The sequence below is a fragment of the Argiope bruennichi genome, chromosome 4, assembly GCF_947563725.1.
Source record: "Argiope bruennichi chromosome 4, qqArgBrue1.1, whole genome shotgun sequence".
Classification (NCBI taxonomy): Eukaryota; Metazoa; Arthropoda; class Arachnida; order Araneae; family Araneidae; genus Argiope; species Argiope bruennichi.
In genome coordinates, this window is record NC_079154.1 from 48,520,860 (window position 1) to 48,809,217 (window position 288,358).

At 29.1% G+C, this 288,358-nt stretch overlaps 10 protein-coding genes, 1 long non-coding RNA gene and 32 other non-coding genes across 45 annotated transcripts in view; 10 read left to right on the forward strand and 33 right to left on the reverse strand.

Annotated features, from left to right (window-relative positions):
- The first annotated feature begins 754 nt into the window (after positions 1–754).
- Positions 755–17,957, forward strand: LOC129966248 (uncharacterized). Its single transcript, XM_056080662.1, has 4 exons — positions 755–830; positions 10,118–10,409; positions 13,875–14,098; positions 17,638–17,957. The coding sequence occupies exons 2-4, from the start codon at positions 10,171–10,173 to the stop codon at positions 17,955–17,957; spliced, it is 783 nt and encodes a 260-aa protein (XP_055936637.1). The 5' UTR covers positions 755–830; positions 10,118–10,170.
- Positions 17,958–26,760: 8,803 nt separating this feature from the next.
- On the forward strand, positions 26,761–27,171 carry LOC129966250 (cuticle protein 16.8-like). The gene has a single exon (XM_056080663.1). The coding sequence runs from the start codon at positions 26,761–26,763 to the stop codon at positions 27,169–27,171; it is 411 nt and encodes a 136-aa protein (XP_055936638.1).
- A 47,160-nt stretch (positions 27,172–74,331) lies between these two features.
- On the forward strand, positions 74,332–74,403 carry Trnaa-cgc (transfer RNA alanine (anticodon CGC)). The gene has a single exon. It is a non-coding gene; the product is annotated as a tRNA-Ala (tRNA).
- Positions 74,404–74,528: 125 nt separating this feature from the next.
- On the forward strand, positions 74,529–74,600 carry Trnaa-ugc (transfer RNA alanine (anticodon UGC)). Its single transcript has one exon. It is a non-coding gene; the product is annotated as a tRNA-Ala (tRNA).
- Positions 74,601–96,212: 21,612 nt separating this feature from the next.
- LOC129966666 (uncharacterized) lies at positions 96,213–111,875 on the forward strand. The gene is made up of 3 exons (XR_008784286.1): positions 96,213–96,307; positions 105,431–105,620; positions 109,266–111,875. It is a non-coding gene; the product is annotated as an uncharacterized LOC129966666 (long non-coding RNA).
- Positions 111,876–120,375: 8,500 nt separating this feature from the next.
- Trnaa-cgc (transfer RNA alanine (anticodon CGC)) lies at positions 120,376–120,447 on the reverse strand. The gene has a single exon. It is a non-coding gene; the product is annotated as a tRNA-Ala (tRNA).
- A 6,519-nt stretch (positions 120,448–126,966) lies between these two features.
- LOC129966811 (uncharacterized) lies at positions 126,967–137,984 on the forward strand. The gene is made up of 3 exons (XM_056081385.1): positions 126,967–127,099; positions 134,398–134,605; positions 136,633–137,984. The coding sequence occupies exons 2-3, from the start codon at positions 134,403–134,405 to the stop codon at positions 136,925–136,927; spliced, it is 498 nt and encodes a 165-aa protein (XP_055937360.1). The 5' UTR covers positions 126,967–127,099; positions 134,398–134,402; the 3' UTR covers positions 136,928–137,984.
- Trnaa-cgc (transfer RNA alanine (anticodon CGC)) lies at positions 129,475–129,546 on the reverse strand. Its single transcript has one exon. It is a non-coding gene; the product is annotated as a tRNA-Ala (tRNA).
- On the reverse strand, positions 129,685–129,756 carry Trnaa-cgc (transfer RNA alanine (anticodon CGC)). Its single transcript has one exon. It is a non-coding gene; the product is annotated as a tRNA-Ala (tRNA).
- Positions 137,985–138,815: 831 nt separating the features above from the next.
- Trnaa-cgc (transfer RNA alanine (anticodon CGC)) lies at positions 138,816–138,887 on the reverse strand. Its single transcript has one exon. It is a non-coding gene; the product is annotated as a tRNA-Ala (tRNA).
- A 131-nt stretch (positions 138,888–139,018) lies between these two features.
- Positions 139,019–139,090, reverse strand: Trnaa-cgc (transfer RNA alanine (anticodon CGC)). Its single transcript has one exon. It is a non-coding gene; the product is annotated as a tRNA-Ala (tRNA).
- A 334-nt stretch (positions 139,091–139,424) lies between these two features.
- Positions 139,425–139,496, reverse strand: Trnaa-cgc (transfer RNA alanine (anticodon CGC)). The gene has a single exon. It is a non-coding gene; the product is annotated as a tRNA-Ala (tRNA).
- Positions 139,497–139,624: 128 nt separating this feature from the next.
- Trnaa-cgc (transfer RNA alanine (anticodon CGC)) lies at positions 139,625–139,696 on the reverse strand. Its single transcript has one exon. It is a non-coding gene; the product is annotated as a tRNA-Ala (tRNA).
- A 128-nt stretch (positions 139,697–139,824) lies between these two features.
- On the reverse strand, positions 139,825–139,896 carry Trnaa-cgc (transfer RNA alanine (anticodon CGC)). Its single transcript has one exon. It is a non-coding gene; the product is annotated as a tRNA-Ala (tRNA).
- A 131-nt stretch (positions 139,897–140,027) lies between these two features.
- Trnaa-cgc (transfer RNA alanine (anticodon CGC)) lies at positions 140,028–140,099 on the reverse strand. Its single transcript has one exon. It is a non-coding gene; the product is annotated as a tRNA-Ala (tRNA).
- A 131-nt stretch (positions 140,100–140,230) lies between these two features.
- On the reverse strand, positions 140,231–140,302 carry Trnaa-cgc (transfer RNA alanine (anticodon CGC)). Its single transcript has one exon. It is a non-coding gene; the product is annotated as a tRNA-Ala (tRNA).
- Positions 140,303–140,977: 675 nt separating this feature from the next.
- On the reverse strand, positions 140,978–141,049 carry Trnaa-cgc (transfer RNA alanine (anticodon CGC)). Its single transcript has one exon. It is a non-coding gene; the product is annotated as a tRNA-Ala (tRNA).
- Positions 141,050–141,180: 131 nt separating this feature from the next.
- Trnaa-cgc (transfer RNA alanine (anticodon CGC)) lies at positions 141,181–141,252 on the reverse strand. Its single transcript has one exon. It is a non-coding gene; the product is annotated as a tRNA-Ala (tRNA).
- Positions 141,253–141,927: 675 nt separating this feature from the next.
- Positions 141,928–141,999, reverse strand: Trnaa-cgc (transfer RNA alanine (anticodon CGC)). The gene has a single exon. It is a non-coding gene; the product is annotated as a tRNA-Ala (tRNA).
- Positions 142,000–142,130: 131 nt separating this feature from the next.
- Positions 142,131–142,202, reverse strand: Trnaa-cgc (transfer RNA alanine (anticodon CGC)). The gene has a single exon. It is a non-coding gene; the product is annotated as a tRNA-Ala (tRNA).
- A 678-nt stretch (positions 142,203–142,880) lies between these two features.
- Positions 142,881–142,952, reverse strand: Trnaa-cgc (transfer RNA alanine (anticodon CGC)). The gene has a single exon. It is a non-coding gene; the product is annotated as a tRNA-Ala (tRNA).
- A 131-nt stretch (positions 142,953–143,083) lies between these two features.
- On the reverse strand, positions 143,084–143,155 carry Trnaa-cgc (transfer RNA alanine (anticodon CGC)). Its single transcript has one exon. It is a non-coding gene; the product is annotated as a tRNA-Ala (tRNA).
- A 131-nt stretch (positions 143,156–143,286) lies between these two features.
- On the reverse strand, positions 143,287–143,358 carry Trnaa-cgc (transfer RNA alanine (anticodon CGC)). Its single transcript has one exon. It is a non-coding gene; the product is annotated as a tRNA-Ala (tRNA).
- A 675-nt stretch (positions 143,359–144,033) lies between these two features.
- Positions 144,034–144,105, reverse strand: Trnaa-cgc (transfer RNA alanine (anticodon CGC)). The gene has a single exon. It is a non-coding gene; the product is annotated as a tRNA-Ala (tRNA).
- Positions 144,106–144,236: 131 nt separating this feature from the next.
- Trnaa-cgc (transfer RNA alanine (anticodon CGC)) lies at positions 144,237–144,308 on the reverse strand. The gene has a single exon. It is a non-coding gene; the product is annotated as a tRNA-Ala (tRNA).
- Positions 144,309–144,439: 131 nt separating this feature from the next.
- On the reverse strand, positions 144,440–144,511 carry Trnaa-cgc (transfer RNA alanine (anticodon CGC)). The gene has a single exon. It is a non-coding gene; the product is annotated as a tRNA-Ala (tRNA).
- Positions 144,512–144,642: 131 nt separating this feature from the next.
- Positions 144,643–144,714, reverse strand: Trnaa-cgc (transfer RNA alanine (anticodon CGC)). Its single transcript has one exon. It is a non-coding gene; the product is annotated as a tRNA-Ala (tRNA).
- Positions 144,715–144,845: 131 nt separating this feature from the next.
- Positions 144,846–144,917, reverse strand: Trnaa-cgc (transfer RNA alanine (anticodon CGC)). The gene has a single exon. It is a non-coding gene; the product is annotated as a tRNA-Ala (tRNA).
- A 675-nt stretch (positions 144,918–145,592) lies between these two features.
- Trnaa-cgc (transfer RNA alanine (anticodon CGC)) lies at positions 145,593–145,664 on the reverse strand. The gene has a single exon. It is a non-coding gene; the product is annotated as a tRNA-Ala (tRNA).
- A 131-nt stretch (positions 145,665–145,795) lies between these two features.
- Positions 145,796–145,867, reverse strand: Trnaa-cgc (transfer RNA alanine (anticodon CGC)). The gene has a single exon. It is a non-coding gene; the product is annotated as a tRNA-Ala (tRNA).
- A 2,848-nt stretch (positions 145,868–148,715) lies between these two features.
- Trnaa-ugc (transfer RNA alanine (anticodon UGC)) lies at positions 148,716–148,787 on the reverse strand. The gene has a single exon. It is a non-coding gene; the product is annotated as a tRNA-Ala (tRNA).
- Positions 148,788–155,671: 6,884 nt separating this feature from the next.
- Trnaa-cgc (transfer RNA alanine (anticodon CGC)) lies at positions 155,672–155,743 on the forward strand. The gene has a single exon. It is a non-coding gene; the product is annotated as a tRNA-Ala (tRNA).
- Positions 155,744–162,758: 7,015 nt separating this feature from the next.
- Positions 162,759–168,419, forward strand: LOC129966023 (uncharacterized). The gene is made up of 3 exons (XM_056080364.1): positions 162,759–162,868; positions 166,767–166,990; positions 168,101–168,419. The coding sequence occupies exons 2-3, from the start codon at positions 166,773–166,775 to the stop codon at positions 168,213–168,215; spliced, it is 333 nt and encodes a 110-aa protein (XP_055936339.1). The 5' UTR covers positions 162,759–162,868; positions 166,767–166,772; the 3' UTR covers positions 168,216–168,419.
- A 1,313-nt stretch (positions 168,420–169,732) lies between these two features.
- On the reverse strand, positions 169,733–169,804 carry Trnaa-cgc (transfer RNA alanine (anticodon CGC)). Its single transcript has one exon. It is a non-coding gene; the product is annotated as a tRNA-Ala (tRNA).
- Positions 169,805–169,932: 128 nt separating this feature from the next.
- Trnaa-cgc (transfer RNA alanine (anticodon CGC)) lies at positions 169,933–170,004 on the reverse strand. Its single transcript has one exon. It is a non-coding gene; the product is annotated as a tRNA-Ala (tRNA).
- Positions 170,005–170,132: 128 nt separating this feature from the next.
- On the reverse strand, positions 170,133–170,204 carry Trnaa-cgc (transfer RNA alanine (anticodon CGC)). The gene has a single exon. It is a non-coding gene; the product is annotated as a tRNA-Ala (tRNA).
- A 128-nt stretch (positions 170,205–170,332) lies between these two features.
- Positions 170,333–170,404, reverse strand: Trnaa-cgc (transfer RNA alanine (anticodon CGC)). The gene has a single exon. It is a non-coding gene; the product is annotated as a tRNA-Ala (tRNA).
- Positions 170,405–175,842: 5,438 nt separating this feature from the next.
- On the reverse strand, positions 175,843–177,042 carry LOC129966251 (uncharacterized). The gene has a single exon (XM_056080664.1). It carries the CDS (start codon positions 177,040–177,042, stop codon positions 175,843–175,845), a length of 1,200 nt encoding a protein of 399 aa, XP_055936639.1.
- A 10,018-nt stretch (positions 177,043–187,060) lies between these two features.
- LOC129966252 (uncharacterized) lies at positions 187,061–187,717 on the reverse strand. Its single transcript, XM_056080666.1, has one exon. It carries the CDS (start codon positions 187,715–187,717, stop codon positions 187,061–187,063), a length of 657 nt encoding a protein of 218 aa, XP_055936641.1.
- Positions 187,718–198,617: 10,900 nt separating this feature from the next.
- Positions 198,618–199,271, reverse strand: LOC129966253 (uncharacterized). The gene has a single exon (XM_056080667.1). The coding sequence runs from the start codon at positions 199,269–199,271 to the stop codon at positions 198,618–198,620; it is 654 nt and encodes a 217-aa protein (XP_055936642.1).
- A 15,951-nt stretch (positions 199,272–215,222) lies between these two features.
- LOC129967081 (uncharacterized) lies at positions 215,223–226,968 on the forward strand. Its single transcript, XM_056081747.1, has 3 exons — positions 215,223–215,314; positions 220,708–220,926; positions 226,686–226,968. Exons 2-3 carry the CDS (start codon positions 220,721–220,723, stop codon positions 226,816–226,818), a joined length of 339 nt encoding a protein of 112 aa, XP_055937722.1. The 5' UTR covers positions 215,223–215,314; positions 220,708–220,720; the 3' UTR covers positions 226,819–226,968.
- A 27,246-nt stretch (positions 226,969–254,214) lies between these two features.
- LOC129965488 (serrate RNA effector molecule homolog) lies at positions 254,215–277,555 on the forward strand. 3 transcript variants are annotated; one of them, XM_056079411.1, is made up of 18 exons: positions 254,215–254,334; positions 255,534–255,664; positions 257,068–257,184; positions 257,296–257,409; positions 258,295–258,468; positions 263,686–263,855; positions 265,183–265,282; positions 265,475–265,520; positions 266,578–266,683; positions 268,627–268,863; positions 270,083–270,216; positions 270,922–271,062; positions 271,968–272,162; positions 273,397–273,561; positions 274,025–274,441; positions 275,783–275,972; positions 276,441–276,510; positions 277,078–277,555. In XM_056079411.1, exons 2-18 carry the CDS (start codon positions 255,543–255,545, stop codon positions 277,139–277,141), a joined length of 2,562 nt encoding a protein of 853 aa, XP_055935386.1. In that variant the 5' UTR covers positions 254,215–254,334; positions 255,534–255,542; the 3' UTR covers positions 277,142–277,555. The 3 variants fall into 3 exon arrangements, with proteins under 3 accessions (XP_055935386.1, XP_055935385.1, XP_055935387.1); XM_056079410.1 differs by having other exon boundaries at positions 277,384–277,555; XM_056079412.1 differs by lacking the exon at positions 257,296–257,409 and having other exon boundaries at positions 277,384–277,555.
- A 10,789-nt stretch (positions 277,556–288,344) lies between these two features.
- LOC129967003 (major facilitator superfamily domain-containing protein 1-like) overlaps positions 288,345–288,358 on the reverse strand; it is a 2,227-nt gene continuing 2,213 nt past the window's right edge. Inside the window, exon 1 of the mRNA XM_056081634.1 lies at positions 288,345–288,358. This exon is cut by the window's right edge and continues 2,213 nt beyond it. The gene's annotated coding sequence lies outside the window, so the exon portion shown is untranslated.

A 288,358-nucleotide genomic window follows, 5' to 3' on the forward strand; every position in this document is an offset into this window, starting at 1 on the left:
TTTTCGTTTGTTTTTCTTTCACATTAAAATGAGGTTCTAAATATAATGTTTTTTTTATGCTCATTTACATTGATATGTGAAGCAACTGCGCACACTAATATGACTTTTTTTGCCGAAAATGATACAATAGTTCAAAATGATCAACAATTTCAATGTTAAGGCTACAAGTCAAATATTAATTATTTAATTAGTTGTCATTTAATATCATAACAATCATGTAAATTGATAAACATTGTTTCATAGTCCCCAAAATGATTTTTTTGTCTTTAAAAAATTTTTAGGATCATCAATAAATTTCAGGAATTCATTCAATTTTTTCTAATCGACTTTCTTAACAATTACAGTACAACAAGAAAATCTATAAACATCAACACAATTTAAAAAGCAAACAAACATAATATTCACCTTTCCTTCTGAAGGATAAAGATCATGAAATTCACATGTCACATTTTTTATAAGAATTTGTTAACGATTCCAGAAATAGGCGTCATTTCAAATTTTAAGTAAGATTTCTTACGTGCAAATATCCATCCGACAAAACACTTCACAATCATAAACAATCAACAGTCGCATCGAAAGTCAGCGAAGCGCAAAATGAACGAGGCGCGAATCAATAAATATCATTTTCGTCTTTCCTTTCCTCCAATCTTTTCCTTCAACTTTCAATTTTTGTATTAAAAGGAAGGAAATGGAGGAAATCGGAAGATTCAGAAAGAGCACGGAAGATCATCCGAGGATTTCGGAAGGAACAGCCAGTCCGGCGGATGTGGTCATCGCAGAACGATGGAAGTGGTATCGTTTTGATGAACCTGAGGAATCATCCGTCTAAGGTAAGTAATTTCTGACTGATTTGAACTAAATCTTTATTATCAAATAATAAATTAGAAAACTAGAAATTGGGGATGTCTAATATTTGTAGAAAATAGTAGAAATGAAGGAGCTGAGAATTAAAATTAGAATAATATTTATGAGAAATAGCGAATTTTTATTAATAGTAAAGAAAAATGTGTTTTTGTAAGTGTGTCGGAGCTTCACAAGATTGATAATTCGACCGAAATTCACACAGATATATTTTAAAGAGCGAAACTTAAATGAATTAAATATTAGTCGAGATTTGATATTAACTTTTGAAAACAATTATTGAACAAAATTGGTTTTTCACACAATTATAAATTTCGAAAAATATTTAAGTTTCAATTATATGAATTCATTTGTCATATAATTTTTTCCTAAATTATGAAAATTTTTTAAATTGTTTTTTTTTGAATAAATTTCGACAATATATTTTACTGTTGCAATGAAATTCAAAACATTTTTATAGTTCAATAAAATCTTTACTAATAATAGAGGTGAGTATGATATGCGTGCATTAGAGTTCAGAGGTCATATGCTTTGATTGCTTTAGAGCTACCATACTGGAAATATTTAGGAAGACTGTGAAGGATAGGAATATGAATCTTGGGACATTTTTTTAGAAATTTAAATTAATTAAAAACCAAATTAGATTTTGGCGTCTTCTCTTAGTAATTTCAGAAAATTTTATAGAGCAAAAATAATTGTTATGTTGTTTTAAAATTCGGAAAATTACCAATTTATGATACCTTTAAATTATGATTTTTTTGCCTAGATTTTATTAACCTTTAAATATGATTTATATACAAATATATTTTATTGTAGAATTTCTATTGTTATAAAGAAGTACAAACCGTTTCCATTGTTTACTAATCTTTCAACCTATCTTTTATTTCTATTTTTGATGAGCACAATATGAACTTTTCATCTTGCCTTTTTTATGGAATAGATTTAACTTAAAAGTGGTAATGAATAGGTTTCAGTTAATTTCTAATTTTTTTAATACTATGGCGAAGACAGTTAATGTTTAACTTCAGAAGAAGCAATGATTATTTTTTTTTAAGTTTGTATATTTTTAAATACTTTTATAACAGCTCTTTTAAATTGATTTATTGGTTTTTTAGTATAAAATATGGTGTTTTTCATTGTTTCATTCATTCATATTCACTCAACCAGGAAATTTTTCTCACAATGAATAATATAAATACACCAAATAAATAAAAATAAAAATATATTGAAACTGAGCATAACTTCATATGGTTTCTAAAAAGATATGCAATTTTTAAAACTCTTTCGCAACTACAAAATTTATTTAAAAATTTTTAATTTTGGGATCTTACTTTACTTAATGTTGACATTTTACATTATCAATAATCTCAGCAAATTAGTTGGTCACCGAAAGCGGCTAGTATTTAATTGCGCGATTTTCTTCAGGTGTTGAAAGCTAAGAAAAAAAGATTTTTCTAACTGTCTAGACAGCTCAGAAGAGAATTAGAAATTGAAATTAATTATTGTCAAAGTCAACATGCAATTTGAAATTGATTACTTGAACACAAATACCTAATGAAGTTCATGATATTATAGTGCTATTAGGTTTTTAGCTATAACCTGCTCGCTTATGCTCGCCAACCTCCTCGCTTATGCTCGCTAACCTCCTCGCTTATGCTCGCTAACCTCTTGCTTATGCTCGCAATAAACGAAACAAGAGTAAAGCTGTTAAAATAAGACATACTTTACTTTAATGAAGTAATAATATTTAATACTTAATACTTTATTGAAGAAATCTTGAGGATCATACTTTGCTCAACAGATTTAATTGAAATTCATCACAACCAATATTCCTAGCTAACAGTTGATCATTAAAAATGATTAGCATGAAGTAAAATTTTTCAATAAAAATACATTTGGAATTACATATTATTATTATAACAGTCAATATCTACTTCAGATCATCCACAGCAAAATCTGTTTTCTTAACTTGCGCTTACATCCTGTAAATATTATACAATAAAACTATGTTAAATGTCTCGTAAATCATTTCAATCTTATTTATGAAAATAACTAGCTGGAGCAAAAAACCAGCAAAAATTGGCATACACATATTTTCATCTCAAATAGATAATTAACATTAAGATTGGCTAATCGGCTGATCGCCAAAGGCGGCTAGTAATTAATAAAGATGAAATTGTGTACGCACAGTGTTCTACAGGACAAACTGTTAAAGATATTCTTTAGAGGGTAGGAATTGCGTCTCGGAGTTATTTTTAAAAAAATTAATGAATTAAAAAGTGAGGACTACTTTTCCTGATGACATCGAATTTTAATGACTCCCGAATATATTATAATACTTAAAAATTTTTTATACAAACTTAAAAATCAAAACATATCTTTTTAACCATATGAGTATAAAAGTGTTGCTTATCTTTCTTGAATTTTGGTTTTTTAAATATAAATTTTTTGAAATTTTTCTTTAAATTACCATATTGCATGGAAATTCAAACCGTTTAAATTATTTCATCAAGTATATAATTACTTAAATTTTTCTACTGTACTCTACTTAAGGAAAAATAGTTCTGTTTAATATCTCTGTAGCTTATATGACGAATAAAAAAGTGAGAATTTTAAGTTAGTAAGTTAGTTATACGAATTAGACAATTAAGTTTTTACTATCTATGCTGCCATAGAATGGGCTCTATTAAGATGGTTAATAAATACAATGAGCAGAACAGGCGTAAGTTTATTAAAACTGGTTTTAATTTTCGCGATATTTTGATGCTCAAAAATATTTTTATGATGGAATCATAAATATTAACTTATGTATTAGAATTGTGTTGAATTTAAACATTAATTTAATTAATTACATGAATTTCTCGGTTAACCGGCTAATTCCAACTATGCGTAGTTACAATACAGGAATTTTAAATTAGAACAGAATTTGTAACAAGTATATATGATACAGACATAAAGATAAATTTGCATTTCGTTCCGTTTTAGAACTATATGCTTATTATTAGGCCCCATATAAAAATATATAAAGGAGATTTGAAACTCTAGTCCAAAACACTACAGCGTGATGATATTTTAGATTGATTTTCTGTCTTTTTTTAATTTTTAAAATTCATCAAAATTTATTATAAAATTCATTCATAAAGGAAAGTTTACGCTCACACAAAATATATATTTAATATTGTCGCATGGTTAAAATACAACAATCATGAGAATGAGAAAATTTTTTATAAAATATATTTATAAAAATTAATGCAGCAATTGCACAGGTGGTATCATTGAAAATCTAATATTTTGTTTTAATTTTAAAGCGGCGTGGAACTGATTTATAATAAGCTCTAATTCTAGGATTTTACAGTCTGACTTGAGGAGCGATTTGAAGATTTTGGCATCATGTAATATCATAGTTTACAGATAAATCTAACTATAAATATTGTCATCGGAACCTAATCTAGAATTTTCAAAATTTATATTATTTGACAAAGATATCTTTCCTTCAATAAGAAATAATGCTAATGAGATAATTAAAATCTTATAAGATTTTCATTTAAAAATTTGCTTTCATTTTTAGTAAATAATTGATTCGAAAAAGCAAATCAATAAATTAATTATTGTCGTTTGTTTTATAGTTTATGATATTTTAAGAAACTGTGTACTATTTTTTCATACCGTGAATATAAATAAATTAAAATTCAATATTCCTCAAATTTTCGTTTCCATTATAGAAGAAATGTTTTACTAGAAATATTTTCGAATTAAATTGCAATCACTCAATTCATTTGCATTCGAGATAAAACCAGAATATATCTCCTTCCAATAATACGATAGATTTATTTTCAAATTAAATTGCATTCACTCAATTTCATTTGCATTCGAATTAAAGCCAGAATATATCTCCTTCCAATAATACGATAGATTTGACTATTCATTTACTTCTTCAATAAATATACAAATTGTAAACTTTTACGAAGTTTTGATTCAAATATTTTTTGTTTAATCAATTCTTAATTTGAGAGAAAACTAAAAAGTTAATTTATTTTACGCTTTATAATTTTAAAATAATGTTTTTATCTCTACCAGAAATATGAGGTGATAAAATCCACTTTCTACCAAATCAGATTTCAATTACAAAAGAAATTCCTACTTCCTCTACTTCTGTTCGAGGAAGTAACGGTGATTAAGTTTCAGTTTCACTCTGAATTAAAAGTTGGAGATAAAGTGTATCTTCTTCCAGTTAGCAGGCACTTAAGATAGAAGGATTTACGCATGAAAATAGTTTTGTATATGATGTATACAAAGACCTTCCCCCCAAAAATACGGCTGGACGTCCTTTCCACCTACAAACTTCAAAACCTAATTATTTCACTAGCCGTTTTTATTAATTTTAACTTAAAATCCATATGAGCAGCTTTTAAGAAACAAATACTATGACAAAATACAATAAGAAATATTTTATTGCGATTCACAATTGAAAATGGCGGTTTTGTACTTAGTTACAAAAATATTTGAATTATAAAAAAAAATTAAAATTGTAAAAAAAATATAAAAAATACAATACTTTTTTTAAAATTCTAAATAATTAAATATAAAATTTATCGATTGAAAAATTTGGACCTCGGTAATCTGCAAGTAAATCTAGAAATTTGAAAAAAATAATAATAATACCACTCTAAAATTTAAATGATGCTTAACTTTAGAATATGTTCGATAACATAACTCTCGCAAACAGAATAAAAGCTTGAAATTAAATTGTAGTAAGAATACCATGAAAAAAAACAGGGCCTCTAGGCAAGTGCCTATTTTTCCTATCTGATAAAATATTATTATGTAAGCCTGCATATTTATACTTTAAAACTGTATTCAAACATTATAGGTCATATATTAATTCCCGTTTTAAAGCAACTTTTAGATTGTTTTGAGAGTGTCATTTGAAATCGCTGTCGAATGACGAGGACGACAACGCAGCTGGCACCTTACTCCCACAATTACGAACCGCATAATTGGAGAGCATCTGCTCCCAACTTTGTTAGAAAGCATAAGACCTGTATACATAGCGGTTTTCAATGAAACGGGAAAATAATGTCTACTTAAATGAAATAATCAAGCTTCATCTGAAACTGTTCGAGATTCCTAAGTCAAATCTTCGATGTTAATGATTTTACTTTAATAAATCTTAATTTTCTGACACATCTTATTATGGCATTAAAAATATGATGCATGACATTAAAAATAGTTTATTTACAAACGCGTTGAGATTTCGGCGAGTGTTAATATCAAATATATTTTTTCTGTTTGACATATGACCAGTACTTAAAATTTTGAACAAAATTTTCAAACATTACGATATGAGCAAAGTGTTAATGAAATTTTGTAATAACTCTTTCATTTGTAAAAATAGGATTTCACCCCGAGCAACTATGCGTGTATATCAGCTAGTTAATAAATATTAATAAAAGTGTTCATCTGACACTTTCATTTAAGTATTTTTTATTCATAGAAAGGTTGCAATTCTCCTGATTAATCCATCATAAAATCCAATGAAAGAATACATTCGCATCCATACATAATTTAATTTTTTTTATGGTTTAGAAATCATAACCAAAATTTCAAAAGCAATCAAACCATTAGATGTGAAAATAGACTCAATCATTCATGAATTAGGAATCAATAATCGATCATGAGAAATTATTCCTCCATCCTTTCTGTAATGCTGATGCATCGCTTACATTTAGAAACATTAATTAAATAATCTAAATAAGAAAAAATAATCTCATGTAGATAAAATTTATTAATTTTGCCTCATATCTTAAATAGAGCCGAAAAGCTTTTAGGAAATGATCACACTGATGTTTATTTTTCGCACGTTTATGAAAATAGGAATTTAAACCATCCTAATGACAGTGTGAAATCAATGCTTTCTCAACCAGATGATAAATTTTTCAATTTCTGGTAAAATCATCCATTTTCTTGCCATTTCCTCCTTTTTTTCCCTCTTTCATCTTCAAGAGATTATATGACATGGCATTATTTGTCACACCAATCCATTAAGAATGAATAAAATGCTTAGGAAAGAGATACATTACTTTAATAACTATAAATGTAATAAAGTTCTCAACGGGCATTCATTACATTTCTTCATTCGATTGTTTAACAACAGAAATAAATCACTTAGTAAAATGAAATCTAAATACTTAAAGCAAGACATTTCTTTGTAAACTGTAACATTAAAAGTAATTAATCACTTTTGTGGATTGTGCCATTAAATCAATTTGGTAGGAAAAGACTTTTAATCCTACACCGCTATTTTATAATTTAAAAAATTGAAATTTTGGACGTTTTTAATTTTTTTATAAAATATTTAAATTTTAATATTTTTTAATTATTTTAATTGAATTTTATTATTGGCAATGAGAAAGAAATTAAAAATTTGAATTTTTGTAAAATTTTAATTATAATTTTTCTAATTAAACCTGAAAAAATATATTAAATATAATATAATTATTAATTTAATATATCCATTTAATATATATAAGGAAACTGCGCATTTTTAAAAGCAAACATAATCATTATTAATATTATATACAATAATAATTATTATTAATATGTTATTATAAATTTATAACATAACAATTTTTATGTTTTTCTTCTCTTATGTAATGCTTATCAGTACACAAGCCCAAAATTTTCTCCTTCTATAAAGTCTTTTAATAATTTTGAAGATAGAAATATTTCCTTACCAAGAATTTATTTAATACGTTAAACATAATGAAAAAGAAACTTCGTATCTGAGAATTGATAAAAATAATCATCTATCATTATTTTGTTGAATTCAACCATTGTAGACTGAATGAACTAATAATTTCCAAACAATAACGTAGAGAAAGATATATAAAAACACAAAAGTAGTAATTTTAAACTAATCAGCAACAAAGATTATTTAAAGTATTAGAGTGTAAATATAATAATCTCTACAGTTATAAATTTAAAATAAAGTCAGATCTATTGTAATATTAAAAATGTAATTAAAAAAAAAATGGATTCAACAGAACCAGCATACATTTTCTTGTGCTGCCATCTATGTTACGATTTCTAAACATTCACTTTTGAAAATAATTTTATTCTTCTCGTGCTGCCATCTGTTGTAATATTTATATCTATAATTTTTAACCATAGTTTTGACATTTTAGAACTTATGATATTCACTAGTCGCCTTTGGGAACCGTCTATTCGCCAGGATCAATGCTTTCTGAAATTTTCAATTAAATATTTATATGCATTGATTATTTAATAGCCTTTTCAGTAAAATCTAATAGCCTCTTCAAAGTATTTTTGTTTCAAAATTTCATCGCATTATATATATCGCTAATTTTCTGTCAGCTTCCATAAGATTTAAATTTGAATTTGAAAGGGAAGATATAAAATTTAATAAATACAAAAACTTTTTTGCTGATTATAAACATATTTTTTTAAAAATATGATTACAGAAAATCGAATCCTTCACCACTTTTATCTTATTATTAACTTAGCATTGTTATCTGAATTTTATGATGAATCAGAGAAAATTTTACTGAATAATTCTTCAAAATATTGCATAAGTTATTAAAAACGTATTCTGTGATACGTATAAGATAAAAATACTGAAGGATTTGATTTTCTGTAGCCAGATTAAAAATAAAAGATGTTTGGATTCAGGCAAAAAAAAGTTTTCGTATTAATTGAAATTTTATCGCCTCCATGTAAAATTTAAATCTTACTGCAGCTGAGAGCAAATTAGTGAAATTTTTTGTACACCGGATGTAATATCTTAAGGTTTGATAATAATAATAATATAAGACTATCAAAAGACCGGCTAATAATATTAAAATTATCGACTTTTAATAATATGAGACTATCTAAAACTGAATCTTCAAAATATTTTGCTGAAGAAGCTGTTAAGAGACCATAGGTGGATAAATATTTATACTGAAAATTTTAGAAAACGTCACTCCTGCCAAGCTGGTCACCAAAGGCGGCTAGCATTTAATAAACCTACACTTTTAAGCAATAACTTTATCATCTCACAAATTTTTGTCAGTGAAATACCTGCACGTAAGAAAATAATTATCAATAAAAGCCAGAGAAAGATTTATAAATTGTTTTATGAAATTCTAAGAATTCCAAACAATAAATTATTTTTTCCATTTTTTTTTTGGGGGGGGGAGGGAAGTACCGTATTTCAGTTGCCTGTTAACTGCATTTTTTATACCCATACAACTATCATCAAGCTGTATCATCCAATAATTTTTTTCCAGTATTTTTCTTAATATCTTGTATGCATAACGAAAAAATTTCTTATTTCACAAGCTTATTTTTTTTTATTTTACACTTTCTGATAATAATCAATCGGAAAATAATAGCATTAAGTTTTTATTTTAACATCTTATGAAATTATTATTACTATTTGTTTTACATGAGAATAAAATAAAAATATGCTTTCATTTTTGATTTTTTTTTGCTGAATAAAACCAAATTCTTACTCTATGATAAACCTATAATTTAAAAGTTAATGGTCTTGAATTTTTTATTTCTTTGTTAACATAATTTTTACTGTCATTTATCGTGGTAAATTCTTATCTTTAAAATTAATTTAGGGCTATAAAACTTCACATATTTATTTATTAAATAACATTGATAATTTCATTCATTTTAATAAGCACTGTTTATAAATTTAGAAAAGTACCTAAATACAAATAAAAGTAGTAATTGTATTAAAAATAAACACATCTTAATCAGTAAAATTTGTAAACAAATATAGCAACAACAGACTAAATTTTAATACACTTAAAAATAATAATAAAATTAAATAAATAATCAATTATCATTAAGAAAATAAATATTAGTAAACAGAAGAACATTGCAATATTTCAAGATAATACATTTTTTATTGATAGCAATATTGATGAAAATATAATTAAACAAGAAATCAAAAATAATCTGCTTTAATAGCTTTTTTTTATTAGAGTGTATTTTTACAAGAAATGCATAGGTTCTAGTAAACAATATATATATAATTGCTTATGAATTATTCGCTTTTTTTTTATTCTGTTTTTTTTGTATAAAAAATACCAATTTATTAATAAAGCATATGTGTATTAAATGTACCAACTAAAAATAATATTTTGTTTAATAAAAGTAATAGTATATTATTCAAAATAAATAATTATTTATGTTAAATTTATTTCCATTTATATTTCACTAACAATTTTTTAATCACTTTTAGCTTATTTTTCTATGCCATCTTGATTAGTGCATCGATTTCTCTAATTGTCCAAAATGAGCAAAGGCAGGAAATACAATTCCAGACACATCTTGACGCTTTTGGCTTTCATACTTTTGTGCCGATGTGCAGTTGGAGGCCTCATGCACATGATGATGATGAAGAAAATGATGGATAAGCATCACCATCACGAAGATCATGGAGGAAAAAGTATTGGCATAACCTTCAAACCAATCGCTATACCCATTCCTTTGCCAATAGCCTATGTAGAAAAAGAAAGCATGAAGGCACAGAAGTTAGTGCCATATGAGTAATGTATCTTGAATTTAATATAAAAAATATTGTTAAATTTATTTCATTATAACACACAATTACTATTCATATCATGAAGATAAAAAAAAGTTAGTGCCAAATGAATCATGAGCTCGAATTTTTTAAAACTTTACATTTAACCCTTAACCGGGGAGGTGAAATTTTAGGACTTAACAGGGGAGGTGCGGTCTACGAGACCGCATTTCATTTACATTCAAATTAAATTTTTTAATGAATGTATTAGTATGAAGAACTGCCAATATATTTTGCAGATATTTTTCTTGATATATAGATATGTTTTGGAATTTTTTCAAAATATATTGTCATTGAAAAAAGTAAATACGTTGGAACATACATTTTCTTCTCAAATTACATGTTTCAATAAATAATATTCTTGAAAAACCATATTACTTTTTGATATTTAAATCATATTTATTTTTACAGTATATGAAGGTGTATAGAATACAATATAATGTAAAACTCAACAATTATATAAAAAATAAAGAAATTGACAATGGATAAATTTGGCCCTTTTTTTATCGGCTTGTGTGACTTCCATAGCACGGTTTTCTAGGGCATTTTAAACGTACAGGTTAGGAACTAGTATAAAAATCAACCTATAAATTCTGTATAAATATATCTTGGAATATTAATATATTTTATAAATTTTTCAAAATACATTATCAATAGAAAAATTAATTATGTTTGAACATACATATCAGAATCAGTTGAATGCGAACTTTCATCGAAAAACTCTTCTGTACAATTATCCTTATCACTTAAATCACTTTCTGCTTCATTTAAAAGTGTCTGGAGCACTGCTTCATAACAGGATCAGTAAATTGGATGATATTTCGGAGTTAAAGTTTTAGCGCCATCTGCTAAGCCTTGTTTATCACTGGGACACTAACAGGGAGGTGCGGTTTTAGAGACCGCGCTCGAAGAAAAAACTGAATTATTTTAAAAAGTATCAGCTGAAATCGGTTGAAAAAGTGCACGTGTATTGAAGGTCACAAAACAGGAAGCTGCAGGGAGAATCCATTCAACTGAGCTAAAAATAGAATAGGGGTGACCAAAAAATCATCGCTAGCGGTCTCACAGACCGCACGTCCCCAGTTAAGGGTTAAAAAAGTTTTATAACGAAAAATAATTGTAATGAAATAATTGAAACAAAAGCAATTAATACAATCCCTGCATAAATTATTGTGTTTAAAAGCATGATATAATAGGATCGATTTTCGTTGCGAAAGTATTTAATTTTCTTTTAAATTTTCATTGCAGCAATTTATTTTTCAATTTGTTGTACATTTTGTATGTTTTATCTTATCAATCAAATCTGTGTCCTCAAATCAGCATTTCATGATTTGTCTTAGATTGCATATCTTATTTCAAGAATCTATGCGATATAATTCTTATCATTCACCATTTTATTAATAAAAAGAATTTCAACCCTATAATTCTTCAAAAACATTTTATCGCATCAAAAGCAGTGTTCAAAACATTTTATTATCCAAAGCACTTATTTCAAACAATTTATCTTAAATAATCTTGATGAATAATTAGATCACGATTGTTAATCTTTTAAATGAATTAAAAACAAGACTGCGAGTGATTTTCTAAACGATATATTTATTTATTTAATTGAACGATATTTCTTTGTGGCCATTTATGTTGTTTTAAGAAACTTTTGAGTATCTGTTTCAATAACACCTATAGGTTCAGAAATGAATTTCGCCACATTGCTAAGGACAGGAAATCAATTGGCTAATGATACTTTTTAAATTTATCCTGTTTGGATCCAAAAGGGCCTATAATCTTTATATTAGATACAAGTAACTTGACTTACAGTTTTGGTTATGAAAGAACTGCTGCTCAATTTAAGTACGAACTTCCTCATAATCATGGGGAATTTTAATGAATGATCAAGCAATCCAGTTGCATCAGGTATAACGAAAGAATGGATTAAAAATAACATTCATCAGCACAAACATGCTTTCAGAACACATTTATAGTTACTACAATTTAACCTTACAAAATGGATATTCTCATCACTATGCCTATAATAACAGCACCATCATATAAAACATAACAACACGTAGTAAAGATAAGCATATATATTCTGATAACACTCAGTAGATATGCGCTGTGTGCTGCGATTCTCGTATAGACAAAATCATATGATTTTAATAAAATTGCTGTGAATTTAGATTTTAAATGAAATGACTATCTGAAAGCAATGACTCAAAACTTTGAGAAAAGAAAACTTCAAATATTATAGTAAAAAATGCGTGAGACGATTTAATAGATACAAGTTATTTCATAATTTGCTTGCAAATATTCCTAATAACATTGATTATGAATGAAGGATTTGTTGGTAAAAGGAGGTAATTCCAATTTTTCATATTTTCGAAAAAATATAAAATATAAGAAAATTTGAATCCATAAAATATGTGAAAATATTCTTGTTGATGAATTTCTTAATTGTCCACACATTTTAGAAAAATATTTTTACTCAATATATATATATATATATATATATATATATATATATATATATATATATGAAGTGCAATACATATTTTGATTTCACAAGCAGAAAAATTAAACAGTTAAATCGTCACAATCCCACTCAGTAACAGCTAATTCACCTGTTGCGTTGTCTTTTCTTGTTTCATCGTAATATCACGTTTCAGTAGGTTACATGTACTTCCAAGCTAGTTAATTCATACTTATATATTTAGGAGTCCTAAATGGGAGGAGTGGAAAAAATATTAATAAAGCTTGCTTAGCATTACGTGATAACCCGTATTGGCTATTACAATTAGACACTAAGGCACACGTAATAATCAGAATGATCAGACTACAGCGACAGCGTTGGCGATAACTAAGGTTGTCTTAAGGGCATCACCGGTCGTGGTACAGCCTCTCCTGTGGGAAACAAGTCCCGTCATCGGTAGGTAACAAACCTCACAGCATTTATGTCCCCACCAGGGTAACGAGAATCAACCACCATACCAGAAGCTTCTCATCCTCAGATCTGAAATGCTCCCAAGTGGGTTAACATTAAGGGGTAACAAACAAAGTAACGAGGTAATCAGTCATAAATTAACAAAAATTAGTAATTTCAGCTATATCTTTCTTGCACCAAGCGAAAGAGTTTATTTTTATTACAAAGTAGTTCACGTAATTCAAACCATCTCAGAATGGAATTACCTGTTTTTTTGACAAAACAAAAAAGCCTCAATAGGCATAATTTGTATGCACTTTCAAGCAATTTTAAGCCCATGCTCGGACAGAATTCATTTGTTGTTCATGTAACTTTTAGGTAACAAAAACTATGATGTTGTAACACAAATAATTATCATAACTTTTTTATTGTTAATTTTAATTACGAAATTTTTCATGAAAAATAATTCAGGCAAAAGTAATTATAATTTACTTTTGATAGGCCTTGGCCTGAGGAATCTAAATCTAAGGGAATGATGTGGAAAATGATGAAAATGAAAATGAAGATGAAGATGATGATGATGAAAAAGATGAAAAAAATGATGAAAGGCTCCAAGGCTAAAGGCTGTTGCCCAATGATGATGCCACAAATGAAAGCCGCATGGCCAATGATGATGCCGACGATGTGTCCTCAGATGATGATGAATGGATGTGGCATGATGAATGGTCAGTACAACTTTGAAAACACAATAGTTAATGTAAAATTTTTCAGTGTGATGATTGTATTATCTTTTTTTTTGTATGATCTTCTGCATTCTTTTTGTATGATAATTGTATGATTTTTTTCGTATAATATACTTTGAGCACTTAACAGTGCTCCAACTTTCATAAGGAAATGTGTATATTTTTTGCAATTACAGCGATACTGATTGTAGAGTATAAGAAAGTTAAATATTCAAATCATTATTTATAATAGACAAAGTTAGACAATAACAGTGCTGAGCGTGCGGATTTTCTGAGATTTCTAGGGAAGCAACATTTAAATACATTATTAGGCCAGAATGGAATGGAGGTTTCATAGAGGTATAGTTTTTCCTGTATTTAAATGACACTATTGAAGTTTCATTACTTCGATAAGGATTCAGTTACACCTAAAAAGATTTCGCTATAGGTAATATTATAGTCAAATTAAAAAATAATTATTATAAGCTATAAGTATCCAGAATGAAAAATAGATTTGAGCACCAAATTTTTAAAAATTTTCACTCAAAAGCTCGAATTTAATGAAATTATAAGGATTATGGTTTGAAGATTTAATGAAAAATGTTAAATAAGTCCCTATTCTTCGAAAGATCAAATAAACATTTATAATAGATAGAATATTATTGAAAGTAATAAGTATAATTTTATGAAATATTGTGCTCTCTCTAATAGATGCTAAGAATGTTATATCTTTTGAATCATTATGATGACCCTTAAGTTAATAAATCAGTAAATAATTATTCTGGTATTCTATAAGTTGTATTAGAATTTTATGATATTTATCAAATTAGTTTATAGTATTTGTTTTCATCCGTTTTATTACAACTAGCATTTAAAAAAAATCCAGGATTCGAGCAGTATCTTTAATATTGATAAATCATGAATCAAAATTTATTTAAGTGTGATTAAAAGAATAGACCAATTCTTTGAAAATAAAGATCAAAACACAGTGAAATTACAACTCGGATTTATTACAAACATTTATATTGTCTATATAAAATACATAAACTGCCATTAAGCTTATCAGTTTGCACCTGCAACTGAATTGGTTTTGGCTGGCCGGATGAGGGCCATTTGTAATAAAGATATATTGTAATAAAATTACATACACTAAAACAAAGCACAGGAAAAGTAGTTAACAACTGTATCAATACTTGGTTGCACACTACTTGTTTCGACGTTTCTTTGGTCTATAGAAAGCGTTGTGTGAAATAAAACTTTTGTTTTAAATATAATTTGTTATTCTCAATACATTGATTGCTGGTATTTTAAAAAACTTATATTCAAACATAGCACTTTCATTTAAAGCATATAGAGAGAAAGCTGAATTATTTATTTGTGCATTACAACGTGATCACAAAGTCTGTAAAAATTTATAGTTAAAAAACTATTATAATTTGTCACATGGTTGTTTCGATATATTGTAAAAACAGCTTTTAATATAACCACTTATACCACTCAGTTTCAATGTGAGTGACCCTGGTAGCTCGGAAAAATGTCGAGATGGTATCCCAATTTTCGCCAAATTCTGTCTAACATTTCATCTGTTATACTAGACACAGCATCAATGATCTTAACTTTAAATATATGAATACCTTTGGCTGTCGTTGCAAATATTCTGTCTTTTATAGAGCCCCCTCCCCTCACTCCCCAATTAAATATTATTGGTTGAGAGGGGAAATCATTAATACCATTTTCGCCATGATTTCATTGAAGTCATTTTGAAAGCAATCAAATATAAAATTACTATTTCCGCTTTAGTTGCGAGATTTGATAGACTAAAAAAAATGAAAGAATTTGGATATTCCATCATAAAAATTTTATTGTATTACATTCAATAGTTCTTTGGTAATACTTTTATTTTAATCAGGAGAAAACTTTATACTCACATTGTACAGTGATCATCGTAGTTGTCAACATACTGTTAAATTAAGAAAATACTGACTATTAAAATTTTTTTAAAGGAAATTCAAACGCGAATTGCGCTTAATGTTTCATTTTTGATTCGTCTATCTTTATTTTATTTTTAAAAATTTACACTTAATTATCATTCACAATAGGAATCACTTTAACATCGTCACAACACACGTTAACGATAAAGCTATTAATATAAAATATAATTCAAAGAAATTTAAAAAATATATTAAAATTAGAAAAAAGAATAAAATAAATATCACCATGAAAAATATTTTCGCTTAAAAATAAACTTTTAAATTGTTTTTCAATAATATTATACCAGTGTTAATTAGGAAAAAGTTAAAATTTCGGGTAGTTATTAATTAAAAATGTAATATAATTTTGAAAAATCCTTTCTTTGTGAGCACTTGTAACCTAATGAGTAATTAAAATGTAATAAAAATTTTGAAATTTTTTTCTTAGAGCACTTGTAGCCTAATGAATAATTAATCACATGGCAAATCTTATGGATTTAAATTCAACGATATGCTCTGTATAGTCTTTTGAATGATTTTTCCCCAACGCATGTCACATGACGCAATTAGCTGATTAAATGCCAACCTATAAATAATATTATATTAAAAAATAGCTAGAACAATAACTCGTCAGACACTCTCATAGAACATATCCGAAATATCATTTAGAACACTCAGAGGCTATGGTAAACTGATTGTACCCCACACTAAAGATAGAATCAACAGATAAATATAGTATGGATTAATATACTTAATATCAATATACTATGGATTAATATACTTATATAATATGGATTAATATACTTATACTTACTATGGATAATATTAATCCATACATGGATTAATATACAATTTTGTATTTTATGTTCACCCATTTATTCAACACTTTGGGGAATCAACTCAACCTTTTGGCGTTAAAGCTAACCCGCTTCATAATTGAAGATCAGAAGCTCCCGGTATAGTGGTTCTCAACATCCTGCTAGGTACATAAAAAGTTGGGAGTCGGTTGCCTTCCATCGATGGCGCGACATGCTTCCCAAGGGGCTGTCATGGCCCTTAGGACTCAACCACAGCTTCCGCCAGTGTTGCTGTTGAGGCGGTCAATTCATTCAGATTTTTCCGTGTGTCTTCCTGTGAATCGATTATAAATTTTTGACGTTAAATCATTAATTGGTTTCCTGAGAGAAGAACGCTTCAACAATGAGAAGGCCAAAAGGCGCAATGAATGAAATAATTAATGTTTTAAAGCTTTAATTAGTCCTCTGAGAGGAGAATAATCCATGAAGAGGCCAAAAGGCGCAATGAAAAGATTGATGTGCTGTAGCAAAATTTACAATATTGCAGGGATTGTAATTATTTTAGAAGGAAATGAAAAGCAAATTCCAAAATGCTTGAAATTAAATTAAGAGGGTCATTTCAAAGGTTAATGATTTTAAAACGTACAAAAATATAAAATATACTACAAACAAAATAATACATTTTACAGTAGTGTTACAATTGACATTTTTATGCATTTTCATTATAATCTGTTATAACTATCTTTTTTTTTTTTTTTTTTTTTTTTACGTACAGCTTGTATGATGAAGGCCGGTTGGCCAATGAAAGGAAAAGCTGCCGATTGTCCCGAACCTGAAGAAGAGGAGGAAATAGAAGAGGACTGGCCTGATTACTACGAAGAAGAAATGATGGAAGACCAGTACGCTTGGGACACGAAGGCAGTGCCAGTGTATAAGCTTCCAGATGACAAGAAAAAATCAAAAATGCAGAAAAAAGGGGACGATTTAGACGAAAAGAAAACGAAGGACGTGATTGTATGGGTAAAAGTGAAAGATTCTGAAATCGTTGGACCTCGCAATAAATTCGATTATGATTTCGATTACATTTCGTTATAATATATATATGCTAATCAGTCGTAACTGTTTATGATCCCCAGCTCCAACTGTTATCACTGTTTCAACTGTTTGTTATCACAAACATTTAAAGGAGACGATATATAATTCTATGAGATTAGAAATGCAACTCACTGGAAGCAAATTATTTTCTTCTTCTATTGCTGAAGCAGAATATTCCCAATGATTTTGACATTATAAACAGAAATATATGAAATATGGCATCTCTTAATACTAAACCTATCAATATTTCTCCAATACATTGAAAAATTATCATTTGACTTCTTTTGGCGGGTTCCGTGTTAAAAAACTATATGAAATGAAGATTGTTAAGAACTCTGTGATATCACAAACTGTAACTGAATAGGTAGTAAAATGATGCCAAAAGTGTGAGAACGTATAACACATATTCGGAAAAAAAAACTTTTAATTTCAAGGAAGCTTCACACAAGGCCTACTTAAAAGTTCAAAGTGTGTCAACTCTACTAGCTCAATAACCAATATATCGTGATAGTTTTGTAAAACCTAAAAAATATATGCATTTTTCTCTTGATATAAAGACGTTTTGAATGTCCCTAATTGAAAATATAATATTTGCACTCAAAATACAGTACGATTTGCATTGATATTCAATTTTAAAACACCTGTAAACAAATACTTTCCAAATGATGACGTCATAAAATATTCTAACAGTTGCATTATCGATATCACTCATTTTGCTGCCTTGTATAATCAGTGAAATTTGACTGACTGCAAACATGATCTAGTACCTGATTCCGAGAATGTAAGTGAATAAATGAGTCAGTGAGACTTGACTGACTGCAAACATGATTCAGTCCTTTATTCTGAAAATATAAATGAATGAATGAGTCAGTGAGACTTGACTGACTGCAAATATGATTCAGCCCTTGATTCTGAAAATATAAATGAATGAATGAGTCAGTGAGACTTGACTGACTGCAAACATGATTCAGCCCTTGATTCTGAAAATATAAATGAATGAATAAGTAAGTGAGATTTGACTAACTGCAAACATGATTCATTTCCTGATTCCAAGAATGTAAGTGAATGAACATGAACTGTGGTGTTCTAAAAATAACTACATATCATTTCGGGTGATTGATCCTGATCAGTTGTAAATAAGAATAAAAACAATAAATAAATCGAATGATTAATTTATTTGTGCGATATCTGTTATAAAGAAAAATGTGATTTTTAAAAATATATTTGATAGCAAATTATTGTTTTCTATATCTGAATAGGCTGTTGTTTGTAAGTTTGGTACTTTTTGTCAAGACAAATTTATTACTATGAATGTTTCCTTCAAGAAGATATACACACCATTTGAAAAGAAAATAATATTTCTTCAAATCCTGTTTACTTACTTCAAATTTTTGCTAGTGTACAATGGTTTATAAAACTATATAAGTCGTATTTGAATTTTTTTTTCAGATCTAAAGTGGGAAGCAGGCACTTTAGTAATTGATAAATTTTCAAACATTCAGTGACTTATTTTATCACGAAAAACTATATATAGACAGAACCCCTTTATTTTATGCATCATTCGAAATTAATATTCCATGGATATATTTTTGCCATTGCTTACACAAAGATATAAATGTGGATCATAAATCTTTGATACTGCTTTCAGTGGTCCCTTCTTTGTACTTCTTCGTTGTTCCTTACGCAAGTTTTCCACCCAAAGAATAAATCAGATGTCTCGAGATCAGAGGAATAAACTGGTTATGAAAGTACCAGAATGGGAAGTTTTGGAGGGTCCTTTGATATTTATAATATTAAAAAGGAGCTTGCGATCTGCCATTTATCATGATAAAACACTTAAGACGTAGCACTCTCCTTGAGAAAAAAAAACTTTGAATGTCTATAATCGTCTGATTAGTAGACGAGTTAATACTTGTTTAAACTGGATGAAACAATCTTTTTATTACATTACATCTTTGCTTGAACAGCAGCAAGTAACGTAACTCTTTATAATTTGCGAAATATTGAAAATTTTTCATTGTCTAAAAGCACGAAAAAGAAACGAATTAAGAGTTAAAAAGATTCTAATAAGATAATAAATTATGGTCTATTAGTAGCAATCTATACTACCAACCACCTTTAAGCTTCAAATTGAAAGACCTACAAAATACAAGGTTGTGTAGGCCGGTTGGCAAGTTATCAGTTTCGGCACGGTAAAGTACTATATTCATTTCCTACAAAAATCAGCCCTTTAGGTTAACTTTATGGACGTTGAAATTACGATCAAATGACCTCCCATTGGTGAGGCTTTGAATTTTGGGAAGGACCACTAACTGAGATATTATTCTCATCACCTGACTATTGGTTGAATTTATGCGTTTTGTCCAAGTTAGCACTTGCGTTTATTTAGATATTAACATAACTAAACTATTCTATGCTACAAACTGGTCATCCAAGCCTGAAATGTGTGGATTTTTTAATTGTTTATGAACAGCCACCCAAATTTACAATATATAATTTCTGATTTTAACTATAACAATTATTTTGAGCATCAAATACAGATTCAAGTTTCAATTAAAGATGAATTATTTTATCTTTGTAACGGCTTCCTTACGCAACTACCAAAGAAAAACATTTTATTCAAATTTGAACATGAAAAAAAAATTAGTAATATCTAGGTCATATAAATATGTTACGATGATAAAGGATAACAATTCATTATGGAATCCATTTAATATTTCTTGAAAAAAAAGACTAGTATATGAAATAAGCGAAAAACAATAAAAGCATGTTGGGTGCTTTAAATATATTTCTGCAATTAGTATATGAAAAAGAGCCTTTAAATTCTCAATAAAGTCTTCAAATAAAATGAAAATTTTAAAATTTATGATAAAATATTACATCCGGGCTCGAAAGGGGAAGCTGAATGTCTGAAGTTTGAATGTTTTTAAATAAAACAGTAAAAACGTTCACGTGAATAAAGGCAGTAAAAAATTATTCCTTGTTATTGTTCACCATTTCTTCCTATATCATTTTTCATATTTCTTCATATCACTTCTCCACATCATAACTCTAAGAATTTAGATTATTTAGACCTAAGCATTATTCCGCTAATCAAATATCTTGGTAATTTCTTAATTGATCGAAAGATTATTTTGAAAAATAATTATTTGTTAGTATATAACGTATCAACTTAATGTCTACAAAAACTATGTAGGTTACATTTAATATATATCTATATTGTATTAAAAGCACCACTTGGATATTTCAGTCAAATACAAATGTATCCTTGTCGTTTTTAATTGTGAAGATTTTGTTTGTGGATTTTGTCCCTCCTCCTAATTTTTCAAAGTTATTTCGAATACGCGAAGTTCGAATAATTGTTCTACTGTAGAAAATATACGTAGATAAATTATTGCAATCGGAAGGACGATCGACCTCGAGATTTTAATGATTGTTTGACCTCAGTTCGAAGCACTCATTTTTGGAATTAGGTATTCTTTTATAAAGTGAAATGAATTTCAAAACTTAACAAGTTGGACAATGATATTATGTGTGTGGTTTTAGCACCAAAACAGTTGATTTATATCAAATTTTGAAAGAAATCTATTTAGGGTCAGAGTACCTGTTTGCATATCTTTACTTGTGCATATGAATGAAATTACCCAAAAATGCAATAATTCATATAAATGTAATTTAATAAATGCATAGCTAACTTTCTACAACATATTCTAAAGCTAATGTACTCGTTCTTGAGTTCTTTGAGCTCGAAAAAGAAAGACAGAAAGAGAGAAATATAAAAAGATTGACTATTAAAGTCTCCGGCGAAAATTTTGACATAATCAGTTTCCCATAAAGCATATTGAAGGTATACAGCTTAAGAAACTCCAAGTATAAAATACTTTTTCTTCTTTTCGGTATTTGCAGTCTTTAACCATATAGAATAAGGTAGCATGAAGTTAGAAACCAAAACCGCTGATCTAATTTCATATCTTAAATTCAATGAACCTGCAATAATTTTAAAATGCTATGCAAGATACCATCTTCAGTTTCCTCGTACAACTCTTCTTTTTTTCTTTCACTCATTCAGTATCACGAAAGACCACCTCACGAACACAATGTTTATCGTGCGGAAAATGATCTCGTGACAAAAAGGCATAAAAAAAACGACAGTTGTCTAAGTTTTTTTAAGGATAAACAAAACTTCCAAAAATAAAATCTCATATACATAAAGATAGATCGCCCCACTTCTCGTTGTGTTCAGTATGGCAGAACAGAAATTTCAGAATATCTAAGCGAATTCAAAGATTTGTAAAAAAAATAATAATAACATAGATTAAATATAACTAGCGGAATAATTCTCCTCTCGAATTTCACCTATTCTACTACATTAAGTCGCATTTTATGCCGAGTTTTTATCGCATATTGCAAAGAACTATAAACAGATTTTTAACTTCTTCTCATTGGCAAATTGAATCCAAAATCTAACACAGAGCAACGATTGACTAATGAGAAAATAACGAATTTCATTCATCTTGCATGTTATTCTGTTGAATTATCAAATACGCATACGTGCGAGTAGATTAGTAAGAAGATAGACTTGGTCCAAACTCTTTTACATGTCTAAGATTCCAATATAATTCAAATATCAGAAATGATCAGGAAGGGATCAGAAAATATTGATTGCTAAGAGACAATAGGGAACGCCCACACACACTTAATTTCTATAATGAAGAGATATAATTTTCAAAAACGCTTGGATTGAAATCAAAGGATATAAATATAATTTCTACAATATTAAATTGTTATTATTTTATATATTGGTATCTTTCACATAAAAATACTATATATTTTTTTACAATACATTTATTTGCGTTGTTATTTTATTCTATCAAACTTCCGCTATCATTTCATATATTTTTGCTTTCTTTCAAAGGATGTTTACTTCCTAAACCCAACAACAGTTGATCTAATATGATAACTGTAACTTTTGTCATGCTATAAGTTCTTAAAAGTTTGCTTATTTATGCGGAAGAATAAGAAAAATTTAAGCGAATGTTTCTTAATAACTATATAATAAATATTTTATTTATGTAAGGCATACTATTTTCATTCCGATAAATATCGGATGTGTTATTTAGAAAGAAAATTCAAAACCTAAGCGCCAACAAGTCGAAGTTAATCTAATCTGCTCTTAAAGTCAATATCTGTTATATACAGTAAAGCCCTCTTAAGCCCTTTAAATTCAAAACGGCGTGTTCTATAGCCAGATAAGTAACGAGCACTGCAGCCATAGCAAGGTGGCTGTGCTGAATAATGCGACAAATTACGTTTCCGTAACGGAAAATTAAGAAAGTTACATAAAAATAAAGATTATCAGCCAAAAATTCCAGCAAAAATATTGTATGTCATACCATAAAAAAAAACATAGAAAAAAAGTTCCATGGAATATCTATAAAAGTGGCTCAAATGTCCACGATTAAACCTTTAAAAAGAAATTTTCCGTTATTTAAAAAAAGGGTTCATTCTCAAGCTGAAAAATGTATTCTCAGATTAACATCCTCCCGAGTATGCTGCTCATTTAAAAAAAATTATTTTTGTTTACTTTCTTCGTTGCTTAAATCTCATTTCGTCTTTAGTTAAGTTGGAATAACTGTATGATAATACCGGAGAATTCATTTTTCAATTTTAAAATAACCCTTTTTCAAGTCATAAAAAGTTCATAATTTTAATCAAATATATCTATACAAATTTTGCAGATAACTCTATGAAACTTTTTTTCCTGTGCTTTTATTATGGTACAACGTGCGTTTTTTTTTAATTGAACTTTTTGGCCGATGTCCTTTATTATTTGAGTTATTCCTTATTTCGCTACTAGGAGCGCTGTATACCAATAAATTTAGTATTGTCATTTTATTATTGGTACATTTTATACTTCTCTGTTTATAAGAGACACCATTTTAAATTTAAAAGGTTTAAAAAATTTTAAAATACCAGCTACCCTATATATTAGAAGTTATAGTACTATACACATACTATATTTAAAGTAAAAAAAACACTTATAAACAGAATTTTTATAAATGAAGCTGCATTAAGTTTTTGATTATTGTTAGGAATACTGTTGTTTGAGAATTTTAAACTCTTAACAAATTTCTTTAATATTTTTCAAGAATATTCCCTCAACAATTACTAACAATTCAAAAATACAGGAGTGCATTGCATGCCGTCCTCTACATAAAAGGATTCAAACAAAAAATCAACTATACATTGTCGTATCATAATTTAATATATAGGCCAAAGTACTAAATTGTATAAAAATTTACAAAATAGCAGTGTTTTCAAAGAAAAATAATAATAAATAAAATTCAACAACTGACTGTAAATCTAAAAAAATGTTTTTAAAACATTTATTCATCAATTGTTATAACTCAAATATGAATTTCATTTTTATTAAATTTTTATTATATCATTTTGATTTTCTCAATTAACGCAGTTTTGTTAAAATGCACAAAAATAGGGAATTTAAAATTCCTTTAAAAAAAAAAAGAAAAGAAAGTGTAGTTGTTGGCATTAAAGGATGGACGGGGAATTTATTTTTTGGTGCAAGAACCATTTTTTGTTATACTGTATAAACTTATTATTTATTTCGGCAATGATTCCCCAGAGAGAAATGTATTTACTGGTGGGAATAGTTATTTGTGGGGTTCCAGCGCTTTCGTGCTTATAAATTCAAAATTTATGCTTGGGAATTTTTGAGAAGCCCATATTTTGTTTTTCATTATTAATGCATAAATGAAGTTATTTTTAATTTTAAATTTATTAAAACACAATAATTTTTGGTTGAGATATAAACTCTAGCTTGCCCAATGGCTTTGTCAAGTTGAGGGGGGGGGGTAATCATATCAAAAATGACCGTCTCGTCCGTTTCTTTTCCATCTTCGCATTCAATATTTTCAAAGATTAAAATATAAATATTTCATCAAAAAAGCATAGCCTTCTGTCAAATATTTATATACAAATACTTTATTAATACTACTTTATTAATACCGAAAACTTTTTTACATCATAAAATAATTTAAAGTTCAAGCAAATTGCTGGTGAAGAATTAAATGTATTTTAAAATTCCATGTAGTTGACATACCGGAATGATAGCTTGCTTATTCCATTATAAATGTTAAAAAAAATGTGCGAATTGCCGCTGAATTGAATGTCAGAGCAGACTTGAAATGTTTAACTTATAGTTTTCTCTAGAAATTTAAATCCAAACATTTCAACAAACTCGGTTTGCCACCTTTATCCTTCAACAAGATCCTGCAAGGTGTTTTTTAAACAATAATTTGGAGCTGGCAACTTCATCTCAAAGTAAACATCTGTTTTCTTTTAACAGTGATATTTTCGGGTTGGGACATTTGTGATACATTCTTATTCATTATATACATAAAAAAGGATTTAAATTAGAATGCGAAAGCTTTTAATGATGATGACGTCGTGTCCGCGTTACCACGGAAATGGGTTGCAGTACCTTCTGAGGGTAAAGACCCCTGAGCACCCAAGGGCAGAAGTCTGACTTCTAGCTCATATGAAGATTAAACTTACATTTTCGCTTGCACAACCCCTTTTTACAAGGGGGCAGATTCACACACCTCACATATAGAACACAGATTAGGAACAACCATGCCCGAACTGGGACTCGAACCCGGGACGCCCAGATCACGGGGAAGACCCGCTACCCCTATGCCAGAACGCCGGCGAATGCTTTTAATGTAATATGTTTATATTTGATTGAACAGAAACTAATATGAATGCAAAATATATTTCGAACAGGATATTTGTTTGTGCATTTCATATACTTATTTGAAATTAAATTCCTTAATTAATTTTAAAATTATAATAAAATGATTTTTTTTTCTAAATTCTAAATTATCATGATGAAATTTCCTTTAATAAACACAATTTAAATTTGGACATAGATTCAATAAAGGTCTTTATCTTAATGTCTTCAAAACGAGAATTGTTTCATTAGTTAGACAGGAATTCAGCAAATTGAGATATTGTAAAAAATGTTTGCTTATTTATTTGTGAACTGAAAAGAAAGATTCGAATCATCTTTGTTCTTAGTTTATAAGCCAAGTTAGTTTATAAGCCAAGAGAACTCCAAGAATGGATGGCATGAATATGTAGAGTAAGATTATACTAATCATTCATATATCAGACTTCATGAATTTTTAATTCAAAATTACTTTTATTCCATATAAAACTATTTTAAAGTGACACAACGCAAGATGATCCGGAAAGGATTAATTAATAATAAAAACATTAATTTTAACTACAACCATTTTATTAAAATTAAGCAGTTTTTGAAGAATAATGTTGGCCATATTTTAAATTCCAAATATTACATATATTGGATTCCAAATATTCTTATAAAGAATTAGAAAAAGAATCATAGAAAAATATATAAAAAGAAACAGTACAAAGAAATGAATTTTTAAGAATAGCATTGACAAAAAAAATTAAGAATGCATTTTATTTTTTTTCCCCAGTGATATTTATTTCATTTCTGCCTTCATAGCCTTCAAACCACGCCCATTCATTGCCTTTGAGCTATTCTACGCATTCAAACTACGAACTATTTTTCCTGTCATTCACCTGAATATTCGGATACAGAAGATAAACAAGAATTCATTCCAATGAAAATTTTTCAGATCGTTTCTAAATAGCATGAAATGATATGGTATAAAAGTGACAGCGTTTGCTTCGAAAATCAGAGCATCATCTAATATTCTTCAGCTAGTTCTACAGTGGAGATAGTCCAACCTTAAGCATGTTCCATTTATTGATTGTTGGCTCTTTCTGTCTGCTAGCTGCGACCACTCTAGCACAACCTATTGTAGAACCAGTATCTCTAGTCCAGCCAGTGGTGCAAGTACCAAGACCTTATACCTATGGCTATGAATTTGGAGATGGCCTTGGAATGAGCCAATACCGCCAAGAAGTTGCCGATGGTACTGGTGCTGTCAGAGGTAGTTATGGATATGTAGATCCTTTTGGTATCACTAGGAAAGTGGAATACAATGCTGGCGCTGATGGATTTAAGGCCTTTATCAGAAGCAATGAACCAGGACTCACTAATCAAGATGCAGCTGATGCTGTGTATGTTGTCCAACCTCCTCCTCCAGCAGTGGTTGCTCAAGGTTTGAGGCCAGTTCCAGTCATCGTCAGACCCTTGAAATGATAAAGTACTTATGACTTTAAGGACCAGTATTATTTATGCTATGGTAAAAGTTGGGGTTTGTCTCATGGGTTTCTTGACTGTGAGGTTCATCAATGTTATTTATACTACAGAAATCATTTTATATTATATATTTGTTTGTTAAATTCAGTATGGGAGAAAATATTTCGAATGAAGGGGCTCAGAGAAGTACTTGCTGTGATACACATTTTGAAATATAAATAAATTTTATTTTAAAACAGTTTCATCTGTCTCTCAGATTTTTTTTTATTTAATAAAAAAAATGGAATTGCTATGTATTTTGTTTAACAATATCATTTAGCAATCATTGTACATTATGAAGTTTGTTTTCATTTCATTTCGATGATTTGTACAAATATTTGGCATTATAAGAATAATTATATATCCTTCTAGTATGATTTGTCAGGTAAATATATTTCTGCTAATATGATAAGAATTACAACTGCATCTAATAGTTTTAAATAACTGATAACAATTTATTTCTTTGAACTCTTACAAATTTATATTCATATCAAGAATTTGATTCATATTCTTTTTTCTTCAAAACTGTAATAAATAATAATAGAAATCCAATCGAAAGAGATTTTTTAAATTATGCTTCTTTAAAAAAAATTGTTATTAAGTTTTTTTTTCTTTTTTTAATATTTTTTTTTAATTTGCCTATCCTACTAGATGTTGCCTTTGAAAAAAAAATTCAAATTCATCTTCAAAAAATTTTAAAGGCCTAATAAGTAATTATTTTTGGATTCTAATTCATTTACCAAATGCTTAATTTTAATTTATTAATATTCAATTCAATTGTTCAATTCAGTTCAACAACAGTTCAATTTCTAAAATATGAACTGTAAAATATTTCGACAGAAAAACATTACAGAGTTACTATTCAATTTTTTAAAATGTTGTTGTTACTATTGAATAGGAAAGAAATATATTTTATAACAAGCAGTTAATTATAAATTGAAAATCAGTATTTAACAGAATAATATATTGCTTTAAAATTCTTTCACTTTTTGTAATTTTTTAGGTAAATAATTTAAAGAACCTTTGATATTTTACTATGAACTAAATATTTATTTTCTATCAGCATTAAGTGTTAAAAATAACCGAATTTTATTGAATTATTTTACTGTGAGGCATTGAATTGAAATGCCTCACAGTACTGAGAAAATTGAGCAGAATAGTTTATTGTTTGTTTAATTTCTAAGCGAAATAATTAAAACATATAACTAAATTCAAAAGTTATATTATAAAAAAATATTTCGTCAAATGAACGACATTCTTAATTTCGAAGATATCAACCATTTTATTAATACTTTTTATAGAAACATGAGCAGTCATACAAAATATTTTTACAAACTGTATTTGGATGAAATTAAACAAAATTACCTTTTTTTTTCGATTTAGGATTTATTGTAACAAACTCAAACCTAGGATGTTCATTTTGTAATACAAAGCAGAAACCTCTTTTAAATAAGTGCAATAATTTTATTTTTAATGAAATGTTATACAAAAACAACTATATATATAATATTTTGGCGATGATTCCTTATTAAACAACTGCATACATTTGGGAATTTTATAACGATTTTGTTATGCCAGAAGAGTCCTAGAAATCTGTTTATGGATGCAGGTCTGCGATTAAATTGATTTATTACTTTATTTAAAACAAAATACTCACATTTTACGAGAAATTTATGATTCATTATGTAAATTTTTCACTCCTTTTTGAATAGCAAATCAACTTCCTCTACCATAAAAGTTTATATTTAGAACAAAGTTACGTTGGTCTTAGAAGAGATGAATTGAAAAAAAAAACACTAAGAAATGAGATATGAATTTTAGCAATTTTTTTAAAATTACTACTCTGTTTATAGTCCATTTCCTTAAATGCATATTGTAATTTGTTTTTTAAAAGAAAATTGAAATTGGTTGATAGAAAATCTAAATTATCATAAATTAGCAAGAATTTTGAGAAACACTTTATTTGGATATGAAATTCAATGCTATGTTTTATATATCCGTAACGAAGTTTAAAAAATTCATCATATAGAGTAAAATTAAGATTCTCTCTTAGTTAACACTTACACTCTCTAATGAAAAACATCCGGAATTTATACGAACTGTGCTTGAACCTCAAACATGTAAAGAATGTATTTGAACTCATATTTTACAGCAAAGATTTGTTGCGAAAATGATTAGAGGATCGACCAGAAAATATAAAGGAAAAGGATTTGGGATCATTCTGTTTCACAGAAATATATAATGTGTGCAAATTTTAGCAATGGTTTTGTTTGCTGGGCGAGGTATTTTTTCAAAAGTATTTTTGTAAAAATAGCAAATTGTATTTGAGAAAATATAAAAAAATATAAGAAATTTTTCTTTGTGTTTATTTATATTTTTAAAAATGAAGAGATTTTAATTAAATCATATAAAACTTACAATACGCTATCAATATAATATATTAGAATTAAATTATTCACATTGAATATTTTAGGAAATATAAATATTTTTACTAAATAATTTTTCACCACATATGCGAATTTTTTTTTCCTTTTTCTTTTTTAAAACATAAAAATTGGGTACATAAGGTGTCTTGAAGAAAAAAATTCCAGTCAAATACGTTAAAATTAAAAAATAAATATTATTATTGCAATGAGTTAATTTTCAGCCGCTCTTTAGGGGAAGGTAAATTATGAAATATTTTCCACAGGTTGACATTGTTTAAATTTGAATTAATATTTTAAATAAAATGTTTTAAAGTGAGAAAAATTCAAAAATCTCTTTAAACACTTTTGAATTAAGTACTGTTATTATTGTTGTTGTTTATAATGGCACTTGCCATGGACAAGGAATTAAGTACTTAAGTATTTAAGTTTCAAATTGCAGCAAATTAGACAACATAGATATCAATAAATTTTATTACGTTGTTCGTATTATTTGCATAAGCATTAGAGTTGTAATTTCATCTAGCTAGAATATTCTAAATAATTAAAAACATTCTGGCACCTTTAGGAAAGTCAAACGAAGTCAAATTTACGGTGTTCCGTTGCTTCGATAAGTACCTTGCAACACATCAATGGAATTCAATAAAATCAAAGCATTTTATGTTCTTTTTATCCTGCAGATGCTAGTAATATATTTATAAGAAGGACTACTTTTTTTAAACATCTTTTACAATTTTCTTTACAACTTTTGCTACATTGATATCATCTATCCTATGATGAAGAATATATACATTTTTTGGAACATTTTTATAAGAAATATACATTATTCTTATAAAGAAAATGCTCGATCTCTGTCTTTAGAATGGGGCATTGGGATTCAACTCGCTATTAATAAGTGACATCATATTCTTAAAATATCGTAACTTCTAATCAGAAAACTACAATAATTAGTAGCATTTTCTTTAAAGCACACGCAAAAAGAAATCGCATTTTCACACCATCACGTATTTTTCAATAGACGCCCCCAGATTTGAGAAGTAAATAAATTATTTTTCAGATATTTTCTAGGTGCAATCCAGTTATGCAGGTTGACACTGGCTATAAAATGGCTAAATATAGTAGATAATGCTACATAAAATTGCAAGTTCTTTCTGAAATTGCTCCAGACTTTTCCCAATCATACTCCCACAGGGGGCACTTCAGAACTGAAAATGAGAAGCTTCTGGTATTGTGGTTGGTTCTCGCCACCCTGGTGGGTGCATAGATGATGGGGTTGGCTACCTTCTATTGATGACGAAACATGCTTCCCACGGGAAGGGTTGTACAGGGGCCAGTGATGGCTCTTAAGACTCAACCATACTTCCCGTCAGTGTTACTGTTGTGGCTGTCTGATCAATCATATTTGTAAGTGTGCCTTCAGACCAGTCGGAATAGCCTACTCGGTTAGACAAATAGTCAGAATAGTCGGAACTGAGACTTTCTAAGCTTTAAAATCCTAAAATATGATGGATCCATACCTGGGACTTGTAAAAGACAATTCTTTATTTTATGCAAGCAAATATTTACTCAAAATTCAACAGCTGAGTAAATTAATTTTCTTGATACCTGAATATTCGATGATTCCTTAATTTCTCAGCCGCTCTTTACATTCTTACGAGGATTAATATAAAATAATTTTGCAAAATACAATTAATTGTATATAGTTGGCGAAAATTTTAGGTGATTTCTATATATTAAAATCCTAGAATAGGATGAATCCATCCATGGGACTTGTAAAATACAAATCTTTATTTTATGTAAACAAATATTTACTCAATATTCAACAGCTGAACAAATTAATTTTCTCCCTACCTCTATATTTGACAATTCGTTAATTTCTCAGCCGCTCTTTAAATTCTTACGTGGATTCAAATAAAAATAATTCCACAAAACACAATTAGCAGTACATAGTAGACAAAAATTTTACTTGACTGTAGTTGTAGTGTCGGGTAAAAGACTTGATACGCGTCTTTACACATATTGAAGATACAGAAATGTTGTTGTTTCTTATGGCACTTGCCATGGACAAGCCCGTGTTACCGAAGACAGAGATTTAAGCCGGTGGGGGATCGTCTCATGTTTTTTTTAGTAGCTCCAACTAAGATCAAGAATACGACTTTGCTATTCAGGCATCACTCATTCGCTTGTACAATCCCTTTTTACAGAAGAGAACATTCACACAGATGGAACAACGGAAGAGCAACCATGCCAGAACTGGGACTCGAACCCAGGACGCCCAGATCACGGGGAAGACGCGCTACCCCCTATGCCAGGACGCCGGCAGATATAGAAATAATTTTAAGAAACTAAGCTTCTTTCGCTATTGTGTACGATTTTATTGTGTAAAGTATAATTTTTATGTATTCAATCATTGCCTTAAACTTATTAACTAAAACTATTGTGCGAGTCATACAGTAAGTACGCAGCACAGATTTCATAATAGAATTGTCTAAATATAACTGGTAAAAGAAATAAAAAATTAAAGTGCTAAATAAAAAATAAATGATGAATGCCATGAGATTGCAAAGGGCAGTGACATTGTGGGAAGGTCAAAGGAAATAAACAAAATTCACATTTTCATTACTGTGATTCACACGAATTCTCATCAATTTATCTCCCAACTCTTCACCCAAGGCATCACGGCATTGAAATGAGAAGATATTGCCAGCTTCCTTTATTCACAACTAAAATCAATATATCTCAATAAATTTTCCTCAAAAAAATTAAAACAAGCACGAAAATACGAAAAAAATCATCCACTAACGCCTTTAGGATAGTTTAAAACGAGGAAATACGAAAAGTTTCAAACATTTTTAAAGTGAATTCATTAAAAGGAAGTCAAGAAGTTATTGGGTACATGACCTCTTACAGAGGGCCACTCAAGTGTGAATTCATTTGAGAAGGGGACAATCCCATTAAACGGCTATAAAGACAAACATATAAATGTGAGGATTCTAGGAAATGTGAATCATATCTTTATGACTATCATTTGCATGGGCTGGTAGTCATTCTGTTTGGATTTTTTTCAAGCATCTTTAATTGAATTTGGCATTGTTGTGACTATCATTGGTATTGCCAAGGTTGGTATTTATTTTGATGATATTAAGATAATTTCTAAATGCCAACATTATTGATTATAATTCAAATTAGACAATGCATTTAATTTTTGATACTTATTTTAATATAAATATTGTTATTTAATCAATAATTTGTATTCATTGAGTGGAAATTTTTCTTTATTTTTATGGTGATTATTCAATGAATTAAGATCTATCGTTGCTGACCATTCATTATTTTTAGCCAAAATTGATTCTTGGGCTTTTCTTCTTTCTAATTTAACTAAAAGATTTAACGAGTTTTAAAAAGGGGCGTTAAATATTTTAGAGAATTAACATAACTACAAATTATGTTCAGTTATTGGAGGTATTAAATAAAAAAATAACTACTATTTATATAAAAAACAGATTAAAAAATAACTTTTTTAGATAATTTTATTTTTGCTGAATATTTTTTGAAAGCCAAAAGAATTTTAACGGATAAATTTCTTTTTTAAATGCCGATTATTGTGGATTTTTTTAACCCGAAATAGAGCAAAAATTTAGTGTTATAGAAAACATTTGATTTTTTTTTCGGAGAAGTATCATGAGGTATAGTAATATAGTGTTTATTAATTGAGCAGAATGAATAATTCAAACCAATTTAAATAAATATGTGATAAATAAAACTATTTTTGATAAAAATGCAGAATTATTCTTAACACCCATATCTCAAGAATAAAAAACTTCTGAGATTCTTTTATCTGAAGTAGTATTTTAAATATAACAATTTAATGAAGTTGGAAACATTTATATATTTGAAAACCAATCATTTTTTATTCAATGTGCGTTTATTTCTTTTTTTATCTGGCTTAAAAAACACGTCGTATACGGAAATTTAGAACTTAAGAGTAAAAAATTTAGGACTTAGGAATATTTAAATATCTATTCATTGTAAAATTAATTTCAGACTAGTTCATAAAATTAATCTTTGACCATATAATATAGATTGTTTTCTATATAACTAAAAAATTAACATTTTTTATAGCAACAGCATAAAAGTCTTTCACGTTAAAGCGCTCACAAAGAATATAACCTGTCATAAAATTTAAAACAAACATTCCAATTTAAAATTTCAATGTTCTCAAGAAAACGTCTCTTCGAGATCTGTTAAAGATTTTTTTATATCTGAATGGTTTGTGGGTTTTTTTTTTCAAAATAAAATTTGAACTTGGCTAGTTCACTTCGTTGATATTGAGGAAGTATACCATGCATTCTAAGATTATTACAATTTACTACTATAGTTTAAGAATGAAAATCAAAGAACAACATGTCCCAAAATTTGGAACAACAAAATAAGAAAATTGGACGAACTCTTGAGCCTTTTAAAAATTCAAAATAAGAGAAAAGTATTTTACTACAACAGAGTAATAATGTTTTAAAACACATTATTTCTTTATAATGACTTATATAAATATAGATTAATCCCCTGTTTAATGACAAATTACTATCGTAAATCAATTGACAGTGTGAATGAAATTGACGATTGATAAAAAGAAGTTGCACTTTCCAAGTGCTATTCTATTGATTTGATTAAAATATCAGCTAAAATAGTGACTTATGGCGCCTTAATGATAATTATCCACATTTGGTCATAAGAATTCCATCAAAACTCTCTTGGAAGCTTGGATTCTAATATAATAAACTGCATATTTACATATAAAAATAATAGGAAACAAAAAAAAACCCTGATGTTCCATTGAAAATGGATTGAAATAAATTATTTCTATCAAGTAGGGAAAAAAATTTATTCCCCCTTTTTTTTCATTTTTTTTTCAAGCCCTTTAAGACTGGTTATGATTGCAAATAATGGAAGGAACAGTTTGGCCAAGACGTCGCTGCTGGTGTTTTTCCTGGCCAGTTTATCCACCACAGGGGACTGCAGCATCTACAAGATGATGGCTGAAGCCATGGGTTGGAACGACGGCTGGGAAAGCAAAGGGATCACATTCGGTATCAAATCCAAAGGCATGACAGCCATCATTCCCATTCCTTTACCCATACCGATTTTCACGAAAGAAAAGAAAGGAGGTGGAGGAAGCAAAGGCGACAGTGGAGGTGGAGATAAAGGAGGCGGTAAAGGAGGTGGCGATGCCAAAGGAGGAGATGCCGGATGGGAACAAGGGTCAGTGGAAATTTAATTTGTTCAAAAAGTAAAGTAGAAAAAGTAATCTTATGTTTTATTGTTAAAAGATTCAGCCATCTTAAATATCATCTGAATGACACTGAACGTTATCATCATTGATTTCTTATAATGATAACTTCAAGAAATTTTTCTTCTTTAAATTTATATTTATATATAAATGCTTCTTGTTTGACTGATATTTTCGTTTGAGTATTATCTCTAATACAATTTTATCAATTCTGAATGTTAAATGGAATGTTGTGAAAACATGCAAAAATTTAGCTAAGCAATAGATTAATTCTGGCTGTAGAAGTTGCTTAGAATGAACTGGATTGGTTAATTTTGAGGTTATAGTCAAACAAACAAATGAATTCAACTTTATATTGTTTCAACTTATTGTAATTTAAGAGAGAAAAAGTATTTGGTAGTCGCACATGGGCATATAAATTTTAATTAATTATAGTCGAAGAATACTTGCCATGATTAGATTAGAAGGAATAATGATTTAATTAAATAAGTTTCTTGATAATTTCTTAATGCTCTTAAGATATTTATTTATTTATTTTATAATAACATGCTCTTAAAATATTATTATTTATGCATTGAATAACATAAATAATATATTATTTTTTGAGAAGTGAAGAAATATGTACTCGATATCAGTTTGATAAATCTTCTTTAAGAAAATTAAAATTAAGATTAATTTAGCGCGATTATTAATCAACAAAGCGATTTCATTTTTATTTTAGAAATAACTGATAATAAAACCGAATACAAATATCAAATTCATACAATTAATATATTTTAAGAATATTCAAAGGCACACAATATCAAATTCTATTATGAAACAACTGAGTAATTTAAATTCATAATTAATATTGACAGCTATTTTTAAAATTGAATTTCAGACACCTCTTTTATATATGTCCAATATTATGCATAAAATAAAGCATGGAAGAACTCTCAATGTAAAGAAAGCTAACTTTTTGAAAACTATAGAAGATATTCAGGGGAAATTTCTTAAATAAAGAATTATTTTTAATATATCTTCACACAATATATTGGCTTTGAATAAAGACAATTAATTTTAATATGAAGCATGAAAATTGATATTTTTGCTGACTATAAAACTAATTACCATTTTTCAATTAAGAATCTAGTTTTTCATTCACATTTTTTCTAACTGCATAAACTAATCGAAAACTGATATTGAGATTGTTATTTGAATATAAAATGTCTTTATATTAAAATAATATTTGTCCGAATTGTTGAATGTTATCTGATTTAATAAGCATAAGTTGTTTTCTCCTTTAAACATTTGATGAAATTATAACAAAAATTAAAATAAAGATAATATAATTTCATTAAATTATATCATGTTTAAACTATTATTACAGGCCTAATTCAAATGTATTATCCTAAAACTGTATTGATACATACACTAATTACGTTTAGACATACATACAGTGTAGAGCATTCACCAGACATTTCAATTATTTTTATTCTACTCTTTTTATAACTTATTTTTATATTATTTTCTTATTTTTATTACTTATTTTCTGTCTTTTTTTTTGAAATCATATAATATTACTGCTTACAAGATATTAAATACCTACTAATTTTATTGAATTAAATTTTTTAATAATCTCTTAAATTTTTGTTTCTTTTCTTTTTTTATATTTTAATCTAATATCAATAATAACTCTTTTACTCATTCATTTATTTAACTTTCAACAGAGGAGATCAAATTTTTATAATAAATATTTTGTGCCAATTTTCCAAAAAATTAAAGTTATATTTATCTAAAAAAAAAAAAAATGAAAATTCTTGAAATGGAGCTATTTAAACATGAAGCAGCCGGCGCCCTAGCATAGGGGTAGCTGGTCTTGCTCGTGATCTGGGCGTCTCGGGTGCGAGCATGGTTGCTCTTCATCTGTGCTCTATCTATGAGATGTGTGAATGTGCCCCCCTGTAAAAAAGGTTGGTGCAAACGAATGTGACGCATGACTAGCTGAGACGGGCTGTTGGCCCTAGATGGCGCAACTGAAACTAGATACGCTTTCTCGGCTTAAAATCGCTCATTTCGTCAGCGGGCTTGTCTATGACAAGTGCCAAAAAGAAACAGCAACCAACATCAAAGATATATTTTTTGTATCTTACATAGTTGTTTATTGTATTCAGATGAAAGCAACTGATTGAAAATTTAATCATTTGAAAGTAAAATACATCTAAATATATATTTCTCTTCAACAGGGGAAATGATTGGTGGTAGCTGGCCTGTATCCTCGTTCATCTAGTTATGATCAATTTTATTTGAAGTCTTCAGCCGGTCTGTGGAATCAATGGACGTGTCATCATCTCATTTTTCTGTATCTTCATCAAAAACAAAAATAAAGATTTCGTTTGAAACTTTTTTGAAAAATCTATGCGTTTCTTATGGTTTTTGGATATAATATGTCTGTATTACTCTATAATTAAAATCTTAATATGATAATAATTGAATTTTGAAATACCTAGGGATTTGGAAAAACATGAAATGATGAACTTGAAGTGATTATATTTACATTTAATATAACAAAAGTCCATGACTTTCGATATAGAAATATATTGCAATGGATGAAAAACAACCTAGGATTACCTCCATTTTTTTCGAATACTTTGTAAATTTGATTTCATAGACGTGTCATAGCGTTTTACAAATCGAAAGCGAAATTCTAATGTGTACATATGCACGTGAATATAAATCTAGAAAATAAAACAACGAATTATCTTTGAAAATTAAATTTGACAAAAAAAAACCCCCTGAAATTTAGCAATATTAATGTACAAACAAATATACTTAAAAATATTTTCATTACTACTGAAAGTGATTTATCCTAAAATAAAAATATATAACTGAAAAAAACATTTTTTAAATTTAAAAGTAGCTTGAAAATGGTTTTGAATATCAAACTTATAGAAGAAAAATAGTAAAATTTTGGTTAACTTTTAATACATACATAATGTTTTCTATTCAAGAAATTATATACCAAATATAATTGCTCTCAGAAAATTATTTGAATTTTAGAACATTTTGAAAAATTTCGGCATTATGAGTTATTTAGTGTATTTCTGTATCATGCATCATTCAATGCATTTTTGCCTCATGCATTATTATATTGCATACATCGGATTTTGTAGATTTATTTTCCCTGAAGGACATCATAAATACCAGCATTTTAAAACTGGAAAGTAAGTTTTTAATGGATGCATGTACATATGAATATAAACACGAAAAGTAAAACAATGAGTTTATATTGTTGTAAAATATACTTAAAATGTTTTTGAAAATTAATAAAATTATGAGAATTATCTGGAAATAAAATTTGTATTACTGGAATTTTTTTTTTAAATTTTAAAGTAGTGTAAAATTTTTTTTTTAAAGTTTTATAAAAAAATTTTCTTTTACAATTTCGTTTGAATATTAGAAGTTGACATTTTATTGAGTTCATATACTGAAAATGTGCAATGAATCAATAAATTCACAGTAATTTTTTTAAACAAACAAAAAAAAAACCGACTTTCAAAATTTTTTAGATACCCAGATTTAAAAGTGTTTTCATAGTATTCTGAGTTTGAAATAAATTCAGTTTATTTATTGCAGATTGATTAAAAATTTTTCTCTTATAAAATTCAAGCTCTGGATTCTGTAACAATTTTTGTCATAAATATTCCTAAGAATAGAAAATAGATTACAATTCAAAATATAATAGAATGAAATTTGAAGAACTATCAAATAATATATTCAATATTATCTCTACCTTTAGTAGTAATAAAGAATATTGTGTGTCTGTAGGCCAAACCGTTTTAGCTAGAGCCACCAAATTTGACACATATATTTGTTGAATGGTGGAAATGGGATTTCGTAGTGATATTTTTATAATCCTAAACGGAATTTTAATTAAACAAATTTTAAGTGAGGATGGCGTTTTTCCGAGATTATTCCTGAAAATATCATTGCATAAAATAGATTCTCATATCATTTTAAAAATAAAAAATGTAATGTAATTTAATTGGCGCATAAATGTTTCTTGAATTCTTGAGGGTTTTTTTAGCGCAATTGTCAACAATTGCGTTCATTGTTGCTTCGAAATTCAAATCGCTTTCATTGTTTCATCAAATATTTTATCGTGTGGTTTTCTTCCATTGTTGAAAACTAAAGAATACGAATTCTATTTAATATTTGTATAGTTTAGATGAGAAAGTGAAGTTATTTATCATGAAAAACTAAAAGATTATGTTTTTATTATGATGTCATGGGATTTAAATCTATTTGAATGGTTTTATATTCCTAATGAACATAATAGATTTAAACTGATCAAACTAACACATCTTTGATATCTATCACAATTTGATTTTAAAAATATTTTTTTTAGAGAAATCATGATTATTAAGTTATTCATGATTGTTGCCTAGAGCTTGTTGCGAAACAGGCTAGTAAACATACAGATTATTTTATTACTGTATCGGCAAACTCAGATGGTTGTTAATAGACATTGCAATGGAACATACAGTCACGAATCACGTTGAGAGTATGAAAAGTCACGAAAAACGTTATTTCGGCTTTATGATGAGATGAAAAAAAAAACGCTCATTGCAAAAAGATTTATTTAATTAATTATTATAAGAATTGTTGGATGTTGCGACTGCTGATGCCATTCCACAATTTACGTTAAAATTATTTCCGGGCGCGCTTGCAGATACCAGATATTCCTTGATGTAAGTGCAGAGATAACTGTTTGCCCTGTAAAATTCTCCATTATATTCATATTCATCGCATAAATGAAAGATTTAAGGCACCCCATAGAAGAAAGTCACACAGATTAAGATCCAGCGAACGAGGGGGCCAAGCAATCATTTCCTATGTAACATCGATGATATTCGTTGGTTATCGAATCTCACAGGAGGGAGAACAGGAGAAATATGCAGGAGAATCATGCATGAACTGCATACTTTATTGGAGTGTGGTTGGCATGTCTTGTAACATTGCCAGGAAGACATGTTGCAAGAAAACAAGATAAGTTGTTCCATTCTGGCGTTTCGGCAGAAACTATGGTCCCAAGTGATAACCACCGAGGATTTCTGCCCATGTGTTGACACTAAACCTTTGTTGAGACTTCCATGGCGTACCTAGAAAGGCTCACATGTATGCTTATGTATTGATAATACCTGCTGGAGCCCACTTGCGATTTTCATAATTTTGTTTCTATAGATTGCAACATCATTTTACAATACTATTTTTGTTTCTCTTGATTCCTACTAACAACATTTCTCGGTTCATTAATAGAATATCCTGTATGATTGGACGCAATTATATTACTATCAAATAGTAGAAATCGGTTACACTACTTTTGACAAATTGAACATTATTAACTGAGCTCTAAGCTAACTTGTAGTGCAAAATGACACTAGTGTTAAAATCCATTATAACATTTAAGCCAATAACTAGTTTTAAAACAAATAACATCAATTTTTTTTTGTAATGCTTGTGCTAAAAAGCAACAAGCTTTATTATTTCAAATACAACCCAATCTCACAATTTAATAATATTAGCATCTCGTTTCATCGAGATAAAAGCAACAAAAATTATAATTTTGGTTTTTCTTCGGTAAGAAACAAAGAAATTTTGAAATTATATATATAAAAAAAGAGTGTTCCAAAAATAAATTAATTAAACGCACTCCTTGAATTAAAAATTCTGTTGAAATAATGTTATATAGCACTTTAAATGAAAAATAAGACACTTTTAACTCGCAAATTTGCAAATTATTATACATTCGGTTCTTTTTTTTTAATTCATAAAATGGAATGGAATCTGTATTTTTAGCTCATATTTTTCAAATTTGCTAAGACAAAAAAATTTTCTGTAACTTCAGGTATTGCATATTGTATGATAGAAATAATTTTCAGGTAAATATCAGCGTTTTAGCAATAAAAGATAAAAAAATTACTGTAATATTTAATAATGATTAGATTTAACGAAACACAAATAAATTCTCACACTATTCTCCTTCTATTATCAGAGATAGCATATACCAACTTTATTTCATGCATTTTTAATAACTTATCTTCCATCAAGAATCATTTCTTACAAGTTAGAAATAGTTGTTTGATTTATCTTATCAAAATCATAAGTTTCTATAATTAATTTATGAATATTTGTCAATATATAATGAAAATAATGTTGTTTCATGTTTACAAATTAAATATATCGTTATTTTAGCTGGCAAAAAACAAACTCAAAGCAATTTCTCAAAAGAAAACATAAGAAACTTTGTGAGCAAACTCAACAAATAAATGTAAATTAACTTTTTTTTTCTCTCTAGAACGCTATTTAAAACAAATACTGTAATTCATCATTAAAATTTTTTAATTCGTATTTAAATAAATTTTAATAAAAATACTTGAATTTAATGCGATGAATAATTTTGAACACATTTGTAGCCAAGTTGAAAAAAAATTTGAAACTCAATTTTCAATGAATAAAAAATTTATTTGAATCCAGTTTAATATTGAACATAAAATTCTCTTATCGAAGTTTTATCAAAATGTTCAACACTCAAACGCCACACATAAAAAATACATAAAAAAATTATAAATATGGAAGGCCTAAAGCTTTTTAATAAAAGGTATAGTAATTGCATCGACTAGATTTAGAATTTTTTTTTTCATTCAAGGATTTTTATTAGGATCATTAAGAATTTTGCCAAATTTCAAAAATATTCCATTCTATTAGAATTACAGTGTTTGAATTAGTGAAATTAGGAAAGGAATCTTTAATTTGTCTCTAAATTCGCTATACTTTCTTTTATTTCACCGAATTTTACGAAATAAACAATTATGAAAAGCAAACTGGAAGCCTTCATCGTCTTCTAAACAGTATAATATCATCATAATACAATTGCAAATAAATGATATTCACAGTTGGAAATTTTGCCAAACGTTCCGCAGATATTTTTCTACTGATATTAAATAGATTTTTTTATATGCACGTTATGGCTGCCATATAAATAAAAATACGTTTTAAGAATAAATTACAGATAGACAAACCAGTTCTAAAATATTATCCTACTGCAATTTTTAGATCTAGATTTTGAATCTCCTTTAAATTTTCCAAGTGAACAAGATGAAGAATAACAATTCAACTAGCGATAACAGTGAAATTTTTATACGTTATTTACACAGTTCATATGTAAATTAAGAGGCAGAAAAATAGTAAAACATTTTTCACACATTATCAAATAAATGTGCATTTAATATTGCTAAATAAAGACATTTTGTTTAGCATAGAATAGAAAATTAAAACATCAAAAAAATTCATTGAATTTTTTTTTTTAACATTTTTCCGAATAATATGTGAAGGTGCCGATGTGTTGGCTCTCTGCAGGATAGTCCATTAGAGCATCAGCTACCATTATTGGGACAAATATAATTTGGAAGATAAAAATGTGTCCCCGAAGCGATTTTTAAAACTCTTATATCAGAATAATTAATTAAAGATTAATAATAATTCTGGCGTTTTTCTGCGATACTTTTTTTTGTTAAATTAATTTTTTTTTTTTAGATTATAAAAATTTTGTAATTTTAAATGCAATTTTAGAAATATTTTTTTGTGTATTCTATCTACAACAATATACTTCATTGTTGCTTCCACTATTTTATTCCGGCCTACTGTTGGTAAACTAGATTTAAAGATTCAATTTATTTTAACGTGAATAGGACTTCAGTATAAGATATGAATTTAATAAAATTATTGTAATAGTGCTGCTCATTCTTTAATAAATTGAATGTATAAAGACAGAAAATTTAGTAAATGCATTGCACAATTAATGTTGTTTCTAATGGCACTTGTCATAGACAAGCCCACATACTTTAGAATTCAGCGATTTTAAGCCAAGGGTGCGTCTTTTGTTTTTCAGTAGCGCCATCTAGGGCCAAGAGTACTACTTAGCTACACACACGTCACACCCCTTTTTGCGGGACGGACTTCATTCATGCTTTTCATTCACAGATCGTAATTTAGACCTGAATCAGAGAGCGATCACCCCTGATCCAGTACCAACCAGTGGTATTACTTGTGATATTGAGAACTTTGTGACCATGACATATTTATACGTGCGCCAGCCACCACACACACGGTGAGTCTTTGGCCGTCGGGATTCGAAATCGCAACCAAGGGACGCGAATCCAAAGCCCTATCAACCAGGCTGTCCCGGCCCTAGAATTAATAGAATGTTAAGTTTTCTAAAATAGGGTGAGTTATATTTTTATTAAAATTTGAGGTTTAAAATATGTAAAGTAGCCATGTAGGTCAAGTTGCGCAAAGTATTTAATTTAGATATTTAATAATAATTATTCTCGTAGAGTCAACTGATCGCTAAAAGCAGCTAGTAAACAATATTTTCTAATTAGTTGTTTGTGTACTTTCATGCTCATTGATTCTATAATAAAGGGGTTGACGAAAACATGTGATGGTCACTGAACACAAACTTTTCCCACTTTTTCTCGATGCAAGTCATTGTTGGAGAGAAAGGGTGATGATGAACCTTAAACACGATCACGTTGTCATGGTCTACGTCGTGGACGGTCACGGGAGGGTCAGTCAAAAATTGACCACGCGCAACGGAGGGTGAAGATGTCTTGAAAGTGGAGCATCGCATGGTCTGGAATTTGAGTATAAAAATGCTTGTGATGTTAGCGGCCTTTTGATCTTTGCCGAAACGAAGCAGCTGAGGAATCCGAATACTATCTGTTAAGGTATGTTGGCATTTCTTTTAGAGATGATTTACATTCATAAAATTTATATTTATCCATCCACAAATTTTAATTTTATATTTGAGAATGTATATCATTGTAGAATTTCCATTTTCTTGATATGGTAGGTTATTTATGCAGAAATTCAAGATGTAAGGGTGTTAAAGAATTTTTGAGTGAAATTAAAGTGGAAATATTAATACTTTTTAAAAATCTAATACATATTTATTATTTTTGAATAATTAAAGGAAAAATATTCCTTTTCAGAAATTTCTGTCAATTCTTATTGTATAAATCCTGTTGAAATAAATTATTATTATATAATTCATTGATTGAAATTTCATGGAATCAACGCAATAGAACAGTTGATGTTTTGAAAATTTTAAAACGCTAGAAAAAGAATACCGAAAATCCAATATCAAATATTTTATCGAAGAGAAGCTAACAAAATAAAAAAAAGAGTGCAAAAAAATTTCTTTTTTTTGAATTTAAAAAAAAAAACATGGGTTGTTGTTATTATTATTTTGATGTTATATCGACAATAATCAGCCTATTGCTCATTCAACTGAACTGAAATCAATCAATCTAATATAAATCACTAAATATAGCTAACAGACCAAAAAATTTTGGAAACTATGAAATAGTAGAAAAAGAAAAGCAAAATTTCAATGTCATACTATATATCGAAGAGTAATGAAAGAAATAAGAAGAAAAAGAGAAAGAGAGAAATGAACATTTTTGCTGCTTCAAAATCAAACTAAAAAAATATCTTGAATACAATATCATGCCGATTTATTTTTTTCATTGAGATAATATTATTGCACCATAGATTGAAACTGATTAATTTTTAATCACGTTGCAATGAAATTCGTACGCTTCCTTTAGTTTAATTCTGTTATAATATCTCATTTTGGAACAGCATAATTGCTATTCTAAAATAGAATACGTTATGTTGAATTTTTACAGATGATGTAAACAACATTGGACCTAGTAGCCCAGACTTTTAATTTCCTTCCAGTACTACGAGAGACGTTAACTTATGAAACAAATATAATTTGTACCATAATTAGGTTATAGCTTTATTAGAAATCCTATTTCATCAAGAATAGGAATATGGAAATCTTATTCTTGATGGAATAGAATTTCCGAATTCTTACCCATTGGCTATGAAGACAAAATTCTTGCATCATACCACCGTAGGTTTTCATACTCAAGTGATACCAGAAAAATGCACAGCGCTACTTTAACAATGTAAACTATTGTTGGAAATTCAGCAAAATAATAATAATAAATAAAAATTAGAAAATTCTGGAAAGATTTGCTCGACTATCAACTAATTTAGATTATTTTTCTACTATAATATTTTCGGAAGTTATAGTGGGGGGGGGAGATCAAAATTTCGCTTAATTTTTAATTAATTAAATTTGTAATAAAATTTTTAAAAAATGTTGATCGTTACACGTTTCCACTCTCCAAAGTAGTGTGTGCCAAGATGTATGTGTCTGCCTGTAGAGTGACAAAATACGCGCTCACACTAATCTTTATTATTATCAGAGAAAGATATTGATTGTGTAGCATTAATTCTCGAGGAAGATTCAAGAGTGATTTAGGAAGTCCAAAACATTGACAGAAGATAAACGAATGCAAAAAAAAAAAAAAAAGCAAAAATAATTTGGGAAGAGTTAAGCTTTCAGTCCAAAAATCGGATATTTTAGGATGGATTTGTCTTCTGTTACATTGTTTTTGAAAATTAGATACTTTTAGTAATATGATTGTAAAATGTACACATAATGTATTTATTTTCTGTGCAATGTATACCTGTACAAATATAGTAATTTTTAAAAGTTGTCAAATTTACTTAAAATATACTTACAAATTGAATGAAATTGGAGAAAAATTGTACAAGAATAGGAACTAATATAACTAAAAGAACTGCTTTTAAAATTTTAAAACGGTGTGAAATTTTTTTCTGCGTAATAAATAATATGTTTTATAAAGTTATTTTGGAAAGAACGTAAAAATTTTGATTAAATATTTAATTAAACTTTTGATAAATTTTTTAACCAAGAAGTAATACTTGCGGAATTTGGCATTTAAAATTCTATATTAGAAAACATTGAACACATTTTAACCATGTATGTCACATCGCGCATATATATGAAGCAATTTATGTATGCATAACATTATCATTTTTACTATCATTATCATGTTAATAAATAATAATCGTATCATGTTATCATTATCATGGTATCATGTTCATTATTTTATTATAAGCATTATCATGTTAAAATTAACCGAATCAAAATAAAAAATAAGAAAACAATACATATTTTTGCTATAAAACCTAAATTAGTAAATACATATAAGATGAAAAAAGAATCATGATTTTTACTTTTAACATTATATTTAGACATTATTTTCAACATTATATTTTAGATGTCTTCATTCGAGCATTACCGCAAGAAACAAACATGCAGCAAAAAAAGTACATTACTTTCGTTATACTTTTATCTATATTACGTTAATATATTAGCGTATTATAGTTTTTATTAGTCACACATGTATGGAAAAGAATTTTAAAGAGGCAAAGAATTATTAATCATAATTAATTGGAATGCAGAATCGAATTTTTTGAACCCATTAAAAACCAAGCACATAATTATTTAGAATAGAAATACGTATAATTTAATACATTTTTTGTCCCACCAAGTTTTTCATAGTTTTCATTCAGCAAGCTTTTGATTTTTCCGAATTTTTTTGGTTTCAAAAACCATTGGATGAATCAAATATAAATATAAGCCTTTCTAGAATACTGAAAAAAAAATGAAATTCAACATCTTATACCATTTAAACCAATGACTTCCAACTTTTCTATCTTTCAGAAGTCTTGATTAATCTTTATAATTTTGGTTAGCCTCTATTTCCATATATCTTCCCAACCACCCATTCACGAAAAGAAGACTCTACTAACAATGTTAAAATTCAAACGACAAGAATTAATATAATGGCTTTTGTAGAAGTTTCAAAATTCTAATTTTAGTCCGTTTCTATTTTCTCGTATACGAAGATTATAGAGAAAAAATACTGTAATTAGCAAAAAATTCGAACTGGAAATGTTTTCTAATCTTCACGCTTCAAAACTCCTTGATCTTGAAAAACACATGTTTGGAATCATGATTGTCTATCTCTAAACCCAATTACTCAAAAAATGCCTCGAGTTAGATAGGTTAAATTTGGTATATGGGTTTTACATCAAATTTGTAGATTTCTATCAGATTTTGAATGAAATCCCCCACCAAAATCTGTTTATCCGGTTATTAATTAGCTTGATAACCACAAAGTAGTTAGATAGGTAACATTTAGTTCATAAATTTAACAATTTAAGTGCACAAGTATATCAAATTTGAATCAAATGTGTCAAGGGGTTAACCGCTCTGTCGGTATATATTTTCACTATCATGTAAACGCATTTAAAAACACAATGATTTAAATAAATGTAATTTGATATGTGATTTAGTGATTTTTAATTTCTAACTAGAAGTGTTAACGCCAGGAATTAGCAAGTTATAAACTGAAAAGCAGTGATTTAAAAATGTCCAGGCTTCCTTTTCCCCCTCTCGTTCCTGCATTTGCACAGCAAGCAAATTATGAAATATATTTAATAAATAATGAAATTCAGTGTTTCTTAACCTTTCTTTTTTTTCCCTCAGATTTTTTTATCGAAAATTCCAACCAAATGCATCTTGATACGAAAAGCCTTGCATCCAAGACACTCTTGACGATATTCCTGGCCCTGGTGCTGATGCCACCCAAGGCAGAATCCGGCATCTACAAGATGATGGCCGAGGCTATGATGGGGTCCATGATGGGCGGATGGGGCGGCGACGGTGGAGGGGGAAAAGGTATCACTTTTGGCCTCAAATCTAACGGCATGACGGCCATCATACCTATACCAATACCTATGCCCGTCTTCACCAAGGACAAAGGAGGAGGAGGTGGAGGCGGCGGTGGTGGAGGTGGACAAAAGATCAAGTACATACCTGTGCCGTGAGTCTAATAGTTTAATTTATTTTGATACTTGAATATATAATGAGAATTGGAGCATGTTTTTTGAACCCTCTTACTATTAGCACAGCTTTGCAAATTCTATACTAATGGATTTTATTTAGACCGGTTTCTTTTTTTAAACAATATGTGTAGGATATGAAGGGAGACTATCCTTGACGGTAATTCGCTTCACATCCTGCATCCCTTGTTTGAAACTAAAACGGGCACCAAAATTGTCCATTAGCATAGAACTTTTAAGGGCGGTTTGGGCCGGTATAGTAATGAACGAGTAAACGCTACTTTTTTTGTGGCCATGTTTTCCAAAAAATAACTTTTAACTTTGCGAGTTCTTTCAAATAATGAAGATGAGAAATCATTTTCACAGATTTAGATAAAAATTCTGCCAGAATTTAGATAGTACTTTGGATTTCGATGTCGGATTAAAGAATAACATAACGTGATCAGGTAATAGCTAGCCATGCGATAATGAGGATACCCAGGGAGTTCGTTATAATATATATATATATATCCATCATTTCAATTATTAAATGCCGGATTAATTCAAACTTTATATTTTTGTTAAGTTGTCAATTAAACAGCGTAACTTTTCAGATTATGATAGCTGTCTGATATCACTAGCAAAACTAATTTTTATTTCTTTCTAGCTAGTTTTTATTTATTTCGCATAAAAACGGTTGTTTTAAAAACAAGTCATAAAATTTTATTCCTTCAGATGAAAATTTTGACCTGCCAATAAAAACTGAATTTCAATTATAATTTTCTGAAAATTAAAATAATGTATCCCTTACTAACAGCAAATGTTGTTTAAGTTCGTAATGAAATCAGCAATTTTAAAACGATTTACGAAATTATTTTGGTAGAAGCAATTGATTATCATTTACTAATTATGTACGTTTGTTTATTGTGATTTGGAAAAATTAGGTTATGACTATAAATAATATGGAAACAACAATTCTAATATTATTTATAAGCAAACATTAAGGATAATCTAATTCATGAAATGATTGAGTACAAGTATCTAATTCATGAAAATATTTTTAAACAATGCAAATTGAAAAAAAAGTCTTTCTTTTAGTATATATTTTCTATATTTGAATTTTCTTTCATAAGATATTCTCAATTGCTTATTTTCTTTAAAATAATGCTTTTCAGAATCTTCGTTTACAAAAACTGGATTTAGCTTTATATTTTTGATAATATCTCCTTTTTAATGCAAAAATAACAAAATGTTTCAAAATCTTTTTCCTTTTTATTACTTTCCTTTATTATCTTTAGTATATTTCAAGATTAATTATTATGAATATTATGAAATTTTAAAATCTTCTAATGCTTTCGTTCTAAAACCAACCACGAGATGGCACTACTTATCTAGATTGGTTAAAATTTTTCGATTAGCTGATAAATAAGTTCTGAAAAGTTTAGCATTTTGCCATTGAATATTATCATTGAGAACACAAAACTATTCAACATTCAAAATTCTAAAAAAAGTGAATGAATTATTGGAAATGAATTTAGAAATCAATGACAAAAAGCCATCCTTACTAGTTTAAAGAAATCAAATAATAGGAAAGCGTGTAATATATAAATGTATTAAACTCAAATGATTCTAGTACAATTATTTGTAATTTTATACAGGAAATAAATTTCAAAAACCTCTTATTCAACCTTTAATATTTGTTCCTTTTTTGCTTATTATTCAGAGTTCCCAGTGGTAAAGAAGACTGGTGGAGATGAGGTGAACAAGAGGGGAATTCATTTTCATCTTCAGCTGGATCTGAAAGGAACAATCTTTGCATTCATTTTCTTATACTTAATCTCAAATGTTTGATTATTATGCATTTGTGTTTTGAACAATGTACACAATAAAAATAAATGTATGTGTCTGTTTCAATAATTCCAATTATTTTTCCACATAAGCAAGTTTTAAAGTTTATTCCTTTCGAAACTATTTTTTTTATAAAATAACACACTGTACAGAATTCAAAACTGAAAGAGTAAAAAAGGCAAATGCCAACATTTTTTTATGATTAAAAATCAGATGTTCAATGTCTTATAATGTGGTAATCGTTAAAAATGTTCAAAATGTTAGTCCTCTAAGTAAATCAAAAGAGAATGTAAAGAGGTCAATAATGTGATATCCCTTTGGTTGATTTATTCGTTTTTGCAATTTAGTATTTCAAAATCTTTAATCCTTAATTTAACTACTACTAATTAATTAGACTTCAATTTTTAAGTGTCATCACATGCATTTTCCTGATTTACAAACACATTCATTTACAATTAATAAATCGGAAAAATGATGTATGTAAAAACAATTATGAAAATTGTTGAATTAATTGTTGAAGTGCATAGATTAATATAATTATATTGATAAAAAAGATACTTTCATTAATTGTAGAAATCCAAAATTAAAATTGGAGTTTTTTTCTATTACTCTTTTTTAGAATTTCAACTTTTAATCTTTGCTAAAATTATCTACATTTTGAACAAGGCAAAACCTATATTATTTTATAACACTTCAGTTTCAAGCGTAAAGAATTAATACACTCAGATTTACTAAAAAGTGTAAATAAAGCAATTTTTTTTGCATATGCTGTTTTATTATTATTATTATTTTGGAGGTATTTTATGCTCGATATTCGTGTATAGGAATTCTATAGTTCTGTAATATATAAATAGATATTTGAAACTTCATATGGTTATACATCGATCTAACTATATTTTTGGTATATTATAATATTTTAAAAAACGAATTTAGGGATTTCAAAAAAAAAAAAAAAAAAAAAAAAAAAAAAAAAACGCAGGGCATTAGATCAGTCCTTTAAAATGAATGATTTTGCCACCACACTATCATGTCTATTTTCTTTCTGTAAAAAAAACGGAAAAAAAAAACGTTATTTGTTTTTTTAAAAAAAAACAACTTTATTATTATAGAATGATGTTTTGACAGCGCCATCTACTGAGATGGAGATGATACAACATGTGTTGATTATAAGAATCTGTGTTCTTATGTTCTGTGTGTAAGATATAAATTATCTGTGTTTGTCTTATATTCATTATATTCTCAAATAATTACTTTCTCAAAATTAAAATGTAGTGATTTGAGAATATAATTAATGATAAATAAAAATATACATAAAAAATATACATAATTTGTCTTAAATGAAAATTAGATCCGAAAGGCGTCTGAAATCTTAAGTAGAATTTTTAAAAAATTTTTACTTATCATGTAACATAGCTTATATAGAACATAACAAGGAATATTTAAAACAAGTTAAATTTCTCCTTACAGCTTCAGAAGCTGTCACAAAAAATCATATTTTGGACTAAAAATGTCGAAACTTGCAACAATATAAATTTCTATTTTTTTTTCCAATCTTTCTTAAAGTTTAATGCTTTTTTATGAATTTTAGTTGCATTTATTGGTCAGAATCTTAATGTCATTTAATAAGATTTTTTTTTCATTTAAAAATATGAAGAATAAAAAAGAAAAATTTGCAACAAATAAAAAAATATGTTTGTATTTTAGCGATCATCTTGTAATAGAAAGATTCAGAAAAAGAAAATATTTTTTGAAAATTAAATAAGAATAAAAGAAAGACAGTCACATGAAAAATCGTGGTTTGGCAAATTATTAAAAGGGTAAAAATATTTATTCATAAATTAGAACTTTTACAAAAGCTTCCATTTTTCCACAATTGATGGCAGCCCTAAATATTATTAAAATTTTTATAATAATATGAAAAAAATTTAATAATTTCATACTTTTGACAATAGATGGCAGCATGAAAAACCGTGTAATTCAGTCTGAAATTATGGTATTCAGCAAAAATATGAATATATTGATTATAAACACAGAAATGACATCAGGAAACAAATCAGCTCAGTTCAAATTCCCGGAATATTTTTCTGCTTTTTGAAAGTTTGACAAATGGAACGAAATGTGCATTTACCGTTTAAAATAAAAATTTCACAGAAAAAGCTGTCTTTCACTAATTTTCTTAAATTTTTGAGATAAGGAAGCTATAAAATAATATTTGATATGGCTCTATATGTTCACTTCTACTTAGACAGATTTCCTCTGAATGGATTTCGCTGAAAATTTTATAAATAACTACGAATTTAGTATTAAATCCATGCGCCAAATGCCATCCATCTAGTTCAAAGCGTTTTTTGAATTATAATGTTCACAGACAGAAAGACAGAGCGACAGATAGACAGATTTAATTCCAAAAATGGTGTTTTTCGTACTCGGAAAAATCTAAAATGAAAAGATTCGTCAAAATTTCGAGTTCAAATTTCTGTAATATTCCAATACATCCTTTTTGCGTACTTCCTATAGTAAAAAGTTGAAAACTTCATTCTATCTCGAAAATTTTCCATGTGCGTTTAAAATATAATAGTGCTTGAATATTTTATTACAAAAACAACTTTTTTCTGCATACATACCTATCCTTAATTCCTTAGTCTATGTGCCCATTGATATATATATGCATTGAAATATCATTCATGAAATTTATAAACAAAAATCATCCAAAAAAGCTATTGTGCAATGTGATAAATTTATACAGAGCCCATAAACGCCTCCAATATTTTACGGATTCTCATTTGAACCTGTAGGTCAGCATATTTTTGAAATTTGAAATTTCTTCTAATATGATAGCTAAAAATGGAAACAGTTAAACTGTTAAAGTTAGTCCAATGAATTTAAAATCACCCTGTAGTGTGCATTAAAATATCAAATTAAATCCGCAGGAAATAAAAGTGAGTCTCCGCTCACATTTTATTTGCTTCATTTCAATATGCTATAAAATTGACGATTTTGCATTTTTTTTTAAATTTATGTATAAGAATTTCTACAGATGGCGCTGAAATTCTATCCAAATTCTAATCATCATGATCACACATGATAAAATAGTAGATGCTATAATGAAGAAAATCAATCAAGATAATAAAAGAGATAATAAGAGATTATAAAGATTTTAAGAGATAATAAAATTTGGACTGTTCGTTCCTTTACCATTGTATTTGCTTGCAGGAGAAAGAACAAACTGACAGACGGACAACTCCTTAACGGATTTGATTTTACACCTGACAAAATGTACAATTTAGATATCCAAATTTTAGTTGTGTATCTTTTTATGTAGATACGTTCACTTGAGTTTGGACAGCAACAGAGACTTCCCTTGAATAAATTTCTCCAAAATTTGGCAAAAATTTACAATTTTGGTTTTAAGTCCATACACTAAAAATCATCCATTTAGATAAATGCTTTTTTCAATTATTGCAATCAAAGGCAGATAGACATAATTTCAAAAATGTATGTTTCTTCGGACTCAAAAATGACTAAAATGTAGAGGTTCATTAAAATCTCGATTTGAAATTTTTTGACTATTGCAATACTTTCTTTTTATATGCTTTGCATGCGGAAAAAAAATAGAGTTCATGTGAATGAACCAAAAATAAAATGATTAGCACTTTCAAGTTTGAATCGACCTCACCATCTAAAATGTCAAAAATGCTTTAAGTAATCTAGCAAGCAATTAAAGGCTAGAAAAATGGACTCATGTTATCTGATTAATAACAGACATAAAAATAAGAATTAAATTGAAAAAAATTGAAAATATTGCAATAATTATACTCTTCCATGTCTGATTTGAGTCTGGGATTCTAGTCTTCCCTGATGATAACTTAATGTGAAAAAGTGGATTAGTGAGTGTCTGGCCACGTTATTTTTCCATTTTCCTTGTTTTTCTTCTCCAATGTGTCGGCAGTAAGGCATTCCTGGAACCATTTATCCCGAAGGTGATAAATGTCGCTTCTTAGTTTTTGACCTAGATGTCCTTAATTCGTTCAGGGAAATTCCTACTAAAAATACCTTAATCAAATTCGCATCGAATGTTCGGAATTGCGTTATGGCGTCAGTTTTTAGTAAATGAAATTTCGTTCTTTCTATTATACAAATAAATAGCTGATTAAGAGATAATAATTTCATTTTGCTCGTTTTCAATTTTTGTTGAAATTTTATTCTTTTCCGTATTTGAATAAAAATCTGATTAAGAGATAATAATTTCCTTTCGTTTATTTTCAATTTTCGTTGAAATTTTATTCTGAAACTTATTCGAATAAAAATCTGACGGATGAAATCGATGAAAAATCTGATAATTTCCTTTTGTTTATTGCTTTAAAATTTGAAACGATTTTTCTATGTTTATAAAGAATTTTGAAGATATGATATTTTCATTTTATTATATATATTGTAATTTTTTAATTTTTGTTTCATTTCTTGAGTTTTTTAAAGCTATATGACATATTTTCAACAGAACTAAACTAGTCCTGAGTTATTAAATAACCTAAATTTTGATATCTCCAGTTTCAAGAGCCAAATATATTTGCTACTGATTTTCATTTCATCTCGATACATAGTGTCAAAAAAAAGTGGAGAAAAGGTTTATTTCATTAACTATCGCATCTATATATATACAAAATATTAAATAAAGTGGTTACAAAATTACATGAAATAAGATGGGCTATTATATTAAAACACTGTTCTGTTTATGCTAATGAAAAATTTTAAATATATATTTTTATACGGTCCCCATAGTGTAAATGTCTCGGTAAAATGTTTCGATTATAACCATCTATATATAAACAAAGTCTTATGCTTGCATCTCTTAAATTTGCAGACATACGTTTATTTCTAAATTTTGAGTAATTTATTACAAGTTCGGATGGAAGCATTTGTTATGAAAGTATAAATTTATTCAATACATAAAAAATTTCATAAACAAATATTTGTGTTGTTAAAAACCATAATTTGGAAGAAATTTTCTAGTGACACACATTGATGATAACTTTGATTAATCGAAAATTGTATCGATTTAATAAAGAAAAAAAAAGAAAAAGAAAATCTTCAGAAATTGATCATTTAAGGTATTTCAAAGAAGCATTCAGCTCCGAAAGTGAAAAAAAAATTGCGAGCAGTTATCTGCGTTATATCAAGTTTTCCTAAAAAATGACTTATTTAATTTGAAATACATTGTTTCAAACTATATTTAAAATCATAAATGAAATTGTATTTTCAAATCCAGATGATTTATATCTCATGTAATCGTAATATAATTGTAAGTGTATCAAGCGTTGTTAAAAGAATGCAACTTTGTATACGTATCGAAAATGTTCATTTAATACATTTTGTGATTCAATTAATATATTGTTTGGCAATTCTCTGAAATTTAATAAGATTTAATATGCGTGTTATTATTTCTTGATTTCGACCTTTATTATAATGCATTGTAAAATGTGTATTATTCTAAAAATGCGCAATGACACACACATCTAACACAAGGCAGAGATCTAAAATAAGATCTAAGTCAATGAACTTATCTTTTAATATCTTTACGAATTTTGTAGACAGAAACGTGAAACTCTACATGTGTAAATATGAATATAAGATAAATAATATACTAATTGACAACTTGAATACTAATTGAAATTTCAAGATGTATTCATATGATTTTCCATTAGATTTAATGATTCGTTTTCCATAGATTTAAGCTGAAAGTATATGTATGGCAGCTGAAAGTATATGTATAGATGCATTATTTAAAGAAGTAAACGCTTATTCCACTTTTTGAACACTCTGTATAAGCAAAGAATGAATTATTACAAATATTGCAAAAATGTTTGATTGAAATTTTCCGTAAAAAATCAACTGGTCTCTAAAGGCGATTGATATATAATAAAAATACGTCAGCATCTCAGTCGGATTTCAAAGGAATACCAATTGGTAAAAGTTGCATTCGGATATATTTTTTATGGGAAAATTGTTCCTATCAAAAAGAAATGAATATTTTCTTTTCTGTGAATTATCGCCCACAAAACACAGTGTGAATCTATGATTCTCTGAAGTATTACAAAAGTATAAAAAAAATAAAGAATAAAGAATGAATTATTTTTTTAACCACAGTTATCACAATCCTTCCCTTAATAAGTTAGGTCATCCAGGTCGGTTTTTTTTCAAAAGTGATTTTTTTTCCTCGTGTTCCAATTTCTGGTAAGAGGAAAAAATTACATTAATTGTTTAAGCCCCCCGGGTTATTCAAGGGGGCCCAAGGGTTGGTAACAGAAATAACACTTTTCCTTTTTGGAATCTAGAGCGCTGCTTTCATCATGGCTTTTATCGTTTGAAATTGCATCACCCGCACGAGTAGGGTTGAGATTTCACAATGAAAAAGGGGTGGTATTGATGCCATTTCATTGTTTGAAAATGTAATTTGATGAATTAAAGCTATAGAGGGAAGTAAATCAAGTATTGTTCGCAATAGGTGATAGAAGCTTTCGAGACATAACAGCGAAAACTATGATTCCTTATAATTTAAATATTATTCGATTGTCATCAAAATTTTTGAATATAAAGAAAAAAATTAGAATAATTTCAGTATCAAATAACATTATTGAATATCACCCTCAAATAATATTAACAATATATAAATTAAAATAAAATTGAAGGAGTTATATTCTTCCGATTGTCCAGTATATTTCTCATTTTGTGTTTTCTATCGTAATGTAGAGACGAGAATGTTATATGCATTTTAGAACTCTTCTTGTTAAAATATTTAATAAACAACAGATCACAAATAGTAAGCTACAGAACTACAGTTTGGATGGAAATATCGCATCTAATCATGGACTTAAGTACATCCATTTGAATGTTGTATATTCATATTTCCTCACATATTTAAGTACATCCATTTAAATGTTGTATATTCATATTTCCTCACATATTTAAGTACATCCATTTAAATGTTGTATATTCATATTTCCTCACATATTTAAGTACATCCATTTAAATGTTGTATATTCATATTTCCTCACATATTTAAGTACATCCATTTAAATGTTGAATATTCATATTTCCTCACATATTTAAGTACATCCATCTAAATTTTACAGGGATGGGCATTAAGTTGATCGGAATAGACCGGTAAACCACCAAGACATTTTAGGATGACCCGCATTCTAAGACCCGCATACTAAAAGAAACCACTTGTTACATTCATGCGTTATCACTTTGGCAATGTTGATGAGGAAGAAATAACTGAAAATATAAATTACATATTCTTTTTATCTCTTGAGGAAAACGATTTTTTTTTCTCCTTCAAAATGGCATAATTTTAAAAGCAACTAGTTCAGAACCTAAGAATAACTTTTGGAATCTAATAGACGAAGTAAAATTTTAGTTTTAAAAGAGTTCCATATGATTTAAAACCGCTCTTGGGCTCTATCTATTTGTGTGAATCTGCATTTTCAACGATGAATATAATAAATACAACATATCGTTCCCGTCTCAAAACGATCACTTAGAATCCAATGCAAGATTAGCAGTACCGAGATATTGAAGATTGACTGACAATATGCAGACTAAATCATCTACTAACTACAACTACGAGAACTAACTTTAGAAGAAAATGATTTATTTTTTAATGTATTTTGAATTGTTTGATATTAAATGCGTCATTTGATATTATTATATTTGTGGCTATTATTATTAATTTTGCACCTTGCTATTATTATTAAGTTTGTAGTTATTTCGGTAAGTACATATTTCGTGTTTATTATTTAGTTGCAATAAATATTATAGACCCTTTTTTCTAGCTCACCATACCTACGCCACTAGGTGGACCGCAACACCCTGAAAAAAATTAGAAATAGCCCGTACTCTGAAAAAGTGTTCCCGCCCCTGTAAAATCTAAATTGTTGCATATTCATATTGCCTTCCTGTGTAAACAAACAGACAGATAGACAAACGCGTTTGCCAGCTCATGAACCTAGATAAAATTTTGATGCATACCTTCATTTCCAGAGACAAAATCACATGCAAAATTTCAATCATCTAGGGTTGTTGCAGTTTTCTGCTCATATGCTCACGTTCAATCAGATAGACAGACTTACCATTGATTAATTTCTTCCAAAATCTGATAGAGATCTATAATTTCAGATTCATGACCGCGATTTGAAAGTTTTTTCGACATTATACTTTATTTTTGTATATTTAGCGGACCTGAAAGTAAAAATTATGTAATTTAGCTTAACTTAATATACATTTCGTCTAAAATTACAGGATGTCGATTTTAAAACAGATGCCAATTTCAGTCATAATGTAATTGATGAAGACGATACTTGGCCTGACCTCCCCTTTCCAAATAGTTACACTTCCTGGGACCATTTGGCGCATAACTTATTTTATGTACAAGATGATCTAAATAGTTAGAGATCTAAGATATGCTGTGACTCACCTGCATCGAAAAGAAAAATATCACATGAATATTGCTCACATTGATTTTAAGCAAAAATCTTTCAATTCTCGAAAATGTCCCTGAATATTTGGTTTGCATAGTTTATCGTTTACATTTTCAAGTACAATTCTAAATAAGCATTGAGTTTTTTTTGTAAACTTTTAATAACGAAACGAAATCTACTCTAGAAAACAGGTGCTAAGTCAGTGAGATCAAAATTTGACTTAACATGTTTTACTGCGACATATATGTACAATTGAAAAGAATCTGTTTATATTGTGAGACGTCTTTTACTGAAAGGTAAATGTATTTCGTTATTTAAAAGCAATATGTGAAATTATCTCATTGTGTCGATGTTTCACGAGACATGAAAAATAAATGCAATTCCTATTGTTACAATAATGGCTGTCAAATTTTTATAAATATTGTGATAGTTTCGTGTCCATCTTCATTTTTCTTAGAATCACAATATGTATTCTAAAAGCCTAATTTACCAACTCCTGACTTACAATAATAGAAAATATTTTTTCAGCTGGGAAAAAGGAAGAAAAGATAAAAAATAATGGCTTTGGAAGAAAAAAAAATATTTCTACAATGACCGAAAGCAAATGGAATCAAAGCAAATTTCTACTATCCCCCCCTTTTTTTTTCCTCTTAAGAAAACATAAAATGTGTTAACATTTTGATAAGAGTATTGTGTTTCTTAAGAAGCATTTGAAAATTTTGTAAATGAGATTTCTTAAATTATACAGAAAGACGTCAAGTTGTGTCACAAATATAAATTTTGAGCTTAGAAAATACTGAAAGCATGGACTTTGATAAGCTACTAAAAAAGGAAAGGGAAATTTTTGAAATGGAGTATTTCATTAAAAGTCTTTGAAAATTTAGTTTGTGCAATTATCGTTGTAAGTACTGAGGCATTAAAATATTTTGAAAAAAAATGCATATTTCAATAATTTAACTTTTAAAAATTTTGAAGCAAAAGACCATATTTTTTTGAAATAAATATTATTTTAACTTGAAATAAAAAGATTTCAATTTGAAAAAATCCCGAATTTGAAAAATTTCTTTAATTTATTAATCATTTCCAATTTTTCTTGTTTTTTTTTTTTTACATAAGTAAAGCTGTATGTTCAACATTTTTTTTTTGTATTCATTTTTCTTTCGATTTGCTGAACTTAGATGAATTTCAATTTTGTAATTTATTGCATGTAAAATATAATAACACAATCGAATTTTTAAATCAGAAAAAAAAACATTATTTTTAAAGACGGATTCCAATTACTAATAATTGTTGCATGATAACAGTTGTCACATGCTAAATTATCATTAACTGCTTGTCTTTTGCTTCCTTATCATTTTTTCAATCTTTCTCATATTTTATATTAGTTGTCTCAGACATCTAATCTGTTTCGCCGGGATTATTAGTCAGATTTGACTTAAAATAAATCGTTTAGATATAAATTCATTTTCATAATTCTGTCAAATTATCGTACATTATAATTTGATATTAGCGTCATATTATTAAATAATGCCATTACCTGACCTAATAGCATAATGCGTAACATCATGTATATATATATATATATATATGTGTGTGTGTGCATCTTCTAACTCACTTTTTTTATATTCCTTGTAAACAACACAGATATTAATTGATCGAGTGATTTCCTTACGCTGTTGAAAGATAAAGAAGAATTCTTCTTTTTTTATTTCTATATATAATTATATATTTTATTATTATTCAAAGTATTTTGAGATACTAGAGATATACCAACTAGTGGCGAAATTCAACTAATCAAAATTAGATGTAAATTAAGTAGGATCTCTTCTAATTACAATTACAGTAATAAAAGTTTAAAATTTTTAATGGCAGCACTTATTTTTACACTTTGTTAATTGATCGCATAAGTGAAAAATAAAATATTAAAGGCATTCTAATCTCCAGTTTGAGGCACTGTAACCCATTTTAGCTTGATGCGCATGTTTTTCTATTATTTAAAAAAATTTTCTCTAAATTTTACAGTAGCAATAATTTCAATTACTAAATAATATAATCATTGTTCTAAGGTATAATTAAAATTTAACTGATTTTTAAAAATCTATTAAAGTTAGAGAAGAAATAAAACTAAAGTCACTGAAAGTTTTTTAAATTGGTATAAAAATAGATTTGGTGCAATTGTATACTTTAAAAATACTGAGTAAAAATATTAAAACTTCGATTAATTTTTAAATCAATCTTTCGACTAATTAAAAATTTAGTTGAAATTTTGATAAGCCTTATCTCAGCAAAGGTTAAATTCCCAAGAAAAAAACTAAATACCAAATTAAGTCCAACAGTCTAGTACGTAGAGCATTTCGAATAATTCATGCATTTTACGATTTACTAATAGTGTTCAATCTTACGTGCTATCGTGTTAAAATCTATAAACAACATTGACCACGTTTGCAATACGAAAATCAAGGGTGCAGTAGACGCAAAAAGGAAAATGTGAAAAGAGCAGCAGAGACTGATAAACAACAAAGAAGTAAAATATTTTACAGCCTTGGATGTGGGTCAAGTTTCGCCTTCAACATCGGATTGATTTTCAAACTATAAAGTCCGTTCCAAAATAGATCAAAACAGAATGTTTCTGTAACAAAACCTTTTACTTTGCAATTTTAATATCAGATATTTAAGATAAAAATATACTGGACAATTTTTCCACTTGCTAGAAAAAAAAATCTCCCAAATACATAATTTGAATTAAAGTGAGATATTTTTTGAAACAGCTATCGAAAATACATCCAACAATAGTTGTAGACATCGTTTTGGTTGTTAATAAAAATTTTAGTAAATTTTTTAATTTAAAATGTTATAATATTAATTAGTACTGGTTAAAGATCCTCAACTTAAATTATATATTTTTTTATATTGATTGAAAGTAATTTATTAGCATTGAAAAAAAATCTCGTGGTCTTTCTTTTTCAATTTTACTTAAAGAAAAATGTGTTCCTTAACTTTTAAATCCCTAAGTTTCAAATTTGATACCGGACTTTTAAATTCAATTGTTTGTTTTTAATATTTGATTGTATGTATGTTACTATTGCATAATGTTTTTTTGACCAAAAGTTAACAGAAAAAAAAATGTCAGTTGTCAAAATTGTTCAAATTATATAACATTTTGTTTTCCCGCCGTATTGAACGAGTGATAAATTTAAAAAAAAATTAGCGGAATAAATCTAACGCATTTTATTTTTCAGAAAAATAAAAATTCGTTTGAGCTAGACTGTAATATAATTATTTTTAGCAAGGGCCTGTTTTGGGTCAAGCCTATTTTGGGGTTTATTTAGTACGGGTCTGATTTTTGTGAATGTCAATTTTTTTACTTTAGACTAAATACACTAAAATATGTTTTGCGGGTTTTTTTCCCCCCTTATCTGATTACTGCAATAAAGATATTGATACCTTTTTAAAAATTTAATTTTTAAAATCAGGCTTATAATGGCTAAAGGGACTTAGAGCTATTTCACAGTAATGCAAGTTCAATAACAAATAATTGGAATTAAATTTAAAGCAAACTACATTAAATTAAACCAAAAGTTTTATTTAAATCCATGAATATAGCAGTGCCGCTTTAAAATATTGAGACGAGTTTTGAGAATTCAAGAATGATATAAAATATAAACACTTGCTTAAAAGAAATATCAATAAAGCCAATCGTATTCTATATTTTCATATATAAACACTCCAAATTAATATTTATTTGATTATCACATGTGCGAGAATGTGGCGAATTTGATTTGCTAAAATATTTAAAGATTTACTTTCTCTGTGATCATGATAGCAAAGAAATTGCTTTTAAATATTCAAGACAAAATTAAGAATTCAGGGATTATTTTTTAGTTATATGCATTCAGATTTAATTTTCTAACTAAAGCCTGTTGTGAGATATTTTTCTTTTGCCAAAGCTAATGTTGACGATGATTTAAAAAAAAACTATTATAAAATACGCAGCTTCAACACAATAACCAAAATATAGCAGTAAAATTACCCTAGTTGTTATGGCGTAATATTATATAAAATTAGTAAATTTACAGATATGGTGTTTATCAAACGTATCACTACAGTTAGGTGTTCAGTATTTTTTATTTTACAATGCATAGATAACTCATTTTTAAAAGAAAAAATAATATATAAAATTTTAAAAAATTACGATAAAAAAAGAAAGGGAAAAGAAAATTGCAGTAAAAATTATGTAGCAACACAATACATGCAAATGGAATAACTAACAAAACGCAAAACTACGGTCACAAACTCATTACTAAATTTTTCAATGAATTCTTGGTGATGGATTTGTTCAATGTATGTAAAAATAAAAAAAAAAAATGTGTTACTTTTGCAAAAAATTTTACATTACTTCTTATTCCGAATTTTAAAATCCACTAGAATTTTAAAAATACTGTCACAAAAATAACATTTTTTAGCTTTAAGCAATTATTTTTATTATTATTGCTTTGGTAGAGTAAAAAAATAAATAAATAAATAAACCCTTGGATAAAAAAATTTTAAAAACTGATTTTCCAACGATTTTAAATAAATAAAATTTTATGAGATTTTTCATTTTTTTTTTTTTGGCTTATTTATTCTAAAATACACTATCTACTTTTAGTTCCAAAAAGAATGAAACGAACTATCATTTGACGTATGGGAAACTTACAACTTTAAAGTTAATTAAATTTAATTTAGGTATTATAACATTCATTTTTATTTCACCTGTCATTAGATGGCATTTAAAATGTAAATTCGTTATTTATGTAACACACATTCTATGTTTGGCAATACACGATTCTGAAATATTGTGCCATTAAAGCCCTATATCTAAATAGCTAAATCTAAACATTAAGTAACATCATAGTTTTCATTGGATGGAAATTCTTTATAGTTTTTAATATCGAGCAGGATTTACTTAGTTTATTTTTTATTTTTAAGCTGAACCAATTCCAAAAATTTATTATGATTATTATTATGTAGTACAAATTATCATTACGCTGCGTATGATCATTTGCAATAATCACCACCTCCTAATGATCGTTTGCAATAATCACTATTAACATTTCCAACACAAGTAATATTTCACATCAATTACCGAATAAAAAAAATCGTTTTCAAATCCTTCAAACACGTTTATAGGCACTGTTTACCTTTCATGAGAAAACGAATTCCTTCTACTATTTTTTTTAAAAAAAGTTTTGCTTATGATGCAGTTCATATCCATAACAAGTTACAAACCAGCTGCAGTCAATGACCCGTGCGTTTAACGCACAAACGGATGTGCCTTCATCAAACGTTCGATTCCGTCCATCGTGCTGCTGTGCAGGTGGTTAATTTTAACGCCGACGGAAACTTATATTCTACGGAGGGGACATCCCACTGACCTACTCTGGGACGAAGCAGTCACTGACCACTTGGAGGAAGTAAAGGAGTGGACCCTGTGGCAACCGGGATTTCCCTTTCTAAAATTTCTCTTTCGTTCAGCCCGTAGCTATGGTTGGACCACTTTCTCTTCTTGGGAAACTCGTCTTTTCTTTGTTATTTTTTTTTCATTGTTTTTTTTTTCATTCGCAAAGGGTTTTATTTCGGTCCTAAAAGCGTGCCTAAAAGGTGACTGGGAATTTTTGTTGTGACGAAATGTTGAGTAATGTGGGATGGTACCTTGTTATTTTATTTCCCAATTGACGCAGAAGGTTTATTCTTTCCTTTTCTAAATATCGTTATTGGATTTTTCCCATGATTTTTGAGTTCACACACAAATGTAGTTTGTATTGATTTTTTAATTATTTTTTTTACCTCAGGCTGAGTATTGCGATCGTGTTTTTGGAACGAAATTTGCTTTTCAGGTTTGTTTAGTCAGTTGACTCAATAACTGTTGACTCATAATAGGTATTTATTTGTGGTTCGGGCGGAGGAGTGATGGTGGAAAATTATTTATATTTTTATAATTAGATAAGATGCAAAGGTTAGAAAAATTATGTGTCTAAAGGATATACATCACTTCTAAAATACTTGTAGTAGCTCTGGAGATAATGAAAAAAAAAAAAAAAATACAATTTTTTTTTTTTTTTACGTATTATTTTGTATGTAAAAAATATTATATTGAATCACAAATGAAGGAAATATTTTTTAACTACTTCAAAATAACGATTAATGACATTTTTATAAGAGTAGAAAACTTTATTTCTGCTTATTTTGCATATCACAAAATGAAATGAATTACAGTAAAATGCTCAGCAAACTCAAGTCATTTATTTAAGACCTGACAAAAATGAAACTTTATGAATATCAAAATAGTAAAAAGTTGCTTTTATGAAATACTAGCAGCCCTTGGCGACCAACCGGTTCGCAAGTATTAATGCCGGCTAAAAGGTTCAATTAATACTTTAATAAACTTGGTCTCATAATCGGTTTTTCAGCGAAATATATTTAAACTTCGCATTTTAATCGTCATATAATTCACTTATACTATTATATAGGCTCTAAGCCATTCTGATCATTGTACTACGTACCCCCCTCCAATGTTTTATCAGCGACCATAAAATTAAATTTTAAATTAAAATGGAAATGATGAAACTGCAATTAATATAAAGACGTGTTTTTTTATTACTGAAATCAAGCATATAATTAAAAAAAAAATATGAGAACTGAAAGCAAAGTGGTTCCACATTGAAGTCTTATGTGAACTACAGAATAATTTTCATAATTTACAATATCTCAAGGAATTATTCAACAAAAATTTCACAGATATTGTAAAATTCAGTTTTTAGTTATATTTTCAAAGGGATTTAAACGATGTCAATAATGATATTTTTTTCGGTTTATAAATATACATAAAAAATAATGAATTTTAAATTTTAGACAGTTTTTTGGTCCTAAGGAATTATAATCTGCAAAATATTTTTAACACTTCAACTTTTAAATAAATAAATAAATAAACGTATCTATCTTCAGAGATCAAATCTGACCAATTTATTAAGTTTTGAATATTACAATTTTAAAACAATCAACATTTTTATAATCTAAGCTAATCACACTCAAAAAGTCTGGGAGATGATTGGCTCCTTTGAGGCGGCAATAAAGTAATCTAAAATAGTCCGTTTTTATAAAATTGTGATATTTAAATTTTCATAAATCGACCAGCTTTAGTGATTGATTTAGTTGATTAGAGTGCAACTCTTTTAAGATATTTTCGTCTTTAGAATATTTTGTTAAATATGATCCACAGGGTAGAGTAATATGTAAAAATTTAAAATTCCTAATTCATCGGAGCATTTATTGACTCAAATTACATTAAAAAATATAATTATTGACTTCATTTAGACCGTTTTGTTAGCAGATGTATGTTCCAAATTAGCTGCTGGGCCCTGATTAAAATGAATATCCTGTATATATTACACTATGTATGCCTTAATTGAAACTGAATTAATAATATAGCTATTTTAAATCATCATTGAAAACTTTCTCTCGTAAATCTTTTTCTTCTTTGTTAGAGCGCCAACACATACAGACACAAATGTATTTAATAACCACCCTTGAAGAAACTCCGTACACCGATTGGTGTATTTTCTTCAAGACGGTGGATGGAAAGGACTAAAATCGTTCGTTTTTTAGAACAGTAATATTCAAATTTTCATAAATCAAGCAACTTTAATGATTGATTTTGTTGATTGTAGTGCAATTCTATTTATTTAAAATATTAGTTTCTCGAAAATATATTGCTATATATATTTTTAAGGAAAGTGAATCTATGTAAAAATTTAAAATTTATCCATTAGAACATTTATTGACTCAAGTTACATAAAATATAATTATTTACTTTATTTAGAGCATTTTGTTAGCAGAAGTATTTCTATTATTAAATGCTTATCAAGTAGCTATTGAATCCTGTATATATTAAATCCATATTTTCTTCAAATAAAACTAATTTATTGAATCAATAATATAAATACTGTAAAAAGTCAGAAAAGATTTTCTTGCGTTTATTTTTTTAGAAAACATATTTCATTTCACACAGACACGTGCTGAAAATTGCAGATTTCTAAATTTAATTTCCAAAAATAGTTGTCTTGTTTTTTTTAAATTGGCTTTTATCACTGTGATGTCAATACGCTGATAAAAGCTAATTTTTTCCAGTGAAAGCGAAACGTGCTCGTGCAGGTTAAATTTTATTTTGCGTAAAATAAATTGTTAAAAAATATGATTAAAATATTTTATTAAAAAATTCATTAAAAATATAAATTTAAGTTATATATTAAAACATTGGTTTCGTTAGAAAGTTAATTTTTTTTATCTTTCACTTGATGTAAAAATCATGTTTGTGCGATAATATTTTTGGAAGTTATCGCAAAAAAACGCCTAATAAATTAATTAAAATTCTAATTAAAAATTAAAAAAATCGCTCCGAGGAGCACATTTCCGACCTCCAAAGTATACACGTACCACAAAGGTTCTGAAAGATATATTTTACAAAACAGTGTATGAAATTAGCTCTGAGATTAGTAGTAATTCTTTTTTAAATTTCAAAGTCAAAATTAATGAATTTTCGATAATCTTTTATGTGTTTAACAATAAACAAATAAATATCAACAACAGAAAGAAACCCTTTCCCAAATTTACGCAGTATATGAAGAGGTACATAGAAAAGAATTTGTAGAAAAAAAATATGCATATTTATAACAGATTTAAGAGTTTGAAAAAATTTTAAAAATTAAATTTTAGAAATATTTCGCAATGAATCCCAGATTTTTTGTAGATGATAGCTACAGAATATTAGCAAACATAAAACACAATTATAATCTAATTCCAAATATTAAGAATAAAAAACAATGTTAAGATAAAGCTTGTTGCATTAAAAATCGCTTTCCTTAATGTCAACTTCCTACTTAAATATCACACAATGTTAAATTCAAGAGAGCGCAACATATATTAAACGGAGAGGGAAGACATATTATTACATAAATGAAAGCGCAATCCTACCACAATATTACTTTGACAAAGTGGCAACGGAGAAGTTACAGAATTGCATTTTTCCCTTATTTCACCAATATACAGGATTATTACAGAAATTACACCGATTGCAAATGGCTATAAACTACTTGTAAACAACGAGAGAAATTACTTAAATACAATACAAGAGGAAACTTGAAGATTGTGTATGTCGAAATTGCTCTATATCGAACATAATAATTTCGACTTGGTCACATGAAACATTTAATCGGTAGCCCATGTTCTCAGACATTGAAGCAACTTCCTAGTTAAAATCATTTTCTACATATGGCAATCAAAATCTTTGGAAATTACAGTTGATGGCTACCTTTCGTCGAAATTCGAAAATTCTTTTTTAAACCATTTTAAATGGAACAGTTAATGAACTGAAGGTATTTATAGAGAATGGCACAGGCATAAGACATGATACTGAGATGTCTAGTTGGTATTTACGACTTAATTACGAATATCCGTTATACTAAACTGACAGTGGTAATAAAATTATACTATGAGTATACTCACAATGCAGTTTAATACGATGAAATCTTAAGATATTGGGTTTAGTCTCTCCGAAACTTTCTTGCATATTCTCTAATAAAGGTTGCACCCCTATTTCTCTGCATAAAATTACAAACCTCGGGTAAGGCCTCAAATTGCAAAGCCTTCTGGCATTCACCACAGCATGGCATTGGTGGAAATATGAATTTTTGGTGCAAATCCAGCATTTTTACTGAATCTATCGAGAGGATACGCATTTTGGACCGTTTTTCTGACCGATTAAAACAAAAATTTGATATAGAACTACAGTTGTAATCATCAGATCAGATATTAAATGTCTTTTATCTAAATAGTTGCGTTTTCAAGTCTCTAGATTTGCACGCATGATTACACGAAAATACAGATTGATAGATGGTCACCTTCTACTCAGAACTGATTCCAAATTTGACATTTTCTACATTTTAGATACTAAACGATAAAATTATGTAGATAATGACTATGTATAACGACTATGTAGAAAAATCATTGCCTTTTGGAAATATCAAGCTCACTTGTACACGAATAGCTAAATTGACTTCCTGTAAATTGATTCCGTTGAAAATTTGATAGATATCTCCGAATTTGATCGTAATTCTAGATATCTCCGAATTTGATCGTAATTCTAGACATCTACGAATTTGATCGTAATTCTATATATCACACATACGCTGTCTAGCTCAAAGCGTTTTTGTGATACGATGTTCACAGACAGACGGTGCGAATGACGGAAAAACATGATGCAAAAAATATATTTTTCGGACTTAGGAAGGCATGAAACGTGGCGCTTAGTCAAAATCTCGAGTTCAAAATTTTTGACAATTACCATACATAGTCTACGAGAAAGTAAAAAGTTCACACAGCTAGAGCGAGTTGTCTCCCAAAAATTTTCACCCGTACTCAGTACAACGTTGTATTCAGTATGTGAGGTGTTATTTTCCCACAAAATAATGGAATAGGGCAAAGCCGTGAATACCATAAAAGCGCAAAATAATTTTGTGTTTGTAGTTTTGTGATATAGCAAAAATTTAATAACTGATTTCGATTTAAGGAAAATTTCGATAAATACGAATTATTTAAATTTTGATGCAATATGTGTTTAATCAAATTTCATGCATATGTCACACTGAAAGGATTATTTGTCCTACTGAAATCATTAATGCAACCAAGCGACGAATTTATATGTTATACTTACAATATTTTTAACGCATCAGTGCAAACACTTTCATACTGCAAATTTCAGCGATATTTATGTTCTATGATCAAATTTTATTTCATTTTTTTCAGTATTTATTGTTTTTAATGCAGAAATACTTCACATTTCAGCTTTTAAATTTCCTTGACATTAAAGCCAAATACTAAAATTTTGTCTCAAATTTTAATTTTTTTAAGGAAAAGTATAATTTTGTATATTATTTGAACAATGAGAAAACACGTGTAGAAAAAAAATTAGAAACTAATAAAAATGACTGATTTCATCATGAAAAAAATGTTAAACAAATACTAAAACTTTATTTTCCAAAAAAATTGTCAAGATTTTTTTTTATTAAGGATCACATAACTCGTATAATTTTGAATCTGACCACCAAAAATAAAAAATAAAATATTTCTTATTTTACTATTTGGAATTTTTTTTTTATTTCAATAATCTATCTGAAGCTATTGCAAAAAAAATACAAAATCTTCAAACTTCTACTAAATTGTTAATTAAAGAACTAAAAGTTTTGTAAACTACAACATTCAGTTGATTGTTGTCACACTTAAAGGCATATATCTAAATAAAGTAGATTAGCCTAATGATCTATTTATTGGATACGAAAAAGACATATGTGCACATTGTTTTTTGAACAATTTGTAAATAGTAATTTTCCCCCTTTCCCCCCTTTTTTTCCTTTTTATTTGAAACTAATCGTTATTTCAGCATTTTAGACAATAATAAGTGGCGCATTTTTACCCATTACACCTTTTAAAATTTTTTATTTAATAACACGTTTTAAACAAATGTCCCATTTTTCACATAGCTCTTAAAGACAAAAAAAAAAAAAAAAAAAAAAAAACAGAAAGATTATTGAACCATATTCATTCGCGCATATTCAAAGACAAGTGAGCACAAAGCTAATGACAGTAAGCCCATTAGCATACAAATGCCGCTAAAGAAAACTTTCCAGATGACCTATCCTTTTTTAACTGCCGACCTCTGACCTCCATGACACCAAGAGTTGCTATTCATAGAGGAAGGCAGTAAAGAATAATGGAACCACTGATAAATTATTATGCAGGAAATGAATAAATATTTTCGAGAATGAGATACTGTAATTATGAATGAACAATATACGATCTGATATTTTAGATTAAAATGTAAATCAATGAGAAATTATATAGATTGGAAAGTGAATTAATTATGTAAGAAAATATTGAAAATAAATTTGAATTCAGAAAGATAGGGTAGTTTAATCTTTTACCCAGATTTAATAGATAATATATTCAATAATTAGGTCAAATTTTTAATTTTAGCTTTTCTTTTCTTTTTTTTTTCTTCCTTTTTTTTCTATCTTCTTTCAATGATAATTTTAAATGACAAAGAAGATTTTTCTTTTGTTAGATTCTTAATATATTGCTGATGTTATAAATTCATTAACTATTTGAATTTGATGTTATTTAGCCAGCTTTAAAAGTTTGTCTACAATTTTCGAATCCGTAATCTTAAAAATGCAATATCCAATAAATTAAAATTTGAGGTGACGTTTATTTGTGTTTTTTGCACAAAAGCCATATTTGGCTATGCTACGTCACATTCATGTTATTACAGTATTTGTGTCAATTTACAATAAAATTGAAACGCGGAACATATACGAAATCCAAAAGTCTCAAAATGTGAGACATGAAAAAAGCGTAACAATGGTGTAATATATGTTACAGTACTAAAAATTGTGTCTAATATTCATATATGATAAAAAAAAATCTATTAAAAAAACAAAAGGTTAACATGGGGAGTTTTGGAAAGCAACTCGCCCAAATCAGGGCGAGTTTTCTTTAAAAATGTAAAATACTGGGAAAAAAGCTGGGATATTCCACAAAAGATTAGAAAGTTCAGTGTTTACATGTTTTTCTAAATATTTTATTTTAAAAATTCCATTTGAAGTTAATTAATTGATTTAGATTATTTCCATTTATTTAGAACAATTATTAAACTACAGACTTACTACAGAAAGCTAAATTCTTTTATTGTGTAAACTAAAATCAGTTATAGATTTCAATGTTCATTGAAAACTTTGAGCAATAATTCTCAAAGTATATACCTTAGCGCCTTGATAAATCTTGATTTCCAAAGAAGCAACGCAAGATAATTTTCATAATTTCTTTTATATTTTTAAATCCTTATTACAGGGAGAGAACGTCAAATGTATCTGAAGAAAATTTGAAATAGTCAAATAGCTCGCATGAAATATTCTCGATGTAGCATAGTTTTATATTATATATTACAGTAAATATTGTAATTGTATATTATATATTATAGTATATGTTATATATTGTAATTGTATATTATATATTATAGTACATATTATATATTGTAATTGTATGTTATATATTATAGTATACGCTATATATTGTAATTGTATATTAACGAACATTGAGATAACAACCTGCTACTCACTCTAATAGTGACTTATTCAGTCTTTGAATGAATGCATAGTACTCTCCAGCGTATAAAAATTTTGCTATCGCTAGAACACCAAATATGCATTGTTAGTAGTAGCGGTTGTATGCCGTATAAGTATTTTGTTATGCCACAAATTAGATCTCGAAAGCTTATGTTTTCACTGTCTATTAATTGATATCTGGCTATAATATAAAAATAAACTCTGTATAACATAAAAATTAAAAAAAAACATTATTTTTTTATTTTATTCTTTTTGATTTTGCTTTTAATATCTTGATATGATATTAGTCAAAATATTGTTGCTTACCAAATAAATTTATATTTATTTGAAAATTATATTTACACATTAATGCATAAAATATTTTCCGTGCAGGTTTCAGCTAGGTAATCCGTTTGAATATCCGACAGTATACATTTGAACAGATCCTGTCGATACTGCTTCGTTCAGTGGTGGAAGGGTTAGTCAGTTGTACACAAAAAGAGGAAGAAATATGCATTTAAAATCAATAACTCAAAAGCGTAATGAAAGAGGGAAAAGAATTTTAACACATGGTTTTATCATTAAAGTTCAAATCTATATCAAAGATTGGAACAAGCTTACTGTTCCTGCATATGTGAACAAAACAGTTCAAACCACAAAATTTTCGGAAAATGAATGCATCGAGCGTCTAAGGAAATATATGTGGTGAAAATAGTAAATCTGTGTCCATTTTCGGATTAAATCTGAGTGGACAGACAATCTATGTGTTTGACAATATATAATTAATATGACGAATAAAATTCCAAGAACGAATTTCTATTAAATTTAACAAGTGACTTGAAACTAAAATTATGGATCAAGATGTGGGATTCAAGATGATCAAAATTAGAATTTGCATTATAAAACACTGTTGTTACTTTTCAATAAATCTCAGCATGGTTCTTGAAGACAGCACATTTATTAGACATAGAAAACGAAAAGAAAAAAACATAGGTATTGACAACTACGCACACAGCATCATGTTAAGCAGTTCGCGGGAGGAATGCGCCGGAATGACCCAGAAGCGTAATCACACAGATATTCCTACGCGAGAAAAATAGACCGCTCGCTTCATCCCAACAAATACAAATAGTGTGAATGGCTTCCACACATTTTCTCGCACACTCTACACGATGGTATATTGAAAAAGTGCTATCACCCCTTCCCCCTATAAAATGTAGACCTTGTGTAAGACCGTGGAAGCCTTGCATAGCATTGGTGAACGATAGTTATGAAATATTTATCTTTGGCGTGAATCTAATTTTTTTTACTGAATCCATCATCTGGCGATTTTTGGCGATTTTTTACCAATTATTCTATAACATGCAATTAATATGAAAATAACCGGAAAAGGAATGTATAATCTGAACACTTTTTTTTCTGATCGACTGCAAGCAAAATTGGATGCAAAACTACATTTGTAGTCACAAGATCACCTACCGAAATTTATTAATTCAAATAAGGAGGAGTTTAGGAGTTATTAAGTTTGCATGCATGAGAAAACATAAACTTTACAGAAGGTCTATCCTTTGGCAGATTTAGTTCAGAATTTGATAAGAATCTGCGTTTTAGATGGAAAATCTGTGTACTATATCTAATATTTAGTACACAGATTACCTTTATGCTTTGATAGATTATCTTTATGCTTTGTAATTCTCGTGTTCGCTTGTACTAGAACAGCCGGAGAGACAGAATCCCTCTAAATAGATTTCGTTTAAAATTACACAAAAATCTACAAATAAGGTGTAAAGCTAGACGGATGCCAAATTTCATCCATCTAGCTGAAAAAGTTTTTGAATTATCATATTCACACACAAATGGAAAGAGAGACAGGCATAGTTCGAAAAACGGATAGAAACCGACTCCGTATTTTTTCGGAGTCGGAGATATCCGAAACGCGAAAATGAGTCAAAATCTCGTGTTAGATGTTTTTTGTTTTGGGCGAGTACAATACTTTCTTTTGTATTATTTGTTTCTTTCGTTCGTATGCTGCGGTTTCGAAAAAAATAAGCGAATCCTATAAATATGCATTGAAATTATAGATCCAAGTGGTTAACGGGAGGGATTCAAGATAATAAGAAATTATTTCGATATGTTGGCACACATGAGATCGATTCTGTAATTTTAAAAAGTAACTTAATCTGAGAATGCATTTTTAGAGGCCTTTTCCCAAATCCTTAATGTATCCGATTAGATGCGTCATCCATTTGATATAGCCACAAGCTCTGATTCCCATTGCATTTGCTTAAAATTCATTAATCTCTGTTGGACTGAAGGCAATAAATCATATCTAAACTGTGAATTCTCACTTGAAAATATCTTAGGACAGATCATAATCTTAAGATAAACAAGAAAACACAGATATATTTTTATTAGTAATGCAATTATTTTCAATAACGGAGAAATAAAGATATTTTGTTAACAATGAAAACATTCAAACATAAAAATTTTAATTACTCTTGAAATTTAAAAATAATTCCGTCCTATATGAAATGAAGATATTATTAACAATTAATATTTTCAGTAAGCTTAACTTTTAGCTACCTGCTAAGGTTACGGGCACAGCTTAATTAAAGAAGAAATAAAAACAAAACATACACAACTATCCTTTCATATAATAGCAATTTCGTATTTATGTTGATTTGCAGGTGTGGGGATGAAGCTCAGTGTTAGAGAGCTCGTTTCGCATGTGAGAGGCCATGGGTTCAAACTCCATCATCTCCAACTTGACACTATTTTTTTTGAGGTGTTATTACTGACTAGAAATGAAAAGCAATATGAGCAAATATTAAAATTTTACGATTAAAATGCACAGAATACTTCATTGATAGGAGCCGTTATTCATGTGGGGATGTAGCTAAGTGATAGAGCGCTCGCTTTGCATGTGAGAGGCCATGGGTTCAAATCTCATCATCTCCAGCGTGACAGTTTTCTTTTTGTGTGGTGATATTACTGACTAGTAATGAAAAGCAATATGAGCAAATATTAAAATTTTATGATTAAAATGCATGGAATACTTCATTGGTGGGAGCCGTGTCCGCCGTGAGGATGTAGCTCAGTGGTAGAGTGCTCGCTTCGCATGTGAGAGGCCATGGGTTCAAATCCCATCATCTCCAGCGTGACTGTTTTCTTTTTCTGCGGTGATAATACAAACTAGTAATGAAAAGCAAGATGAGAAAATATTAAAATTTTAAGTTTAAAATACACTAAATACTTCATTGGTGGGAGTCGTTACCAGCGCGGGGATGTAGCTCAGTGGTAGAGCGCTCGCTTTGCATGTGAGAGGCCGTGGGTTCAAATCTCATCATCTCCAGCGTGACAGTTTTCTTTTTGTGTGGTGATATTACTGACTAGTAATGAAAAGCAAGATGAGAAAATATTAAAATTATACGATTAAAATGCACGGAATTCTTCATTGGTGGGAACCGTTGTCAGTGTGGGGATGGAGCTCGGGGGGAGATGGAGAGAGCTATAGAGCGCTCGCTTTGCATTTGGGAGGCCATGCGTCAAACCCTATTATCTCTAATAATTTTTTTCCACTGCGAATACTATAGTTTCAGCAAACATATATTTATTAATAATTAGAGTAATTTTATTTGAAATTTCAACATTTGAAGCATGTAATAATTTATAAAGGGAGGAAAGATCTCAGAAGACTTCGCAGATGGACCATCAAGTTCAAAAGTGGTGGAAATGGTGGAAATTTGAAACTTTAACTTCTCCATAACTTCCTTATATTTGAAAATAAAAAAAAATCAAATTAGGCTAATTAGTATTTCATTAAAGCGAATAATTTTCAATTATAAGTTTTTCTACAGTTGCAAATGCTTTCGAGCTAGGGTCTGAAAAATTAATTTTCAACCTCCAATTCCAGCTGAAAATAGCCTGTTTTCGGGTTACCGGTATCAATTTTTTTTTTCACATTTTCTTTTCTAATTTTGAAATTATTTAAATGCACGTGTTCTAAAGTTTAATAGCTTGAAGAAAATTAATTAAATATACTATGAAGGTGCAGAAAATTTTATTGGCAATATATATATATATATATATGAAAGGAATCTGAAAACACTAATTTAGTTGATAATGAATCTGCCTTTGACTTCCAGGATGCTGAAAGATTTTTTTTTTCGAAATATTTCTTTTTTAATTTATATTATTAATTTCCAAATAAAACTATTCAAATCAACCCCTAGATTCGCATGATTTGTTAATTACGATTAGAACTTCATATAACCAAAATCAGAAAAAAATAAGCTTTTTTGAAACAAGCATTTTTATACCCTATTTACTTAGCTCAAACCTAACCGATAGTAAATAAACATGTTTACATTTTCTTTTATTATTTGGCAAAGAGTTCTACCGCCTCCTGCCACTATATAAAGATAAAAAACAAAGAAAAAAACCCTCCAATTCTTTTCTGATCACCTTCTACTTGAAGTTTATTGAACCAGAACTTGACGATGACTTTCTAAAAATGGCAACAACTAGGTGAGACCCCGTGTTCCACTTTACTTTCGTTTGCAGGACGATTCGACGGATGGACATTTCTTTCCGCCGACATTGTTTATCGTTTTCACTTTTAGCCAGCGATGGTCCTGGGGCCATACCTGACCGGAATGGGGCCAAGAGGGGTGGCGAATGGGGACAAAAATATCTCTGGATGAGGAAAAGGAAAGTGGTTGCACTTGTAAGCAGATAGGAAAGGACGGTTGCCAGAATCTAAAAAGTGAAATTAATTGCGAGGTTTAATTAAGACATTTATGATGCCCTATATTGGTGTCTAAGCCTATTATCGAGGATAAACACTTAAAATGTTGTGTCTGTATTTAAAACGTATGTCTTCTTGGGAAGGCTAATGTTAAAAGGTGTGATAATAGTCACAACCTACAAAGTTGGTAACAAATGATTGATAATGATAGAAATGTAGTAATTGTGGTAAAATAATTTCTAAATTGGTATTGTAGTAATTTATAAAGTAATGACGATTTTTTATGAATGTAACAACTCAAGAATTTTTTTTTTCAATTTTTTTGCCAATATGTAATTGAATAAATAATTTAGTATTTTTCTTTAATAAATTCGGAGTGTGAGCCTACGCAAAAACCATTCTTTCCCGACTTTAATTTTTTTTTAAAAATAGGCTTTTATTTCTGCATGTTTTTTTCTGTAATTTTAATATATATATTTTTTTAAATTGTGAGCATATTTTGCAATAACATTTTTTATTGTTTTATTTATTTAATTATACCCACTCGCTTTAAGATGATATTAAGTACATCTTTTTGCGTGTGTGCCTTATTGTTGTTATCTAATTGAATAAATCTTGGAAATAAAATGAGAATAGAAGATTTATGCTCGGAAATACTATTGAATTGAGTCTTTATGTGTATTCCAATATTTCAGACTAGAAGTTCGAACTGGATCTTTAAACTTTTTGTTTTATATACATAATAATAATATCTTTCGTGTAATTTTTTAATTCGGACAAAGTTAGGAATCAACTAAAGAAATTCTCAAATAAATTTTATGTTTCTTGTTTGAAATTCCTAATACATTTTTGAATGGAAACTTTTTGTCGTTTCAATTAGTTAGTTGATTTAAGGTATTAAAAAGTATAGTAGTGTAGCATTTTCCCATTTCTAAAATAATTAATCAATATAACAAGTGTTGTATGTACTTAAATAAAGAATTCGTTTTATGTTTCACGTTGTCTTGATGAAGTTATGAGTTACCGCTTAGATGGATGATCACGAATTCACTTACAGAGGATTTCTGGAAATCTTTGAACCTGCCAGAAAAATAGCAGGCAATAAAAGCATTAGTTACATTAGAAATGGTACATTACGAATATAATTTATATTAAATAGAATTTACAATTTTAAAGAACCGTCCATGCAACACAGTGAATAAAATCCAACTTATAAGCGAATTAATAGACAATTTATTTACAGAAGATTTCTGTAAATTTTTACTTTGCTTGAAACATACCCAGGAAAGGAGATATCGATTATATTAAAGATATAATCGATATCGCTGTAGATTGTAAATGCAGTTCATATAAAACAGAACTTTGTGGAACCGTCCATGTTATAATGAATAAAATCCGACTTGTAAGCTGGTAGAAAGTAATAGAGAGAAATGGGAAGCTTAAAAAAATACACAAACAATGGTAGATTAATGCATTTTGCGTTCTAGGTATGTACATTATAAGTACACTATTTTAATAAAAATATCAATTTAGGTTCATATTTCAATACATTTTTAATTTAACTAACATGCTAAAAATCATATCTTTATTGGGTTAAAATCTGTTTATTTATTTATTATGACTCAAGACTGTACGGCATCCATGCTTGTACAAAATATTATTGAAGAAAAGTGGGTGTTTTTTAATAATATAAAAGCTAAGTAATTGTGATGAATCCTATTGGAACTTGATGAATTGAACCTTATAAAATATTAACGCACTCGTGATATTTTATAATCAATATAAATTGTATTTTTTTATAAATTTGCTTATTTGGAAAATAGAAAATAAAGATTTTAAGTTACCTGCTTGCGACTCTTTTCTCAATCTAGTAGTGCTAGGCAGCTACCTAATCGGACATCCGCCATCACATAAAATTCATTAATGCAGCTTAATGATTATAGAATAATTAAAGAATCGCAGAGATTCCATAAAATATAAAATACATATATTATCTTTAAAAATAAAATATAGTAAAAGAATAAGATTCCGTGGGATTTTTCTATAAATGAACAAAACACTTCGACGACCAATTATTCGCTTACTTTAACAATATTATTAATTTATCCGTGTTAGCCAACTTCGATTAACTTATCAAAACAAAAGAAATTTATTTCATCATGCTTAATTTAAACTATTTTAAATTAAACGTGAGCAAAAACATAAAAGAATAAACATAGATTGATTAGTAACATCTGCAAATAGTCGAAATCGCTCTAATAATTAAACTGGGGGCTTTGTCCAAATTTTATTTTGTGACATCTCTCAAAACTAGAAAGATTGGGCAGACGACCATTCGTGACATATATGTATATATAGGTTATGGGCTTCTATATGAAATAAAAATTTTCGAAATCGATGCAGTGGTTTAGGCGAGTGGTCAGTTCTTTGGTTTTCCTTATTATTTCAAATATGAAGATATCTAAATCGTTTTCAGTCAAAAAAAAAAAAAAAAAGGGTGAAATTAATGGCATGTAAATTTTTATGTCAATACTTCCTAAACAGAAAGTTGTTAAAAGGATTTATTTTTTTATGTAAAGAAATTTAATTCCTTAATGGTAATGTCAACAAAAATTTATCATCAAAAATATCCATCATTTTTTTCCCTCAAATAATCCATCTTTACAAACATTTTTATCATCAGCTGGTTGTTTCAACAATTCATAAACTACTTTAAGGAAAGAAATTACTTCGGTTTCCACTGACTGATTACACGACATTTTTAATGTTTTCTGTTTTTAATCATCTGTTAATGGAGTTAATGACATTTTATATATCGGAAAATCGAACCCACTTACACCGAATTAACGGACAATGGCCCTCGGAGCAAGTTCTTTTCTGATTATTCAAAAGCCTAATAATAGGAATCCTTTATTGTTGCTGTTTTCATAATTAGCTCCCAAACGGTAGAATATATTGTAGAAGAGGAAGTCTGTGTTCACTTATGTTCAGCAATCTTTACAATTCATGGTATAAACGGTATTTCCAGTGAAGCATGAAAAAGGGGGGAAAACTTCCTTTGTTCTTTAAAGATCGGTAATCGTCTGACTATAAGTGTAAACAGATAGCGTAAGCACAAATACTTCCTTTTATGGAAGTAATATAGGTATTTATGTTTTCAACTATATCCTTAGAATGCAAGTAGAAGTACAAACAAAGATTTGGAAATCTATTATGTCAGATTGGTTAAAGTTTCACATGAGAATGGAGAATTGTGTTCGAAATATGAATTGCAATAAAATAGTCCATTTCCTACTAAAGCGTAGTGTGTTATTTTGAAATTCAAAACAAATATTTAATGATGCAGGAAAAGCAATCCCAACGAAATATAGCACATAATAGGTATTATTTAGAGTTTCAGCTAATTATTTAGAACAATGGATCTTATTATTAACTACATCTATTTGAAGTAACTGAATAGTTTATTTTTGTTGGTGAAGTCACTTTTTTTTCGTAATAAGAAAACCAGTCCTTATAATAAGAAAAATAGATTGATACATCAGTTTTTCAATTTAATCTCTCAAGTATAAACAACGTAGTGGGATATCTTAAACAAGAGTACATTCTCATCGAATTTCAATAATTTTAATTAATTTTATTTGTTGTGCAAATATTTATAATGTAATTTTATTATTTTATTATAAAAATAAATTAATTCAGCTATGTTTTGAAATGAAGCCACTTCAGTCGATTCAGAATTGAGAAATCGGAAAATTATTTCTATATGTAATTTGTTGCACCTATATTACTATAAAGTTAAGTTAGATAATTTATTTAAATATAATATTGTTTTATATCATTATATTATTATAATATAAATAAGTAATCAGTATAATTTTATAATTTTATTATAAATATAAATTATTTCAGTTACATTTTGAGATGAAGCTTTTTGAACAGATTCAGAATTGCAAAATCGAAAAATTATTTCTATATAAAACTTTTTTGTATCTATAAAGTTATATTAAATTATTTATTTAAGTGTAGTATCGTTACCCCCACGTCTGAGGAGGTATGCTAATCATCCAATTGAATGGTTAGTTCTCGCTTCCTTCATGGATATACATAATAATGTTGTGTTGTCAAATTCCTTCATTCCAATGATGGACGCTGCTTGCCACGTACTATCGGCAGAAAAAAACCATTAAACCTTAACCGAACTACAGTGACAATAGTTATTCAATTACATCTGGTGCTCAGGTAGGACAAGGTTAAATCCATCATGACTATGTTAAGATTTTTGTCCCTCATGGAGAGATGGCACCTCAAGTATCGAGTGAGAAGCTCAGGATATGAAAGTATACTTCCACTTCTTTCGAGAGTATAATAATAGTGCTGGTCACATTTCTCATTATGGATTCGGGAAGTGTTGGAATATGGATCGGTGGTGGATCTCCTTTTATAACTAACGAATACCAGTGTTATTGCAGCGGCCAGTTTTGATTTTTCAGTGATCCAAGTGCTTAAGATAGATTAAAAATACTTTTTATACCTACAGTGAGATTTCCGCATTTGTCAATTGCTTATCTTCCGCAATTTTTCTGAATTGAAACGATATTTTTCTATTAATTTCTAAGCAATTTCTTTATAATTGACCAAACTGTAATTCAAAATTCAAAAATATCATTGATATCAAGCATCTAAAATGCTATTGTAAAGTGCAGCATTTAGTTATTAAAACATACATTTTTTATGAATTTTTATGGATATTTTAACCCTACATAGTACATTTTAAAATAAATTTATACATTAAAAATATTTCAATAAATTACAGAAAATTACTAAAACATTTCGAACATAATTTTTAAATAAATGAACTGCTGAATTAATTAAAATCTTTACTGCCAAATTAGTTCAGCCATTTTGCTTTATAACCTATAAAATGGTCTGTCGAATCTTATAATAGCTTAAATAAAAATGGAGTAAATTTTTAATTAATACATAAAGGAGTACAAATTTGAAAAAAAGGGGGTTTCTTTTTTCTTAATATGTGCAAAATTTTTGGAACTCAATATCTGATAAAAATTTCAGACCAATATCTGAAGAATTTTTTGCAGAAAGTAACTTAGTTGGAAAAAAAAGTATTTTTTATTTAAGTATTTTTTTTATCAGTCAGAAATCAAGGGCAGATAAAAAAGAAATTCCATTTTAATTGCGTTGTTATTTTATGATTTCAAATAGTATCATAATGGTTCGTAAAAAAAAAGATGAAAAATAAATTTGAAATTAAAAATGTGTTACATCTATTCAGACTGAATACATTTCCCAATGATTGTTACGCTCTTGAACTCTATCATTTATTATTATTTTTTTTTTCGAAAATCGGACACCATTATATTAGATTTCGTTTCTTCTTCAAGCTTAATTTCTTTCTTCTCTGTCTCTTTATTTTATTGCTTTATTTATTTATTGAAAAATTATGACGCTGTTTCGACAATTCTGACACAATTTGAAATCGTAGAAAAATAAATAATAGTAAAATATAATTCAATAAAAATCTCAATATTCAATATTTATTCTCTTTCATATTTATATGTTCCTATTAAATAGATACAATATTGAATGAAATTGTTACATTCAGAATATCAGCCAATTAAGTTCTTAATTGTTATTTTTGACTTCTATATCATTACAAAAAATGTTTCTAAATGAAAAATTAAAAGGCATACAAAATAATTATTTGCCTCCGGCATTATTTCATTTATTATTTTTCTTTTATTTATTTAAAAGAGGATTTATTTAGTTTCTAATCAGAATAAAAAAAATCAGTAAAAGGAGAATTAAGATAATTTATGCTATATAGTCGTAGATTTTTTTTGATTTTATTTTGCTAAACTTCAACTAAAGAATAAAAGTAGATTAGTTTTTTTTTTAAATCACGAAAACATAGACCTTTAATCTTTATGAAAATAGAGTAAGCAGTTTGTTTTACAGAAATACAGATGATAAAGGATTTTTACAAGCTTTCTTAAACGCAGTTAAATCTGAATAAGAATGTTGTGAAATAGAACGATAGTTAAAGCTAAAAAACACAGCTTCTTATTTACTTAACATTATTGACTCTTCAATGCTGTTAAAAATAGAGCTTTTTATGTCAACTATTAAACTAGACATTCATTCTTTTTTTTATAATTATAATAATGAATGTAATAATTTAAGCCAAAAGCAGCACACTTTTATTATTTTTGTTGCTCTTTTGTTCCAAAAAGAATGAAAGCAAGAGTTATTAAATAAATAATACGAAACATTTATTTTTTTCTTAGAATTTTACGTAAGTCTCAGTATTTTTTTAATAAACGCCAATAAGAAATACGAGAATACTTCTTTGATACGAAGTATAATATTGAAATATAAAGTTTCAAGCTCAAAAATTGCCTGGAAAGATTTATTTTTTAATTATGATTTATTATGTCTATAATCAATATAAATATTTTAATGTACTATCAATAGTATTTTTATTCGAGTCAATAATTTAAGTGAAGATAAATTATTCAGTAAATTAATATATATATAACACATTCTTAGTATTAAATTATTAATATTTAATATATAACCCTATATTGAACCATAACAGGTACTTTTATTAATCTTAATTGCGAAACAAATAACCTGGTTGTTTTGTAATAGCTTATAATTAATGGAGAAATGAGTTAAAATATTTCAAATCTTATGTTTCATAAATCTTTGATAAATTAGAGGACATATTTTTTTTAAGTGAAAGAATATCAAAATATCTTGGGACTGATATAATTAAAACATTTTAATTATGATGATTATGACTTCTCATAATTAAAACATTTTAATTATGAGATCAATTTTAATTGAATTAAAATATTTTAATTTTGAGAAGAATAAAAGCATAGATTTTTTTTTTTTTTTTTTTTTTTGTTATAAGGGAAAATCTTTTGGATAATGTAAGTGCATGAAATGTGATGCTCAAATTGAATTTAGAAATAAATATTTCTTCTACTTTTCTTGGGTTTTGCTGCATGAAGAATTTCAAATAGAAATAGAAGATAAAGAGGGACTGATCACCACAACTTTCTCGCATACTCTCTAATAAACTTGTCATACCAGAGAACGCCTTGCATGGCACTGGTGTACATTAGTTACGAAATAATAACCTTTGGCATGAATCTAGCATTTTTACTGAATTTGTTATATCGTCCTTTGGCGAATATACATTTTAGATGTGTTTTCCGCTATCGATTGAAAAAAAAATGTTCAAAATCTACACTTGTAGTCACAAAATCCTATACCAGATTTAATATATTTAACTCATTGAGTTTTGAGCTATCACGTTCATATGTTTCTAAAGGTACCGGCCGACAGACTGTCAACCCCTCATTGGATTTGGCTCAAAATTTGATAGGTATCTACATTATAGATGTTAAATATGCATGTCAAATTTTATCCATGTAGCTCTATCCGTTTGTAACTGTCATATTAACTTATATTCGAGCAGCCGAATATACCAAAATATATATAACAGAGTATACCAAATTTCATCCGTCTAGCTCAAAGCAATTTTGAGATATCTTTGTTCCAGGAAGTCGGAATTTTTTCAAAAATGTGTTTTTCGAACTCAAGAAGGTCTAAAATGCGGCGATTCGCCATAGTTTCAAGTTCGAATTTCTTGATGATTACTATACTTTCTCTATACTACACTACTTTTATGAAAAAGTAAAAACGTAGCATCTCAACTTTGTAATATATGTGTATTTATGAATGCCATAACCTATTATTAAAAATAGTTTTGTTTAGATGTGATGTTTTGAATTCTTTGGCAATGAATTATAGAGATTTAAGCAAATCGACCATTTATTTTTCATTGTCCATGAACTATGGTCATAATTTTAAAATTGTATTGTTTATAATCTCGTACATTTCATAAAAACACAATGAAGAACTCCTATATATTTTATTTCATTAGTAATAGTTCCAGTTATTCAAAGAGCAATATTTTTTATATTGTCCGTTTAATTGTCAGATAAATTTTCTAGGAATATTTTTTTTCTAATTTCTATTTTCATATGTTTATCTGGGGAAACATATGAAAATGAAAGCATAGAGGTAAACATATTAAACATATGTTTACCTCTATTGTTCCGGAAATCTACTAGGTTTGAAATTTTCATCCCTTTATTTCTCCTACTGTTGCCTAAGAGACCTACTTAATTCAGATCCAAAATTCGTTCCCCGAGTTTGATTTTAAGTTATATTGATGTCCTATTTTGAAGCTGAGAGAAGATTGTCCAGAGGTTAACTTTGTCTTTGAAACATGATCAGAGATCTCCAAGAATCAGTATGATAACAGCAACACAATATTGGCAATTGTGTTACTAAAGATCAACAATTTTGTTATGATGATCTGCAATATTTTACCGAATATAAAATCATATACTTTAACGAACATTTAATCACTATATTGAAACTGTCTTAGGGTTTCCCTAAGGCCAACATCTTTGTTTTAAAATATGATCAGATGTTTCCAATCATCTGGATTGTACCAGTGGCACAATTGTGTTAAATAAATAGAGAAGATTAGCAATTTATTATAAGCAAATATAAATAAATAAAATAAGAAAAAATTTTTGTTTTTCAAAGGAAAAGAACCTGAACAAGCTAAACATTATTAATTCTTTGTTTTCGAATTCATTTAAAAAAAATTTCAATCCACAAGTGAACCAATTTTTATCTGAACCCGGCTATACAAGTTCGAGCCGATTTCAAGATGAAATTTTAAATAATGTTTTTTTAGGAAGACATTATAAATATAATATTTTAATGTTCCACTTTTTTTAATAAAATTAAATATTGGATTATAAATAACTTGACATAATGGAGGTAGTTCATTTTTACATAGGTTTCCATATATGCAATAAAGAATGAATTGAAGATTAAGCTTGATTATATGCTGAAGAATAACATAACATATGACATTTTTCTTCACGTGGAAGACTAAATTGCAATAGAGAACATGAAATTCATAAAGTAGCAGTCATTTCCAAAATGTATAAAACTGCCCAAATGAATAATTCTTTGTTTATCCATATAATCTAACTAGCCGCCTTTGGCGACCAACCGGTTCGCCAATCTAAATGTTCGTTAAAATTCTAATAATTAAATATTTTATGCAATTCCTACTTTAATAACTTCATCATCAAAATATTTTAAAACTTCAAATTTTGATGATCATATAATTTACTCATAATATTATAAAGGCATTCAGTCATAACGTAATATGTATCTCTCTAAGTTTCTGTTAGCTCCCGTAGGATTTATGCCTTAAATTAAAGTGGAAAGGATGAATCTGCAATTAATATAATAATATTTTTTACTGAAACAAAGCATTTTTTTATAATATGATTACTGAAAACAGAGTCACTGAGCGTTTAAACTTTATGGGCACTAAAGAATATCTTTCTTAATTTATGTAATATCTCAAGAATTTGTCAACAAAATTTTCTCAGATTCATCATGAGCAGATCAATTAATTACGAATGTTTAATTTTAAATGCATCAAACACTAAGAAAATAAAATGAATCGTTTTAAATAATCGGTCGAAAACAGATTTAAAAAACTTCTTGAAAAATGATGTACTTAAAACTATAAGCATGTACAAAAAATATATAACTAACATAAATAAAATTTAGTTACAAAAGCATAAAACTAACCTAAAAATAATTTAAATCAAGAATCATCCGTTGATAATATTGTCAGCAATCAGAACACAATGCGCATGCGTGACGCTAGTTACGGTAACGCAAATGCGTGAATTTTTCTACGCCAGTTGGGGTAACGCTATGCAGATTAGAAATTTTTAATTTCCTTTATTCTGTGTTATTTTAATTCAAAAGTACTTCAGAATGAATCTGAAAGACCGATTAATTAACAATGTTTAGTTTTAAATGCATCAAACATTAAGAAAATAAACAGAATCGTTTGAAATAATCAGCCGAAAAATCTTAAGCCTAGCCTCATTACTGTTGGGGAAAAAAACTGAAGCCTTACTCATTTGGCGGTGGGGAAAATGAAGATTTTTTTGGCGGGAAAGTTAGTTTTTAATTAATAAATTTGCAATAAAATAATATTGCGGCTATAAATTGAGATGTAAACTATCCTATCTTTTAAGTTAGATCAAACTGCACACTGTGTGCAAATTTGATTAAAATCGGTTATGTAGTTAAGGAGTCCATCGCGGACAAACAACGTGACACGTAATTTATATATATTAAGATTTTTTATTAATCAATTTCCTTACAAAAGGGTTATTATTTTTTAGAAATGGATATTTAGATATAATGAGTGATAATGAACAATTTTTTATTATAAACAAATAGTCATAGAGTGGAATGCTGTTTTCCTTTTTGTTTGTTTCCTTCACTATTTAATATCGACACGCAAAGAAAGCATCAGATGACTCTAAGAATGCGTGACACAATTGTAGAACATTCTTTTTCTTAAACGTTTTTTCTGAAATCATAACAGCTATTTTAAAAAATAGACGACAAATTGTAAGCAAAATAAATAAATGTTTTGATATGGTATTTTACAAACTCACAAAATATATTATCTAATCGTGGATTTTTAAAACAAATTTTCCCTGCTTTAATGACTTTTAATGCTATATGAGTTAGTTTTTCTCGTCAGTTTCATCTGATATTTGAACAATTTTTTTGATCTCAAAGATAAACTTGTATGCACTCATTAATCGCTTCAAAGAACACCTTGAAACCGTTTTTATGCATTACCGAGCAAATGATATGGGTTCATCCTTTCTGTCAAATGAATCCGTTCATGAATCATTCGATCTGTCTGGGAAGCATGTCCTTGATATTACTAAGATTATTACTTTTTAAAAAGATTTACTTTTAAATGACCTGTTTAAGTTTCATCCCATGAATTTTAATTGTCAGAAAACCAGAGCAACTATATGGAAGTGTGATGGAATCGAGAAACGGATCATGAGTTTGAAACTGCATTGTTTTAAACAGGATATCTTGAGAGAATTCTTAATATTCTAGTCTAACTAGACAAATGCTTGTCTAGTTAGTCTATCTAATTGCCTGTTGTTGCTCAAGTTATGGACTTTTGTTGTCAATTATATTAACATTTTGTTTTCATCATCTTTACTCTTCATTATGCTGAATTACGTTGAGTTATTTCAATGAGTAGTTCTGAAAATATTATGCAGGGTGATGAAAAATAAATCTCAACGACAAACTTAACCCTTAACTGGGGAGGTGCGGTCTACGAGACCGCATTTCATTTACACTCAAATTATATTTTTTAATGAATGTATTAGTATGAAAAACTGCCAATATATTTTGCAGATATTTTTTTTGATATATAGATATGTTTTAGAAATTTTTCAAAATATATTATCATTGAAAAAAGTGAATGCGTTGGAACATACATTTTCTCCTCAAATTACATGTTACAATAAATAATATACTTGAAAAAGTATATTACTTTTTACTTTTTAAATCATATTTATTTTTACAGTATATGAAGATATATAGAAAACAAACGTATCAAAATGAGTTGAATGCGAACTTTCATCGAAAAACTCTTCTGTACAATTATTTTTATCACTAAAACCACTTTCTGCTTCATTTAAAAGTGTCTGGAGCACTGCTTCATAAAAGGATCAGTAAACTGAATGATATTTCAAGCCCACGTTTTAGCGCCATCTGCTAAGCCTTGTTTATCACTGGAACACTAACAGGGAGATGCGGTATTAGAGACCGCCCTCGAAGAAATAACTGAATTATTTTTAAAAACATCTGCTGAAGTCTGTTGAAAAAGTGCACGTGTATTCAAGGTCACAAAACAGGAAGCTACAGGATCAATCCATTCAATTGAGCTAAAAATAGAATAAAGGTGACAGAAAATCCATCGCTAGCGGTCTCACAGACCGCACGTTCCCAGTTAAGGGTTGAAAGGTAGACCAGAAAAAAATGAATTTTGTATAAAATACAGCAGGAAGTATCGTATGTGTGATTGTATTTAGATCTAAGGTGAACATGGACAATCACCATTTTTCTAATCAGAGATGTTAGAAAATAAAATGAAGCTAAGAAGCAGTGCTGGGATAAGAGATTTGCAGTTGTAAGGCGCAACTAATGGCCGCTGAAAAAAAGCAGCGTGTTTATATGGGAAAATATTTCCAAGCAGGCATATTCCCTATTACTTATGGAATTTTTAAAATTAACACTCATAATTGTCTAAATCAAATATGAGGAGGTATCAATAAGTAACGTATAATTTTGAAAATAATATAAAATGTAATAAATGGCAATATGAAAATAAAATGAAAGCATTGTCAATTTATTACTTTTTGATATAACTGCCATTCATGTTTAGGCATTTATCTCAGTGACGAAGCAATTTGAAAATCACTATCTTATTGAAAGCTATTATTCCGTTTCAGATAGTCACAGTCAAACTTCTGACCACAAGGAATTTCTTCATTGGTTCAAACAATCGAAAATCTGAGTCCATAGTAAATGCCACAAAACTTCCCAACTGAATTTTTGTAGTCCTTTCTTCTGTCGTGAAGAACAGCAAGAATTCGTTTAGGAAGTTTTGGAGCATCCATTACAAAGCCTTCATCTTCAAATTTTCATTCTTTGAACCTTTAAAGAAGTTCCATTGCTACCAAAATTTTGACTCTGTGAATGAGTTAAAACAAATCGACGGATCTATGAGATCGGGATTTTCAAATTGGTCTTCCACTGTGATAAATGCCTCAAAATAGATGGTAGTTATGTCGTGAAATAATAAATTGGTATTCTATTCGCTTTTCAGCATTTCTTATTATTTCTTTTAAAGTATAGTCTTTATTTATTGATACTTTTCACGCTTATATGTTGCAGAAGAAGATGGCATCCACACAAACGAATGTCATACTCCTATAAGTATTCTATTTTCATTTGCAACTTTAAATATGCAGCCAGATTTGGGACTACACAAGGAATTTTAAACCTCAGGGCAAGCGAGGGTATTCGCACTGTGTTTTATTAATATACAATATACAAATACGACGCTTCTGTCCCTAAGATTCATTGATCTATTGTAAAAACTTAACTGCTTTGGTATGTCTGACCAATCTTAAAGATTGTTTAATCAATTCTGCATCATCCATTAGTTTAACAATAATCTAATAAAAGTTTGACAAAACGGCATAGTTGCACTATCTCGATTTCAGTGAAAAGAGCATTTGAAAGTTTAAAGAGGCATTTCATATGGCCTCAAAATCACAAGTGAGTAACGTGTTCAAGGTTATTTAATGTCCCGTTTTTCTTTTTCGTCTCACGCTATGTTGTCTGTCAAGTTGTTTTTCTACTTCGAAAATAGGTGATGAAGTCCAAAATCAAACTAGCTCATGCCTCTAATCTTTATCATGTGAGCATGCACTATGTTATGTAACATCAGTTTCAGTAATGTAACGACATGCCAATGTAAATGTCATAACATACATGTATATATTCTACATGCAAGAGATCTATTTTATTTACAAAATGGCTTCGTAATTTTGAACCGTTTATGTTTGATGAAGACAGTACTTGATCCGTCATCTTATTTTCCAAACTTCATAAATCACATCAATTTGAGGAAATTTGATTTTTATTAAACTCGACATGAGACTTAATATGTTCCAGTCGCGGTAAATATTAGGTGGTATTTAACCTAAAATACATTTAACGCAAATCTCAGATATTATAAAAAAAATACTGGGCATCGTATGAGCCAGAACTTTCACCGTTTTTAAGAGGTGTTCCAGTGACATAGTTTTCTTTAACTAGTTTAACGCAAAGAGTAATCCGTTTAACAGTCTCAGATTTTCCGATTGAATTTTAAAAGCGATATTATTAGAGGGAGTAATGTCAAACATCTCATGCATGCTAAAACAAAATGCAAAGTGTAGAAATCCGGGCGAGACAGTGGTGGTATGTGAACTTACCTGGATAAACCATATCGTGACAATTTTCGTCGAATTCTTGAGTGACTCGATTCAATTAATTTTAATTTTTTTTTTCAATTTTTACAACAGTTTGGTTTTGATTGCTGAATTTAATAAACCTATCATGCTGAGAAATAAAAATTTACATTTCTCAATATCAACTCCATTAAAGAATAATCATAAATATATATTTTTTTCTTTCTTTCTAGAAACTTCTAGGTAAAATTGTCAGAATTTGCTGAAATTATGATTCATTTCCTTATCTACAAGCAAATCGTGATAGTATAAAAAAAGTTCGAGAAATTATCTGAAACTCTAAATATTTTCCTTGACTTTTTATAAGGGAACGAACTTTTCTAGTAATAAACGTCTAGGGCTAATTTAAGTTTTTGACCTGCTGTTACTTGATTTTCAAGTTTTGTCTAGAATCTAGAAGTTTTTCGGTTCTGCCAGAAAGAGCTCTTTATTCCAATAGCTGTATGAAAAAAAGGTTTGTAGTTGTAATTTAAAACTGAAAAATTAACGTTTGGCTGAAGAATGCATTTTATAGAATAAGAAAACTGTTCGGCAATATAAATAAATTCTAAAGGATGAGCAAAACGAGAATAACGAGAGGATGTCATCATGCATCTCATGATTTTATGAAATCAGACAAGAAAAATTTTAAAAATTAATCCTATTTCACAAATTGTCCAACAGCGTTATATGATATCTTAACGATATTGTCCGGCAGGCAGAATGTTTTATAACATCCTGGTGTAATATCACAACATTTGTGCTGATAGAATAATAAATAATCTATCTGAGAAAATAAAATTATTATAATCCTCTTTCTTTAGAAAATATATACCCAAATGTATGGTTGAGGAGTTTTTTTAAGTAATATAATGGCAAAATATTTTTAACTTGATATGTATTTTAAATTCACTTCAATTTAGTATCAATTAGCTTTGAAGAAACCCTATAAAGGAACTAAACGAAGTTCTAAAAAAGTTTTAATAAGAACTTAGGCGCATTCAAATCATGGAAGGTCTTTGAATTGCATTAAGTTAGATCATAAACTTTTAAAAATAAATGCCATTTTGAATTTCTTAATTTTAAAATGTATTAGTATATTTTAATAAGAAGCCGCTGTATTTTTTTTATTAAAAAGTAAATATCTGAAATAATCTACATATTGAAAATAATTTATAATTAGATTGTTATTTTCAACTTTTTGTTCTATCAAATGATTATGCCTCTTTAGAAGTTTCACCAATAAGAAAGTGAAATTATATTAACTTGCTTAAAATTTTAGTATTAAATGAGTTGAGTACGAATGTGTTTTTTAAAATTTCATTTCAGAATATACAGAATTCACAGAGTAATTGGAAGGATAATACTGCCAGAAAGTAGAGATCGTTTTTGAGTATTGTTAATATAGATGCTGTGTTTGTTATCAAATTTAATATGTTAATATAAAGTATTAACATTTTAAGTGTTAAAATACTTAAAGTTTTTTTCATCTAAAAAAACTTTCTGCTGACCATTATGGTAAGAATTTAATTTATATTTCAGCTAATAATAAATATGAATGTGTATGTGTGTGTGTGTGTGTGTGTGTGTGTGCACGCGTTGGCACTCTAGATGTTGGCTGTTTAACATAGAACACATATATGCTAATCGAAATACACATTCCCACCGTCCAAAGCATATACATATGTGCTAAATTGGCAACTCTAGGCGAAACAATCTGACCTTAAAGTACCTGTATACATAGCCAGATACAAATATGCATACATGTATGTTCCTTTTTATTCTTAATAAAAGTGAATGTGTGTATGTGCAGGCGAATTACAGAACATACTGTCTGAACTACTCTAATTGGTACAGCTATATCTTGCAAGATATAAATGCACACGTCGGAGTAATTTTTGGGAGAAATTTTAATGAAAATTATTAATTAAAAATTAAACCAATTTTTTTACCCTAAAACTTGTGAAATTTTTGAAACTAAACAATTGACAACTCAATTTTCGCGCTGTTCGCGTTGTCTGAAAATGGCCAGGTAAACCCAGGAATACAACCAACTGTAAAACAAATCTTCTTATATAATGTGTAAAGGAGCTTTAGCGATCATGGCATAAGTTGAAAATAGTCATGCAAATTCATTATATTGGTAATTTTGGAGTCATCTTCTGAAAATCGTCAAGTAAATCCGGGAATGCAAACATTTTGGCATCTTCTATGCAGTGGAATTTAGCAGTTTGAACGTAATCTGAAAGTCGGCAAGTAATTTTGATAAAATAAACATATGCTAATAAACTATTTGGAAGGCCGTGAAAAATTATTATCAAAGAAGAATGTTTTGATTAACAGAATAAACTGACGATACCGAAAAAAAAGAAAAGATAGCAATTCACAGAATTTAAACTCCTTTCTTTTATTTCTACCAAAAATATCAAATATTTCTCAAAAGCTGAAGAATGGATGTTCTTGAGTGCCAAAAGATAAGAAGCTGGAAGAAACAGAAATATTGTGAAACATAATATAAAACATTTTTTTACTACCATTAATAAAATTATTCTAATTATAAGAAAAAAATCACATCAGAAGCATATTTGATAGACGATTGAACTATTTATTTTTTTAAACATATTCAATAGAAATGTATATGTTATATCTTTTATATAAATGTTTGATATTAACAGAAAACACAAAATTTTCTCTGAAAACAAAAAAATTATGGTCCAAATAATGACACAACTGTATGTTTATATGTGTAAATTATACGAGCTATGCTGTAATAAGGCCAATTATTTTAGTAAATTTCAGTGTGTTTCCTTTTTATAGTCTATAGAGTTTCGAGATGACATTCTATTTTTCGTCACATGTTGTTCAATATTATTTGTGAGGAGACATTCCTAAACATTTGTCATCTTAGAGATCAATATTTCAATATCATGAAGTGGTGCGGCAAAATATCTCTTTTTTATAATTCTCAGAAAAGAAACTAAAAGCAATTATATTTAGAAAATCTAAAGCTCAGGATGTGGTCCATTGCTTCGAAAACACCTATGAGGAAATTTTTCGTCCAAGGAAAATGAACTACAATATCCCCTTGAAGGGCTGCTACTTAATAGTTTGGAAATCTAGAGTGAAACAAGAATCAAAATGCCAAAGCCACTGAGAAAAAAATTAGCCAATTTGGTTTTACAGCATTTTTTTTTTTTTTTTTTTTGTTATCTGTATAATTTTATTAAAAATTAATTTTTTATATATTGCTTACGGCATGGAATAGTTTCACTATAAAATCGACATTGTAAGAAAGTTTTAAAATAAATTTAAAATGTGAGGTGATAAAGGTGTTATATTATTATGTTGAGTGGTTATTCTGTGATAATATTTCATAATCTAGGTACGTTTTAGGTTGATTTTTTGGCAGCAGTTGATTCACCAGGAAAATTAGTTATATTTAATTAAATCATTTAGAAATAATTAAATGTCCCTAACTCCTTCAAAGGTCGGATATTAAAGTTTTGTTATTTAAATTGTCTTACATATGCTCTATTTATTATGTACATGAACTCTTCTAATGGAAACCAATCCCATGATGTCAAAGCGCTATTGAAAGCGTAAATATGTAGTTCTTTTGTGTAAATTTCGCATTATTTTAATTATTTTGCTGATTTTATAAACTACACGGATAATAAGCAAACACCTTCTTCTTTAGCTTTCTTCAATGAAAGAAAATCACGTGATTAAATGTTTGATGAAACAATGACAAAGGTTTGTATTTCAGGGCAACAATATATTGCATTATTAGGAATTAGGCAAAAAGTGCTTTTAAAAGACTACCAAAATCAGGAATATCAACAAAAGCACAATTTTGAAATTGTGAAAAGATATAAATTTGTTCTTGAGTAATAATATTTTCGGAAGTCATGGAGAAAAAAACTCCATAACTCAGCTTCATTTTTAATTAATTAAAGTTCTAAAGTTTCAAAAAAGTCGCTGCGAGTTACTTACTCATTGTCGTATTTCAAAGTACATATGTACCAAGTTTGTAGCTCTGGGTCAAAGATCTGGCTTGTAGAAATCAAACATAAATACTTACATATTGATTATTAGAAGAGATTGAAAAGAAATTTCTACTGATTTCTAAATATGTACCTACATTAAGAAATTTCTACTGATTTTTACCAATAATTCTACAAAAAAAAATCAGAAATCTCCTCTTGTTCAAGAGTTTATATAATATTATATGCAGAGATAGAGAAACAAATATATAGAGGTAAATATGTAGACTAGAACAGGGCGCAGTATGTTACAAAGAAGGGAAGTTATGGTTGAGTTCGTAGCTTGATCACCCAGCCCAAAGGAAATGGAAAACGTTGTGGAGGGTTGATATTTTTCTTTTCCATGACTTCTTTACTATTGAAAATAGAAAGAAAATTCAAATGAGGCGAATTATCGAGAAGAGCAATTTTTCACTGAAATTTTTTTTGAAGGCTGCAAGAACTTTGGATTTAAGTAATTTTCTACCCCCCAATTTTGACTTTAAAAAGTTTAAACACGTGACTCATTATTGAAAAGTCTTATTCAGTCACATTTTCTTCCACTCTCTTTTATTCTGACAACTCCAACTTTTATTAAATTAGTAGACGAAATGAACATACATACTTTTACATAGAACATACATACTTTTTGTGTGTGTGTGTGTGTGTACATTCGTCTTTTCTTCCACTCTCTTTTATTTTCACAGTTCAAATTTCAAATATTCATTAAATTAGAGGACAAAATGGCGGAGACGAATATTTCTTTACGAATGGATTCTAACTTCGCCTTCTGGTTTTCCTCACTTTTGTATAAATAAATTTTATGCAACTAAGTACATGCATGATGTTTTGTGTGTGTGTGTGTGTGTGTGTGTGTGTGTGTGTGTGTGTGTGTGTGTGTGTGTGTGTGTGTGTGTGTGTGTGTGTGTGTGTGTGTGTGTGTGTGTGTGTGTGTGTGTGTGTGTGTGTGTGTGTGTGTGTGTGTGTGCGCGCGTGTGTGTGTGTGTGTGTGTGTACATTCGTCTTTTCTTCCACTCTCTTTAATTTTCACAATTCAAATTTCAAATATTCATTAAATTAGAGGACAAAATGGCGGAGACGAATATTTCTTTACAAATGTATTCTAATTTCGCCTTCTGGTTTTCCTCACTTTTGTATAAATAAATTTTATGCAATTAAGTACATTCACGATGTTTCTTTTCTTTGTGTACATTCGTCTGCTATTTTTTTTAATACTTTTTATGCATTTCTTCACAAAATTATTTATTGAGCTCTAGTGGTCCACTTAATTTTTAAGCTCACAAGATTAAAAAAAAATCACAATATTTTCAGGGAGTCAATTATGTACTTCAAATACATCTTGCCTTTTTTAGTATTGCAACCGTTTGTGATGTATGGAATAGAGTATTATTGATGGGGGGTGGGGGTGGGGGTGACGCCATAAGTCATCGTGAGATAGCTCTAATTTCATTGCATTATAATCATGCAATTCATTTCATATCCATAGACGGTAGTTTTTGGATGGCTCATTATTTTTTGTTATGAATTTTTAAAGAAGGTCAATATTCTATTCAATATTTTGAACCACAGGAGATCTAAGTCAAGTAAATATTTTCCATTTTTATTATTTAAGGGCCAATTGGTACTTCGCAATTGTTCTGCATTCTCTTTAAACCTATTTTCTGTTTCAAAAAGTTTTTTTTTATTAACAACATGCGGGCGTACACACACAGCATTTGAAGAAACATTGCGTGCGAGTAAAAGAAAACTAAAATTACTTTCAAAGAAACAATCAAGAATTTGTATTGAAGATCTCAACTTGGAATATCTAGATCATCCAGGACCTTGGCATCACTGACCCGAATAAACGAATCCGTGATCGTTACCAAGTAGCATCGCAAAATAAGCTATCTAATTAATATGGAGAAGATAATAGAAAACAAAATGGAAAACTGTCGTTATTTAACCTAACGAAGGATTACAGAAAATGCATCAGAGAGTAATTTTCATAGCTTCAGATGAGTGAGCACGACGCGGCGAAATGGTTTTTGCATTTAGGGAAATGATCAACAACAGCAATAAAAAAGCATGCATCCAATAATGTATAACTGAAGTTCCTCCAATTCTGGCAGTTCCTCTTTCCCTATGACTATATAACGAACATTCCGAATCTTGGTGAAGTTTTTTCGGTGAGAATTCAGTGATTGTGTGAAGCATCATCGCTCATTCTGGATACATGTATTTGGTGGAATACGAGTGCTTTCTGGTAAGTCTAATAAAAATATTTACCTGATTTTTTTTCTTTGTAGATATGGTAAACATTTTTTTTTTCAATTGCTAAAATTAAGGAGATTTCTTGGATTACTTTTGAGCAAGAGCTTTAATTATTGGCTTTTGAAATCTTATTTTGGCTTATGATTAAACTGTTTGTTTATTAGGAAATTTCCACAAATAAAATCTTGATGGCATTATTATTTTGCTTTAAATTAGTTATCATATGTTGCGTTGACTCTGGCCAGTTTCTGGTACATTGTTCCTTTTATTTTTATTAATTTTATAGAAAGAATATTCGAACTCTCTTTGTTTACTTGTGAAGTTAATAAAAAGAATTTCATATTTGCTTATGAATACTGTTATTATGTTTAAGTACCATGGAGATCAAATCTGGCTCGCAGGTTTTATTTTATTTTATTTTTATTTTTATTTATTTAGTAACATCGTGGGTTTTTTTTTTTTTTTTTTGAGAAAATATTTGGATGAGAATCACATACTGATTACATATGAATATTTTTCAAACTTACCTACGAATGAACTGGCCATTTAAATAAGAAAAATCTTGAATGCACTTAGTTTAATATGTTATTCGAATCGGTTAACACAAAAATTGCATTGTTGATATTGGACGTGAACCGAACATATTCGTATTTGGATAATATCATACAGTGCCATCTCACAAGATTTTGTGGTATCATTAGGTTATCATCCTAGGGCAACAATGCAAGTACCACAAAAATTTACGAGATGGCGCTATAAGACATTTTAAGCATGAGAACAGATAGAAAAAAAAAGCTCTATCTGCCTAGTTAGTTATAAAAAAAAGGAAACTCTTAAGGAATGATTTGGAGATAGCGATTCTCTTATACTTCATTGCTTCATTAAACTGACTGATGATATAAATCAAGTATATTAAGAAAAATAAATTTTTCAGAGTAAATATACTTTATTTGCAAGAAGTGTTATTCTTATTCATATATTAGAAGTTTATCTTATAAACAGTTGCATTTCGGACATTTTGAACTGGTTTCTATTACTGGCTTTCTATTACTTATACTGTCTTAAAAAATAGCAGGGATAAGCCCTATCATCTGTGGTATAATGGATAAGCAGTAGATAGCCTCTTTTATTTTTTTCACTAAAACGCAATACATTTGAATTATTTTGAGATAAGATTGACACGAGAGTTGCAGTAAAAAAAAATGTCAAAATCTTAATCATTTTTTTATTATTTATTTTACTATTAAAAAATTTTCATTTCATAAGCGCTACCTTTCAAATTTCGCTATCATAATTATTAAAAATTATCAAATAATGATTGAAAAATTTTCATTTTTTTTTCTAAAATGCGACAAATAAGTAAGTATTAAATTTTCTAATTTAATTTAATTTATATACTATGTAAACTTCTTCAGTTTGTTGAATATGTGTTTCAAAACTCATGATATATTAAGAGGTGATTGAAGTATGCTATACAAGAACGAATCAACAGAAAGCTCAATACTCAACCTGTAAAAAGCTACAGAGCGCTTTCACTCCTTTTTTCCTACATTTTCTAGTGATAGCAATCAATAGAATAGTTTTGATTCGATTCGAACAGGCATTTAATATATATTGTAGGCAGGGTGGAAATCCCAAACGAATTCAGAGATGGGTTCATTTCATTTAGCCCATTGGAGTAGGGGGGAAAATGAGCATTCCGCCCCATCACGGTTTATTTTTTAATTTTTTTAAAATATAAATAAGGATTTGGGCTTTCAAGTTGGGAGATGTAAGAAGGGAGTGCAAATGATTGGGGGGGGGGGGGCTTTCTAATGAGCTTCGCAAGCTAAGATTAAAAAGCAGTAAAAATTAAGGTTGAAAAATATTTTTTAGTATTTAATTTCTAAAGCATTGTAAGTATCGAACAAATTCCAAGAAGTATTCCAATTGAACAATCTAAAAATGATACTAATCCAACGAACCAAGGAAAATTTCTGAAAATTCTTCATGATAACCAAAACGTTCATTGTGAAAAGGAAGTAATTCTTCAAGTTTAAAATGTCAGTCTGTCTTCAGTAATATAAGGCTTATGAAAAAAAAATAACTAACCAAAGTTAATCATTTTTACTTTTAGCGTATACTTAATATAGAGAAAGTACAGTATTCGTCAAAAAATTCGAACTCGATATATTCATGAATCTTTATGTTTTAGACCTCTCTGAGTTCAAAAAAGACATTTAAAAAAATATCCATCTGTCTGTCTGTAACAAAGATAACTCGAAAACGCTTTGAGCTAGACAGTTGAAATTCGGTATACAGTCTTAACACCAAATTTACAGATTTCTGTCGAATTTTGAGTAAAATCTGATCAGAGCAAGGTCGTCTGCCAGGCTGTTCGAATCAACGTTAACACTAACAATTGAAAAAATCCAAAAGAATAAGATAGAAAAAAAATTCGGTACACAGATTTAATATCTGAAGTGCAGACGCCTGTCAAATTTTGAGCCAAATGCAACAAGGAGTTGACTGTCTATCTCTATCTTTATTTTCAGAAATATGTAAACCCGATTGCACAAAACCGCAAAGACTTAAATTTATCAAATTTGGTACGAGATTTTGTAACTACTAAAAGTGCAGTTTTGTGTTGAATTATTGTTTCAATCGATTGAGAAAATCGCGTCTGAAACATGAATTCGATTTTCAGATGCTATTAACCACATCACAAGGATTAATAGCCAAAACCCTCGCCAAGGATGACACGATATCGATAAAAAATGCTAATTTCACGCCAAAATTTAATACTTTGTAACTATTGTATAACTCTGTCGTGTAAGGCATTCTCGGGGTTAATACCTTTATGAGTGACTAGGCGCGAAAGTTTTGGGGCGAGTACTCCCGCTAGTTAATCTTTGGAGCTCCATGATCCATCTATGAATTCGGATAGCTTTTTACTTTTTTCACAAGCTTAATGAATGAAACACACCTTACAGATCATTTTAAATTCTTAAAAATAATTCATTTTTCCTCTTATATGTGATATTTTCCATTTAATTTTCTGAATGCTTTCTCATTTATTTCCATTTTAAACATTCATGCCAAATTTCCCTCAGTTTTAAATACAATTTTACTTATTTTAAAAGATACTGCCGATTTTCAAACAGTCGAAGTCACCATTGCCCTATATACGAAGGTTACAAAAAGAGAAATATTGTAATCGACAAAAAATTTAAACTCGAAATTTTGGAATTATCTATAAATCTGAGCCTCTCTTGATTCAAGAAAGCTTTAAACTAGACTAATGAAAATTTGGCCTCTGGATTTAAGAATAAATTTTTAACTTCGTTCAATTTTCGAAGAAATCCATTTAGTTTCTGGTTGACTATTCCAGTACAAGTAAACTCAATAATTACAAAGCGTAAAGAACAAGATAGATAAAACTGAATACAGATTTAACATCTAAAATCTATATTTTTATTGACTGTTGAACCAATTCTGTGGCCGACGTCCTGGCCTAGGGGAAGCGCGTCTTCCCACTGATCTAGGCGTTCCAGGTTCGAGTCCTGGTTCGTGCATGGTTGTTCACTTCCTTGTGTTCACTCTGTGAGGTGCGTGAATGAACCCCCCTGTAAAAAGGGGTTGTGCAAGGGAGTGTGTGTGCGTTATCTTCATTCGAACTAGAAATCAGACTTCTGCCCTCGGGTGATCAGTGGTCTTTACCCTCAGAAGCTACTGCGCAAAAATTTGGCTTACAAAAAAAAAAAAAAAAATATGTGAAAGGATTTATTGTATCTCAATCTGTATTTTCACAGATTTGTCAGACGCAATAACTCATAATCGCGATGGCTTAAATCAATTAAATCTGATATGCCATTTTGAGAGTACAATTGTAGTTCCATATCAAATTTGGTTCGGCTGAAAATAATCGAATTTCGATATGTATTTTCGCGTACTTGTAAACGCAATAACTCATATAGCGACTGTTTGAATCAATTCATTTGATATGTCATCTTGTGGCTATAACTGCAATTCTGTATCAAATTTTGGTTCGGTCGAAAAAAAACAAACAGTATATCCATCTGTATTTTCGCATACTTGTAAACACAATAACTCATAAGATGCGATTGCATAAATCAATAAAATTTGATATGCCGTCTTGGGACTACATCTGCAGTTCGGTATCAAATTTTAGTTCGATTAAAAAAAAAGACATCCGAAATACATATTCTAGCAAAAGAATTCAGTAGAAATGCTGAATTCATGTCAAATATCCATATTTCGAATTATTGTTCATCAATGCCAAGCAAGGTGTTAGTGTCTACTATTGTCTACCTAATGTCTACCATTTTAGACGAGAAGGCCATAATGCCTTTATTGAAGTTTATGAGATAAAGTTTTAGGGAGACTATCTTAATTGATAGCTTTTTATCACATGCATGGTGCAATATAGTCAAAGATGGCTCTGGCACTAAAAACTCCAAAACCAAACTACTACAACATACACATCAGTTCAAATCGAATCAGAGATATTCTATTAATCATGAATTAAAAAAATATGGGATAGATTGCAGAAAAATGCTTTGTAGCATTTTATACTCGAACTGAGTTTATTCTATATTGATTTGTGCTTTTGTAGTTGTAATCCACCACAACTTAAATACTAGGAGTTATAAAACACTCAAGATATTTATGATTACAAAGCTATTCTTTTGTCCTTCTCGTTTATTTTATTTATTTTTAAACTGTCATTCGAAAATATAAGCGAACTGTTAAGAAAACTCTTGTAAAATAAATTTGTAATTGCATTCCGCTTAGTAGCTAAACATCAAAACCACGCATAAATTCTTGAAAAAAACGAGTGGTAAACTAAAAAGAAAAAACATGGATATTTAAAGAACAGTAAAGTGAGTGACAAAATACTGGACATATATCAAACAATAACAGCCGGCGTCCTGGCATAGGGGTAGCGCGTCTTCCCCGTGATCTGGGCGTCCCGGGTTCGAGTCCCGGTTTGGGCATGGTTGTTCTTCTGTTGTTCTATCTGTGAGATGTGTGAATGTGCCCTCCTGTAAAAAGGGGTTGTGTAAGCGAATGAATGATGCGTGAGTGGCAAAGTCGTACTCTTGGCCCTAGTTGGCGCTGCTATAAAAAATGAGAGACGTTCCCCCTCAGGCTTAAATCGCTGTCTTCGTAACAGCGGGCTTGTCAGTGGCAAGTGCCATAAGAAACAAACAAACAATAACGAAAACAAATGACGTGGTTTTCATGCGACTGTTTGAAATAAGGCTAATTTTCGTTTTGACGAATTGGAATGTCTGAGATAAACGGAAACTTCTGAATGAAATATGACAAAGAAGCTCTTAACAAAATCGCATTATAAGATTTAAAATACAAAATTAGAATTTAAAATCACCTAAGTGGAGAATGAAATCACCGAACTATAAAAAGAGCGACGAAATCATAGCGTAGCTATTGGAGCAATTTCTGTTCTTAACATTTGAAAAAGTGTTTCTTTTCTACTTTATTATCATACTTGGAACTAGATACGCTTGAATTTAGAGTATTCTGCTGTAAAAGTCATTATAATGTCTAAGGTTTCAAAATAATAAATGCATTATAATATTTGTAAACGGTGCATAGAATCATATACTGTTTAAATAAATGTGTAAAATATATGCCCAGTCGAGTTATACTTTAACATAGCAACATATAAACAACAATAATATTGCTTGAACTTGTTGGGTTGGTTATCCAAAACAGAGCGCTATATTTACTTTATGATACCTGGTCGAATAAAACATGAAATGGAAAAGAAATTTAAAATCGGTTTTTCACATTTAATTCAAGACTATTAGCAAAAAAATTAAATAGAGGAAGCATAAGCAAAAAGCTAATCAAATGTGTAAATAAATACTAAGATTACTTAACTTGGTCAGGAATAAATTTAAAAAAATGTGAAAACGAAATATTATTTTTAATTTTATTCTCAAAATCACAGCAGAAATTTAGGAGTTCCGTTTATGTATTATAAAAAGGGAATTATTAGAAATTTTTTCGGTCGATACCCGCATTGTTTTTTGAAAAATTAAAATATGTCGGGAAAAATTCAAGGTTGCTAAAAATACCTGTAAGTACTTTGCTATCAAAATTACAAATTATAGACTAAAAAACAAATTCCAATTCCATAAATGTTATTCGACGACTTAAGATGGTAATAAAACGCTCAATTTTTTTAAAGTAAGAGATTAAATTTGGTGTCAATATTTTTTCTCATTTAATTTTATCTAAACGCTTTTTCTGACAGTTCAAGATGCTTTTAGAGAATCAGTCACTATGAAGTAAATTTTTAGCTTAATATGTTCATCATTTATTAAAAATTAAAAAATCTAGAAGGGCATTGAAGGTAATGAGTGGTGTAAATTCACATCAAAGTTATACATTTCAAGTATATCCATTTCAAGAGAAATTCTATTAAAGTAGCTTTATAAATCTAAATTCATTCTTTTACTTTTATTTTATAAAATTTATTGAATCGTCAAACAACTCGATATCTTGGTAGATGAAATTGAAATATCACTCTTTACATTAAAGTTTTAAATGTCTAACAAAATCTATTAAAAAGGAATCTATTTGTGTCCGTCCGTATGGATTGAATCCTGATTACATAAAAATGTAATCAAATAGATACATGATATTTGACATTATTTTGCAACTAGAATTATAAATTTCCATCAAATTTTTGCCTTGATTTATCAACGCGTTAGTTATATGATATATTAATAGTTTGAGAAATTAATATTCAAAAACTCCGCAAGATAAGGAGATGAACTTCAGTATATGATCCGTGGCCCAAAATTATGGATAGAGGACAAATTTTGGTTTAAATATACTCAAAAATCAGATCTCTATTATTGTGTATATTATTTCGATAACTCAAAAATCCATCAAACTAGATAAATGATATCTAATATGTGGTTCCGAAATCAAAATGATAAGTGCAATTCAAATTTAGGATGCAAACATAAGTACTCAATAATTTCTTATGACTTAAAATTAAGTACAAATCTGCCTTGTTGTGAAAATTTAAGAGCATATCTAGGGGAAAATATAGATAGATAGAATAGATAAAAAATAAAAGGCAACAGCAAAAAGACGTCAGATTTTTTCCAATTTGGATCCAAATATAAATACTCAATAATTTTTTTACTACACAAAATTAAGTTCAAATATGTCTTGCTGTGAAAATGTAAGAGAATGTCGAGAGAAAATATTCGAGAGAATGTCGAGCGAAAGGGCATTAAATTTTTCCAACACCAAAGTGTTTTTAAGTTAAAAGAAACCAAATCAATCAAGTATTTGTCATATTCGATGATATTTCCTGAATAGCTCTCTATAAATTAGAATTCTTTTAATAGATAATTAAACTTTTTTAGATCTTATTTCTTCTCTTTTTATTTGTTAGTTATAAATATTATGTAAATTCACTTACAATTAATTATTTCGAAACAAAACTGTAACAAAACTTTATTCGCATTAAAAAAACAACAACCTTCAATTACTTACCAATTTCATTATCGTCAAACGACGACAATTAAAGTCTCTTTGCCAATGGATAGTTTCAAAGTTTTTTAAATAAACCAAAGAAAAATAAAAGGCTTTAAGAAAAATGAAAAGTGTTAGATGTATACTTTTTAGTAACATTTGGCACTAAAAGTTTGCTTAAACAGGGTGATAAAGCTTACCAAATTGAAAAAAAAAATCATTTCCTCTTAGGAAAGTTTTTCTTCTCTGGAAAATATCTTTTCTTTCCCACTTTCCCCTCTTAATTGGTTTTTTTTCTCTTATTTTCATTTCCAAATTTCAGCTCTGTCGTTTCGACTGAATGATCGTGTCCAGTCTTGCATAGATAGATAGATGCCTATCTGAAATCAGAAGGAAGTCAATAAAAAAATATTTTTTTTCAATGGCGCTTTTGAAATGTTTTTATATATTTCCCATCATTGACTCTCACAGTCATGACTGTGACTGAACTGATATAGAGGATCATTGAAACAATTACGATAAAATGATGAATTATGTGTTTGCTTTGATTCAGTGAATTCCTTTTCCATTTTGCCTGCTGAAAAGGAAAAACAATATGAATGAAGTGATATAAAAGGAAAAATGAGGCAATTATATGTCTGATTCTACATACTTTTATTGCCAGATATAATTTGAGCTAATTTAATTTAAAAATATATTTGCATCATTTTCAATTCCCAAGCTCATTTTTATTCACATTTCTTTACACCAGAAACTTTGCCAGTTATCGTAGATATTTAATTTTAAATTACTTTTGTTTATTGTTTGTAAAATGAATAACGTAAATCTCCATTATATTTACATTTTTGATAAAATAATACTTTTTAAAAAACAACAAACACTTACTTCAACAGTCGCGGGTACCTCTGAAATGCAAATAACATATTCGCAAACATCTTTTAATGCCTCAAATTCCAAACGTTGGCAGATAATATGTCGAATAAAAGTTGCGAGAATAGCCCAAACCATGCATTCGTTGCATCCTATGGAAAAAGATGTAAAGCGAAGCTCTTCTCTAGCGTGACCTGCAGATAAAGTCTCAGCTTCAGACTTTGAAGGTTTCGGTGGAATCGGGTTTGGGACCCGATTCCACCGAAGAACCACCGCGTGTGTCTTGCTGGTGCGCGTTAAATCCGTCGGGGCCAATTGTTCCCACAGTGGTGTGTTTCGGAGCATTGGAAAGAGGGTTGCCAGTAAAGGTGTCGTTCTCGTCACCAGACCATGGTTCAAAATTATGAGGTCCGTCCTAAAATAGCCGTAGTGTTGCTTTAAAACGGGGCGTTAATATAAAGGAACGGAAATCTCATATGCACGCACCCACTGAAAGTTAAACGTTGTGCTTTGTTGATATAACTGAAAACATTCATTCTTAGTTTTATTAAAAACTCATTCTTATATAGATTCCTCCTTTTGAAATTCCATATAATAATTTCATGTTCCCATTAAAATATACTGGTATTTGTGTTGTTGATAAAAATGCTTTAATTAGTTTAAGGCAATTGGAGATGATGCTTCTAATCATGTGTTTCATAACAATCCTTTTGTTTTTGTTTAGGGATGATGAAGACTTGCCGGATACTCGTCTTCCTTTACTTAACGTTGAGCGTCTCTATGACAGTTGCAGGATACCATCACTTCATGATGAAAGCCCTCTTCCATGGTGCTGGTATGGGAATGATGATGCAGCAGATGAGGCCGAGAATACTTCCTATTCCCATACCCATACCTACGGGATTGTTTTCAGGGTAAGTTTGGAGCAATGAAAAAAATGTTGAAAAATAAATTTTTACAAGATTTCTCATGAGATTTAAAGTAAACAGTTCAGTTCATTTTTATTGCACGTTGTGAATACTTAACGCATGAAAAAATACAAAAATCAAACAAATTTTTTCACAGTTAATCATTTAAATTAAATCATATTCTAGTATTTACATATTAAATCGAACATTTTTCAACTCGAATTCACAGAATATAAAAGGAATTTTTTAATCATTATTCTATATTCAATATTCCCATTAAATCATTAAAAGAATTTTTTTCAATCATTATTCCCTTTTTTTTTTGCTAGGAAATTTTTTGTGATGTTAAAACAATAGTTCAAATTTATGACAGAGACAGAATGTAATAAAATATCATTAATAGATTAGAAAAGCTTTAAGATTATTAAACTAATAAGAAACTAAAAAATTAAACATAACTTTGCCTAAATTCCACTGTTAATTTTACAGTGGAATTTAAACAAAGTTTTAGTTTAGTTTTGTTAGTTTAAAGTTTTAGTTTTAATTTAGTTAGTTATTCAAAGTTTAACGAAAGGCTCGTAATGTTTCTTTTGACGATATTTTATTGAATAATTAAACAAATTTAAGATTTAAAAATGAGTCATCACTGAAAATGAAGTACTTTATAATTATAACATTGCAATTTTCAAAAGTTAGTCTTTTAAAAAATATACCAATAAATACAGACATTCATTTATGTTTTCCAAGAGTTTATTTTTCTTTTTAAACCTTTGGTCTTATTGCCTTTTGAGATTGTATTTTTATCTATAATGATTCGACTGATGGTCGAAATGATAGAAACTGAAAAAGCTACAACATAGAAAATAAAAAAAATAAATATGTAGTATTTTTTTGTATAAAATTATCCTTAAAAGTATATTATAAACCAGATAAACGGGTATCGAGAAATAAAAACAAACTTGTCTATGCGGCTATTCCATTGCTTCCATCATTCTGTGTATAAAGAAATACACGTCCTTGACTACTAAAAACATTGCTTGATGCTTGAAAACAACAAATAATATTGAGTTTCAGTTCTATATCAAGTTTCCAGCTTGTGTGAGGGAATATTGCATTTCAAAGGAAGAAATGTTGTTCCATTATCACAGGTGATCAAACAACAAATAATATCATGCAACAAATAATGATCAATTAATAACAAATAATATCAAGCAACAAATAATATCAAACTACAAATAATATCAAGCAACAAATAATATCAAGCAACAAATAATATCAAAACAACAAATAATATCAAGTTAAGCGAGTTTCAGTTCTGCATCAAATTTGCTGCTTATGAGATGGAACATTTCATTCTGGATGAAGAAATATTGTTCCGTTTTTCAAAGGTGGTCATTTGTTACATGAGTATATTGTGAATACTAGAATCTTAAAGAGCTTTAAAAGATGACAGCTAAGTCGAATTTCTCTGATAATTGCACTATACAGAGGTATATGTCTTGCTTGGAACAGGTAGCACAAGCACTGGTCACACAATGCCTGAAAACACGAGTTGAGTTTCCAAGTGCCTACCATATTAAAAATTGTTTATTGTGGAACAAAATCCATGAAACACTGGATCTCGCCTATTAACATGAAAATGTATCGGTTGTTAGATGATTCTTTATAGTATGCAGTTCGTTTACTCGGACATTATTGAATCTCTGACATGTTCACAAACGTTAGTAACAGATCATTAATTACAAATTTTTTTTGGCGAGGTACATTCATTCATACCTTGCTTTCATGACGAGACATTAAGCCTCTTTTGAAAAGAAATTACACAAGTTGTAGGCATATCTCAATTTCAAATTTTCATATTCTCACCCAAATGCCTAGAACTCCTGTAATTCTCCAGGTCGTTAGTGTTTTATGCGACTACTTTTAAAAAGATGGCAATGGAATTCATAAATGAAGATAAATTTCCTTCATTGTCTTTAATAAATATCATTTTTTATATAATATCAATGTAGTACTGAAAAACTACATCACTTAGAAAGGATAGTTGCAATTATTTCTTATGTGCACTGAGTTTAAGACTTTTAACAGTAACTTTACCTTAACAGCGCTCAAAATGAAAAATAAAATTTGATTCTACATCAGTCTAAAAATAATATAGCTAAATATCTATTTTCAATTTCATTAACCTATTTTTTTATATTTGATTCTTTGATGGATTTCCAAACAACGAATCCTGGTTTTAACTCTGTTTTATTTTTTTTATACTTTTTTTCTTTCAAAAATATAGCATCTCGCACATTTACGACGTCACACTCTAGTTGACTTTAAAAAATGAATTTAAATTCCCACAGAGCGTTTTCCTTTAATTGCCGTCAAGGCTCATTAGTATTGGTATCTGCGTTACTTAAACTCACACATGATATTAGAGTTTGAACCTTTGTTTTAGAACAAAAGTCTTCAGTATTTCGAATATTAGGTCAAAGCCAAAAATTATTTTTGTTGAATTACATTTCGTAATTACATTTTTTTGTATTTATTGAGATTAAATCATTTTAATTAAATTATGTTTTTGCTGTCTGAAAAATATTAGTAAGTCCTTCTTTTACAAAAGCGACTTAAAAAAAGTAATTAACTAGAACCAATTAGTGCTGCATATTATGTATCTTTCCAGCCATCAAAATAGTCACACTATTTGATGGTTTGATTACACTAATACATAAATGATTTTTTATTTTTTGGAATTGTAAAAACAGTATAAAATTTAAATAAATTTCACTGATAATCATCTTTTATCCACTGATGATCATAAAAATTTATTTTACTTTAACAAGATTAAAAATTTCTTCAAATACATTAAGAGACTTTCATTATTACCTCATTGCTACTGGAAAGTTAAATTATCACTGAAATAGTAATTTAAATTCCAAATTATTCTAAAAGTATCTGTCTTGTATTGAAAATCTCAGCTCCATAATCGTTGAAATATATATCTCTTGGGTTAAGGTACATCTCTTTCCTAAGATATGAAATTGCTAACCAGTTAGTCAGAAAGTCTATTTACTATGCCAGTATTAATATAATGATCAATTTATCTAAATATCGCCTAAGAAACATATTAAAAAGCGTTCCTTTGATATTTAAGAAATTCTAATTCATTCAATTCAAAGAAATCAATCAATACATAATAGAGCATGAGTCCATTGTAGTCTATCTTCCCATGTTTGATTCATGTTTCAGGGATTGATATATCTGTGGAAATGAAGGTATTTTAGATCATTAGATAAATGACAGCACTTCTGATGACAAAAAATATTTTTTAATCACCATCCTCAGTTTTGAAACTATCGACGTAGCTGAAAAATAAATAAAAAAATGTCTAGCTCCAATTATAAAGATTCTATCTGAAACGAAACTTAATGACAATATAAACGAAGTAAATCTTTCAGCTCGTTCATCGGTTCTAACAATGTTGGAATATGTGGGAATACTCAGGATACTTCGAGTTAATTTCTTTTCTGAGATTCAAATTTATATTTAGAGGATATTATTTAACCGTAAATCCTTTCAGGACGATTTCATAATAATTAATTAATATTAATAATAATAAATAAAGTTGTCATTAATTTTAAAATTTTCAATTTTTTTCAACAGATTTCGAAGACAGTTTGAGCAGCCGCAAGTCATTGTGATTCAAGCGCATCCAAAGCCTCGGGAAAACATCATCGTTATTGGAGGTGGACAAAACGATCAAGCCTGCTGTTGGTAGCGAAGGTGCTTTTGTGGACAATTAATTGACAACTATCATAGCGGATATCTTTTAGCTAACTTATCCTGTAAAGTCCATCGCATTTGGCCAGCTTGCATATTTACGTATATTTCTAATTTTCAGAATCAAATCCATGTTAAATTCCTTAACCTTTTAAATAATTATAACCACTTGTTTATTTATAATATAGTGATATTTATATAGCATGTAAATGGTGGAAATAGCTTGCAACTTTATTGTAAAGTTAAATTTAGTAAAATTAGAGCGTTTGAATACTGCAAGTATATTGCCAACGAAATTTGGAATAAATCAGAAAGTAGTGTTTACAATATGGTTATAAAAATTAAAATAATACCATTAAAGATTAAAATTTATAAAGTTAACAGATTATGAATGCTCCGGATAAATGCTATGGCCTTAAATGTATGGGTCAGCTAAATGTAAGGGCGGATATGTAGTTGCCAGTTACCTGACTTGATGCCCATTTAGAAACTGAGGCCAATGAGAATATTAATAGAATCATACCTTTACCGTTTGATCACGGATTCATTAGAACAAACGATATTTTATTTTCATTCTCAGAATTGATATTGCCTCAATATAATTTATTTTTCTATTTTTCTGTAAATAATGTGCTTGATGGTGGAACTATCATAAGTAATATTTAATTTTATATAATATTATGCACTATTTGTCTATTTGCCAGCTCTCGAATAAAGAAAAGTAAGTGTAGTTCAAGAATCGATGTTTAGGTTAACCAGGAAGACGTGACGATCTAAGTTATATGACTAACAGCTTTATCGGTGAATATTATTATCATCCAGTGCCTCCTATATTTATAGAAATATATCTATGATATTAAACAATTTTTGTTTCAAATATAAAGAATCATAACACAGAGCATCTATTAATATTGCCCCAGTAAATAAAAAACTTTCAGCATTTTGCATTTTAAGGAGAGGGAAACAATACTAGGCGTTAAATAAAAACGACGCTTTTCGACTTAGTGACTTGACTTTATGATGCATGTATTCCAGCGACACACCAATTTGAGATTTCCTGGCTATGGAAGGGTTTCGATTGGATGGCTATCCACTGATGCATCGCGTCTTCCACAAGTGTTTTGTGGAAAGTGTCCATGATAAACTTTTCTCCCTATTGCGAGCAGCCCCCCCACCCCCCAATAAATTTCCGCAGACATTTTCCAGTCAGAGGAAATGGATGCTGTTGACTGTTTCCGACATCACTCTGTCTCACAAAGCTAAGTTGAAATGCACCGCAGTCTCCTCTTTTATTCAATTCAAATGCAGCATTGAATTTTTTCCTTGATGAATCTTTGCTCAGTTATTATGAGAAGATACTTTAGTCTATTACCGATACTGTACCACCTTTCTGTTCTTCACCAGAACGAAAAGAAATGACCTTCTCACGACACACATTGCCTTGCTAAAATACACCGCGTTTTCCTTTTTTATTCCTTTTAAATGCGGTATATTAGTGAATTAATTTCTTTTGATAGACCATTGCTTCTTTAATATGCGGAGAACCTTTGGTCTATTGGTGATAATCGATTTACCAGAACGAAAATAAATGGTCTTCTCACGATATACATTGCCTTGCTAAAATGCACCGCGTCTTTCTTTTTTATTCCTTTTAAATGCGGTATATTAGTGAATTAATTAATTTTGATAGACCATTGCTTCTTTAATATGCGGAAAGCCTTTGGTCTATTGGTGATAATAGATTTAAAAAAAACGAAGAGAAATAAAGCCATCTTAATTAGATTTCTCTCAATTTGTCACAAAGTTAAAAACTCAGAGTGTATGCTCATTGGCGAAATTTCTCTTTAAATTTATTATATTAGCTAAAGTGTGGGTAATATCTCCTACAAATTCAAATAAATTTCTGAATAATAATAAGAATATCATTAAATACATTTTAATTATGATTAGTTCTATCAAAATAGATCTATTTAAGTAAATCTTCTTTTCTCGTACTGTCAACTTAAGATGTCACTGATTGTAGAAATATCCTTTAAAAAATGTTCGATTCATAAATAATTGTGGATTTATTTTTGCATTGGAAATGTACAGATTATAACTATGAGATTATGAAATATCTTCGATTCTCATTTCTTTGTAATACTTATTGATAAAATCATTCTTTTAGGGACCTTTTGCAAAAATTGACTCATCGCAAGGCATATTTACTGTAAAGGTTTCTTCTAACATCTTTGTAAGAAATTTCAGCTGTAGTCCAATGAAATAGGTTAACGAAACAAAGAATAAATAAAAAATTAAAATCAGTCCAGCTGAAATCTTAACGCTAGCTTATAGCTTAAATAAGTTATAAGCTGGTGTTCATGGAGCAAAGATATAATTGAATATTCATTGATGACAGTTTAATTTGCGCTGGTCTGTTTCATCGGAGAAATTTTATCTGAGAAAAAGTGGATCATTAATCATAATATTTTGTTTAGCATTATAATATATGCATAAAAGTTTTGTTGCACTTTTTGTTATTTTTTTAATAAAATATCATAAACTTGTGGTTGTGTTTTATTCTGTTAAAAAAATATTAATAGAACATCTGCTCTTTATAACGTCTATTCTGTTGAAGCGACATGGTTTTGAAAATGTAACAAACTAACTTATATAAATCTTCTGAAATCGATGTAATACAATGGCATTTGATGATATTTTATTAGTCGATAAAAATGTCGACAAATCAAACAAAAACTAATGAACTAAAGAATAGGCAATAAATAAACAAATTAATCTAAGATACAAATATGAGAAAGTAATAAAAAATATGCAGTATTTTTAACTAACTTTAAATAACTAACTAACTTCTTTTTTTAACTTGAAGGACGTTCATAACATTAACACTAATTCTGGTATGAATAAAAGTCTTTAAATTTATCGATATGAGAGGAATTTATAAATATAATTAAATTCCCATAAATTTAACTCAAAAATGAAACAAATTATGATTTTGGTGTTTGATTTTCACGCCGTACTCGTAGGCTTCAGTCTAACTTTGAACCAAAATCCGTTAACATATATAGACACGTTGTCTATTTGCAGTCTATGTGAGCAGAAGAATTTAAAGCAAGATAAGTAAATTTAGGTATATTATTGAAATTTGTAAGACTACAGTGAGTGATTTCAAAACTCTAGGAACACCAAAAAATCGAATTCTGGATAGGCTCTTCAGCATATATATTGACATTATGGATTATTAAAAAGTTTTCCCACTGCCAAAAACAGTAGTAAATATTGCAGTGGAAATCAATGTCTCATTTATGAAGAAACGATACTTTTTTTTCAACGCGTTGATGGTAGAGTCCTTGTGTAGCACATGTGAAGGATTAAGTGAGAAAATAGAAATTTCAAAGCGCCTTCATTCAGTCTGAGAGAATAAAGGAATGTTATTTTGTAAGAATGAACTAATATTCCTTATCAATGGTTTCAGCAGTCTGTAGAAATCAAACTTTGGAGATCATCTGCTATCATCAAAGCCAAAACGATGTGCATCACAGTGAATGCAGTTAGTAGAGTTCATTTTGTTCATTTAAATTCTTCCCAATGTAAATAAGTCTAAACGCATATTCGGCTAAATTCTCTTCAATCAACTATGAAGCTGAATTCAAAAACATTCTATACTGCGCAAGTATGTAAGAAAGTCTAGCGGAGAAGATTTTCAAGTTTCAATTGACAATTATTTCATTTTATTGCCAAACATTTGCTTAATCTCAAAGACATTTAATTACTGGAATGGTTGTTACTATTATTGAAGTACTCCTTTCTGTCATAAACTGCCAAATTTTAATAATTATTTACATACTATAGGAAAATTGTATCAGTTATATTTATTTTTAAATATACATTAACTTATTTCATTATGTTATTTAAGATAAAAGAAAGTGAAGAATTTTTTCAACAACAAATAAAAAAAGAAATATTTCGTTACAATATGATAAATTAAGATTTAAAATTACTTTTAATGCTAAATATGCACCGTTGTTATACAATCCTCATCTGTTTCTAAGCTTATGGCAACGAACTATGGAATATTTTATTTTTGTTATATTGTAAACATGTAATTAAATGATGATTTTCTCTTATCAGTGACAAGAAAATTAGTTATACAGATTTTCAAGTACTCCAAATCTCTACTACTAATCAAAGGGAATTCGTGCGCATCTGTTAGAATAGCTATGAATTTAGCACAAATATAATACTTTAGAGGTAGATATGTGCACTTAGTAGTATTTTTTTACAGAAATTTTAATTAAAGTAAAATCGGGCGAGATTTTTTTTCATCTTGATAGCTTTTAGAAATATTTTTGCCCAATAATTATGCCTACTAAATACTCGAAATATTATCTTTTCAACTACACTAATATTATCTAATACCCACACTAATATGTACCAATTTTTCCTTTTAAAGTTTTTTTAAATGATTTTTCTTTACAATCTTACATGATAATTTTTTGTGGAATCGCTAATCAAAGATCACTAACATGTGAAATATGTTGCTGAATGCATCGGAAAATATTTTATTTGCCACATTTTATTATTATGGTTCTATTCATCGTTCTTACTGTTGGACATACTCACATAATACATATAAATGGCGCAGCGCCATTTTGATGTTGAAATCAATTTTGCATGAAGAATAAGTCAGTGAAGTTACAACACGGTGCGTACTGCAGAATTTGAACAATCTAAAAGGACGAAGGAGAAGGTCATAAAGGGGAACAAACTATATCACGTGCAGTTAAAGTTTACATTCCTAGAAATTGTACCCGGACAAACCGACTGCATTCATCTGCCTATATAAGATATCCTGTCACCCGCCACATTGTACATCTGTTTACTAATAGAGATTATTGGTTATTTTTAGTTTTCTAGATCTATCAAAGTTAATTTGTGTAAGATTTTACTTTAATAAATATATTAATATAATCACGAATATTAAAAGAATTTGTTTAAGAATAGTTTTTATTTCACATGAGAAATTAGCTTGAACTTGGGTAATTGGGTAATTGGGTTTTTCTGAAAGAATTACTTATAATCTATAAGGGATATTCAAATTTTCTTGTTTATAACTACAACACTTCACTTCATTACAAATGATTGCACAAATGCCACACTTAAATTTTTCAACATTTGATTAGATAACGCTGAAAGAGTCAAAACTTGGCACTTTGTCAAATCATATATTTGAAGAGTTAACACTCCGGATTCTTTTTCGGATGACAATTAAAAAGCTTAAAAGTTAATAGAATTGTCAGTCTAAATGGAACCAAAAAGATGTTTGAAATAGGCCAAACATAGAGAATGTTTTCTAAATTCTTATAGGTTAGATGAATACATTTCATTCACTGATATTGCCACAATAAGTATAGAAATAATTTCTCACTTTGGATAGAATAGAAGAAAAAGAACACCACAAAAAAACTTTGAAAATTATAATATTAAACCAAAATTACAATTAATTCAGCACATCCTGTATATACCGAGACAGGAAGAGATGTCGAAGGCAGTACCGATGGAGTGTTGATTCTTAGCGAAGGCAATAAAGATTCAGTAGCAGTTATAAAAAAAATGACTTCTGAAAATATACTACAACAAAAAAGGGAGGAAGCGCTTTCCAAATCTGAAACATAGTGAGCTTCCAGAAGACCTAGTGTTAGTGTCCAACGCAAATCTGTCACTGGATTACTACAATTGTAGTAATCCAGTGACATAATTCATTAATGAACTATGCTGCAAGTAAATGAAATGACTATTTATAAGAATATTATTGATTCATGTAAGTTTTAATGGGCCAAGTTTTGAAAGAGGCAATGCACAAGAACCAAAAATAAGCATAAAAGGAAATTTAGAGAACTATTGATTGGGAAAATATCAAGAGTTTATAGAAATAAAAAATTATTTAATAGATTACTATTAACTTGAGAACCATTTATAGCTAGTTTATCACCAAAACCAAAGGGACAAATAGAGTACGAAATTATGTGAGCTCCTGGTGATGACAGCTCCAATTCCAATTGAAAAACACTCAACTCTATCAATTTATTCAGATCGAAAAAAGAAATATCAAAGTAATCTTGAAGTAGTTCATGCTCATTTCGAATAATCAGCTAATTAGCATTATACGTACAAAAATATAATATTATATTCTATCATATTACATTTTTTGCTTGTTTCGTAATTACAAATGAATGCTCAATAAAATCGACTTTCAATTTTTATAGTTTATTTTAGTGAGCTTTGAAACTCAATTATGCTATATTGTGATCATTTATATTCATATAGTGTTACAATGTATATATCTTAAACATACTTTTATATTTCATCTAAAACCTCCAAGCATTTTATAATCCACCCTTTTGGATTAAATAATAATATCATTCTATATTGAAAAAATATCGCAATGACTGACGTAAGGAAGAAAATCAGATGTTAGATGGCATGGACAGTTTTCCTTTAAATGAATATTGTGAAGTTATATGCCTTTTTATTCTGGTTGTGGAGGTTCACATATGCAAAGAATACTTCGATCTTAAGTTTAAGAATAATTTTTTGAAGAAGAACTAGATATTACGTTTGAGAAATATAGCTAAAATTATATGCACCGAATATTCTCAATTACCAAACGATTGCAAAAGAATAAATAAAATTGTTATAAAAAATGGTTGATATTGAATAAATAAAATTGCCACCAATCATTTGTAGAATGATAATTTAATTGATTAAAAAATATTCAGCAATGGTTGATTGAAATTGAAATCCTATTTAGCATACGTAATAACAGATAAAAATTTCTTATCTCTAATAAGATAATTAAATGCTTATAAACAATCATAATTAATTGATTAAAATGTAATAAAATGAAAAGTTCTCAATTTTAGAATAATGATTAATTATTCATTACAAAGAATAATAATTGCAAAGAAATCTTATTAAATATCGATAAGCAACATTTTTCGCAGGTTTTATTTAAATTAAAAATAGTGAAATTCCTATACAGAATAAAATATCTGAAAAACCAAGTTCCGATTGGTAGCTACTTTTTTTTTTTTTTTGGAGAAAATATTTAGATACAAAGCACATACTGATTACATATGAATATTGTTTACTGCACTGCCCACACTGTGACGGCGAAGTTGAATATACTTATTCTAATAGTTAATTATAAAAAATGTTTTTTTTTTGTTGTAAAAAAATGGAAGGCACCTATATAAATAAACTTAAAGAACAAAAACTTATCTAATTATAAAATTTGATCCAAATCAATAGAGCCATTTCTGACATACAGGAAATAAATTTATATATGTATATATATACATACAAGAATTGCTTTTTAAAGTTAAGGATTTTAATCATGGGGAAAAAAACCCAAAATAATAACAAATTGAGAGTCACATTATTATTTTTTTTATTTTTACCATATTACAAATTGCAACAATACACATCCATCATGTCATCCTAAATCCGAAAAAAGCTGTTGTATTACATAAGCCTATTTTTAACACCACAATTTCTGCTTTATTCATAAAAACAACTCCTTACAAACTGATCCAGGAAAATCACTTTTAACAACTGAGAACCCCAGCCTTCTTTTTTTGAGCTGGAATGTACTATTTGGGTGGTGAAAGCTTTTTATGTGGGCACAAAGAGAAGGACGGTTCATTAACCCTATTAAAGAAAAGATTCTAGCAGCAAGACAAACAAAAGGACGGCTAACAAAGAGAATTCCCGTCCCGTCCACTTCATCCATCTCTGTGGCTGTGGATAGAACAAATCAAGCGCGAATTTCACTTAACATACTGAGTCTTGACATAAGCCGCAATCATTAGCGTTGAAGTGCAAAACTAGAGTCACTGGACGGCGAACTGCCATGTTTGGCCACTTAAAGAAATGTCGACGATACGTTGATCCTTGACTCCTATATGATACGTTGATCCTTGACTCAAACGTTGGATCTAGTGTTAACATCAAACGATTTGTCAGGGACGGAGAGTAGTATTCTTGTTGTTCGACGTGGTGAATGTTTGTTTCTATTAAATTTGATTGAAAATTTCACTGTTTGAGAAGGTCAGTTGATGGTGGAAGAAATAGTAAATTGACTCAAGGTTCCAAAATTCATTGATTTAAGTTATTGCATTTGTGAGTTATTATGTTTACATACATGTGAAAGAAGAGACCGACAGGCTGTCAACTCTTTGCTATATTTAGTTCAAAATTTGCTAAGAATCTATATTTTAGATGCTAAACCTATGTATAAAATGTTATTTATCTACTTCTTAGCGTTTCAGAATCATCGCGTTTATTTGTAATCGATCAGCCAGGATCAGACAGATTTTGTGTGAATGGATTTTGGTTCAAAATTTGATAGAAATCTGTAAATAGGGTCATAAGTGGTCATAATATGGTCATCATATCAAATTTCATTTGTCTAACTCAAAATATTTTTGAATTATCGTGTTTACAAACAGACATAATGTCAAAAATGAGTTTTTCGAGCTCAGGCAGATCTGAAACGTGAAGAGTCGTCAAAATCTTGAGTTTCAATTTTTTGACGATTCAATATTTTCTCTATATTTCGTATACAAGAAAATAAAAACCGTTAACCACCGGAATATCTTCCAACGCGAATATCCAATGTTCGCCATTCGAGCTTGCAATTTAGATTTCCCTCCGCACTGTTCTACAATCTAAATTCCAATGTTGGAAAGTCTCCGCAGCATCGTGTATCATTAGGCTCAGTAATCATTCGTTTAAAACATCTATGACCTTATAAGATTGTCCTTCTTTTGATTACTTTCACAAAGAGTATTATGTGATTAATTTCATCATATAGTAAAGAGCAAAGATATCAGTCTCCTGGTTACAGCAAATGAGTTTGTCAGCCAGTAAGTATTCGAGTGTGTCAGAAAATTTTAATTAAACACTTCGTAGTTAAATTTTTAAAACTCATATTTATATGCAATTATTACAAACCTCAACTTTCGCCAATGACCAATAACTAGTTCTGTCAATCTAAGCATTGTTGCAATATTAATACATCATTGTTAAGTTGAAGAATTTAAATGTAATCTATTTCTTTCAGAAAAAATACTTGAAATATGAAGATCTAATATACATCACGGCTATATGAGCAAATCTTATTTAAGAGAAAATCCATTGTATCAAATTATTTTGAAAAATTCAGTTCTTAGAACTGAAAATGAAACAATTTTTGGCAAATTTTTAAATTCTCGGAAAAATAATTCTGCTCCCAAATTTCTACATAGTTATTAAAATAGTACCTAATGATAACCGAGACTCTATTCTTAGCGATTTAAAGACAAAATTCAGTAACGTTTGGATGCCTGAATTCATAAATATTTGCCTGCCAAATCTGAAAACGTTCAAAAATCGTCACATGAAATTATTTCCGTATTTGATAGAACTTATCAGTGCGAGTAATTTTTTTTCATCTTCAAAAACAAACAATCCCCTTTTAATATCTAGGATTACTTGCATTTATTCTTGCATCAATTAGAAATTAATCAGTCCAGACCAGATATTCTTCAAAGTTCGAAATATAGCAACAATGCCAACTATCAAGAAGATGCACTTTTACCGTTGTCTCTGTTCTTTTCTATGAAAGAATAAAGAAGGAACACTACTTTTGTATTAAAAATGAATATTTTTTGTACGGTTTGTATAAACTTAGACCTTGTTTATTTGGCCCGAGTTAGCTATTGAATAGGATAATAAACAGAATATAAATTTTGTATTCTATCTTATTGACAAATCAGGACCAAAATTAATAGCAGATCGATGATAGAAACATTTGCTAAATTTCAACCATCTAGATCATTGTGTCTTTAAGTTACCATTTTCACGCGCATATGAACGGATGAACAGTCATATTTCATCCAAAATTTAATATAAAATTTTTTATTCTTCTCATTCATTCCGATTTAGTATTTTTTCCTCAGTCAAACATAATTTCAAAGACGACTATTTTCTCATGCAATTTTATTCAACTGATGGAAAGCCATAAAAATATCGAGGTAAAATTTTTTTCCAATTATAACCTTTTTTTTCTTTTTTTCTTTCTACACTTTGTTCACCAGAAAATAAAATTACGGTGGTAGCATACGTTTCTTCATTGGAAATATTTTAATTTCTAATATTCGTAACAAAAGTGTTTTAATCACATAAAAAAATCTACCTTAGTTGGGATAAAATTTGGTATTTTATACCACTTTAAACAAAGGTACAAATGCGAATTTTGAAACATCATATCTGTCTTTCTATCCTCATAACAATGAATATTATACTCAGAAACGCGACGAATGGGCAAATGAAATATGATATTTTGCTTTCACAGCAAAATCACAGATTGCTAAAAAAAATTTTATCATACTGATGAGAGGAAAATTACCTGCATGTCAGTCTGTCTTTATGTATATATATATATATATATATATATATATATATATATATATATATATATATATATATATATATATATATATATATATATATATATATATATATATAAACCTGATAATAAGAGAATTTTCAAGACCTGAACCGATAGAAACCATGCTTCATTTTCACTAAACTTATAAAAAAAAAATGTCGCCTTTACATGTTTGTATAAAATGTGTTGAAAGTAGCGTACTGACATGAGTATCGTTCTAACAGTCAGAATGGTTTCAAAATTACTAAATCGGCCATAGCAATTCTCAAGAAATTTCAAAATACGAATCATTGAAACAAACCAACTAAACGGTTATGTTCAGACAATTTATTGAAGAAGTTCATATTAATTATAAAATTGATTAATATAAAATGTATACATCTTTAACAGTAAAAAAAGATGTATATTGGAAAGCATGTCTTCTATGCCATGTTATTTGAGTATTTTAAAAAATAAAATGAGGAAATCTTGACATCAAATAATTCGGAAAATAAATAACGTGCTTATAGATGATGGGGTTTGAACCCATGGCCTCTCACATGCGAAGCGAGCGCTCTACCACTGAGCTACATCCCCTTGTTTGAGTTTGAGTTTGTTTGAGGTTTTATGGCGCAAAAGCCATGATTTTGACCATACTGCGCCATACATCCCCTTGTGGTGAGCATCAAATGTATGCATAATAAGTAGATGAATCTACTTTGATGTGAAACTAATGTCATGTGCTTATAATAATGTGATAATTATAATAATGTTTACTCACCTTACAATTAATTTAATATTTCTCCTCGGCACTGATGCCAACGACAAAACGAATCATAAAAAATATGTTTATTCTTAAAGCAGTTGTGTTTTAGTATTTTAGAATAAGAAATTGCAAAAAGGGAAGAATTATTTTTTATTGAAAAATTGCCCTTTTACATATATACTGTTTGTATTTGTTGTTTAATTCTATAAAACTGTAAATATATATAAAATTTTACATAAATTGGCTATGTCCATCGAAATTATTCCTTTTTTTTTTTTTTTTTTCGTTTTACTGTTCAATACAATAGCAAAAAAAAAAAAAAAAAAAAAAAACACAGCCATATTTACAAAGATTTTTAATATTACTGCCACTAACGGCTAATAAAAACATTATATACATTTTTAGATCTCGTGTATTTACGCATACATTTTATTACTATTTTTAATGAAAAAAAAATCTTATTTAATTACAAGAAAGTTATAATGATTATAATTCAAAAATTATTTACAAAAAATATTTAAATAGAAAGAAATATTTGCCTTTATATTATGTTAGAAGAATAGTGGCAATCCAAAAAAAAAATGATATTTTCCAATACATGAAATTTTTATTTGGCAATAGTATCCGTCGAAAAAATGTAAAATTAAAATATTATAAAATGTCCTCTTGAAAATGAAAGTTTGCTTGTCATTAGAGGATTTATATTAACGAGAGTTTTACAATTGCTTAAAATCTTGGCACTGCTTTTATGTGTCACATTTGTAATTAAAAAAAAAACCCAAATAATAAAAACATTCACGAAAAAAAATTCGATGCAAGAAAAATTTGGTTTCGAAATGGGCGTAGACATAGAAAACGATAATTGTTATACTAAAAATAGATAGAAAAATTTATTTTAGGTATTTAACAATTTTAATAAACAATGCGTAATTAATATATAGGCAGTAACAATTTAAATAAATAAAATTATAATAATGACGGTTGAAAATCCTCATTAATTTAAAAATGGCGATTTCGTTAAATAAGCAATTTTTGTAAATAATCGTTATACAGGATTTTAAATACAATAATTATATAATAAACCTTCAAGATAAATAATACAATTCTATTTAAACACGTTCAAGATTTTAATAAAATTAAAATTCGTTATGACTTTTTTACTTTTCACATGTAAAGTATAGAAAGAGAAAGTATTGTAATTGTACAAACTCTTGTAACGTATTTTGTATAAGAAATTCGAGATTCTGACGAATCTCCACGTTTCAAACTTCTCTGAATCTAATAAATGCAATTTTGTAACTGTATCTGTTTGTGAACGCGATAATTAAAAAAACTGTTTTAGATAAATGATATTTTGTATAAGTACTTGATACCAAATCTGCAAATCTCTTTGAAATTTTGAGCCAAAACTATTCTTAGGCAGTCTATAAGTGTAGTTGTTCAAGTACAAATAATAATGAGTTCAATTACAATAACTACAAAACTTAATGAGCTAGATAGATAAAAATATTTAAACAGGTTTAGCTTCTTAAATGTCGATTCTTATAAAATTTTGAACCAAATCGAACAGGGGTTTGACTGTATATCGATCCGTATTTAGCATTCACATAAATGCAATAACTTAAAAACGCAGTGAATCAATTGAAGGAAATTTGGTATCTAATAATCTTGCGACTACAATTATGCTTTTACATCATATTCCGGCTTAATCGGTCGGAGAAAAGGTAGACAAATAGATATTCGATTTTTGGCTACCTATGTCTTAACCATATGCCACGGATTAACCGCCAAAGATCGCACGAAAGATTCAGTAAAAATCTTTGATTCATGTTAAAGATCTATATTCCATGGTTATCGTTAGCCAATAACATGTAATCTCTATCGTGACTTTATCCAGTCAATCGTGACTTTACCCAAGATCTCCAACTACCGGGGGGGGGCACCTCGAAATGAGGATGAGATGCTTCCGGCATGTTGGTTGGATCTCGCCACCCTGGAGAGTACATAAATAGGTGGGGGATCTGACTCCTCCCATCGATGACAGGACGTACTTCCTTCGGGAAGGGTTGTACCGTGGCCGGTGGTGGCCCTTAGGACTCAACCACAGTTCCCGCCAGTGTTGCTGTTGTGGCGGTCCGGTCATTCAGCCTTATGGTTTAAATCCATATGCCTTCGTGGCGAGTCGGAGAGTCAGTTGGTTGACTTACCCAAGATCTCCAATTTTATGTAAAGGATGTGGATAGCACCTTTAGTAGAGATTATGAGAGAAAATTATGGAATTCATTATACAAAATTAAAGTTTTCGATTGACTTTTAAACATGACAAATTTAAGTACTTACAATTTCTTAGCACAAAAGATTCAGAATTTTGTGGAATTCTCTGTACAACATTGAAGTTCCCGAAGCATTTTTAAGTCAGGAGAAATTAATTTCTTATTATTTCTTAGTACAAAAGATGCAGAATATTTTTACTTTTTAGCATGCAAAGTATAGAGGATATACTGTCATCGTCAAAAAAATAAGAAGAGATTTCGACGAATCTATACGTTTTGGTCCACCCTGAGTGCGAGAAATAAGCTTTTAGTATCATGTCTATCTATGAACACGATAACACAAAACCGTTTTGAGCTAGAAAGATGAAATTTGGGATGACCAAATTTATAAATTTCAATCAAATTCTGAACAAAATCCATTCAAAAGAAATCTGTCTGTCTGGAGGTTCTAGCACAATGCAAAAGGGCTAGATAGGTAATATCCGGTGCACAGGTTAGCATCTGAAGGAAATATATTTAATAACTGACCATCTGTCTGTCTACACTTCTGCATGCATATAAACGCAATAACTCGTAGTCGGAAATATTAAATCTAAGAAATTTGGCATATTATCTTATGATTACAACTTAATTCCTTGTCAAATTTTGGTATCAAAAAAGGCGAAAAAAGCTTCGGTAGGCAAAAAAAAAACATACAAAATGCATATTCTTAAAAAATAAAAGGATAAATTCAAGCCAAAAATTCTAACTTTGTAACTATTATTCACCAATGTGTTGTAAGACCTTGGTGACGACCTTGATCCAAGGTTCACAATTTTATGCGGGGAATGTAGATTTAAAAAATGCCTTGTAAGGCATACAAGAAAATTTCGGAGAGACCACATTTTTTTAAATGCGCATTTCAATTTAATCTAAATTTATTCTAATTATATTGATAAGTATATAAGTATTAATATTTAAGCATATTGATAAGTACTAATATATAAGCACTAATATTTAAGTATATTAATAAGAAATTCAGAACAAAATTTGAAAAAAAAAGAGAAAGAGAGAGAGAGAGAGAGAGAGAATCAAATTTAAAAAAAAAAACCTTTGAATTCGAAAGTTCAATTTATTACCAATTTTTGATTAATTCGATAAGAATTTGTTGTTTTGAAAAGAAGAAGTATGTTTGAAATCGTTTTTTCTAAATTCCACTTATTAATATTAAAAAAAAACATAAAAGGAAAAGGCAAAAAACATCAGCTGCCATCATAGAACAATCCAAATTGAAACCATTGAATACCCCAATTAAAATTACACATTTTGAACATGAGGAAGTCCAAATTTTGCTTTGATTATAAAGGCTGCTATTCCTTCCTAAATATTCATTAAAAATCCTGATACAATGAGGATAAATTAATCTTAATTAGATGTTTCCTTTATCAGATTTTAAGAATTCCAGAAGAATATCTTTAGAACGTAAGAAAGATAAGAGGGAAGCAATAAAGTAGCAAACTCAAGTTCTGAATGAGTTTCTATTAATAAGTTCATTAATAAAAAATCTATCAATAAACTTCTAATGAAGCTTACAAACGAGAAAGGAAACAATTTCTAAAACTAATCAATAGGAAATAATTTTATATAAAAAAATTAAATGCCTGTCATCCAAAATCTGAAGAAAAAGAATATTGTCTTTATTTGGGTATCTGCATGCTTAACATGATAAAAACAACGTTTATTTTCCGTGCACAAATGTTTAAAGCAAACACTCGCCGTATTGTACAAATGAAATTTAGCAATAGTTAGAAAAAATAAGCAAAAGAGAATAATTTTTTTAAAAAATTAAGAAATCTGTTCTATTCAAACGTCAAATATCTAGTACACGAATAGATACAATTAATTATTATCGATATATTTTCATTATTTGCGAATTTTTAGTCGTTAATTTAAAATCCATCATTATAAATATACATAATCTTGATGATGATGCCGTGTCCGCTTTACCACGGAAAGGGGATGCAATACTTTCTGAGGGTGAAGACCCCTGATCACCCGAGTCTGATATGACACTCACACACTCGCTTGCACAACTCCTTTTTACGGCAGTAGGGGGGGGGTCTCTTCCAGACACCTCACGGATAGAGCACAGGGAAAGAACAACAATGTCTGAACCAGGACTCGAACGCGGGAGCCCAGATCACGCGGTAGACACACTACCCCTAAGTCGGGTCGCCGTTATATATGACCTTAAAACTGATTTTTTCAATCTGAGTGGCGATTCACTTAACGAATCAAAATATTTAAATTAATTATTCAGTTAACTCATAATAGGTTCCGAAAATATTGAAATAGTACAATGTCATCGAGATAGCACCACTGTACAAAATTTCAAACATGAATCAAAATAAGTTGAATAAAAGTATATAAAAATGAAATCATTTAAAGAATATTCAAGATTATCGTATACTAAGAATGATTTTGTTGGTCATTTAACTTTGAATTTAAATATTTTTTCACTATGTTATGCACAACCCTTTTATAATAAAAAAAAAACTATTATTAAATGAAATCTATGATATAACAATAACCACATGATGAATTAAATATTATTCTCAATGATAATTGAATTAAAGATGAATTAAATTTAATTGATTGAATGATGATGAATTAAAATATTTATCTCAAATATAATAATAAATATTTATCTCAAATAAAATATAATAAAATATTTATCTCAAAATATTTATCTCAAATTTATCAGTTAGTCAAAAATAATCAGAAATCATTTATTTTCAACTTTTTTTTTTGTATTTGAGAAGTGCATTTGAATAAAGGAGGCTAAATTTATATTTTCATGATGTCTTTTATGATGTACTACTTTCTACTAACTCTACAGCTCTCACAATTAATTATTTTTATTTTAATGAGTTATGTATGAAAAATTCAAATTAAATCAGTTATAATTTCCTTCAGATATCTGCTTGACAAAACATTTACTTATAGGCGCAACCGTCTTTCTACTCAGATCATATTTTTAACAGCTTAATACATTTTAGAATTCAGGACAGACAAGTTGAATACATCAACTTCCCGCTTGAGATTTTAGCTCAAAATTTGATACACACTATTATTCGTTGTATAAGTACATATATATTTGATCCCAAGCGGGTATTTTAAATATTAGAGTTGATAAACTTCCAGTATGAGAAAGCGGTTTTCGTTTACCTGGTGGATATATTGTTTGTATAAGGACTAGTTATCTTCACTCCAACGATGATACGTATTTTTTAAGGAGCGGCTGTATAGTGGTCGATAAGGGCCATTAGGTGTCAGTGCTATTATTGGTTGCATTTCATATTTTATTTATTTAATTCTTTCCATTTCTAAGTAATAGAGTTCGCAAATTCATTTAAAAAATTTTTGATTCATTAAAATTTCGCGGTTGAATCAATTCATCAATGCAATATTTTTTTTCTTTATGAAAATATATACCAGAAGGAAGGAAACCGCATTTTGAAAGAAGTGAAAACTGAAGAAAAAAAAAGAATTGAAATTTGGTGAATTTAACATTTTGATGTAATTGTAAAAATATTCGAATTACCAGTTGTTATAAAAATATTTACTGGGAAACAAAAGGAATACGTTTTATTAGGCATTAACCTCAATATCAATACATTTATTTTTCAATGCATTTATTTATCAGACATTAAACTCAGTGTGGCCAAATTTTTTCCCCAATGCATTAATCAAACACTAACTGAATAACACCAAGATTTTTATTGTGGATAAAAATGGCCTCTAACCCGTAATGACATTACTATCGGCCATTGCTACAACTCATCACCTTTGGAAATATTCACCCGAAATTGAAACGATAGCCATCTGTATCCTATACGAAAAAGGAGAGTTTTCGCGCCATTCGGAGCGTGTAGGAGTTCGTTGGGAAAACAATGCCTTTCACTTGAAAAAGGTGTTTATCTAAAATGGAAAAGACTCGTAGGTGTCCTAAAATAGAGCACTCTTCGAAGCCGTGACACAGAAAAATAAAAATATGAAGTCCGTCGTCCGCGAATTCGGAAAACTTGCGCCCTTGAATATCGAAGGCGTTGGACGTTGGACGCATCGTTGCTGTATTTAACACCAAGGGGATTGAAATTAAGACTATTGCTACGCGAATCTCTTGATCGAGTTGATTTTTTTTCTGCAGTGCTCTGCTCTTGTCAAACTAGTAAGTTATTTTGAATATTCTTGTATTTTTACAAATGAAGGGTATTGTAGGTGTGTGTGTTTGCAATAAATATTGAGAAATTTGGTTATTTAAATTATTTATTATTTTTATTAATGCATGCTTGTTTAATATAAGGAGTTTATTTTATATTTTAATGCCTTTATTAGAAAAGCTTACATTTTATAATATATAAAGTTAATTTTAAGAGGAGAAAATAAATACAATAATCGATTTTTAAAAATGTCTTTCACATAAAGGTAATATTTGTTATTTATGACCCGACTCATCCATTTGACCTTTTCATTTATGTTTATATTATTTAATTTAAAAATAAATAAACTTTTTTATGAATAAGGAATAATATTTTCTGTTTTTAATATCTATTGAAATCTTTATTTTATAAAGAATGTTTAATCTGAAAAATTCCTCAAAAAGACAAGGTTTTGAAACTAATACTTTTAATAAAATAACTGATAAAATTACGCTTATTTATGATTGGACGCAAAAAAAAATTCGCTAGCTTTCAGAATTCAAAAAATGTATTATTTAAAAAATATCTCTCTTTTTGTAAAAGACCTTTAAAGTATGTGATTACGTTCGAAATGAATGTTTTGAAATACATTAGAAAGTACTTTATTTTTGAATATTTGCATAAAAAAGATTGAAAAAGCATGTATGAAACCAAAATATGCCAGTTAAATGACAAACTATTTTTTTACAAATTTGGAAAAAAGGACTTAGAAAATAGATATAAAACAAAAATTTTCTAGTTTAGAGGTTTATCAAACGATTTGCTTAAAATTAAGCTAAAAGCGTAAAAATTTATTTTCTAGTTCTTGAACTAAATAACAAATTGTATTTCTATCCGTCCCTTAAATACAGAGGTTCGTCTGATAAATAACACTAAATTTCCAATTTTGTCACATTGTGAAGGACTAAAACAACTGTAAAATATTTCTAAAAGAATGGATTGCATATTATCTAGTTTAAGAACTGTTGAACATATTGAGAAATTATTTTACCAAATTAGAAAAAAAAATGTGATTAGATTTTAATTTATGAGGCTTTTTTTTGTAAGAAAAACCCATCAAAGGTTTGAATTTATGATAATAACATCTAAAAATGTAAAAAAAGCATTAAAACATGTGTAAATACAAACATAAAAATCCGTGTAACTTTCCAAAAAAAAATAGACTTAGAAACAAAATTCTAAAGGTTTTATTAAAAAAAAACTCTGTTCAAACATTAAAAATAATAAATAAAAAGAAATTCTTAATTTCGCAAAAAGTTGACTTAAGAACCTAGTCATCGTCTACCTTAAGAAAAGGAAATGTTAATAAATATTTAAAGTTGTTGCAACTCCATCAAACATTTTCTTACTTTTTACATTTTTAAAAATTCAATCACATTTATAATATTGGATAAGTACTCTATAAGTAAGTAATTGTTCAATTGAGTATGTTTTTAATAAACACAAATTTTTTTTGTAAAACTCACGATATTAAAGTGTTTTAGAGCTAATTAATTACACAAAAAATAAATAAATTTTTCTATAAAATTGCATATTTTTATTTACATACATCCAAATGAAAAGTCATACACTAAATAAACTTTTATGGTCTCATTTATAAAGTTTTCTATCAGTGAAATCGTAATAGCTCATAACTGAATTTGATAATCAATTAGATGTGTAAAAATTCTATAAAATGTTTTATGTATATCTGGTGTTTTGGTTTTGTCTTCACTTTTGAGCATCGAAAAATTCCGCTCATAATTGACGACGAAGACGACATACCCACTGTTTGATATAGAATGAAAATTTGGAGACATAGATATTGACTCGCTTTCCTTCTGGTCGTCTAAATGGGTAAAATATTATCAAATTTGGTCTCAATAACATTCATGAAATTTTATAATTTGCAATAAACCAATCAATCCACATATTTTACAATTTTAACTAAGATCTAACTAAACTAAATCTTAACTAAAATAATTTTAACTAAATATTGTTTAAGTTATTTATTTGTTTATCTTGAATTAAAAAATTAAATATATATATTTTCATATTGGACATATGTTTATTTAGCTGTAATATTTGGATACTTTATAGAGAATGTTGATGAAGTATTATTTGATATGAAATGACTAACAAAGAAAAGAACTGGCTCTTATCTGGAGATGATAGAATTTGAACCCAAGGCCTCTCACATGCGAAGCGAGCTCTCTACCACTGAGCCACAACTCCACACTGTTAACCACTCGCACCAATGAAATATTCCTTGCATTTTAATCGTAAAATTTCAATATTTGCTCATCTTGCTTTTCATTAATACTTAGTAATAACACACCGTAAGAAATGAAAAAAAATGACAAGTTGGAGATGACGGGGCTTGAACCCATGGCCTCTCACATGCGAAACGAGCGCTCTACCACTGAGCTACATCCCCGCGCTGCTAAGGACTCGCACCAATGAAGTATTCCGTGCATTTTAATCGTAAAATTTTAATATTAGCTATCTTGCTTTTCATTACTAGTTAGTAATATCACACCGTAGAAAATGAAAAAAAAAAAAAAAAAAGACACGTTGGAGATGATGGGGTTTGAACCCATGGCCTCTCACATGCGAAGCGAGCGCTCTACCACTGAGCTACATCCCCTTGGCTTAGCTGCCATATGGCTTCTAAGTAAATGAAACTACCCTAATGTGAAATTAAAGAGAAGCGCTTTAATGTTTATTCACCTTACAATTTGCTAATTCTTCTCCCGTTTTATCATTGCATACGCTATTTCAACGAATTATGAAAAATATGTTTATCCTTAAACAGGATGTAATAATTAATATTTTCACTTCAGAATCCATTAAAAAGACAAAGATTTTAATGTCGAAAAATTATATTTATAATTCGTTAATTTTTATGCTCATAATGCAATATATTTGAATTTTCACTGATTGAGCTATACTTATGTATGCATAAACTTTAAACCTTCGTTTTATTTGTTTATGAAAATAATGTTTCTCTTTGAATGCACATGAAGTTTATTGGATGCTTGCCTTATGATTTTAAGTTTTTATCGAAGTTATATAATAATGAACATAAATTTCAGATTTTCAAATAATATCAATATGAAAAGACGTAATATGTATAAAAACTTTGTTACAGGAACATAATACAGATAGTTTAACATAAACCAAAAGTAAATTTAAATGTGATTATTATGAACTTAATTCCAATGTTATAGATTTATGTTCATTTATACTACAACAGTAAAGAATAAATATGATTTAATAAACAGGACGGCGGGGTTAAGATTTATATTCTCATAAATAAACAAAATTCGATGAAAAATATATCAAAAATTTTGTTGATTTTTATTTTTGAAAAGTCATTTGCTAGTATAAGAAATTTTATTATCACAATGTAAGACTGTAATAAAAAATAGCATATTTTTTCAGTTTATCTTCGATAGTTTGTTTAATAAACTATTACCATTTCTCATATAAAATTTTAACCAGCGCATTGCTCTCGGCTTTGTTTATCTGATACGAAAATCCCATTACCAAATTTTAATCAATATATGTCAGACATCGAACAATTTAGGTGATAGTCAGAGCACCGAGCGTCTTCCGATGTCTCTCCTACTTTATATTCATTACACTGTTTAAATCACCAGTAGGTTCTAGTTGCATGGGCATGAAGCGGTGTTGTGTTATGTGCTAGAATGAGAAAGGCCTTTTATACGTCCAAGTTGGTGTATATTTTTTCACATCACAATCTAGATTTGTGAAATCATATGCAGTGTCAGCACACATATTGTGGTTAACAAAAGTGTTCGTATACTTTTAAAATATTACACAAAAGCGCTAAAGCTAAAAATTCATCCGAAAATAAAATCCAGTATTTTTTCATATAATATCTCTGTTACTAAAAGAAAAATTAATTTTATCTTCGTTTTGTTTTAATTTTTTAATAAAAAATGAGAAGGAAAGAAGTGGTAAAGGTAAAACGCAAACGCAAAAGTGACCATGCATCGAATTTTTTTAGATATATTTATAACTTAACTTCTTTTTTAAACAAGATATATTTTATAACATTTAAAATGCCATGGCATATACGTATTAAAAATTGTTTAGCTTTTATATTTGGTATAAAAGCCAATATTTGGTATTTGATATTTCTATCTTCTATTTACTGCTTTAAATTCACGCTAAAGAACATTAAAAGTCCACGGCATTCATGTGAAGCCAAGTCAACTTACATCAACTTCTAGCCATCTACAGGAGATAGCTTCTGTTGGAAGCGGGCTCTCCTTTAACCACAACCACTCCTTTACTGCTTTAAAATGGTTTGCAGTCTTAAAAAAACAAATAGCATTCTAAAAGGGATTACTTTTTTTTATCACAGCAGTGATATTTAAATTTGGCGTTTCGCTAAATTGGTAGATTTATCCCATTCTACAATGTAGTATGCAATAAAGCTTTTTAAAAAAGGAATTCGAATCTGAAAAAAAGCTAAGAAAATATCATCCAACAAAGTCAATTCGCTTGATGATAGATTTATAGTTTCAAAAATTGGGCAAAATCCCCGTTTGAATACTCAAAGGATTCCTACATATCTTTATAAAACCTTTCTACTTGGCTTTAATTTTCAGACTGAAGAACTATGAAAATCGTTCAGACAGGAAAAAAAAAGTTTTATTAAGGGAAAAACAATTAGAAAGCTTAGACTTAGCTTTAATGATAAAGAAGTCCGAAACGAAATAAAATCGTGTCTCATGTTCAGATGAAAGCAAACTTCATATATTTTTTTCTGGCTCTAATAGATATATAATTGTATGGGGGAACAAAGAACAAGGAATCTACTCCTAAAAATTTAGACAAAATAACAAAGCAAGTAGGAAATCATAGGAGCAGGAATGGTGGAAAAAAATGGCGTTGTAAATATTCTTCTGTGAGACTGCACGTCAGCATTAAGAATTGTCGATTTGATATTTATTTGATATTTTAAATATTTTAAAGGTAATTTAAATTTATTGGCGACAATTAGATATTGAAAAAACACTTTGTTTTATCAGAATAAATATCCTAAATACACTGTTTTCAGCGTCTGCCTCTGGTGTCTAAAATTATTCAGAAAATCTTAAAACAGATTCTTCAGATTCAAACTCAATAGATCTAATTTGTGAAAACTTCAATTAGAGTACAAAGACACAACAATAATATGAAAATCGAATTAAAAACAGAAATAATGGAGGAATGGAACAACAACAGAAATGAAATAACAAAAAAAAATTCTAGTGCATTCTATGCTTGGTTAAAAAGTTATTATGGAATATTAATAATTGTAACATATACTATTTAAAACATGTTATGTTTAAAAGTTATTATGGGTACTATAGGCTATCCATCTAAATGCTAATTTACTGAAATATCACAATGATTGTTATTTGAATAGATTTTTTTAAAGTGTTTGACTGAACTTTTATAGATAGATGAGATATTTTTTTTTATTTCTTTTTGATTATTGTTTTAAAAAATGCCCTTTTTTTAATATTCTTAAAATATTTAATGAAGCTTTTCAAGAAACAATATTAGATATTATTTTTTTTAATTCATTCTAAAATATTAATTTTTTAGCAATGGATAGAGTAATATTTCATGAAATTTTGAAAGCTTTCGAACACTTATGGCAGCCAATGTGTTTGTGGGGTGTGCTTGATAAAATCTAATATGCGTGATATATTTGAAGTGCATATATATTCTGTGAAAAATTATACACCTCTAAAAATACATTGAAAATGAATGAAATAAAATAACTGGTCGGATACTTTTATAAAGCATTAAATCAAATATCAATATTTTTTCATTCGATATTATAATTCTCGTTTCAGTATGACTGATTGCAGGAAATGCAACAATGTTTTCATATAGTTTATCAAATTTGCATCTCTTTATCAGGTGCAACACAAATTTCGTATAGCATAATTTATAAATAATGTAACAGTTTTAGTGCATCGATTACCCAATATTTTTCAGAACCTGAATTGAAATCCTTTATTGATTCTATGCATTGCATGCGATTAATGGTACCCAACTTAAAATGCTCTTATCATTGTCGAAAAATGTTTGAGATTTTCCTTATTCGATGCAAAAAAGGAACACACACAAGTTCATATTTAGTTTTCTTTCATTTAATAATTTTTGAAAGTGTGAGGGTATTTTTCAAAAACTCTCTAATATGCATTAAACACCTTTGAGTATGTATTCAGAGTTAATAATCTAGGATAAATCAAAATTTTGACAGTTTCAACTTTAGGAGAAAAAAAGAATTGTTCATTCAACTGAACATGGAAATCATGACGCAGACCATCGCCCATCGAAGTACAGCCTAATAAATGATTCTTTCTATCAGGAAATGCTATGTTTTCAGTGATATTTCTGAAAAAAGACGCACCTCTAAGAAAAAAAAAATATTTCATAAGATTTATGTATCAACTTACTTCTTATTTTTTAATTAAGAAACTCGTAGCAGTTGTGATAATTATAAAACGCTTCTTTTCATTAATCATTAAGATTATATTCTTTGTGAGAAAAAAATAATTGAATAATGTAACAACTGTAAAAAAAAATAAAAAAATTTCTAAAAAAATTCATTGGTGCAAAAAGTTTTCTTTTTAAACCACTGTTGTTATTTCTTAAAAGAAATAATGAAACAAGAGCAAATAATTTTAATAAAATTTGCAGGTTAAAAAATAAATCATTTTTCACCTTAAAATTTGAAATTTAAGAGGCGAATGTATTCATTATCAATTAGAAAAACATTTAAGTGATTTTCCATTGTTTCATTACCATATGAAGTTTAACTTTTTTATTTTTAACATTAGTAAAGTTAGTCTAAATTTAAATCAAAGTGAAGATATTAATTCGAAATTTCATTAATAGAGTCATTTTCGAGCAACAAGAGGGTAATTTGGGAAACATGAGTTCTCATCCGCTCTACAAATTTCCACACCATACCTTAAGAGAGCATTCGACCCTCAATGCCAGATTTAACATATATTAGATCCACATATACAGCGATTCTTTGCGGAAATCAAATCTATGTCAGCTGCCTTCAATGACAAAGTCGGCATTATCATGGGACCATCACGACCACTCAAATGATAAAACAAATCTCAAAAGATATGGAAAACAAAAATATATTTTACATATTATTTTGTTAATATGTTACTAATAAGTATAAAATAATGCTTTAATAATATGAAATTAATATAAAATTATATTTTCTTTTCTATTGTAGGAAACATGGTGTTAATGTATCGTCGTCTCTCAAGTATTTCGCTCCTGATATTATGCATCAATATTCCGAGTATCATTGCTATGTCCTTGATGAAAGACATTGCAATCGCTGCAATCCTTGCTGGAATCCTGAAGCCACGATTTGTACCTTTGCCAATACCTATACCATTTAAGTTAATTTTCAGCAAGCACACACGGAAGCCGTACCCGTAAGTCTAGAGACCAGATTTTTCAGCTTCAAAAATTTCAGCTTTAAATTTTTCAGCTTTAAAAATTCAATATTTTTGAAATTATTTGGGAGTTTTTTTTGTTTTGTTTTTTAAGTATAGCTTAAAATTCCTAGAAAATCTCGTTGCGCAAAAATCAGAAGTTAATTAAAAAACACATTGTTAAATATTGCTATAAAAATCAATTTCATATTTGTGTACTGTTAGAAGACCAAATTGAGGTAGCATATAATAAGATGCCGAGTAAATAAACATATGTTTTTGGTATTTGAATAGCTAACACCAATCCTCATCCCGTGACCAATCAAATTTTCCCATGCTGAGTGGATTTCTCATGGAATGCAGATCAATGGAGTTAATTTTGCTGGAGAAACTAAGTTCTTAAAGTACTTAACTACAAATGAATTCATACTTATGCTGACTTTTATAAGGAGCAGGGTAAGACCTTAAGAGTCTGATCATCTATCATTAAAGCATTCAGTGTATAAGAAGTAAATTTGTGATTATTTGTAAAGGAATATCTAATATGTAGTTGTAATAAATTCCTGAAAATATAAGAGAGGTTTAGTTACATGGTAGAAATTTTAAGGAAAACAAAATTCATTTCCCAAAGAAAACATAGCGTTGAATTCCATAAGAAAACACAGCGTTGAAATTTTCTAATTTCTATTACCTCATGATAATCAAATATGAATGCAAATATTTAGTGTGCCAATTCTTTAAATAATTCAAGTTAGTAATAAACGTAATGTTATAATTTCACTTAACAATTGTTTTGATAAGAGAATAATATTCATTATTATTATTATTATTATTTCCATTTTTCAGCGTTTATAAGCTGAAAAATAAGAATTCCAATTTAGTTTTTCCCCCCTTAATCTAAACTATTAGAACAGAAAAAATCTTGAATTCAAGTGTTTTCTATATCCATAAAAATAATGCAGACCTTAAAAAGTATTTTGAAAAGTATGCCTTCCAAAAATTCACATAAAGAGCAATGTTCACTTGCGCAGAAACGACCTAAGAATACAGCTGAGTTAAGTTTCCACTCGAGAAGTGGTCGATCATCTTTCGCTCCCAAACCTGCAATTTTAGTAAGATGTATTTTAAAATTATTATTCCATTGTTATTAGGAAATTATAACTACCTTTTGGTATATCCAAGTTACATGAATTATAATGAATAAGAAAGAAATAACATAAGCAAGATTTCTGTAAATTTATCTGCTTTAATTTCCACTTTACTACTCGTCGTTAATTTTTGAGTAGATAAAAACTGTTTTTAGATTGAATGCGTTGATACGTGAATATATACTTTTGTCTCTCTTGTAACAAAATTAAATCATTCAGCGGTGTCTCAGATGACGGTATTACAGTAACCAATTACGATCTGTGTATACAATAATAAGGCTTCGCGTTATGTTATCCTTTGTAATAATAAAGTTGGAATGCTTTATTGCAGAACGATTTATTCAATTTGGATAGAAGTTTAGTTTAGTTATATTAACGTCTCGTTGTAAAGCAATACTAGGGCTATTTCGGGACGGACCGCGTAATTTTAAACCGCTTTCAAATGACGAGGAGGACACTTGAGCTGGCAACCCCCTCTCTACACCAGCGGGATGATGGATTTAACGTGCAACAGACACCCCTACACGACGGCTCTTCGGTGGAATCGGAAGTCGAACCTAAAACCTATGGCTCACGAGGCGAGACTTTACCACCAGGTCACCGTGGCCCAATTTGGATAGCAGTTAAGTCTATTATATATAAGCTGCAATATAATATAAGCGACCATGAAGACTTTTGTGACACTCCTTTATGACTTTTTCAGTTTTTCAAACCATAAGTTAATAAAAGAAAATCTCCCAACACCTTTGGGTTCAATTTAATGGGGAAGACTGAGTCATCATGACTCTGCATTTCCATACTAAAGCTAACTTCAACTGAAAACTCTAAAAATGCTCTCTTCCACTATATTAATTTGATGTTTATTTATATATCTTCCAGAGTTCCCGTTTACAGTCACTCTTTCCAAGCTCACCAAGTTGATGGTCATGGATGGTCTCAATATGGTCACAATTCCTTGGATGATATAACCCAGCTGCAGCATCTCGCTGGTAGTCAAGCTTTAGCCCAGCTTGAAGCGGCCTCCGAAAATATCGACAGCTGGGTGCAGCAGTTGAGTCTCAGTTCTAATGCACTCAAAGCTAGTGAATCGAACAACATTCCTACACTTCACGGGGACTTCGACGAACTCACAGATGCTTTTGAGGATGTTCATGGAAGCGAGGGCTGGTGGTGATAATCTCAGTGTTTGCCAACAGAATCACAGTGCAATATTCTAAATGAAAACAGTCATCAGACTTCAAAAGTTATAATCTGCAGAATAATGTTTTATTCGGCAAATGCGAAAAAATCACCAATTATTTTAGATTTTTTTTCTTTGTGTATGTGCAGTCTTTTAAAACATAGTTATAACCAATTAACTAGATAAAATGAAATGTTGACATATACTTATTCATATATATATTTCATTCTTACCGTTGCATATTTTCTTATATATTTCATTACTTACTCTTATCTTATCTCATATTTTGAAAATTATAAGAATCTCCACATTGCTATGTTTTTTTCCTCAAAAAATCAATTGATGAATAATTGGAAGAACATATGCAATGTTGAGCCAACGGTTATTTTGCGGATTTATGATTTATTGATTTAAATTTTACTGAAGAATACATGGTCTATTTTACATATTGAAATAATTACTTTTTACTTCTTATGTTACTGCTGAAAAACTTTATATCTTCAAAAGATTATTTACAACGTTTCTATCAAATTAAGAAAAATGCATAATCTGAATTTCTCTGTAACGTTTTACAAAAACAGTTTTACTCAAAATATGTGCATTGAAAGTTTTCCTTGTTTTCATAGTTATGTCCAATTATATTGCATTTTTTAATGATTATGTCCTTACTTATTTACAGAATGTGGATCTTTTATTTTTGGACATATACTGTACCTATAAAATTCTTATTTCAATTTACAAGCTAGTACAATTGTTATACAATTTCACTCCTTCCATGGAGCTAATTTGTCTGTACTCTAATCATTCGGAAGATAGTATTATTTCCATTTCTCTTCGTTTCACCAATCAATAGTGATTGGCTTGGGTTTCGTTCTAATCATATGTTCAAAACAAAAATCGTTCAAAAATAGCCATAGAAAACTTTCAAAAAGTGACATGAATCTAATTGAAATAAATGCATCTTTCATAATATCATTTCGTAATCATTTTTCATGTTTCCATTTTTCACTTCATTTATCATTATGCACTTTCCTTTTTATGTCAAAATTATTTTCCAAGTCAATAGAAGTGTTTTTATGTAGTGAATTCTTTTTCATGTGGAGAATCAATGTGAATAATTTTATAATGCATGAAAATTTCTAAGAATAAATAAAAAATTTCCATTATAAAATATAAAAAAATGTTTTTATTTCTTTCTTAAAAGGCTTAGAAAAGAACATCCAAGGTTTTCTTAAAGCATCGTTTCTCATATTTTGTTTCGAAAATTCTTAAAATCCATGCTGTCCTCAAATACGTATTGTATACTCTATATAGACTTACAAGTATATATCTGCTTATTAAAAGACTCATCAAAATCATTAAAGTGTATCAAAATAAATCATTTGTTTCACATACAGAATTAAAAATATCATGCACAATTTTACAGTCATGTTAAAATAAAGCTAATAGGACAATATAAAGCGTTAAAGGACAGTACTTAAATCCATCTTCGCTTAGAAAGACTCTAAAGAGAAGCAAAATCACTAAATTTATTTAAGGCCAAGTCAAGATAAGCCCACCGTTTTTCACTCAGTATAGCAAAAATTTCGCTAGTCTTTCTACCCGCATAAAAATGAAATTGATAGTATTCAGAGTAACAGCGATTCAGCACAAAAAATTCATATTTTATTTTCAAGATGCATGAAACCAAAACCAACTTTTCTTCATCAAAATTCGATTTTGTGTTTGATTTGTAAAAACCAAATATAACAAATAATAACGAAAATAATAACCACTTGAAAAAGAAAAGATAGATATGATAATCATAAAATATTTCATAATTACTCACTTTTCTTTTCATTACTAGTAAATAATAACGATGCGAAGAACAAAATTGATAGACTGGAGATGATGGGGTTTGAACCCATGGCCTCTCACATGCGAAGCGAGCGCTCTACCACTGAGCTACATCCCCACACGGCTAACTTCTCGCAGCGATGCAGAAGTATTCAATGCATTTCAATCATAAAATTTTGATACTTGCTCACCTTGCTTCTCATCACTATTCAGCAATAACGACGCGAAGAACGAATAAAATTGATAAATTGGAGATGATGGGGTGTGAACCCATGGCCTCTCACATGCGAAGCGAGCGCTCTACCACTGAGCTACATCCCCACACGGCTAACTTCTCGCAGCGATGCAGAAGTATTCAATGCATTTCAATCATAAAATTTTGATACTTGCTCACCTTGCTTCTCATCACTATTCAGCAATAACGACGCGAAGAACGAATAAAATTGATAAATTGGAGATGATGGGGTTTGAACCCATGGCCTCTCACATGCGAAGCGAGCGCTCTACCACTGAGCTACATCGACACACGGCTAACTTCTCGCAGCGATGCAGAAGTATTCAATGCATTTCAATCATAAAATTTTGATACTTGCTCACCTTGCTTCTCATCACTATTCAGCAATAACGACGCGAAGAACGAATAAAATTGATAAATTGGAGATGAGGGGGTTTGAACCCATGGCCTCTCACATGCGAAGCGAGCGCTCTACCACTGAGCTACATCCCCACACGACATGCTTCTTGCAGCAATGAAGTAATCAATGCATTTCAATCATAAAATTTTGATATTTGCTCACCTTGCTTCTCATCACTATTCAGCAATAACGACGCGAAGAACGAATAAAATTGATAAATTGGAGATGATGGGGTTTGAACCCATGGCCTCTCACATGCGAAGCGAGCGCTCTACCACTGAGCTACATCCCCACACGACATGCTTCTTGCAGCAATGAAGTAATCAATGCATTTCAATCATAAAATTTTGATATTTGCTCACCTTGCTTCTCATCACTATTCAGCAATAACGACGCGAAGAACAAATAAAATTGATAAATTGGAGATGATGGGGTTTGAACCCATATCCTCTCACATGCGAAGCGAGCGCTCTACCACTGAGCTACATCCCCACACGGCTGACTTCTCGCAGCGATGCAGAAGTATTCAATGCATTTCAATCATAAAATTTTGATACTTGCTCAACTTGCTTCTCATCACTATTCAGCAATAACGACGCGACGAACGAATAAAATTGATAAATTGGAGATGATGGTGTTTGAACCCATGGCCTCTCACATGCGAAGCGAGCGCTCTACCACTGAGCTACATCCCCACACGGCTAACTTCTCGCAGCGATGCAGAAGTATTCAATGCATTTCAATCATAAAATTTTGATACTTGCTCACCTTGCTTCTCATCACTATTCAGCAATAACGACGCGAAGAACGAATAAAATTGATAAATTGGAGATGATGGGGTTTGAACCCATGGCCTCTCACATGCGAAGCGAGCGCTCTACCACTGAGCTACATCCCCACACGACATGCTTCTTGCAGCAATGAAGTAATCAATGCATTTCAATCATAAAATTTTGATATTTGCTCACCTTGCCTTTCGTCACTAGTCAGTAATAACCATTACGCTTCGTGTCATACCATTAATGCTTAATTTTATGCGCAGTTCTTTGTTTAATCAATTAATATTTATCTACTAATAGCAACTGCACCCCAAATACAAGCAAGTTATGAAATGTAGGAAAATTTTTGTTTTTTGTCGGGAATATTTATAACTGTAGAATCAATTCATTCTCAATGGGCATGGGTTACTGCACTATTCCAATTTATTTTCAAAATCAAGTGGATTTTTTAGTAGGTCATACAGAGTAGCATACTAAGCGCGATCAATAATCAAATGTCATAATATATTGATTATTCTCCATGTTTAAAAACTTCCTAAATAAGGCAAGTTAATTTTTGGAATCGAACATGTCTATAAATATCAAATATCAACCGCTAAACATGATATAATGAATAAAATTCGGGTAGCAGTTATTATTTCAAAATATAAAGGCATACGATGTCGAATTTTGAACAAGCTTCTTTAGAGAAATCTATTACCTCTCCTATCGTGTTTGCATGATCATTCAAATGCGAAATGATTATTCATTCACCATTGAACATGACCATTCAAATGCTTAAAAAATTATAAAAATGGAGATGATGGTGTTTGAACCCATGGCCTCTCACATGCGAAGCGAGCGCTCTACCACTGAGCTACATCCCCACACGGCTAACTTCTCGCAGCGATGCAGAAGTATTCAATGCATTTCAATCATAAAATTTTGATACTTGCTCACCTTGCTTCTCATCACTATTCAGCAATAACGACGCGAAGAACGAATAAAATTGATAAATTGGAGATGATGGGGTTTGAACCCATGGCCTCTCACATGCGAAGCGAGCGCTCTACCACTGAGCTACATCCCCACACGACATGCTTCTTGCAGCAATGAAGTAATCAATGCATTTCAATCATAAAATTTTGATATTTGCTCACCTTGCCTTTCGTCACTAGTCAGTAATAACCATTACGCTTCGTGTCATACCATTAATGCTTAATTTTATGCGCAGTTCTTTGTTTAATCAATTAATATTTATCTACTAATAGCAACTGCACCCCAAATACAAGCAAGTTATGAAATGTAGGAAAATTTTTGTTTTTTGTCGGGAATATTTATAACTGTAGAATCAATTCATTCTCAATGGGCATGGGTTACTGCACTATTCCAATTTATTTTCAAAATCAAGTGGATTTTTTAGTAGGTCATACAGAGTAGCATACTAAGCGCGATCAATAATCAAATGTCATAATATATTGATTATTCTCCATGTTTAAAAACTTCCTAAATAAGGCAAGTTAATTTTTGGAATCGAACATGTCTATAAATATCAAATATCAACCGCTAAACATGATATAATGAATAAAATTCGGGTAGCAGTTATTATTTCAAAATATAAAGGCATACGATGTCGAATTTTGAACAAGCTTCTTTAGAGAAATCTATTACCTCTCCTATCGTGTTTGCATGATCATTCAAATGCGAAATGATTATTCATTCACCATTGAACATGACCATTCAAATGCTTAAAAAATTATAAAAATGGAGATGATGGTGTTTGAACCCATGGCCTCTCACATGCGAAGCGAGCGCTCTACCACTGAGCTACATCCCCACACGGCTAACTTCTCGCAGCGATGCAGAAGTATTCAATGCATTTCAATCATAAAATTTTGATACTTGCTCACCTTGCTTCTCATCACTATTCAGCAATAACGACGCGAAGAACGAATAAAATTGATAAATTGGAGATGATGGGGTTTGAACCCATGGCCTCTCACATGCGAAGCGAGCGCTCTACCACTGAGCTACATCCCCACACGACATGCTTCTTGCAGCAATGAAGTAATCAATGCATTTCAATCATAAAATTTTGATATTTGCTCACCTTGCCTTTCGTCACTAGTCAGTAATTAATGGTATTACGCTTCGTGTCATACCATTAATGCTTAATTTTATGCGCAGTTCTTTGTTTAATCAATTAATATTTATCTACTAATAGCAACTGCACCCCAAATACAAGCAAGTTATGAAATGTAGGAAAATTTTTGTTTTTTGTCGGGAATATTTATAACTGTAGAATCAATTCATTCTCAATGGGCATGGGTTACTGCACTATTCCAATTTATTTTCAAAATCAAGTGGATTTTTTAGTAGGTCATACAGAGTAGCATACTAAGCGCGATCAATAATCAAATGTCATAATATATTGATTATTCTCCATGTTTAAAAACTTCCTAAATAAGGCAAGTTAATTTTTGGAATCGAACATGTCTATAAATATCAAATATCAACCGCTAAACATGATATAATGAATAAAATTCGGGTAGCAGTTATTATTTCAAAATATAAAGGCATACGATGTCGAATTTTGAACAAGCTTCTTTAGAGAAATCTATTACCTCTCCTATCGTGTTTGCATGATCATTCAAATGCGAAATGATTATTCATTCACCATTGAACATGACCATTCAAATGCTTAAAAAATTATAAAAATGGAGATGATGGGGTTTGAACCCATGGCCTCTCACATGCGAAGCGAGCGCTTTACCACTGAGCTACATCCCCACACGGCTAACTTCTCGCAGCGATGCAGAAGTATTCAATGCATTTCAATCATAAAATTTTGATACTTGCTCACCTTGCTTCTCATCACTATTCAGCAATAACGACGCGAAGAACGAATAAAATTGATAAATTGGAGATGATGGGGTTTGAACCCATGGCCTCTCACATGCGAAGCGAGCGCTCTACCACTGAGCTACATCCCCACACGGCTAACTTCTCGCAGCGATGCAGAAGTATTCAATGCATTTCAATCATAAAATTTTGATACTTGCTCAACTTGCTTCTCATCACTATTCAGCAATAACGACGCGAAGAACGAATAAAATTGATAAATTGGAGATGATGGGGTTTGAACCCATGGCCTCTCACATGCGAAGCGAGCGCTCTACCACTGAGCTACATCCCCACACGACATGCTTCTTGCAGCAATGAAGTAATCAATGCATTTCAATCATAAAATTTTGATATTTGCTCACCTTGCCTTTCGTCACTAGTCAGTAATAACCATTACGCTTCGTGTCATACCATTAATGCTTAATTTTATGCGCAGTTCTTTGTTTAATCAATTAATATTTATCTACTAATAGCAACTACACCCCAAATACAAGCAAGTTATGAAATGTAGGAAAATTTTTGTTTTTTGTCGGGAATATTTATAACTGTAGAATCAATTCATTCTCAATGGGCATGGGTTACTGCACTATTCCAATTTATTTTCAAAATCAAGTGGATTTTTTAGTAGGTCATACAGAGTAGCATACTAAGCGCGATCAATAATCAAATGTCATAATATATTGATTATTCTCCATGTTTAAAAACTTCCTAAATAAGGCAAGTTAATTTTTGGAATCGAACATGTCTATAAATATCAAATATCAACCGCTAAACATGATATAATGAATAAAATTCGGGTAGCAGTTATTATTTCAAAATATAAAGGCATACGATGTCGAATTTTGAACAAGCTTCTTTAGAGAAATCTATTACCTCTCCTATCGTGTTTGCATGATCATTCAAATGCGAAATGATTATTCATTCACCATTGAACATGACCATTCAAATGCTTAAAAAATTATAAAAATGGAGATGATGGGGTTTGAACCCATGGCCTCTCACATGCGAAGCGAGCGCTTTACCACTGAGCTACATCCCCACACGGCTAACTTCTCGCAGCGATGCAGAAGTATTCAATGCATTTCAATCATAAAATTTTGATACTTGCTCAACTTGCTTCTCATCACTATTCAGCAATAACGACGCGAAGAACGAATAAAATTGATAAATTGGAGATGATGGGGTTTGAACCCATGGCCTCTCACATGCGAAGCGAGCGCTCTACCACTGAGCTACATCCCCACACGGCTAACTTCTCGCAGCGATGCAGAAGTATTCAATGCATTTCAATCATAAAATTTTGATACTTGCTCAACTTGCTTCTCATCACTATTCAGCAATAACGACGCGAAGAACGAATAAAATTGATAAATTGGAGATGATGGGGTTTGAATCCATGGCCTCTCACATGCGAAGCGAGCGCTCTACCACTGAGCTACATCCCCACACGGCTGACTTCTCGCAGCGATGCAGAAGTATTCAATGCATTTCAATCATAAAATTTTGATACTTGCTCAACTTGCTTCTCATCACTATTCAGCAATAACGACGCGAAGAATGAATAAAATTGATAAATTGGAGATGATGGGGTTTGAACACATGGCCTCTCACATGCGAAGCGAGCGCTCTACCACTGAGCTACATCCCCACACGGCTAACTTCTCGCAGCGATGCAGAAGTATTCAATGCATTTCAATCATAAAATTTTGATACTTGCTCAACTTGCTTCTCATCACTATTCAGCAATAACGACGCGAAGAACGAATAAAATTGATAAATTGGAGATGATGGGGTTTGAACCCATGGCCTCTCACATGCGAAGCGAGCGCTCTACCACTGAGCTACATCCCCACACGACATGCTTCTTGCAGCAATGAAGTAATCAATGCATTTCAATCATAAAATTTTGATATTTGCTCACCTTGCCTTTCGTCACTAGTCAGTAATAACCATTACGCTTCGTGTCATACCATTAATGCTTAATTTTATGCGCAGTTCTTTGTTTAATCAATTAATATTTATCTACTAATAGCAACTGCACCCCAAATACAAGCAAGTTATGAAATGTAGGAAAATTTTTGTTTTTTGTCGGGAATATTTATAACTGTAGAATCAATTCATTCTCAATGGGCATGGGTTACTGCACTATTCCAATTTATTTTCAAAATCAAGTGGATTTTTTAGTAGGTCATACAGAGTAGCATACTAAGCGTGATCAATAATCAAATGTCATAATATATTGATTATTCTCCATGTTTAAAAACTTCCTAAATAAGGCAAGTTAATTTTTGGAATCGAACATGTCTATAAATATCAAATATCAACCGCTAAACATGATATAATGAATAAAATTCGGGTAGCAGTTATTATTTCAAAATATAAAGGCATACGATGTCGAATTTTGAACAAGCTTCTTTAGAGAAATCTATTACCTCTCCTATCGTGTTTGCATGATCATTCAAATGCGAAATGATTATTCATTCACCATTGAACATGACCATTCAAATGCTTAAAAAATTATAAAAATGGAGATGATGGGGTTTGAACCCATGGCCTCTCACATGCGAAGCGAGCGCTTTACCACTGAGCTACATCCCCACACGGCTAACTTCTCGCAGCGATGCAGAAGTATTCAATGCATTTCAATCATAAAATTTTGATACTTGCTCACCTTGCTTCTCATCACTATTCAGCAATAACGACGCGAAGAACGAATAAAATTGATAAATTGGAGATGATGGGGTTTGAACCCATGGCCTCTCACATGCGAAGCGAGCGCTCTACCACTGAGCTACATCCCCACACGACTTAAGGTTGTCACAATAGAAATGATAAATATGCTTTAATCGTGAAACGGAATTTGTATTTGCTCACCTTTCTTCTCATTATACTGAATACGCGGTTTTCTCCAATTATGCTGAATTAGAGAGCATGCAAATGTCTTAGCTTAAAGTCATTTAAATTAAGATTTAGAAAGATTAAGGTATGTGGTTATGTTGAAAAATTCATTCGTGGTGAAATTTGAATTTTTTTCTTTAATGTTTTTAAGTTCTGTGGAATTTTCTTTATAAGACCGTTTGAATTTTCTTATATAAGTTATTCTATGTTATTCTTTGGGAAGTTATGTTCCTTTTTAATTACTTTTGCTTAAGATTGCCAATTTATGCTATTTGTTTCTAATTAATGTCTTCAAATATTAATTTGTGCCTATTTATTTTATTAAAAACGTCATCAATTAAAATCTAATGTATACTTCTTGTTCAAATTTGTTAAAATTATTCGTCCTAAGCTAAAAAATAAGCTAAAAGTTTTTTTAGAAAAAAATTACGGTTGTTTTCATGTTTCACAATGATTAGAAAAAAATTGAAAACGCCATATTATTCATTAGTTAAACTCGAATATTCAAAGACATAAAAAGGTCATTTCTATTTCTCGCACACCATTAATGCTTGGTTTCATTTATAATTCGTTTTTTAGTCAAACCTTTTTATTTTTCTCCAGCAACTGAAACATATAATTTTCAAAATATGGCTATAAACAGCCATATTGTGAAAAATTAACAAAACTATTTTGAAAGAATATATAATTTTGGAAACAATGGAGTCAATCCATATGCACCTAAGTAATACAAAGCCCGCTTTTATAATTTTTCAAAATTCAGGAGCTTTTGCAAGAGATTTTTACATCACAGTGTAATACAAAATGCAGTTATTTGCTAAATAACATGCTCAGTTACGTCATGTGACATTGAGAGAGCGAGAATTGATTCCTTTAAATTGTCTTTCGGATACAAAATATATATATATAGTTATCAACAAAAACATGAAAATTGAAAATACGATTAATACGTGTGTCCGACTTCTTCTAGAATAAAAAACTTCATTTTCATTCGTCTTCATATCAATGAACACAATAATTCTAACAATAAAAAAAAAAAAAAAAAAAAAAAACTAGAATATATTTTTAAAATTGGTATATAACCATTTTAGGAACAACGTAGTCCTGTGTCAAATTTTGGTCGAAATTCATCAAAGAAAATTTTGTCTGCTTCTCTACGTGTGTATAAGAACGATTATTTAAAATTGAAATAAGTGAGTGGAATTAAATTCATTTTTTATTTCCCGTTAGAATTGTAAATCTCTAGCAGCTTTTGAAGTCAATGAGTTGATAATACTTCGGTTTATCTGTCTGCACGTATATGAATGTAAAAATTCAACTATGCAATAATCTAGATGGACAAACTTTAATTTCTGAACTTTATGTCCAAACTAAATTTGAAATCGAATTTTAATCCAACTCCATCAACAGGTTGATCCGTATGTTTGTATAAATGGTTCCCATATAGCTAGGAAAGTAACACGTATCTATAATAAAGTGACTATGCTCTATTTATTGAGACAAGTTACAGCGCCCCTAGCGATGGAATAAGAAAGTTGCAAAAAACAACTAAAAAAATAAAGGATATCGGCCAAAAACACACACAAAAAATTTCATAGAGTTATCTGTAAAACTGGAGGGGAGATTTAAGATAAAAATTATAAACTTCCGTGACTTCAAAAATGTATTCCCCAGTATTATCATATAGTTTTTCGAGCTAAGCAAAAGCGAAATAAAATTTAAGTAACGAAGAAAATAAACAAAAAAAAAAAAAAAAAAAAAAAATTTAAAAATCTGAAAAACGCACTGGGAGGAGGGAGAATCTGATAACACATTTTTTTTTTTTTCATTTTAAAATGAACTCTTTTTTCAATTTATGGAAATTTCAGAACTTTAATCTCAAATACTTCCGCCAATTTTACAGATTATTCCATGAACTTTTTTTTCCTGTGTTTTTATTAAAACATATATTTTTTCTAATCGAATTTTTTTGCAGATCTCTTTCATTAATTGTCAAATCCTTATTTTGCCAAGGACCTTTAATTTGTCTTAATAAATTCAATATACTCATTTTACTATACGTACACGTTACTTCGCTACTATACAAAAAGTCGATATGAATTTAAATATTGTTTTGGCACAAAAACGAAAATTAGTTTCAAATTTATCACTCATTTTTTTAAAAAAAATAGTAAAAAGCCCAAATTATACTCTCGTTTTTTTTTTTTTTAATCTATAGTATAAGCAAAAATCGAAACAAAAAAAATTTCAAATAAAAATAAATATTCTGGGGGATAAATCTCACGTTAGTCCTTTATACATCTAAATCCATAATTTAAAATATTTCCACCGATTTTAAACTTTAGTCGCACATAATTTTTAAACAGAAAAGGGCTATTACAAAAATTTGTTGATTTTTTTTTAATCGACTAGTACGAAGTTTCCTTTATTCTTCGTCTTTATTAAATTTTCATTTATCATCTGGATTGCATTCAACATGCAAACAAGCAGAGGTATTCTTTCATACGGTGTATAAATACAAATCTTTGACATTTCTCCCAGCCTCCTTGAAATTACTTTAATTTCACTTGTAATGATTAATTATCACAATCGCAAAACACTATTTATTAATAAAATAAGAAAACGCGGGTTTAAAATTTTATCTTTAAGAATTATTAAAATCAGAAATATTTTATTGCATTTCTCAGAACACAAGGGAAGATAGCTTCACTGAAAAATATGAAAATGGAATTGTTTTAGATCTGAAACGATTGGAGATGCTGGGGATCGAACCCAGGGCCTCTCACATGCAAAGCGAGCGCTCTACCACTGAGCTACATCCCCGCACACACAGATTGCTTACTATTAGCATGAAGTAAATTCATTACAGCATAGAGTAATGGTTATAAACTGTTTTAAATTTATTCAGCTGAATCATGCTTTTTCTCTTTCAGCTTTGAGTTAATTCATATATTGATACAACAGTTCAAAATAAAGATGTCGAAAGATCCACCAACGACATATTTAAGTTGGAGTATCCGATGAAAATTACGAAGTGACGACAACAGTATGCTCCTAATATATATATATGGAAAAATGGGAATTTTTGTTAAATCTGATTATTTTCTTGCATTTAAAAAGATTAAAGTAAAAGCATTGATAAGAAAGGGTGGAAATGAAATAGATGCACAGTGATTTACCAGCACAATTTAATGCAAGTACAAAAATAAATTCATATGTATTATTTAAGAAAATAACGATGATATAAAGTGTGTGTTTTCATAACCAGTTTAAACTGGGGAAGTTTTATAAAGTAATTTGATATCATTCCTTTAATAATTTATCCGTCTTGAAAATTATGTTGTAAGAATTTCAGTATTTTCAAGTAATTTAAAGTCATTCAGAATTATATAATTTTATACCAATTTTCAGTTATTCGTTTATTCGCTTTCTCATTAGCATTCTTTTCTCTAACATTCCTTTATGAATAATGAAAACTTTTTTTGCAATTAAAATTAAAGTTAATCACTAAATAAATATGCAGAGATTTTTTTTAAAATTTAAAATGCGTTTTAAACCGTACCGATAATAATGGATTAAGCTACTGCCAAAGAACAACAAAATTACAAGATAAAAAAAGACTGTCAGTTTAACTCCCTATAATTCGTAAGCTTTTATGTAATACGGAAAAAAATGCATTTCATTTTCTTTAAAATTGTGAACTAAAAATGGATGGAGAAATAATAGTAGATAAATAAAAAAAAGATGATATCGAAAACAAACCAAATAGCTGAAATGTCATAAATAATAGTAAGAATTTTATAAATAACATTATAATAATATCATTTCCAGCTTTTCTCATCAGATATATATAGATTGAAACAACGGAATGTAGCAGCTAACATCAACTTGCTCCTTCTCTTAACAAGAATATCACTATGCATTCTTTCTTTGAACTAATGAATTAATTTGGGTTTCAAGCTGTAAGAATTTTTGGTTTTAAAATACAATTTTTCCTCTTTCCGGATATGAAAAAATATATATGTATATAATTTCTCTATGAATTGCTCATAAATTATCCTTTAAAATTTATATTATCTTATATATTATTTCTGTTGCCAATATTCCTTTTTCACAACAAGTAACAAAAGATAAATAAGATTTTAATAAATAGGAATTTCTAAGCACTTATGGTGTAGTTTAGTTGTTTATAATAAAATACATAAGTTGTTAAAAAAATTAATTTAAAACAGAATTAAAACAATAGAGAATTGTACATCATTAATGTAGAATTCTCTAGCACTTTTTCCCCTATTTTATTGAACAACTACTAAAAGGAAAAATCACTTTTTCTGGGGAGGAGAGTTTGGATTACAAAAGATTTACATGGATTTAACAATCAGATAAATTTCAGTACAGATATATCGATCTATATATTTCATTACATAAACAAAATTTTTATTTGAACAGATTGATGCTTTACTGTTGCTATAACCTAATTAATAGAATAATAAGGTTAAGAAATAAATAAAAAAATTTAGTATAAATCATCCAAAAAGATAAATAAACTTTGCAAGATAATCGCTTTCAACAAAATCGTTTGCATTTACTCTCATGATTGAATTATCAACAGCTAACAGAAAAACAATCTTTTAAATAATTTTATATAAATGAAATAGCGGATGTAAAATTAGGTAAAGAGTGATTTTCAAAGAAGTTAAGCATCTTTTATTTTATTTAAATTTTTTTTGTCCATTCTGAATGCATTTTCAACATCCAAAAGAAATGAAATAAAAGAACAGAATTTGTTATTGGCGGGTTAAATTGCATCGTGACTTCTACCCCATTTTGTGCTTAGTTCACAAATTGACACTTTAACCCTTATAGCCCAAATCACTTCCTGTTCTGTGAAATAGGCTGATGCAGTCAATTAAGTAGGCGTTTTGGAAATCCCTAAACTTCATTTTTATCTTTACGACTTCAATCACTTTTAAAGGGTCTTTCGTTGCGGAAACATTGCAAATTTGATAATAAAACAACGCTCATTACACTGAACATTGAGTTATTACATTTTTTCTCTTCAAAATATGGTCAAATTTTTATACCGAAGAAAATTTGATTCAAAATAATATAATTTCCTTTTTATTCATATAACTCTTATCATGATTCAGGTAATTTCACAATTTAAAGCTCATTCAGGTAATTTCGCAATTTAAATTCTTTCATTTGTTATCAACTTATTATGAAAAATCAACTTAGTTGAAATCTTAATTAGTAATAAAGATTATATCTTTTAAGGCGACTATTTTATAAGAAAATAGTTGATCGTCGATGAACAGATATGACAAACATGACACGTGACATTATTCTATAATTTTTGGCGAATAGCTATGTTTGCGCCTGACCTTGCGCAATCATAGCAAAATGAACCTTTTTGATACACCAATTTATAGGTTTTTGTTTGATGGGACCAATTTATACAATAAACAAAAATTTACATTTATATAATTGGGTTGGCATTTTAAAAACAATTAAAAAACGTTCATACCTTTGAAATCCAATAGGAAAGGCATCGCAACTATCATTTGATGATATCTTCTACTGTAGTCTTTGCAGTAGTTTCGTAATCCTTATTTTACTACTCTTTTAATTCAACAGCCTTATAAAACTTTATTATTTTGCTAAAGCAAGCGCACATTCTCAATTAGCGCAAACCCTAAATTGTTCTGAAGATTCATATAATGCATTCTCAATTATAAAATTATTTAATGAATTACGTAGTTAACAATATTCTCAACCCTCAAGTTATTTAATAAATTGGTAATTTACAAAGCCTGTTTTTTTTTTAATTTTCTAAATATTCAACGATTTATTAGCCTACATTGAAGTAAATCCCATGTAACATTTAACGCATGAAAAAGTGCAATTATTTTGGTCAATTCAGTTATTTGAAATTTCAAAAATAGGTTCCAATTTTGAATTGAAAAGTGACTACAACTCGATTCAAATCTTCCACATTTTAGGGACTCACACTTGGAAGCAACGCACATGAAATTTAATAAATATTTTAGGAAATTCTATTCAAAAATAATCAGAAAAACAATATAATGCCCAAGTTACCAAGGAAAATTTGTAATTTTTAGAAACAACGACTAATAAATCACCAATGTATATGATTTGGTGTTTCTCAGTCTATTTCAAGTACTTCCTGTATAATTTCCTTTACAGAGATGTCTATAATGATGCGATGATTAACTATCTACTCAATGAACCCAGCACCATTGTTTTACAATTCTTAGATGGTTCGAAAATATACTGGATAATCTGACCAGATCACTGCATTGTGTTATCCACAACTTATTTTCGTATTCTCTATTGTAATCAGTTCAATAATAAACATATTTTTGCTTTCAAATATTTCCGCACGTGTGGAAGAACTAATAATTTTGTTTTCGAACACTTTCTTTTTTTTCACACTATTTTTGAGTGTGTATCGAATTTAAGCAGTAGTTCTCAGACTGTTATATTCTTAGTCAATTGTATTTCAATCCGGACCTTACAGGAGAAGGAAAATAAACAAATAAATAGAGGAAAACGCCAAATTTTTCAATTAATTAACTGGTCAGGCTGCATTTTATTTTTGAATAAGAAAAGCAGCCTTGTTTAAGAGAAGTAACTTAAAAATTCGTCAAAATAAAAAAAAAAGGTAATTGCCCAGATAATCTTTGGATTTCTTTTTTATAATAATAATAAAGCAGTTATCTCTTCAGGGCAAAATTTTTGCTTATCGTTTGGCTCAAACGAAATTAAAATGAACTAATTTGAAAGCAATTACAGTTTTTATTTTTTTCTTAAATTTTATCCTAAACTACTTCTGAACCAGTAAATTTAAATTCCCATTTTGAAATAAGTTTCTATAACGAAAAGAAAATTATTAAAAAAGAGCAAGAAATTAAATAATTTCTCAGAAATAATTGAAAACCTTCTAAAATTATTCGAATTGCCATATATATTTATATGTGGATCATCTAAGATCTTAACCCACAAACTCAAATTGTTTTGCTTCCTAATTGATATTTTAATTATATTTTAAAATGCATCAAATTTAAATTCTCTTTGTTTGGCTAGTCAAAAATAATAAGGAAGAAATTAAGGCTGCCATAAATTTAAATTGTATGTATGATTATTTTTAAAATATGTGTATATATACCTACGGCGTTATTATTGGGAGTTCATAATTAAAATTTCAAATGAATAGATTATAATAGTCAATTATATTTATTTTTAAAGGATAGGGAATATTTAACATTTTTTTCCCCTGTAAATAGGCTCAAAAACTCTTTCTAGTTGATTCTAGATTATAGATTCACATATCAGAGAATACAGTTAGAACGTGAATCGTGTGAATAAAAAGAAATACACTTTATTTTTGAAGAAATAAGGAAATCGTGAAAAATAATTGCCAATGAGAATTTGAAGTGATTGCAATTTCTAAAACAATTAATAAAAGTCGGTTGATTTAATTTCTTATTTTACTTAATATTAGATAAAAAAATTTATAGATTATTTCAAAATATCATTCTATTAAGAATAATTAAGCGAGACTCTGATAGAACAACATTTTATAAAATTAAATTTGTTTCCAATTTTTGCATATATCGAACATTGTGATACTATATATATGCTGTATTTAGTTCCATTTCAGAAATATTTGAAATTTCAATTTAATTATTTTGGGGGGAATTTTGGATTTAAATATTTTCTTTCATAAGATTCCTGCATTTAGTTGTATATCAAACTTTCTATATTAACAACAAATTTTTGTCAATGAAAAATTCTGATTTCAAATTACACTCTTATTTATAGTCAATGACTACCCGAATCGACAATTCGTAGAAAGCTATAGGCGGTCGAATTACAGCTGAATAAAGGAAATCGTTTTATGAGCTAAAGTCTGTAAAAAGAATTCGTTTTGTCTTCAATATGGAGTTACCTAATACAAAAGAACAGAAATTATTTTCCTTGATTTTATTTTACGCGCAATGCAAGTTTGGAAATATTTATTTTGAGAAAAAAAACAATAAATTAAAAATTAAAAAAAAAACATGAGGACTTTATGAGCTTTTTTCTTTTTTTCAAAATAGCAATGAATTTTTCGCGTTCAATGTCCTTGAAAAACTCTGAAAGACAAAAGTCAAATTTCTTACCATCATCGAAAAATCGCCAGGTCTGTTCACAATTGGTGTATTTTTAAAGCTTACCGTATAAACGCCCATTAAATCTGTGGAAGTTTCTTACATGGATGAGAAATAAAATTCACAATTTTCTTAGTTAAATACAATTCATATATTGCTGTTCAGATTTATAAAATTGCTCTTAAACGCAGTGTAGGCCTCACACCTGTGGGGAAGGCTTATAAACCAGTTAACAGATACGCTGCACGAGCAATTGCTTTTGTATCATGGTCATGTTATTGGACTGCTAACCACAAGGTCCCAGGTTCTATCCTCACGCATCACACATCCGCCACATTGGTGACCCGGACGTACATCACACATCCGCCACACACCTAATAACCATTCACCAAAATTTGGCCTTACACATAAAAAATCAAATCTTTATGTAATATCACCTCCACTTAGAATAGATTTGCAATCTGAATAATCTAACATAAATATAGAATTAAAGTATACTTGGTTGATTCAACTATCTTCCATTCCTTAAGTAACGACAATTTTGTATGCATTCGTCTTTACTTAAGGAACGACAGATGCATACATTATCATTGCAGAAAGTTGTATAGGTTATTTCTCAAACTCAATTTTGTATTTTAATGTAAAACAATTTTCTTCTTCCACGGAATAAAAATATTGCCTATGTCTTACTATTACTTATTCCACCTGTTTAGTGTTACTTATTCTAAGCTATAGTAGATAAATTTATGAACATATTCCATTTCTGATCTAAGAAATCTACGAAATAACTTTTGTCAAAACTTTAAAAAAAGGATTGGATTCTAATAGGCGTTTCTAATATTTTAAAAAAGGGATCATCATTCATGAATACAGCCTAAATCTCTATATTTTAAAATTCCTTTATTATACACACACACGATATGTAGCAATGAAGCACTTTATTGTTTCTTAAGAATGCCTTTATGGCACATCCAATTAGAATTGACAATTTTTGTACATAAAAATTGTTGAATTTTTATCATTCATGTTGAAAAAAATACCTATTTTTATAAACAATAGAAAAATTTAGCTTAATTGAGCATAAACTGGTGAATTGTTATCACAATTTATCCATAAAAAAATTAGTATTTAAAGACATAAATTAGCAGTAAAGCAAAATAGCATAAATTAGAAGTTTTGAAAAAAACCAAAAAAAAAAAAAAAAAGGAATGTAACTTTTCAAAGAATAGCCATAGAATAACTTACACAACAAATTTCAAATGATCTTATAAACAAGACTCTACAAAACTTAATAATATTAAAGAAAAAAATTAAATTTCGGAAAGAATAAATTTTTTAACATGGAAACGTAATTTAATCTTTCTAAATCTTAATTTCAATGACTTTAAGCGAAGACATTTGCAAGCTCTCTAATTCACCATAATTGGAGAAAACCGCGTATTCAGTATAATGAGAAGAAAGGTGAGCAAATATTAATACGTTTTACGATTAAAGCATATTTATCATTTCTATTGTGACAACCTTAAAATGTGTGGGGATGTAGCTCAGTGGTAGAGCGCTCGCTTCGCATGTGAGAGGCCATGGGTTCAAACCCCATCATCTCCAGTTTTTTTTTTTTTTTTTTTTTTGGCATTTGAATGGTCAGGATCAATGATGAATGATTGAATAATCATTTCGCATTTGAATGATCATGCATATACGATAGGAGAGGTAATAGATTTCTCTAAAGAATCTTGTTCAAAATTTGACCTCTTATGCAGTTACATTATAAAAAAAAAAATTGTTCAACCGCTCTTAGTATGCTACTTAGCAGGCACTCCTAAAAAAATCCACTTAATTTAAAAAATAATTTGGAATAGCGCAGTAATCCATGTCCCATGAGAATGAATTGACTCTACAGATGTAAATTTTCTCGACTTAAAACCAAACTTTTCCTACATTTCAAATATGCGTGTATTCGAAACCCAGATGCGATTGGTAGTTAAATATTAATTGACTAAATAAGGAATTGTTTTTAATGGTATGACATGAAGCATAATGGTTATTACTGACTAGTAATGAAAAGCAAGGTGAGTAAATATCAAAATTTTATGATTAAAATACATAGATATTTTATTGGTGCGAGTAGTTTTTTTCCATATTATATCTTATCTTATCTGTTATACTCCATATTCTTTCTTATTTTTTTATTAAACTAGTTTTATTTTAGGAATTAGTACTTCGATTTATTCAAAAACAAATGCACATTTGAAAAGAAATAAACCATCTAATTTAGTTGCATAAACCTTCGAAACATTTTCATTCATATAAATGAAAATTTCAGTAACATGAATTCGTTTTTACTGATCGTAACAAAATAATACTTTTTTTATCAACGAGGGAAAAAAGGGAGATTACTATTTTGCTTTATTTAAAAGTATTAGTTAGTAAAAATAATTCAGTAAACTATTTTAATCTGAAATATTTCATTACTTTTTTTCAAATTTGTATTTAATATATCAAATAAATTATTCCCTTTTTCTTCTACTAATTGGTGAATTTCTCTCCTATTTTGTTTTTTTATTACAAACACCTGCAGCCGCGAAAGATCTTATGAGTACACATAGTTTACCATGAAATGTTTTTACCCAAGAAGTCAGATTTCGAATGGAGCGACTTAAGAGACCCTTTACTCTGTCAAGAGATCGCTAACTGATGAAAATGCATCTTTTGATTCGCTCTTACACAATATGGCTTTTAAAGTCTCACCCAGTAGCACTTTCGTCTCTCAAACTGAACAGGTAACGAGGTACAATTTCTTTTTATATCGCATATAAGGTCACCTTCCTAGACGATAGTAGAGGTACCTTTCCCTACATTGCAACACAAACGACCCCTTTAAGGCCTCCAACACCTGTGGCTCCAACCCCATCCGTCTACGTTTCCTCACTCTCCTACAAAACTCATGAATGAAGAGTGACTTCCAGAATATACGATTAATCGCATAACGTGGTTGACCCAAATCCAACCCTGTCTAGAAAATGTACACAGTGATCTATAAAAAGTTCCGACCCCAGGCATGAAATGTCGCCATCAATAGCCAGTTTTATAAATATCATTATGTTATTCTTTTCTCTTTCTTTTTTTTTTTTTTTTTTTTTTTTTTTTAGTTTCGTGCAAATGCAGCTGCTATCAGCTGCGGCATCGGTTTCACTTTTTTCCTTCTTCACCAGCAGGTCAATTTTGAACAAGGCGCGCGAAGCGCCACGTGCTGCAGATAACTCTCTCAATCTATGCGTCTATTATGCACGGAAAAAGTCCGATTTCAAAATGAATATATTCATAATTTTAGCTGCTTTAAAGTCTAAAATTGGTTTGATACTGTAAACAAGAAAGATAAATTCAGACTATTAATAAATAGACGGTTTTAGCGACAGGATGGTTGGCAGGGATTAACAGTTACAAACAATTTCATTTAAATATGTTTTGTAACTTAATTTGAGTAACCACTTCAGTAACATATTTTTATGATATTTTTATAGACATATAATTCATACTGCTTTAGAAGTACGAATTATATGTCTTACACCTTTTTTATACTGTTTTCTTACTTTCATAATTTTTATGTCTTACGCCTTACACCTTTCTGTTCATTGTTTTAAATATTTTCTACTTTTCTATCTATACTTTTATATATCCTATTATATCATAGAAAAAAGAAGCAGTGTTTGAAATTGGGCACACTTTAAAATGTTTCGCCCTTGCTTGCTTCTGAAGTTAAAAATTGTAAATAAAACATCATTTCAAAAATTTCATTGGAGGCTTGTGATATATTGAAACTAATCAACATGAAAAATATAAGCCGATTATTAATTCCATCAGCAATAAAAAAAATCCGAGAAGAAATAAATATTATTAGCAACAATAAAAACAATTTCAATTTCTCTTCAAAAATGAAATTTATTGTAAAATAGTTAATTTTAAAAATTAATTAAAAATTAGCAATTAATAGTATAGCAAGTAAATTAATATTAAAATTATATTGTGTATTTTAAGATGGAGAAAAAGTAATTTTTTTCGTTGTAATATTTTTGATAGTCGTTGCAAAAAAAAAAAAAAAAAAAAAAAAAAATGAAGAAAAATTAAAATTTTGATTACCAATTGGAATTTATCGCACAAATAGAATTTTAATTAATAAAAATTATATGTAAAATTTCAAACAAATCGCTCTGAGATAAGCATTTCCATATGCATGTATCCAAAGTATTCATTTCTAAACGTGATACTCTAGATCAATTGGTCTAGCCTAAAAAGTGTCAATACACTTCAAAGTATATATATATACCATCCAAAGTATATATTTCTAAACGTGATACTCTAGATCAATTGGTCTAGCCTAGAAAGTGCCAATACACTCCAAAGTATATATACATACGATCCAAAGTATATATTTCTAAACGTGATACTCTAGATTAATTGGTCTAGCCTAGAAAGTGCCAATACATTCCAAAGTATATATACATACCATCCAAAGTATATATTTCTAAACGTGATACTCTAGATCAATTGGTCAAGCCTAGAAAGTGCCAATACACTCCAAAGTATATATACATACTATGCAAAATGTATATTTCTAAACGTGATACTCGAGATCAAATGGTCTAGCGTAGAAAGTGCCAATACACTCCAAAGTATATATACATACCATCCAAAGTATATATTTCTAAACATGATACTCTAGATCCAATGGTCTAGCGTAGAAAGGGCCAATACACTCCAACGTTTATAAGCATACCATCCAAAGTATATATTTCTGAACGTGATACTCGAGATCAAATGGTCTAGCGTAGAAAGTGCCAATACGCATTCATCTTTATTATTAGTAGAGAAGGTTTCTAACAATAACAAACTACCTGAAACATTCTCCGTGAGACATTCTCGTAAAAGTATGCCCTATGAGATATCTGTATGAGATATCCAGCAAGGACTTGGACCTAGTCCCTTTATTCGATTTCAGTCCAATTTTGGCTCACAAAACCACAGAATTAGTTCCATTTACTCAGTTTGTTTTACTTTTTAATAGCTGCCTTCATATATACACAAGATGGATAGACAAATACGCAAACCTTTGATGGATTTAGTCTAAAATATGATGCTGATATACGATTCGAATGGTAAAATTGTATAAAGCATTTCATTCTTTTAACTAGTGATAACTACTTCAAATGAAACTTAAAAGAATAATTGGGATAATTACAAAATTCTAAAACACGCAAATTAGTAGCTGTCATGTAAGACGCAACAAGCATAAAAAATGTTTTGTAAATATTTTTTGGTTGTGCTTACTTTTTTTTTTTTTTTTTTTTTTTGTTGAAATATTTTTGACTTTATACAGATTTTAAGATCTGCATTCGCATTCAATCTACTTTAAAATTCTTCATTTCCAAAATTTTCTGTAAAATTTGATAGCATATTTAAAATCCATGAATTTTAATCTCTGATTATGTTCTTTCCAGGAAAAATAAATCTACGTTTATTGAGCAAATTATTTATAAATTCATAGCTTTACGGAAAGCGCAATATTTGCACAATTTTTCAACATTTATATAACCTATTTAGAGAACTTTGAATTAAATATGAATGTAATAAATAAAAATACATATTTATTACATATTAAATATTAAACAATAATGTTTTACTTCTCTAACAAATCTCATTTTCTCAGCTCAAATCATTTGTATGGTTTTTATAAGAGGATATTAAAAATCTTTTGACTCTAATCTTTAGTTTCGAATCGTTTTGGAAGCAAAATATTTTGAAACATTCTTTCTTTTTGTAACAGACTATTTTTTGGAAATAAGTAAAATCATTTTTCTTGATTTTAATTTCTTAAATTTCAAACACCTTTCATCAATACAACATTTCTAGAACTTTTCATCATTTAGTCCTAGAAAATTAAAAATAACCTTTTCATTCATTGTATTATAAATATCTTAAATAAAACATGATTTGCAAAATGCAATTCAGTGCAATAGAAAAATAAAAGGAAAATGATGAAATGAATAATTAAATATATATAAAAGATGAAAAATCGGAAGATCAACAATTTTACAATTTGCTTATATATTTGATAAGCACTTAAATTTTTTAAAACTTTTTAATTGCGGATTCACAAAGCGCTTATAAAAAAGAGATTTTGATAAAATATAAATAAATAAACAGAAGCATCACATATAATTGAAATCATACGATGAAAAATCTGCCTTATTTCAGCCACTCCCGTGCCAATACGGGATTGAAATCACTGATTCAGTGGCATACTACTACTTCAATACTGTGCTTAACAAAGTAGTAGAGTCGAATTAAGTACACTCCTATGACGGGATGTACTTCATATGGAGGGAGTGTGAACTGAAACGTGACCTTCGAAATACAAAATCTCAGATATCTCCAAGGTCACGAATAAGCCCAGTGTTTGTGTTTATGTCTCCAGTTATCCGCCTTCCACTGTCATGACGAAGATCATTCTAACAATATCCAGAGGTTTAGAATGAAGGAGGGTAGTAAATCCATTAAGACATTCTGTTTTTAAAAATTATTTTTAAATAACTTTGTAAGGAATTGATGATAATAAAGAAATAAAATTATAAATTAAATAAAAATTATCAGCTTGAATATATTTACTAAAATAATTTTAAATTATATTTCGTCATTGGTCATTTTTAAAAAAAATAAATGGGAGACTGACAATTTTTACCTAAAAGGAATACAATTAATTACTTATTGCTCACATTGATATAAAATATATTACATTTACTTCGCTTCTATTGTGTTTACTTACATTGAAAGAATAACATTAAATTTTTGCATATTTTTGTCACATTAATCACTCGATCACTCGACAGAAATTCTTACAGATTGTATATAGTAGATAGTTATTAAAAATGAAAATCTCAAGTTTATTCCAATACAAATTAAGACAAATAAAATTAAGAGAAAAATTAAATTGAGTTTTATCAATAGAGAGTGCATATGAATTGAAATAATTATTCGCTATTTTTTAATCTTCAAAAAATGTGTGAATAGTTTTGATGCATATTAAATTTTGAAGCCTTCCTAAATTTTAAAAATACTTTTAGAATAATATATGGATGTCTATTTATATGTATGAAGACACGATAATCAAAAATCTGAAGGTCTAGGGAAATGAAATTTGGTATATATTTCCTTTGATGGAAATGGTCCAGCAGGCTTCATAAATCTATTATTATGGTCTTAATACCACATACCAAATGCCATTCCTCTATCTTATATTTCCTCAGTCATCATATTTGTAGACATACATACGCACACACACACAAACAGATAAAATGTTCACAAAAATTAACTTCTTGGCAAGAAATAAAATTTAATATCAAAATAAAATTTGTTAAAAGATTAATTTCTAAAGCTGTTTGTCATTTAATATTGACAAAAACTTTCTGGAATTTCCAGAATTTCAAAAAGCTCGATGTTGAAATATGCACTTTTCATAACATATTAAAACTTAGCCATATATCTATATATTTTAAGCCTACAACTAACTTGTTATAGGATTAAGATATCATGTTTTGTTGGACATTATTTTATATAGAGTGAGAAACACTCAATATAACTATTTTATATAAAGTGAAAAGCAATCCTTAAAATGTTTTACTAAGCATTGTATTAAAAAGAATTATCCAAATAATGTCAAATTCAAATTATGGATACCATAATAATTTTTTTTCTGTATTTATCAGAATTATACGACTGACCATATCAAGTAAAATGGAGTTATCTATTTTAACAGTAAACTGCATAAAAATATAATTATTTTCAAAGCTCTGATCATCCTACCCAATTCGAAAACTTTACTTTTAATATAAAATCTTTTAGCAATAAAAATGTTTAAAATATTTGAATTATAAACTTGATATCAAATATTTATTTCAATTATAAACTATCGTTTAACAAATCCAAAGGAATTCCCTCTGAATTCTTCCTAAACCACAGACACTGGAGAATTCAAGAAGAATTCTAGAACCAATTAACCCTAATCAGTCACATATTTGAGTTTTTAAAAAAAAGCTATAATGGAACGTCTCCTTCTGCTTCTAAATAGAGTCCAATACACTCATTAAACCGTTTCGAACATTTTCCTCTATTCCTATCACCATCGCTCCCTTTTCTTTTTCTTGTTCCGACGCATTCCATGCTGTCCGAAATGGAAAACCGTTATCTTGCGAAAGAATAGCATCGGCTCCAGAAGCAACCAACGATAGGGAAAGTGTCGGGCGTAGCGGAAACCCCAAAGAAAGAAAACAGGGCCTGCAACCCTTGAAGGGGAAAAAAAGTCACCTCATCCCGATCAATTCTGGGGCAGCGGGCCCGCGGGCGATTGGAAGCGATCTCATTGGACGTGGACGGCCTCGCCAATCAAGGTGGATCCTGCTACAGATTAACGAGAGCGGAGGAAGTAACCAAACAAAGAAGAAAGGAGATTTTTACCGTTGTAAACAATTATAGCAACTCACGCGCCCGGTTACTTTTTTTGTATTTGTCCGCGGGGGAGGTGTGTCCAATTGGGCCACCTGCGAAAGCCATGGGCCATTTTCAGTTTAATATAAAAGCCCGGTCTACTTCAGGACCAGACATCAAACTCGCCTACTCTTCCAATCCAACAAGTCATCCATTCACCTCCTCTTGTGGGATCTAGTTCGTTGAGGCAAGGTAAGCAGTGCAAACCAACTCTTGTGGATTAATACTTATTTCGGACTTAGCACCAACGTGAAAAAGTATCTTAGCGAAATTCTTTGGATTACCACCGTGTGTGAAGCCATAGTGATTGCCAAGAATTTGGGATATATCCCCTTTCGATAAAAGCAATGGATGGATGGCTGTCTCCCAACAATGGGATTATGAAGAACCGATTGGTGCCATAAGGCACTGTGGTCTTCTTTGGCTCATATATGAGCATGGCTTCAGTCTTATGAATACCTGAAATACCTTCAGTAAAAGTATTAGTTGGCTGTTTCTACTTCGGATTAGAAAGAAATGAGTAGTGCCATAAGTCCATTTTGGCTCACATGTGAGCATGGCTGCAACTCTTTAAATATCTGAGTCCCAATCAATTGAAAACTTATGCATTAATTTTTAGACCTTAATTAGTCATATTAAAGACTCACGATTGGATGTAAAGGAATTTCAGCTATTTCAGCTATGAATGTAACTTAAGAATTTAATTTAATCGTTGATTTTATAAATTCGATTTTGATACTTTTGCATGTTGAATGCCATGTTCGATGATATAACCCATGGGTATAAATAATCTTAAAAGTTAATAGTTAAAGAAAGTTTTTCATTAAGATATTTGAAATTGATACTTACGGTCCCTTTTTATGCATTTAAATATACTTATAATGTGTATTTAATTTAAATTCGAATGATTAAAAATATCCTTAACTTGATAATAAGAAAATAATTAATACTAATAAATAAAATAAATAATAATAATGAAATTAATAATAATAAAGAAAATAAATAATAATAATAAAATCAATATTGATAAATAAAATAATTAATAATAATAAATTTGATAAAAAGACAAATAATTTTGGAGAAAGGGTAGGACTTTTTAACATCTTAATATTAAGATCACATTTAAAATTACAAGAAAAAGTTTAAACTAAAAACAGATAGCAAATATTCATTTCTTTATTCAATACTTTAGCTAGGCTACAAACTATAACTTCTTTTCCTTGGTAATTAAAGTTATAAATCTCTCCTAAATTGTAAAATTTCTTTCTTATTAAATCATGTTATATAAAATGCAATAATCCATTAAATTGGAGGAAAAATTCCGATTGGACCATAAAGAGGAAATGGATTTAAATAACTGCAGAAAAGTTAAATAATGCTAGAAAACGAAAGTAGTTAAGCGAAGACGTCTGGATCGCTGACTGACCTGCTATTATCTCCCAATCCGGTTGCGCTTCAGCGGTTTGTCTCGGGATTCTCGAGTTAAAAGAGTTCAAAAACCGACCTTGAACTCGTCTTTCTAAGTGAATAATGAAGGAAAAGGGTTAGCATAAACTGTAGAGAAGCTATAATTAGATAAAAGATGCCATAAGATGTTTTCCTTTGTTTAAATGGAAAGAAAAGTAGATACGCCGGATTAGAGTATTCCAAAAAATAACTGGAAACATTCCCAATGGATCCAAAGAATTTCGATATTTCACAGAATTTTAAATTATTTTTTAATGTTTTTGTTTCATCTCATTTAAAATTTTAACCGTTTAAGTTTATGTAAAGTAAATAAAAATCAAAGTCAATATGAAAACTCATTTCTAACTCTTAAAAATTAATTTTAAAGAATGTTTTTTGGTTTGGCAAATGTAAGCATTTTTATATAACATCACTCTATGATGTAGTAACTGTTTAATGAATGTGAAGTGATTGTGATAGCAAAATGTATTGGTGATTTCATCAGATATTAAGTATCAGTAGTAAGTATATCAGAATGGTTTTATCGTAACATAGATAAAAAATTTATTTAAAAAAATTGTCCCCCTTTATTATTTTCATTTAATATTTTTATCGAGGTAGATGTTAAATATAAAACAGTAAAGATTAGATAAAATTCTAAATTGTCCTAAATTTTTATTTTACTATACATTGATATTTTATTACATACAGATAAGTTGAAAATTACTTTAAGAATATAATAAATCAAACATCTTCATATATTTTAAATATAAAAGTATATTAAATCAAAGAGGGGAAAAGATAATATGTTTACAAACATGTGCGTTCAGTACGTGTTATTAGAAAAGACTGCTATTCAGTCAAAAGTATTTTTATAAAAGAATTTAGAAACTACACACCTAAAAAAAATTCAGAAAAATAAAAATATCTGCAACTAGTAGAATATCAAAAATTGGAAAATAATTTTAATTGGTTCTTTCAAATATGTTATTAGTTATTTGTCCTTCCCAATGATTTCCGCTATTTAAGAAGAAGACAATAAAATTCTTATATGATAACTTTGTTGAGATCTTAAGAAAATGTGTTTATTTTGAAAAAGAAAGAAAAAAATATTTTATTTTTAACAGCGGCTCTGAATCTCGTTTTTCTCAATATTTTACTAAGTAAAGTTACTGGAGGGCATCATTATAAACAAATGAAAAAATAAAATTAATAATATTTCTTTTCAATAATCTCAAGCCTTAAATTATAGCTTTACTACTTTTTTAATTTAAAGGAATGAAAAAAGGCAAACATTGATAACTTCAATGATCAAATGTCTAAAAAATTATTTTCTTACTTATTTTTTAGGAGAAATGTAAGTTTTAATAAAAAATGTACATTCTTTTAATATCTTTGTAAAAAATTAATTTTTTAATAAAACTACGTAAAAAGTCAAAGAAATTATCAAAAGGACTTAAATTTGGTATCTAGCTTCGTTTTCTCTGGGGATTTTAAAAAGGGAGAGTTTTTTTTTTTTCTTTTTTTCGTTTTCACCAAAAAGTGTTATTATTATTTACTCGGTGTAAAATAAATAAGACTTCAAACCACAAAGCTGTAAAGAGTCACATTTTAAAACAACCAAGCCATGAAACTACTTAACTAACTTCAAATTAGGCTATAATTTTTTTGTCAAAGAATAAATTTTCCCCCAGGAGTACCAAACTGAAATCGGTTCAATGTCCTGAATTGAAAAGAACCCAAAAATTAGAACCAGATCTCAATCTGGTTTGAGGCACCAGATCAAAAATATCATAGGTTGGCCTCTAATAGCCACTTTTGTTCGATATGGTAGGAAGGAAGTGATGAGGAATTTCTAGAAGAAGATGAAGAAAAGAAAGAGTGAGTGAGTGATGATGAAGAAGAGGAAGTAAGCCATTTAAGGGGTTGACCTAAAAAAACAACTTTTCCTTTCCTCCTCACACCTGAGAATAGAAAAAGAATCTCTGTTCCAGATCTCGGTGATGAAGGGGAAAGTCCAGCAAAGATCACGAGGGTGGATGTAGACAGACGACTTTCATGATCCCAATTCGTTCCCAATGGACACCAGGAAAAGAAAAGCGTTACCGTATTTATGTAATTGGTGTTTATCACTTTCTTTAGACACTGTGGGTTAAAATTAGACGAATTGGGCTGTTTACGTTTAACGAGATAGGTTTTCATTACAGGCTTTTGGTGAAAATATGCAATGATTTTGTTTTCATTGTGGTTTTCGGCTTGCGGAAGGCAATTATTTAATGAATTCGGCATATTTATAGCACAAGTTGTTATTCAAGAAAGCAAATTATTTTTAAATTGGTTATCATTTTCATAACTTGAAGGCGGAAATAAACACTTTCATTCAAATTAGTTTTTGCTCTGAATGAACAAAAAAGAATTACTATTGTTTTTGAGTTAAGAAGATCTTTAAATAGAACCACATTAAAATATTTTGACCTCGTTATTTCTTACCAATTTCAAAAATTATGCTCATATTTTCATAACATATAGTTATGAATGTCTAAAGGATATTCTTGATACATTTCTCTCAAGTTCCAGCTATTCTTAATTATTATTCTCAATACTGAGATACGATATCATTATTTGATCTTCCTCATTTTTCTAGATCATCATGGTCAGCTGCAGATTCTTGTGCTTGGCAGTCGCCGTTTGCTTGCTTGGAGCCACCATCTTCCCTCCTGAGGTCATGGCTGGTGGCGGAGGACTGAGAGCCAAGAAGCTCTTGGCAGCTTACTTGATTGCCAAGGCCATCAAGCCAAGGTTTGTTCCCATCCCTCTGCCATTGCCATTCCCCATCAAACTGGGAAAAGACAGCTACGTTAAACACCCGTAAGTATCTAGACATTTAGTTTGCTTACATCGAAAATTAATTATAACGCCAAAAGTTTCAAATAAATTAATGCTGGTAAACAGCCAGGCATCTTTTCCCTTCAAATCCATACATTGCAATTCATTGCTACTTATTCTTTATCAAAGGCAGATCTTGATGAGCAAGTTTAACACTCTCCTCTACAAATTTATATTGTTGTATCAATAAAGAAAAAAATTAGGATTCAAGGTTCAAATCATATAGTTTTTATTTATTCTTTAATAAATATTCTATAACTCAGCGATACATTTGTAAATTAGCCTTACATTTTATTGTTTCTTTTTGTAATTTAATTTACAGTCATTTGGATAGATAAGGCTTATTTAAATATTCATAATATTATGAATATTCGAATAAATCTATTTTAATCTTGCGTTGACAGCCATAATATCCGATCTAGTCATAATATAAAAATTCTTTTTAATTTAAAGTGAGTGTTAAAGTCCTTCAGCTAATTTTATTAAAATTTATTTATTTTATTTTATTTAAATCGAGGTGAATAAATTTCGAATTATTTTATGCAGTTCACAATTCCCGCTTAAATTTATAATTACCACTTAAATTTCAAGTTTCGGTTTTCAAAAATTAAAAGAATATCTTACATTCATTGTCATATAATACTAAGAATCGTTCCTTAGCTTGTCAGTTTAAGCATAGCTTTGTAATTAATTAATAATTGTTCTCAAAGAAATGTGTATTTACTAACAATTCTAAATGTCCTCCTCGAAATATAGTATGTCTATAAGCAAGATCTGATTAAAATGCTTTTTTATATCTATCATATCAATCAAATCCAGGCATAATTCATTTATATTTTTAAAATGGGACTTCAGATCTCTTAGTTGCGATTTCTTCCATGATATTATTGATGGCAACGCAATCGATACATAACCAATCCAACCATGATTCGTTTTGATTTCTTAGTTCAGACTTCTCAAACTTCAGACTTTTTTTTTTCTCATGCTCACCGAAATTCAACCATGATTCACTTAAATTTTTTATTTAAGTCTTCTATGCTTCCCTTTTCATGCTCAACTAAATCCATTCCAATTCTCTCTCGTTCCTTGCAGAGTCCACACCTACAGCCACTCTGCTCATGCTCAACTCGTACATGACAATTATGGAGGTTACGGAGGAGGCGCTGGAGGTTACGGAGGTGGACACGGAGGTGAAGGGTGGTACTAAGCTCCTCGCCCTAAGTTTAGGTTAGGGTGCAGGAGTCAAGTCCTGGCGCCCATGTACTTGTAAATACATTTTTCCAATTATTACCTGTACCTCATCGTTGCATTTGTACAACCCAGTCATTGCGCGCTAACCCATTGTACATATCCTAGGATCTTTTGTCATGTTTTATTGATCAATAAATTCTCGTTTTTATTTTATTTAAAACATCTTGGTCTCTGTTCTTTTGAGGATTATTTTATTTGGTCTTATTTTTCACGCAGCAAATTGTTTATTTTCACTCAGTAGCTTAAATTAAAGGAAGTTGTAACTAGTTACTTATTCAAGAACAATCATTCCTGAATCTTCTGTCAAAAAATTTCGATGTTTTTTATTTTTATTTATTGTTATACACAATGAGTTGTAATACAGAAAAGTAAAATAGAGTATTACGAAGAGTATTACATTTAACAGCATATAAAATTAGTGAAGGAAATAAATTATTTCATTAAGCTAACTATTAAGTAATATTGTATTGAACTTAATAATATTTATGTCTCGCTTATTGTCGCATCTATTATTTAATATCAATTGAATAAAGATTATTATTAATGTGTCATATAACAAATACTTCTAAATGCTTAAATAAAACTTTCTACTTTAATTTTACCAAAAATATTTTATTTTAATCAAAAATAATTACTATTTAAAATATGTCTAAATATTACTAATTTCAAAATGCTCTCATTTTAATAACTTTATTTGTTTAAAATTTAAATAGTGCCAACTTCTACTAATCATTAAAATTTCTAAAAATTTTTAATAATTTTTGATTTTTTAAACCAAATTATGAATTTTACCAGGTCATAAACAAATGTCTTTAAAATAATAAATTTTAAATAACAATAGATTATATTATTGTCCTTAAATTCAAACTTTTTCCTTTGTTTCATAAAATATTAAATCGCATGATCATCTTTCATTATGGAAAACCAAAACAGAAGCATTTTGCTTGATACCTGTGTAAATTACTACACAAAATTTTAAAAAAAAGTGAAATTGCAGTATCATGAAATTTAGAAGATGGATGAATAGAATATTTACATTTTCAATAGTTCCGTGATGTTTTAGGATTGACCCATTAGAAAGGTACATGTATGCGATAAACTGAACATTAGTAAGGCAATTACAATAGCACAACTTGAATGCTTGGCAATTTGAAAGTCTTACGAAAATGAAGTTACGCCTAAAAAATTCAACTGAAATTAAATATAATTAATATCTTCAGCTAACCAGCTGGTCGCCCAAGACGACTCAATAATAATGACGTGAAAATGAAAAAAAAAATGCAATAATTTGAACCCAGGTCTTCTCACATGCGAAGCGAGCGCTCTACCACTGAGCTACATCCCCACACGGCTAGCTTCTCGCATCAATGGAGTATTCAATGCATTTCACTCATACAATTTCGGCACTTGCTCACTTTGCTTTTCATCGCTAGTCAATAATAACAACGCAAAGAACGAATAAAATTGAAAAATTGGAGATGATGGGGTTTGAACCCATGGCCTCTCACATGCGAAGCGAGCGCTCTACCACTGAGCTACATCCCCACACGGTTAGCTTCTCGCATCAATGGAGTATTCAATGCATTTCACTCATACAATTTCGGCACTTGCTCACTTTGCTTTTCATCGCTAGTCAATAATAACAACGCAAAGAACGAATAAAATTGAAAAAGTGGAGATGATGGGATTTGAACCCATGGCATCTCACATGCGAAGCGAGCGCTCTACCATTGAGCTACATCCCCACACGGTTAGCTTCTCGCATCAATGGAGTATTCAATGCATTTCACTCATACAATTTCGGCACTTGCTCACTTTGCTTTTCATCGCTAGTCAATAATAACAACGCAAAGAACGAATAAAATTGAAAAAGTGGAGATGATGGGATTTGAACCCATGGCATCTCACATGCGAAGCGAGCGCTCTACCACTGAGCTACATCCCCACACGGTTAGCTTCTCGCATCAATGGAGTATTCAATGCATTTCACTCATACAATTTCGGCACTTGCTCACTTTGCTTTTCATCGCTAGTCAATAATAACAACGCAAAGAACGAATAAAATTGAAAAAGTGGAGATGATGGGATTTGAACCCATGGCATCTCACATGCGAAGCGAGCGCTCTACCATTGAGCTACATCCCCACACAAACAACTGCTCGCAACAATGAAGTATTCAATGCTTTTTAATCATAAAATTTTGATATTGGCTCATCTTGCTTTTTATCACTATAATAATGACGCGAAGAACGAATAAAATTTATAAATTGGAGATGATGGGATATGAACCCAGTTCATCTCACACACAAAGCGAGCGCTTTACCACTGATCTACATCCGTCCAAGGATAAGGGCTCCCACGGAAGAAATAGTGCGTACATTTTAATCATAAAATTTTGATGTTTGCTCATCTTGCTTTCATTACTCTGAATATACAGCTTTTCCAATAATAGCGAGCGAAACATTTAGATCTCTGCCTTAGAAACATTGAAATTAAGATTTAACAGAAGATACGAACTAATGTATAATTTTATATATATTCTTTTATATATATTTTATGAATGTAAAATAATTGATCGTTTGAGGCGAATAGTAAGAAATAAAATAAAGAATATGGATTAGATTGTTTCATATTCAATCCGTTACATTTCCACTCCATTTGATTCGTATATAAATCATTCTATGTTTATATGCACTATAAAGAAGGTGTTGCTATGAATATAATAGCAGGTCTCATTTAAACCATCCGATGAGTTTATTCCATGATTTTCTCGTATATTTCTATAATATGACATGCTTTAGAAGTCACTGATATTTACCATATAATGAAGACAATCTTTTGATGAAAAAATCACACATCAAATGAATTTGTTGTTTAACTGGCATGTTGACACATATGTAAAAGCAATAAAATACTTGCCAAAGCTGTTCAAAATTTAATACAAATTTACAATTTTGCTTATGAAATTATACGCTGTATTTTATCCATTTTGTTGGTTGCACTCTTGAGTTATCATATTCTGGTGCAAATGGAGAAACATTCGGTCTTCTTTTTTCGATGGATATAATAAAAAATTTAATACGTTTATACAATTTTGGTATAAAAAATCACATGACAATATTTATCTAGCTAGTGTTTTTTATTCGTATGTTTTGATCATAAGCAGGCGAGCGTTGTTCAAAAATATGATGAACTTTGAAAAGTCTAGAACATGAAGGTTCCTCAAAATCTCTCTTGCGATTCTCTAAATATTTTAATGAATAAAAAAAATATTTCTTTGCATATTTCGTAAGCAAAACAGTAAAACATGCCAACTGAGTTTCAGAAGAACAAATCAGTTTAAAATAAAATATGAAATACGGACAGAAATATAAATAACAGTTTCACTTTTTGGCTTTTTATTTTGGGACATATTATATTCCTTTGTTATCCATTGTGTGAAAGGCTAGTTGATAGACCGTAGTTGTTCGTTGGCCATCAGAGGGCAGTTCGAAAAGATCAATATCTTTGACACATATTTTGTTGTTCTTATTAAAAAAATTAAAAATTACCTTATGATAAATAAATATTTCGTTATCATCATCATTTTGACTTTTTCATTTTTCTGTTGTTTGTGTATTAATATAAGAGTGGGTATTATAATTTGGAAATAGGCTTTATTCAAACACGGAGTTAGTTATTTTATGCAGTTAACTTCAAAAAGCATTTCACTCCAGTTTTTCTATGAAGGTTTGGTTTGGAGTTTTTTGGCGCAAGGGCCAATCTCGGCCAAACTGCGCCATACGTGCGATAAAAAAAGTTTCAAATCTATTTAAATAACAGCACTTAAAACATTAAGAAAAAGGAGTTAAAATGTAAAAAAATAAATGATAAATTCCAAACATTGGTTAAAAAGTTAAATGTTCGTTAAAAAGCCGATAGTTCTCAGAAAGTTAAAAATATCTGGATGGTGTTTCTCTCCCAGCAATTCTGAAAGAGTTACATGAGATGAATGAAAGTAGCGAGAGCGATGATGATTATAGTTCGGACATTCTATTAAAATGTGATAAATATTTAATTCAGTACAGCATGTAGGACACTTTGGCGCATTCTCTCCAAAGAGTAAATGTTTATGACTAAACCGAGTGTGCCCTATACGGAGGCGAGTCAGTATGACATCTGCCCCTCGTATAGGCAAAACTGGCCACAAGCCAATTAACGGTTTAATAAGATGCAATTTATTTTGGATCTGTTGGTCCCATGTCACCTGCCACAGAGAAAAAATATATTTTGTAACAGATATCTGAATATCCCTATAAGGGATTTCATAATGTAATAAGGAAGAAGCAGTTTTAGCAGTGCAATCAGCTTTTTCATTCCCTGCAATTCCAACATGACCAGGGATCCAGCAGAGTAAAATGCTAAAACCCCGAAGATGGAGAGTCTGCAAGAGTTCCAAAATTTTAATAGCGATGGGATGCGTATGAAAGTTAAAATGATGAAGTGCCTCTAAAGAACTCATGCTGTCGGTGTATATACAGCATTGATAGTGAGATGAGAGCGAAATCTTCTGTAATGCAAAGAAAATCGCCGTCAGTTCAGCAGAGAGAATTGAGAAAGATGTATGCAGACAGAAGCTGTGTATCTCGTCGCCAAAGATGACACCACAACCAACATGTCCGTCTGACTTTGAAGCATCGGTAAATATTGGAAAATAAGAGGCATAATGGGAGCGATGAGAACTAAAAAGTTGTTGGAAGATTACTGGAGCAGTCGTAGTTTTATTAAAACCCAAGAAAGTATTCAGAAAAGAAAACTGAGGAGTCTCCCAAGGAGAAAATGCGTTAAAATCAATTGACAAGATATCAGGAACTTCGAATCTGGAGTTTTGGATTACGCTTTCGACTCTCTCACAAAAAGGACGTACATGAGAAGGTCGAGCATTATATAATCTTTGAAGAGTAACAGGATTGGCCATATGAGTAATAGGATGATTGAGAAGAGATTTCGCTCGAAAATAATACTGCAATGAAAGTTTTTTTCGCCGCAAATGCAAAGGCATTTGGTGGCACATGACATAAAGGCTCTCTATCGGCGACGTCCGAAAAGCCCCTGAACAAATTCGTAAGGCAGAATGATGCACCGTATCTAGCAGGCGTAGCGTAGCAGAATTGGTAGAACCATATATTAAACATCCATAATCAATCCTAGACAATATTATGGCTTGGTATATACGTAGTAAGGAGGTACGATCGGCACCCCAAGACGTACGAGAGAGTACCTTGAGTATATTCAGAGATTTCTCGCATCTCTTTCGCAATTGGGAGATATGCGGAAGAAATGTGAGCTTCCGATCGAAAACCACTCCCAGGAACTTCACTTGATCGACAACAGGAATTGGCTCATTACGAATGAAGATTGACGGATCAGGATGAATAATTCGCTTTCTGCAAAAATGGACACATCGACTCTTTTCAGCTGAAAGAGTGTGTCCATTTTTATCACACCAAGTAACCAATTTCGTAATAGCATTTTGCAACTGCCGCTCAATCAAATGCATATTACAGCCTTGACAAGAAATCTGAAGGTTGTCAACGTACAAATTTCCTTGAACAGATGGTGGTAACTTATTTAATATGTCGCTAAAATGCATGATAAAAAGTGTGACACTGAGAACGCTCCCTTGTGGAACACCCTCAGCTTGAATAAAAGGGTCAGAATAAAATTTCCCCATGCGTACCCTAAACTTACGAGATGATAAAAAGTTTTTTATAAAAATTGGGAGCTTTCCCCTAAAACCCAAGTTTAAAAGTTTCTGAAGAATTCCAAAACGCCAAGTACGATCATATGCCCTTTCTACGTCAAAGAAAATGGAGACGAGGTGATTTCGACGCACAAAAGCGTTGCGAATTTGAGTCTCCAAATGGACGATATTATCAATAGTGGATCGTCCTTTACGGAAGCCACTTTGCATGAGCGGAATACATGCTAGTTTCTCTAATTCAAAAACTAGTCTGGCATTGACCATACGCTCGAGTGTCTTGCAAATGACACTGGTTAATGCAATCGGTCTGTAGTGAAGAGGATTAGAGGGATCTTTACCCGGTTTCAGAATTGGAATTATCAGAGCTTCTTGCCACTGGTTTGGAAATATTTCTTCCTTCCATATTCTGTTAAACAAAAGTAACAGATTTGAGAGCGAAACGGCACTCAAATGGCGAAGCATATTGTATGTAATTCCGTCTGGGCCAGGGCTGGTATCATGAGCTAGGGATATAGCTTTTTCCAATTCGAACATCTTAAATTCACAGTTATATGGATGGGCTTTACGAGCTTGAAAATTCAGAGTGAGTTGTTCTGCGCGATTTTTAGTTGCTATAAATTCAGAACTATAGGATTCAACAGCGGAAACTTGTGCAAACGTCCGCCCGAGAGTATTGGCGATATCTAATGGGGAGGAGCATATCGTATTCCTGATTTTCAGAACAGGAAAAGTAAACTCCTGATAAATTCCATTAGCCGCCTTTACTTTTTTCCATAATTGCTTGCTTGAAGTGCGAGATGTAATTGATGAAATATATTTAACCCATGATTCCCTCTCACTACGACGACGAATGCGACGAGCAATAGCTTTGGCTTGTTTGAATGCGACAAGATTTTCTGACGTGGGATACCTTCTAAAGATATTCCATAATTTCTTCTGTTGTTTATGACTGTCACGGCAGTCCCCATTCCACCATGGTCTCCGGTATTTACGTAGTCTTGGTGAACTTTTAGGAATGGTTTTGTTTGCAGCCTTTATTAAGACATCAATAACATGTTGCACTGCCTCCGAAATGTCTACCACACTGACCATAGTCTGAGTAATATTTGCTAGTTGCGTGAAACCGGCCCAATCGGCTCGCTGGAATAGAAAACGCTGTGGAAGATGTATTCCGTTGTGTCTATCAGCATATGAAATAATTAACGGGAAATGATCACTACCATGGAGATCATCTCCGACTTTAAAATTCAGTAATGGCAATAACTCAGGAGAACAAATGGCCAGATCAATGCTATGAAATGAGCGTGTGGGTTCATGGAAGTGTGTTTTTTCTTCATTGTTCAGCAAACAGAGACAGTTATTGGCAATAAACTGCTCAATTTGTCTCCCGCGAGAATTTGTACGTTCCGAACCCCACAAAATGTTATGCGCATTGAAATCACCTAATAATAAACAAGGCTTAGGAAGTTGGTCCACTAAATTGTTAAGTTCCTGTTGCTAATGACATCATTAGGTGGCAGGTAGATAGAGCAGACTGTAAATAAAATCCGAGTATGAACCTGCACAGCCGATGCTTGCAGGGAGGTATGTAGAATAAGAGGGGTGCTCGGATATAGATTAGATGTTAAAACACAGACACCTCCAGAATTATTCACTCCAGTGTCTGCATCCTTCCGAACACAGTTATAGCCCCTTAATTTAAGCGGAATATTTGATTTTAAGAAGGTTTCTTGTATACCAATACAGACTGGATGAAAAGTGTTACAAATGGTCTTGATGTCTTGAAATTTAGAACGGATGCCTCGACAGTTCCAGGAGACGAAAGTACCCATTAAGAAATCTAGGTTGCATCAAAGATATTGGGAACATTTGATTGAGTTGCTGAAATATCACAACTCATTTTAAAATCTTCATCCTCTTCTTCAGATGGATAGAGAGAAATTAAATCAGTACTTTTGGAAACGCCGCCGAAAATGGATGTCAAATCCTTGTGGACTGTGCCTTTATTCACCAGTCCAAGAGCGACGGAGTTTCGAAAGAGTGATTTTTTTAATTTAGAAGGCACGTCTTGTGAAGATAGGCCACGTTTGGACAGTTTTAACATTAATGATTTCTGAGATTTCGATTTAAGTTTGTTTTTATGTGGTTTGGAGGTTTCTGTAACATTATTTGATGATTTCTCTGAATCAGAAGTGGGGGAATTTTCATGAGTTTTGGTTTCAACAGTTGTTTTTGCATTAGATCCTTGAGCAGCAGAAGCATAAGTGATACCTGGTGTAGGTGTCTCAGCCATAACCTTGCGCCTGGCTTCAGGGTAAGGTATATTTTCCTTAAATTTTACAGCAACAATTTTTTTCTCTAATTGCCATTTGGGGCATAAACGAGAATAAGAGGGATGGTTGCCGTTGCAATTAATGCACTTTTCAGGGGCATTGCACTCCTGACTATCATGCCCTTTCTCTGCACAACGAGCACAGACAGGTGTCCCGCGGCAGGCTGTCTTAGCGTGACCAAAGCGTTGACATTGATAACATCTCAGAGGGTTGGGGATATAAGGCCTAACAGGCAATTTCATGTAACCAGCTCTGACAGTTTCGGGTAGTTTAGGTTTATGAAACGTAAGAATTAAGTGTTTTGTAGGAAGGAGTTGTCCATCCCGTCGAATATTAATACGGCGTACATGAGTTACTCCTTCAGACCGGAAATCCTCGGTAATTTTTTCCACCGTTTCATTAAATAATTCGCCACATGTTATCACGCCTTTACTGTTAATAAGGGAAGAATGAGCCTTAACAGAAACAGGTATAGTTGATAAACTTTTAAGCTTAAGTATTTGATGGGACTGCTTCAGAGATTTTACCTCTACAAGCAAGTCACCTGAACGCAGCTTACGAATAGAATTTACTTCGCCAAGAGAACCAAAGATAGCCTTTTCGACAAGAAAAGGAGATACAGTATGGAAAGTTTCATTTTTTTCTGAAATACGGTGAATGACAAAAAATGAGTCGTAAAGAATTTCACACGATTTTGCGATGTTCATTCGTTGCCCACTAAAGGGAGAAAAGTTTTTTTTTGCCCATATGACATTGCAGGCAATTCGGGTCCGGCGGCACCGCCCACCACGGAGCCCAACAAGGGATGGCAGCCACCGGCTCTGATTACACCAGCCTCGGTACTTACCATAGTGCTGACCAGTACCTATACGCTCGGAGTTACCCCCGGGGACAGTGACCACCCTTAACGCCAAGCCCAAGGAGTAACCCCTTCGCTTGATCCCTAGCAGACTAGCCACTCAGGTGACTATCTACCAGCCGATTGATGCACAGGGGACCACAGTGCACCACCCGTCTTTCTAATGGGTCGCCACGCACGGCCAACACGTGGGGTTTTGGCTGTCCATGAGAAGCAAGAAGCAAACAGAGCGGCGACAGCTTCTCATGGGGAGCTCCCTCGCTTGCCGTCGAGGGAAGGAAAAAAACAGCAGGTAGCAGAAGGCGTAGGAAAGCGGAAACATAAAGGGAGTATAGATCCCTGGGAACCTCGGGATTGGGACACCCGTACTCACCTATAGTAGGTGAGCCCCTGAGGGGTTTTCTATGAAGGTATTCTGTTGAATATATAAAAAAATAAAATGTTGTCCTTCAAAATATTCAAAGGTACAAAATGGTTCTTATGAAATGTCGTATTGAATTTCAAAACACAGTAAATGATACAATTTATTAAAAATGTATTTTTATATATATATTCTTAAATAATTTTGCTCAAGAAAGTAAAAAAGTTAATATATTATTTAGATTACAAAAACGTCAGTAATAATTACTGTATTTAATTATTAATAAATTTTCAAAGAGATATTTTTACATTTTATTAAAAAAATTGTTTCCAGCCCCCTGGTATAGCATAGTGTTTTACTTTGTATCGTCGGAGGGTGTCGAAAGAAGTTGTAAAACAATTTCGCGGTTTATAAATAGGATATAATGAATTAAAAATTGTAGTACATTTTTTTATATTGTTGGCTTTAACAGAGCTAGTATCGTACGGCTTCAATTTTTAACCTTTCTTTAAAAAGATTTATTCTTTTTCAAAAAAAAAAAAAAAAGAAAAAAAAAAAGATGATGACTAAAATATACAGTTGAAGTATACAGTTAACTGAATTTCTTTCTTCCAAATCATTTCCTAACTATAATAACAAAAACAAAAATGTAAGCTTGCTATTTTGTATGAAAAAAAAATAATAAATTCGCACTATAATATGTTCGAAAATTGCAATTCGGGCAATTGCAATATAATAAATTCATTTCAAACTAAATAAACTTGCTTCTTTGTAATGAAGTCAATATATGTTAAACGTACCATGCTAATTTAATTTTTATGCATCTTTTTAATTTAATGCATCTGATGAGGAAAAAATGTGTGACGTGCATCTCAGTGTAATACCACTAGTTGCTAAGTAAAATACAAAGTTACATTTGTTATATAGCTCTGTAGTAACATGGAATGATTCATTCGTTTGGTCAGAAAATAGGAAGGATGTCACTCCTAATAGTTCAAAAATATATTTATTTATAATTAAAAACAAATCTACAATACTTCATTTATTAAATATCCATACATTTTATTTTCATTATTAGGAACATCTTATATTATATATATAAGAAATGTAAAAAGATACTTTTATTAGTATATTGAAACTTAAAAAATAATTTTTTTACAAAATTCTGAGATGAAAATAAAAATTTTAAATAAATATGCTCACACAATATATAATATATATTTGTTAAATGAGATAAAAATTATATTTTTGTTGTTTGTGTCAATAAATTAATTATTAAACCATCATCAAATTATTATATCACGAGGTGTAAATTAGTACATTTTATTATTATATTAAATAAAAATGGCTTTACATTTTATTATTTTAAACAGAAAAAGCTCTATTCTACTGCGATAAAAACTATACAAATTATGCAGCTTTGAAAACCGCTGTTTAAGAAAAATTGAGATAACTTAAAGGGCTATTTCGATGTGGATCCCCAATCAATGTGAGACGATTGATCTAGGTGGCAATTGGAATTGGTTCAAAAACTAAATTTCATTTAATTTGGTCAGTTTGAGAGGATATTTTACTAAACATGACTAATAGAACAAGGATCTGTATAAAAATTTTCAAGTCTTAAATATTTTCAATTGTACATTAATTAACTTAAACAGCATATAATGCAATTATTTATGACTTTTTAAGCATTTTTATAACTAGAAACGTAAGCCTATCTCAAACATTTTAGAAATTTGATGTTTGCCTTGATTTAGGTAAGCAACAGTTATTATCTATTAAGTAGACCCCTTGTGTAATAAACAAATTATAAAAAATAATGAATAATCAAATAAAAAGAAAAATTATAGTGAATGAAAGGCTTTATTTATCTTTCGAATTCTTATTGCCTAAAAAAACATCAAATATTAAAAAAAAAAATCATAGCTACATAGTCTGCAAGTACAAAGATGTGCAATGTAAAAGAGCAGAAGGTAGAAGATGCAGACGATAATAAATGAGTCAAGCAAAGAAGGGTTTATTTTCCGAAAAACATCTGTTGTATATTAACTAGGTCATAGGTAATTTATAAATATGAAAAACTCAGATTTCTCAATTATGATATTTTAGCCACTATTACACGAACCCCTTATATAGTAATATTTCGGATGAGAATAAAACGAAATGCTGAATATATAAAACTTTCTTCCTAAATTATAATATAAATTAATTTTAGTTGGTTCAGTAAATGCAATAAAACTAGTGCATTAAACGGATGCAATTCGATTAGTCAGGATATCTTTCAAATTTTATTAATATAATAATTACAAGAATATAATTACAAGCCCCCTTCACAAGATTGATCTTACAGATTATCTTTAAATTGTGACTATTTATTAGTCATTATACCAGTATATTGTCCGCACAGACAACAGAAAGGTGGTATTAAAAACTTAACTCCTCAAAACCATTTATCCTCATATATTTAATCCATAAATAATGTATTTAAATCTTCATTATTCTCGATATGTAGTAAATAGTATGCATTCTGCATCTATTAATTATTTTTAACATATTAAAAACAATTTGTGAAATAACTATTTATATTCTCATTAAAACTTAAATTACGGTTATAATAAATTTCCTAAATCATTAAAATGTATCATAGAACTGATTTTATATTCGTGAGATACATTCAAAATACTTAAGGCTGAAAATGGATGCGATCAAAAGAATGCTATTTTCAGAGAAGGTAATATACTAGAGCTATCGAAGAATGTTTTTTTCTCCCCACGAGTAAGCAGTTCAAGTTACCACACCATTCTAATAACAAAACGAAAATAACTTCCCCAAAACTTTCTCTTATACGCTTCAATTGAGGGCTTATCCATTTCCATCCGCGTAAAATTAATATCACTAATGAGGCAGTAAATGCCTTGCATGAAATTAGCGAACAGTCACGAAATATCATATTTGACGTGAAGCTAACATTGTTACTGAATCGATTGTGCGAATATGCATTTTGAACAACTTTTTGGAGGTCGAATAAAACCGAAATTTGACACGGAACTGCAGTTGTAATCATTAGATAAAGCATCGAATACCTCGTAATGGAATGATCTCATTCCATTTATAAGTTATTGGATTTATATGCAATCGAAAGTACAGACCGACAGACAGTCGACTCTTTGACAGATTCATTGATAAGAATCCATATATTTAGGAGTTATCAAGTTCATTATAACCAGACAGACAGACTGAAATGGATTTTGTTTAAAATTTGATAGAAATCTGCAAATTTGGTAATAAGCTTATATACCAAATTCTATTCATCTGACTCAAAACGTTTTTGAGTTATTCTATTCACACACAGACAGACATAATGCCAAATAATGTGTTTTTTGAACCCAAAAATGTTTGAAACAGAAATTTATTAAAATCACCAGCTCCGGTTTTTTTTTTTTTTTTTTTTTTTTTTTTTTTTTTTTTGCTATTACAATATTTTTTCTATATTTCGTAAAATACGAGAAAGTAAAAATGCTGATTCTATAAATTTCCTTTGTAAAACTTGTATAAGTTCCTATCAAAATATCAAGAATATTGATATCAATACATGAAATATATTGAAATTAAAGTATAAGCAAAGATTTCACAAAATATATGTTAAAAACTGTAATGCTACAAATACCTATAAGTGAAATATTACGATGATACAATACATTAAACTTTCATCATGAAAAACATGAATTACATGTTATTTGTGGTTACTATATGATTAGAAAGAAATCCACAATATATCAGTCTAGTATTTAATGCGTAAAATACTTAAGACATCTTACTATATTCGACAAAAACAACGATACCTAGAAATTCTTTACAGTACAAATAGCTGTAAAAATAATGTAGTACAGCAATTAAGAAAAATACAATTATTCTCATTAGTTTTTGAAAAAAATGCTTAGTTATAGACATTTTAAGAAGTAGCATAATTAAAATATATTGCTTACATTTAATTTTCATTTAATATACTTATGTCTTAAGCAGTCTAGAATTAAAAAAAATATTTCAGTAAATAAGTAATCCGTGTTTTCGTTAATGTTTCTTTATCAAAACTATTCTGTTTTTTGAACTGAAAGCGATTCAAAAACATGAATCGAATTATTTTAAATTCTCTTTTCTATTACACCTTCAAAGGTTTCTGACCCCATGCAAAATTTCAATCACTTTTTTTAAAAATTGTTTTCAGATATCAGCGTATACAAATTTTAGTTGAATATTTATGCTTCAAAAAATGCATTTAAATTAATGCCTATGTATTAGATCATAAAAATAATGCCGGAAGAATTGCTATTTCCAATTCTTAAAAAAAAATTGCTCGAAACAAACTGTGGCTGGATAGATAAAGATTCAAAATACACATTTAAAAAAAAACCTTGCACATAAATACACATTATTATCGAAAAATTTTGCGATAAAAATAGGTTAATTTATTCACACCCCATTTAAAATAACACTATTTTTGGTGTGTGTGTTTTTATCTGTTGAATATTATTAAAACTGCATACTTATTGTTCTTACTTAGATTAAAAATTGAAGATTTAAAATATGTAAAGTTGGCGTTTCATATTTAAATCATGATATAAAATTCGAATTTCTGTAGACAAAAAAAAAAAAAAAAAAAAAAAAAAAAATCACATTTTCAACCTTATATCTTAATTTTGGATAAGATATACCTAAAGTCGGATATCCTAACTTTGCCACTTTATATTCCTGGATTCATTCATTCGAATGTTCTCCAACAATAAGTATTAAAATCGAAACTTTATCATTCTCAAATGCGGGAAGTAAAGTCATTCAAGTAAAAAAGAATGAACATTTTCATTAAGTAGCAATCTCCTTCCACTGGCAAGATATATAAAAAATATTAGAACACACTTTCTAATCACGTTTCATCCCTTCTTGTTGCAGCTAAAAAGGGAAGTTGACCATATGGCTATAATGTGACTCAACAATAATTTGACCTCAGAATTGTATTGTGACTCTTAATTCGTTATAGTGTTTTGTGTGTAAGCTTCATTGTTTGAGGTTGTCGTTAGTCGCCGAACTAGCTTAACATGGTCGCCAAACTCACCGAAACTAGATACTAAATAATGAAAATAATACATTTTGACATTCCCAGTTTACAAGGATATAGTGGAAAGAAAAGGAATGATGTCTAGTTTAGCGAGACGTAATCCTAGTTCATCTCAATGTCCTGTATGTAAACTTTAATTTTCATAATAATTAGTCATAAATTTGGAAACTGAACATTGTCCGGTAGAATGCATCAGGCTGGATTAAATTCGTCGACATCGGTTACTGAATGACGATTATAATACGTTCTAAAACTCCAGAATTAATGTTTATCATAGTTTGCCTATTTTCAGCAAAAGCTAATACCAAAACTTTTTAACCTCTGTATCAAATTGATGGAATTTTTATTTTATCTTATGCAAAGAAATATATCAAGAGAAAATATTGTAAATGTCAAAAAATTTGAGCTCGAGAATTTCACGAAATTCCACATTTCAATCCTCCCAGGATACGAGAAACAGATCTCTGGTCTATTGTCTGTTAATAGGATAACACAAAAACGCTTTGAAATAGACAAAATTTGATGACGTCACACCTAGGGATTGCAATACCGGTATACTGGGATACCGAATACCGGTATTTTGATCCATTTGTACAATTTTGTAATACCGGTATTCACAAGTGTAAATACCGATTTTTCGGTATTTACTAGAAATTTTTAAAATGGTCTCCACTATATGTTCAGGTATCGCGAACATAGCAATGTAGTATACGTTTTTGTTTTTTTGTCTCCCAAATGGGCGAAATTAATTATCTAATTAATGGCTTAATTAATTGCTTAAATCTAAATTAGCGAAACATGGATTATCCCTGAAAGAAAATATTGTATCTATAACGACTGACGGAGCAACAATTATGAAAAAAGTTGGAAAGTTGATTGGTGCAAATCAGCAGTTGTGCTATGCACAATTAGGAGTAATAGATGTATTATACAAAAAATATAAAGAACAGAAGAATCAAAATACTGTGGATATAGAAGCTTCGGATTCCAACTTTGAAAAGAGTAAGAGCGAGAGTGATATTGACAATGTAGATAATGACGATGTAATTGTTGAAGAAGATGTTGCTAATGAGGATGAAATATTAACCTATCAAGAATTGCTTCCTATAATTTATAAAGTTCGAAAAATTGTTAAAATAATTAAACGTTCCCCTATAAAAAGGATATATTACTAAAATATACACTAACTGAAAATAAAACAGAATATATGTTAATATTAGATTCTAAATTATATTGCATTGATAAATCGCACAGAAGAAAGGCATACCGAAATAGAAAATGTCTTATGGTATTTACATAATTCTAATGATTTTAAAAATGAAAATGAAAAGAAGAAAAGAAAATAACCAATTCAAATCTGATTAAGTTAGAGTAAAGTTTCTTAAAAAATTTTTTCCCACAAACCTATCCACATGCAGAATTCGGTTCAATTATCGAAGATTATGATGTCACTACTGTCGATAGTGAAAAGGAATTGTCTCTTGAACAAAAATTAGAATTAGCGATAAATAAAAAAAAAATCAACGAACCACAATACAATACAGAAATCAGCTATATACAAAACCATCCGACGAGAAATCGATTTATTTGAAGATGAGGGATTTAGAGGTAAATACTTGGAAAAAGTATATTACGCATTGCTAACAGTACCATCAACTAGCGTAGATGCCGAAAGAGCGTTTGCGACAGCTGGTAATTTTTACACAAAATTACTTTTCAGGTTTAATGACAGTACAATTGATGCATTATGTTTTTTTAGATCACATTTCAAAAATTTGTAATAGTACCACAAACTGAATAGTGATATTTACACTTTTTTGTGATTTAAATAAATAAGATGTTTCTTGACTTTTTTGTGATTATATACTGTTATAATTTATAAGTTACAAATTATTTTTTCTTTTATTTACACTTTCTAACAAAACTGGCAAATAAAAGAAACACCTGTGTTTTCTTTCTTTTTCCAAAATTTCTAATACCGGTATTAAAACCGGTATCCCGGTATTAAGATCTAAAAAATACCGAATACCGGTATTGAAATTTTGGTCCGGTATTGCAATCCCTAGTCACACCATGTTTGTAGATTTCTATCAAATTTTGAACAAAATCCATTCAAAGGAAGTTATAGATTTAGCTGTTTGAGTACAATGAATACTATAACTGCACAAAGTAAAGGAACAAATAAAAAAAATGTTACACAGGTTTAGCATTTAAAAAGTAGATTCTCATTCAATTTTAAACCAAATCTATCACTTTGAACTTTCGTATGCATGTAAGACATTAAGTCAAAAGAGCAATAACTTAAATGAATTTAATTAATGATCCTGTTTAATTAATGACTATCAGCAAAAGCTACGGCCAAAACTGTTTAATCACTGTAACAAACTGATGGACTAATTGATGGATGGATGGATTATGTTATCGTATACAAAAAAATATATAATATGAAAATATTTTGAAAGTAAAAAAAAATTCGAACTCGAGATTTTGGCAAGGCTTCAAGTTTCAGACCTGCGAAAGTGCAAAAAAACATATTTTTTATCCATACGTCTCTAAGTAGGATAACGCAAAAACGCTTAGAGCTAGACAGAAAATTTGGTATATCGACATTACAACACATTTATAATTATAAAATTTTGATCAAAATAAATTTAGAGGAACGTACGTGTCCAGCTGTCCGATTAAAAATGAAAACAATAATTACAAAATATAAAAGAGCAGATGATCAAAAATGTGTTACACAGTTTTTGCATCTAAAATATAGATTCTTATTCAATTTTAAACAAAATCTGTCAAAAGGCTGACCATTTATCGGTCTGAAATTTAGCATGCATGTAAAAATATTTACTCAAAAACACAATAGCTTTAAAAAATGGAATTTGGTTAATGATTTTGTGACTACAATTGAAGTTGTAGGTCAAATTTTGCTTTCAATCAGTCTGAGAAAAAAAAGACTTCCAAAATGCAAATGCAATTTTCGGATACTTTGTATTTTAAGATTAATTCTTGAAATGCGACTAATAACAATGTGTCCGAAAATTGTATTCGCTGCATTCCAAGAATAAATCTCAATCTTAAACACGATAGATTGAGTAAAAATGCTAGATCCATATCAAAGGTTTATATTTCGCAATACTCCAATGACATTCAAAGCAATGGAGGTTTTAACTAAGATCCACAATATAATGCAAGCGGAATGGACTAATATATTTATTAGAGAACATGTGAGAACATTTTGGGGCGACAGTTTGAGTGGCTTTAAACTGAGAATAGATTGGTTGTATTACTCTTTTAATAAAATTCACCATTGCATATTTGTAATAAACCTGGACATCCAGACATTCTGACATTTCTGTGTAACAATATTTTTTAATAGAAATAAAAATTGGGTACATAATAAGAAGAGAGCTGATGAAATTCCGTTATTACTTAATCTCCCGTTTTCCTCAATTCGAACACATTCCAACTATCAGTCTATTCGGAGAAACGAGGTTTCTACTGCATCTAGAGCACCATTTAGAATACGAGATTTAAAAATTGAGAATTAGTATCGATGCAGATATTCCAAGTGGTATGATGAAACCTTTCTCTCCTAAACCCCATCCAAGCTACCCAGTGACAACTGAATTACGTCAGATTTAATGCACAGACATTGTATGTCCATTGGGTCTTTCATAGAATCCGGTTTCTTATCCGTGAATCTTCAGTGGCATGATTAAGATTAACCATTGCGACTCCAGATACTATCTCGGGTGTTTCCTTCACATCAGGTAAAAGCTGCTCAGGTTGAGCTGGTCATTAATCAGTGGATCATAGCATAAATGGTTATGATAATCTACTAACGTTATTATACTGTTTGGAATTCATTATTTGGTATATAACTAATTTTTGCTGTAGAGTATATGTAAAAGTACCTAAAATATTATAAATATTTCTTCTACAATTTAAAAAAAAAAATTCTAAACTTACAATATGAATCCTTTGTTTCATATGTATTGTTATTACTTCCTTAAGCTATTTATCGATATTAATTAGCGATTCCGTATTAATCCTTTTTAAGAAATTAAATTAGCATTATAAATACATTGATGTGTTCATTTAAAATATATGTATGAAAGTCCCTTTATTTAATCAGTTTTTGAAAGTACATAAAATCTGACGAAAGTTCAGAATTAAAAACTACAAAATTTTTTGTATTTTGAAAATCTTTATTCACTAAAAATATTTCAAAAGATTGTTTTATAGATGCAATGTAAAAAAAATCTTAAATGAAATAACTTTTTTTTTTCAGTGTCGTAAACATTTATCCATGTTCCAACAAACACCTTGCAAAAATCAAAAATTCAACATTTGAAATGCTGTAATCGCAAACATTGATTTTTTGAGGAGATATCACCTAATTATTAATCGAAGGATCATATCTAATATTGGCCCTACGCCAGTATTCCTTAACGCAGAGCATTCATAGCATCCGAGTGCACCCAACTCCACTGCCAAAGTCTCGGCATACCAATACGGTATACATACTGGAAATTCATGTGGACTTTCTCTACGATCACTTTTATTCCCCACAAATATGAATGGTTGCATATTTTCACCTGAAGCCATCTCCCAATTATCAAACAAAACGTTAGCTTCATCTAGTGTTGTGAAATCGCTTACATCGTACAGAAAAATAAATGCACGGACATTATCAAAAAGGTGTTCGTTGATTTCTCCTTCCCTAAATGGAGGTTCGATTAAAATTCCGACATGAACAAGTCCAGACTCATTCAGTTCCGGTCGATTACTCAAATCGATGGTGAATCGGTATACATTCCGAAAAACAACATCACCTGGCATGAACTCGTCTCCGTCCATTGCATTAAAACGAGTGGCCAGTGTGTTCCTCCCTGTGCCTCTTTTCCCTGCGATACAAAACCAAAGACGGTGGCGCCTAGGTTCTCTTCTTACCGTTTCGTTGCGAAGGGATAAAACACCAAGCGGAATTCCTTTTCGAAGTCTCTCTCGAAGGCTAATCCGACCTCTGCATCTGCATGATACTGCCATATTGGACTGTTATCTTCCACGACGTTACCACCCTTTGATGGTAAGATTTCTATCGCTGCCAACTTCGGAGAAATAAAATTGGATCTCCTTTCCTTAAGGGTAGATGGCTAGTTCTAAAGAGCATTTCATTCTTTGTTGAATGTTACCGGAATCAATGAGATGAATTTTGTTGTTCTTTTTTTTTTTTTTTTTTTGGCGCTAAAGCCATGTTTGGCCAAAATACGCCACGCAAATTTTAAAATGGCAAACTATAATAAAAAAATTGTTGCGAAAGGCTTGCAAAATGCATCTTTCATTCTCTTCCAATCAGAAGAGCAGTAGTAAATGACGTAATTGCTGACTGTTTTTTTTTTCTTTTTTTTCCTATGTCTCTTCTATTCTTTCTTGCTTATGTAATCGTACAATGTTGTATTGCTTTTGTGTTCGTGGTTATTAAATGTGCTTCTATGTGTCGCATCCCTCCTTTTAAGGTATATAATTAATCAGCAATCACACGACATCGGGTAGATGTCAACCCACTGATATTTTGAAGCGAATTTCTGTTATCTTTCGTTTTATATTTTTGGCTCTTAACGTGGAGCAGCGGTCGCTGATAGATAATTTTAGTCCAAAATGGATGTGACACCTCTAAAAGCACAAAGAAAGGCATTACGGACATCGTTTACGTGTTCGGTGAAACAAATCGATGATGAGTTCAAGAAAGAAAATCCGGACACTAAACAACATTTGGTTTCGAAGGCGCAGTTAAATGATAAATTTCAGCGTCTGGAAGAGTGCCACTCTGAAATCAATGCTCATATATTCAAAGATGAAAATACTGAACAAGTGTTTGAGGTTGATTTTTTGAATGCAGAAAAATATCGAGACCAATATACCGAACTGTGCACAAAAATTGATCAACTGTCACTAAAAGAAACGACAAAAATAGTATCGCCACAACGCACCTTTAAACTTCCAAAGATCGAACTAAAGAAGTTTAGTGGAGATTCCAGGGAATGTCTTACGTTCTGGTCTCAGTTTCGCAAGATTGACGAGGACAGTTCTATGCCGTTTGAGGATAAGTTCCAAAATCGAAAGTGCCCGAGTGATCGAGAGTTTTCCAGCTACAGCGGATAACTACCCAAAAGCGTTTGCCCAGCTCTAAAACAGGTTCGGACGAGAAGATCTCTTGGTTCAAATTTACGTGCGGGACTTATTATCCATGGTTATGAAAAATGCTACTATATCTGGCCGTGCGACGACAGATCTTCCTGCCTTTTATGACGAACTCGAGTCCAAAATTAGAGCCCTGGTGAGTTTAGGTCGAACTCAGAAGACATGGTGATTTTCTGAGCCCACTAGTGAAGTCCTGCCTGCCCGAAGAAATTCTCATCGCATGGGAAAGACACAGGAATTTGAACGAGGCTTCTGGCGGAACACGATCCCTAGAACAATTACCTAATTTCCTAAACAAAGAAGTGAAGGCAGAATAACTTATCGAACTTGCCCGATCTGGTTTTGCTTCTGGTTCGCAGAAGAAACAGGGTACGTGCCCCAAATCTGTCCCGGATTATGGAACTGCTTCCATAATCCGGGTAACACGTTCCATGTTGGTAAACACGTTTGATAAAAACGCCCCTGGTAAACGAAATTTACTTCGTATTTTTTGTGGCAAAAAAACACTCCTCCAAGGACTGTTTTGAAGCTAGAACTATAGAAGAAAAAAAAGAACATTTTGTTAAGCAAAAAACTTGTTTTGTCTATTTCACTATTGGTCATTTTGCTAAATTTTGTAAAAAGAATCAATGTGTATATTGTAAAAAACCCCATCATTATTTAATGTGTGCTAATCCTACAGAAAATACTGTTAAGAGTATATCTACTGTAATAGAAACTAATTCATTGTCTAATGACTGTAATGTAGATATTGTATACTTAATGTCTTTAATTGTGAAAATACAAGCGGACGGTAAATCAATTACGCTTTGACTGATAGCGGGTCTCAGTATTCTTATATATCTTAACAAGCCATGGAAAACTTAGGTATTAAATCAAATAAGAAAATAAAAATGCAACATATTTTGTTCGGAGGAAAGAAAACAAAAAGTCAATTTCATGATATGTTCGAATTAAAAGTTTCATCACTCGATGATTCATTTTCTTTTTCTAATAATTTCTAAGTAGAAAGTAATATTTGTGGCAGTGTGCCAAAATTAACTGATCTCGACCTCATAAACCAACTAAAGCAGAAGGGGATTATTTCAGATGACTTGAGAAATAGCGATTGCGAAATCAACTTATTACTGGGCGCAGATCATAGAGCTGAGGTGCAGATGTAATTGGAAGATTGTTTATGAATGAATCTGTTCAAATAGATTCCGGTTTGTCTATAATTAATACGCGGTTAGGAAATGTAACAGGGAGAAAGAATTTATGTAAAGGGGGTAATGTAAACTACGATATAAACTTGAGTGCTCTTTCTTTGTATGTTAAAAATGCTTCTATAAGCGAATTATGGGATCTTCAAACTATTGGAATTAATGACCCAATTGAGAAAATAAAAAGTAAAGAGCAGTTGAAAGCCTTAGAGTATTTTCATAACAATATGAAAATTTTATCGGATGGCAGATACGAAGTTAGTTTACCCTTTAGAGAAAACGCGAGTGAACTGCTTTCAATTAATTAGCTGACCTTGAAGAGGCATAAACGAATGTATGAATGCTCTAAACAAATGGGTTTACTGGATGATTACCAAGCGGTATTTAATGAGTGGAAAGATTTAAAAATAATAGAAAAGGCTGGAAGTAAACAAAAAACTTATGTTTTTTGCCGCATCGCCCAGTGATTAAAAATGATAATATTACTACAAAAATTAGACCAGTTTTTGACGCATCCGCTCGAAAAAGCGGAAAAAGTTTGAGTCAATTATTGTACCCAGGTTCAAATTTGATTGAACAAATACCAGATATTATAAATAGGTTTATAAGTTACTTTATTGGAATTTCGGCAGACTTTGAAAAGGTTTTCCTTCAATTAGGGATTGCTCCCGAGCATCGAGATTTTTTGAGATTCTTTTATCCTAAAGAAGACGAAGAAATTGTTTACCGACATTGCCGTTTTTTGGGGTATCATCAAGTCCTTTTCTATTAGCAGCTGTTTTGTCACACTTGTTAGAAAATGCACCTTTAGAATATTCTGAAATTGTTGATAAATTGAAACTTTCATTTTATGTAGACAATTGTGTTACAGTGGTTAATAATGTAAATCAACAGGAAGAATTTATTGAAAGGGCTAAAGAAGTGTTATTATGAGGTTGCTTTAATTTGAGAAATTGGGAAAGCAACGTAAAGAATAATTATGTTTCTAAAAGTACTGGGGTTACTAAACTTTTAGGAATTATGTGGGATCTGGATAAAGATACTTTAAAATGTAATTTAAATCTGAACAATTTTATGGAAGAGCAGTAAGCATTTACGAAAAGGCATCTATTGAGTGGTATTCAGAAAATTTTTGATCCGATTGGTGTACTAAGTTCTGTAACTTCCTAAAATTTTATTGCAACAAACTTGGATTCTCAATTTAACTTGGAATTCTATTTTGCCAGATGAAATTATTAACTCTTATAAAACAAATGGCTAAAAGAAATTAATGTTTTTAATGATATAGAAATTCCTCGTTATTTTGAAATCAATAATACATCTCAGATGCATGTATTTGTCGATGCTTGCAAAGAAGCATATGCTACATGTATATTTTTAAGAACAGAAACTTCGGAAGGTGTAAAGATTTTTCTTGAGAGCTAAATCGAGGGTAGCTCCCTTTAAAACAGTATCTATCCCTAGATTAGAATTAATGGCATGCTGTATTGGTGCCAGATTCGCCCATTTTGTGCAACTTGCCCTTAATATTACTAACATAGAAACAATATTTTGGAGTGATTCTATGTTACGAATGCTTTGTTTTGGTTGAGGGATAAATGGGAATGGTCAATTTTCGTTGCAAATAGAATTAAAGAAATAAAAATCCTTTTTCCTAGAAGTGATAGGCGTCATGTACCCCGAAATATGAATCCTGCCTTATTTTTTTTATATATATCCTAGAACGTTAAACATAAAAAGCTCTATTGCAACTAAAATTGTCTTTAGAAGGTTTGAAATAATTGTTTTAGAAAATCTTAGATCATTTCAATGGCTGTTTCGATGTATATTCGATAATCAACGTGCTAGGGTAGCTCAAAACAGTGACTGGAAGTGTATCAAAATAATTAATTTCATTTGATTTTGGTTATCTTTAAAGTATATTTTACTTAGGATACCTTATTAAAAACGACTGATAGACAACAGGATCTGTAGAAAAATATTAACAACTTAAATATTTTCAATATTACATTAACTGACTTAAACAACTTAAAACATAAATTTTTACGACATTTAAAATATTTTTTCCAACTAGAAACATATACCTAATTTTGATATTTTAGAAATTAGTTGTTGGGCCATGATTTACGGTGCTAATAGTTATTATCTGTTGGGTGGATCCCTGTGTAATAACCAAATGGTAAAAAAAGAATGAATAAACAAACGAAAACAAGAACTACAATGCACGAAAGGTTTTATTTATCTTTCAAATTCTTCACAAAACAAGGTCTCGACTCGTAAGCCGTAGGGTTTCCGGTTCGAGACCCGATTCCACCGAAGAACCGACCGCCGTGTAAGGGAGTCTGTCGCACGTTAAATCCGTCAAGGTCAAATGCCCTCCCGCTGGTGTGGAGTGGAGAGGGGGATGCCAGCTCAGGTGTCGCCCTCGTCATCTGACCGCGGTTCAAAATTACGAGATCCGTCCCAAAATAGGCCTAGTGTTGCTTTACAACCGGACGTCAATATAACTAAACTAAACTTAACAAAAAAATTGCCAAAGGATGAAACAGAAATCTTAATTATATACTCTATAAAAAAAAATGCAATGTAAAAGAACGGAAGTAGAAGATGCAGACGATAATAATGTGCCAAACAACGAAATAAAGCTCAAAATTAAATGGTTTGTTTTCCACAAAGCAGCTGTTATTTGTCAACTAGGTCATAGATCATTTATAAGTATGAAAAACTCTAATTTCCCCACACGATATTTTAGCCACTATTACACAAACCTTTTGCATCGTAATATCTAGGATACAAATCAAACGAAATACTAAATAGATGAAACAGATTTTTTATTTTTAAAAAACCTAAAACTTTTTCCCAATATATATTATTAATTTTTATTATATGAATTAATTAATTTTTTATGACTTAATTCATTTTTATTGGATGAATAAGTCTAGTAATGCAAAGGCATTAAACAGATGCAAATCAATTATTCAGAGTATCTTTCATATTCACTATAGCTGTAAGTACAAGAATATAATTGCATGCACCCTTCAAAAGACTGATCATGGAGATTCTCGTTTAATTATTTATATTTACTGATTATTCATTATATTTTGTCCTCACAGATGACAGAAAGAAGGTATTCAAAAAACTAACACCTCAAAACCGTTTGTCCTCATATATTTATTCCCATAAATAAGGCATTTAAATCGCCATTATTCAAGATACCTAGTAAATAGCAAAAAATCTGCATCTATTAATTATATTTAATGCATTAAAAGTTTTACGAAACAAATATTTATATTCTCACAAAAACAAAAATTTACCAAAATCAATGAAACATATCGTAGAACTGATTTTATATTTGTAAGATACATCCCAAATATTTAAGGATGAAAATGAATGTGGCAAGAAGAATGTTGTGTTCAGAAGAGGTAACATAATAGAAATGTTGAAGAGTGGTGTTTTTTTTTCCCATGAGTAAGCAGTTCAAGTTACCACACCATTCCAATAAAAAACCAAAGAAAATAATTTCCCCAAAACTTTCTCTTATACGCTTCAATTGAGATCATATCCACTTCCATAAGCGTAAAATTAATATCACTATTAAGGCAATAAATGCCTAGCATGAAATTAGCGAACAAGAGTCACGAAATATTATATTTGACGTGGATCTAACATTGTTACTGAATCGATTCTGCGAATATGCAATTTGAACAACTTTTTGGAGGTCGAGAAAAACCAAAATTTGACACGGAACTGTAGTTGTAATCATAAGATAAAACATCAAATAGCTCGTAATGGAACGATCTCATTCCATTTATGAGTTATTGAATTTACATACATGCGAAAGTACAAACGGACAGACAGTCGACTCTTTGACAGATTCAGTTGATAAGAATCCATATATTTAGGAGTTATCAAGTTTACTTATAACCAGACAGACAGACTGGAGTGGATTTTATTCAAAATTTGATAGAAGTCTTCGAATTTGGTTATAAGCTTATATACCAAATTCTATTCATCTGACTCGAAACGTTTTTGAGTTATTCTATTCACACACAGACATAATGCCAAAAAATGTGTTTTTTGAACTCGAAGATGTCTGAAACCGAAATTCATTAAAATCGTAAGCTCGAGTTTTTTTGTTTTTTTTTCGATTACAATATTTTTTCCATACTTTGTATAGTACGAAAAAGTAAAAATGCTGATTCTATAAAAATCCTTTGGAAAACTTGTATAAGTTCCTATCAAAAAGTCAAGAAAAATTGATATAAATATATGAAATATATTTAAATTAAAGAATAAGAACGGATTTCACAAAATATATGTTAAATATTGTAATGTTACAAAAGTCAATGGGTGAAATATTTCGATGATAAACTTTCATCATGAAAAACATGAATTACATGTAATTTGCGATTACTATATCATTAATTTGTAAAAAGAAAGCCACAATGTGTCTAGTATTTTACATGTAAAGCACTTAAGATATACGACAACATGTTTTTAAAAAAACAACGATACCTAGAAATTCATTACGTACAAATAGCTCAAAAAATAATATAGCACTGCATTTAAGAAAATATAATTATTATCATTAGTTTTTGAAAAAAAATGCTTAGTTACAGACATTTTAAGAAGTAGCATAATTAAAGTACAGCTACATTTAATTTTCATTTCATATACTTATTAGAATCTTAAGCACTCTAGAATTAAAAAAAAATATTTCAGTAAATAAATAGTCCATGTTTTCATTAATGTTTCTTTCCGAAATTATTCTGATATAGAACTAAAAGCGATTGAAAAACATAAATCCAATTATATTAATCTGGTCTATCAATCCAATAACTTTTTTAAAAAATTGTTTTGAGATATCGCGTATTCAAATTACAGTTGAATATTTATGCTTCAAAAAATGCATTTAAATTAATGCCTATGTATTAGATCATAAAAATAAAGTTGAAAGAATTGCTGTTTCCAATTCTTTTCAAAAAAATTGCTCGAAACAAACTGTGGTTGGATAGATAAAGATTCAAAATACACATTTTAAAAAAAACCTTGCACATAAATACACATAAAGATTTAAAATACACATTATTATCGAAAAATTTTGCGATAAAAATAGGTTAATTTATTCACATCCCATTTAAAATAACACTATTTTTGATGTGTTTTTTATCTGTTGAATATTATTAAAACTGCCTACTTATAACTCTTACTTAGATTAAAAATAAAGATTTAAAATCTAAAAAGTTGGCGTTTCACATTTAAATCACGATATATAATTCGAATTTCTTTCGACAAAAAATCACATTTTCAACCTTATACCTTAACTTTGGATAAGATATACATTAAGTTGGATATCCCAACTTTGCCACTTTATATTCCTGGATTCATTCATTCGAATGTTCTCCAACAATAAGTATTAAAATCGAAACATTATCATTATCGAATGCGGGAAGTAAAGTCATTCAAGTAAAAAAGAATGAACATTTTCATTAAGTAGCAATCTCCTTCCACTGGCAAGATATATCAAAAATATTAGAACACACTTTCTAATCATGCGTCATCCCTTCTTGTTGCATCTAAAAAGGAAAGAAAGTTAACCACATGGCTGTAATGCGACTCAACAATAAATTATCCTCAGAATTGTATTGTGACTCTTAATTCGTTATAGTGTTTTGTATGTGGGCTTCGTAGTTTGAGGTCGTCGTTAGTCGCTGAACTAGCTGAACATGGTCGCCAAACTCACCGAAACTAGATACTAAATAATGAAAATAATACATTTTGACATTCCCATTTTACGAGGATATAGTGGAAAGAAAAGGAATGATGTCTAGTTTAGCGAGACGTAATCCTAGTTCATCTCAATGTTCTGCATGTAAACTTTAGCTTTCATAGTGATTAGTCATAAATTTGGAAACTGAACATTGTCCGGTAGAATGCATCAGGCTGGATTAAATTCGTCGACATCGGTTACTGAATGACGATTATAATACGTTCTAAAACTCCAGAATTAATGTTTATCATAGTTTGCCTATTTTCAGCAAAAGCTAATACCAAAACTTTTTAACCTCTGTATCAAATTGATGGAATTTTTATTTTATCTTATGCAAAGAAACATATAAAGAGAAAATAATGTAAATGTCAAAAAATTCGAGCTCGTGAATTTGATAAAATTCCACATTTCAATCCTCCCATGATACGAGAAACAGATCAATGGTCTATTGTCTGTTAATAGGATAACACAAAAACGCTTTGAAATAGACAAAATTTGATGACGTCACACCATGTTTGTAGATTTCTATCAAATTTTGAATAAAATCCATTACTGCAAAAAGTAAAGGAGCAAATAAACAAAAAATTGTTACACGGGTTTACATCTAAAAAGTAGATTCTCATTCAACTTTAAACCAAATCTATCACTTTGAACTTTCGTATGCATATAAGACATTAATTCAAAAGAGCAGTAACTTAAATGAATTTAATTAATGATTCGGTTGAATTAAAGATTTTCAGCAAAAGTTACGGTCAAAACTTTTTAATCACAAACAAATTGATGGATGGATGGATTTATGTTATCGTATACGAAGAAATATATAATGAGAAAATATTTAAAGGCAAAAAAAATTCGAACTCGAGATTTTGTTAAGGCTCCACGTTCAGACCTCCGAAAACAAAATAACACCACATTTTTGATCCATACGTCTCTAAGTAGGATAATGCAAAAACGCTTTGAGCTAGACAGAAAATTTGGTACAACGACATTACAACCACGTTCAGAAATTCTTATAAAATTTTGATCAAACTCCATTTAGGAACGTATCTGTCCAGATGTTCGATTACAAATGAACACAATAACTACAAAAAATAAAAGAGCAGATAAACAAAAATGTGTTACACAGTTTTAGTATCTAAAATATAGATTCTTATTCAATTTTAAACAAAATCTGTCAAAAGGCTGACCATTTACCGGTCTGAAATTTAGCCTGCATGTAAAAATATTTACTCAAAAAAGCAATAGCTTTAAAAAATGGAATTTGGTTAATGATTTTGTGACTACAATTGAAGTTCTTGGTCAAATTTTGCTTTCAATCAGTCGGAGAAAAAAAAAGACTTCCAAAATGCAAATGCAATTTTCGGATACTTTGTATTTTAAGATTAATTCTTGAAATGCGACTAATAACAATGTGTCCGAAAATTGTACTTGTATTCGCTGCATTCCAAGAATAAATCTCAATCTTCAACACGATAGATTGAGTAAAAATGCTAGATCCATATCAAAGGTTTATATTTCGCAATTCTCCAATGACATTCAAGGCAATGGACGTTTTACTTAAGATCCACAATCTTATGCAAGCGGAATGGACTAATATATTTATTAGAGAACATGTGAGAACATTTTGGGGCGACAGTTCGCGTGGTTTTAAACTGAAAATGGATTGGTTGTATTACTCTTTTAATAAAATTCACCATTGTATATTTGTAATAAACCTGGACATCCAGGCATTCTGACATTTCTGTGTAACAATATTGTTTAATAGAAATAAAAATTGGGCACATAATAAGAAGAGAGCTGATAATTCCGTTATTACTTAATCTCCAGTTTTCCTCAATTCGAACACATTCCAACTATCAGTCTATTCGGAGAAACGAGGTTTCTACTGCATCTAGAGCACCATTTAGAATACGAGATTTAAAAATTGAGAATTAGTATCGATGCAGATATTCCAAGTGGTATGATGAAACCTTTCTCTCCTAAACCCCATTCAAGCTACCCAGTGACAACTGAATTACGTCAAATAAAAAGCACAGACATTGTATGTCCATTGGGTCTTTCATAGAATCCGGTTTCTTATCCGTGAATCTTCAGTGGCATGATTAAGATTAACCATTGCGACTCCAGATACTATCTCGGGTGTTTCATTCACATCAGGTAAAAACTGCTCAGGTTGAGCTGATCATTAATCAGTGGATCATAGCATAAATGGTTATGATAATCTACTAACGTTATTATGCTGTTTGGAATTCATTATTTGGTATATAACTAATTTTTGCTGTAGAGTATATGTAAAAGTACCTGAAATATTATAAATATTTCTTCCACAATTTAAAAAAAAAATCTAAACTTACAATATGAATCCTTTGTTTCATATGTATTGTTATTACTTCCTTAAGCTATTTATCGATATTAATTAGCGATTCCATATTAATCCTTTTTAAGAAATTAAATTAGCATTATAAGTACATTGATGCGTTCATTTAAAATATATATATGAAAGTCCCTTTATTTAATCAGTTTTTGAAAGTACATAAAATCTGACGAAAGTTCAGAATTAAAAACTACAAAAGTTTTTGTATTTTGAAAATCTTAATTCACTAAAAAAAAATATTTCAAAACATTGTTTTATAGAAGCAATATAGAAAAAACTTAAATGACTTTTTTTTCAGTGTCGTAAACATTTATCCATGTTCCAACAAACACCTTGCAAAAATCAAAAATTCAACATTTGAAATGCTGTAATCGCAAACATTGATTTTCAGAGGAGACATCACCTAGTTATTAATCGAAGGATCATATCTAATATTGGCCCAACGCCAGTATTCCTTAAAGCAGAGCATTCATAGTACCCGAGTGCGCCGAAAGCCCTTGCAAAAGTCTCGGCATACGAATACGGTATACATACTGGGAATTCATCTGGACTTTCTCTACGATCACTTTTATTGCCCACAAATATGAATGGGAATATATTTTCACCTGCATCTCTTTCCAATTCATCAAACAAAACATTAGCTTCATCTATTGTTTCATAATCGCTTACATCGAACAGAAAAATAAATGCTCGGATACTTCCAGAAGGGCGTTGTTCGAATTCACTTTCCAATGGCGGAGGATCGATTAAAATTCCGACATGAACAAGTCCAGTCTCATTTAGTACCGGACGAGTACTCAAATCGATGGAGAATAGGTATTCATTCTGAACAACAACATCACCTGGCATGAACTCGTCTCCGTTCATTGCATTAAAACGAGTGGCCAGTGTGTTCCTCCCTGTGCCTCTTTGTCCTGCTATAGAAAACCAAAGACGGTGCCTAGGTTCTCTGCTTGCCCGTTCGTTGCGAAGGGATAAAACACCAAGCGGAATTCCTTTTCGAGGTCTCTCTCGAAGAGTAATCCGACCTCCACATCTGCATGGTACTGCCATATTGGATTAATATCTCCACGATGTTACCACCCTTTGATAGTCAGATTTCTATCGTTGCCAACTTCTGAGAAATAAAATTGGATCTCCTTTCCTTAAGGGTAGATGGCTAGTTCTAAAGAGCATTTTATTCTTTGGTGAGTGTTACGGTTTATATAGATGCATAATCCACGATTTTTTGAATAACAAATAACATTGCTATTGTTATTTTTAAATATGCGTTCCAAATATCTGTTATTTCAATCATATTATTAATTAAAAATTATTACTTAATATTAAATATAAAATTTATTAATTGTAATTAATACTTAATTTACTAATTTAAGTAAAGTGTGATTGAATTAATTTATCTGTTTCAGCTTACTTCTTAAATTTTATTTTTTTCCTCAAAACTATTTATTTAATTTATTTATTAGAGTGAACCATTTTCTGGAAAAGGTGAGTTAAAAATATATGCAATTTCTTTAAAATGTTTACTTTAGTCCTATATTCTACCAATAGATGGCGCCAGCAGTAAACAGAATGCATGTAATCAAAGTCAATCATGTCACGAGCAATTAAAAATGATCTGTATGGAATAGTGCATCATCAAATACGAATATCGGCCACTCCCGTAAAGTGGAGCGGTGACTTCGCACTTTCCGGTGAAATCATCGCTCCGATAAATTTCAGGGATATGCAATTCAATGATACGATACGATAATTCCAATAACCGCTTCGTTCACTTTTCAATCCAATCACAGATTTCTTTCGAGAGCTTCCATTGGACAGATCGTATCGATTGTTACTTTCCAGTGAAGTCACCGCTCCGGCAAATTTCAGTGATATCGTATTGATTGTTACTTTCTATCGCGATCCAAAACCTGTAATCGAAATATCACCAGTAAGATTGTATGAAGGATTTGAATCACACCTCTCTTTGAAAAGTATTGATCACTTGTATTTTTGACTTTTTGATATTGGTTACGTAATAACCGCTCTTAAAATATTCGTCATCCTTATTACGGAATCAATAAAATAGTTTTTTTTTTTTTTTTTTTTTGACGCAAGAGCCATGTTTGGCCATGCTACGCCAAGCAAATTTTAAAAATGACAAACTATAAACAATAAGATGGAATTATTCACCATATATCGGAGAACAAAAAAAAAATGGAACTGCGAAAGATTTTTTGTATGTTTATAGCTTCTGCTAGATTACTTTGGCTTAAATGGTTATTGCGCAAAGAATTCAATTCAAAAATTCATAAAACGAGTTAATTCAAATACATTACTGCAAAAATTAGATGAAATTGATAAATTAGATAAAACTGATAGTTATAAATAATCTATTTGATGTCCAAATTTTAATGGAGGACAATTTAGAATCCATATTGTTAGAGATAGTAGATAACACGGATGAAAAATTTTAAAATGATCTACTCAAAGGAAATAACATAATTATCATTTATTCCATTTATTTCCCATGTATGGTTTAGTAAGGATTAAATTTTTCGTTATAATAAATCTACAAACAACAAATATAGCACATGATTCATTACAATATGGAAAAAGGGGATTCTGTCTAGTGCTGAATAGTTTAGCTGACTGTTACAAAGAAAAGACTAAAGAACGCAACAGTACAAACATCTATATTTTCCTCGGAAAGTGACATAATAATTTTTTTTTCCATATAAAACGCGTTATCAGATAACGCGTTTTACTATGAAAAATTTTCCAGTCCGTGTAAAAGGCACTTGAATAAGAATGTCAAGTGCCTTTTAAGTGGATTAAGTGGAATTCAATATAAAAGCATTTATAATTAGATAACAGAAAATAATGTTTAATATTGACATAATTAATTATAATATAATAATATTATATATTATAATGATATATAATATTATCTAATATTGTTTATAATGTACAATTTTCATTATATGTGAAAGGGTTAATTTCTGAACTTAATTTAATAAAAATTAAATGATTCTTCAAACTTTCCAGCTGTTTTTTTTTAAATCTTAATTTTTAAAGAAGGTAAATTAGCTTGCAAAACAGCATGAATTTTCAGAATCCATTATTCCGAAACTATAAAAATTTCATGAATATATATTTATTTTTAAATGGGGCCGGGGTTTGTGAAGTTTTATGCGATTTTTATATAAACGCAAATTTGTTGAAATCTACAGATGATTACAAAAGCTATTGCCGAATTCTTTAATTACATCGATAAATTAAATAAACAAATAATTTAATTTAGTTTATAATTGTAGTTTTGAGAGTTAATAGTAAAATTAATTATACGTTTGCTGTAGAAACTAACGAAGTCAGCTCCCAAATTTTGAAATTTGATATAACCATAAATCTTAGTGTATGAATTTGAGCTTCAATTATTTGTAGAAGTATCCAATATAATATAAAGTGATGTAGCAGCATACGCTGATAGAATAAGCGGTAAACAAAAATATTTACCTGAATTTAATAAATTATGAACACACAGTTTAGTTTCAACTTTTGTTTTTACTTTGGCACTTGTAATAGACAAACTTGCTGACTTTGTCAGCGATTTAAGCCGAGTTCATGCATTAGCTTCTGAGAGTATAGGCTTCAGAGTATTCGAAGACAGAATTCTGGCTTCTATCGCATATGAAGGTGGCACTCGAACACTCGCCTGCGCAGCCCTTTTTTACAGGGGGGAAGGGGCTCTTTCACACACCTCACAGATATAACACAAGGTAAAGAACAACTATGACTGAACCAGGACTCGAACCCGGGACGCCTAGATGATAGGTAGACGCATTACCCCTAGGCCAGGAAGCCGGCCTTCCCCTGGCTATGCTATGCTTTTAAATACGTAATGCATTGATTTGAATGCAATCTTAATTTATTCCACGGCAACACCAGCTTCAAAGTGTGAATTACCCCGACAGTAGCTGAATTCAAAGAATTTTCTCCCACCCACAGTGTAAGACTTTTTAGTGAAGAACAAGGGGTGAAGGAATGTAGGGAGTGGACGAAAGGAAACAGAATGAAGAAGAACGGCAAACCCCTGGACGCACCCGAGGAAGAAGGGTATCGAGAACTATAATGATAATATTTTTAATATCCTTGCTTTATATAACTAAGTGTATATAGAGAATACTATTTTAATTAAGATATTACAAATAAACGAAAGGCCGGGATTGGTTGGTAGAGCGTTGGACTAGCATCCCTTCAGTAGTGAGTTCGAGCCCCGCCGGCAGAAGACCCTTTATGTATAAGGTGGCTGGTGAACGTATAAATTTGTCATGGTCACAAAGTCCTCCAAGGCGAGACAATACACGGGTAGTACTGACTCAAAGGTGATCATTCTTTGATTCAGGTCAAAATTACGATCTCAGGAGGAGTGAATGAAGTGCATGAATGAAGTCTGCCCCGTAAACTGGGTTGTGACGCATTTGTAGCTAAGTCGTACTGTTGGCCTTAGATGGCGCTACTGAAACAAGAAACGACAAAAGTCGCTGACTTTATCAGCGGATTTATCTGTTACAAGAGCCATAAGAAAGAACAACAAATAAACGATGTTCATAAATCCCATTTAGTCATTGACTGTGGGTAGCTTTAAGATCTATATTTCCAAGATGTTGCAAAGGGTGTGCAACTGGCGCCACGCCTTATGCTATGCATGTAAGGACGCCTATTCCTAATGATTAATTAAATTTGAAAATTCACTCGCATTATATATGGTTACTGGCTAGAACACAATAGACAGAGAATATAAATTAAAATCTAACAAAAAACACCAGAAATGAATATGAAAGAAAGTCGTTTTCTTTCTCATTTCTTACATTATATTTGAGTTTGTTTCGGCGAGTGATGTAATAACCTTATCGTAACTTTTCATAGAGACCACAAATCTCATTGAAGCTTGAATCTTACTACGGCATAGCCACAAGAAAAGGTCGCATCTTTCAACTCATGGTTTATTTCATAGTTGATTAAAATACGCTCACCACGCATCACTTCTTTTCTTTAATAATTGAGAATAAGCATGTCACTTGTAGTACTCCCATAAATTCCATCGTAATTTTTACCTGTTGGGGGTTAAGTATATGTACGAATATACAAGATATCCAATGAAGAATGGTGCCACAATAATTTCGCACAAAGCTCGAAATACTCTAGAGTCGGCCCTGTTCCAAGAATGCTCATAAGAATGTTGTTTATGGAATGCTCATAAGGTTGTTTTGGCACTTTCTCTGGTGCTTGGAAATATACATTTCAAGAAATCCATTGTAATCAAAAGAAATTCATCCATCCACTGTAGTTAAAAGAAATTCATCCAGAAATTCAACCGTCCACTGTAAATCAAAAGAAATTCATCAGAAGATCATCTAGAGAGCAAATTTTATTAAATTTAAGAAAGTTAGGAAAAATTTAACTAGAGATTATAACTCTAGGTCATGTTTCAAATCAAATAAAAGTATTTTCTTCGTTTCATATACTGGTTTGAATATCAAGTATGTAATATAACTAAAACGCAAGGCAAACAGAAAAAGGTCAGAATTAGCACAGAAAAAAAATCAGTAGAATATTGCGACCTGCAACAAATGATGTAAATAACATTTGAATATCTTAATAAATTTTCAGAACTAGACTATTAGTTATTGAATCAATCTGCTTTCTTTCGTAAACCTTATATCTACGTTTTTCATGGGAAAAAGGCTTGAAAAAAGATATCAAGTAAAGAAGGCAGAGATATTTATAGAAAAATCACCGTCTTCAATTTTAAAAAAAATCTATAAATATTATGAATTCATCGACCTCTCGAGGCTGATTGTTATACTCCATAAAAATCGACAAACTTCCAAAAATATAAATAGCAATAGAATAATTTAATTAAATAAATACAGAAATGTCCATCATTATAGTATAATATTTATACAGAAAAGTAATTAATAAGAAAATATTTTGATTTTTTTGATGAAATATCATTATTACATCCCATAATTAATTGTATAAGGCAAGATTTTCCTAAAGAAATGTCGATATTGTTACAGAAATTGCCTGGTTAATACACGATGCATGAAGTCGTTCAAGCTTGATAAGGATTAGCTACGCTTTATTCCACAACAAAGTATGAGAAACAGGTTGCAAAACGCAGCTGAAGTGTGTCCAAAGGCAGCACTTGCAGAAATTAACAAAGCTCGCGCAAACAGCAAATCCGTGAGCAATCTACAGCAACGGCTCAATAGCACTAGATGGACCATATCGCAATGCAATAACACTCCAAAAGAAAAACAGACTCCCGTGTAAACGCCTCCGCTTATACAGTCATCGTGATAGGATATAGAAATTTTTTAGAAGAATTTCGAATCTCAGTTCCTAAAAGAACAATTGCCTTTTTTTTTTTTTACATATTTTCTTGGACTTTTCTTTTTGTCGCCAAGTCAGGAGGCTGTTGTCTTGTTCCAAAAGCCGAGGAGTGATCTGACAACCTTTCAACATCCATTAAGATGTAAATTTCGCTTCCTTATTCTGAGATTAACTACACAGGAAAGCGATTTTGCCGATTTATAATGACATTTTGCTTTCAGTTTAATAACCATTACCCAGTATCGATTCGGGAGACTCATTACCGGAATTTTTATTGCATTGATTATTTAGAAATAGACATTTTGAACTAAAATTATAAAGGATCATCATCCAAGGATGGGAAATAAAATGGAATGGCTGTAATTAAAGGGGAATTCTAGAAAAAGAATTTTTTATATGGGATGGCCGTAGATAATTAAAAATAAAAATTTAACATTTGGTTGCTTCACTTTTTTTCCCATCAAATCATTAAAACGAAATGCGTAAATTAATATTCAAATCAGTTTTAATGCAGAATTTTAAATTCAAATTCAGTATATTTGTAAAAGCATTTATAGTTATTTTTTACATATTAATTTGCACGAATTCCGAAGCCATTTATTTAATCTCTCCTAGATGTTATGTCCATTATTCCAAAAAAAAGGTTTCTTTTTATAAATAATACTGATCTCCATATACACTATCTGATAAAAAGTATTGAACAAGCTATTATTGGTATTTACGCATCTTTTCGAATTTTTTCAGAAAAAAAAAGGACAATCTGCTCCTGAATTTCAGAAATATTAAAAATATGCGTAAAATTCTGTTTTTCAGAAAAGATATGAATTTATATGTCAGTCATGATGAAGTTAGGTAACTGGCCAGAAACTGCTGAAGAAAGAGAGGGATTCACTCAATTTCACTGAAAGTTGATAATATTAACAATTTTCATCAATTATTCATTTCTCATATTCAATATCTACATATATTTACGTAAGACTAGCACGTCGTGTGTGTGTGTGTGTGTGTGTGTGTGTGTGTGTGTGTGTGTGTGTGTGTGTGTGTGTGTGTGTGTGTGTGTGTGTGTGTGTGTGTGTGTGTGTGTGTTGTGTGACCAAATCCCCAAGATTTAAAGAATATGTAACATTATGTCATTGATACATTATATAAAAATTAAAAGTAAAGGATGTCCCAAAATTAACTCACGATTTGAAGTTGCCACCATTCGTGCAGTAAATTGTTGGCAACCCTATTTTAAAAAAAACCATGTGACAGCTGATAGTTTATGGTTAGTAAAAATGGAGCGCTACTCGGTAGAACAACGTGTTAACGCAAAATTTGAATTACGTGCAAAAACACAGGTTTTTTCCCCTTCAAATTGTTACATTTTTATTTAATCGTAAAATGCACAGTATAGGATTATATATGGAATAATACATAGGACAATGGCCTCCATGACTTTGCTGGCACCTACGAACTCTTTTATCGAAATTTTCCATGGCCATTTTGCATAAATGTAACTGAATTTCGTTGATGATGATTCTTTTTTTTTTTTTTTTTTGTTGCAGCGTGGAATTTCCTCCTTCAATACAAGCATGCTTGTAGGCCTGTTTCACATACACCTTTGACTCCAAATAACCTCATAAAAAAACCCAATGGTTTTAAGTCACATTTTTAGGGGGACATTTTTCTGATATTTCATAAATTTTTGAACTGTAACCACCTGACTTTCATTATATTTGAAATATTGTTCAACAATGAAAACACGTAGTTCTATCTTGTAATGTTCCATTTTTACTAACCCTAAACTCTCAGCTATCGAATGGTGACAAATTCAAATCTTGCATTCATTTTGGGACACGCTTTATATACTTTCATCAATTTAAGAAAATTCTAATATTTGTGGCATATAAATTTTAACTTTGTATGCGCAAAACGTTTGCAATTTTTTTCTCTTCAAAGTCAGATACATAAAACAAGTTATATAAATAAAATTCCAGTAAAATGATGAGGTGAGAAAAAAATGAATGGGATTAAGTAACTTTGATCTCAGAATGGCATAATGAGCAGAGAAGCCAACTCCAGCGCTCTATTAAATATTCCTTCACAACGTATTCTGGATACAAATCGCTGCCGGAAAATTCTATAAAAGAATGAATACAAATAAATAAATAAAATAACAGCTCTTAAGAAAACAAAGAAAAGGGCAATACGAACTTTGATCCCCGGATATTAAACACGTGACCTTTGAAATTACTTTTCTCGGCCTATTTCCGAAGTCTAAATAAAAGAAGTGAAAGTCAAAGTATTTGGAAGCAAAAGTGTTAAATTATCCATTCATTTATCGCTAAATCACCAATTTATAATCGTTAGCTTGAACTTAGATTTCAAATATGTCAGAATTTTCTGAGCAAAATTTGAATAACCGCTCAATAATGTGGGATGAATGAAGTTGTTCGAAAAATAGTAAACTTTCCCATGTACAGATACAGTACATCACAGTAAACTTTTACATATGTCATTAGCACATGACACACAAAATAAAATCACCTACCGCAAAATTAACTTTCCATGCAAAAATGGCATTAGTTTAATTGAATTTTAAAATTATACCTAATTTAAACAAACAAATTATTGTAATTTTGAGGAAGAGAGGAAATGAAACAAAAGTGAATTAGGAAATAAAATTTAATTTATGTTTAGTAAATTTTCAATAAAATATAATGTACCTTGACATTTTAATAGCTGTTTCATATATATATATATACGTATAATAGAGTCCTTCAGCATTGTAATCTTATGTGTACCACAGAATATTTTTTATAATTTATGCAACATTTCAAAGGATTATTCAATAAAAATTTCCTTGATTCATCATAAAATTCAATTTTACCTTTAAAAATATTTAAACGTGGTAAATAATATTTTATTCTATTTCTATCAATAAATGTACTTATGAAAATAATTTTGAAATTTTATACATTCCTTCGATCATATAAATCATTCATTAAACTTATTTTTCACAGTCTAACGTTTCAATCTTTTGTGATCAAACCTGACAGAGATATAGAGCTTCGAATATCATTATTTTAGGCAAACAATTATGTCATTATTTTGACAATCAGTCTAAAATTGCGTGTCTTTATATAATGGAGGCATTCATATTTCAGAACACAATCAATTTTAATTACAAAAGAATGGAACTTTTTTTTATTTAGTGTCTGAAAAATATTTTATTAAATATGAGTTACACAACAGAGGGGCTGTATAAAAATTTATAACTCTTTCTTCATCAGAACATTTATTTATTTAAACTACATAAATATAATTATCTACTTCATTTAGTCCATTTTGTTAGCAGATGTATATCTAATACTAAAGGTTTACAAATTAGCTGTTGCTTATTAGAGTGGAATGGATACCATGTATGTATTGAACTATTTGTGCCTTAAATAATATTGAATTCATAATATAGCTGTTTTATAACATTATAGAAAACTTTTATAGCATTCATTTTTTTCAGAAAATATCACATTATATGTATTCCATTTCATACAAACTGAACATTACATCTTCCTAGGTTTAGTTATCATTAAGAGTTAATCTTTCAGTTTATGCTTTTGCCAAAGCGATGGTAATACGCTGATAAAAACTAATTTTTCCCACGCTCTCATAATGTGTTTGTGCAGGCTTAATTTTACTTCATTTTGTGCGAAATAAATTGTTGGAAAATATTATTAAAATATTTTTTTCAAAAATTCAATAAAAATATAAATTTTATTTATAAGTTAAAATATTATTATCATCGAAAAATTGAACTTTACTATGATGTAAAAATCAGTATTGTGCAATTATATTTTTGGAAGTTATCGTGGAAAAAATGCCAAAATTTCACTTAATTTTTAATTAATTAAAATTTCAAAAAAAATCGCTGAGGTGCATATTCCCACTCTCCAAATTATGTATGGGCCACATTTGATTTTCTAGACCAAACGGTCTGGCTTGTAGAGTGCCAACACGCCAACACACACACATCTTTATCTCCATTATTAGTAGAGATTTAAAACTCTGATAATTTTAGCTTGAGACAATGGAGCTTTGAACTTTTAAAAAATTGTGTAGTAAAGAATGGTTAAAATTTTCAATGTCTCTCAAAAAGTATTACCTTTCTTCCTTTGGGACAATCTCATTGTAGAATAAGATAGCTCTTCCACAAGTTTTATAACTCGAAAGTTAAAAGAGATTCAACTTCATCGTGACATTTGCTTTCATTATAGCGGATTTTATCAAATCATCTTGTTCTTTATTTGTTATTTCTCAATTAATTCTGAGACTTTTCTATCTTCCCTGCTGCCAGAAAATTATTTATTATCAATTTTCTTCTCTTGCAGAGAGCCATGTATGAACGAAATTCCTGCTAACAAATAAATTGATACAATTATATATAAATGAAAAATGGAAATTCGTAATGGAAATTCGCCCTCTGCATGAGTTTGCTGTATGAAATTGTGAACAAATAGTTATTCATTAGTTTTCATGTTCCCTTTTTTCAGGTTGTAATTATAAAATTAAAAAAATTATTGCCAAAAAAAAATATTGTGAAAATGTGTGCGGGTGGTGTTTCTCTGTAATTTTTTTTATCTATCAATTTCCAGATGCATGATGAATTTCAATTGAAATCTCATCTTGTGTGTATTAAGTGTATTGTAACCTTCAACACTGTTTTTGAATTTTTTGCAACAAAGAAAAGAGTAAAAAAAAAATCTAAAGATGGTAAAAGTCTCATTATGAATTGCTAAAAAATTTCAGGAATGTTTCATAAAATTTCATAATTTTTTATAAAACAGTTGCAGATTTTAATTGATAACTTTATTTAAATTTTTATTCAGAATATAATTTTTCCGTACTAATATGATTAAGTAAGATCGGAAAACATATTCTAGTTTGAATTACTCAATCTAAAGAAGAATAATAATCTCGTTTGTAACACAATCTAACTAATAAAAAAATTATTTAAATAAATAAAAAATTACCCTAATCCTTCAGAAAATTTTACAAAAAGAACTGAGAACATTTTACGAAGGAGCTAGGGAACGTGAGACCCTTATGGAATATACGGAATTGTTTATGGAATATATAAATATTTTAACTAAATTCCCAACTCTTAAATAAACAATAAAAGTTAAATAATTTAGAGAATTTCAAAAAAAAAATGTTAATAAAAAAATATGAGAACGAATCTTTTTGTATAAATTGTCACTATTTCGACTAAAAACAATTTAAGCTTTAAAATAACTTTAAAAAAATACTGAATTCCTGTAAAAAAATTATGAATTTCACAAAGAAAATGATTTCTTCATAATAAAAAGCTACCAGAACTAATTATTAGTCACGAGAAAATTTCACCACTTTGTTCTTTAAATCACTTCTCAAAAACTTTAATGCTGAAAGCTAAAATTACACTTTCAATCACCTTCAATTCTATTGTAACAGGATTAGCGATCACTAATTCTACATAAACTCAGTCAACCGTTAAACAAAAAAAGAAAATGCTCCTGAGAAAAAAAACGATCTTGAAAATGCAATAAGTAAAAGAATACAATAACTTTGTCACTATCTTCAGATAAGCTGTTATTTTCAATCAGCTCTGAGGCCAGTTTCTTTGGGAAGTCTACATTATCACTAACAATGTGATGAGCCTATTCTCAGTCGTAAAATGCTTTCTGGCCTCATTCTGTTCTATTTGAAGTGAAAGTACAATATGGGAATAGATAATCTCTTTCGTTAATATAAATAGATTTGTCGATATAAATTCTCGTGAGTTCAAAATTTAGCAACAGTTTTCAATGACTTTTTTCTATTTCTATAGATAAAAGTGCATTTTGAATTCATAATTTTTTTACATGATTATGATATATGATTGCCTTTGCATTTTTGCTTCGAAAAGAAAAGAAAATTTAACTATTGAATTACTATGTTCACTTTTTTTGTATTAGGTTTCAGATTAAAACAGGTTATCACTTCCTGGTGATGGGAAAGTTCATTTTTCATATTGTAATTTTCTAATCACAGCAGATACTTTTCATTCCATACTCGCAAATTGTACTTTCCTCTTTCCTTGCTTTGATTATATTTGCGAAAAAAGTTTATAAGTTCATTCAGCTTTCGTTAGTCAGGTGATTTCCTGATTTGATTCGCGGTAATGATTTTTTTCATTTAAAAAGAATTGGTACCACTACAAGAAAATCATGTTCAATCTTGAGTAATGTAATTGCATTTACATACCATTAGGAAACAACCCCAGGACTGTTTTGAGAAACTTTCGAGCTCCGATCAGACAGCGAGGACGACTCTTGATCTACTCCTTTATTAAAGTTCCGCACCTCATAAGCGAGAGGATTCTTGGTCCACGACGTTAGATGTAAAGTACATCATGTTTACATGAACAATATACCTTTAGCGGGACCAATTTCCGACCTACGGCCTAGACGTAGTCTGTCCTAGACTTTTCTGTTGTTTCTTATGGCACTTGCCACGGACAAGCCCGCTCTTCTTCCCCAGAACCCTTCTTTTGTGCATATTGTGAAATATAAAATTATTTTTCATCTAAATAATTACGAATAAATTAAATAATCTGTATCGGTTGCTTGATCTCTAAATAAAACTTATAGTGGCTTTCAATAAACATCAATTCTTCCCCTTTTCATGAATGTAAAAGTTTAACACTAATTTATTATTATTATTTCCTAACTAAAATAATATTCCAATCGAAAATGACGTAAAATAAATAAGAATACTTACCATTTAATTGGATGTTTTTCACCCATGTAGCTTGGGATATTTTTTTTCTCCTTTATTTTAATACTAGCCGCCTTTGGCGACCAGCCGGTTCGCCAATCTTAATGTTCGTTAAAATTTTAATAATTAAATATTTTATGCAATTTCTACTTTAATAGCTTCTTCATCAAAATATTTTAAAACTTCAAATTTTGATTATCATATAATTCATTCATAATATTATAAAGGCCTTCAGTCATAACGTAATATGTATCTCTCTCATTTTCTGTTAGCACCCGTAGAATTTATGCTTTAAATTAAAGTGGAAAGAATTAATCTTCAATTAATATAATAATATTTTTTACTGAAACAAAGCATTTTTTTATAATCTGATTACTGAAAATAGAGTCACTCAGCGTTTAAACTTTATGGGCACTAAAGAATATTTTTTTAAATTTATGTAATATCTCAAGAGTTGGTCAACAAAATTTTCTTAGATTCATTATGAGCAGATCGATTCATTAACAATGTTTAAATTTAAATGCATCAAACACTAAGAAAATAAAACGAATCGTTTAAAATAAACGGTCGAAAACAGGTTTTAAAAAAACTACTTAAAAAACGTTGTACTTAAAACTATAAGCATATACATGTTGTCATGGCAACAATCAGAACAGAATGCGCATGCGTGAATTTTCTTCGCCGGTTACGTAACGCAAATACGTGATTTTTTCTACGCCAGTTGGGGTAACGCTATGCGGATTAGAAATTTTTAATTTCCTTTATTCTGTTTTATTTTAATTCAAAAGTACTTCAGAATGAATCTGAAAGATTGATTCATTAACAATGTTTAATTTTAAATGCATCAAACATTAAGAAAATAAGCAGAACCGATTGAAATAATCCGCCGAAAAATTTTAACCCTAGCCTCATTACTGTTGGGAGAAAAAAACAACGGAAGCCTTTCTCGTTTGGCGCTGGGGATAATGGAAGATTTTTTTGGCGGAAAAGTTGGCGGTGGGGAAAATGGAAGATTCTTTTGGCGGGAAAGTTAGTTTTTAATTAATAATTAAAATTCTAATTAAAATTTCAAAAAAAGGGACCCCAGGTGCACATTCCCGACCTCTAAGGTATACATGTACCAAATTTGATAGCTGTATGTCAAATGACCTGGCCTGTAGAGCGCCAACACACACACACACACACACACACACATTGAGCTTTATTATAAGTATAGATTACGTATTTTTTCTATTTTAACATCTGAGCAAAATTATTGACATCGGAAAACAAAGTGAATTGCATTTTATTACTATACAATAGACATAACTTGATGATTTCGGCTGTATGTTAGGTCATTATCTTCCAGAAGTATAACACTCTATCTTAAATTGCGAACATTGCGCGTTTTTCATAAATTATTCTTCAATGTTATTGATATAATATAAGTATCGTTTAGAGTTATTTAAATAGCAGGCATTTAAATATAAAAATTTTAAGAAAAAAAGTGATTTTAATTAAAAGAAATTTAGTTAATAATCTACTAGTTTCCTTGCAAACAGCATAACCAATAACAAGTTCATAAACTTAAATAAGATATAACCACCAATCACAATATTTATTAAAATATTGCCTTACTTCTGGCAAAGAAAAACAACTAATTAAATTTCTTTTCGGTGACTGAAATTTTTTGAAATCTAAAAAATATATATAAACATTTCATTTGTTTCATGATTTTACTAATGAAATTAAACTGATTTTAGCTTTCAAAAATATGCTGTCTGATATCGAAATAGAACAGCATTCATTCTCGACTGTGAGGATAATATTTCTGGGTAGAATTTTAATTTAAATTTGAGCCAGATATTTAAATCCTTCATCTCTACCGATTAAATTAATTTGCGTCAGTGATGATGATTTAATTCTTGAAATTTTGAAACTTTAAAATATGATTTTTAACTACTGTAGTTGTTTTTTTCCTTCGAATGATTGTGAGAAAAAAGCGCTTTCTTTTGCATACTTTTGGAGTATTCTTTTAATTTTTTTCTGTAGAAATACGTTGTTTTATTGTTGTTGCTAAGAGTAGAATCGGAAATTTTCATACAAGTGACCTCAAACTGTTTTGAAACTATCCGAATGCTGTTTTTCTTCTTCACACACGCGTGCAACTAAGAATTCGGTTTTTCATTTCTAGATTCATCAAAAATTTGATATATTTTTTTCATACATGAATGATTTTTTAATCCCCTTCGTAACTATGTTCATTTTTTTTCTTCTGAAATTTCATATAAAGATATACCCTAACCGAAAATTTGAACTTATCATCTGAACCGTAATTCAAAATTACAACATCAAACTCAAAATACCTATTGTGTAACATCAAATATGTCTGAACAAGGGATAAGCAACTATCAGAATAACTTTGAATCTTGTCTAGTCAACCAATTATCTGAGTTCATTTTGCAAACCTTTCGTGTTTAATATATTTAGAAAAAATAGTCTTTCAGCTGTTTTTTTCCTTCATATAAATAGATTATAATTTATAATTAGAAATACTGAAAAAATTAATCAACAACCTTTTAAGGACTAGTTTTCTTACTAGTTTTTCAATTTTGTGTAAAGGACTTTTTAATTATTTTGAATTGGTTCACTTAGCTGTTGAATTATCAATTGCTAAAAATCTTAACTCATTTCACAGTCCATTTCGATTTGCTATTAAATGCGAAGTAATAATAATAATAATTTTATAGTATAATAAATATTTAAATTTAATTCAACAAAGAATTTGGAAATGGAATTATTTTGGTTTGTAATAACGATGAAAATTATTTGAATTTTATTCATCAATGAAAAAAAATATTGTTTTAAAATATTCCGAAAAATAAATTAAGAATGTATTAAAATTACTAGAAAAATATGAAACTAAATTGATATCATATTTTTTTTTAATTTTCAAATGATAATAAGTAATATCTAATCTATAAAATTTTCCAAAATTATCCACACAAAAAATAACAAAATTTTACTAAATATTAATTATTTAAAATTTTGATTAAAATTTCAGAAAACAGTCCCGTGATACACACTCCCACCCGCCAAAGTTTATATATTCCAAATTTACATGTTCTAAGTCAAACGCTCTGCTCTATGAATCGCTATATTCTCTTTTATTATTAGTAGAGATAAGAGTAAGTTTAAATTTAAAAACAAATTTCTTATATTTAATTTTAAAAATATTGATTATACCTGCTAAATTAAAAATAGTGTTGCTAATTAAGTAAAGAAAATCTTTACTAATTTCCATTATAAATAAATGTCCAAGCCTAAATTCTGCTTTCAAATTCCTTATTTTGCAGTTAGAATTACTTCTTACTATGAGCTATAGAATTGGAATACATGAATTATCAAACATTCAACCAATTCTAGCAATCCACTCAACCAAACCTCCAATGGCAACCATTGTCCTGTTTGCAAACCTATTAAATTACAAATCAATTCCTACTTTATGCAAACCATCCTCTTTCAATAATGGACAGTATTTAAATAGCAACACAAATATTTAAAAAAGGAACTTTCCTTTTTTAAATAAATGTCAAAAATGAAAAATGGGAGAAAGTTTTCCTATTCATATTCCCTCTCATTTTAATCACATTTTTAGCACTGAAGAAGAGATCAGCATCTTCAAGAGCGGAGAGGTCAATTCTTGTAGGAAGTGGGTCGTGACCTTCTTCGCTGGGTCCACTCTGGTCTCGAGTTGGGATTTGAATTCCCTACTTTCCATTCTTTGTCCAACCCCCCACCTACTGGTAGCTGTAAACTGACAATCGTCTATATAAAGAGAAAGTGAGGTTAAAAATACATTCGCACTTTCACTTCTGAAGAGAACATTGCTCGTCATCCAGCTGATAAGGTACAAGCTGTTCTAGGTCTAGACTGGAACGTTTTTCTTTGAAGAACAGGTGAGTAGAATAGTTTGAAATTATTATTGTTTAATGGATGTTTTGAAGTTAGAAGATTTTGTGCTAAATGATTTAAAGTAGAGAATTTCTCAAATAATTAATTCTTTCATAAGTTCTATTTGGAATTATACTTATTTAGAGAATCATTCCTAAAGTTTACTCTGAAGAAGAATAGATTAATTGAATCGTTTTGAGTAACTTTCATAACTGTTATTTGATTATTTGGACTACCAAATTTTATGCTGTGTAATCTGAAACGAAACATTTTTTTAAATGTTTGTTTTATTTTAAATCGCAGATTCGAATCCCAAAATTCATTTATACATCTTTTTGCGGTTTTTGAATTCCTTCTATAACTTTCCTTCTATAGATTTCGCCCAAATTTTTATAGAAATTTATAAATTTAATTTTAATATTACATACCAAAATTTATTACCCTAAATTTATGTTTTTTGAGTGATTACATTCATAAACAGACAGAGAGACTGACAGACATAATTCCAAAAATAGGCTTTTCGAAAACTTCTAAAACGTGAGATCTTTAGAAACTCGAGGTCGATCATTTTATCTGCTGAACAATTTCAGCATAGAGCAACAAACGATTCCGATTACATTTACAATATCAATTTCAATAATAAGAATTCGGAAAGAAAAGTTAATTTAGTATTAACGAATTGTTAAAGTTTTGGTTGTCCTGTTTAGTAACATTGGGTTATACAATTTAAATGGAGCAAATTTTGTAATTTTTCATTCTTTCTAAGAATGGAATTAGAGCAAATGTATTTTCGGAGCTATTTAAATAATAAACATCTACCATAAATAATAACAAATAATAAATTACAAAATATAGAATATTAAAGACACTAATGGAGGACAAAATTCACTGAATCCTTTCTGGTAAAGTAGATTAACAAAAGTAGTTAATATGTAAAATCTACCAAGTTTATGTTTAATATTCTCGCTGAATACCATTGATAAAGGTGGGATCATGTTTGAATTTTTAAAGCCCAGTAGTACTTTAAAGAAATGAACTGGACAAATCTTGCAATAAATTTGCAACAAACCTTGCAGTCACATAATTTCTTTTTTCTTATCGGCACGGTTTGAACTTCGTGTCGAACTTACATGCGTACAAAATTGAGTTGGTTAGTACCATTCTTTTTCGTATTGATCTCCGTAGAGTAAACGTTTCATCATATTCCTTTTAAACTAAATTTAAAAAAAAGTTATTTGATAATGAAAATACCCAATGCTTTATACTTACTTCATTTCATACTAACCATATTTGGCAACAAACTGGTTCGTAGGAAACATTAAGAATATTTTATGTTAATTATATCTTTTAAGCATGATTTGATGTTCAAGTTCCCCTTACAAAATACTTTTAAGCCTCAAATTATGATAGTCATCAACGTTATTTATTTTAATAGTCTTAAAACTGTTCTACTAATTACGTTTATGAACTTTCCTAATAGAAATAAATAAATAAATAATAACTAATAACATAATGGGAAAAATAATTTTTCCATTGTGTCATTAAAAACGCGTTTCTCTTGGTATCTTTTAATTATACTTTGTCTTTCGCACTACTGAGTCTTCACTTTTTGATTCCGCATATTGAAAAATTAATAAACAGAGTCCTTCTTTCTAAGCTTTCAACAATGGATGAAAACACGTAAATAAATATGAAATGAAACAATGAAAAAGATTTTAATTTTTTTAAATAATGTAATGAATTGTTGAAAACTAAAAACAAAAGTTGAAAAAAATGTTAAAATTTAAGGGGAATGCGCAATTTGATTAAAATAATATCATTAAAAAATATTTCTATTTTAAATTGGTGTAAAAATTATTTTAGTGCATAAATGTTGGAATAAATCAGAAAGTTTCCAAAATAGAAGAAACAACCAGAATTCCAATGTGTGTGTGTGTGTGTGCGTGTGTGTGTGTGTGTGTGTGTGTGTATGTGTGTGCGTGCGTGTGTGTGTGTGTGTGTGCGCGTGTGTGTGTGAGTATTGGTTCTCTGCAGGGCAGACTTTTAAATCTAGAGCTACTAAATTCGCAACAGATATACTTTGGAAGACAGAAAAGTGCACCTTGGAATGTTTCATTGAAATTTTAAGTAGAACTTTAATTAATTGAAATTTAAACAAATGTTTGTCCTTTATCTGCGAGTATTTCCGAAAATATTATACATCGCTATATATATTATATAAAATAATTTTTACATTGCTTCAAAATTTAAAATATTATCTTTCCTATTATACCAGTTTTTTTCCAGCATACTTTTTTCTATTTTTAATCAATTTTTTAAAAAACTATTTTTATGTTTTAAAACATTATATTTCAATATAATGTTTTAACATTTGTATTATATTTCAATATAATACAACGTTTTCCCAGTTGCCTGTTTTATGTCATCTTGGCTTCCATTGTAAATGCTCAAACATATTAAGATATGCTCAAAGATTTGGCATATTTTTTTCATATTAGATAGGTTTCACTTATAAAGTATGTTTTAAGAAAAAAAATTTGAAACTTTGTTGTACTTGCAATTAATATCATATTTAAAGAATGGCAAAATTTTTTTTAAATCCACGCATTTTTAAATACTGATATAATTTTATAGGTAGAAAATTAGGGAGAAGCAAAATGTTGCCTGTTTTATTTCATCCTGGCTTCCATTGTAAATGCTCAAACATATTAAGATATAAACATATTAAGATATGCTCAAATATTTGGCATATTTTTTCATATTAGATAGGTTTCACTTATAAAGTATGTTTTAAGAAAAAAAATTTGAAACTTTGTTGTACTTGCAATTAATATCATATTTAAAGAATGGCAAAAAAAATTTTTTAAATCCACGCATTTTTAAATACTGATATAATTTTATAGGTAGAAAATTAGGGAGAAGCAAAATGTTGCCTGTTTTATTTCATCCTGGCTTCCATTGTAAATGCTCAAACATATTAAGATATAAACATATTAAGATATGCTCAAATATTTGGCATATTTTTTCATATTAGATAGGTTTCACTTATAAAGTATGTTTTAAGAAAAAAAATTTGAAACTTTGTTGTACTTGCAATTAATATCATATTTAAAGAATGGCAAAAAAAATTTTTTAAATCCACGCATTTTTAAATACTGATATAATTTTATAGATAGGAAATTAGGGAGAAGCAAAATGTTGCCTGTTTTATTTCATCCTGGCTTCCATTGCAAATGCTCAAACATATTAAGATATAAACATATTAGAATATGCTCAAATATTTGGCATATTTTTTCATATTAGATAGGTTTCACTTATAAAGTATGTTTTAAGAAAAAAATTTGAAACTTTGTTGTACTTGCAATTAATATCATATTTAAAGAATGGCAAAAAAATTTTTAAATCCACGCATTTTTAAATACTGATATAATTTTATAGATAGAAAATTAGGCAGAAGCAAAATGTTTTATACCTATGAAAATCTTTGTTGTATGAAATTCCAAAAATATTTTAATGAGAAAGCTAAGAAAATGAAGTAAAACAAAAAATTTCCATCGACATTTTTTGATTTTTGATCTCTATATTGCTCCAAGAAATGTTAAGACAGATGCTTAAAGTGTATTAATCACACATTACTAATTAAGATTTAATTAAGATTTTAGTCAAAGCATATTTAATTTCTTTCAAATTTAATAGATTTAGTACTGCTTTAATACTTCAAAGAACTATAAGTTTCTTTCAATAATTATTATTTATTTTCGCCGGCAAAGAATTTACCAAACAAAGAGGTAAAGGAAAATAAATATTTTTCGACTAAAGACAAAAAAGTAAAGTGATAATTTACGAGGAAAGAATTTAAAGAACAATAATACCCAAAATCAATTTTAATTCAATATACTCTAACATATCCTAATAATCAAATGTAATTTAATAATGTAAGTCAAACATACATTTAATGAAGTGAAATCCCTTCCAGAATTACTGTCGATTTATATAAAAAAAATTTTTAAAAAAAAGATCCAAAGTCCATCTAATGTAGAAGATTCCAGTCCATAATCATTTTATAAATGCTGTACACTAAGTGGTACGTCCCGACAGTGGCCATCAAGTTGCAAAGACAGAGAACTGAACTATATTAGAGACTTTAACCTTTATAATATCAAAACTAGAAATTGTCACTAATAATAAAAATCAAACTCCCTTATAAAACTAGGAATGAAACTAATAATAACAAACGATCGGAAATTATTATAAACGGATTTAAATATTCTCTGACTCTTGGCAATGCAATTGATCGATTTAGTTTCACATTCCAACACATTTTTAACTTACTTAAAATGTTAGTTATTTATTATTTATTTCATATTAATTTTGACATCAGTAGCTTTGTTAAAATGTATATGTTTTATTTATTTATTATAACTCACGACTACGAAGCATGCAAATTTATAACCAGTATTTATTAATCAAATTTTCTGCACACTGAATATTATGCGAAGTAAACGGAATGAAACAGATGGGTACTTGAAAATTATGCTTGACAAAGCGCTGATATTATTCTTATATTTAATAATTAATAGAATTCACTTTTTTTTAAAACTTTTCATCTGTATTTTTTGAAAATTCATTTATTTGCCAACTGTACTAATAACAAATTTTTAAATTAATATGATTGAACACCTACCCACCCATCAAAAATCAGCCAAGCGGCCTTAGGCCGTTATTTAATCTGCCTAGTTACAAATCCGTTCAAAAATTATTGATTTGTTATTTTGAAGAAACTCTCGAAGGTCATTGGGATTATGTAATCGAAATGAGATAGTGAAGATCATAGTAAGTGTACTTTAAATGTTTTGAATTTAAAAAAAAAAAAATGTTACACTGTAATAAATATAATAAAATACTATAAAATTTTCACGTTAGGCTTAGTTTTAAAATTCATAACTTTGAATCAATAATGCATAAAATGAATTTCTGGTTTAATTAGACAAGTTTCAGTCATCATTTATACCTATTTGTTTCAAATTTTTATCCCTAATAATGAGTTTCCAGACTCATTAAATTAAGAGAACAAAAAAAAAACCCCATTTGATGAAGTAACGATCATGTTCTTTTATTTATTATGTTATTTGGTTTGTTTGGATTTGTAAACCATGTGAAAAATGAAACACACATTCTTTTTTTGCAATGATTTATAGAGCATATTGGAAATGAAATACATATTCTTTTAATTGTTTTTCTACTGCTGCGTGTAAAAAAAAATATTTATTACTTTTATATTTTTATTGTAATGAATTACGCATCTCATTTAAATACATGTTGTTCATTTGTTTTTCCTGTGATTCATCATCTATAGAAACAATGAAATTCATGTCTTCTACACCATCTTTTTTTTCAGCGGCTTGTAAACCATGTTAAAAATGAAGTTCGTTACTGTGTCCATCGCCATTTTGCTAATAATTGCCTTGGTCGGTCAGCAGACGGAAGCGGGGAAAATGAAAAAATTTCTGGCTGCTCTGCTCATCGCAAAATCATTGAAACCTAGATTCATACCACTTCCCATTCCTCTGCCTTTCAAACTCAAGATCAATAAAGGCGAAAGAATAGAACCTTATCCGTAAGTATCACTTCCTGTCTCCAGATGCAAATATTGTTGCATCCAGGCCAAATTAAAAGAAAACCAACAGTAAAGGTCACCCATTGTTTGTTTGCTTTAAGATGCTGATGTTTCTGCTGTTTTCTGCTTGGAAAAGTGTAAAAATGCAAATTATTTTTTATTAATTAAAATTTTATTGAAATTTCAAAAAAAAAACGCTCATAAGTGCACATTCTTACTGTCCAAGGTATGTATTTGCTAAATTTTGTTATTGTTAGTCAAACGGTACAACAAATAGAGCGTCAACACACACACACACATTCATCTTTATTAGTAATAGAAATAGAGATAGAGATTTGTGATTGAAGTCTTTTAACTACATTTTAGTATTAACAACCTTGGAACTATTAACCAACCGAGCGGTCGCAGCATTGAGTTTCACTAGGTTCCTATTTTTGTCTAAAAAATATTGTATTATATTACCAGTACGCTTTAATCGCATTTTTATTTATAATATTTAAAGAAATGCCTGCCTATTCAGATACTTTCCTCATCATACCAACACGACGCAAAGATATGATGTCCATTACAAAATAGACTTGACATAACTTCCAAATAGAACGTTAATCTTACTATACTAAACTAGTCATTGCCATTAACAACTCAAACCAATCAATCTATTTAGGGAAATGTGAGCTCATATTTCTCTAAATGTCAATTACCTCAATGAATGTCAATTACCTCAAACATCATTTTAAATTTCAAAAATTTCAAAAATGGACTTCCTTCCAATTTAAAGAGCAAATTGCATGGCAAAAAGGTAATATATATATATATATATATATATATATATATATATATATATATATATATATATATATATATATATATATATATATATATATATATATATATATATATATATATATATATATATATATATATATATATAAAGAACAACAACAGTACCAATATCAAAATTAGATTTTAAAAAAGCTTAACAGAAAATAACTTATCAACTTTCATGAACTTAGCTCTCCGCAATCTGTGCGAGCATTGTCTCAAATTAATCGAATTACATCCATTGGTTTGGACAACAAATTTACTGTAAATAATTGCTGCACCATGGGAATGAATGCTCTATGAATGAAAGAAGGAATGAAAAATTTCATTCTTTTTCTTAATTTCCCACGCTATTGTTATCATGTAAGCAAATTTAATAATTAATCATGTTTTATTCGTGACTGTTTCCTGTTTTTTGGACTAAAGAATTTCTCAACTTTTCCATTTATTATTCAAATCATCAATCACAGAATGAATATTTAGGTGTTTTTAAAACTGAATACGTGAGTTTTAATAAACTTAGTTTTTAAATTGCTTTAAATTGATAAAAGACAGTGTTCTTTAAAACTGAGAAACCAAATTTTTTTTAAAGACTTTCATTAAATCGTAAGAGAAAATAATCGGAAATATTTTTGTAGCAAAAAGGATTCTATAGAATTGGTTTTAGTCCTAACCAAGTAATGTTTACTTTTGATATTTGACACTCAATTTCTGACTGAGTCACTTTAACGATAAAATTATGGTTTTTCAGTGTTAATGTTTGAATATATTTTGATTCCATTTTTAATCAAAATGGATGCACTAACAATTATTCAATAAAAGACATTTCCCCAACTGACTATGCGGAAAATTAAATGTACATAGGAATTTAAAGCAATTTTTTCAAGAAGTACAAATTTCTATCATTTGATTACCTTTTTTTATTCCCAAAATCAAAAGACGTCTCTAATTTCATTAGGAAACTATTATCAAATTATATTACATGTGTTATTCTTTGTCTCATTATTATTTCAATAGCACAATAATTATGGAAACTGATAGATGACATCGTGACTTATCCAGTTGTTAACACCTCCCCGTACCCTTTAGTAGTACGAAATTTAGGTCCAAGCGGTAGGAGATGACGCATGGTCAACAGACCAAAGTGATACATTTTAATTGCTTCCATGTAAATTCCCACTTAAGATCCATGTAAACTTAAGATTAGTCAATAATTTCTTAGCTTTTGATAGCTAAAGTGTTATTAAAAGACTTCAACCTTATAAATCTGTATCAATTTTACAATTTTTAGTCCGTTTTAAAAACGTGATATATTTAAAAAATTGTATTTAAATAATAATAATTATTATTATTTTAGTTTTTAGTCTTGTGTGAATGAAATTTTGCAATAGATTTTAAATTAACTTCTCAATGATTTAACGCTTTGGCATGGCGACATCTATCGCTAATGAAAACTTATAATCGCTTGCAACGTCTGTACCCAACAGACAAGCATACAGGCAGACAAGAAAACGAGTTACTAATGTATTTTCATCTAATTCTGAACTACATTTAAACTTTCAAATCTCTTGCTAATACGAAAATCAATTTCGATTTAAAATTACGGAAATCGATTTAAAAATTTGCATTAAACAGACACAGCAGAAACGCGATAAAAGATGTTAAAATAGGTATCAATAATCACATTTTCATGATTCAATGATCATACTTTCAATGTTTTCCTTGCAGTACCACAGGAAACTTTTGAAAAGAGGATGCAAGATTAAATGCAATTCTCATCATTTAACAATTTTGAAAATTACGATTGATTTTATCTAAAATCAACCTCATGTTATTCTAAAACACAATGTTAATTCAATAAACCAAGTAATTTTTTTTATTTTACTCCAAAAATTTGCATACAATTTTCTTATTTCTCTTCTTTTATTAATTTAATTAATTACTTATTAATTTAAAATTAATCGCTTATTTAAATTAATTTAAAATTAATCATTTATTTAAATTAATTATTAAGTAATTGAATTTAATTAATTAAATTATTATTATAAAGGTTTTAACGTTACTAAATATCAACCATTTACGAAACTTAATGTAATTACTGTAATTAACCGAATTTAAAAAAAACATATCTTTTAAATTTGAAAAAAAAAAACCATACGAAAAATTGTGTTAGGTTATTTTACAGAAACTTGTCATTTGTTAATTGTTTTGAATTTACCTTACATTTCGCTGTTCCATATTCACATCGTTATTATTTTTACCATTTGAAGTTTAATCAAACAATTACGAATGACGAATGACTGACGCATTGACTGATTAAAATTTGGAATAAAATTAATTATTTAGTAAGCTCTTTTATTTGAAGAGAGAAAGTTTTCAACAAATATTTATGTTTTAACTAATTTTAATTGAAAATTTCCAAAGTTCAATGCCTTAGTTAATTATAACTCGAACATAATTATTTGTATAAACGTACACAATTTTTGTTGAAATAATAGAATATTTATATAACGTACAATTAAACATAAATAAGCACTTATATCAAGCAGATACACGATTTTTAAGAATACATACATTCATTATGAACTCATAAAAATAAAGATTTTTTAAAAAGTGTGAATGATTGCATTCACAAAATCACTCGTCATTTTTAAAAGAATGACCAAAAATTTAAAAAAAGAAGCAGAATTAGCCGGGAGACCCATAAAAACTGTATTTGTATTCAACAAAAATCCTTAAACTATTTATGGTAATTTCAGTTATTGTACTTTGATGTTCTTTTCTTTATTTAACATCTTGTAATGATGAATTTTTATTTTGAAACATATCAAAATAAAGTTATTTAAAATTCATTCTTTTTAACAAAAGAATTGAAGTAAATGAAGACTTATTTTTTAAATTCTTCTTTTCAAACTTTCTCTCTCTCTCTCTCTCTCTCTCTCTCTCTCTCTCTCTCTCTCTCTCTCTCTCTCTCTCTCTCTCTCTCTCTCTCTCTCTCTCTCTCTCTCTCTCTCTCTCTCTCTCTCTCTCTCTCTCTCTTTTTCATATATAATATATTCAGTAAAAGATTGTTAAAACGTGAATTAAAAAATGAGTTGAATAGTTTTTGGATGCTTCAATTATTAGTAATTAATATTTTCAAAAATCCATCTTTTCTTTATCTTCCGTATTGATGCAAACGATTATTTTAACATGATATTGTTAACAGGCTGACATACTAATTATAAAGTGTACCATGTGATATACAAAATGTGATATGTGATTGTTCAAAATTGTCTAGGAGGAAAATCGTTTGGCTAAAAGTTATCAAATTTGGCCCACATTTACTTCCTGAATTGTAAATGTTCGCTCATGAAAAAAAAATTTCAAACTTTTAAATAGAATTTTTAATTAAAAATCATCAGAATTATCAATGTCTTTCCTTTATATTTTTAAGCATATTACCGAACAAAAATTACTTTTGTATCATTTAAAAAAAAGTTTCCAATTTTATTTCCGTAACATTTTTTTATTTAAAGCTTTGATCTAGACGGATGAAATTCGGTATATAGACTTTCCACTATATTTGTAGATTTGAACAAAATTCATTCTAAGGAAGTTTATCTGTTCCACTTTTTGAACGAAAATGAACATGATAACTACATTCAGCTAGATAAATAAAATTTGGATGATAGGTACAAAATCTAAAATGTAGATTCTTATCAAATTTATGTCCTAATCTTTTAAAGTTTAATCTTTAATATTTTTTCTTTTTTTAATCAGTACTTTCAAATACATGTAAACGCAATAAGATAAAACGTAATGACTTAAATGAATGAAATTTTGTTAATTATGGGATCTTGTGACTACAATTATAGCTTTAAGTCTAATTTTAGACTCAGTCGGTCGGGGAAAAAAATCTTTTAAAATACAATTACTATTTCCGGTATTTGTGTATTAACCGCATGCCAGAAATTAATCGCCTAAGATAACATATAGATTCAGCAAAAAGGCTGGATTTACGCCATAGATATATATTTCCTAAATATTGCTCTTCATGAATGATATTTTCTGCTTTATATAAAGTCCACAAAATTATAAGAGGGAGATAACACCTTGAGAGAATCTGGCAGAAAATTTTGGAAACTCCCTTTTTGAAGGTTGAATTACCATTTCAAACGTCCAGGAAGACAGACATGCTCCTCTGTGATGGATTTCGTCCATAAATCAGCATAAATCTACAATTTTGGTGCAAAGACATATTAAATATCAACTTTCAAATGTGTGGATTTTTGTTTAATTATCATGATCGCACACAAACGCAATTCCAAAAAAATGTGTTATCCTGACTAAGGTATATTTAAAATTAGAAAATTTGAATATTGTTGAATTTTTTTTTTATATAAATATTATATTTTCGATATTTCATATACGAGAAAATAATCTTATATGACATTATACCTCAGTTTGTGATAACTTGCAGGTTGAAACTAAATTCACATGTGAATGTAATTTTTTATAAACTAATTTTACTGCCAGAATTTTTGGGGAGAAAAAAATTTCGCCGAACTTTCATAGAACGAAATGGCAACGTCTACGATAGTGTTGCCTATGACAACATTCTTGCTGAGGGAATTCAATATTCTTAATGTTTTTTTCATGTAAATATATCTTATAAGTAAACTTTTTTCTCTCTATGCCTCCATTTTAAAATATGTGTTGACTGCTAAGAAAACACAAATACGTTTGATACTCAAAAGTGTTCCATATAATGAAATAGTGAATTTTCCACATTAATTCACAATTTTATTTTCTGTCTGAACATCCGTAATCTTGAAATTTATAATTAAAAACAGTGTTTTTTTAAAACTATTTCTTCAAAATTTTAAACAATTTTTCCCTCGTTATTTCATTTTTTCAAATAACAAAATTTCAAATCGTTTTCCCTCTTTATTTAGAATTAAAAGTTACGGTGGAGGTGGTGGAGGCTACGGTGGTGGTGGATTCGGCGGAGGTGGTGGAGGCTATGGAGGTGGCGGTTTTGGCGGCGGCGGCGGTGGATATGGAGGAGGAGGCAATGACTTGTGGTAAAAGAAGATGAAAACCTCATTGGAAAATGCAAAACATTTCCACTATTACATCCCATTTCATTATCTACAAAAATTATTCATTCGTTGCGAAAGACGATCAAAGTTCAACCTCCGTGTACATAAAGAATTATTGCCAATTATTCCTTGTATATAGCGCATAAAAGTTTGTATTTGTATTTGTTTATTGTTAATAAAAAATTATATACTGTTTTTCTTCTTGTTAGTTTTTTATAAAGTCAAACTTAAATACACTTACAAGAATTTCCATACATGATAATGTGACGAGAGTCATAAAAACATGAGAAGCTCATAATCTCATTATCAAATGTGAAATTTTAACCATTAATGGCAGACTGGTGTAATAAACTGAAGCCTAAAAGATTTATTTTTATTACCGTTTCTTAAAGCTTCAAATATTGTAAATGGTACCGTTAAAGTGACCGACAGAATTGTTATCCCTTCAACTTTCTAGTATATTTATACAATATAGCTCGCTTTGTATTTAACTTTGCCGTATAGTGAAAATCGAATATGCATTTAGATTTCCTGTCATTGTCCAATCGAATCAAAATCATTAGAGTTCTACGTATTTAGCGTAAGGATTAAATATTAAATTTCATCAAGCTGGTTGTCCTTTGTAATTTTCCGTACTAGCATAGAAAGACTCTCTATCGCGGATTCGACCAATATTTAGCTTATATTTAAGCTTTTAGCATAAGATGTCCACATATATATGAATTGACATAACAAAAAAGCGTACAGCCTCCAACAATTTGATTTGGACCAAAATTTGACGCAAGTCTATAATTCTCATAATTACACCACTTGACAAATTTCATCTATCCAGCTCATTTTGTTTTCTACTTAACGTATGCGTTTTTATACGAGTAATAGACCAAAATTTGAACCACATCTATAATTCTCGTAATTGCACCATTTGGCAAATTTCATCTATCCAGCTCATTTTGATTTCAACTTAACCTATGCCTATGTATATGGGCGATTAGACAAGCAAATTGCTCTCGAAGGATTTCGTCCAAAATTTAATATAGAACTTTATAGCTTTGATTAATGATCACATACCAAATTTCATCTCAGTAGCTTGTTCCTTTTATGAACTATCGAGCGATAGACAATCAGATATGACTTCAAATATGTTTTTCTCTCAGATTCAAGAAGGCCTAACCTTTAAAATCTTTAATTAGATTTTTTATTTTAAAAAATAATAAAAATATTAATGTATATCTTCAGTAACTGCGGGACATATTAGAGCACGTAAATCATTTTGACACCACTTAAAATATTCTGGCAAACTCTAAAAATTGTAGCAGGTGAGAAAATTCACTCACAAAATTCCATTGTTACAGACATGAAATTTTTCTAGTTAAAATAAAGAGTATAAAACTGCTACGCAGAAAATTCGCTCTTCGCTTTCATCATTTCACAAAGAAATGATGAAATTTGAATCGTAATAAAGTCAAATAAATGGTCAACATCTGAATCACACTCACTGTTTCCGAAATTTTACAATATCACAACAGGTGTTTTAATTTCAATGCGAAGCATGCTTAAGCATATGACGAATTTTGCATCAGGCAATTCCAGATTAACTGATGATTTCAAATAACCAAATGAAACTTCTTTTAATAAATTTATTTGCATGTTATTTAGCTGTCTAGCTTCGTAGAAACTTTTCTGCGTTCAAATTTGGGAAAATCCCATCTGTTGGGTGAAAGGAGAAAGGAAAAAATCCCCAATGTGCCATGTAAATAGGATAAAAAGTGTTAATAATTCTTTGAAAAATGAGATTAAATTTCAGTTAGTAAAATCTTAACATTTTCAACAAGTTTCGCACTTTCGAAGTCACTATAAAATTCAAGAAAAGTTGTGTAAAAATTTGAATTTTGAGCATTTATTACTTTAAAACTTTTGCGATACATCACTCTTTGGATAAATCATTTTGTTTCGATTCATATTCTGTTCATTTCAGTATCAGAAAAAAATTGTAATATTATGAATATAGAATAATGCATTGTCAAAAAACTCTTAAAAAATTTTGGGAAATTTATATTTGGGAATTTTAAAGTTAAAACACAAAATTAAACATCCTGATTATCAAAATTAACAAATTTTTGTTTCAAAAAATAAAAATTTGACTTTTTTTTCATGAATTTCTTTAAAGGAGAAAAACAAGAAATACGGAAAAAAGATAATTAATTCATTATTTTCTACAGTAGTAAATTAATCATAGATGTCGTATTATATTCAATACTTGTTAATCACGCTGGGCAATTGTTATAAAATTGTTTTATAACTGCGTGTGTTTATTCCATTAATTTAAAATAAAAATTTATACTCTTATACCTAAATAATAACGGTTATCGATAAACAAAAAAAATATTATAATATCTCTTCAAATAGTAGAGTATCTATTATATTTTTTGATTAAACAGATAGTATGTTGCATCTTAATCAAAATTTAGGATAATCATTGTGAGATTGTTACTTTAACAGCTCACTAAAGAGATTTCATAATGAACATCATTATTTTTTTAGGGTATAAAATAAATTTTCATTATTCGATCACCTTATTAGTGTCTAAAAAATTAATAATCAATCTGTGAAAATAGCGTTTTTAAGGAATGGAATTATTCTTCTCTCTGCCTTGATATATCACTTACAGTGGAAACGAATATAATTTCATCAGTCATTTACGCAAACAAATGCTCTCCTTTGGTATCAATAAAAATCCTTTAAAGATCCCATTATTACTTTCTTCTCTCATAGTTTACTACTATAGCTTTTTTTATTATCATTTCTCACTTTTGAAGTTTTTCCTTACTTCAATAACTTCAGAAGTTATTGCTAGAGATTGCAATACCGGACCAAAATTTCAATACCGGTATTCGGTATTTTTAAAATCTTAATACCGGGATACCGGTTTTAATACCGGTATTAGAAATTTTAGAAAAAGAAAGAAAACACAGGTTTCTCTTTGTTGTATTTGCCAGTTTTGTTAGAGAGTGTAAATGTCACAAAAAATAATTTGTAACTTATAAATTATAACAGTATATAATCACAAAAAAGTAAAGAAACATCTTATTTATTTAAATCACAAAAAAGTGTAAATATCACTATTCAGTCTGGGGTACTATTACAACTTTTTGAAATGTGATCTTAAAAAACAGTATGTATCAATTGTACTGTCATTAAGCCTGAAAAGTAATTTTGTGTAAAAATTACCAGCTGTAGAAAACGCTCTTTCGGCATCTACGCTAGTTGGTGGTACTGTTAGCAATGCGCGATATACTTTTTCCAAGTATTTACTTCTAAACTCCTCATCTTCAAATAAATCGATTTCTCGTCGGATGGTTTTGGATATAGCTGATTTCTGTATCGTATTTTGGTTCGTTAAAATTTTTTTTATTTATCGCTAATTCTAATTTTTGTTCAAGAGACAATTCCTTATCGCTATCGACAGTAGTGACATCATAATCTTCGATAATTGAACCAAATTCTTCTGAATGTGGATAGGTTTGTAGGTAAAAAATTTTAAAAAAATTACTCTAAACTTAATCAGATTTGAATTGGTTATTTTCTTTTCTTATTTTTCATTTTCATTTTTAAAATCACTAAAATTATGTAAATACCATAAGACATTTTCTATTTCGGTATGCCTTTCCTCTGTGCGATTTTTCAATGAAATATATAATTCTTCAGATACTGATGTGTGCTGTTCTTTCAGTGACTGCAACATGAAATTAATTGTTGCATTAGCTATTAATAAATTAGAATCTCTCCGACATAATGCCTCAATAGTCAGTTTTATTGGAAGTAGAGCTGATATAGTTTTGGATATTAAGTCGAATTCACTATCTGAAAAAATAGTTTACAAGTTTAAGTCGATTATTGCTTTTTGGATTGGATTTCTCAGTTTCAAAAATCGTTCCATCATTAGGAGTAAACTATTCCAACGTGTTTTAGAATCTAATATTAACATATATTCTGTTTTATTTTCAGTTAGTATATATTTTAGTAATATATCCTTTTTTATAGGGGAACGTTTAAATATGTTAACAATTTTTCGAACTTTATAAATTATAGGAAGCAATTCTTGATAGGTTAATATTTCATCCTCATTAGCAATATCTTCTTCAATAATTACATTGTCATTATCTTCATTGTCAATATCACTCTCACACTTCTCTTCTAAGTTGGAATCCGAAGTTTCTATATCCACAATATTTGGATTCTTCTTTTCTTTATATTTTTGGTATAATACATCTATTACTCCTAATTGAATTCCATGTGCATAGATAGCACAACTGCTGATTTGCACCAATCAACTTTCTAACTTTCTTCATAATTGTTGCTCCATCAGTCGTTATGGATACAATATTTTCTTTCAGGGATAATCCATATTTCGTTAATTTAGATTTAAGCCATTAATTAGCTAATTAATTTCGCCCGTTAGGGAGACATAAAAACAAATACGCATACTATTTTGCTATGTTCGCGATCCCTGAACATATAGTGGAGACAGTTTTAAAAATTTCTAGTAAATACCGAAAAACCGGTATTTAAACTTGTGAATACCGGTATTACAAAATTGTACAAATGGCTCAAAATACCGGTATTCGGTATCCCGGTATACCGGTATTGCAATCCCTAGTTATTGCACTAAGAAATAAACGGTTATAGATAAAATCCTTTCAAATCCTTTTTCAAAAATTACGTACTCAAGGAAATAATATTCACCTTTGAAGTATTTTAAAGTATTTCACTAAAAAATTGAAATTTCAATTCACGTACATTACTTTGAGGAGATTTAAGGAAATTAATATCTTTTTTCCTATATTAATGCTGACGAATTCAAGAAGCTTGTCTTAAAGTCACCAGTGATGATAAACTAGATCGTGTATATGCAAGTATTGCTAAATTGCAATTATGCAATATTGATATAGAATAGGCGTTGCAGGCATCAATTTTAAACACTTTTTTTTAAAAAAATTCAATTAATGCATTATTTCACTATTTCTTTTAAATTTAATGAAAGTTAATAATTGCATTATGTTTCTGTCCATTTAATATTTTTTTAAGCTTTTAACATGAAAAACGGTTGAATTTTATTACAACAATGAAGTTGATTGTTAAAAATTATGCAAAAAAATATCCTCAAAAAATTGCCAAAATTCAAAAACATTTTGCATTTCAAAATTTGTATCTTTAAAAAGGGATTTTTTTTATAATGATGCAAAAATCAGTTTTGTGAAATAATGTTTTCGGATGTTATCGTGGTAAAACATCAAAATCACACTTAATTTTTATTGATTAAAAGTTCCAAAAAAGTCACTCTCTTCACCGTCCGAAGTATATGTATGCCGAGTTTAGTAAATTAGAATTAAACATTCTAACTTACACACCGCCAACTCACCCACATTCTTCTTCATTAATAGTTGAGATATGTAAATTTTAACTAACAAATATAGCTTCTTTTTAGTACCGTATCATTTGTAAACAGAAATGACCGATTTGAAGGTAAACTTGAGTGAAGTCGAAATGCCTAAATTTTTAGAAATACTTAACAACCAATGTAAACAATCAAAAACTGATCATTAAATCAGCTAATTCATCATTGTCTTAAACAATTATTGTTATTTTTAAATTCAAACGAATATATTAAGGTTATTTATTTATAATTTAATAAGTGTTACAGGTTTTGCATATTTATGCAGACAAGCATCGATTTAAGACATATCAGCTAAATATCCGTTTCTTTAAATATGTTGACTAATTGTACTGTGGCTAAGCGCCCTTTTCGACTAAATAACATCGATATATGAAGAGAAAATATGAAATATAAAAGGCATCCACATAAAACATAGATATTAAATTTAAAATACATTGATATAAAATACATAAAAACATCTTTGTATAATAAAAATCCAGTTTTTTCTCTATTAAGAATTTTTTATTTCTCTTTTAAGCTAAGAAAGAAAGAAACTAATAATATTTTATTTAAAGTTATTTTGAAAAAATATTCAATTGAAATTTAAAAATTCTGGTCCCATTTCTATTAGTAATTTTAGAAGCAAAAACTTACATTCGTTTATAAAAAAGTAAAAATTGATCTTTATCTCAATTAGAATGTGAATCAAATCAAATATAATTCATCAACAAAATCTGAGATCCCTGATTCTGAAAAATGGACAATAAAGAATATTTGACTTTTGAAAAAATATTTGAAGAATATTATATAAAATTATAAACAAAGGTTTAAATTTATCTTTTCAGTTCCGAAAACTATTTTTGATATTACTATTTTAATTTTACATTTTATTGCAACAATTTTGTATACTTGCATTCTTTTCTTTAAAGCCAAAAACAATGAAATAATTATAAAATTAAAATGAAGTTCGGTTTCATTTTCAACTAAATATGCAAAAAATTATTTTTAATGAAATTTCACTGCCATTCCATCTTAAAACTTTAATCTTAAAAATAAAAATGATAGAACTTTTTTTAAAGTTCCCAAATTTAAAAATAAAATGTAAAAAAAGTTAGCAAATAAAAAAAACACAAATTACAGAGCCGTATATCATAAACAAATTTTTCTAACTTTCTAATATGTAAATTCCTTACAAAATATAAATAAATAATATTAAATCTTTCTTATTTGACAAATTATTGGGAAACTTTTTTAACTTAGATTCTTAAAACAATTTTCTTTTTCAAAAGATTAAAGAATTTTATTTTTGGAATGAATATCGAATTCTATAGAATCGTAAGTATTCATTTCTCTAATTTTAAATCTAGAATTTCCCTCAATTCAGTAGGAGCCAGAATATATGAATATTCAAACAGCTATCCATTTTTAGCATCTCACTCCAACAGCTTTTCCACAGCGGTAACCGTTCTATTTGCAAACATATTAAATTACAATTCACTTAACTCCAACAGAGCTTCCATTATGCACCTACCGTCCCATACTGATAATGAATGGACATAAAAATGCGACACAAATATTTAAAAAAGAAAATCTTTTTTTAGAGATTAACGGCAGATGGGAAAAATGAGAGAAAGTTTTTCCTCGTCAAATTCTCTCTTTCTCACTTAATCGCATTTTTTGTACTGAAGAAGGAATTCTTCATCGTCATGAGCACAAAGGTCAATTCATCTAGCAAGTAGGTCATGACCTTCTTCGCGACCATTTAGGAACCGAGTACAAATGCAAATTATCCCAGGCTAACTCTTCACCTGGTACTTAATGTGAGCCACCGATTCACTATATAAAGACATATTCAGAGTAAAACCGCATTTGTACTTTCACTTCAACCAACTTGACTCATCAATTTGTAGAAGGAATACAAGTTACTCCTCTGCCTTGACTTGGAATTTCTAAATTAAAAAGGTAAGTTTAATTTTTCTTTAAATGGGTTACATTTTTAAGATTTTAAATCTTCTTAAATGTCATATTAAAAATATTTATTCTACAAAGATTTAAAAGTTATTGGATTTTCACATTGTTAAAATTTTGCAGAACATTTCTACGTTAATAATTTGAAATAAAAAGGGACATCAGTATAGAATCCTACCACTTATATATAGTTCTACAAATTTTTATTAATAAAAAAGTACTTTGGAATTTCATGATATTGATATTTTTTTAAATTGTTATTTTTCTGATTTATTTAAGCAAATTTAAAATTAATTTTAATTGATTATTACGAAATTACGATAGTAGCTTCAAAATCTTCAAAGAATAAACATGCTAACTAAATATTATCATTTCAGTCACTGGTGAATTTTTATTTTTTCTGTATAAAATCAAGAACATTTTTTATTTATTATTTATGGAAAGCGCGTGCGAATAAATTCATATACTTTTCAGTAAATTGAATTGTTATTAATATTTAATGAGATAATAGCGTGGACAAATAAATTTTATTGGTTATTTGAATCACGATTCTTACATTGCCTGAAATAAAACGGTTAAAGATAATGTAAAAGGTGAATGCTGCATTGCAAATTTTCATCTTTAAATTACCAAATATAGATGCAATTTTTTTCGTAAAAAAAAATAGACATTTTCTAACTTTTTTTCTTTTTCTCATTTTTATTTCCTTTTAAACGTCTTTCATTTAGACCTCGAGTTCAAAAAAACACATTTTAAAAAATGTCCGTTTTTGTCTGTCAGTGACAAAGATAACTCAAAAATGCTTGGAGCTAGACGAATGAAATTTGGGATACTTTCTTCACACTAAATTTGCAGATTCTATCAAAATTCTCTTTGTTCGGCTATTCGAATAAAAGTTAGCACAATAACTATAAAAGGAAAAAAGCTAGACAGATAAAATGCAGTACACCGATTTAACATCTCTTTAGAATAGACGCTTACTAAATTCTGAGAGAAATCCAACTAGTGCTTGACTGTATATCGGTCTTTACTTTCAGAAACAAGTGAACGCGATAACTCAAAAACGCAGTGACTTAAAAATACCAAATTCGGTACGTGATTTTGAGTGTAATTTTATGTCAAATTTTTGTTTCAATCGGTTGGGATTAGTTTAATTTAGCTTTATTAATGTGCCATTTTAAGGCAACACTAGGGTTATTGTGGAACAAACTTCGTAATTTTGAATCGAAGTCTGATGACGAGGACGGCACCTGAGCTAGCACCCTCCACTCTACACTTTCACATCAAACGAGTGGGAGGAAGTTTGCCCCAACGGATTTAGCGTGCTGTAAACCCATAACACGACGGTACTTCGGTGAAATCGTGTCTCAAACCTGAACCCCTCTCCGGTTCCAAAGCTGAAACCTTACCACCAGACCACCGCGGCCCCTGAACTCGGCTGAAACAAAAATTCGATTTCCAGAAAACATTAACCGCTTCCCAGGGATTAATGTCCAAAAAAAATTGGCCTAGGATTACTAGATAAATTCAGTAAAAATGCTAAATTCACCTCAGTGGTTAATATCCATAGCTTTCTATTCAATCTTTTCATGATTCAAAATAATTGTTCAAACATTATTTATTAAACTTTTTAAATGAAATTATAACGACTATTTGATATTTAATCGTATGAAAATATCATTATGAATAACTAAATATGCAAACTCAATATCATCATATTTAAAAAGTTAATATAAAAAAAGCACAAATTAGAAATAAATGACAATAAAGAAAGGCTATATAATTCGATATATTAAAAAGAAGGTCGAGTTAATCATTCAGATTAAAGTTCAAAGAACTTAAAATGGTAGCAATTACAAGTCATTACCCTTATATCCTATTTATACTTAAAAAATATAATTTTAATGGATGATACTTCCGATTTAAATTGAGTATTATTAAGCAAATAATTACGAAGAATCTTATTTTTGAAGAATAAAGACGAAGTTGCTTGAAAAACTGATAAACTTTTTGTGTTCTTACTCCAGAATTCAAAAAGAAACAAACCTCAGTAAGAATTCTCGAAATGATTTAGAAATAATAAATTAATTAGAATAAGAAGGTAAAAATGTGATATACATAACTGTAAATGCATTTTTTCTATCAATTTCTTAAAGATTACTTTATGTTTTGCTACATAATTTCATTAAAACACTCATTTCTCTGATTTCTTTTTTTTTTAAAGTAATTTCTCAAATTTGTAGTTTCTCTGAGGAAAGTGGATGATAAAACATTGGAAATTGCTGCTTTTATACTTTCTTAGATAGCTATTGAAAAATTCGATGATCAGGCATTTAAATTTTAACAATGACATTTCATTTAGTCATTCAAATATTAGATTGCGAATATGCAAATATGCAGATATTGAAAAGCAGGAATGACCAGCAGAGAGAAAGTACTTAATGGATTGTAAAACAAAAAAAATACTAAGATATCCAGATATGCTCTAATTTTTCTAAGCCATCATTTCCATTTGCCAGTAGCCGCTTTTATGCTTAAAATAGTCAACAAGATTCGGAGAGGAATTTTAAATAATAATAATAATATTTTAATGTGGATATGATGTTTTTTTTTTCATTATTGTGAGGATAAAATGATGAATAAAAGTGAAATAATTTATATATATATGTAGCTTTTTAAAGAAAAAACATATTATGACGTAAATTTTAGCATTTATTTACAATAACTAGTATTGTTTGACAGAAGAAAAAAATTGTTACAGTTTTTTATTTTTCTTTGCAACATTACATGTGTAGCATATTTTAAAATGTAACTAATTATTATCTAAGAATTATATCCAAAAATAAAATTTTTGTGCGTAATATATGAAATAATTTAAGAAATTTCGGATTTTTTCAACAATATTTACATTAAACAATTATAAATCCACTTTTAGAGCATTCAACATCAAATCCATAATTCATTACATCTTGTATAACATAATAAGCTTATTGTATTTCATTAAGATATCTTGATTATTTTTTGAGATATGATGATACTCGTACAGTAGAATTGCGAAAAAAGTCGTTCCTCAGAAAATGCATTTAAAGTTTTAAAATGCTTATAAATAAGAATTACTTACTTATCAATAGTTTGCTTTAACTTGGCTTCGTTTTGGCATAGCGACAAAATAAAGATACCATTGGAAACAAACACTTATTTATGTTTTGAAACTTCAAAAAAATAAAAATGAAAATTTTTGTCATAATTCATGTTTTCAACCCAGTTGAATACCTTAAAGCATTGTATGCTTTATACATAAAATTGTTTTATCTTTAATTTGTTTGATACAATTTAAGAAACAATAAAGTTTGATCTCGTTTAAATTCAATTAAATTTCTTATGCATAATTTAAGGCTCCTGCTTCCTTCGACAATGTATTTTTAAGCGTAAAATTGTTATAGATAATAACACTGTTTTATTTTTATAGCCTTACATACAATCCGATTAATGTGTAGCGAAGCCTTCCTGATAAAGTCAAGTCTAATGACGGCATAAAGCCCTTAAACTATCCTAGTAATTCATCGTTTCGGTATACATTGTCTCCGAGGTTTTATAAGGTACTTCCATATTCCCCATATAAATGGAAAATAATAAATAAAAATTTTATTCAATTTTCAAAATTGGAAGAAAATTCGCAATGAAATATTTGATGAAACAATAAGTCATTAAATTTGCGAGCGTTCTTAAATTTTAAAGTAATGTAAAAATCATTTATATTCAATATTTCCGAATTAAGGAAAATTGCCAAAATTTGTCTCTGATTTACGCATTTTTATTTTTAAAAGTACATTTATGATAAATTTGTGGCTCTAAATCAAAAGATCTAGGCTATTGAGGTCAACAAACACGCACACGCCAATATACACATTTCTCCCTATTAATAATAGATATTAAGACTCTGAAAAAGATTTTTCAACCCAAAAAGTATCAAACGTATTTTTTAATAATAATATTTTACAACATCTAGGTTATTTCTGTCATATTATCATTCATATAAACCATCTCTTTAGTTTTAAAACAAATTTTAACCAGGAAAAATAGCGTCCCCAAAGCTTTTTTGCGTACTCTCCAATAAAATTACTATCCCTCTCCCATCCCACATAGAATTGTAAAAGCTTGAATGCCAAGAATGTTCAGATTTTTATGTTAAAAATCCTACGCGTGATAAGTAAGAAGGAAAAACGATACTAAGTAAAAAAAAAGGTAAAAAATGATACATAAGTATTACAAAATAAAAAAAAAAAACTTTAATTGTTTTACCAGTATCGTTAAAAAAAAAAAAAAAAAAAAAAAACGATACTTGTGTATCGTTTTAAAAAGAAAAACGATAAAGTAAAAAAAAGTAAAGAAAAATGATATTTGTGCATTAAATGCATGACATTAGCGAACAATAGTTATAAAATATCTTTGGTGTGAATTTTTCGTGCGATCTTTTGCGATTGTTTTCCTTTTTGCGATTAGTCTCTGACATGAGGTTAATATACAAGTATCAGAAAATAGAATATATATTTTCAACGTTTTTTTTTCAACTAATTGAAGCCGAAATTTGGCATAAAACTACAATTGTAATTGCAAGATTGCATATAAGATTTCATTTGCTTAAGCCATTCCATTTCTAAATTATTTCATTTACATGCATTCGGAAGTACAGACGGACAGACGGTCAATCCTTTGAGAGATTTAGTTCTCAATTTGATTAGAATTTTAACTTTAGATGCTAAAATTGCTATCTAAATTCCACTTTTTTAAAGTTGTTATTAGTGTGAATTGCTGTTCTAAGAGGCATGCAAAAATATAGACGGTCAGATAGTCAACCGCTTGACGGATTTGGTACTAAATTTGATATAGATCTACACTTTAAGTGCTAAATCTGAACACCAAATTTTATTCATCTAGCTTCTTATGTTCTAAAGTTATCGTATTCCCTTATATTCGGATAACCAGACAGACAGATTTCCTATGAATAGATTTCATTCAAAATTGATGAAAAGGTACTATACTAAATTTCACTCATCAATCCCAAAGCGTTTTTGAATCATCGTATTCTCAAACAGCCATAATCTAAAAAAAAAATCTGTTTTAGAGAGGTCTGAAATAAGAAGATTCGTCAAAATTTCGAATTCCAATATTTTGACGATTACAATATTTTTTTTCTTTCTATATTTCGTAAAAAAAAAAAAAAAAAAAAAAAAGGTTTATATTTCTTAAATTCAGAAATTAAACTTTGAGAAATTAAAAAAAAAAATGAAATTCTTATTTTATCCGCTCTACAATTAAACCTGAATAATATCGATAGAACTTTCACACTTGTTGACAGATGACTTCTTCAAAAATACAATAATAAAATAGTCGACTGGTTCCAAGGGATTTGTTTTCCTAAAATGAAGTCGCTCACCAGAAGATTAAAAAAGAGAATTTAATTACTCTGTCTCTAGTAAATAAGAAGTAACTTTCTTTTACACTATCTTACCAGAGTATTTTATCTTCAAATACCAAATTTTCTTTTAATTATAATACATAAGGGATTCCAGATGAATTATTTCAGCAAAAAGAAATTAAGGCTTCTGAATCTACTCCAGTATTCTGATAGTTTCTGACACAAAAATACCATTGAAAAATGCTAAATACTTTTAACATACTAACTTTTTTTCACCAGTATTTGGGCTTGATTTAAATTCACATTTCAAACTGTCTTAAGTAGCTCGAATCAAATCTTTCCACCGTTAATGCGTACTTTCTAGAAGTGTGTTTTTATTTTTCATAAATTCAAGAATCCATTTTTTTAAAGACAATAAACATTTGAATGATGGGGAAAAGATGATGAGAAAATGAAAAAAAAAAAATTTAATTAATTTTTGTGGTTAATTTAATTTTTTTCTATCAAAGTGAAATGAATTACAATAAAAAAAAATCCAGAATTTCCCTTAAGATATATTCTTAAAACAGCTGTAATTCAATAAAAAATGGAATTGGAAAATATTTTACTTTCATTTAATAAAGCAGCATAAAATCGTCGCTTTCCGATCAACATCTAAACACGTAAAACAAACAACGAATCAAATTCGTCTGTCATTTTACTGCTAAAAAATAAATAAACAAACATAGTTAAATATGGATTATTTGCAGAAAAAAGAGGAATTTCCAAATTTAGTTATGGAACGTTGAGGAAAGTCAATAGGTGAAAATTCAACTATTAAAATTCTCTTCGCTTCACTGATATTTCTAATTAAGGACGGTCTTTGTTTCTGTGAAAAATTCAAAACGAATTTATGAAATGAATATTCAAATAAATTTATTATTCTTGATATTAAAATGTCGTTCCATCACGATTTTCTTTTTTAGAAAATAAATTTCTAATGGTCAAAAATCATTTCTAATGTAAAATGTCAAATGGGTACCAAAATTAAATTATTCCAGCTCATTTGAAAAATAATATTTATTGATATCATTATTTAAAATTAAATTATTAAAAATTTATCAGAAAGTTAGTTTTCAAAAACCCTCAATAATTGAATATTTTTATTTAAATTTGGAATGAATTAAAAATTAGAAAAATCTAGGTTAAATCTGGGTTATTTTTATCAGACGGGATGGACTTCTGAAAAAAAATATATATAACATCTCCATTTTTTTTCTAGATAAGTGAAAGCTGACGATTTAACAAAATGAAATTTAAATTAGCTACGATGGCCGTATTCTTCATGATTGTTTTGATCGGTCAACAAGCTGAAGCTGGAAAGATGAAAAAGCTGATAAAAGCTGCAATTCTTGCTGGATCACTCAAACCTAGATTCATACCAATTCCCATTCCTATACCTTTCAAACTCAAGATTAACAAAGGTGAAAGAATAGAACATTATCCGTAAGTATCGTTTGCATTTGTGAAAGTAAATAATTTTTAAAAAATGAATATTCTAAATAGATTCGATCTTTAATATGTTTGTATTTTTAATTTTGAATGAATATATACAATTTTTTTTATATTTCATGGATTTCTTTAATAACAGAAATTTTTTTATCGCATTATGCCGCATTTTTGCACCACATTCATTTTTCATCATTTTTTAATAAAAATAATAATAAAAGCGTTTAAGAGTTCTTAAAACAATTATTTTTAGTATCGTCTTTTTTTAATCAATATATTTCATCAAATATTACAAAATTCATTGCTGTAAATATTATGAAATTTAATAATCAGTTTTTCTCTCAAATGCACTGCAAAAGTACACCTCTCTTATAGAATAAAAATCTATTATCTGACAATTAAGTTCTGAAAACAATATAACATCTCTCTTGGTATAATTATAAATACATTAACTATTATAAAGACAATTTTCCACTATTTTCTTCACGAAATAGTGATATTTATGTTATGTTAGTAATGATAATTAGAATAACGATGTTATTCTATTTGACATGAATTCATGAACCAAAGCTCTAAAAAAAATTAAAGATAAAATACTCATCAAACATACATCGGCAAAATTACTCAGGTGGCTATATTTACCAGTGAGAATTTATTAAGTATTTTCTCTTTCCTCTATTTTTTAATTTTTTTTTATAACTCTTAATCTTTGTACTTTCTCGTATACGAAGTACATGGAGAAAAAGTATTATACTCTTGGAAAAAATTCGACCTCAAGATTATGACGAATCCAACTTCCTTGAACTCGGAAAAATATTTTTATAATTATGTTTGTTGGTGTTGTAATGTCTTGATCTAGACTGATCAAATAACGAAGCAGAATTTCTAGACAATTCTTTATTTTACAGCCCTATATATACAAAAGAACAACTTGTTCTAATCTTGGTTAAATAAATAGTTATTTACACCTGTAGTAGAAGACACAACAGTCGAAGTCGAAGGTTTATCTTGAAACTTAGTTTTCCATCAATACGGAGAAACAACACCACAAGGAACTAACAGGTTGTTAGTCAACACGACCACTCCAGGGGTAGTTCTTGGACTCCAAACTCGTGGGCGTAGTCCAACAGTCTGCCTGCAATTCGTTTCTTCTCCTCTCCCTTTAAAAAAATCTCCGCATTTTATTTCGCGACAATCCCTGCCTCTGAATTTACATTGGTCATTTGAGCTCTCTTTCGGCCAATCGGGGTTCAGCAATATACTCCCTCAGCGGCGTCAGTCGGTCGTGGGAAGGTCTTTTTAGTGATGCACCTTTCATAACTGACTATTCTGGAACACGAAGTTATCATAGTCCTTTCACAAGGAGAAACATTTAGCATCCAGATGTTTAGACACCCCTTTCTCTTTGAAGGTACTATCAATATCTCTTGGACGAGGAATTCCCACAAGTGGTCTTTCACTGTAGTCGCTATTGAATAGATGCGAAACCCCCCAGGTGAAAAGATCCACCATCTGGCTATCTCAAGGAGTTTAGTAATTAACAGCGAAGACACAGCTGACTGTAAATGTCTTATCAGTACTGGGTAACGGGGAATGTTACAGTGTGTCTGAATATTTATGAGCGCAACAACTCAAAATGTCTATGAATTAGACAGATGAAACTTAATATGTGGTCCTTACAAAAAGAAAAACAGAAGAAGTTACAGAAAGTTTATAGATTTCTTTTTAGAAAAAGTTTATATAATTTTGAAAGAAAACCATCCATAGAAAATGTGTCTATCTCTCTATCAAAGCGCAAGTAAAGGCGATAAATATAAAACTAAAAAAATTCGATAAATAAAATTTGATACACAAATTTCACATCTAAAATGTAGATCCGTATCAGAAGTTGAACCAAATCTGTCAAGACATTAACCATTATATAATTACCTAAAAATGCAACTGCTTAAATAAATGAAATTAGGCTGTGATCCAACTATTAAAGTTGTCGCTCTATGTTAAAATTTTCGTTTCAATCGGGCGTAAAGAAAGTGTCCAAAATGGGGCTAAAAGCTGATTTTTAATATCCTTACTCGGGAAGTTTTTTAGTTGAATTTGTTACACTGTTAGAAAACTCACATCATTTTCATTCTCTTTCTCTCTATTTTATTTTCGTAATTTTACGTTATGTGAAATTAGAGGTGAAAGTGAAGAGGTAAAAGGGCATTCCTTGAATTTCTAGATAAATGGAATCCACTCGACCCTTCCGGTTTGTCGAAAGAAACTTTTTTTAAAATATTTGTCCCTAAAATCTATGTGACATCGTCGTTTTTGAAATGCAGCGTTTTGAAAAGCTATTTCTTTGAAAAGCTTTTCTTCTGACATTCTGACAAACATTTCTTCAGAGAGGAATCCAGCCTTACTGAGTTAAGAAGTAATAATGGAATATCGTATATGGGTTTTCATATGGATTCGTTAAAGCTTAAATCTTCTGGAAAAAGAACTTTACTATGAATATGATTAAAGTAATAAATCAATTTTCAAGCTTAATGCTGGCCTTAATTTCCCAAACTGATTTCTTGAAAATGAACCTCAGTTTGCAGTTTCCCTTTTCATGCCTTCCCTTACATTATAAAACTAGACTATTCTATCAAAATTAATGTTATATAATAATTACTATGTATATACTGGCACCCTGTATACTGGTATACTGAATGACACTAGTAATTCATATTGATAAATTAATGTTATACAAATAGATTGTGCTCTTTCTCTGAATGACACCAGTAATGAGAAGAATTTTACTTTTAAATTCCAAAGCTTTTAAATCTTTATTTATTTCACTCTCAAAAATGAGTAAAATAAATAAAAATGAATAAAAATTTTAAATAAGTAAATAATCTACGAAGATTATGACTGAACTGCAATTACTGAGCGGAAATAATATTCTTACAGAACGAAACGTTCTACATTCTAAACATTCTGTATCCGTAAATGGTTGAGTGAAATCAAATAATTTTCATATCAGAAAAAACATAACAAAAGAATTCATCTATATCCTTCATTTTATTTGTGTCAAACATTATTCGTTCAGAGTAAATAAAATTGATGAATAACCCTCAGTTACTTCTATTCTTCAAATTCTAAAATTCTTTTCTTCAGATTTTTTTTTTCCATCCTGACAGTTAGATATTGTTATACTGCATCAAGAATGGTTTTCTCTTTTGTTTTTAATTACTTTTCCGAAAATGTTTTAGCAATCCACATACTTAATCGGTCGTTGTTGAAATAGAAAAATATTTTTTTAAAATATCTACATTCTTTACAATGGTTCAATAAACACCTTAACATATTTTTTAATATGCAAACGATTGGATATTAGTCTAAAGTAAACAATTCAAAGGAGTATCCTCATTCATTTTATTCGAAATTCCACAGATAATAAACGACAGTTCCATAGAAAAAAAGTCGTCCAATTTACAATAGTTTCATATTATTTCTACATGAGAGGTACTCATTTCTCAGACATAGCCTAATTTACAGACAATCATTTCGGCAATATCCATGTCAGTTGGTGTTTTTCGGCGAAATGCCATCTTACTTTGAAAAAAAATGTTTGCTTGATCGGAATATCAAACAAAGTTGAAGCACATCCTGGAAGATTCGGTATAAATTTTCAGCATTTTTGTGGTATGTTGTGATCATTTTTTAAATTGTGAAACTAAATCAAAAAATAAAACTCGTATAATCAATACAAAACAACAACAAAAAATATTTGATTAAGTTTAGTTACATTAGTTTTGAAGTCATGTGGAAAAAAATTTAGAGAATTTGAATTTTGGTGACGCGATATTGAATCTCCTCATGAAACTTCCATACTACATCAATGCGAAGAAAAGCTTAAAAAATTTAAAGTTTTTTTTATAACTTTTTTTTTGATATTCTGAAGGAAATTGCTTAGGTATAATCCTTTATTAAAAATTTATTTTCAAAGCATCTGTTCTTTATTCTATTTTGGGGCATTTCGAAGTGTATTTATATTTTTTTTATTTCTTATTTATGTGCATGTATTCTTTGACGTTTAAAGTCCATTACAAAATATTAATTTATCGCAATAATCTGTTTTCAGTGAATTATAATTCATTATAATTCGCTGATTTGAAAATTATAATGGTAAAATTTTAAAGAATTTTTTTTTAAGTAAGACTATCTAATGGCATGTAAATTAATTCATGTTCAAATTGAAAAAGGACAAAAGTATATCTCAACTTTCTACCTCTAAAGGAAGGCAAACGCCATGAAAAAAAAAATGAACCTTCAAATTCTAGTATTTCAGTATATAAATTCTATACTTATGCTACCATGATATTTAACATGTTGACTATCATCGCGAATGGCTTGCTATTTACTTAAAAATGAATACAAATACAACATGTTCATTTGGTGCTGCTCTCGAAATAATTTATAGTAAAATTATACATTTTTGCTGCCTTTCATACAAAAATATATTCGTGACTTATGCCTCATTTTACCATTTCTTTCATCTGCATCACCGCTACACTCTTTTGAGGTTTTAGACTTGATACCTCAAGCAAATTGTTTATCTTAGAATAAAGTAACATGGGGCGAAATCAAAGGAAAAGGTAATTGTGAAAGTACCGAAATGAAATGTTTTGACTGATAATTTGGCATGAAGAAGGATTTTTGATCTGACATATTATTAAGGAACAGCTACAACTTGACTTTCCCCAAGACAGGAAGTTTTGAATACCTGTAATCACGATCCATGCGCATGCGCAATACGTATTCGAACTGGATGAAAACTGTGTTCTGACTCTTCGCTTGTCTTGCTTGAAATGGTTTAGTTCAATTGCATTCGGATAATCTTTAAGAAATTCTAGAATTTTGTGCACTTAATAACCCATGCATCAATAAAGTTAAAATCAGCATTAAACATAGATCTGTCCTTTTATAATTTTATTTATTATTATTTCTTTCAGAGTAAAGAGTTATGGTGGAGGAGGAGGAGGAAGTTATGGAGGCGGTGGTATGGATTGGTGGTAAACAAGAAATCTAGATATAAAAGTAGTATATTCATCACTCAAAAAGCATCTCACAACATGAACATTCTACAAAAAGTTCTACTCTTTCATTATGCATATTATCATCCTCCTATGTACATAATTGACAGATATAATTTATCTGTTTATGTAAAACAGATTCATAAATATGCCTGTTACTTCGTCGTAATAAAAAGAAAATGATGCCTAATTCTTCTGTTTGAATTTTTATCAAATAAGAAATACACTCTTAAAAAACTGCTAGGAAAAATTGCTATTAATAAGCATCCTAAATATCCAGAAAATTTAAATTCATCAAAGAACATAAGGAATCGAAAGAAAAAAAGAGCGAAGAAAAAAAAATCCGAGAGAAAAAAAAATCGAAAGAAAAAAAATACTCGAATTAAAAGGAAAAAAAAAACCTTTTATAAATTATTGAAAGAAAGAATACAAGATAATGGATAGGAGTTTATGAAATTTTTATTAAATCTTAAAAATAGTAATAATAATGGAATGTTTAATTTATTTCAAAACTCAGAAGAAAATAGAAATTGTAATTCATCTTAATATCATTTCTATAAACATCAATCCCCATATTCGATCCTATTTTTAAATAAAAGCATAAATTTAGCGTATAAGCTAACATAAACAAAGCCATCTGGATAAACTACGTCATCATGACTAGCAATCAATTAAGCAATATGATACCATAATCTTTCATTTTTATAATCCATTCCACATTATAACTTTGAACTTAACTTCGAAATAAGACGAGTTGAAATTGGTTCTTATAACTTTGAAATAACGTTTTAAAATTACATTTTACAGCTTACAAACATTCAATCAAAATCAAATTTAATACTTTTAATCTTTCGCGTACAGTTGCTGTTTGCAATTGATCAGTCAATAGATGTCAGTAGACTTTATAAACTATAAAAAATAATTTATTTACTTATATATAAGATTACTCAAATTGTTGGTTGCCTGATGGCAGAATGTATTGCTCAGAGCTGAAAAATACGTTTATGACATGAAGTAAATAAGTGTGAGGCCGCGATACTCACAGACACAATGTAAGAGAGTTTTCAACGAATTGATATTCTGAAAGAGAAGTAAGACAGAAGATATAGCTGGGTGTATGGGTTTTTATCCTATAAGCAGTTGCTTTTTGCTTATTTATTTTTAAATTCGACATGACACATACATACACACACACAAAACATGGACAAAAATTACATAACATTTAGGATAACACATAGCTTTTCACATTTAAAACTGCTTTTAACAACATGCGAGTTGTACCTACTTGCACCAATTTATTCCAGAACAGACAAGGAAGTGAATGAGAAAGTGCTCGCCTGTCAGTCTCAAACTATCCCCTTTAGAGTCCAGTTTAGCAGCGTCACCTATTAACAGCCTTAATTAGGCTATTTAGCATATAAGAATTATACAAAAAATAATAATTACAAATAACAGAATTACATTAACAAAGGGTTTCTCTATCTAAGCAATTAACGTGAACAATTACTACATACTATTAAAATGATTAGGTGGAAAATCCAAACTATTCTTAGCAATAATTCTTATCTTGTACCTTTCCAAATAATTCCCAATTGCACTTTTTAATATTTTAAGCATTTAATTGAATGATTTTCATTAATGACTTATAAAACTTACTTATGACTTACTTTCATGATTTTTATTAATTTAATTCTAATTGTATCTTTTTCTACTGCATATGATTATCATTGTAATTTAAGCCGGCGTCCTGGCATAAGGGTAGCGCGTCTTCCCCGTGATCTGGGCGTCCCGGGTTCGAGTCCCGGTTTGGGCATGGTTGTTCTTCTGTTGTTCGATGTGTGAATGTGCCCTCCTATAAAAAGGGGTTGTGCAAGCGAATCAATGATACGTGAAGTGGCAAAGTCGTACTCTTGGCCCTAGTTGGCGCTGCTATAAAAAATAAGAGACGTCCCCCTCAGGCTTAAATCGCTGTTTTCGTAACAGCTGGCTTGTCAGTGGCAAGTGCCATAAGAAACAAACAAACATAGTAATTTAAAAAAGAATATACATTACTTAATTCTAAACTCTATCTTGCACAATTTCGGATAAATTACAATAACATATTAAAATAATTTAAGCATTATGCTTTATTTCCCTATATACTAAAAATGCTTAAAGAAAAATTATAACCATGAAAAACATTTCATTATTACAGACACATTTAACTTCCTTGGACACGAGAAAAAAAATCGTTTTGAAATTATATCTGTGAGTCTGTCCATCTTTCAACGTGTATTTGAGATTTGTATCAGATTTAGGGCTAAGCCATCAATTGAAAAAGATACTTTTCCGGCTCTATTTTTTATGCTATTAATGTAACTTTGCCCAGAGAGATTCTTTTCCCATCTCTACTAATAATATTGTAAATGCGTATATATGCTCTACAGGACAGAGCGCCAATTTAGAACTACCTTATGACTTACAGCTACTAAACTTTGCATGTATATATTTCGGAGAGGGGAAATATACACTTAAAAGAGATTTTAGCTTTCTTTTATTTTTTTTTTTTAATTTTAATTAGATTAACCAAAATGTTGGCATTTCCCAGTGGTAACTTCACAAAATACAATTACACAAAAATAATTTTTTTAATTAAAAATTTATTTTTATGATGATACCAATTTTTTTGGATATAATTTTTTTTCTATTCCTAATCAATTTTCAAAAGAAAAATATTTTAAACACATTTTACAAAAAATATAGTTTAATGATTGAAGTGAAATTCAAATCGTTTTTATTGTTGCTACTAATAATTCAGCCTGTCTTTTTTTTTAATTTTCAATGATTAAGAGGTGAAGATTCGACTTATTTTTCAATACTGATCAGTATTGTTACGAAATTTCCGGGGTTCGTTTGGATAGTGAGAGTTATATGGTGTGGAGAACGCTTAATCAGCAGGCGGCAGTAGAAAATAAAACAACGACGTTTATTTACACGAAGACACACAGGACAGCACAAAGACGACAACTATACACAGCATAAAAGACGATTATCTTCAGCCGAGACGTGCAACATACAACCATACTCTATTGCAGACAGTAGAGCACAGCTTAGTTCAGCACTAGCTTCACTCCGTCGCTGCTCCGCTTATCTCTGGAAGACCAGTTCTTTACCGTCGATTCCGACTACTCTCTCAATTCACGACGACCAGGCAGCTGCAGGCTGCTCCTTTTATTGGTCTCAGGAGGCGTATTTAGAAGCCTCTCAACCAATCAGGAACGTTCGAGGCGTAACTCGGTTCCTACTGGACGGATCGGGAAAATTCCCGATATTTCGGGTATAATCTATTTTGGCGCCAAAGTCGTCAAATTCGTCGCCAAGTCTCCAACTTTGTCGTCAAGCTCTGGGACCTCCTATGGAACCAACTATGCTGGGAAGCCACATCACAGATTCGTAACAGTATAATAAATATAAATGCTTTTATTTTTAAACATTGTTATTCTTTCCTGATTTGATACAGATGATATACAGGTATAAACCATCCTATCCCCAGGTATCCTATCTCATTTTTACCCAAACCATCAGCCCACAATCTTCATTTTGAAATTCAAACATATTATTAGGATTACTTTTTTCAACACGTTATCTAAGCTCCAAACAGAATTTTGCCTCTTTTGTGAACAGAAATTGACTCCATTTAATTTTATCGCTAATATGATGTTTCATTTTCCGAATTCCGTCCCGTTTTTACGTCTTGATTTTAAACAATTCTAATAAAAGATTTACAAGTTCCTAAATGATTTCATATAATACGTGTCAACATATACAATCTTCTAATTAAAAAAAAATCCTTTCTTTGGTAAGTAACTTTTCTTGCTCTGATTCGATAGACTTTTATGGAAATAAAATAAGGGATAGCTTTATTGCATAGGTGCGACTATGATCTGGCCTTTTACGAATATCTCTATGAATGTGGAATCAGTTACAAATTCAATTTGGAAATTTTTAGGATTGAAGAAAATCAATAAATTTGGAATTAATTCCAAACTGAATTAGGAACCGATTCCACATTGCTAGAGATACTTGTAAAATTGTACGTATAGATGCTTTTACGAAATATGCCTCTTGTCTTTATAATGCACCCTTTTCTAATTGAACAATCATTACGAGATATCCATCATCGATTCCAAATTCAATAAATTGTACTTGCTGACACATCGAAGAAATATGGCTTTTTTGTTCGTAATGCATCCATTTCAATCGTTTCGCGTGCTAATGATTCTGTATATTTGCTCGAAATCATCCTTTTAAAACATATTAAAACAAACCCGATGCTACACATAGTATACAACATAATCTGGAATTCTAGGTTTGCAATCGCTTTTCTCAAATATAAAAATTACTTACTCTGTCTTCTTTTTCTTCTTCCCATGTCTTTTAGGCACAATAGATTTCTGAATACAATAGTTTCTAATTAGTTATCTAGCATTAAATAGAAGAACATTACAAAACAATGACATTTTATTTATTTTCAATTAAAGCAATGTAATTAATAAGACAAAATGCCCAACAATATTGTTGCGATATGTGATGCGCGAGGGATAGAACCTGGGACCTTGTGGTTCACAGTCCAGTAACTAAACCATTTTGCAAAAGCAATTGCCTGTGCAGAGTAGTTGTTAAGTGGATTATATGCTATTCACCACAATATAGTGCGGCATCTAGAATACCGAACAATAGCGTAGAGAAATCATGCAATATCTTATGCTATTAGGGTAATTTGGTGACAACAGCAAAGGTTAATAGAAAATGATAATGTTTAACTAATTAAGGCTTTTTTTCATTGACATAACATGGAAATAAATCCTTTGTGTATACATAAAATTCAGCAATTTTAAGCTGCTTTAAGCTGCTGATCTGATAATTTTATCGACTTTGTAAGATAACGATAAAGAAAAACTCTGCTAATGCATGTAACTAATATGATCATATCATTCAAGAAAACAAAATAAAGTCTTGAATACTAAGTTTTGTGTTTTTAAATATACATGCAAGAATGATGAGATAAATAGCAATCTAATATTCACAATTATGCTTAAAGTAATATAATTTTAGAAATTTCAAATAGCACCACCTTATCTTTTATTGAAATTTGATCATAAAAACTATTAGCAGTATTGAAAAAGCAATTGCAATACGGAAAACGCCTGTTCTAGAGAGTAATTTAAGAAAGAATTTAAAAAAATAATAAGTAAAGAGAAACAATAGGAAAACAAAACATTTTGTTGTAGTTTATAACTTTTCCACTTTTTTTTTTTTTTTTGCAAGATATAATTTTGTATGCTACAAATGACAGGTAATACTACTGTTCGTACCATGGGAAGAAGTATCTCTATTAGCACAAAATATATTAAGATATTTCCACTATGTTTTTTGTATTGGGGTACTTATAAATTAACCATAAGCCGACGATTAATTGCAAAAAATAATCACATGCTAATCGTTTCGTTCATAACTAATGTTCGCCAGTGTTAGGCATTTAATGCACAAATACGTTATTCTAAATGCCGAGCTGTACCATGAAGATATGACCATATAATTAGGTATTTTGTACTAATAAGAATCTGCTGAATCTCAAATCTAACGGCATTTTCATAGTTAATTTAAATATCCGCTCAATCAGAAATCTCTTGGAATGAAATCATATACTTTACTTATACAGTAACTTTTCCTTCAACCAAAGCATGTGGATTCAAAAGTATGAGAAAAGGTAAATTTAGGGAACGCTAGATGCAAGACAACTTTTAGGAGACCTATCAACATCGAAGTTAATATAAGCACTCTAAGATTTATGTCGCCCTTGTGGTAAGTGAATTTCCAAATGTTGACATGATCTTAGTGATCTCTAAAAAGTGCTTATTTCTTCTGTTCTAAGTTCTCTAAAAAGTTCTTATTTCTTCTTTTCTAAGCTGTCAATCTTTTCATTTTCTGGGATGCCAGCATCATCGCACTAGATATGCATAATCCACGATTTTTTGAATAACAAATAATTTTGCTATTGTTATTTTTAAATATTTGTTCCAAATATCTGTTATTTCAATCATATTATTAATTAAAAATTATTACTTAATATTAAATATAAAATTTATTAATTTAATTAATACTTAATTTACTAATTTAAGTAACGTGTGATTGAATTAATTTATCTATTCCAGCTGACTTCTTAAATTTGATTTTTTTTCAAAACTATATATTTAATTTTTTTAATGGAGTAAACCATTTTCTAAAAAATTTGAATTAAATATATATGTCATTTCGTTAAATTGTTTGCTTTAGTTCTATAATCTAATAATAGATGGCGCCAGCAGTAAACGGAATATATGCAAACTCAAGTCACAAGTAATTAAAAAGGATTTGTATGGAATAGTGCATCATTAAATGCGAATATCGGAAAGTCGAGGTTACTCTCATGAAGGGGAGCGGCGACTTCGCACTTCCCAGTGAAGTCACCGCTCCGATAAATTTCAGTGATATGCAATTCAATGATACGATGATTCCAATAATCGGTCCATTCACTTTTATATCCATTCACAGATTTCTCCTTTTCGGTTTTGTCCGAGAGCTTCCATTGGACAGATCGTATCGATTGTTTCTTTACAGTGAAATCACCGCTCCGGTAAATTTCAGTGATATCGTATCGATTGTTACTTTCTATCGAGATCCAAATATGTAATCGAAATATCACCAGTAAGATCGTATCAAGGATTTGAATCACACCCCTCTTTAGAGATGCATAATCCACGATTTTTTGAATAAAAAATAATATTGCTATTGTTATTTTTAAATATGCCTTCCAAATATCAGTTATTTCAATCATATTATTAATTAAAAAGTATTACTTAATATTAAATATAAAATTTATTAATTGTAATTAATACTTAATTTACTAATTTAAGTAACGTGTGATTGAATTAATTTATCTGTTTCAGCTTACTTCTTAAATTTTATTTATTTTTTTCTCAAAACTATTTATTTAATTTATTTATTAGAGAGAACCATTTTCTGGAAAAGGCGAGTTAAAAATATATGTCATTTCTTTAAAATGTTTACTTTAGTCCTATATTCTACCAATAGATAGCGCCAGCAGTAAACAGAATACATGTAATCAAAGTCAATCCTGTCACGAGCAATTAAAAATGATCTGTATGGAATAGTGCATCATCAAATACGAATATCGGTCACTCCCGGAAAGTGGAGCGGTAACTTCGCACTTTCCGGTGAAATCACCACTCCGATAAATTTCAGTGATATGCAATTCAATGATACGATACGATAATTCCAATAACCGGTCAGTTCACTTTTCAATCCAATCACAGATTTCTTTCGAGAGCTTCCATTGGACAGATCGTATCGATTGTTACTTTCCAGTGAAGTCACCGCTCCGGCAAATTTCAGCGATGTCGTATCGATTGTTACTTTCCAGTGAAGTCACCGCTCCGGCAAATTTCAGCGATGTCGTATCGATTGTTACTTTCTATCGTGATCCAAAACCTGTAATTGAAATATCATCAGTAAGATCGTATCAAGGATGTGAATCACACCCCTCTTTGAAAAGTATTGATCACTTGTATTTGTAACTTTTTGATATTGGTTACGTAATAACCGCTCTTAAAATATTCGTCATCCCTACCCCTCTTTGAAAAGTATTGATCACTGGTATTTGTGACTTTTTGATATTGGTTACGTAATAATCGCTCGTGTAAATATTCGTCATCCCTACATCGAACCGGTTGGATTTATTTTATGTCACGCGACAGCTTTCATTTCCTTTAGATTCATTCTAACTTAAATAATATTATTGCAATTTTCGACATTTGTTCATACTAACTTTTATTTTTAAAATAAATAAATGGCACTGAAAAAGATTCAAAATAAATTTTAACGATATTATGAACTGCCACGAATTCTTATTTCATCGATTTGTATAAATTTTTTATTCCATTGCAGCTAATTTATCGTTCTCGTCTGGCAACAATTAGAGGCGGTTAGTTGTCGTGCCATTTTTCCGATCTTCATAGGTTATTAGTGAATTGAATTTCTGTTTTCATTAGAGCAGTGTTTTATTTATTTCTGTGAAATGCCAAACTGAAATTGGTACGATAATTTAACATTATTGATCTTCTTTCAAGTAAAATTAAACGATATTTTGCGATACAATTATTCAATTTTTCCGTAACATTAGATCGTTATTTCATAATTTGGCTTTTGAAACAAAGGTTCCGTACCGTCGATTTGTGTTTTACATATAAATGATATTGTTTTTAAGAGTTATGGGATGAATTAATAATGATTAGTACTTGCTAATCATTGAATATATTTCGCCATGGAATCCAAGATTAGCTATAATCGGATGCATTTCTAGATCAGAAATTTAATGTATATTTCGTACTCTTCAATCATTAAATAAGAATTCGTGTTTGATAAATCACAGCTGACATTGGAAACATATCCTTAACATTTTACAAATTATATCATGCATTTAAGCTTTCCAAAATTTTGACATATCTATTTTTTTCCCATAACATTTTTTTAACAAGAAAATTACTTTATCAATTAGTTGTTTTATGGACGTTAAAATCTTTTCATCTCTGATAAAAATCGAGTGAAATTTTGCCCATTCCGGAGCATATTCCTGTAATTATCTGATTTTTTTTTTCTCCATTTAATAAATTTCTACAGTGCTGAATTTATTGCCTACATTTTTTGAATTTATTCTGTTGAAGTATTCGTTTTTCATGCCAAAAGATTAATTGAAATAAGATAACTTCTTTGTTGAAAATATGTGTCTTGGAACAAATTGTTTGTTGTTGCTGAAACAATAAATATTATACAGTTACTGCATGTTTTATGTGTATTATGTTACATTTTGATTTATTTTATTTACATTTTGAACAGTGTACATTTTAAATTTCAGTCTATTTTTCCTGTTAAAGGAATTTTAATGTCAATTTTGTAAAGAATAATATAAAATATTAATATAATAATTAATTTTGAAATTTATCCCTAATTTCAAGTTGAAATTGAGTATAATTTGAGATAGAAGAGTCAGAGTGAACATTTATAAATACTCATTATCTTCATAATCACTACTTTCAGAGATTTTTTTAATCTTTTTTCAATTGCTGCTAATTTAGTCATTAAAAATTTTTTTTCACCATTTTTATATCTTATGTTTTTATTTATTTACTATTAGCTGAATGATTAAGTTGATATGACTTAAAATTTTTATTCCTTTAAAATATGGTTATTGAATGCAGTTTTTTTTTTTTTTTTTTTTCACCATCTTATTAAAGATAAAAAAAATGGGTGATAGTGATGAAGAATATGATAGACGAAGAGCACGGGATAAGTTTAGAAGAGAACGAAGTGACTATCAAGATCGTGGCCGTGAAGAAAGAGGACGAAGAGATGATTGGTCTGAAAGGTAAAATATGAATTGTATTTTTATTTTGCTTTTTTATTAACAAATTTTGAGTATGCAAATCCGAAGCTGCTTATTTAATCTGTTTATATCTATAATTAATTTCCTCTCACATTGTTTAAGAAAAAAAAAACATTAGAAAGCAATGTTTTGTTGAAGCTTACAACTGTATTGTTATATAGATTTCATTATTTTCAATTTCTATCTTTGTTATTTGCTTTATTAGTTTCATCAAAAATTATTCAGATATTGTCATGCTGCATTTTTTTTTCTACATATTACTTTAAAGAAGTGAAATTAAAAAGTGGATCTACATATTGCTTAAATGTGGATATCAGATTATACTCTACAGTCAGAAAAACCATGGTATTTTAGTAATTGAGAAAAACAAGTCAAATTAACCAATGTATTTGTTGCTCTGCCTTTTGCTTGTTCTATAAATAAGAAAAGTAAAAATACGATTTTATGTTATGTTCTATGTTCCACTCCTTTCAGATGTTTTAAAATCCCTCAACCGTAATTTGAATAGTAATGAAATAATATTAAAGATTATTAATAATTTATTATCTTTGTTCCACCATTTGTTACATATATACATAAAAATGTTTAAATTGCAGCTTGTAACTTGGCAACATATATATACATTCTGGGAGAAATGTAAAATGTGTAAATTATTTCTGCCTGCTTTTAAGGAATTAAATTTTAAGTAGGTTTTATATATTTATAATGTTTTTTGATTTAATACTTAAGGTAAAAATAATAACTTTTAGATTTATTAATATTAACTGCTACTTGAAATATGTAATTATTGTAAGATCCAGATAAGTTCAAGTAAATAAGTTTTAAAGAGAAAAGGTGCAATGTATATTCAATATAGTTGTCAATATGCATGAAAATGCTATATTCTTTTAAAAATACTTTTGGTTTTACGCAGCTTTTGCAATCTACATTAACACCCATGCTGTTTCAGAAACTAGATATCCAAATCTTCTTTAATGTTTAATCAAATATTTACAATTTTTTTTTTTTTTTTTTTTTTTGAATTTTGAGCCCTGATAGCTTGTTAGTAATGGTTATCAGGATAGAAAAGACTTTGATTGTAGATATTACAAAATTGGAAAAAAAAAAAATGTAGTTTATCATTTGATCAGAAATAGAGTTTGAGAAGTTCTTTAAAAAATACAACTTTGAATTTTGGTTGTTTCATGATTTTGCATGTGTTCTTTACTTGGAATATCAGAAATTTTTTAAAAAATTGCTCCCTGATTTTGCGTTTTCAATAAATGGCCTTTGAAGATATTGCAAAATGCAGTTTACTTTTATGTTTCATTTTTTGTAAATATTTTATTCTGCTTTCATCCATCATGTTTGTTTGTTATTAATATACGATGTAAAAATTTCTTTAGGGATGGCAGAGGCAGCAGAAGAGAATACCGCGATTATGATCCGAGAAATCGACGAGATCGGTATAGTCCAGCTCGCCATGAAATAAGTCCTCCCTTAAAAAGAATGCGCCGTGACTGGTAGGTTACAGAATGTTATTTCAATTCATTCCGTTTGGGCTCTTACTTAATCTGTGTCATTAAACTTTAATGAATTGGTCCTCTTTTTTTAACCTTAATTTGCTGTTGTAGGGATGACCGCAGCAGTGGCTACGGCAGTAATTTTGATGCAAATTATCCTGGTGGTGGCATGATGGGAGGAATGCATGCTGGATGGGGTATGCATGGACAAATGGCTCCACAAAGGTTTGTTTGTGTTGAAAGGTCTTTGTGAAAGGATTGTCTGATTTTCATGATATGTCTTGTTTATAAAGAAATTATTCTTTCTTTCAATTTTTGTATGAATGGTTACTTATTTGGTTTGTGCAGTTGTAACAAAGGTTTTCTACATCCTTCATTTTAATAATAGGTATTAATGTTTATCATGGGTTGGTCGTTTAAGATTAATTTGTGACTTTCAAAGGCAAAAATAATAAATATTTATCATTTAGAAGTATTTATTTCTTATTTTTCAATTTAAAAAATGAACCATTTTGCTAGGAGCAAATCACCTTTACTTACTATTCGTAATTCTTTCCTTCTTGCAGAAGATAAATCTAGAAAATAAAATATGGTTGTTCTGAATTTTAAGACAGTGCAGGCATGAGTAATCAAAATTTAATTTTGGAAATAGGTGAATGAATTAATTTTTAGTAAAATTTTCTAAATTAGACTTAAATTAAGGAATTCCAGACATAAAAATTAGAGAAAAAGAAATGGTAAGTAATATGAATAGGAATATTTCAAAATATTTGCTGTAAAATAATTAACTATTTTTAATAATAAAAAAAACTGATTTGGTGTCAAAAGAAAATTTAGTTGGTAGCTTAAAATGTTGCAATAATAATTCTAATCTTTATAATTTATATAAAAAAGTTCCATTTTTTAAAAAATTCTGTTTGCATATTTTATAATATTTCTATCATTTGCATCTTTGCTATGAGTAGGTTATTTCATTTTAAAGAATTTCTGTTGCAAGAGAAAAGGTTGGGGTAAATGTTCATAACTTTAAAATTATTTTAAATATTTGTATTCAAATCAAAAATTTGCAGTACTGTAGTTCAACTAATGTGTATTCTTTATTCTTTGCAGGGAAGTTGATACAGGTGTTACTCAACCACCTATGATGACTTTTAAACAGTTTTTATCCTCTCAGGATGATGGTATAGATGACCAAGAAGCTGTAAAGAAATATAATGAGTACAAACTAGAATTTAGACGGCAACAAATTAATGAATTTTTTCTCAATCACAAAGATGAGGAATGGTACGTATTTATAATAGTGCTTGCTGTGTCTATTTATTTTATTACTGTCACTTTATGTTGAATAGTTATTGAAAGGCTATATAAATTTTAGTCTCAATTCTGAATGAATAAGATAATAACCTTTGTCACCAGATCAGTGTATTATAGAAGTTATTAAATTTTCAGAATATTTTTTAAAATAAAGTTTTCTGAATTTCAGTCAAATAATTTTTTTTTCCTGCTGTCTTTAAAGATTTAAAAAAAAATTATGGAGTGAGAAAAATATTGGACCATAAATTTAATTATTTGACCTTCATTTAAACTTTTTCAGTAATTTTAAAAATAATTAGGTATGATAAATTTATTTTCAATTTCATTAAACCTGAATAAAGTTTTAAACCTATTTTATTGTGGAAGATAATTATTATATAAATTAAAACTTAACCTTATTGATTATCATTTTTTTTCTATATTTTAGTTTTATTTAAATTACAATCATTAACTTGTAGAAGATTATGTAAATATGTGTATTATTTCTTCATTTTTATTAGCTGCTGAATTATATTCTGGTAAAAATCTTCATTTTGTAGTATTTATTATAATGAATTCTGCATAGCTTCATATTTATAAGTTTCATTATTGCTAAGTCCTCATTCCTCAGCTCTCCAGAACTGCCATTAAAACATTAATTAAATGATGTCTTAGTGATTTTGTCAGTTACTTGCTAAACTAAAGTTTTGTGATGAGTAAAGAATGAAACTTAATAACAATAACTTTTTAAAATTCTATTCTTAAGTTTTATTGTATTGGAATCTATTGAGAAGAAACAAAAATCTGAATAATTTGCAAATTTTACTATTTTATGAAATAAAATTTCGAAAAAGATTAAAAAGGTGCCATCTTTCATTTTATAATGAGATAATAGATTTTATGTGAAATAATTAATAAATGCTATTGAATATAAAAGTTTTATTGTATATAAAATTACAGAAGTTATAAAATATTATTCAGTTGATAAGGTCAGGGGTGTTTGTGCTCCGGGGAAACCCCGGAATTCCGGGGATTTTGAACTTCGATACCCGGAAATTCCGGGGATCGTCGTTCAAAAGGAAGTAGGAATAATAATGAATTATTTATTTTGATCTGGGCGATTTTGTTTGCTTTGAAAGCAGAAAACGCAAGGTCAGCGTGTGTGGTGAAAACTTTTCCTTTCTTTCTCCAAAGGCAGTGATAATGCGTGAAAAGGGGGAAAAAACTTCTTTTTTGTTCTTTCCTTATTGCGAGTTATGACTCATTCCCCCGTTTCTCGGACATTCTCTTCTGGATTCTTTTCGGCAAGTAGGCGCGGCAGAAAAAAAAGGGAGAGACTTCGCGACCAGATGTGCGATCACGTGACTCTGGGTTCAAAGGTCTTATCTCTCCTGGCGTGGCGCCAATAAGTAGAGAAGGGGGGATTTTTCGCCGTATTAGCTATTTGTCATTGATCGCTTCGCAACTTTTTTTTTCTCCGCTGTGTAAAATTTTCTTTTCATTTATTGATGCACGTGTAAATTTTTCGTTTCTCTTATTGAAATATTTTTTTATTTATGTACGCAAGAGAATTTCACTTTGAAATTTCAGCATATGAAACAGAAATTACCCCTTAAAAATTCATATCTAATTAGTTTTACAGCATTAGATTCAGAGCTAAGAGGTAAAACCAGTACAATATTAGCTTTTGAAAAATTATCTTTTATGTCCCATATTTTTAGTGATAATGAAAAGTCAAAAGTAGAAGCTGAAATAAGGTTATACCAGAGTGATATTGATATCACCTAAGAAATGCTCTACACATCTGATGAAAGTGGAAATCAAGTCAAGTGTACAATTGATAAATAATTGTCTAAAGTTTTTAATTTAAAAGATGATTTCACAAATGATTATAAGTATCCTACATTGGCTAAATTGGTCAAAGCCTGCCTTAGCTGCTTCCATGGCCCATTAGTGGAAAGTGCATTCAACTTAATGGATACACTTGTCACTGACTATAGAACCTCTCTTAAGATTGATTCCCTAGATGCAGTGCAGACTATTAAATATGATTTAATGGCTTCTAAAGAAACCTCATGTGAAAAATATGGCTCAAAAAATCCAATGACTGATCCAATTCACAAAGATCTCTTACTGAATATGAACAGAAGTTGGAAAGCATATCAAGAGGACTTAAAAACATGTATTTCAGATGAGTCACCTATAAAAGTCTCTGAAAAACCTTCTACATTAGCAGAAAAGCAAACTGCTTCTACCTCTGCATGTGCAGTTCTCGAGGAAATTTCTTCAACTGTAAATGAGGAAAATAAAAGTCAATCTTCCTGCAATTATGAAGTTCACCACAAAAGAAAGACAAGCCCACAAACATCAGAAAATAAAAAAAAGCAGCAGAAATTAGATAATTTTTTTAAAGAATTAATTCAGGTAATTTAAAATATTTGCATGAAATGTAATAGTTTATATGTTTGAAAATTTATGGTTATTAATTTTGCAAAAAAAGTAATTCATTGAACTTTTATAATTAGGTCATTCAATATTTCATAATTGTAATTTTTCATTTCTCTCCCCCCCCCCTTCTCGAAACTCCAAAATGCCGGTAGTAAGTCCGTAAAAGTTTCAGGGGATTTTTTGGGGTCCCACAAACACCCCTGATAAGGTATAAGATTATTGGAAAAATTTGATTATGTAAAGAAATTTTTTTTTTTATTTAAAATTTTTGTAAGTTATTTTAAAATTTTATTGTAAAACAAAATTAAGAAAATGAAGAATATACATATGTTTGATATCAAATTCTAATTATATAAATCTTAAATAACACTTTCATGCAATAGAATAATTTTGACAAAATTCTTCACTCAATATTAGTTGCATGTGAAATAAATTGTGTAATCTAAATTATGATTAAAATGTTTTTTAATTATTAAATTATCTATTGTTTTTTTTTATTTTATTTTGTATAAGATTTAAGTAAAATATAATATATACATGCCAATTACATAAGCTAAATCTAATTTTTTTTTAGTGTTATGTAATTGGTATTCATTAAATTATTTCACAATTCTTTTATTGCCAGCTACAAAGAGGCTTTGTACTCTTGATTTAGAGAGTCGAGTGGGTACTAAAAAATTTTCTTCAAATCCTATTATCCTTCCTTATTGTAGTTTTGGATCTGTACCTTCCTCGTCTCTCTCATAATGTTGTAGAGTTGTATGTTGCCTCTCTAATGCTGGATTATTGTTACTGTATATTTTTTCCTCCACACAGTGAGCAGATTGACATCTGGCATTTTTCCTCGAAAAGAAATGCAACATCTTCAGTGCATTCGAAATATGAACTCTTTTCTCGTTCTTGCGCTGTTGATTTTCATGACTGTCGTGTAGTGAATGATGGAAATGATCTGAATTTGAAAGTTTTTTAGTCCCACTGTGAATTATACAGTGTGTGATTTTTAATTAAAAAAGTAAATAAGTTTAGGTAATACCCCCGAAACGTGGGGTCGCGACGCGTTATTTTCACTGCCAAGCTATGGATCTATGTAAGTCAGCGTTTAAATTATTGGTAAAACTTTTTCATCATTTTTCAAATAGTATTTTTATCTGTGTGTTTTGTTGTATATATTTATATAAATGTTGTTTAAATTCTATTAAGAACTTTGAAATAGCTTCCTTAAAACAAAAAATGTGTTAAATTATGGTTTTGTGGATCAAAACTCAATGCTTACCCACACTCCACACACACACATAAATATTACTTAATGTTTATATTTGCAGAAACGTCTTAAATTTAAAAGTTCTTTTGTCACAAAGTTAATGATTTATTGTATGTAAAAGTTCTTGCGCATAATCTTTAAATATCGCATATACTTTTAAATTTATTGAACCATCTTATTCCTAAGGTCATTCAAGTACTTCAGAATACTGTAAAACCCAAATTTTCCTTTCAAAGAAACAGAAAATTCTGTACCTCTTTAAAAACTGTAATGACAGTCAGTACTCTTAATATAAACATCAATTTAAATATGAAAATGTGAAAAACCAGAAATTTTGGGCTTAAGACTTCGTCAAAGTTATCTATTGATGGGGATTCAAAATGGAATTTTTTTCTGTGAGAGGTCAGGCTTGTATCTAAAAATTTACTCCTTATGGCTTGAAAATCTCATGAAGTTAAATGTGTCTGAAAATTGGAACTCAATAAAAAAATCATATTATAAAGAAATTCCATAATAGAAAAATAAATATTGATAACCACCAGAATGTAAACATACTAAATAATATGCAAATTATAGAAGTAACATATGTCCAGTAGGAAAACACCTTTTTTAAGCAAAAACACAGGAGCAAGTGCCCTTGAACAATGAATTAACTTTTTAGCACCATCTGTTAAATTCAAGAGGAAGTATAAAGTAAGGTTTAAAAAAAGAGAAGGGCATTTTACCAGAAATTGTATAACCAAGTGTACTTTCAGTAAAGATAATAGCCTTTGAAAGTTCACAATACCTGCCTTAATTATGCCTTCAGTGTTGTAGTAATTTTTGTGGAAATCAGTGTAGTATAAGCACTTAAGAAGTTTATTTGTTACATTTATATAAGAATCCCTGCTATTATGATTTTTTAATTATGCCAAGATTTGAAAAATTAAGTTTTTATAACCTAAATATTATAAGTTTCAATGAAATTACATAATTTATTCACTTTGGAATAAAATTCTTCCCTTTTATTGTAAATTCCTAGCAAAGTACCATTATTTAATGAATGTATTCTAATGAACAAAGCATGTGCGAAGGATATTCAATCACATTTAATAAAACGGGAGAGGAAATTACACAATGATATTGAGGACATGTTGGGTGTCGCAAGAGTTTCATTTAATAGGCATCAATCTTTGACAATGAGAAGTCTGTGAAGAAGTTAACTGCAGATCTTGTTTTAAAATCTGCAAATTAGAATTTTTATATATGTAGGAATTTTTTCTTAATGTGTTAGATATTAATATTAGTAAAAGAGATAAAATATTGAAGCAACTTTGCTTTAACATATCTTATAACAATTATTTACTTCAATAATATAATATTTATTGTTAAAAACCATGTGGAGGAAATCCCTTTGATTTTAATTTAATTTTTTAAAGTTTATTAGTATTTTCTCATATTAAATATTTTACTTTGATTAAAGCTATATATCCTAATCTTTAACTTAAAAATTTGCTTAGGTTCAAGTTGAAACATCATCCAGAAGAAAGTGCTAAAAGGAAAGCAGAATTACACGAAGCGTTGAAACGTAGGCTTGCTGTCTTCATGGAACTGTATGAAAAGGGTTGGGTTGATGAAGTACGCATTGACCAAGAAAATAGTGAACAAATAATAAAATTTCTTGATGCAGGTACTTATTTCATTCTCTCTGATGTTACAATCTTGTAAATGATAACATATTCTTGAAATTATATAGAATTTTCAAATTAATATCTGTTGTCTATTAGCATTTAGTATTCAAAATTAATGTATGTAATATAAATTAATAATTTTTTGTATACAAATTAATAAAATGTAAAGCATTATAGAAGTAACTATTGCTGCAAAGCTGTTCTTTTTGATGACTTCTAGTTTTTATATACTTTAAAAAAATCCTTAGTTTGTATAATTTTAACTTAAGTTTTTTATTTATTTATTTTGAGATAATATTGTGATTTGTCTGCTTTAGCATCTGGTGTTTAAAAAAAGTTTGATTACTGAAAAAGGGGGGAAAAAAATCTGATACTATATTGTACTTGCTTCATCTTGGGAAACTTAAAGAAAAGCATATTTATGTACAAAAATATTAAATTGTATTCAGTTTTTAAACTATAAAAATAAGCATGAGGTAAGATTCAATATTTTTAAAACATAATAAACTATTTGTCTTATTCAACTAAAAGTTAGAAATAGGGAGGGTTTTTTTTTTTTACATAACAGTATTTGTTTAAATAGCTTGAAAATTTCTTTCTGAACAGACTTTTAAAAAAAAAAAAATTAATTTAATTCAACATTATTAAAGTGTATAATTCTCTTTTTCCAAACTATTAAATTCCTTAAAACTTTATATATTTTCAGTTGTTGAACAATTTATTAAATGACAGGTGATAAATACAAAACCAAAAATTATTTATCCTTTAATGATTCTTATTTATAGAAGTAATCGGTTTGTCCTAATTTGTATTTATTCAATTTCAAGTGTATATAAGTATATATAATATGTAGTTTCATGTAAAAATATGTGGATATTTATATCTAGAAACTTCTCTATATCATAGATTTATTAAAAAGAAATGGAGAATAGCATAATTGCAGCTATACATGCAATAATATTAGTATAATTAATTTATAAATTTTCTGTTCTGCGATGATTCGTATCTCTTCAACACTACACACATACTTTCTCACACATTTATTTATTATTGAAATTAAATCTGTTTTTGAAAGAAAGTAGGGAAATTTAAGTATGAGTAGCATGCTCGGGATTTCCAAATATGGATTTGCTGTACAAATTAAGCAAAACTTTTTCAAGGGAATAGTTATTTTTTATTATCGCAGATATATACGTTGTGATAATTGATCAGCCATTTTTATCCTTAAATATCATTTGACTTGTTTTAATTATTTTTAATACAGCTTTATTGTTTTTTGCCCTACTTTTATCTGTATTTACATAAAGCATTGTCTTTTTATTTTAGTGGTTATAAAGCTAGAAGGTGGAACAGATTTTGATTTAAAAGTGCTTGATGAACCATATGAAGAGGAAAAACCTAAAGAAACAACTCTCTTGCCATCAAGGTAAAAAAAAAAAAAAAAAAAAAAATTTAAAGATGTAATTGTTATGAGTTTTTTTTTTTTAAAAAAAAATAGTTTGTTTACATTTGAACAATGTTTTATAGAACATATATATATATATATATATTCTATTGAACTTGTTATCAATCAATCGATTGATGTTCTGCTGTTAAAATCTTTTGCATTTTTCTGTAGTTTGAAAGAAGAAGAAGAAGATGATGATGAAAATGATGAAGAAAAGGTGAGAATAAACTTTTTGTCTGTGTACAAAGAAAGAAACTGATATGATAGTTTTGCCTGATTATAAAAATTTCACTTTGTCTTGCTTAAAGAAAATTCATGTGGATTGTTAAAAATGAATTCAGGGAACATTCTTAAACTATTCAGCTTAAAGTTATTAAATTTTACATTTTAAAAACTATTAAGCTTATTTTGGAGTTTGTTTAAGTTAGGAAAATCTTTCAAATCAACTGTCTTATATTTCATTTTGTAATTTTTACATTAAGTTAAGCAACTAGTGACAGTCCTCAAATGTTTGATGTTTTTCGCTTTGAAGAGAGAGGTACAAATATTATCAAAATATGTGTTTTTCTACATTAATTTAGACTGAATTGTATAAAGCATTAATTTTTTGCACATTAATTAATGCATTCATTTTTTTTTTTTTTTTTTTTTTCACGAAATGAAAACATAAACACATTTTCAGAAATGTGGACAGCACTTTGAAATTTACTGTGCAAGGAAAGAAAATATTATGAAAGATAAGATGTTTTGCAAAATTAAGCTTTTATTTGTGATTAAAGTTTTTTCTTTCCCCTCTTTTACTCCTTTTGAGCTAAATATAAAAATCAAATTTACTTCTCATATAATGAAAGCATATTTTTATTTTTATCATGCATTGGATGGGATTTTTGTTTGTATTTTCAAACTTATTCACCTTGTTACAGAATTTGTTTGAATTATAACATTATAGTAGGAAATAAGGAAAATATGGATTCCTCTCATGGTTTGTTACCTAATGTATTATTAACTTGTGACCTGTTTTGTAGTTAATTTTCGTATGCCTGAATCTGAAAAAGACAAATAATTTATTATAACAATTATAATGTCACAAGCACATTATATAGGCACAAAGGTATAGAACACCATTTTTCTGTAAAAACCATGTATGCATTAAGAAAGTTAAAAAAAAATTTTTTTTAAGCTGATATTTCAATTAAACCTTAATGTTTTTAATATCACGTATGTATTTAATAGTTATTTTCTGTAAATGTAAATATTTTTTTATACATGTATAGATTGATGAAGTAAAATCCAAAAAGAAAAGAAAACGTTCTCACAGCTCTCGGTCTGGTGATGACAGCTCATCTGGTTCTGAATCAGATTCAGATTCTTTGCCACCAGGTAAATATATGATGTTAATTGTTCTGGTATTAATGTTGCCATTTAAGGCCCTAGCCTACTGTTCAGCTTTTTCAAATTCAATTCTCAGTATTGTTGCACATTGATTTCAATGTGATTTGATGGTGGTCTTAAAGAGGCTTTATAACTTAATCAAATTCTGCCTTAAAAGATCATATGCACACCTAAAATCATTGATAAAAGTAAAATTGCATTAAAATTAGTTGGAAATATAAGTATATGTGTATAATTTTTATTGAATTTGAAAAAGTAAGCTATGGCTTAAAAAAAATTAAAAACAGCTTTAAAATCATATAACTCAAGAAAAGGGAAAGGGGTGGGGTGAAAAAAAAGATTTTCTTGAAAACTTGAGTGTTTAATATTGATTCTATCATCCCCCCCCTCCATCAATTATAAAACTATTTTTATTCTGCACACATGCCATAATTTTTTTGTTTTGTTATAAATTTAAATAATTTTTGGGGCTTTCTTTTCAATCAACTGATATGAAAAGCAAGTAAACTGAATTTTATGTACATGTACATATGATTCTTATTGGATTTTGCAATTCACAGGCATTTTTCATAAGTAGAGTGAAATATTGCTGGTAACCAATGAGAATGAATTATTTTATTGACAGAAACAGGCCATCCTCATTTAAATTTAAATTTCCAAGAGCACCAAAATTACAACTATGTAAAATCATCAGCACTGTAGTTGAAAAATCCCTTCAATTTTGAAGTCCACTGTCATACATTTAATATGGATTCTGCTTTGAATTGTGCTGGCTACTTCGATTCAATTAATTGTTTTATTACATGATTTGCTTTTACAATATGTGTTATATATATTGTTTTTTTTTTATTACTTCTTCATCACAATTTCTTAATTAATCATATAATAATATTAATCTGGTATTATAATTTTAATTCTTTTTAGGTAATGCCATGATTGAAATTCTGTTTAGCATTCATGCTCTTGTTCAAACCAATTTAGGAAAAGTAATATTGATTATTCAATTTTCCTTTAAAACATTAAATTGATCCTGCATATCTAATGAAAATGAGAGCAAGATTTTAAGGACAAATTATTATTTTTTTTTTTTTTCTATGGTTGGAGGACTAAAGTTGGTAACTTATAGTCAATGCGATTTTGCTGCACTGTATAATTTCTTTTATATTTATACAATATTCCTTTTAGCTTAAAAATGTATTTTAGTGTTGCTAATAGTTTCTTTCTGCAGTGTTATGTTTGTAATTGATTATTATTTTATTTTTTTTCTGTTTGTAGAATTATAGTTCAGTTTTGATTTTGGCAAATAATATAAATGTGAAAGATCAGTCTGAAGGAAAACACATCTTTTCATTCATAAGCACTCTACCAATGTGCATGTGCTTTTGCACTACATCTTTCATAAGTAAATCTGTAAAAATCCACTCTGAGATGTGATTGGCAGGTTAAATACTATTTAGATGGTGCATTTCTACTGTTGTATATATTGATTAATATATTTGCAAAAAAAAAAAAAAAAACATAGTTAAGTGTTTATAAATATGAAATTGAACTAAAGCTCAATAATTGAAGAAAAAAAGAATTTTAGCATTAATTTTTACTTATTTTAATAATGAAGAATGGAATTATTTTTCATATACTGTTAAGACATCAATAAATATAGGAATTGGTTAAAGCTCAGTAAATAAAGTGGCAGGGGTGGGGGCAAGATGAAGATTTTAATACACCCAATAATATCAGGGTTTTTTTAATAAAATCTGCAAATAAATATGAGCAGAAATTAAAGCCAAGAAAATTAACTAGTCACTCATCATGTTAATCATTCTGTGCTATATAATCATGAATAATATAGCTAATTTGTAAAAAACTTGAAATCTTGTTTCAGATCCGATATTTTGAACTATGCAATTCCATAATTCTTTCTTGCATTTTAGGAGTAGATGACGAGGAAGGCAGACTTGCCAAAAATGGCTTGCCCAAAGGGAAATCTCGCAGAGCACGCTCACCTTCTGAATCGGATAAAGATAGTGTTGACAAAGATGACAGCTTAGACAAATCAGACATTTCAATCAAACAAGAAATGGATGACAGTTTACCTGAAAAGGTTGTGAAGAAAGAAATTGATCCAGATCTTGAAGAATGTGAAGAAGCTGAAAAAAGAACTGAGGAAGGTAGTTAAAAAAGCAAAAACCCTTTTCTTGCCTCTTACTTTTTAACAATTTTTGTTGCTGTTGGTTCCCTGAAAATTTGGCTAGAAAAAAAATAATTTCTTGATGTAAAACATGATCTATGTAGATTAATGTGTACCTACGAGGAACCAAATGACATATAAAGTGTAAAAAAAATCATTTAGAATTTATTGATGAAAATATTTCTGCAGAAAAAGGTGCTGTATGCATTAGTTACAAGTACAAAATGCTTATACGTGGAACAAAGAATTTAATTCACAATAAAATGCTGGAAGTCTAGTTCTGGAACAAGTTTCTAATCTAGGTTTACATCATGTACTTCATACATTATTCATTTAAGTATATTGGCACTACATAATTCGCCTTTTTTTTAAATTAATATTTAAAATCATTAATTATTTGTTACTGAAATAATTATAATTTTGACTTGATGGAATGTTGTTGTTTCTTATGGCATTTGTCATAGATAAGTCTGCTGACAAAGTCGGCAATGTAACTAGCGTGGTTTTTTTGTTTGTTTTTTTCCCCTTACCATGATTAAAAAAGATTTACACATTTGTAGCAGTATAATGAAAACATCAAACATATGTAGAATTAAAATAAGCATACTTGATTGTAAAATATTTGTTCATTTGAGAAAAATTTTATTGTACAACTAAAATAATTATAAAAATATTTTGTAATAAAATATTTGGAAAAATTGCTGAGATATTAAAATCCATCCTTGTTTGATTTTCAGCAAAGATGCCATTGTTTTTTTGTTTTTTTTTAACATTCATACGACTATTGAAAAATATCTTGTCTTTTGAAATCATAGCAAACAAGAATTTTCATACTGGAAAAACAGATCTCATGCTGTATTTTCATCTTAGTAATTGACTCTTTATTTGGTTTTAGAAAAATCTAATTTGCAGTATTAGAATAGTAGTATTAAAATAGTAATTCTAACTGGCTATTTTAAAATAGTATTGGCAAATTTACTTATTTGTTAAGAGGGAAGTTTGTTAAGAGGATTTGTATATAGGGAGGAAGATGTAGTTTTTCTCTTTCAAGTTTATGAATGTTTTGCTGTTGCTATTTAACTTTCTCTTTTGAACTTGTAAAAAATTATTTACAACATTTTGCTTATTATTTTTCATTTACCAAAAAATGTTTATTGGTAAATGTATTGTATATTATATTTGAGAGATATATCTTTCAGATGGTGAAAAAGAAGTTGAAGATGTAATGGATGAAAAAGAGGATGAAGAACCAAAACCAAGAGCTCTTCATAAAACTCATTCCATCTTCCTTAGGTATTTAGCACCTTCCATTACCAAGCAAGAAGTTGAAGCAGTAAGTAATGATTATTTATTTGTTTGGAGTTTAATTTGGCTTGTTTTCCTTCAGCTCAAAGACTGGATTGAGTTAAATATATTGTCAGGTGAAGAGAAACACAATATTTCTGTATCAATATGTTAAATAATATTTGTTTAACCTAATTTTTGAACATGGTGATATATATTTTATATACTTTAACTTGAATTGTTTTGTGTCTGTGAACATACAATTTCATAGTCAATTTTTCACATGACTCTTGATGTACTGGAATTCTGACACATATATGTTCTTAATGATACCTTTTTAAAAAAATTTTTAAAAATATAATTAATATTAGATTAGTTTAATGAAATGCACATACTTCCACTTGATGATGAATTAAAGAAAATTGATTTTAAGGATCTGTTATTTTTAATAAGGAGTTGTAAATTAGTTTTAAAAATAGGCAGTATTTTTAAAAAAAGAAAGGAATTCTCTATGCTCTAATTAAAGTGTGATTTTAATTCTGTTTTTGTTTCTTATTTTGAATAGAGCTCATTATTGGTTGGGCAATAATGGATTTTATTTTTTTAAACTATGGTGTGATTCAGATAATTTGCATTCAGAAATAAAAGCTATTTCGCTCTTTAAGCATTTTTTTATAACATTATCTTATTTTTATTTTTCAATCTCAATGCAAACATTCACCGGATATATACTAAATGCTTTCTAAAACTGTAGATGTGCAAGCGATTTCCTGGATTCCTTCGGGTGGCCATAGCTGATCCACAACCAGAGAGAAGGTTTGTGCGAAGAGCTTGGGTTACTTTTGAAAGATCAGTGAACATAAAGGAGATGTGCTGGAAATTAAATGGCATTAGAGTAAGTGTAATATTTATATTTTTTATGATAATTATTGCTAAATAATTATTTTTATATGGTCTATTTTTTATATTATTACATGAATTATGACACTAATCATTAATTAATTAAAATAGTATATTAATTATGATTAACAAGTTTAAGGGAGACAGAAAAAAAGATATTGTCCATTGTAGACTGTAAGATATCACAAGACTAAAGTATTTTTGGAAATCTGTAATCTGTTAAAAAAAAAATAAAAGAACATATATATATGTTAAGTTTGAAGAATTGTGACATTTCTATTTATAATTATTGGCCCGAGTTCATGAAGGGGGCAGTTCCAATTTTACTTTATTTTAAAAAATTAGAGTGAGTGGAAAAGTTTTTATTTGAAAAGAAATGCCAGTAAAATTCCTTCTGTTTCATAGCTTATAGACTGTTGCTTGAAAATACCCTATTCTTACATAAATATATACTAGAAAACAAAATTCTTAAATTTGCAGTTCTTTTTCTTGCTGAAGATCTTCCAATAGGTTCCTTCACAATTGGTTAACACATTATTTTATCTTATCTGTTCAAGAAAATACTTTTGTTCATTTCAAAAAATATAATGGGGAGTTAATATTAATTGATCTGTTATGAAGTTATAGAGTGGTAATAATAATTTATAGAAGTGCTGAAAATAATTTTGACTTATTTAGTTTGTTTCCAGTTATTTAAAAGAATTATTGCAATGCTCTCTGGAATCTGTTGGAATACATAATTAATGTATATCTTTTGGTATTTGCTAATTATCTGTCTTCTTTCAATAAAATTTTAATATGTTTTATTATCATTGTTCCTTTTTAATGATTTTTCAGTTAATTTTTTTAAAAAAATATTTCTTTTTTCTAATTATAATTTTGTTTCTTTTTCTGTTGTAGTTGCGTGACAGTGAATTGGGTGCCATTGTCAATAGAGATTTAAGTCGAAGGATAAGATCTGTGAATGGCATTTCGTCTCATAAACAAGTAGTCCGTGCTGACATTAAATTGGCTGCCAGGATAATCCAGAATTTAGATAAACAAAAAAAACTGTGGCAAGATGACGATGAAAGGAAGGAAGAACTTGATGAACGAGTAAGTCTTGTGCATCCTCTAAAAAAAATTTTTAAAGTATTTATGTGTAGGAGAAGCTTATTGTCTCACCCCGTCCTCTTTTTACTATTATTACAACTCTTAGATTTCCACAATTCTTTGGATTTCAGGGTTTCCTGGATCAAATTTTATCTTTCTTGAGACCAATTAATATTCTTTTTATGTAATACTTCTCTAATATTTATAACATCTCAAGCACTTTTTGCATAAATGCATTTGTTTTATATTCAGTCAGTCATGCTTATTTTACTTTTGCTTTGAATGATCTATTATTTTATTAAATTCGTCACAGACAAACAATATCATGTTTGAATTACCAGATAACTAGAGAAAATAAATTTTGTTTTTAAATGGATTGAGGATTAACATTTAAATTCTTACATCTTTTTACTTTTCGAACAGTAGTAATTTTAGCTAAAAATGAAACTCTTAAAGCACAAAGTACCATTTTATTTATATATATAATAGCAAGCATGGGTAACATCTCAAGCAAAATAAATTTTCAAACATATTTTGGTTATCAATTAAATGTTGTGTGGTTTATAAAAATTATTGAATAAATTTTATAGAAAAAGTCCTTAACAACTGATGCATACGCTCATAATGATTATAAACAAAATCCAATATGTGAATAGAATGTTATATGTCCCCTTTAAATAAAATGATTATTTGTGTGCTTTTATTTGCATTGAAAGTTTTTTATTTAATTATTTTTATTTGTGTTTCCAGTCCAACCTAGTATTCCATATCATTGTCTTGCTTCAAACTGAACATGATACTAGAAACGGACTTGTTACTGTCATTAAATCTTGTATATAAAATTTCATAATTCTAGTTATGGGTTGTCCCCCCCCCTCCTCCAAAGAAATATAGGAAAATATATTAAATTAGCATTACCTTGAGAATTTTTTTGATATGCAGTTGTTAATGTAATATCAGGTTATTAATAATAATTGTATGCTTTCATATCAGTTCTACAAAGGAATCATAGACAGACTTGTATTTACCTCAGTCTATTCGTAGCAATAGTTTTAACTATTTACATCTTGTCTCTCCTGATCCCCTGCCCTCTTAAAAGATTTATAATTTAGCTATGTACTTTCAGCTGAAATTTTCCATGTTGTAAAGATTTATTCCATCATTATATTTCCTACTACTGTGTAAAAAGCATCTGCTTCCCCCAGTTTTTATTTCCTAAATTTCTTCACTCTTATAGGGATTTCTTCTGAGCTCTAAAAACCCTCTTCTAAAGAATATCACAGACTACCTTATTGAAGAAGCTAGTGCCGAAGAAGATGAACTTCTTGGAATGGGTGATAATGATGAGAACAGAGACAGTGAGGAAGGCTGTACTTTAGAAAGAGATGAGAACCTTGTTAAAGTAAGTTTGCTTATTTTAATGGTTTGTCATAAAAGTAAGATAATTCTTATTATAATGCATTAGTTGTGAAATTGCCTTTTAATAAAGATAAAAATTATGAAAAAATATTTTTAAAAATAGCATAATCAAAATTGAATATTTTTTAATTGTTTTCATTCCATAATTCATTTTCTAAAATGGAATTATTTTAAAATATTCTGTTTAAATATTTGAGGCTTATTAGTTGAAGATAATTCAAATGTCTAATTGTAAAATACATGATTGATTTTTATTAAATTAATAGAAATTATAAGCAACATATTAATAATTTATAATAATTAATATATCGTAGTATAAAAATTCATTAGAGCTGTTAAAATTGTCTAAAATAAACATAGTATTATATTTTTAGTTGTCTCTTCATTTTAAATAGTGGTTGGAATATTTGTGTTCATTATTTAACAAAACTGACTTTCAATTTCAGGTTTTGGATCGACTTTTGTTATACTTGCGTGTTGTCCACTCTGTTGACTATTATAATAGCAGTGAATATCCTAGTGAAGATGAAATGCCCAATCGCTGTGGTATTATGCATGCAAGAGGTTCTCCACCATCTAGTAAAGTTACTCAGCAAGAGATCAACGACTATATAAGCCACTTTGAGCAGAAAAGTCAAATTTTCTTGCAAACCCCAACCAAACTGGATGAGGAAGAATGTGTAAAATTGGGTAAAAAAGATCCTGAAGCTGAAGTTGAAAAGTTTATACAGGCAAATACTCAGGAATTAGCAAAGGATAAGTGGCTATGTCCTTTATCAGGAAAGAAATTCAAAGGACCTGAATTTGTTAGAAAGCATATATTCAACAAGCATGCAGAAAAGATAGAAGAGGTCAAAAAGGAGGTATGGAATCTGATAAATCTTTTCCTTTTGTCATTCTGTCTTCAAATGTGTATATATTCTCTGGGATTTTTACTAGATTCTTTTTTTCATTTCTGTTGACCTTTCATGTTCTCCAAGATGATTACCCATTTTCATTTGTTAAAGTATCTTATTCCCTACTGAAGAATAAATCATTAATCAATTTTTAAGACAAATTTATTTACGTTTGTATGGAGAAATTAACTGGCTGGAGTTATTAGATTAAAAAGGAATATGGGCAATTTAATTATTATTGGCAATTTGTTGAACAACATAAATTCTTCTTCTGAGCATAAATATTAAATTAACAGGAAAATGCTTAATTTTGCACATTTTTTTTAATGCTTTGTCGTTTGCATATTATAAAAAATATTGGAACTTAACTGCAAGTTTGTCTTATCACAAAATCTTGAGCAAACTATTTTTGGAGGTTGAAATTGTGAGATCCCCCCCCCCTTTGTGCTTATAAGTATAATTGCTTATGGAAAAATGAATTGTGTATTGTCAATAATATTTTAGTTTTGCAAAAAATAAAATTCTTGGTTTTAAAAAAATTACTATCCTTTATTAAAAGAAGGGGGAAAAAAATGCCAAAAGTAAATAAATCCATTTTCAGAAAAGTTTCATAGTGTTTAAAAATATTATTGAGTTATGCATTGAAAAGAAAGGATTAAATGTAATAAATGATTATTCTTGTATTTGTATTTGTTTGCTTTCATACTTACCTTGTGTCATATGCAGTTTGGCAGCTTAAATTTCTTATTCTTATTGTAAAATAAGAGGCAATAACAATTTCAAAGTTTCATAGTGCATTTTGCTTGCAATATATAAATGCATCCAATAGCATGTTAGCAGAATTCAAACATGGAAGTAAAAAATTTTATGTATAATCTTTTAACATGTTTAATTATTAGGAGAAAATTCATTGTGTTATCGCTAAAGTAATTGTCAAAATTCACAGCCCAGTTGGGAGGACAGTAACTGCATAATATCTAAATTAGTTTATTTTATGAAATATTATTTTTAGAAATGATCATTGACAATCTTCAGAAATTTGCTTAGTTTTAAATTAAAATAAAATTACTTAAAGGTGAATATTCCCACCTTTAAAAAAAAAATGTTTCATCAGGTATTCTACCACTTGGTACAGTAGTGAGAGAGAAATATTTGTTTTAATATGTAATTATTTGAAATAATATTTAAAATAAGTGTTTTTTATTGTTGTTTAATGAAATAATATAATCTGAAATTTTTTGAACGAGGAGCAATATTCTTGTTTTAATATTGTTAAAATATTTATTGGTACATTGTCTTCTGTTTAAGGTTGAGTATTTCAACAATTATCTCATGGATCCCAAGAGAGCCCAACTTCCTGAACATCCTTCTAATAGGCCAACTGGTCAAAGAACTGAAAATATGCATGGAATAAATGGACCACCATTTCATAGTGGACCATTTCCACCTCCCATGCCTCCATATTTTGGACCCAGAGGACCAGGACCAAACTTTGGAGGTATGTTATTTTTTGATTACATTGATTTCATTTTTAATTAATCATACGCATATACTCTTTAGAAGTTAAAACTTAAAGTAATTTTTTTTATAGCTTATTTATTATTTATAGCTTATTTAATTTTCAATCATTCATATCTGAGCCAAATAATCCCTCCAAGTAACTAAAAGAATTTTTTTAAAATAAAGAGCCTGCATATATTTATATATTTTTTTAATCAGAATCTAAATTCCAAGAATGTTCTGTCATAAAATTTTAAGAATAATAGCTTTTAAATTGAATTTTAAAAAATAAAAAAGTCTGTTCAGCTACTTTATAAGTTAATTTTCAATTGTTTAATTTCAGTGTTTTGATTTAATTTAGTATTGAAAATAGGGAAGGTTTATGGAGCTTCAGTTGTACTTTTATTGTATATGTATGTAGGTTAATAATTCTAAATATGCTATAGAAATATACAATTAATTGTAGGATTTGGTGGCCAGAATTATGGAAGAATGGATATGTATCGAAGTGGATATGGCAAACGTAACTTTCAACGGTAAGTGATATTCTAAACATATTTAAAGCTAAAATTTTATTTGCATAGAATTAAGATATTATAACCTTTTATTAAGGTGGTATTAAAATTAATTTTCTTTTCATTTCTAACTTTATGCTTCTGTACAATTTCATTTAGTCCATTAATTAGATTATTATATGGGATATTTCTGGTGAAAGTTGTTAAGAACACAAAAGTAACATGATAAATCTAGTTAAGCTTAATAAATGCACATGATTTCTCTATATTACACTTTTATTTTGATGAATTAGCAATAAATATTGGAGACAAAAGATTTTTCATTTAAAATGCTATTATAATTGTTTTGAAATTTTAATAATCCAGATAAAAAAATTCTCATTATGTAAAAACTTTTTATCCTAAGAAAGATGTTTAGATAAATACAGAGTAATGTTTTCATTTAAACTTAGAAGACCTACTATGTTGATAAAATTTCTAAAATTCAGTAGAATAATACATAATATATTCCAAAAACAAAATTCTTGATTTTTTTTACAATTTATGTTATGCGTACTGCGAACAGTCTTTTTCCTTGGTATCTTGCAGTGATCCCAGAGAAATCATTGGTTATCACGATGTGGATTCTCCGATGGATGTGGACTATTTTTAAATTATCAGCGCTTGGTCTCTTTTCTATGAAAAATTTTACTCTGTACATATCTCTTATCTACTTATCTGCCACTATAATGAGGTGTGAATTTTCTTTCTAAAAAATAAAATGTGTTCTTCCTAAAAAGAAAATTTTCTTATATTAAAATCATCACTTGTCCAAGAATCATTTTAGTGGCAGTCTGGTAGAGTCAGTGTGAAACTGCTTCAACAATTAGTGTTCTTACATGTTTCCATTTCCAGAAGAAGTCCTCGCTCTGACTCAAGAAAAATGATCACGTACAGAGATCTTGATGCACCTGATGATGTGGAGGTCTTTTAAGTTATGTAATATATTTTTATTTGCATTATCAACCTCATCTGTAAAGTCTACACTTGGACATCATTTATTGTCATTAAATGCTTTTGATATTTATTTGTTGCTTTTTTTTTTTACAGTAGAATAAAATTTTTTTTGTAAAAAATTTTATAAATAAGAATCATTGTATTTTTTTAATGCGTTTCTTGTTAAATAAATGCTAATAAACCAAAACGATTTAAACTTAACTATTCGTATAATAAACTATATTTCAAAATAATTATCACTAAATTTTTAGGATATGATAATTTAGATAATCTTATTTTATCATAATTTGCAATGAGTAAAACACTTTTCACCATTTCAACTCTCTCTTTCCTCTTAAAGTTTGCACTTAAATCACATGTAACAACTTATTATGCACATGTGTGTTCTTGCAGATTTATCTTATTTTACTTACTGATGGCAAGCCTTTTTTAGCTTCTATTTGAAAAAACACACACACAAAATATTTGGTCAATCTGAGATCCTACATCACTATCGACATGTTGTATAGAAATGTTGTATTTATCTGATATTTAATTTTAAGAAAAGTTGAAAAAGATCTTTATTGTTAATTTTTTTAAGTTGACTTAATTTTTTTGGTATTAATAGTTTTTTCCCCCTCATTTTTATGATCATTTCTATGTTTTATCAAATTCAAAAAGGCATAATTTTACAATAGAAGATGTTGTGCAAATTCAGAAATAAATAATTAAAATTTTAAAAAATAAATATTTAAAATTAATTTTTAAGGATTTTTTTTCAATAAAAACTATGCATTATTATAAAATAGGAAAAAGATACTACACTTAGAATATACGCAGTTTATGTGTGCATACTTATACAAAGGTGCTTAATTTTTGGGGATAAAGTGCTAAAAAGTACTTAATTTTTGCAGCAGTTTTTCACTATACATCCTGCAACATTTAAAATAAATATAGGTAAATAGAGCTGGCCTTGGGAGGAGTGATCCTGATAATATGTAAATAACAATTGTTTATGTTGTAAGAATCTAAAGATTTGAAATTAAGAGGAGAATGTTTTCTCATATTTCTCGTATATTTACATTTACACACTGCAACTTGTTATACTTTTTTCCTCATTAAGATTTTTTTTTTTTTAATTATGTGAAAACTAGACGCATTTATCTAAAACATAATTTTTTTCAAATGTTACACAAATTTCATTGTTTTTCATAATCAAATTTTTCTTGAGATTAATTTTTTATTGTGTAATAGTTTTACAGTATCTATAACAAGCATCTCAATATATATATATATATATATCTACTTTGCTTGGTATTTGTATTTGGTGCAGTTCATTATTTTATAAAGATCAGCTTTTTTATTCCAACCTTGTATCATGTCTAACTTTTCAATTATAGTTTTCACATATCTTCAAACCATAAATATCCAGCCCTTTGGATTTGGTTCTAAGTAATGATGCGAATTTATTATTATGATAATAAAACTACATCTTAGTTTTTCCTTTTTAATCTTTCAGTCTTTTCCTTTTTGAGTGATCATGCCAGTGCGCAGATGGATAGACGAATTTCATTTAAAATTTAATACCTGCAATTTTTCTGCAATGATCATAGACCATTATATTATAAGTTATTGTGTTATACCTATTAAATTCAATTCATGCTCAGTTTCTTCCTTCTCTTTATCTCAGTCGCTGAATAATTTTTTTCCTGTAAATTATTATTTTTTTTTTTTATTTAACCCATTCTACATATTGGTAAAATAAAGATTTAAATATGAAAAAATGATAATTAAAATTATTCTTATAAAATTAACATTTGAATCCAAACATCAGGCTGTGTTAATTTAATCAAAATACAAGAGAAAATGAGATCGTTACATTTAACAATAGAGTGAACTCGGATTAACTGCAAACTTAGGGAGCATAAAATCTGCGAATTATTTGTAATATTGTCGATAACAGTACTTAATTCACAATAAAATACTTTAGGGCAATTTTTATTTGCTATAAGGGGGCTACATATTAAATTATGAATAAATGGGAAATTTCAGTTTTTAAAATTGGATAATTCTCTTTTTTTACAAAATTATATTTTTAAATTAAAACTTTTTTTTTTTTTTTTTTTTTTTTTGTAATTGAATTTTTTGATAACATTTTGAGATTAACAACAGTCGATAATTTTGGTTACATTTTATAATGTTATATAAAATATTTTTTGAGTTGAAATGAAATAGTATGAAAAGAAACGACACTTACTTACATGTAGGATAAAAAAACTGAATGAAAAAGTATATAATGGAGTGGAAAGTAAGGTCGAAGAATTCTTGAAATGTGCTCATCCTTTCGCATCTCACCCCTTAGTGAGGTAGAGTCATCAAATGCTGGTAGTCTTGGGATACTGAAGCAAATAGTATTATTTCAAGCAATTTCTTTTATTAATTTTCAGTCTCAAGAAAAATTACTGTGATTCAATGGTATTTGGTAAAGCCAATAGACTTTTTAGAACAGTAATAAAAATTGGATATATTTCAGATAAACTTAAAGTAAAAACTATGATCCTAGAAATAAAATTCAACGACGAACTTGATTTACTAAACATAGTAAAGCAAATTAATATCGTCTTGGAAAGTTGTACTTAAGTCTGAAGACAATCTTCTCAAATGCTGCGGTCACTTTGTGATTATCATCTGAACTGTACTATTTTAGAAATAAAGTGATACTTTTATGCTTGTTGTTAACTTGAATTTATTAAAGTAATATTAGCACTTTCGACTAGTACATTAGTAATCTGCAAGCTCTGTGACCTTATCTTGCCTTGAATTGGTGGGTGCAAAATGTACAGAAATCGTGTAGATAAAGCATTCTTTGATTTCAAGACAAGCAAATGTAGAATTCCTTAACAATTTTTATTCTTCATAATTTTAAGAAATTATTCTTTCTCCCCCCCCCCTTCAAGATTTTTTGTCAAAACCATGACGAATGCGGTACAGCATACTGAAAAGGAAGAAAAGCCCACCCGTTAAAAAGTATTTGGAACTTATATGGCTTTATAGACAATTTTTGAATTTCGCGTTCTGATCACTGGAAAAATAGTAGAACGCGCAATTTAGAATTAAAGTAAAGCCGGAGCTCGAGTGATTAAGAAGTTATTTCTAGAACATATATTAAATAGAATTTGTGACTTATATGCATATTCTAATTAAAATGAAAAAAAAAAATTTGCTAATGATGAATCACTGAAGGTTGCGAGATCTTGTGTGCTCCCAATATTCTCTAACAGCATCCAAACGACCTTGAATTCTTTCGTCATACCTTGTTTGTAAATATGGTGCACAACATGCTTGTGAAAAAGAGCAGATGGTTTGGACTGAAAAGATATTAAAGCGATAAGATAATAATGAAGCACTTAACACATAAATGAGAAGCAGCGTGAATCAAATATCCCAATATTAATACATGACCAACTTCTTTGTATACATTCTATTCTGCTGAATTTTGTGGAGATTTACTAATTTTGAGTTGGAGTTATTTTGTTCGCAGACAATTCCAGAAAAGCCTTTTTTCATCTACAGGGTGATCTAAAATGTGAATATTCATCAAAATCTCAAGATTTTTTTTTATGATTATAGAAAAAAATGTATTTTTCGAACACATTAAAATCTAAATCTTAAAAATTCGTCAAAATCTCAGTTCGAATTATTTGATGATGGCTATACTTCATCTGTATTTCTTATACAAGAAAGTGATAAGTGTGCCAACGTAGAAAAAGTTGATACATTATTTCAATTCATCACATCCAATTATACTACATTCATGTTGACTTATTGTTCATCTAATGAATTCAACGGATGTAGTCATCCAGAAACACATTTCTCACATATTCCCTCATTAACATTAAGTATTACTTCTTACATGAAAATTGTGAAGCTGTAAATGTCACAACTGCTCAGATTTTTCTTACCCTTTGCCTTTAAAATTGGGATAAAACGGAAGAGTGGCAAAACAAGTGGAATATCGCTATCCCGTTTTCCACTCTCTCGTTAAATCCCACATGTGGGCGTTTTGTCCTTACAAATATAGTAAGGAAAATTGAGAATTCTTTTTGCTCGCTTTCTTTCCTATTAAATGAAACCAAAAGTTGATACTGAGTTACTGTTTTAATGACAAATTAAATTTCATATATATAAATCGATGCGTTTCTAAGTTATCGCGTTTGCATACACTAACAGATATTTGACCCTTTGAAGGGTTTATTTCAAAATGTCATGCAAATCTACACATTAAATGCTATATTTGCATGTCAAATTTTATTTATTAATCTCTGCGTTTTGTAGTTATCGTGTTCCTTTGTATAAAGACAGAAAATAATCTGGTGGATTGATTTGTAAAAGTTTTGGTAGAAATCTAAAAACTGAGTATTAAGACCATACACCAAATTTCATTGCCCTTCACAGACAGATAAAATGGCACAGGCTGACAACCTGCGGGAGTGGTCTTTCCGAAACCTTCTTTCATACTGTTTTATAAAGGAACGATGTGAGTCTTGGTTGTGAATTCTAGGAATGCTCAGATATTTATTTTCGGAATCCTGCATGAGCGCTTTGTGCTTCGTAGTATAGGAAAGAAAATCGAATATGTATTTCGAACACTTTTGTAAATAGATTGGACACAGAACTATAATTTTAGTAATACTCACATATCAAATTTTATTTATCTAAATTATTGTATTTTTTAATTATTTCGTTTACATGCATGCGAATGTACAAACCAAGCAGATAATCAACACGTGGACGGTTTTAGTTTATAATTTGACATGGATTTACACTTTTATCCATTTCTCTATTTTGTAACCGTATTCATTTGAAAACTGGCCGATGTACAGATGAATCACTTGTAAAGGGATTTCTTTCAGTTATAAATCTGATGTAAAGATTGCATGCCAGATTTCATCCCTCTAGCACAATTCGTCTTCTACTTATTGTGCTCATAATCATGAGTCTAAAAAATGTGTTTTTCCGATTCAGCGAGGAAATGGAATGTTTAATTCATTAAAATCTCAATGTCGAATTTTTGAAGATTACTGTTTTTTCTCTTTGTATATGAAAAGTTTAAAAAAAAAAATACTCTTAAGCCGAATATAACGTGGTTAATTCACTCCATGTTATAACGAAAAAACTCCTTAAAAAATTAATCAATTTTAGTTAAACTAGATTAACATCTGTACTATAAGGAATTCGAGAGCTGTTTTATGAAAGATGTAAGGGATCTCGTTATCTTGAACAGCTGTCAGATGATAAGGACGGTTCCTAAACAGACTCCTTTTAAATTCCCTCACTGCATCGGCATGCGCTTAGTTCAGACATAACAGTGTGATAAGAAAAGTTATACCAGATGAATCATGCCCAAATATATGTTATGCTATGTTAAAGTTATATTATTTGTAAACTGTACTGTATTAATTGCAAAATATAATACTTTAGCAAATGAATAAATATCTTCTAAACGAATTCTGCATTGAATTTTCATTAGAAATCTCTATCCCCCCAACTGAGAGGAAAGATTTTTGGTTCAAAGTGCGATTCTGTTCTGATGTTTATCCTAGTCAGTTGACTCCTATAATAAAAATGACTGATAAAATAACTCATTGTCTTTAACATTCCATTGATGTCTAGTGATTGATTATTTTTATCACGGCTTAGAAACTTTTAAACTTTCAAAATCTATTTTCCAATATTCATTCAGATATATTGCGATAATGCGTTACATGATTAGATCTATCGTTTATCTAGTAATAAATTCATTTTAAAATTCCAAGTATCAAATTTTAGATTTCCATAACGAAATCGGGAAAATAATTATATTTATGTATTTCAATTCGGATCGACCCTGCTATATTTATAATGTGGATATAATATCTTCGTCGTTGGAAAAAAAAAAAATCAAGGCTTTAATCGTGTTTTAAAAAATTCAATTTCTTATTCGCGATAAACGCTTTTATAGATTTTATCGTGATTTTTTTTTTTTTTTCCATGAACAACGCTCAAAAATCAAGCATTGAAAATTTCAATTTAAAGGAACTATCTTAATGAAATGTTGCAGGTTCGAATAATATTTTCAAATATATTTGCTGACAAACACAAAAGGAAATAATGAAAGAACTGAGATGATTAAACATCCCGACGTAGGGTATTATGTAATTTTACTATTAGCCGCCACTAAAATTTTCAATTAAATATTTTACATTTTATATAACTCGTTAATGTAAGTTACATAAAAGAGCTTCTTCAACTAAATATTTTTAAGCTTCAAATTTTGACAGACATATACTGTTATAGAAACCTTAAGCCGTTATGATTATTATATTATGTTTCTCTTCTCATTTCTGTCAGCTTCTGTAAAATGTGAACTTTAAATTGAAATGGAAATTATTAAACTTCAATTGATTCACTAGAAAAAATGCTGCAAGTTTGCTTTTTTAAATTTGAATGTAGAAAACAGAAACGTTCGGCAATGAAGTCTTGTATGCGTACGGAATATTTTTCACAATTTATGTAATATCTCAAAGAATCATTCAATAAAAAATTTTCTAATTCTTCATAAAATTCTAAATAAAATATTATGTCATTCAAAAGGATTTGAATGACATAATATTTTATCTCGTTTCAGCTAATAAATGTATTTCTGAAAAAAAAAAAAGTTCATATTCAAATTTTTGTAACACTGAATTTTAGTAAAATGGGCATTTCTTTTTATTCAAAATTTCACGTTTGGTGACCAGAATACTGGTTATATTTAATTTTTTTAAAATCGTGCAGATATGCCTTCATGTTCATGATTCCACCAAATTATCAGGCATTAGACGTGGAATTTACCATTGTGTTATTTTAATTTTACATGTGCTTTATTTCTTGTGTGCATGAACCTTTTTAATTGAGACCAATCCCATGACATCATAGCGCTCTTAAATCAAATATTATATTCTATCTTCTAAATTTAGTGATGTTGTTTGAAACTTCACATTTTTATTCGTCATGTAAACTGCTACACAGATAGTAAACAGAATCTTTCTCCCTCTGCCTCCAACAATGGAAGAAAATGACGCGATTAGCCCCTTCCGGTAGGATTAAATAATGAAAATCTATGCATGAAATAACCATTTAATTTTTATTTAAAAAAACTTGTTTCATTTTATAATTCTTACATATTGTTAATTGAAATTACATTATTGATATGGATATTATTGTAATTCGTAAGTTCATATTCAACATCTCTTCAAAAACCTCTAATGATTCCGGATTAGCACTTAATTTTCCCCAAATCTGAGTGTTAACGCCAGGCACTCTCGTAAATTTCTTTATCTCAGGCATATTATCTATTTTCTTCCATACTTCTGATGGTGTGTCTACGATTCCTAGGACATTCACTAGAATCACTTATTATTATCAAGAAAACGAAGATACACTAGGAGACTATTTCATTATCATGAATTTCAATATTGGTGTGCTTATTTCTTCCGAGTTTTCAGAATTCCTCTAATCACTTTGATCTTCATAGTCTGAACTACTCTTATCCATGACAGTGTTTATTTCACAACACGTTTTTCCTTTAGTAAAAATATATATTGATCGAACCAATGTTTACTCTGAATGCGAATGAAAACCCACTGACTAACAACAATTTGGCCGTGATTTATATCAAGAAACTCTAACGGTATACAATATGTAATAGTCATCTATTATATCAACATAAGTAATAAAGAAGTACTGCCCAGATGTAGTACACTAGACATTTTAAACCAAATTTACTATCATATTCAACAGTAACTGCAGTCGCAGGACGAATATGGCTCGTTATCATACTGTATGGCTTGAAAATTCAGTGACGAGCTATACTCGTCATTTTACTGGAAGGGGTTAACTATTTGATGAAACAACAAAAACGGGTTGAATTTCAGGTTAGCAATGTAATCAGTTGTCGCAAATTAAGAGGGGGGGGGAGAAATGCCAACATTCGCACGATTATTAAAATTGTATCATAAATAAGAAAACTTTTTAAGTTTTGAAACAATACAAAATTTACTTTTTTGTGATAATATTTTAGTACGTTATTGCGGAAAAACACCAAAATTCAGTTTGATTTTTATTTAATTAAATATTTCGAAAAAAATCACTCTTAACTCACCATTTCAACCTCCCAAGATCTACATGTGCCAAATTTGCTAGCTGTAGATCAAACGTTCTGCAGAGCGCTAACACACACAGACACATTCATCTGTATTATTAGTATAGAATGTACTGATTGTTATTTATATATGCTATTACTTAGTTTGACATATGTTTTACAAATAAAATGATTTTAAAAAATTAGTATTTTTAAATCCTTAACATAATATATATATGTTTAACATTCACCATCAATTGATATTTAATAAATATTCAGTCATTTACTGATATATCTAGGTATGTGTTGCTGTTCGTAGAAAAATATTGACATTCCAGACAAATCAGTTTTTTACAATTATATATATATTTAATTCAGAACACCTTTAAAACTTTTTTTAAATTAGGCTTCTGAACACATCTTCCCTTGTTGAGAAAAAAAAAATGTTGAAAAATAATATTTTTTATAGAAAAATTATTATTTGGTTAATTAAAACTACATAAAGTATAGCTTACTTACTAATTACTTAACGGCCCTAGGAATTTCCAGATAAAATATAAAACTGCTTGATTTTATTAGTCAAATCATTCCTTTATGTTAAGTTCCAAATGTAAGCAATGCACAAATCATATTTTTCAAACCAAGATAGAAAGAGGGAACTAAATTCAGTTTTCAGTTCCTAACAGTGGAATAGTGATTATTCATGGAAGGATAATAAATATAAAAATTCCATTTTCTTATATAAATGCTAACTTGTTCTTCCATAACTTCAAAGATAGAAAAAAAATTAATAAGCGATATTAAAATACAAATTTTTAATATATTAGTAATTTTACTCTTTGTTATTTATTTATTTCTGAATATTTTATAAACATAGGCAAAATTTACTGTAATATGAAGAATTTTAATTTCAAAGACACAAATTGGTTTGCAAGCATATTTCAAAATAGGAAGGGGGAAAAAAAAAAAAAAAAAAAGAGTTCAAAATACATAGAAATATGTATCTTGAAATGTATCTTTAATATATGTCAAAAATCTTAATTACATTAATACTGCATATTTAAAAAATGCATCATAAAGTTTATTAAACTGTAATTAATAATCAGTTTAAAAGACATTTATATGTTTCTTTGATATTAGAAAACTCTTCTAAATAAACTGTGAAATAAAGAAACATGAAAAACACATCTAGAGTTTAAAGAAAAACAAAAGAGAAATAAGATTGAAATTGTAGGAATAAATAATTTTATCAACACTTAGCATTAAAAAAAATAGCGAATTCTAGAAAATTCAAAATTCCTTTTTAGACACATTTTATTATTACACATGCGAAAAATTTTTACCATCCATCTCAGAGAGAGAAAATATCCAAAAAGCTAAGAGCAGATTCAGGTTTCTAATGTAGCAATTCTCAACCTTTGAGGCCTAAAATGGCATCAGGGGAAAGAGTGCAAAGACAAAAAGAAAAAAAAAGGGGGGGGGGGGTAGAATAGTTATTAAAACTTAAATAAGGAAAGATAATTTTTTAATATAGTATTAAATTGCCATTCTAAACAACAGACAAATACAATTAAGAAACAAATATTTTGATATAAATTATTTAAAAATTGAAAGGAAGCGGCATAATTTAAACTAATTCTTTGTGTTTCAATATTTATTTAATAAAAAAAATCAGTTACTTTAACTAAATCAGATAGAACTTTTATTAACAATTTGTACATTAAATCTGGGATGTTAACCTCAAAGATAATAATCAAAATATAGACTATTTCTTTATAAAGGTGAATCAATTTTAAAAAAATGTCAATATTTTGAAATTTTCAAACTAAAAATTGACAATTCAATATAATATCATCAATTCTTGTACATAGAATTTCAAAAATACACAGCTATTTTTTATTTTATCCACATTTTTCGTTCACTTTAAAATCTCATATCATTGTAAATAATACACATTTAAATCTAATATTACAGTTTGTACATCATTTTATATATTTATATTCTATAGTTGATTAATATTAATGTCCAAGATGATTTTACAAACATGAAAATTTAATACATGTTTTTGTAAACACCTTTTTAAATTAAATAAGGACAAGCAGGTGTATCTTATAAGTTTTTAGGGCTAATTACATTAATCATTCCATGACAAGTATCATACCAAGAAAACAAATTTGTTCAAAATTCAACCTTCCTAGAACAGGTAGCTTTTGAATTTTTGTTTAAAAAATAACCAAAAAAATAGGTTACATAGATAATGTTTCTTAAATTTATTAAATGCATAACATTAAATGTTTTTCAACTATATAAATTATCTTATCAAATCTGTTTATCATATTACATTCAAGGATTTATTTTAAAACTATTGAAATAGTACTCTTATTCTGTAAATTTGACAAGTATAACAACATTGAAAATTTTGTCTTTCAACTAGGCCAGAATAACAAAAGCAGATTTTTAGTTTCACTTCTTAAAACCAGGACTCCATAAAAGTATTCTATATATATATATATATATATATATATATATATATATATATATATATATATATATATATATATTATTAAGGAATTTTTCTAATCTTTAAAAAATTGTTTCTACATTTGAATATATTTTTTAATCGTACAAACATCAGATTTAGTTAATGAAGCTTATAGTTAAAATATTCTCATAAGTGTTTTACATGTAGTACATACAGAATGAACAAGAGGCAGTTAAATGATCATCATATCC

What these genes read in the sequence shown, in the direction of transcription:
- LOC129965488 (XM_056079410.1), top strand. Translation starts at nt 255,543, where the DNA reads ATGGGTGATAGTGATGAAGAATATGATAGACGAAGAGCACGGGATAAG. An exon ending in AGAGATGATTGGTCTGAAAG is followed by an intron (nt 255,665 to 257,067) that starts GTAAAATATGAA and finishes AAATTTCTTTAG; the next exon opens with GGATGGCAGAGGCAGCAGAA. An exon ending in AGGAAGAACTTGATGAACGA is followed by an intron (nt 272,163 to 273,396) that starts GTAAGTCTTGTG and finishes TCACTCTTATAG; the next exon opens with GGATTTCTTCTGAGCTCTAA.
- LOC129966250 (XM_056080663.1), top strand. Translation starts at nt 26,761, where the DNA reads ATGTTCCATTTATTGATTGTTGGCTCTTTCTGTCTGCTAGCTGCGACC.
- LOC129967081 (XM_056081747.1), top strand. Translation starts at nt 220,721, where the DNA reads ATGTTAAAAATGAAGTTCGTTACTGTGTCCATCGCCATTTTGCTAATA. An exon ending in GAAAGAATAGAACCTTATCC is followed by an intron (nt 220,927 to 226,685) that starts GTAAGTATCACT and finishes CTCTTTATTTAG; the next exon opens with AATTAAAAGTTACGGTGGAG.
- LOC129966023 (XM_056080364.1), top strand. Translation starts at nt 166,773, where the DNA reads ATGGTCAGCTGCAGATTCTTGTGCTTGGCAGTCGCCGTTTGCTTGCTT. An exon ending in GACAGCTACGTTAAACACCC is followed by an intron (nt 166,991 to 168,100) that starts GTAAGTATCTAG and finishes CGTTCCTTGCAG; the next exon opens with AGTCCACACCTACAGCCACT.
- LOC129966253 (XM_056080667.1), bottom strand. Translation starts at nt 199,271, where the DNA reads ATGGCAGTACCATGCAGATGTGGAGGTCGGATTACTCTTCGAGAGAGA.
- LOC129966248 (XM_056080662.1), top strand. Translation starts at nt 10,171, where the DNA reads ATGAGCAAAGGCAGGAAATACAATTCCAGACACATCTTGACGCTTTTG. An exon ending in GAAAGCATGAAGGCACAGAA is followed by an intron (nt 10,410 to 13,874) that starts GTTAGTGCCATA and finishes TACTTTTGATAG; the next exon opens with GCCTTGGCCTGAGGAATCTA. An exon ending in TGGATGTGGCATGATGAATG is followed by an intron (nt 14,099 to 17,637) that starts GTCAGTACAACT and finishes TTTTACGTACAG; the next exon opens with CTTGTATGATGAAGGCCGGT.
- LOC129966251 (XM_056080664.1), bottom strand. Translation starts at nt 177,042, where the DNA reads ATGAACATCGCAAAATCGTGTGAAATTCTTTACGACTCATTTTTTGTC.
- LOC129966252 (XM_056080666.1), bottom strand. Translation starts at nt 187,717, where the DNA reads ATGGCAGTATCATGCAGATGCAGAGGTCGGATTAGCCTTCGAGAGAGA.
- LOC129966811 (XM_056081385.1), top strand. Translation starts at nt 134,403, where the DNA reads ATGGTGTTAATGTATCGTCGTCTCTCAAGTATTTCGCTCCTGATATTA. An exon ending in CACACACGGAAGCCGTACCC is followed by an intron (nt 134,606 to 136,632) that starts GTAAGTCTAGAG and finishes TATATCTTCCAG; the next exon opens with AGTTCCCGTTTACAGTCACT.